Here is a 288,358-nt window from a genome sequence, read left to right as displayed (position 1 = left end):
TATACTAAATATTTAAAATTTTGAGACTATCCTCTCTAAGCACAGGCTGTAATAAAAGGTTACAGAGACTTCAATTTGTTTCTTCATTGTTGTCAATAACGTTATTAGCAGAAGTGGGCTGATTCTAATTTGCTCCTTTCCAAGAGGTTCCATTTCTGGTTTCTTCAGAAATAAAGACAAACTGTGACCTGCCAAAAGGCTCAACAAACCAGGAAGGCAGCAAGTTCAATTGCAAACCTGTACCAATTAATCTCAGTCAAATCAATGCTTCATTCTATTGATCTGGGTTTAAATGGTTGGAAATGGATAAAATTTTCTTACTCCCTCATCATTATCCAACAATTCAGGAGTGTGTATGTATGTGCATCAGGTCTGATAATGATTAAAGCTGGTTATTGAAATGACGAGGGCTCGATCTCATGTTCCTAGCAGTCAAACAGCTTTCTGGCATTTACCATTGAGCATCTCCTCGCAATAGCATCAATAAAGGGCTCTTGTGGCACAGTGGCAGTGTCCCTGCCCCTGGACCAAGAGGCCAGGGCCCAAGTCCCACCTGCTCCTGAAGTGCATAATAACATTTCTAATAGGTTGATTACAAAAGTATCAATCATACTACAGGGGTTTTGCTGTGTGTTCTAGGATTGGATCTCAAGTCCGTGTCTTTTTTTTCCCCTGCAAGAACTTCAGAAGACAATTTTGCACAGGAGGTTAGAGCATCTGTTTCCTTACAGATCTCGCTAACTTCTTATGCAACTGACATTTTTATTATTGTTTCATCGACATATAAAATTGTGATGTTAACCCCATTTCACAGCATGACTAACTTTTGATGAATATAAATCATTCAAGCCAAGGTTATTATGTTGGAAATCAGTATGGAATGGCCAAGACCTGATGTAAATACCTTGACAGTGGTAGGTGGGTGATAACTAACCTGCATAAAAGTTAAAGCTTCAGCTGACCTGGAGAAACAGTCAACCTTCGTAGTCACCTTTCTTTATATCAGGAATAAATTGATTCCATGTAACACTGCCCACACAGTAAACTTGTCATGCTTCAGACTCAAACAAGTTAGGTTCTGTTATCACAATATTTGAAGAATACAGCTGAAATCAGTTTCAAGTTTCTTCCAAGTATCTGTTGTCTGTAAGATATATACCCAGCTTGTTAGGATAATTGCTACTTACGATATAAATGTAATCAGTATGGGAGAATGAAGGATCAAACGAGCAATTTGGAAACATAGACTGGACCTTCAACCAAAACTAAAATGGCTAACAAAATGATTGGCTAAAGAACAAAATTACATCAAGTACCAAATGCTGGAGCTTATCTATAATGTAACACTCCTCAATTATGTTAGTCTTCTTTCCAAACAGTTCTCAAACAAATTCCCACAGAGTTCATGCACATCATACAGCTCATAACAACTACAGTATGCAGCAGCAAAATAGCGTAGCTAATTTGTTTTTTTTAAAATGGTTAGCCATCAAGTAGTTACGTTACTAAGGTCCTAACTATAGTCAAAGCACAAGGTCATGGATATAAGACTTCTCCCTGTCTAAATAACTGACAATAATCTTTTGACAAACTTGACGGTAATAAATGTCTTTAGGCATTTGACAGGAAATGAGAACACACTAAGCCAGAAATGTTTATCTTCATAGAAAGTGACTAAACGAGTAAAAGAATAGTCATTATGAAGAGATTTTTGATGATGGAGAAATGGATGGCAAAGCGATGTGCTGGTTGTAGATATGAAGATTGTAGACATCATATTGGGAAAAGTCAAGAAGAATTTGAAAATGGATGTCAGAATCTTAAAGTTAGGAAGGGAATGGGGAGCAAGTCAGAAAAGAAATCAATCAAAAGAACGGCATTAGATTTAGGCTAAATGTTGAGTGGAGGTTCAGAAATCTTCATGAATCTCTTAACTCACTATGATCTGGAACATTGCATAAATCGCTTGGTAACCAGGTTCTCACTGAAATATCAAATATTGTGCGAGTTTCATTATTAAGGGAGCTTCTTTGCAATAGAAGATTTGCATACATGCTTTACAAATTTGTGCTGCAAAGAAAAACTTACAGCATAACCTGTTTCTTCACGGCCAGTACAATGGATGACGAAGAGTGGGACCTTTGATTGTGATGACTGACTGAACAATTACATGATGACCACTTACATCAATTCAACACAAATAAAATAGCAGCAGAATTTTGCTTCAGTGCAGTTCTTCATGGGTTCAGGAAAAACATGCACCTCTCAGACTCCCCACACTCAGACTCCCCACAATAACAGCAGTAACATTCTGTAATTTTTTTTCAAAGGGCATCGAAATGCTGACAGAGCTAATTCCGTTCTGTCCAGTTCAGCACCAACCAATTTACCCTCGGTGCTTTTAAATCAACCGTTTCAAATGTGTCGTGGCACACCTCTGAATCAGGTGGTATTTGAACCCCATTCTTCTGTCCTAGAGGTAAGAACATGACTGCCATACAACAAGCTTTTTCTGGGCACTATTATCTGAACACAGGCATGCTGTTAACCTGCAGCTAATGAGTTAAGCTCAGCATTTTTATTTGCACATCAGTAATGTTAAAAATTACAACTCTGATTACTGGTAATCAAATATGTGCTTGACCAACTGTGATAGGATTAAAATATTGGTCCAATTCGCTGCATAAAGAGTAAAGCACCAACAAAGAATGGAGCTACTACTCATGAACCAATAAGTATCATGGACTTGACGCAATTGTTCGAACGAAACTGGCTTCAACCTATTCAATCAATTGTGTTACCATTAACGTGAAGACATCTCGAAGAGAAATGCTCAATAATTAATGAATTACCGATTTTGGTTGTGAATTCTGCAATTTAATTTGACACATCCTTCCATCATTGTTCGACTGATATTTCGAAGGATCTCATTCTATATATGTCTTATCACAAGCTTTCTTTCTGGCAAAACTTTACATTCTTTCCCTGTAATAAATAAAGTTGAATCTTAAGCAAGATAACATTATTTATTTGTTTAATCTGCATCGCTAATACAAACATCTTCTGGCTCGACAAGCAGCTAGGAGCGCTGTGAAAGACTTCAGCAGCTTAAGGAATAGTTTTGCCCATGGTGGTAACCTGGGGCCCCCAGTGTGGTCTGCCACTGGTGCTCCATCCAGCCTGCCAACAAGCTTCCAAACACAGGAAGTTGGTGCGAGAAGGGCTTCCAGTCAGAGACTATTGTGAGCCTATGAGGGGGAAATATAGGAGACAAGCAGCCACACACTGGAGGAACCGTGGGCTGTGCGAGTGAGCTGTTTCATGAAGTTTAAGGTCTGCACGAGATTGGCAATGTGAGGAGTCTTATGGATGGGCAAGACTGGAAGAGGAAGGGCACCTGCTGATCAGGGCAGCGCGGAAGATGAGGTTTTGAATTGCAGGGCAGGAGCTGAGGTACCCTCCTTCCCACCTGGGTGTGATGAAGAAGGCTATCTAGGTGGTGAACAGCCCAAGGCTAGGGGTCATGTCAGACTGAAAGTGACAGTAATGAGAGAGAATGAAAACACAAAGGGAGTGAATAAGTGTGAGCAAAGGAAGCAAGCAAGAGGGAAGAAATGAGAGTGTCAAGTGAGGGAGTGAGTGAGAAGTGTTGGAAGTGACGAACTGTACTTATAAGATGGGGAGTTGGCAAAGGACTATGCATATAGGCACTGCTCCCAATTATCTATCCACAAAGCATACTGGGAAAGGAAGAAAGCCCAGGCTGAATGACAACTTGCTTCGAACTCCCACCTGGTTTTGAATTTGGTTGAAGCCAGCTTGGAATGTGCATCAACAGTCAAGAACCATGGTCGGTGTTAGATAAACCTAAATCCTTAGCTCAACCTCTGTACCCCACCCCCATTCCCCAGAAATCAGCACTTGCGTCCTATTCTCTCTCTTTCTCACTGGCTCTGTTCAACTGAAAAGACAAAATCGGGTTTTAGGAGTTGGATCTGCTAATTTTGAATTCACTGCTCATTTAAATAACCAATTTATTGCTTTGGAATTGCTTTTAATTGAAATTCAAGTGCTGTGCAAACTTCATCTTTCTGAAATTTGTTCACCGGCCCAACAGGTGAGAAAAATGTTAGAATATGAAGCTCCCAAAGGAAAAGGATGGATAAAAACTGAAGAAAAAAACTGCAGATGCTGTAAATCAGAAACAAAAGCAGACACTGCTGGAACAGCTCAGCAGGTCTGGCAGCATCTGTGAAGAAAAATCAGAGTTAATGTTTTGTGTCCGGTGACACATCCTCAAAACTGATGGAAGCTAGGAAAATGCAAGAGATAGGGTGGAGGGAGGGGGTCAGGAGTAAACAATCAGTGGAAATAGAACCCAAAGATAGAGCAGGAGAGAGCGCGGGAGAGAGAGCACAATTGGTCAGACAAAGGAGTGGATAACAATCCTATGAGGGTGAACAGTTGTTAAAGGGGACTGTTAGTGACTAACAATAGGGGGTGTGTAATGGCAGGCTGTGTGATAACAAGGCCTGGATGAACACAGCAGGCTAAGCAGCGTCTTAGGAGCACAAAAGCTGATGTTTCGGGCCTAGCTCCTGAAGGGTCTAGGCCTGAAACGTCAGCTTTGTGCTTCTAAGATGCTGCTTGGCCCGCTGTGTTCATCCGGCTTCACACTTTGTTATCTCTAGCTTCTGTAGATTCTCTAGCATCTGTAGTTCCCACTATCTCTGTTAACAAGGCCTGGTGTGGGGGATAGGGGCTAGGACATGGGAGAGTTTAGGCCCTAAAATTACTGAACTCAATATCGAGTCCTGAGGGCTGCAGGGTCCTCAAACGGAAAATGAGAAGTTGTTCTTCCAGCTTGCATTGAGCTTCGCTGGAACATTGCAGCAAGCCTGAGACAGCGATGTTAAGTGGCCAACAGGGAGCTGTATTAACATGGCAGGCAGTGGGAAACTCAGGGTCTTTTTTGCAAACAGAATGTTGACGTTGTGCGAAGCAGTCACCAAGTCTCCAGTTCATTTCCCCAATGTAAAGGAGACCACACTGTGAGCAGCGCATGCAGTAGACTAGATTGTGTGAAGTGCAGGTAAAGTGCTGCTTTGCTTGGAAGATATGTTTGGGCCCTCGGATACTGGGGAGAGAGGAGGTAAATGGGCAGGTGTTACACCTTTGGTGGTTGCAGGGGAAGGTGCCGTGGGGCTGCATGGGTGTGTTGAGAGTGAAGTATGAGTTGACCAGGATGTCCCAGAGAGAACATCCCTGCAGAAGGGATGCAGGGGAGGGGAGGGAAATGTGTTTCTAGTGGTGGCATCTCACTGTAGGTGGCAGAAATGGGTGCCTGATGATCTTCCGAATGTGTGTGCTGGTGGAATGGTAGGTGAAGACAAGGGGAACCCAAATCGCTGTTGTGGGAAGGAAGAGAAGGGGTGAGGGCGGAAGTGCGGGAGATGGGTCGGACCCCATTGAGGACCCTGTCGACAATGGAGCTGGGGAATCCTCGGTTGAGGAAGGTGGACATTTCACAGGCTCCCTTGTCGAAGTTGGCCTCATAAGAGCATATGCGACGGAGACAGAGGAATTAGGAAAATGGAATGGAGTCTTTATAGGAAGCAGGGTGTGAGGATGTATAGCCCAGGTAGCTGTGGGAGTCAGTGGGTTTATAGTGGATATTGATGGCCAGTCTATCCCCAGAAATGGAAACCGATGTTGAAGAAGGGAAGGGAGGAGTCAAAGATAGTGCAGGTGAAAATGAGGGCAGGGTGGAAATTGGAAGCTAAATTGAATAACTTTACAATTCTGGATGAGAGATGGAAGCAGCAGTGATATTATCATTGATATGTCAAAGAAAAAAAGAGCTGTGTGTGGGGGCTGGAATGGGACTGGAACAAGGAATGTACCCCACAAAGAGATAGGCATAACTAGGGCCCATGCGGGTACCCATGGCAACCCTCTGAACTGAAGAAAATGAGAGGAGTTGCTGAGGATGAGAATGAGCTCGACCAAGCGGAGGAGGGTGGTGATGGGGGAGGACGGTTCAGGCCTTTGCTCCAGGAAGAAGCAGACAGCTCCGAGATCATCCTGGTGGCGGATGGATGTGGAAAAGGATTGCACGTCCATGGTAAAGTGGAGTTGGCTGGAGCCTGCAAACTGGAAATTCGGAAACTGGCATAAAGCCATTAATCTGGAATCACAGATGTGCATGGCCAGGGTCTGGAACATGGCAGAAAAGACCGTGTCAAGGTAGGAAAAAATGAGTTCTGTGGGGGAGGACCAGGCTGAAACAATGCGTCTTCAGGTGACATGAATACAGAATGGCTGGCAGAACAGACAGATGGAATTTAATGCGTTAAACGTGAGATAACGCACTGACTGGAAAATAAGTAATTGGGCTGTGGACAAAATGGAAGGCCAAGGGACGCAAATTGACTCTCACCTAGAGGCTCAAATACATAGATTCATAGAAATATCAGGTTTATCAAACTAAAGATTTGAAGGGAGAGTTCGATGGAACTATTTGGACAGGAGCAAAGAAAATTTAATTACTTTCATGAAATGATGATGTCTTTGAAAAAATATGGCTAGAAAGTCAGTGACAGGGTGGAAAAATTTATAACTGTCACAGTGAAGCAAAAGAAGTGTGAAAGAGGTCAGCAGTCTTAGCCACATGAAGCAGCACAGGCAGATCCCACTGCTCCTGGTTAAATGAGCAATTGAAGTATATGAAGATACAAGGCTATGGAAGTGCATGGTGCCAGCAATAAATCTGGAAACTCCGCAAGTACAGACAAGTTTCTCCCCCCAAGTCAAATTACTACTGGCCTTGATAAAAATAGAGTGCAAAGCATGTCTTCCCACTTCTTGACAAAACTTGTAATTGAAGACTCAAAACAAAAACACAACCCCCATGTTGTCCAACAAATGAAATTAAGGCTATACTGTAAGAATGGTGGAGTGGACCAATGATGGAGAAAGTGCAAGTTTAAGGTAGCAATAAAAGTGAGTCACTGTGTTCTAGACAGTGCTGAGTTTAGAAACATAGAAAACAGGAGCAGGAGTAGGCCATTCGGCCCGTCGAGCCTGCTCTGCCATTATGTTCCTGGCTGATCATCCAGCTCAGCACCCGGCTCCCACTTTCTCTCCATGCACTTTAACCCCAAGAACATTCAGTATTTTGGCTTCAAAATGCTTTCTGTGGCAGAGAATTTCATACACTTACCAGGTAGGAAGTGACAACACAGGGTGGTGACAGATTTGGAACTGATGCCCCCCAGTGCACATTAGACACCCCCTGAAGGATATACCCCCCTATCTTTCTGCTCTTTAATCAGTTAGGTTAAAAAGTCCTTCCAAATCTTGCATACTATCTGCACTAACTGTGCTAAGGTGCGGGTACAGTAATATTCAGCTCAATTGGCTTATTAATAAGATCAATTGTCTATGTGTTTTTTTAAATGCCATGGATTTGACATCCATCCATCTACCATTTTACAGGATTCAGAACTAGAGGATGGTGGGGCTAGCTACTCGTGCCATACTCTCTTTCCCCCGATCGCAGGCTAGAGTCCAATCTGGAGAGGGGACATAAACTCCAAACCATACATTTGTGAAAAATCAACCCTGATCCTCTTACATTGATTCAATGAAAACAAATACCTAGCAATGTAATTTCACATCTTGAAATAATTTAAATGAAGGAAGTGTGCATTAAACCAAAGTAATGCAATGGAAATGCTGTTAATAAAATATGAAATAATCATTATTAAGATGAACAGAGAAAGACACTGAAAACAACTAATGTCTGGAACTCAATATCACAAATGAGAGCTTAATTACATCACCAAAACTGATGGGTTTTTGATCATAATGTGTCCAGCTGTTTTTAAAAAAAGAATAAGCAAATTCTTTAATTCTCCACAGGTTTTGATTGGAACAGCGTTTTGGCTCACAATAAGCTTGGAGGCCAAACCTGAGAGACATGCTAGGGTATAAAATAACTGTTAAAATAAAACCATAAAACAAATAAATACCTTCAACCAGCAGTGGTGTTAAATGTACAGACAAATAAAATCACAAACAGAAAATTTAAACATATAGTCCAAAGATGAGTGGATTGAATTCATTAGTAATGCCCAAATTGTTCCCGATGATGTTAAAAAGAAAAAATACTTTCGTCCCCCCAATATCCAAAAACAATCCAACTCATCTCAGAACCTTCCCAAGGAAATGTCTAGCCACAAGTTAACCTCAAAGGGCTTTCTCCACATTCACCTCCTCTGGTCCAGCTCTGAAGTAAAACTCCTTTATTTAATTTTTTCATCATGGCAAGTATTTCCAACAACCCAATACTGAATTCCATGTTACTCATTTACTTCATTGGCTACAAAGCAGTTTGAGACATCTCTTCCTTTCTAAAACATAGGTCCTCATTTGTACTCACTGTATAAAAATCTGTAAGCATATGTAAGCAATAAGCCAAAGCTAACAGAGGGAAACCCTAAATTGACTTCAAGATACACAATAACCACTGGCTTATGTCAATGCGAGCTTGTAAAGTTTAATTCTGTTATTAGCCAGTTGTTAAAAGGCCTTAATTGATGTGCATTCACTACTCTAACTGGAAGTTATTTCAACACGTTCACTTTCATTCGTGGTTACAGCTTGTTTTTTCTTGAAGGGTTAATTTTACATTCATTTTCATATTTTTGCAGGCACAGATAACTTCAGTAATCTGATCACATCTATTTTGTTTCATCCAAGCACACAATCCCAAATAGGATAACCGCAATGTGTGGCAATTAACTGCCATGCTAATGATTTTATATCTTGGAAAATTTTGTTAGATTACCAGAACTTGCATAGGAAGGACTGTTTTGCGGGTTAACATACTAGAACAGGTTTGGACTTGCATCTGGCAAATAAAAATTATACCAAAAGATGTTCAATGTTTGAAAAATTTACCATTGATTGATTAAAAATCAGATAACAGGGCTGCTTCAGATTCAAATAAAAGTCAACTTTGGACAACATGATGCTAAAACATGATTTGCCAAATTTTAGACCAAAAAAATTCAAGAGTTTAAACTTCAACAAATAAGCTTTGCAAATTATGATGAAAACTGCAGATTTATTTTATCTGCAAAGTGCGCCAGAAGACTGAGCTTTGAACCCAAGCAGGTGATTTGAACAAATGGATTTATCAGCAACAGAGACAGTGGTCCTTGGAATTGCTATCCCAACAATTTCTGTAAATGACCAATAGCAAATAATGCCATAGTATCCAAGGGCTGGTCATCTGCCAACCTTGACCATGTCAACGAAAGATTACAACTAATGAAACCCTCAGGGAAACCAGCCTTTGGGCAGTAAAAGGTAACACACATTTTTAAAAGCAAAGTCAGAATCTTCAACGTTTTCTCAGGTAATTTACCTGAAACAACTGTTACTTTATTCAGTTTTATCAACAGAATGCATACAATGCAGCTTTAAGAAATTGCAATATCAAAGCAAAATCTTACCATTTTGTCCTCTGTCTTAACAAGCTGCATCAGCCCCCTTTTAAATGGTTAAATTAAGAATTCAAAATGGCTATACTGTAAACAAGTAGGTGGCAACCTCCATATGAAAGGTATTGCTCTCAAAGATTGAAAAGATATTTTAGAGCTAGCACTACTTAACAAAACTTTGACTTAAACGCATTTGAACACATTTGCAGAGAGACAGGAGGAAACGAGCAATATCATAGTTATAATAAAGATCAAAAATATATAAGAATGTCATGGTCTGCAATATTTACTCTATAATACATAACTGTGGTATTTATTTATGCACACCAATTCTGAAATTCAATCTCTTTTATCCCTACACCGCTATTTACTGTGTCTGAACAGATCTTGGTCAAATTCTTCCAATATCAATATGCCTTGCTCTCTCTGTGGCTTTGAATTTTGCAGCAGCATAACCTCTAGCTCATCCTAAGAAACGTGCTGTTATGTCGCTTGCTCCTGCCAGTCATGTGACCAGGTAACAAGTATCGGAGAAATAAAGTGATGTACAAAGAATGACTACAAACGGACAAGCTGATTGAAGGCAAACAGAACTTAATGTGCATAATTTTAATGATTCACAGTCAAAACGGTGCACATGGAAATGTGGCAGTAAAAAAAAAATTTCGAAGTGATTATTAAATGTTAACAATGTGTACTTAGTTCACCTGAGGTGCTTATCAACAAAATAAATTAAGTACCAGGACAGAATTCACGATTGTAATGTTTACTACTTGAACCAAGTTACTTTAATCCAGCCATTTGTATTTGAACATAACACGAACTTGATTGCTGCATTGATGATGTTAAGACCAACATAAAGGGAGGCAAGTAATGCCAGATGCAAAGATCCAAAAGGTTTATCTGAGATAAATTGGACGTTGCTTTTGACTTTCGTGTTTCTACTGTTGCCACTTCTGAAGGAAAGCAACATTCTGGTGCTCAGATTGGATTACACCATCATACATTTCTGTGCAATAGCTCATGTGATCAGCCAAGAGATTATTCGAGCTGTCAACACTGATATTACCTTACATGTCAGTATACTGAAAAACATTCAGATCTCACTTTCACTGCCTGACTGCTTCTCCCATTCAGTCTCTTTTTTGGTATATTGCAATAATTTATGTGAATGAAGTGTCCTGGCTAGCTCAGCTGTGTGTAAGCACAGTGTTGATGTTGGTAGGATCTTATGCTTCTCATCATTTGATGGACATGATGGTCCTCAAGTGTTAAGGATCATACTTTTCAAACAAACAGGCCTGAACAGGCTTCGCTTCTCTGTAGAATGTAGTGATGACACCCAGCCAGCTTCTTGAAAAATTATTGTTTATATTAAATTGGATTTGGATACTCTTCTTTTCAGTCTACTTTTAACAACATGTTACTGATTGAGTGAACCAGCTGACAACATATATTAATGGATGGGGTAGCACCATCACCTGGTTTTCGATGAGTTTGTGTTGCAGGTGAATAAGACACTGACAAGCAGATCTGTAAATTTCCACAGGGGTGTACTACAGTTCAGCTTTTTTTTTGTCGAAGTATCCATTAATTTGCAGAACCTAAACTTCAGTCAGGCAGATATTGATGTAAACAACCTTCTACAGAAGAGCGGTGATCAGAAGTAAGGTTGTGACATACATACCAGCAGAAAGAAACACAAAAAAATGTTATGGTCCAAACATTTGCAAACATATGTACAGGAATCTGTACAAAGTTTCAAAACAAACTCCCAATTTAAATTCTTTTGTTCTACAGTCAATCTAGAAATGCACAAATAATCATTAACTAGCACTTATAAATTCAGATCTGTGAAAGATAGTCTTAGACAGTCATACTGGTGATTCCCGTAAAACCAATGGTTCAGAGTTTACAATGAATACTCAAGTTCCTTTTTGGATTGCATACAAACTGAGTACCATAAATTCACCATGTGCACGTCCCCACTCTTAACAGGTGGAACTGAAAAGGCAGCTGACAAATCCTATATGCATAATTGAAGAAATGTCACATGTGTAAACTTCTCCTTCTGAGCACCCTACTAAAAACAAAAAACTCTTCTACCCGTAATACAAAATGGAAGAGGGACTAATTTGAGATCCTTTCCAGAGCTGACAAGGCTAACATCTTTTGTGTATGGATGCGAGTTTGCTCGCTGAGCTGGAAGGTTAGTTTTCAGACGTTTCGTCACCATTCTAGGTAACATCATCAGTGAGCCTCCGACGAAGCGCTGGTGTTATGTCCCGCTTTCTATTTATCTGGTTAGGTTTCCTTAGATAAATAGAAAGCGGGACATAACACCAGCGCTTCGTCGGAGGCTCACTGATGATGTTACCTAGAATGGTGACGAAACGTCTGAAAACTAACCTTCCAGCTCAGCGAGCAAACTCACATCCAGAACCTCAACCTGAGCTACAAATCTTCTCAAAACTCGCTATCTTTTGTGTATAGCATAAAATTAAATGCTTTGTTTTAGTTTTAATACATCTATCTCACCAGCTAGAAAATTAACCAGTGGATCATCTAATGACCACATCAGGATTTTTATCCCTTAATACCATAAAACAGCAGCACCAAGGTCATGCAACATTTAATAAAAACTCTGAAAAAATACAACTAACAGCTACCAAAAAGGTCTTTGATATCTAATTGGAATTATCCTCAACATTAAAACATCCTTGCCCGTTAGACCTTTTCGATCTTCGGCTTTCTTTCATCTAAATATTGAAATGAGTGAAGCCCGAACTTAAAATGTCAAAAACATTACAAATCATATAAACAAAAATCCGCGGTAATAAATCTTGTTCTTTAATATTGGGTTTCAATTTTAATGCCATCTTAGACACCTTGTGACCTGATAAGTTCCCAGCTGAATGCTGAACCACAAAAGGTTTTCTGCTTCCTATGTTTCAAATTAGCAAAGTAACTCATGATTAAGCAATACCGTCCCATAATAGCTTTCAGATTTTACCAGCTTTATGATTAGTCAACAATACTTGTAATAGTCATTGATTCTTGACATATTCTTAAAGGCTAGACAGTGAAAAAAGTTAAATCTATGGTTTCTCCCAAACCTGGGGAAGAGATGCAGTTGGGAATACTACCAAGTCTCCAAGTCTCCAAGGACCTTAACAGCAATAATAAATGAACGAAATGCTGCGCACTGCTGTACTAATCTAACTTTTCTAAATTTAACTGTGCTCGGAAGAAGCTGATGACAGTCTGAAAATGTGCAAGATTTTCAAACCCATGTTTCAGCAGTGTAGCAATAATAACTGCACAAAAGTTATGGCATATTAGCCTGAATACAAATCTTAAATATTGCAGAGGGTAATGAATAACTTGAAAAGGTCACAAATAACTTTTCAATAAATAAAGTCGATTAAAACACATACTGCAGTAACTCACCCAAAGCTCCTGCAACAGCACCTTCCAAACTCATGACTTCTAACATCTAGAAGGACAAGTGCAGCACATAAATGAGAAAATTACTACCTGCAAGTTTGCAGACTTGAAACTCTATGAATATTCCACCACTGTTGCTGGTCAATATCCTGGAACTTCTTAACAACAAGGGATGAATCTACATTTCACCCATCTCCACCAGGACAGTGCTGGTTCAAGAAGGCAGCTCACTACCACCTCTCAACTGTACGTAGAGATGGACAACAAATGCAGGCCTTACAAGCAATGCCCACGTCCCATGAATGGATAAGAAACAAAAATTAGGTTCCAGAAATCCATCTGGAAAATACTCTGTCTGTTGCAAAACATGCCAAGAGTTACTTATGCAGTAGATTATACACCAGGGTCAGTCGCCCACCCACTAAACATCCATGCCTTACTTAGAGGGGGTACACATTCAGAACCAGTAGTTCAGTTAGAAACAAGCAGAGTAAAGAACACATTCCTCAGCCCAAGCCAATTGTCAGGTCCAACATGCCAACAGTTTGTTTCCACAAATCAATTTGTATCACACAATACTGCTTATCACTTGACAACTAAATTTACAAGACTATTTTAAAACTCAAGAACAAGTTGTTTCGTTCCGCTTTGTTTTTCTCACAGTAAGTTGCTACATGAGCTAGAAGCCGCTGCAGTGAAGTAACATGAACAAACAGTGATGAATAACTGCAAAATTTTCAATTCCTTTACAACAGCAATCATTAAGAAATTGAATCTTTAGTTAATGGAATTGCTATAATAAGCTTTCATTTAAGCACAATTTAAAAGCTTATCTTCATCTTCTGAAATGCAATTGATTGGCTTTGGAGCCATGGAAGTGCAGATTTCAGGGGCGATCCACAAACTGAAACTGTCAATATTTGATCTATATGGCATAAAGACTATTTGCTTCAGCCATTTGTATCAGCAATAATGTGATGAACCCTAACCTGTTACTACAAGTCTCACTGCATTATTGAATCAAGGCAGCAGACAATGCTAAGTGTTTCCGTCTGGCTCAAGATGCTGCTGCAACTAAATTATTCAAGTAGAATTATACACATCTTCCATACAAATATAGTTTGATTCTTGAACACTGATCTTATCAGATTCACGTCAGTGAAAGGTGTGAAGGCAGTTCAAAGGGCTCCGTTGCATGTTTAATTAGCCTTTCCATGTTGGGTGCAGGCAACCCTTCATCAGAGATAATGGGAGCTGCAGATGCTGGAGAATCCAAAGATAATAAAGTGTGGAGCTGGATGAACACAGCAGGCCAAGCAGCATCTCAGGAGCACAAAAGCTGACATTTCGGGCCCAGACCCTTCATCCTCTCTGAAACGTCAGCTTTTGTGCTCCTGAGATGCTGCTTGGCCTGCTGTGTTCATCCAGCCTCACATTTTATTAACCCTTCATCAGTCTTACTTTCACATCCTTAGCTGTGATTGTTCTATTCTGTAAGTGACTCATTGATCAGTCATCCTCTTACTGTATGGAGCTCTGGCTCCTGCATTAGTGAATACTTGGCAATGTGTGAAACTCACCTTGGAAGTATCACTTGGTGCTTAGACTGATGATTTTGTTGGTTGCTAACCTTGCAAATGCAAAATCCTTCTTAAAATATCACAAGACCTGTAAATTAATTTGACAAGTAAGGAATAACATTGCTATTGATTCAATCCTACAAATAAAAGGCGTTTTATTTCCAGTTCTGTTGCTTGAAGAGAAAAATATCTGATATTCCAAAACACATGCTCAAACCCTGTTTGTGAGGCAGTTAGCATTCACCCTGACAAACATTTTCTGTTAGGAATTTAAGCAAAGTTCATTCAGCTTGTAGCCAATACAACAGTATGGTTCTATGTTGTACAGTAGCTCAGGGTATACAGAGCTGTGGTGGATCGTGCCCCCCTGTATGGCTCAGGTGTGGACTGTCTATAGAAGATACCTCAAGGTGCTGGAGCAGTACCACCAATGCTGCCTGGGCAAGATCCTGCAAATCTGCCAGGAAGACAGACTCACCAACACTAGCATCAGGGCACTGACCCTCCTTGATTGTGCCCAGCCCATTGTAGCCATCAAACACATGGCTGAATTGAAACTTCCCAAGCATGTGCTCTACCCTCAGCTTTGAGCAAGCCCCAGGTGAAGACGATATGCTTCAGAGATGCCCTCAAGGCCTCAATGTCAACGTGCAGCATTCCCACAGACACATGGGAACTGCTGTCCCAAGACCATCCAAAAGTGGAGTAGTAGTATCCAGGAAGAGGGTTGAGCACCTTGAGACTTGCCATCAGAGAACAAACAGAAAGCAGACAAAAACAGCGCAAGGAACGTGGTGCCACACCTACACTCTACCCACCACTTCCCATGACCACCTTTTTGTCCAAGTGTGGCAGAGCCTTTGGAAGCTGCATCTGTCTGTACAGCCACCTATGGACACACCCTGAGAGTGAAAGAGAGTTATCCTCGTCTGTGAGGGACCGTAGTGATAATGATGAGCTGTATACGATTTCACAGAAGGACAACAACGACTGCTCAGAAAAATACATTTGAATTAAACACAAAGTGAGAAGTATTCCAATCCTCTCAGGTTAGGTTCATGGGGAGGCTACTTGGTCGGCTAGTCAAGTACCACCAACACAAAGTGGTGATTCTTACTGCATTAGAAAAGCCATATCAATAGGAAGGATGGTTGTTGACTGTTGTCTGACTTAAAAATTGATCATTAACATATGAATAACTAACACAGGCTTCATTAATGATCTGTATGCTTTGATACCATCAGCAGATGTGTCACTTTTGACAGTGAAACTTCTTCATCAGCCTCCCAGCCCATAATGAGTAAGAAATAATTTTCAAATGAAACAAAATTACACCATCAGGAGATAATAGTTCTTTCATGGAAGCAAACTTTGCCAGGCATGGATTTCACCGCAGTAATTGAGAAAACGTGCCTGCCAAAATCTCTTTCCAAGAGTCCTAAATGTTGAACTTGAACACTTGTTTAGCCCTTCTCTCTAATTCCTCTCATAGCCAGATCATTAGAAAGACCTAGAATTGTGAGGGATTGTAAAACAGATAGACACTCAATGCATAAACCTGAAAAATAAATAAGTACTCTTTTGACGACAATGGATTACTCAGAATGCGAGAAATCATGATCTCATTGTTAGCAAGTGCCTAGAATCTACTCATACTTTCAAAGGTTTAAAAAACATTTTACACATTGGTGTCAGGAGGACGACGTTGTGGGATAAAACTGAAATGGTCTCAGCCCTTCTTCAGCCAGTATACAAAGGAAAGGTCCCAATGGTATCTTTCTGTGCGCTATTTGGAATATTTTGAATAACTTTTATGTCAACACTCACACTGTGCATCCACTTCAATATTCAGGCCTGTATGGGTTTTTACTGTCTGTGCTGGAGATCTTTTTTTCTCAGAACTGTTATTCTAAAGTAATTTGTAGAAATGCATGGTTAGTAGAAACTCAAGTTACTTACAACATGGTGCTCTTCATTTATACACCTCAGTATGCAAACTTTCCCCTATTGTTTGCTAATTCTTTCTCAGAGCTGTTGCATTTGAAGCTCCTTTTTCAGTAGAGACGTCAAAAGCAAAGGCTCACAATGAAATCCTTAAATGAAGTAAAGTTGGAAAGACTAACTGATGAATATAGCTTCCAACTCTTGTTAGCGCTGTGTATAAACTGATTTTTACCCCATGCAATGGCAAGACTATCATTTCTAAACATGGATCAAACCTTTATCCAAAGAATTTTAAAGACACAAATCAGCATTTCTTTCCTTCATGTTAATTTAGAAAAGCAAACCTGCATTTTCAAGTGTTATTTAAACATATGAAGAATCAAGGTAAACGTCAAATTCTTTGCTGACAAACAGAAGATATTATTTTCTGCAATCATTGTGCTAACTGTTTTATTTTACTTTAAATTAATAACATTAATTAACTTCTTTAATCAATACACCAAGTACTAATTATACCAGTATTTCTCATCTATTAAACAAACCAAACCCCATTTCACATCCAAAAGTAGGATCACGAAAAGGTCTAATTCCTAACTCTACATTTTTTATAATGGTTAGATATTTGATCTAAGTACAATTACTACTAATGTGCATTTAATAGAAAACAAAATGCATCCAAAGTACTAGTAAAATTGGCACCATTAAAAATGAATGACTATTTATATTTTAAAGATTAAGGCAATCCATCAATTAACTAGTTTCATTTGACATCGCCGCAACATTTAAAGTATGCTTTCCCAATTTTCTTTTTAAATGCTTTCAATATTAGACTGTGTCAAACATTAGCATCTTAGAGCTCCTAATTCAAATTTAGCATACAAAGCCAATCAATATCAAGATTATTTTTTATAGGATGGTAGTGGCATAAATGCATCGCAAAGCTAACAGCAGCCAGCAAATCATAATTTTACAGAAGCAGTAAAGATTGTGTGTGCACACGTGGGTGCATGGTGCATGTGGGTGCATGTACGATGTGTGTGCGCATGTGCAAAGTGTGTGTGTTTGGTTGTTTGCTTGTTTGATGGTTTTTGGGGATGGCAGCAGTAAATAGAAGTGATACCAACTGTGACAAAATCTCGTCATTCTGACAAAGACCGTCAGATGTGCAGTAAAGGCACCACCACCACAAAAGGAGGCTTATATTGGTGGATAATGTGGCAGTCTAGTGGGTTGCTTTGTCCTGGATAGTGATAAACTTGTGATATTGAATCTGCACCCATTGAGGCAAGAGTGGAGTATTCAAACACACTCATGGCGATGTTGAGACAGGGGTTAGATTTAGGGTTAAAGGTCAGCCGAACCTAACCCTAGTCACAGCAGGATTCCTAGCCTCTGATCTGCTCTTCTAGCCACCGCACTTATATGGCTAAGCCAGTCTGATTTCTGGTCAATGGTAAACTCAGGCTGTAGATAGTGGGGGATTCAGTGATGGCAATGCCATTGAGAGTCAAGGGTCATGGTTAGATTCCCTTGTTGGAGACAGCCATTACATAGCACTGCTGTGGGACAAATGTCGTTTGCCACTTGTCAAACCACACTTGGATATTGTCACTGCATTTAGACATGACAGCTTTAATATCTGAGGGGTTGTGAATGGGTGCTGATCAGTGTGCAGTTATCAGTGAACATCCTCATTCCTGATCTTATGAAGGAGGGAAAGACATTGCTGAAGCAGCTGCGGTTGGTTGGGTCTAAGAATTGATAAATTCCCGCAGCGATGTCCTGGAGCTCAGACAATTGACCTCCAAACGCCACAACCATCTTCTCTGAACTAGGTCTGACTCCCAAGGAGTGGTCCTGCTTTTACAACTCACAAATACCAAGTAATGATAACTTTGCAGCAAGAAACGGCCCCAGTCATCCTCTGCTTCAAAATTCAACTGCAGCACCATAGCCAAGTTGTCCATCATTTTGTTGATTGTTAAAAGTTCAACTGAACTAGTTCAACACTGTGCCTGCCAGGGAACTAAAGTAGCTATTGATTTGTCTACAATAAGTTGCTCACTTTCTGACCGCTTGGATAGCGTTCCACCATCCAGAAGGCACAGGACAGGAATATTTCACTCAACTAGATAGGTGAAGCCAATGCAACACTTGATCTCAACATCATGTCGTTCAAAGCTGTTCCCATAATTGGTACCCATCACTGAACCCAATATCTACTTCTGCACCACGACTGACCCTTGTACTGCATTGTGTCCTGTTTAAAACAATTCCACATTCGCAACTCAAGTTTATTTTGACAGTATTGCCCCCTTTCCTGTAGCCTCTGCTGCTAACGGACAACAAGAACAGTGTAATAGGAACACCAACATTTGGAAACTTCCATAGCATAAATGATCACTTTGGCTACTTGGTACAATTCTTTCATCACGTCCAAATCAAATTCATTCAAATTCATACCCTACACATGACCTATGCCATGAGAGAGCAGCATTGGACCAAAACTGCATCACTTCAAGAAGGCCAATCATGTGCTGAACAAATTAAAGATAGAAAATAATGCAACACAGTCAGCCTCGCCCACATGCTAACAACAAACAAATGTAAAATCAAAAAGACCCACTATTGGGTCATCCAAGAAATAGCATGGGAGTGGAAACCGGACACAAAAATGCAAAGGAAAATAGTCCTTCAGGTTATGTCTAAAAAAAGAAGAAACGCTACACAAATGTCACATTGTTCAGAGAAACGCACCATATTTCGCTATGAAAAATAACACAGACCAGGACTTCCAAAGCCTTATCCTGTATTCAAAACAATGCAACTCAATTGAATTTCTTGAAATAAGGAACTAAAGAGAGGACTTAGCATTGTTTTGAGAAATTTCATTTCCTCAGTCATTCCAATCTTCTATAGTCAGGATATTTTTTTCCCCTATTCAGCACTAAGTAGGCGCGCTGTTGCTGATGCCAGAAACAAATTTCCTAACAGCTGAAGAGATCAAAGTTATTTACATTTGTCACTTCAAGTCTCACCAGCAATAAAAATCAATACACGTAAAACAAACTGATTTAACACATTCAGTGTCAGAATTGCATAGCAACACAAAATGATTCTCGGCTCAAGTTAAAGTAAGAAACAAAAACTTATGCAGCATATTAAAACAGTACAACCTCACAATTAAATGTTTCTTTATCCAAATATTAGATGTGTATCCCTTAATATTCTTAAAACTCAGAACACACAAAGATGTTAAGCAACATGCAGAAGACCGGATGCGAGTATGTTTTGCAGTAATGTTGGTGGTGTGCTAAGGCTTTGTCACTGATAGAGAAGAGGCAGAGTCTTGGACTTCTGCAGCATTGAGGGAGAATTCTGTATTTGGCAGCACTGGGTGAGTTGTTTCAGGATGGAGCAACGTGATGCAGATGAGATTTTGTTGCATCGGGTCAGCAGTGGATAGCAAAAGGCTTTCATGCAGAGTGAGAAGGGTAGCCAAAGACAGCAGGAAACAGGGTGGGAAAGACACAGGGACGTGGAATGGAGATGCCACACAGCTTCGTTGGATCTGATGATGCAGTCACTCAAACAAGTTCTAGAAGGGAGTATTCTATTTTGGTGATTCTACAGGTGATCTCAGACCTCCATAGGTCATTCCACCGGGGCAGTCAAACAGGTCAAAAAAAAAATCGAGCCACTAATGCTTCCAATACACCAATGGCAAATGGAAGCAGCCGAAACAATTTCCAATCAGCTATGTTTGTTGCAAAGTCATGCCCCTCAAGTTCTAACTACTTATTTCTTTGCATCAAGGAGACATGTCTGCAATCTCTGGTGGATAGTAGCTAATTAAGGGCAAACTGGGTATTAATTGTAATTTAAAGAACACAAGAACTTTAATCTATTTCCCTTCAACAAGGCAAAATCCTGGAGATACCGAAGATCTGAAACTAACCCAGCAAATGTTGGGGAAATTCAGCGGGTCTGGCAGCATCCGTGGAGGGAAAAAGGACTCCACTTTTCTCTCTCCACAGATGGTGACAGAGCCAAATTCCTAGGGACCTCTGGCTTTAAGCATTTTGAAAGGAATAACTGCAGGTTTTTGAGATGAGTCAATGACGATGCTTCAGGTGCGAGAACATTTTGGCTGCCATGTGAAAAACGGCAAATCGGATTATAAACTTCCCAAACTGAACAGCACTGAAAACTATTTCAGAGATAGCAGGAACTGCAGATGGTGGAGATTCTGAGGAAACTAGGTCACAGCAGGCCAAGCAGCATCAGAGTGGCAGGAAGGCTGACGTTTCAAGCCTAAACCCTTCAGAAAAAGAAGAAGGGTCTCCGACCAAAACGTCAGCCTTCCTGCTCCTCTGATGTTGCTCGGCCTGCTGTGTTCATCCAGCTCTACACCTTATTATCTTAGCACTGAAAACTAGTTCCATCTATCAAGTATCTGAGAAGTCTCGACAACAAAAACAACAATTTTAGCTATCAATCAATCCTGAAAGCAAAGCATGAAGGCAAGTGCAGTGAAAAGGTAAGCTCAATCATGACTGAAATAGACAGGTGTCATGTCATAATTAGGACAGAAAAGGCGCGAGAAGAGAAAAAGAAATGTGTAGCTGGAGTTACTTACTTGACAGGAAGTGCAAGCATTAACAAAAATCTTAATATTAATCACAGGTGTAGCATTTACAAATCATTTTTACGATAGCAACGCAAAAGGCAAAACAGGAAAGTAATCCCATCTTTATAGTAGCACAAATATTAAAAGACTAACGTTAGATAGAAAAAGTGGAATACTTTTCCAGAAACAAAAAAAACTTTATTCTTTGTAATCTTAAACTGAATTTTATACAGTTTTCAAACTGGGATTTGAATTGGATTATTCATATTTATAAGCAAAAAAACTGGCTAATCTCAAACACTGTGATTATTCAACTATTTTTCATTGTATTGCATTACTGAAGAATATTTACAGAGCCTGTGATGGAAAACACTGACTTTTCCTGGAGAATGAGAGCGATCTTACAACAGTTTCCTTTGGCATGCGACTGCAAGTGAACGCAAGATTGTATGACATTGCATAGTTTCCTTCAATAATGTATACTTTTTCATCAAGATCTTAGCCACACGTAAATCTCTTATAACACATCAACAATGCTCACCCCCATCAACATCCCCGGCCCCACCTCCTTCCCACTCCAAACATTTCTGACTCTGGCCCATCACATCTCATTTTATTACATAGGAACAGCAGCAGGCCATTCAGCCCCTCAAGTTTGTTCTGCCATTCAATGAAATCATTGCTCTTCAATGGCCTAGCTCCATATACCTTCCTTTGGACAATACCCCTTAATACCCTTGCTTTACAGAGATTTAAAATGAACACTGATTCAGCATCCACTGCTGTTCTAGAAGAGAGTTCCAACTTCTACCACTGAATATCACAGAAACATAATGAAACATAATGAGAGCCTTTCCCAGGTCTGATCATGTAATGAACTTCATAATTCAAGTTCTTTATAGTAGCTCTTCCCCATCCCCAAAGTACTTTCCTGAAGCAAGAAGCTCCACCTGGTTAGATTACAAGTGACCCTACTTTCATTTCCAAAGTTCAGCATGCCACCTTCATGAAACTTTCACAAACAGAATGAGGGCTGTTCCCAACACAGGCTCAGAGGAAGTTGGCCCTTTGGTCCATTTGAGAAAAGGTGACCAAGAGGACAGAATCAGAAGAATCTTAAGTTCTCAGCATCGTACAGCTTGGGAATGCTTCAGACATAATGGAAGGACAACACAAAAATGAGAATTATTAGGCACTGGGAAACCAGGAGCAAATGCGAAAAAGACCAAAAGACACTTGATGCACCAGGATAAAAACAGAAGAGCATTGGAAAAGCTTTAATTTCATGACAATTTAGAAGCCATCCAGTAACACATTATTTCAATGTGGTGACAAAGGAACAGATGAGAGTTTCAAAAGCAGATGGGTTAGAGCAGGACTTGGTGCAGATGATCTTGCAGAGGTAGAAATAGGTGGTCTTTTTCTAGACAGGATGTCATGATTAATCTCAACCTGAGGTGAAATAAGTTCAAAAGGCTGCCAAAGTCTTCTTCACTATAATTGGTTACAAGATAGGGATGGAAATAGGTCAAGCATACAGAGCTTGTGGCAGCGGTGAAGATAACAATTTCAGACTTACAGTCTTTTACAATGGAGAAAATTGCAGCTCATCCAGATGCAGTCTGACTTAAGCTTCTGTATAGTTTCTCGGCATTTGACGAGAACTAATTTGGCAGTGTACCCCTGAAAGCTTTAACTTTTCTCACCCCTTACCCATCCCATCTCTCTCACCTCTCCCTAGAGGTGTTCTATCTCACGATTGAGTGCTCATAATTCTAACATCTACTTCCAATAACAAAGCAAGTCATAAACCCCTCTGTAAAATCCCAGCTGCCTCATCCCTCCCATCTTGGTGTCATGTACTAATTTAAATACCAGAATCTCTGCAATGCATCAAAGCCAACTTCTGCAGCATGTTAATGTGGATTTTGTTCGAGATTTGAAGACGGTTCAGTTGAATTGGGTATAAAATATCCCTTCAAATTGAAATCCTGAACAATAATTATTAAATAAAGCAAGCATTTTATAATAGTTTAAAAGTAATTTCATGTACTCAGCTACAACAATACACAAGATGGCATGCTGTACACCAAAATTAAACAACAGCTATTGCTTTCAGTTGTTATAGCTTTTCTCCTCACTCTTCCAGCGAGATGTTAAGTGACAGCATGCAAAATTGATTTTTTTTAAATTAAAGTCCTAACACTTACTCAATAAAAACAAAGTGCTAGAGAAACTCGGCAGATCTGGCAGTATCTACAGAACAAGAAACAACAGTGAATATTGATTTTGGTATGACTCTTCTTCAGAGTTTCACCCTTATTTCAGATTTCCAGCATCTGCACTATTTTGCACATACATACTCAATGTGGCTCAAGAGTTGAGATCAATGGAGTTTAATAATTCCCATGCATCCAATTTGATTTTTCAGCCCCCCCCAGCAGATAAGCGTATTTGGATGACCAACACCTTCAAATGAAACCAGTCTTCAGAGACCAGTTCATTATCCATACATGTTCCCTTCTTTCCACATGTCCTTAATTCTACAATCTCAGAAATGCTTATCCATGCCTTAGTCATTTCCAGGCTTAACTTCTCCAAGGGGTTTCTTGTTGATTTCTTGTTGATTTCTTGCAAGCTTTAATTTGTCCAAGGACATGCCATGTATTCCCTCTTCCTATTCTGGCAAATAAACATTAACCCCTTAATACCCAGAAGTACTTCAGCATTGAAGACTTGCCTCATTAAATGTGAAAGTATAAAAAGAGAGTTTATTGTAACTAGATGATCAAATGGGATTGTATGGTGTATATATCAGCTGCACAATATTATATTCCCTTTGGGGCAGTGAGGTGGATACGTTTAGAAGGCAGAATTTAAACACATGTCTTTGAGTTAAGGAAAACCTGCCTAACAACAGCCTTCAGATTGGTCTAAGTGCAGTTTATTAGAGACCTGTGAGGTCAAGCACTCAGGTAACTATCACTCTAATTTCTTGTTCACAGACCTCTGAGGTCCAATGTATGGTATCAACTCCCAAAATTCAAAGGCAATGCCCTGGCACACCAATCAGCTTGCATGGAAACTTGGAGTAAATATGCAAATTAGAGGGAACATTGCTCCCAGAGCCATTTCGATGTCTACAAACAAGGAACACCTTTCTTTCAACACTTTCTTCCCTCTTCTCAGAGTAAAATTGACAAAAATAGACTTAGTGAATAATCCTAATAGAGGAAGAGAGACAGGTTCATGCAATCTGACACTGAATTGAAGCTCAACCATTACTCTGCAGACATGATCATGTTATAATTACTTTAAAAAGAACTGTGAGAAATAGCTCTCCAGCATTGTTGTCTGTACTTTGATCACAGAACTTGCTTTGTCTATTTTATTCTATCCATAATATTTGCATTGTCATTTGTTTGTCTTTTGCGCGCTCATGTATGTGTGTGTGTGAGATACATGCGTATCTATTGTGAGTTTTAACGGCATATAGCTCAAGTCATATTGCAGTAACATGCTTACCCATTTTTTTCCCCAGTTGTTAAGGAATGAGTTTGTTTACATTAACTAAGTTATTTTCCTGTTAATGATGAAATCTGATATTAACTGTATTTGTTTTGAATAGGAGTCAGGCAATTTGATTATCTCAGTGTTTACTCGGGCAGTTACAAATTCATGGCGGCTTGTGGAATTGTGGTACTCATTTATCAGTGCGCTCTTCTCAAGCGAGTGAAAATACTTGTGTTGCCCCATCACTAAACCACAAGATTATTATTAGGATTGTAAGTGCCCATAACATTCATAGAAAGTACATTAGATTTAGCAGCAAGGGACTGTTTTCTCTGGTGTAAGCCAGTATCGCCTGGCAATGGTGCATCGCAGGGGCCTGTTAAAACGTTGTCTGGTCAAACAGAGGCACTGCATCACAGCCACAATTTTCCTGTCTAACTCCATTGCCATCAACACAAGACCCGAAAGCACGAAGGTGGTTTGAGTGATTCACATGGTTTTCATTTCATTTCATTTGTGCACATCACTTATTTGTTAAGACTAGCTTAGCATTTTTCTTTCACTCACTCGTGGAATGTGGGCATCACTGGCTGGCCAGCATTTATTGCCCATCTCCAGGTGCCCTTGAGCAGGTGGTGTTGAGCTGCCTTCTTGAACCGCTGCAGTCCATGTGCAGTTGGTGGACCCACAACGTCCTTGGAGTGAATTCCAGGATTTTAACCCAGCGACAGTGAAGGGATGGCAATATATTTCAGGATGGTGAGTGACTTGGAGGGGACCAAGCAGCCGGTGGTGTTGGCATAAAACCTTAGCTTTCTGCTCCTCGGATGCTGTCTGACCTGCTACAAAACTGTACAAAACGCTAGTGCGGCCTCATTTGGAATATTGAGTGCAGTTCTGGTCGCCCCATTATAGGAAGGATGTGGAAGCATTGGAGAAGGTGCAGAGGGGATTTACCAGGATGGTGCCTGGTCTGGAGTGCAGACCGTATGAAGAAAGGCTGAGGGACTTGGGTCTGTTCTCATTGGAGAGAAGGAGGCTAAGAGGGGATTTAATAGAGACATACAAGATGATCAGAGGATTAGATAGGGTGGACAGTGAGAGTCTTTTTCCGAGGATGATGACTTCAGCTTGTACAAGGGGGCATAGCTACAAATTGAGGGGTGATAGATTTAAGACAGATGTCAGTGGCAGGTTCTTTACTCAGAGTGGTAAGGGTGTGGAATGCCCTGCCTGCCAATGTAGTGAACTCAGCCACAAAAGGGGCATTTAAACAGCCCTTGGATAAGCATATGGAGAATGATTGGATAGGGTAGGGGGTGGGGCTTAGATTAGTTCACAGGTTGGTGTAACATGAAGGGCCGAAGGGCCTGTTCTGCGCTGTAGTGTTCTATGTTCTATGCTATGCTTTCCCAGCTCCACATTTATTGACACATTCGGATCATGCTGACACTGCCCTCCAGGCCTCATTTTCTTACCTTGACTGACTATCCCCATGACTCTCACTGTCTAACCTCAGTTCTGAACCCCCACAACATCAGAACTCACCCGCTGCCATCCCTCTTCCAGTCCTCAGCGCCCCTGACCTCACTTCATTGTGACCCTATCGTTAACTGACCCTTGCCAGTGCACACAATCTCTGTGCATGACACCATTCTCCTGTTTATCTCTCTTGTTGAACTTTGTAGCACAAGGACAACCACTGACGTCAGACATAATAGCACAAAGTCACACGACATCGGCACTCCACCTTTATATGAACACGGACCCATACGATTCCCGCATATCACTGACTTTATCTGAAAGGTAGGTCTTCGCAGGCAAAAGGTTTCAGATTCATGCGTATTTGTGCCACGAAAGCATAAACAAGTATGAACCTACCAGGGGCTAGGGTAATTTTTGAGACATAGAAAATCATGCTGCTGACATTATCGCTGCTTCTAAACTAACCATCAGGAACATAACATTTTGCATCCCACCTAATAAATTCACCTAGCCATACTTCCCATTCATCCAGCTCCAAGTTCTGCTCCTTGCTCCTTATCTCTCACTCTCTGTGCATCTTTGCTACATCTGCTTCCATTCTCCTTATGGGCATCTGCAGTCCCTCACTTCCCCAGATTGCAGTGCATCCTCACTTTAGCATCAAGTAACATTAATCCACTAATCATTGTCTGGTCAAACATAGAGTGATTGTACATCAAAACTTTCGAAAGATACGAGTCAATATGACATCAGGCTGAAACAAAATAAGTGTTTTCGCTCATGGGCAATTTTCCAGCCTAAAACAGACGTACCACTGAGTGAACGATTATTTCTCTGCTCTTTCTATTGAGCACTATTTTAGAAAGTTGAATTCTTCACACACTTGGGAGCATGCAAGGAATACATAGCGCTTTTTCAACAAAAATGACCCTCACAGAAAAACAAGAGAATCTCAAGTCACAGACATGAAACAGTTCCCATTGGAGGAAGTATTACACAGTATCACATCCTGAATGCGCTTTCTTACGAAAAAAAGTCCAGACTTCGTGACTGAGTGCAGGGGACTTTTCAGCAAGGTATGGCAAGCTTCCCTCTTGAAACTTGGGAAAAAAAGCACTGCTCTGACCAGCAGCATCACCTTTGTAGTAACATAAAGCATGAATATGATGTTACAACAATCTGTAAATCAGCTTTGCATATTCATCACAATTAATAACTAAGATTTTGCATCAACACTAGCACAATGGTGCTTACCAGTTACCTCAAAGTTATCTCCAAAGGTTTAGCTATTGCTATGATAAAGATTTTGCATTGGCTGGTGTTAAAACTCATTTGCTGCTTCTGAGTCTGATGCCAAGTCAAGAGGATCTCCAGACACAAATGGTGATACCAAGTAGGGCAAAGAACCAATCACACTGAAGTATTCTCACAGACCAAAACCAGGATGAAATAAAATGATAACAGACATACTAAAAGCTGAAATATCATTAGCCCAAGAAGAAAAACTATGGGATTAACAATGAATAAATTTGACACATCGCACAAGTAAAAGACTAAGTCTCCACAGGTATAAAAGTTGTTCAACAATAGTTATCAAGACGTACACCATTAAAATCTGAACTGCATCTCGTCAATGAGTTAACTCACCTTTGTCATATCACAGTTAAAGCCCCATAGTCAAAATACTCTCATCAGTTCATTGATTTCTAAAGGTGGTCATCTGCAGGAGCAAGTAATCAGTGATTTCTACACATAGTAAACAAAGTTTAAAAATCCTGAGGTCAGACATTGCTGAACTTTTCACACAATAAAGCAAGTGAATGCAAAATCTAAGTCTAAGTCTATGCTAGCGTATTTATTAAACTGCCTTAAAAATGTCACATGAACAACAACTAAGCAAAAAGCTTCGGGTGTTCAACGGGGATTGAGACAAATCAGTTGCAAAGATTGCAGGAATTAGTGATCATTAATAATGAATGCATCCTTGGGAAAATGGGGAGATATTCCTCAAGCTAGTTTTGACTTTCCATGAGGTCATAGCTGATCTGTGTCCTAAATTTCTAAAGCTTTGTCGAATATCCCTCGAAAATTAGTGGAAACCTAAATCAATCTCAGATTTAAAAAGTTAAAAGTTGAACTAGCTTTGACTGCTATTTTTGAAACAGTTCCAAACTTCTCACACAACTTTCACTTAGACATGCTTCTCAACTTTGTAGACTAATAATAAGGCCCCTTCGCAGTATTCCCTGGACCTGGAATCTCCAACTAGTGGAAACAGTTTATTATTAAAAGAAATAAATGCAGCTAACAATGTCTGTAGCATTTAATTAAACATGCCATTTTTGTTCATTCATGGGCATCACTGGCTAGACCAACATTTATCGCCCATCCCTCATTGCCCAGAGGACAGTCAAGAGTCAGTCACATTCCTGTGAGTCTGGAGTTACATGTAGGCCAGACCAGGTAAGGATGGCAGATCTCCTTCCCTAAAGGGCACTGGTGAACCAAATGGGTTTTTCCTGACAATTGGCAATAGCTTCATCATTATCATTAGACTCGTAATTCCAGATAATTACTGAATTCAAATTCCAACGTCTGCCATGGAGAGATTCAAACCTAGGTCCTCAGAACACCACCTAGGTCCCTGGATTAATAGTCTAGGGATTATACTACTAGGCCATTGCCTCTCTCTTCCATAATGTCCTATAATATTACTGATGCTCATACTAATGATGTATACATCATTTATAAATATCATAAAGGAAATGAGTACATTGCTATTTTTCAAAACAATTTTGGATATCGGAGAGAACCATACGGTAAATGCTGGTGCTCACAGATGAGTGCTTATCAAGTTCACATTATTGCCCTGTCCACTGTTTCAGCAGATATGTTAATCAGTAATCATTGTCAATAACAAATTCCAGCGCTGTATGGTTTATAAACAAGACGTCTTGTGCAACATCAGATTATATTTGCTTTAGAAAGTGGCATCCTTCCTACTATTCAATATTCAAAATTCAATGTCTTGTAAGGAAAAGATTGATGGCCTCAGTTATATGAGGTTTTAGTTCAGTCAGTCATGGAAATCTACAGCTCTGAAAATGATCCCTCAACCCATCATGTCTGTGCCAGTCAAAAATATCCACTTAACTATACTAATCCCGTCATCCAGGACTTAGCCCGTAGCCTTGTATGCCTTGGCATTGCAAATGCACATTTAAATACTTCAAAAATCGCCTTTCAGTCAGAGAGCGATGGGTCTGATCATGCTTCAGAAATTTGACTGTACAAGTCAACAACAGTACAGTGTGGAACAAGTTGGAGATGCTGACAACAGCTCGGTCATTAATAGATGGACATCGTATGCTGTGATCATGATATCATGCTGAGAGTAAACAGTGTAAAAGTGACATTTTGCCATTAACGAGATTTTTAAAATATGCAATTCAATGACTCAAAGTGCTGTCTCCAGTGAAAGCAACAAAGCCCAATGCATTAACCACAAAAAGGGTTTGGGAATTCTCCCTGTGTTCTGGCCAATATGTATCTCTCAAAACAACATCAGCAAGGAAGATGTAGTCATTTATCTCTTTGCAGTACTTGAGGCTGTGGAATATGTAAATTGGCTGCCACATTTCTCCACATCACATCATAACAGTGATAACATTAACAAAGCCTTAGCGGATATGGAATGGTACAGCAGCATTCTGAACTTGTGGAAGGTGTTAGGTACACGTCTGCAAACTTGTTCTCTTTAATCAACATACTAACAACCCACATGACAGAAAAGTAAACTCTGGCAGAATATAACAAAATCATAAAAGAATAATGAAATGTCTGGGAGCGTGTGCAGTCTGATCTCAACATCAGTTTGTGTTATTTTAGGTATCATCTGAATCCTTCAAATGCAGTTCAGCTTCACAGAGCTCATCATTTGTCATCAATTACAAAATATATACCACAACAGGTACAGTGGTTAATTATGGTATTAGTTTTCCAGTCAAACATCCCTTTGTTGTCATACAGCGGAAGAACAGCTGGAATCTCCACAAGACAATTATGTGCTGTGTTACATCAAACAAAATTCCTTCACATGGTAGGAAAAAAGCAATAAAGAAATAGTTGAAGGCTCTGTATTCCTGACGTGTTATACCACTAATTGGTTTATGAAACAAACCAGACTCTCAAACCTCAAAGTCAACGTGTCTTTAAAAGAAACAACTGTTTTATTGCATAGAGCTGCTTTGCAGAAACATTGTACTAAACAGTAAAGTTGGTGAGGATTATATCTTTTGGGGCTAGCATCTTCAGCTTGGGAATCACACTCCATCAGTCTACCGTGGCATATAGCATCCCTCCTAATTCAATTAAAAATTAGCAACTTGTCACAAAGTGGCAGCAAGGGGGAATTAATTTTTGCCCCTCGCTATTCCCCACCTTCCTTTGGCAGTTCCCTAACCTTCCACTCAGCGTCATACATTTTGGACTGTTGGCAATACAGTTTGAGGCAACACAACCACAAATCTCTGGATCTAAAACGAACATTTATTCGGTTGCTTAGGAAAATAATTATTTTTTCAAAAAATTTGGCCTTATTTGGGTCCTTTAGAAACTGATGTTCAGGCAGGAAGGCAATATAGTGTAGCCTTATAGTATGTGTATAACCTGACAGAAATGCAGAAGTCTACCTAAACACCTTCAATTCAAGTTCTGTTACTTCCCACATGTCCTCCATTGCACATCCTAGCTCAGGATGATTCTATAAACTATGAACATAAAAGTGATATTGAGGCATCTTTCCAAATCTTTTCAGCAGGTTTGAATATTTAAAAACTGACTTCCTCTCAAACATGAAAGAGAAAAGTAATTCTCTGAAAAGCCTAGACAATGACCACAGCCTTGCTATTAATAAAAGAAACAATGCTTGCAATATCATGGGGCAGAAAAAATTCTGCTTTAGAAGCAACAATTAGATATTTTCAAAAAGTGTGCTTCATGATAATGCAGTGACTTACTACTTTAAAGTTTAATTTTAATAGTCAAGAATTTGATGCATGAAGTTAATTCACATATACAACATTTATTTTGCTACTAAAATATGTTGCCAGTATTCTGTGGCCATAAAATCTTATACTAATAACAAATCGGCTGAATCTTCTGAACAGTGGAAATCAGTGCCGGATTGCACCTTTTTTTTTAAAAGTGACTTTGGAGCTCCACATTTCTGGCCGGAACTTCCAAATCCGAGCTCTTCAGAAATGTGGAATGTACCTACTTTCAAAAGCCTTCCCTGCAGTAGGAAGCCATGTCCCCTCATTACAGAACTTTCTTGTAAATCTTTATTCACTAACATACTGCAAGGCTACTGAGATGTCCCAAAGCTTTTCAGTGTTCCTGAACAAGTATGAGTCTGATAGCTGGGTAGGTTGGTGGCAAAGTGAGAAAAGGGCGAGTCAGGTCAGGGTGAGGTAGGAGGAGAAATGTCAGAAAGTGCAGACAATGTGTTAGGATGTTCAAGGGTCTCAATATGCATCCTTCAGAATATGACTGGACAATGATGATCGGAGACCCAAATACACGGGCCACCAGCAACAGTATAAATGAACCAGAGGCTCTTGTTTCATTTAATGGTACATTGCTCTTTACTTGTTTGAACTTTCAGTGACTTTTAAAATGTAATTTTCTATTTGCAGACTACAGGTTTGGGAGCTGCAGTTCTTTCCCCCTCACTTTCTCCGAAATCATGATGCCAAAATAAATACCCAGTTGAACCAGATTTTTAAAATGAGCAGTAAGTAAGTATACTTAAAAACATCCTTCACAACATTATGCCATTCTATAATCAAGAGATTCTAAATAGCAATGTTTTGTCCCACCTATTTTGCTTGAGGGCGTATTTGAAACTAGTAATTTCTATGCCCAGTATGGAGCTACTTGCAGAAAAGCTAACTCAGCATTGCAGCCATAATCCAACATCTCTGAACTGCGTTGCATTCCTGTACACCAAGGAGGTCAGCAAAGCACCAAAATCTGCATATTGCATCTATTCTGGGAGACTTCACAGTATTTGGGCTCTTCAACCCAAGACCTTAAATGGGACTGTCAAAAGACCAAGAAGCACGTCAGTGCAGTTAACAGTGGCTCCATGCACACCGAGCGTGCACGTGACAGAATTAAAGATGCGTTCATTATTGAGGAACAGAAAGAGAGGTGAAGGTGCTGAAGGCCCAAGTGCCAAAGCCAGAAATCAAAGTGAACCAACTAGTTTTGTATAAGCATGTAAGTACAAAAAAAAGCTATTTGAAAATAAAATTCCAATATCTGAACCACTGGTGGCCAACTGTAAAAATCTATACTCACAAAAGGGAAACAATAGTAATTTCAGTCTCAAAATTTGCCTAAATTGAGGAAACCAAATTACACTAAAGGCATCAGTATTATGCAACTACCAATTCAGCTAGAGGGCAGAGAGAGAAATGACAAGTTCCATGCTGCTTCTGGACCAAGCATTGTGGCCCTCCCAGAGACCCAGGTTTTGGGACCTGATGTACACACCTGCAGTGGACACTGGTCAGCTCTGCAACACTGCCATCTATAAGGAATAAGTCAGTCACATAAGAACAACAGCCATCGGATAGTGCACTACAGCAGGAGACTTTGAAAAATATCACCTCAATTTGCACGTCAAATTCTCTTCACAGCAAAATACCTTGATGTAATTATTGAAGCATCCCAGAGTCCACTCAAAGAATTACTCAACCCAAAACACTAATTTTTCTTCCTGGTAATATCTGCAAATTAGCAAGCAGGAAGAAGCCAACATGTAGCCAGTAGGAAGTATATTGGCATGATGAACTAAGTGCCTCAAAAGATGGTGCAGGAGATAAAGAGGACAAAGGGAGATAAAGTCAGAGTTGTACAGCACTGAAGCAGACCCTTCAGTCCAATTCGCCCATGCCGACCAGATATTCTAGATAAATCTAGACCCATTTGCCAGCATTTGATTCACATCCACCTAAATCTTACCTATTCGTCTACCCGTCTAAATGCCCTTTAAATGTTGTAATTTTAGCAGATTCGAACACTTGCTGTGGCAGCGCTTTCCATACGTGCACCACCCCCATTGCATGAAAAAGGTGCCCCTTGGATCCCTTTCAAATCTTTCCCCCTCACCTTAAACTTATTGCCCTCTAGTTTTTGACTTACCCACCCCAAGGATTAGACCTTATCTATTTACCCTATCCTTGCCCCTGATAATTTTATAAGTCTCCGTATGTGAAACTAAAGTTCTCATTGCATTCAATACAGTCTTTCTATTGCATGCCAGGTTAAAACTGGCTTGGACACAAAACCACAAGTTTGAATTAAAGGTCTCAGCAATAATCGTAACACACAATAGATAGGTGAATGAATTCTTGATTGGTTTAAATGTATAAATTATTTGCGTAGAGTGGCAGCTGCAAGAACTGAGAATTTTGAAGAAAATCAACTAAGGTGACTGTATTAGTAATAAAAAGGAAAATGTATAGAACTACATAAAACTAAACATGTGAGAGCGCTGCTTCCTGTCAAACATTCCCCGACTGCCCATACAAGCACACAAAGCACACACAGTCCAGCACAAACATACATTACATGATAGAGGGCTGCAAGATACCTTGGCTAACGTTTTCAAATGTTTTGTGCTTCTTACAATTTTCAACAATTAGAGATCTTTTTATCCAGTAGGCTATTTGTAACTTTTAAGTGTAAAGATGGCAGCACGGTGGCTCAGTGGTTAGCACTGCAGCCTCACAGCGCCAGGGACCCGGGTTCAATTCCAGCCTCGGGCGACTGTCTGTGTGGAGTTTGCACATTCTCCCTGTGTTTGCGTGGGTTTCCTCCGGGTGCTCCGGTTTCCTCCCACAGTCCAAAGATGTGCAGGTTAGGTGGATTGGCCATGCTAAATTGCCCATAGTGTTCGAGGGGTGTGTGGGTTATAGGGAGATGGGTCTGGGTGGGATTCTTCAAGGGGCGGTGTGGACTTGTTGGGCCGAAGGGCCTGTTTCCACACTGTAGGGAATCTAATCTAATCTAATCACACTGAATACTAGAACAAACTTTAACCAGCTCACTTCTTAATGAAAAGTTAACCCTTTGGTCCATTTCCAACAGTCCCGAAAATCCTAACCAAGTCACCACTTGCAAGGTTGTATTCCATGATTTATTAATAAATTGAGTTTCCTCTTCAGTGCTGTGCACACACTCTTGGAACATACCAGCAAAATGTCTAAGTGTTTTACTAATACATCTTAATTCATAGCAAAAGGGATGAAAAACCAATTTATAACACATTGTGTCAAAATGTGCTCACATTAAAAAAGGAACAGGAATGTTTCAAGGAAATACTTTTTGTGAAAAGTACAGCCCATGTTTAGAATTTTAAAGTTAAAAATGAAAAATGAAGTTAATTTCTCTTCTTGTTGCAACCTATTATTTCAGGCCTCCTTGCACATCAAGAAACATTATTGTGATCTAGATTAGAGCCACCTTGTCCAAAAGTATGGAAATTTATCCTCCAGGCTAGCACAAGTGTTGATCAAATGTCAACTACGGCAGAAAGGACAGTACCTGAAAGGATCCAGTCCTGCCAACACAAACATCAATGCTGTCCGAACAACTTCATGAAACAAGTACAGTTCCATAGCATACATTACAGCATTATTATTCCAGAGTTACACAACCAAACAGCCAAACAAATGAGTGTCATTGCACATGCTATAAGATTGAATCGGAAGGTTCATGCAATCACAGGAATGCTCCTCTCACTATCACGCCTCTGGCCTGGGCTTCTGGTGGGGGCTCTTGTTTGATTGAGGTGCAGGGCAAAGTTATTGCCAACCTCTGCTGGGCCAGCATGACATCCTGCCTGTGCTCCTGATCCTGTGAAAGACTCAATTCCCCAACTAGCACATAATACCAGAGAACATAGAAATACAGAACACAGGAACAGGTCAATCAGCCTGATCATGTTCCACTATTTACCATGATTGGTGTCTGATCATCCAGCTCAGTACCCTGTTCCCATTTTCTCCTCATACCCTTTGATGCCTTTAGCCCTAAGAACTACATCTGACTCCTTCCCGAAAACATTCAATGTTTTGGCCTCAACCACTTTCTTTGGCAGAGAATTCCACAGGCTCACCACTCTGCGCAAAGAAATTGCTCCTTGTCTCAGTCCTAAATAGCTTTACCTCATATCCTTATACTGTGAACCCTGGTTATGGACTCCCCGGTCATCAGGACCCTCCTTCCTGCATTTACCCTGGCTAGTCCTGTGAGAACTGGCTAAGTTTCTATGAGGATCCCGCTCATTTTTCTGAACTCCAGTGAATATAATCCCAACCAATCCAATCCATCTTCATACGTCAGTCTTGCCATCTCAGGAATCAGTCTGGTAAACCTCCTTTGTGCTGCCTCCTTTGCCAAAACATCTTTTCTCAGAAAAGGGAGCCAAAAGCGCACACCGTGCTCTAGGACCTTCCTGGAGATCCCTAGGAAGCCATTCAACTAGTGGCAGAGACACCCACTGCATCCATAAAATTTCCCCATTATGCAAAGTCATTATGGAACCCTCAATACAAGGTTTATGACACACGCGTGCTCACCATTCAGGTAATTTCTCCTTCTGAACCACCATCTGACTCTCTGCCTGCTTCAGCTCATCTGCTGTTAAAACCTTCGTCCATTTATTTTGACCTATAAACTTGACACCCTTAACGCAGTTCACTGGTCCACCACATTCTAAATCTGGAGTCACTTTTAAACTTTTGCTGCCCATGTTCTTACTCACACCCAGCCCGGTTCACCCTTCAAACACAATTGTTCACTTACATTGGTCAAGCAACAGACTAGATTTTCGGTTTTTTTGAAACTAAGTCCCTCCATGGGCTCAATCCTGGAAATTACTATAACCACCTCCAGCCCCACAACTCTCTGAAGAATTGAATCTTTTTTTATAAAAATCAATCCATATTGACAGGCATGACTTTCAGCTGAAGTTCTAAGTTCTGGAATTCCCTCCCTACACCTCTTCATTTTTGGATAAGATCTTTTGGAACAGCTGTCTCATTGACCAAGCTTGTCTTATGTGACTCAGGTATCACATTTCATTATGTAATGTCATAAATTCTCATTTAAAGTTGAGGCTGCATTCCTGAAAATCAAACGTCACATGAATCAACTAAGCAAATCATAGGCTCTAAAAGGTATTAATGTTAAAACCAGGGAAATTCTTTCAAACATTACTCACCTGGGGAAAAAAACCAATGCACAAGTTGCGTTGTTGAACTACAGCACTATATATTTTTACCTGAAATAATGCGCAAACTAAAATAAATCACTAAACATAAAAGGAATATAAAAAACACAATAAAACATTTGTACAGAAATACAATACGCTGCTATTGAGAAATATGACAAAAACCTAATACTAGCTGACACAAAAAAGGCACCAGAATATTGAAAATAGACAATTTGCACGATGGTTTCTATAGTGTTTCTAATGCTTGGGTTAGACCATATTGCTGAGCCAGTATGGACTTAAAAAGATGACTTTTGATCGTAAAACTGAGAATGTCACTGCAAAATCCGACCTAAACTTTAAATCTTTCTTCAACTGAAGTATTTTTAATTTTCCACTACTGGTACATTATTATTCTATTGTGTGAAAAGAGTCATAATCTTCCTTTACACAGAACATATTGCTACAGTCATCACCAGATCACCAAAGCATCCAAATGGCACATATTACAGGCATATATTTTTGTGCATCTTAATGCTTTATCACAAACAATACATTTATTATCCGCAATTGCCAAAATTTGAAGTGCAAATATCACTGACTAAAGTTTAAGGTTGAATCAATCCAATGGCAGAGCTTGAAATTCACACTAGACTCCAAAGTCAAGGTCAAAATTATTGCTTCTTTCAGAAGTTTCCAGACTAACTTTTAATTTCTGCCTTTCATTGATGCCCAAGTGTGCAATACTTGTAGACTGAAGATGCTGAAACCTTTTTTTATCTGATTTACACTTTCTTACATCTTCTGGAGGAAAGAGGTCTGTCATGTACTTCACTAGCTTCAGTGTGTGGGTCATTTTCCAATTGCCTTATAGGACAACTGAAATGGTTTTTAGTTTTATTGACATCTAAGCCCTGTCACTGACAGTAGTTAAATCAGTTGTGTTTTCCACACACAAATCTTCCATGATAGTAATTACAACAGCCATTGCATATTGCAGAGGGCTATGTATCACCCAGCTAAAACACTGAAGCCAGACGCCCAGAAGGGGACAGCAAGAATGAATCTACAGTTTGTAGAAACAGCCCTAAACATTCTTCCAGAAAAATACACTGAACGTTTCTAATATTTGCAAAGCAAAATACTTAGTGGACTGTGCAGAAATTGTAACACCAAAACCGTTACAAGAATTGGTGCAGTGCCCAATGCCCAGTATTGACATTTATCTGGTTTTATTTCAGATCAATTAAAATTCTTTTCCAATTTGAGTATCTGCAGGATGGTGTGTGTACTTCTGAATATACCACTGCCATGGTCTGAATGAATAATATCAGTTCCTCATGATAATGATGATCTGAGCTCTGCTGTCCATCAATGAACAAAATTTCACTTTTCATGGAAACACAAGATGTTAATAATGCTTCACATTTACATTTTGCACATTACCAATTGCTACAAATGTGACATCAGGATTTGACAAGTTGGGTTCCACATGGGTCTGTTTTCGGATCTAAATGCTCTTTTTTAAATTTACATCTCTGACTTAGTTGAAGGATGCTGAAGGAAGTAAGTTGAAGGAAAGATTGCTCAGTTTCTAAGAGAACACCAGTATGAGTTGGAAAAAAAGTGCTTTATAAGGAAGGCTCAGGAGGTTGAAAATATAACTATGTTGAATGAGTAGGCAATAAACAGGCAGGAGTATATGTGGTAAAATATGAAGTTGTGAAAATGTGAAGGCATGAAGCGTGGAAAACAGTGTACTACTTTAACAGAGAATTACTGGAGAATTGCAAGGTGCAGAAGGATCTAGGTGTTCTACTGCTCAAATCACAAAATGTTAGTGCACAGGTACAGCACATAACCAGCTAATGGAATGCTATCCTTATTACAAGAGGAATTGAATATAAAATTAAAGTATATTATGCTTCAGTTGAAAAGGACATTGCTGAGGCTACATCTCCAACTGCATTTGCAGTCTTGGTCTCTCGACTCAAGAATGGATATAAATGTATTAGAGGCAGTTCAGAGGTAATTTATTGGATTGATACTTGGAAAGAGTGAACTGTCTTATACACGTAGGTTGGGCGTGTTTCCACTGAAGTTTGAGAGAGAGAAGGGGTTACTTGATTGAAGTATATGTAAGATCCTGAACAGTCTTGACAAGTTGTAAATGGAGTGGATATTTCCTCTGTGGGTGAGTCCAAGAGAAGGGGGCACTGTTTGAAAATTAGGTATTCCCATTTTAAGACAGATGGAGAAAATATTTTTGAGGGTGAGAGAATTTGAAACTCACTGCCTTAAATAACAAAGGAGGCACGGTCATTTAATATTTTTAAAGGAGGAAGTAGATTGTTTCTTGTTAGGCTAGGGAATCAAAAGGTTATCAGGACTAGATCAAAATGTGAAATGAAATGTGTTATGATTTAGTGAATGGCAAAGTAGGCTCAACGGGCTAAATGGTATACTTCTATTCCATATGTTCATAAATCAGAGTTAATTATAAAAGGCAGGGCTGAAATTTTGGTCAGCGTAATAACACTAGTGCAGGTTTTAAAAAAATATATTGCTCCCCTTCAAAAATGCCCCCACCACTACTAGCTGCTCCATCCAACATAAAAGAGCTGCTCATTGTAAATTACTCACTTCCTTGGCCGTACCCTAGCACTGTTTGAATGGAAGCATCAATAGACTCTCCCTCTTTCTTTTACAATGGAGGCACTGATTTACAGCTCCTCTTCTTTGTAGTTTATTGCCTTGTTATCTGCTGTCACCTTTTCTCCAGTTTGCAATGAACTAGCAGACAAATCATTTTAATTTGCTGGCCAGAAATAAAGTTATGGAGCCAATATCTCTACAGACCCAGAACAACGATCCTGAAATCATCTTCCTTCCCAATTCAGCTCCATGCATTTCTCATATTCATTTCCTCTGAATCCCCCAATTTCTATTCTGTTTAACATCTTCCACATGCAGCACTGTCAAATTCTTCAGTGAAACTTAAATAGACAAAACTCATTTGGGTTCGCTTTATCTAAGATGTCTACTAATTTATTTTTAAGAAAACTAATACAAAAAGGTAGCTATTTGTAAGAGTAGACTATTTGGCCCTTGAAGCTTGCTCTGCTATTAAAAGTGATAGGGTCAAAATGTGGAGTTGTGACAAAAATCCTATCAATTCCCTTGCTCATATGGGCAACAATGACCAACAGAAGTGCCTTTTCTTCTGACATGATTAGCCTCCACGTCAAGCGGGCTCCCAGCTTATTACTGTATATTTGACCTTGATCTTTATGCTACCCTTTGGTGACAACTATAAGGACAAATACAAATGACTCTTGGTGAATGCAAATTAGCTACGTTTCTGACATTCTAACAACGAACACTCTTCAGACGTATTTAATTAAGAGTAAGGTGTTTGTGAAAGGTGCTCTACAAAAACTTGTGTACATTGTTAAATTCATGAGAGTTTTCTTTGGAGGTGAAGGCAAAAAGGAGTAAGCAAAGAGTTTCATACAAAATTGAGAACTGTGCCATATTCATAAAAACAAGCTATAACTGTGTTTGTTGGCAAACAAAACACAAGTGGTGCAAACTATGTCAAAACATGTTTGCCTGAACTGACTAATAGCACTGTTATTTGTTCTTTGAACTTCTTACACAAATACAGCATCAGTTTAACATGCAGAACGCAAACAAAAACAGTACAATTCACAAAAATGAATCCAGGTAAAGAATCTAACATTTCACACAAAACAAAAAGCATCATAAATCCTTACTAAATACATTCTTTGTTCAAATCTGACTGAGCAACCTCAAAGGCTTGCTCATACACTTGAACAAGTGTCCTCAACATGGATAATACTATAGAATGGTAGGTATCAGCACAATCAGGTCATTTGTATTGTATGAAATGGGATAATGGGGCAAAGAAATGCAGATTGCATAAGATTTATTATAATGGCTGCTTTCCAAACAATTAGTGAGTGCTTGGCAACAGCAAAGACAATAGGTTCCAGTAAAACATGTCAATAAATACATTTGGGAGTTTCCCTACTTGTAGTGATTACTGATTAGTTTCTCTCCTTCTGGCACGGACTAGTAGAGCTCACATTTCCATAAATGTCTGCAATCCTTTGCACCTCCAAAACCGATCTTTTCCTTCCATTTTCATGCACAGGTATCAAGTGTCTACTTGAAAAGGAAAGGCATCCAGATTGAGTTCAATCAGGTTTCCATCTGATGTACAAATCACAGTTCATCAACAGGAGCGGAATCCTTCATTTTATTCCCTTTCTTCAACCTTACCTACAGGGCAGTGGCCAACTGTAACATGCCGTCTTTGGCCTGCAATCAAGATTAGCCATATCAGAGGCAGCCAGGAATTGAATGGAAAATCATCTTGTTCTGGACATTTGAGAACAACACTGAATGATACTGAACGATTCAGTCAGAAAGTGGCAATACCAACACACCACTGGTACTATTTCTACATGATTTCTCAAACGAAATACCCCCTTTTGGTCAGGAGAAACTAGTACATCATTGTTAATCCCTACCCACTGTAAAATGACAAAAACCTCACAACAAAACTCAAGAATTATTAAAATTTGCCCTAGATGTCCCCTGCTAAAAAACAAAATGAAAGTCGAACAGAGATAATGGGAACTGCAGATGCTGGAGAATCCAAGATAATAAAATGTGAGGCTGGATGAACACAGCAGGCCAAGCAGCATCTCAGGAGCACAAAAGCTGACGTTTCGGGCCTAGACCCTTCATCAGAGAGGGGGATGGGGTGAAGGTTCTGGAATAAATAGGGAGAGAGGAGGAGGCGGACCGAAGACGGAGAGTAAAGAAGATAGGTGGAGAGGAGAGTATAGGTGGGGAGGTAGGGAGGGGATAGGTCAGTCCAGGGAAGACAGACAGGTCAAGGAGGTGGGATGAGGTTAGTAGGTAGATGGGGGTGCGGCTTGGAGTGGGAGGAAGGGATGAGTGAGAGGAAGAACAGGTTAGGGAGGCAGAGACAGGTTGGACTGGTTTTGGGATGCAGTGGGTGGAGGGGAAGAGCTGGGCTGGTTGTGTGGTGCAGTGGGGGGAGGGGATGAATTGGGCTGGTTTAGGGATGCGGTGGGGGAAGGGGAGATTTTGAAACTGGTGAAGTCCACATTGATACCATTAGGCTGCAGGGTTCCCAGGCGGAATATGAGTTGCTGTTCCTGCAACCTTCGGGTGGCATCATTGTGGCACTGCAGGAGGCCCATGATGGACATGTCATCTAAAGAATGGGAGGGGGAGTGGAAATGGTTTGCGACAGGGAGGTGCAGTTGTTTGTTGCAGACTGAGCGGAGGTGTTCTGCAAAGCGGTCCCCAAGCCTCCGCTTGGTTTCCCCAATGTAGAGGAAGCCACACCGGGTACAGTGGATGCAGTATACCACATTGGCAGATGTGCAGGTGAACCTCTGCTTAATGTGGAATGTCATCTTGGGGCCTGGGATAGGGGTGAGGGAGGTGGTGTGGGGGCAAGTGTAGCATTTCCTGCGGTTGCACGGGAAGGTGCCGGGTGTGGTGGGGTTGGAGGGCAGTGTGGAGCGAACAAGGGAGTCAAGGAGAGAGTGGTCTCTCCGGAAAGCAGACAGGGGTGGGGATGGAAAAATGTCTTGGGTGGTGGGGTCGGATTGTAGATGGCGGAAGTGTCGGAGGATGATGCGTTGTATCCGGAGGTTGGTGGGGTGGTGTGTGAGAACGAGGGGGATCCTCTTTTGGCGGTTGTGGCGGGGGCGGGGTGTGAGGGATGTGTTGCGGGAAATACGGGAGACGCGGTCAAGGGCGTTCTCGATCACTGTGGGGGGAAAGTTGCGGTCCTTGAAGAACTTGGACATCTGGGATGTGCGGGAGTGGAATGTCTTGTCGTGGGAGCAGATGCGGAGGAATTGGGAATAGGGGATGGAATTTTTGCAGGAGGGTGGGTGGGAGGAGGTGTATTCTAGGTAGCTGTGGGAGTCGGTGGGCTTGAAATGGACATCAGTTACAAGCTGGTTGTCTGAGATGGAGACTGAGAGATCCAGGAAGGTGAGGGATGTGCTGGAGATGGCCCAGGTGAACTGAAGGTTGGGGTGGAAGGTGTTGGTGAAGTGGATGAACTGTTCGAGCTCCTCTGGGGAGCAAGAGGCGGCGCCGATACAGTCATCAATGTACCGGAGGAAGAGGTGGGGTTTGGGGACTGTGTAGGTGCGGAAGAGGGACTGTTCCACGTAACCTACAAAGAGGCAGGCATAGCTGGGGCCCATGGCCACCCCCTTAGTCTGTAGGAAGTGGGATCATTAAAGACCTATACACTGGCAACACAACAGTGGTGGAAGGGAACGGTAACTTGACCACCCCAATAACCATAGAGAGGGGCGTGAAGCAGGGCGACCCACTCTCACCAATTCTATTTAACATTGCTCTGGATCCGTTGGTGTGCTCTCTGGAGAAGGCCAACTCAGGGGTGTCCATGCCCCTGGGCGGCAGAAGAGTCAACTGCTCGACCTTGGCCTTCGCGGATGACATAGCCCTTCTAAGTGACTCACACACTGGTATGGCTAGGAACCTGAAGCTGCTCCAGGCATACTGTGACCATACAGGCCTCAGTATTAACATAGCGAAAACGAAGGAATTCCACTTCACCTTTAAAAGGAAAACCTTCATGTACAACCATTTCGCAAACTGGAAGCTACGGGACGAATCCATAGCCTACATACCCCCAGGCGACACAGAGAAATACCTGGGTGCCCGCATCGGTCCATGGGCAGGTGAGGCAGAAGGGGAGTCCCCTTCCTACAGACTAAGGGGGTGGCCATGGGCACCCGCATGGTCCCCACCTATGCCTGCCTCTTTGTAGGTTACGTGGAACAGTCCCTCTTCTGCACCTACACAGGCCCCAAACCCCACCTCTTCCTCCGGTACATTGATGACTGTATCGGCGCCGCCTCTTGCTCCCCAGAGGAGCTCGAACAGTTCATCCACTTCACCAACACCTTCCACCCCAACCTTCAGTTCACCTGGGCCATCTCCAGCACATCCCTCACCTTCCTGGATCTCTCAGTCTCCATCTCAGACAACCAGCTTGTAACTGATGTCCGTTTCAAGCCCACCGACTCCCACAGCTACCTAGAATACACCTCCTCCCACCCACGCTCCTGAAAAAATTCCATCCCCTATTCCCAATTCCTCCGCATCTGCTCCCATGACAAGACATTCCACTCCCGCACATCCCAGATGTCCAAGTTCTTCAAGGACCGCAACTTTCCCCCCCACTGTGATCGAGAATGCCCTAGACCGCGTCTCCCATATTTCCCGCAACACATCCCTCACACCCCGCCCCCGCCACAACCGCCAAAAGAGGATCCCCCTCGTTCTCACACACCACCCCACCAACCTCCAGATATAACGCATCATCCTCCGACACTTCCGCCATCTACAATCCGACCCCACCACCCAAGACATTTTTCCATCCCAATCCCTGTCTGCTTTCCGGAGAGACCACTCTCTCCTTGACTCCCTTGTTCGCTCCACACTGCCCTCCAACCCCACCACTCCCGGCACCTTCCCCTGCAACCGCAGGAAATGCTACACTTGTCCCCACACCACCTCCCTCACCCCTATCCCAGGCCCCAAGATGACATTCCACATTAAGCAGAGGTTCACCTGCACATCTGCCAATGTGGTTTACTGCATCCACTGTACCCGGTGTGGCTTCCTCTACATTGGGGAAACCAAGCGGAGGCTTGGGGACCGCTTTGCAGAACACCTCCGCTCAGTCTGCAACAAACAACTGCACCTCCCTGTCGCAAACCATTTCCACTCCCCCTCCCATTCTTTAGATGACATGTCCATCATGGGCCTCCTGCAGTGCCACAATGATGCCACCCGAAGGTTGCAGGAACAGCAACTCATATTCCGCTTGGGAACCCTGCAGCCTAATGGTATCAATGTGGACTTCACCAGTTTCAAACTCCCCCCTTCCCCCACTGCATCCCTAAACCAGCCCAGTTCGTCCCCTCCCCCCACTGCACCACACAACCAGCCCAGCTCTTCCCCTCCACCCACTGCATCCCAAAACCAGTCCAGCCTGTCTCTGCCTCCCTAACCTGTTCTTCCTCTCACTCATCCCTTCCTCCCACTCCAAGCCGCACCCCCATCTACCTACTAACCTCATCCCACCTCCTTGACCTGTCTGTCTTCCCTGGACTGACCTATCCCCTCCCTACCTCCCCACCTATACTCTCTCCACCTATCTTCTTTACTCTCCATCTTCGGTCCGCCTCCCCGTCTCTCCCTATTTATTCCAGAACCCTCACCCCATCCCCCACTCTGATGAAGGGTCTAGGCCCGAAACGTCAGCTTTTGTGCTCCTGAGATGCTGCTTGGCCTGCTGTGTTCATCCAGCCTCACATTTTATTATCTTGAATGTCGAACACTCAGCATTTGTGATCTAATTTTATGAGCATGTCCAAAACCTTACAACCTTGGAGCAGGATATTGTTATCTATTTTTAATACATAAAAAGACTTGCATGTTCTATTATCTAGTTACTTTTCACATGGAAGGACAAACTTACTTTTTACCTAGAAAGGTTTGATGTCCTGAACTATTGAACAGTCTCTGATTCATGCTTTATCATTCAATTACCATATTTCATCTCTGCCTCGTGTTGTAACCATGAAACAGCAATAGCATTAAATCTGTGGCCAACGAACGTAACTTCATAAAGTATTTGTCTGGTTATCATTCAGCAAAATGATGTACGTGAAAACTGCAAACACAAAATCAATTACCAGTTGAGATATAAAATGAGCGAGATACAGGAGAACACATTCTAACACATCATCTGAAGAGAGCTATAAATCATTAGCTCTATGAAATCAATATTCAGTACAGTATCCATGATTAGAGTTACAACTGAAGATCAACCTCACTACCACCGGGGTTTCACAGATATTTTGTCAGTGCACCCACTGAAAGACTCTAAAAAAAATTGTGTTTCCACTGTTTTGTCCCCATTGAGAATCATGATGAGTTTACACATCCAAATAATCAATTACAAAGATGACATTCTCAGTCATTATGCTGTAAATGCAAGCAACCACACCATCAAATTATGTCTTTCACTAAGTTGTCATTGATATACGAGATGTTCTTTTTGGTAACTTTTGTATTTTGAGTCACATCTGTGCATCATTTCCTACCAAGGTAACAAACTCAGTAATTGTACAAATCAAGGTGAATCGTATACAGATGAAGGATTGAACACTCGCTCGAGCATATTTCAAATGACACTTAAATGACACAAGTTTGGGAGTAGAGTTCAAAGCTGTAATGTTTCTATGTTGAAAAATTGAAAACAGAGTAAAGACGGATTTGTTGTCTCCAATTGGGTGTCAGGAATTGTAACAAAGTTCTTTGTTCTCAGATCTCTATTTCTGAGATTCAACATTTGACAAAAGAATCAAGCTCCACTCGCAGCCTCCAAAAGCCCAATTAGGTCAACCTGTGCCTGACTGCAATTAGGCCATCAACATTTCCATTCGACAGTCAAAAACATAGGTGCTCATCCAGCAAGAAAAAGGTTGAAAATTAAATCAGTATCAACACCAGACAAGTCCAAAATTTGAAAACTACCTTCACAGCCGTGGCTTATTTTCCATTTACATTCCACCTGTTTTAATTCTCCCTTCACAAACTAATAAACATGGATATTAAGGAGGGAAAAGGAAAAAGATCAGGGGAAACAGCTCAATAGCACTAGTCTGGATCACAAAGTTGGCGAGTTGTTACATTTCAATTTCTTACAAATTCTTTTAGACCTTTGCTGTTAACACAAAGTAGTTTGCGTATCTTGGATGAAGGGTCTAGGCCTGAAACGTCAGCTTTTGTGCTCCTGAGATGCTGTTTGGCCTGCTGTGTTCATCCAGCCTCACATTTTGTTGTCTTAGTTTGCGTATCTCTCTGTTTTTCATTCGTTAGTTATAAATTTGTCCTTTCAATATCTTGCAGCATATTTTATTACCCCTTTAACAGGGGATTTACAGTGGAAGGGGAGTGGAAGCCAGATAGCTATTACTGGAGATTTTCTGGTACCTCCACACAGTGATTTTTGATGCTGTCTCTTTGCAGGCGAGATATTTTCTCTACTACATTGACCCTGCACAAGCTATGTCACCTGGTCAAGAGCCAAAGCACTGGTGTCCAGCAGTTTTCCACTAGCTCAGTGCCCATCTGCCAATATTGACAGTTGCAAGAGAAATACAATGTTGTATGCAACTCAAAGTGCTCCAACAAATGATTTTTAAAACCGCAGCCATCTCTTTGCACTGTCGCCTTGATTTAAAGCAACATCTTACTTTATCGTCCACAGTCAAAATATAAAAGGAAATAAAAAGTTGCAGATTTTACATGTTGCCATACTTAAAACTAAACACTTGGGTAGCTGATTTTGGTCATTTTACACTTTTAAAATTGATACAAAGAAATCTGATTTCACATTCCTACAACTTTACTCTTTCATCATTAGCTACGTGAAAGATTTATATCCCACGTTACTATTATTAATGTGTAATTCTTAAAAATTCAATGTAATCTGGGAGAGCAGTCAACTTGAGGAAGGGTATTCAGAAAATAAATTCAATTGTCAAGCTCCAAGCCTATTGAAACAAAATCCTGAAAGAGAAGAGTATTCAACCAGCTTCAGATACAAATAGACAAGCCATATTAGAAAAGCCCAGAGGATATCTGATGAACAAATTTTTTTTGATAGAAGTAGGTTGAAATGAAACCTGGAAAGAAGAAGATCCACGGGCATTTAAACTACGGATAAGTTGAAGATAGAAACACTAAAAACTGACTGATTCACAGTGAGCTGAAAAGAAAGAGAGGTCAGTTCAATATGAAGTGAAGCGTAATAGATTTGGAGCCCGTAAGCAAAGGATCGCCAAGAACAAACTGCTTGACCAAAGTTTGATCGTTGACGGTTCAAATAAAGGTCGAGGTCAGATGTCACTGATCCTTGCAGAAAATAAGTTATGCTAGTCCAATGGCATGACCACTTCCACAGCAATGAAGCTGTAATCATTATTACCACTGACTGATTTAAATAGAGACACTATACAATTGTTATCAACCAATCTGCACATTACAACAGGAATTTCCCAATGTTATATCTGTGGCAGACTTATAGGGAGTCTTGACTTAAAAGTTGAGGTGAGGTTCCTGAAAATTGCAACTTTAAGTGGAACAACTTTAAGTGGAACAACTTTAAGTGGAACATGGGTTCTCACAGCTATCAATGTTAAAACCAAATGTAGGTTGCTTCAGAAATTCTTTTGCCTAGAACAACTGAACAACATCCAAGCTGAAATACTGCACCATTTATGTGCAGCACTGTACGTGCCTAGCCGAAATAAATTGCAAATTAAATCATCATGATAAAATGAAAGCAACACAATGCGCACTAAATGTGAAATATTTTCATGTTACAAATCTACAGTACTTTTGACTGAGCAGGCTCCATCTAGTGGCAGATACTAGTAGTTACTGAAGTCCCATGACCTCTTGAACGGACTGAATTCTTGAATGGGAGCACAGGACTTCAGTGAGACTTCAGAATGGACTCCAGGAAGAGAGATAGCTATAACTGGCAATGTTTATGGACATCTCATCACTACTTCACTAAATAACATTAAGCAAGTCAATTTTAAGAGTGTCAAAAATTCAGTCACATTCAGCTAATAATTTTTCAACTAGAGGTGGCACAAAATGGTTGACCATGGGTTTTTACTTAGCATATCTCCTGTAATAGCTGCAAAGACTGGAATGTGGATTGTTGGGATACATAATAAGATTCCAAGGACGAATGATAAACATCATGAGATCATGGGAGGATCTAGCGGTTGTCCATGGTGGCGTCCATCATTGATCAGATGTTTACAAGACTGGGTGTATTGATTACGGGGATGGAACAACAACAATGTTGCATGTAATTACTGTAACACATGTATTTTACATATGCACATTATACCCTATGTATTCAGCTAGGGCAAGATCCAGCATTATTGAGCTCTCCTCCATTCTGAGCTATTATTAAGAGGGCAACTGGGCCCCATGTGAAAGCCAGATTTGGGCTGGTCTCTGGCCTCTGCCACATGCTTGATAAAGGAGGTCAGAATAATTGATTTATGCTACTGAAAACAGGACTCAAGATTCCTCCTTAACATCTCTCCCCAACAAATGTCAACAGAATACTTATCAGAATACCAAATGTTAGAAACAATCTTCCTAACTTTTTCAAACCTAATGCTTTCAACAATTATTGTCATATTAACAAATGAACCTGTTATGGGAATCTTAAAGTTTTTTATTGCCTGTGATTACTCACATAATCGTATTATCTCTCCGCTTATAGTTGGAGAAAAATAAACTCGTGTTAGAGATACAGTTTGGTATCATTTATTCTTTGATCATCAGTAAGAAACAAAACAGAATTTTAATCAAAAACAGTACTTTATTTATGCAATTGACAGAATACATCAGGCTGGTAGCTTTGGGGCACTGCTAAGATTTAAACACTATATCACACATTAAACTGTAGATGTTAAGACAAAATGTGATATTGTGATATCGCCCACTCAAGTTGCAGACAGCAAAGCATGGGAGTTTATATCATTTACCAAGATGTAGGCTCGACTATTTAGACATTTCACCATCTAGCTCATCATTCAACTACAACAAAATATATGATTCACTTTTTTAAAAAATTCACTCATAGGATGTGGGCATTGCTGCCTGGCTTTTGTTGCACTCAAGAAGTTGGTGGTGAGCTGCCTTCTTCAAATGCTGGAGCCCATTTGGTATGGATACTCCTAGAATCTGGTTAGGGATGGAATTCCAGGATTTTGACCTGGCGACAGTGAAGGAACAGCAATATATTTCCAAGTCAGGACGGTGAGTGGCTTGGAAGAGAACTTGCAGTTAAGTGCTGGTGTTCTCATGTATCTGCTGTCGCTGTCCTTGTCCATTGTGATATATCTGGTCATGGCTTAGAAAATAATGTGTAAGAGGACTTGTTGAATTTCTCCCATGCACCCTGCTGTTATTACATGTCAGTCGTGGAGCAAGTTTGTTGATGTGGTTTTATGCTGCTTTATTGTGGATGGAGTCAAGCTCCTCGAGTGTCCTTGAGTGTTGATGGAACTGCACCCATCCAGACAAGTGGGGAGTATTCATTACACTCCTGACTTGTGCCTGGAAGTTGATGCACAGGCTTTGGCGCAGTCACGAGGGGCGTCCAAAAACTATTACCTTTTTGGATCTGCTTTGTAAATTTAGCCCCTAGCTGCTCATATTCCCTCAGCACAACCTCCTTCCTCTTTCTACCTATGTATATTGTTGGTTACTACATGGACCACAACAATTGGATCTTCCCCTCCCACTCCAAATGAGATATCCCGAACCTGAGCACCAGGCAGACAACATAACCTTTGGGACTCTCAATCCTGGCCACAGAGAGCAGTGTCTGTTCCCCTGATTATATTATCCTTAACTCCAGTAACGTTTGCTTTTCTTCCCCCTCATTAACTGCTCCCTATACCCAGTTCAGTTTGCTCATCCACCCTACAGCCTCCACTCTCATCCACACAGGGGGCAAGACTCTCAAAAACCTGCTAGACAAGCTCAAGGGCTGAGGCTCCTTTAGCACAACCTCCTGGAACCTTCTAGCTGCCTTGCTGGTAGTCACATCCTCCTGTTCCTGACCACTGACTGCCTTCTGAAACATGTTCTGTCATGCAGCAAGTCTTACTTGCACATCACTTCTCTGTTCACTTCACTGGCGTCTTCACACTTCCATTTTTACATTTTCACCATGGTTTTTCTCCTCGTGGCGTTTTGCCATCTTGGCCAAGATCAAAACCCATCTTTCCACTCAAGTCTCCATTCCTCCCCTGTTCGTTTGTGCATTCTTCATTCCCATTGAAGATGCTGATATCAGATATCTGAGCAGTGCTCCAGGTTTCCACACTCTACCAACACAATTCGCTTCATCCTCCCTCTCTCTCATTAAGATCCTTCTTAAGACCAACTAATTTGACTAAGCTTCTGATCAGTCCTCTCCATATACTCCTGTCCGGTGTCTGTTTTCGAAGAATTCTGCCTGTATGAAAAGGCCTTAGCACATTTTCTGTCCTGAAGACAAAAAAATAAATACCATTATACCAGGACAATAAAATGTGAGGCTGGTTGAACACAGCAGGCCCAGCAGCATCTCAGGAGCACAAAAGCTGACATTTCAGGCCTAGACCGTTCATCAGAGAAAGGGTCTAGGCCCGAAACGTCAGCTTTTGTGCTCCTGAGATGCTGCTGGGCCTGCTGTGTTCATCCAGCCTCACATTTTATTGTCTTGGATTCTCCAGCATCTGCAGTTCCCATTACCACATCACAATACCATTATACCATTTGTTTTTACTGTCGGAAGTGGATTTTGAAATTTTAAAAATAAAAACAAAAGGGAAACGGGAGGTTGCAAGAATACACTCAGACTTCACAACTGCAATAAACTGAATACGCTATGCTCCTGGATGCCGGGCTAATTTATATCTCAATGACGACACTTCAAATAATGAGCAACTAGATATGTCCAACCACAATTATAATCAATTTCCAACAATATGGAGCATCTACTTGCCCCTACGTCTGTATGTCCTTGCTTACTACGATCTGCCTGTAGTGCTCACAAGCAGCTTTGCACTGTAATTAGGTACACGTGACTGCAATAAATCAAACCAAATCAAGTCAAATCCTGCTTTGTCAGAAACGCTGTTTTTATGAGGGCAGAATCAATCGGAAACCATACACTGTGGAAGCAGGCGAGTCGGGCCATCAAGTCAACACCAAACCTCCAACGAACATCCCATCCAGACGCACCCCCTACTCTATCAGTGTTCCCCACGGCTATCCACCAACACATCCCTGGACACCATGAGCAATAACATGGTCAATCCTACACATCTTTGCACTGTGGAAGGAAGCTGGAGCACCCAGAGGAAATCCAAGGAGATACAGGGAGGATGCGCAAACTCTATGCAGACTGTCGCCCGAGGGTGGAATCAAATCCAGTTCTCTGCAGGACAGCAGCGCTAACAACCAAGCCGCCTTACTGCCACTGCTGAGGTGGACACAAAGATAGTGCAAAGCTACTGGAAGAAATGCCAACATTCCACACTCAACCAAAACTTCAAAAATATGATAAAAACCAAAAGAACCGCAGATGCCATATATCAGGAACAAAAACAAAGTTGTTGGAATAGCTCAGCAGGTCTGGCATCATCTGTCAAGGAAAAAGAAACAGAATTAACTGTCTGAGGAAGGGTCACTGGACCCGAAACGTTAACTCTGTTTTTTCCTTCACAGTTGCTGCCAGACCTGCTGAGTTTTTCCAGCAACTTTGTTTTTGTTCCATCAAAAATATGAATGGGTTGTTCACCTCATTTGTTCTTTTGCTGCATCTTGCTGTGCACAAACTATCAAGTTTAACTACACAGCAAAAAGATGACTGCACTTTGAAAGTAACTAACTGAAGTGCTGTCATGAGCAAAGTATATGCTTAAGTCTCTCAAAAAAAAAACTCAAATTGGTAGAAACAACAATTGAAGGTCATTTTCAAAAGCACAGTTTTGCAAAATGATAGGCTAGCTGCATCAAAATTCAATTGTTTACCACATGTTAAATAAGCATTTGATACCAACTGTATTCAAGCTAGATGCCGGAACACAAGCTTAAAATTCCTGCATTACAATGGCCTTCTAAAACCGGCTAATGTCTGTCTCAGACTTTTGTAAGCAATTTTGTGTCTAATTTCCCACAGACACATCAGGAATCTGCTGTCAATAATTTTGCAGGACACATCACAAAACATACTTCAGCACTTTTTCGCGCAAAATTTGGACTTGCTCAAAAGCCAGGTTCAATAGAGCAAAAATCAGATCTATAGAATTGATAATGTATCAATCAGCAGAATTAAAAGCAACGCTGTGGTTTAAACAGGGGAGAAATAGTGTCAGGGACTAACTAAATATGGAAACAAAATTGTTTTTTTCTGTGAAATCCTTTCAGATATCACCTTAAATTCTCAAATCACCTAGAAAAATGCTTGGTATTACAAATAAAGTTATACATAGAAATGCATAGAAGTTGCAAAAAAGAAAGAAACCACTTGGCCCAGCCAGATAATGTTTGCAATTACCCTAACTGAAAGCAAAACGTTTACCTTGGATACTATAATGAACACGTGAAAAGGGGGAAAAAAACTTCTAAGGTCAATACAAAAAAAAACTTACATATACAGCCGAATTTCCGGGTTTTAACATTTAAAACTGCTTTCCTCTGCAGACCTATACATCTGCCTAAGCTTTCAGGTCCTGCCGCAGCCAGGAGACAACTACAATTCCCAGAAGCGTATCTGCCTACAATTCCCAGCATTCCACATTCTGAACAAATGCAAGCAAGACATAAATGCTACCAGCATCAATATTAAATGCAACCTGTGGAAAAACAGACAACTTTAGGAAAAGTTTGAACTCCTAGTTCCATGCTTTAACTTCTCACAATTCCCAGCAAGGGAATTATATTTGGTTAAATTAATCTACCCAAGTTCTGCATCTCTCAGTCTTTCTAAAAATGAAATAGATTTCTTACTGGCCAGCTCTACAAATACTCAGGTTCATATGAAATCAGGGGTTGGATTAAACTGCTTATAAAGTGGAGTTGATCCTTTACGAGCAGCAAATTGTAGTAACCAACTGGAAGCACTGTACATTTTTAGTCCAGTCAAGAGAAGCAAAAATACCTACTCTTCAAAATATTACGTGGAACAGTCCCTCTTTCGCACCTACACAGGCCCCAAACCCCACCTCTTCCTCCGGTACATTGATGACTGTATCAGCGCCGCCTCTTGCTCCCCAGAGGAGCTCGAATAGTTCATCCACTTCACCAACACCTTCCACCCCAACCTTCAGTTCACCTGGGCCATCTCCAGCACATTCCTCACCTTCCTGGATCTCTCAGTCTCCATCTCAGGCAACCAGCTTGTAACTGATGTCCATTTCAAGCCCACCGACTCCCACAGCTACCTAGAATACACCTCCTCCCTCCCACCCTCCTGCAAAAATCCCATCCCCTATTCCCAATTCCTCCGCCTCCGCCGCATCTGCTCCCACGATAAGACATTCCACTCCCGCACATCCCAGATGTCCAAGTTCTTCAAGGACCGCAACATTCCCCCCACAGTGATCGAGAACGCCCTAGACCGCGTCTCCCGTATTTCCCGCAACACATCCATCACACCCCGCCCCCGCCACAACTGCCCCAAGAGGATCCCCCTCGTTCTCACACACCACCCTACCAACCTCCGGATACAACGCATTATCCTCCAACACTTCCGCCATTTACAATCCGACCCCATCACCCAAGACATTTTTCCATCCCCTCCCCTGTCAGCTTTCCGGAGAGACCACTCTCTCCGTGACTCCCTTGTTCGCTCCACACTGCCCTCCAACCCCACCACACCCGGCACCTTCCCCTGCAACCGCAGGAAATGCTACACTTGTCCCCACACCTCCTCCCTCACCCCCATCCCAGGCCCCAAGATGACATTCCACATTAAGCAGAGGTTCACCTGCACATCTGCCAATGTGGTATACTGCATCCACTGTACCCAGTGCGGCTTCCTCTACATTGGGGAAACCAAGCGGAGGCTTGGGGACCGCTTTGCAGAACACCTCCGCTCAGTTCGCAACAAACAGCTGCACCTCCCAGTCGCAAACCATTTCCACTCCCCCTCCCATTCTTTAGATGACATGTCCATTATGGGCCTCCTGCAGTGCCACAATGATGCCACCCGAAGGTTGCAGGAACAGCAACTCATATTCCACCTGGGAACCCTGCAGCCATATGGTATCAATGTGGACTTCACCAGTTTCAAAATCTCCCCTTCCCCCACTGCATCCCTAAACCAGCCCAGTTCGTCCCCTCCCCCCACTGCACCACACAACCAGCCCAGCTCTTCCCCCCCACCCACTGCATCCCAAAACTAGTCCAACCTGTCCCTGCCTCCCCAACCGGTTCTTCCTCTCACCCATCCCTTCCTCCCACCCCAAGCCGCACCCCCAGCTACCTACTAACCTCATCCCACCTCCTTGACCTGTCCGTCTTCCCTGGACTGACCTATCCCCTCCCGACCTCCCCACCTACACTCTCTCCACCTATCTTCTTTACTCTCCATCTTCGGTCCGCCTCCCCCTCTCTCCCTATTTATTCCAGTTCCCTCTCCCCATCCCCCTCTCTGATGAAGGGTCTAGGCCCGAAACGTCAGCTTTTGTGCTCCTGAGATGCTGCTTGGCCTGCTGTGTTCATCCAGCCTCACATTTTATTATCTTGGAATTCTCCAGCATCTGCAGTTCCCATTATCTCTGCTCTTCAAAATATGTTCACATTCTGGAACTGCTTCAATAGTAACAACATAAGCTGCCAACAAAAGCTACAACCTCATGGTAACTTGGTTCACATCGGTGTGGTCAAATCGAGTACCAAAATGCAAGGAAATGTAGTAATCACAGTCATTAAATATCAATGTTAGCACAATGGGACAGTATCATAGATACCAACCCAAATGTTTTGGGAAAGATCTTGCAATTTCATGTAATAAAACAATTCATTTCAATTATTATACTACTGTGCATTATGTAGCAGCAGGTCCATGTTACATTAAAAAAATTATATTCTAACTTGCCATCAGCAAAAACTATAGTGATACATTGTTAATACAATAAAATATTCCCGGATATTTCATCACATAATATTCGCATCAAGGAAACATAAGTAATCATTTGAATTGTACAAATTCTCAAGCACAGATATTACTAGAGACAAAATATCAGCAATTTTTCAACCAAACTACAGTTGAACTTAACCAATTTACCCATCAACTACACTTTATAAGCTTGAAAAGGTGCATGCATATGCTTTAGCTGAAGAACAATAGGAAGCATTTTGCATGGCCCCGCCTTTAGAAAGGAGTACGCCATTGGATTTTCAGGTGACTGTGTCTTGGTTTGAAGATGCCACAAAGCCTAGGAGAATTGTAAACTGTGAGGAGGACAGCGTTGAATTTCACATGAGATTAACACATTAGTGGAGTGGATAGATGAGTCGCCGATGAAGTTCAATGTGAGTTGATGCACTCTGCTACAAAGAACATGGAGAGACAGTAGAAAATAAAAGCTACTGTTCTAAAAAGTACATGGCACTATTATCAAAAGTGTTGTTGTCTAAGTTGTTAAAAATGCAAAGATGTGCAGGGTAGGTGGATTAGCCATACTAAATTGCCCATATGGGATGTTTAGGTTCGGTGGGTTAGACATGGGAATGCAGAGGGAGGGGAATGGGTCTGCGTGGGATGCTCGTTGGTGGGGCGGGGCAGACTTGTGGGTCAAATACTTGTTGGGCCTGTTTCCATACTGTAGGGATTCTATGATTCCATGAAAAGTTGGCAGGACAGGTAGACATAACTGGTTATAAAGCAGACAGTAATCGAAGTTTCTTAAACACAGGCACAGAGAACAGGAGAAGGGAGATTATAATGAACTTCTATAAAAGACAGTTGTGTGTACAGTTCTGGGTGCCACACTATATGAAAAATGTGAATACATTGCAGAGATTGCAGAAGAGGCTTGGAAATACGGTTCTGGAGATGAGAAACTTCAATTATGAAAACCGATTGGAGAAGCTGGGACTGTCTTCTTTGAAAAGAAGAAGGTTAAAAGACGATTTGATAAAAGATTTTAAAATCGTAAGGGATATGAACAGAGTGAATAAGGAGAAACTGTTCCCTCTCCTAAACATATCAAGAACTAGACAGTACAGTTTTAAAATGTTTTGCAAAAGAAGCAAATGCAAGGTAAGAATGCCTTTTCCCCACACTGGAATGCACTGCCTGTAATGGGGTGCAGGCAAGTTCATTGCAATACAAGGCAGCATTTGGCTGGTCATTTAAATAGAATGAATGTGTAGGATCACGGAGAAAAGGCTGGACATTAGCACTAAGTTAAAATACTCATCGAGCCAGCATAAACAAGAAGATCTGAAAGACTTAACAATGCTGTGATTTTGTGATACAGATGTAAATACATTCGGTCATAGTATACCGCTGGAGTAATGAAAAAAAACACAAATCTTTCATCAGCCACAGGCAAGGGCAGACATGAAGCTAAAATTCAAAACCTACTGAACCAAAATGGCTTATCACTATCTACCTCACTACTGAAATACATTAAATAGCATGAAATCCCTGAATTGACAGACTAAATGAAACTTGCCATGAAAAATTATACTTTATCCACTAAGTGCCTTTTCAACACTGAGGTTTTCAATGCTCCTGATCAGCCTCTTCGGAATTGAAAATTAGTGAACGTTTGGAATCTCATTCCTTGAGGTATAATTACTAGAGGTATTAAACATGTTAAAAAATTCTTCATGTGTCTCTTTTGCTCTACTTTAACTATTTCTGCTCTTTATTGCACTGGACTTGATATGACATGAATTCACCAATTCCAAATTATACTTCATTTTCAGCTCTTTGTACAGACAATTTCACAGTGCTTTGAACAATTGAGTAAGGCAACTGTTCTTGCACTTACAGAAACTTACTGAGCAAATATTCATACCATCACACTCATTTCTTAATTTTAAAAAAGGAGCTAGTCATTTGGTGTGCAGAATGTAACTCTCCTGACAGTGTCAATGATATAAACAGTGTAGCAAAAAATTGAGAGTTAATAAATAAATGTCAAAAGGAAGAATTATGAATAGGGAATAAGGCAGAAATACAATTAGCAGAAGCACTAAAACCTCCATTTTCAAATAGCATTACTGACGTATAACATGGGATGGGGAAATGAGGGAGATACTCAGGAATTAAAAGTGATTGTAAAGTCACTGGAAATCTAACCTTTCCTTATCAAGCATAAGGAGAATGACAGCTTTGGGTTTTGGCTGGAACCAGCCCTTCATTAATTTCATCAGGGAGAAAGCTACAACTTATATCACCCTCAGGCCCATGGTTCAAATCGCAAAAGGGCCACGGTGACCTTACTTGAGCCTAGAATATATATTTAAAAGACACAGTCAGTTAAAAATTGTAGAATTGAGGGATCAATGCTGGGTTGGTGAGAAATCTGAAAAATGATTTTAATTGTTCACCACCCTTCAGGTTACCCTCAGAAAGCAGGATTAAAATTCAATGTAAATACTAACCTCAAAAACTAGCAAAAGCTGAGCAATAGCTTCAAAAAAAGCTAACAAGTCTTGAAAAAGAGGCCGAGAACACTGCCAACTTCAGTGCCACATGTTCATATGATAGCTTGGAATGCCTGAACTACAAAGCAGTCTAACGTTCAAGGGAATACCCAGCAGAAATGTGCAAGGAGTGTGAGTTTCATTTCCCCAGAGAGGCTACTGTAGATGAAAGTGCATACTCTTTTGCTTAACTGTTTATAGAACCACAACAACAGGATTCAACACCTCACTGGTCCCAAGTTAATGATAACACTGTTCCTTTTCCTCACTGTTCATTCACACTACTCAGTAGCAATTTTCACGCCTTCACCTCTGCTCAAACTTCTTGTTCTACCTGACTTCTGGGAGGAGTGGTGGCAAGCAGTGGCATTAGTCTCACAGATTTTGTTTTGTAATTAATTTTATAATATTACCTCTTAACAGTCCTCCCAATCATACCAAGACAAAGAGCAGATATTGTACTAAGGAAAGTAACAGGAGAATTTAAAACAATTCAACAGTAACATCAAGCTTCATGAACTACTAAACTCACAAAGCTACAAGACAGTCAACACTGTGGAGTTCAAAAGCTGGTTTCTTGGGGACAAACATATACATTTACAGAGAGCAATTCATGTGAGTATTCCAACCCACATCCACACTGTATCTGTTTTTCCATAACCTCCTGTTGCACAGAAACTTCAAAGAGGGCAATAATACAGTAGGAGATAACAAATGGATGAACACAGCAGGCAAGCAGCAACAGAAGAGCATGAAAGCTGATGCTTCGGGCCTCGACCCAATAATACAGTAGGATTCATTTGACTCTCTAATGCTGTGAGTAGGGACTGACCCCTACAGCAATCTGCTGCAGAAGTCCTTCAATCTCACATGGATTGGTTCACCGAGGAACAATGTCCAGATTCCCATCTGAGATGAAGGTAGATTTTTTTAAAAACTGCTTAGGTGACCAACCGGATCTCCAAGACACTTTCCAAAACAAAGCCCACATCGTAGCTCACTACTTCCAGGGGAAAAAAACAAGAAAGGATAAGGCTCCGGACTCGGTTGACAATTAACAGCTTTGAAATCTATTGGCACTTCAGCAAGTTCCAAAAACAAATTCATCAAATGGGGCTTCATTTAAATTATTAGGAATGACAGTTCTACTTAAGTGGAAATCCCTCAGCCAATGCTGGGGAGAAAGAATGGAAATTTGTGATGGTGAGGGAATTCACACAGTAGATTGTGTTTCAGTGAAGGGTAACTGTTTACTAATACATGAGATTTTAAATATGTCTTGCTGGCCTCATCATTGCTCATAAGACTGTCAAAATAGCTGTGTCAGAATTCATTAAGATCACTGCTTTTCCAAAAGCCAAGAGGTATCATGAGGAAATACATGAATGCATAATTAGAAATAGAAAATCTCCTGCTGGCAATAATACTCCCGAAAAAGATATTTGGTTGACTGTAGAAAATCACTGCAATTCTGTAACATTCTGGGAAAAGAATCTCTTTAGAATCAGATGTTTGCTTATATGCCTGACTTTTCAAGCTGCTCTTCAAAAAGGTGCACAGAAATTTAAGAATTCCCTGATAATTGGGTAGTTAATAATATTTGAGGTCCTAGAAGTCCATAATTTTGACTACCTGCAGTCCTTAGTTCCCTAATGTTTTTTTGAACAGTCCAATGAGAAAATACAGCCCATGCATAGTACAAGATGAAAGAATGAAAAAAAAATCCCATGGTTCATTCACCTCCCATTCCTCAGAGTGGCCCCATCCAGGAGGAGGATGAGAATAATGAGAGACCTGAACAAGGGACATAATTGAGAGACCAAGTATTAGGAGCCCATAACTGTTGCTGAATGGTGAAGGGGTAGGATGGCAGAACAGGAGGATTGCATGGCTGGAGCTCAAGACAAAAACCAAATCTGTAGCACAGTGTCGCCTCTGGATTCTGTTATTCAGGACAGACAGTCTTTCAACAGGGACAAAAGGATACGTAACTACTGTTTAAAAGGTGTGGAGCCTCCAAAAACCCCACTGCACACCCACATGTGCCAGAGGAAGTCAGTCACCTGCTTCAGCTCACTTAGAATCCTATACACAATGGCTGAAGCAGGTTGACTCTCCAGTTAATCCACTCAACACACTGGTGAGAAACCATAACACTCCACCTAGCATCTCTGGGTTGTAGCCATTCAGAGCTCTCTTGAGTCCTCTGAAGGCCAGTCTGCACAGATTAACATCAGTTTCCAGTCCCACTATGGCACATAAACCATTTCACTCAGGCTGTGATCCTGTGTAGGATCTTCGAGTGATGGGTCCTCCCAAAGCTTGACAACCAGTCCTTTGTACATTCTGTAAATGAAACAAATGTACATTGTTTTAGAACAAAAAAAAATGTGAAACGGCTACCTTTCTCACACAAAATTCTTTTACTTATGAGTCAACTTAACTTATTTGGTAACATGCTTCTGCATTAGGCCACACAAATTTGGATTCAACCCTGCTCCAGAAGTTGACAATAGAATCTAGGTCGACACTTCAAATCAGTGGTTGGAGGCCGCAAGCTTGTCAAATGGTACCCTTCTACGAATGAGATTATGCTCAAGGGGGCTTTCGGCAGAATAAAGTCTTGGAGGAGGCACTGCACCATTGCATACTGAAATTACAAGGAAGTTTTTCACAGAGTGTTCGCTAACCTTTCTACCGCAGAGAGGAGTGGACGCGTGGTCATTGATAATATTCAAGGCTGAGTTTGGCAAATATTTATTCTACATGAGAGTCAAAGCTAAAATGGGGCAGGCAAGAAGGTTGAGTTATCACCCCATAAATATTGAAACTTGTCACAGATAGGCCAACCAGCCTGTCAATTAGAGTATTTTTGTTTGGATTATATATTTATTATCATCTTTTGAAAACAATGTTTATACCTGGACGAGTGTACTATATGAAAGAAACAAAATCAGATATTGTTTGGAAGCACGAAACTAAAAACATAAGTTAGACGCTAGGCACCACAGTGGGATATTCAAAAGCTCTTTCAAGGAAAGTTTACATAATTTTTTGCCTGTGCTGTAACATATTGTACTATGTTGTAAATGCTTGGTAAACTTGACAAGGGTTTATTCAATGTGAAATTTGTGTTTGGATGCAAGCAAAGCACCGAAGAGCACCTGAGTGAGAATCAATCTTGTGGCAAGTAAATGCAGCTCGAATTCCTGAAACAAATGGATGACTTAGATATATTTGAATTTTAAACGAAGACCGTAATCAGATCAGCCATGACCTTATTGCATGGTGAAGCGAGCTTGAGGGCCCAAATAGTCTACTCCTATTTGCATTCTGTTGTTCTGATCCTTCCTTGCACACCTCTCTTTTTGCCGGTGGGTAAACAATGTCTTAGAATTTGCTGGGGGCTGCTTGTCATCACTGAGACTGCAGGGGGGTCATACTCACCATCCAACCAGTCAGGGTGCCTGTGAGATCACTGCCAGTCATACCACTGGACTGGAGTAATGGCTTACACAGCATAAATTTCTAATGCTTGGACTGTTCAACTTCTAGTCCTTTGTGTCAAAGTATTATCAACATCAACCTGGCCAAAGAAACACTGATGACACTATTAGAAGAACCGAAGACACATACACCAGACACCACCAACCTCATCAGCAAGGACAACATCATCAAGCTAGGGGACCTATGCCTTACCACCCACTTCACTTTCAATAACAAAACCTACAGACAAACCAACGGTACACCCACGGGATCTCCGATATCAGGGTTCTTAGCAGAGGCAGTCGTGCAGAGACTCGAACAAACAGCTCTGCCAATCATCCAACCCAAACTTTGGGTCCGCTATGTGGATGACACCTTTGTCATCACTAAACAAAACAAACTAGAGGAAACCTTCAAGACCATCAATAATACCCTTTACTGGCATAACATTCACAAAAGAGGAGGAAAACAACAACAAACTGCCATTCCTAGATGTCACAGGAGAGCGAACAGTCAATGGGGAACTTCAAACCAGCGTCTACAGGAAAACAACACATACGGACCAAATACTGAACTACAGGAGCAACCATCCCAACACCCACAAACGAAGCTGCATTAGAACATTATTCCAACAAGCCACCACACACTGTAGCACAAAGGAACTACGAAGAGCAGAAGAAAATCACCTACACAGCGTATTCAAAAAGAACGGGTACCCAATGAACACAGTCCGCCGATTTCTCAGCAACAAACCCAAACAAACAGACAAAACGTGCCCAGAAACCATAACCACTCTCCCCTACATCAAAGACATTTCCGAAATGACTGCCAGACTACTCGGACCTCTTGGCATCAGGGTAGCCCACAAACCCACCAACACACTAAAACAGCAGCTAATGAAGTTAAAAGACCCTATACAGACAACAAGCAAAACAAACGTCACCTACAAAATACCTTACAAGAACTGTGACAAACACTACATTGGACAAACAGGCAGAAAGCTAGTCACTAGGATACATGAACATCAACTAGCCACAAAACGACATGACCCAATATCACTAGTATCCCTATATACAGATGAGGAAGGACACCACTTTGATTGGGACAACACATCCGTCCTAGGACAAGCCAAACAGAGACACACACGAGAATTCCTAGAAGCATGGCATTCCAACCTGAACTCCAATCAACAAACACATTGATTTGGAGCCCATCTACCACCCTCTGAGAAAAAGAACAGGAAATGACATCACCAACACAGGAAATGACATCACCAACACAGGAAATGACATCACCAACCCAAGGAAGCCTAAACAGATAAATAGAAAGCAGGACATAACACCAGTGCTTCATCGGAGGCTCACAGAAGATGTTACCTAGAATGGTGACGAAACGTCTGAAAACTAACCTTCCAGCTCAGCGAGCAAACTCACATCCAGAACCTCAACCTGAGCTACAAATCTTCTCAAAACTCAAGTATTATCAAAGGCGGGGTTTTTTTTGTTGATTCTCCTGTGGCATGTGGGCATCACCAGATGGCCAGCATTTATAGCCCAACCCCACCTGCCCTTGAGATGGTGGCAACAAGCTGGCTTCTTGAACTATTGCAGGTGGACCCACTATACCATTAGAGAGGGAATTCCGGGAATTTGACCCAGCAACAGTCAAGGAATAGCAATGTAAGGAGGGCAATTGGTTTGGAAGAGAATATGCAGGTGATGGTGTTCAGATTAATATTTAAGTTTATTGGTATAGCAGCCAAGTACCACTGTCACTAGCTGAAAGAAAAATCAACTCAGAGGAGCGCCTAGAAAGACTGCTCACTGCCTCATTCATTGCCTGACTCTGAATGAAGGATCAGGCTGGATAGTGAGGGAAGTGGCAGAAACAACATGTACACAAAAGGAACGTTAGCAGTTCTAACTTCCTGTTCCAGTATGTTGACAGAAGATAACGTTTAAAGCCATGAGTAAAATGCAGGATTGATGACATTCAGTCTGCCAATAACCTAACAATTTATGGCTGCCCCACAGTTAGCCTTGTAAAAACAGGTGACCATCATCAATCTCCCCTAGAGTTTTAAGAAGTTTCTGCCTTTACATTGAAACAATGAAACTCACTGTAGAAAATAAGCGATAGAGCTTAATGCAAGGATCCCTTCAAGAACTGCATTTAACTTTCTGCAATATCACAGAAAAATTTTTAAACTGTTGTAATCTCACTCCTTTAGGGTCACATGGTTTTAAAAAAAAAGAACAATTGGTTTTCCTTTCGATCTTTTATTTCCCAGAAAGCACTCTTCAGATATCAAATGGTCAATCATTGCCTAGGTCGATGTACACTTCAACTAAGGAGGACAGGTTACTCGGTCCTTTGCAGTGTTTAGAATCCTCCTGCACACAAGCAACTCACCATTTTGCATTCCCTGTCACTAAAGTATTCACCTCGAAATCATACACAATGCCAGAGCTGATCAAGTTACATCAATAAAATGTGTGTTGTGTAGCGTCGCGTTCCAGTGGATCCCACACCCGACTCCATTTCATGCGGTGACATCCAGAGAGAGAGAGAGCGCGAACGGGTTTAGGACTATATGTCATTGTGTTAGTCCTGATCCTGGCTGTTCAATTGTACATTTCCACTGCATCAGTGACATTTGAATCTTGTTCAGTGCATCCATTAATGAAGGTAGTTGAGTGAGATTGTAGGATGAGAAAGGAAGATGGTAGAATTCAGTGTGGCATCAAGTCTTGAGCTCTTGTTGGTAGGTATTATCTTTAAACTGCAACAACTTCCTAAAAGTAACTCAGAGGATTAAGATCAAGTCCCCACTCTTACGCAGATTTTGCTCTCCTAGTCTTTTTCTGCAAACGCAAAAATTCCCAGGAGAGTGGTGCATAAGAAAATACGTCATGCAGTGAATGGAAGGTAAAGTAAAATGAAAATGGCTTTAGGGACGAGAGACATAGTGTAGAAGAGGGAGGGTGGTGTTGGTAATGGTGCAAAATGAGAATTCATGAGAGGCAAAATTTTTTATACCAAAAGTTGGAAGATTTTCAGTACACATTGATACTTAGACCCAGTGAGGTCAACATAAAACGGGCCTCACAGCAGGCACAATGCCAGCTGAAAGATGCCATTGGTCTTGACATTTTTGTTACCTCTTGCCATACTGATTTTAACTGCAAATGGAAGAACTAAAAATTTCTCCTCTGCCATATTAGGTCAAGTATGATCACAATCAGCCCATTCTTTAAGCTATGGCACCTGACTGCTTGCACTGTTACTTGGAGATGCAAATGAATGCTTTAGACAGAAGATTACCACAGGCTGTTCACAAATAGATAAAGTACAAACCAATCCTAAAAGAAGCTTTCTAATCTTGCATGAAATGCTTCAACATCATAGGAACACGTACCACTTCATGAATGTTAAGTTTCCATTTCACAGTCCAGTTATATTCATGTTAGAGTAAGAGTGCCAATTTTGTGTTAATTTATCACAAACTGTCAGGCAGTTTCAACTTTCAAGCTAGCAGTTGAGTCAAGGTTGTCCTAACTTAATTATTTATAAGGTTTGTGCTTAAACTAAGGTCAACGATATCTGAATTTCTTTTCAATTTACATGCAAAATACAGTACAATCATTATGCAGTGTCACTGTCTAACTTAAAAGATTGAGAAAACTCAAGTACAATTGACTCATAACCATTCTCTCACAATGTTGTTGTCTTCAAACTTTTTAACAGTCATTTGGAAACAACTTCAGGTCACAAAAGATGGTAAATAAATTTTCTGCAATGGCTCCCACTCAAAACATTGGACATTTCAATCCCAATTTTTTGGCACAGAGTCTTCAATTTTACACACCTTAAAGAGTAGCAGTTTTGAGGACTGCAGAGGTAGTGTCCCTCCTGTGGGGCTAATAGTGCTTTAGTTCAAGTCCCAACTGCTCCAGAGGTGTGTAGCATTATTTCTAATCAACCTGTCTGCAGACAAACAAAAAACAGAAATTGCTGGGAAAGCTCAGCAGGTCTGGCAGCATCTGTGGAGAGAAATCAGAGTTAATGTGAACATTAACTCTGATTTCGCTCCACAGATGCTGCCAGACCTGCTGAGCCTTCCCAGCAATTTGTTTTTGTTTCTGATTTACAGCAGCTGCGGTTCTTTCAGTTTTGGATAGAAATAAATATCTAGCAGTGTTTTGGAGGCTCTTGAGGCACAGTGAAACAGCATGCAGTGAAAGTGAATGATGCGATGAGACAATTGGGTTTTTTCGTTTTCTTAAAATACTTAAGCATCTGCCCATAGCCCAAATCCACATTTTCTAAGTGCACAGCTACTCACTTAGGCACTTCAAGCAAGCAGCCTCTTCACATCTTCCACTGGATAAATCATGCATGCTGCATAATACAAAGTGAAAAATGTTCAATTTCCCATAGGTGAAGTAGCTTCATTAATTTCTTCTAACTCTTCCTGAATTGTCTCATTTGCCTTTTTAAATACTTTTTTTTGGGTTCTGTTCCTTACTGGTTACAGTCAAATAATCTTAAATTTAATTATAGGCTGATCATTTCTCCATGAAATTTCAGTTTGTGCCATTAATGCCCCTGAAAGAGAGTCAAACCGCACATACTTTAGAAGCAAGGTGACAGATGTAACTGTTTCCCCCTTAATCGATAGGGTGTTCTTTTAAAGAAAAGTTTTTTTTGTCCCAGCTAATCTAGTAGGTGAAACACAGTGAGAGCGTATGCTTTCCCGACACACATCCTGGTACTAATTAAGGATTTGGCCATCTGTATTACTAGCCCAACTTTTAGAGCACAACATCAGTTTTCTGCACAGTCTTGGAAGCTCTAGAACAATGGGAATCATTGGCCTGGACTAGGGTCAAATTGCTTCTGAATCACAAACATTTTCTCTTTATGCAATTGGAAAGGAACATGTTGGTATCTCTCAGTATAGCAGTTCTTCAGGATCCTGAATCCTTGCAAACTAATATCTTTCTTGGTATCAGAAAGCTCTCTGGGCCACACCATGCAAAACTGCGCACATCAGGCCAGCATTCCTCTCAGCTCATGAACTTCTCAAGAATCTATGATGAGGCACGGCAGCCTTCCACTACTGTTGCTGCAATCTTTGTGACACCACCTTAAAGCACAGGAACGGTAAGACAGCAATCAGAACAGGCAAATAGTTTTCACAACAGAGTAGTCATTACCATTAGACATTTATACAAACTATTAGAACTACAGTTCAGTTGTAAATCTGTGCAGAGTGTATTCCTGTAGCAGCTTCTGAACCTGCATAGCAAATACCATCAATGGTAGACTTTAAGCAGATGCATTTTGGAGGCAAGACTAGGATAGCTACTGAATATGATTAAACATAGGGGTACAAAGGATTGTTCAGCTCAGGTATGCCTCAAAACATTGCTTCCAACAATACCAGCTGTTGGAATCCATCAATTTTCTCATCCTCTGCGACCCTTATCATTTAAGGTTTATGTGCTGTCCCTGATGCAGTATTAAAGTTATACAAGTAACATTCATGCCACACAAATTCCAGACAATGCCCATCCACAACCAGGAAGAATTTAACTATTCATCCACAACATATAACAGCATTATCATTACTGAATCCTCTAACAATAACAGAGGGGTTATCATTGACTAAAAACAGAACTAGATCAGCCTGACAAATAAAACATCTACAAGAGTAGGCCACTAATTCTATAGCAAATGCTTCACCTCCTGACATTTCCTTTCCACCATCTACAAGGCACAAGTCAGGAATGTAATGGAACACTCTCCACCTGTCTGATGAGTGCCATCCGCAAACTTTAACTTTCACTCCCTTCACTATCAGTTGTGTGTACCATCTCCAAGGAGCACTGCAGCAACTTGCTCAGCTTCCTGCAACAACACCTTCTGAATCCTCAACCTCCATCACTGGGAGAAGGACAGCGATACATAAGAGTCTCCTCCTGCAAATTCACTCGCAAGGCACTCACCATCCTGACCTGGGGCCATACTGTAGTTACTTGATAACCATAACGTGGACAGCAGTGGTTCGCAAGACTAGCTCACCGCCATAGTCAAGGGCAATTCAGGTCATGCAATAAATTTTGGCTTTTTCAGAAATGTTCACATCTCATGAATTTAAAAAAAACTTTCAAATCAGAAACTTTTCTGTAAGCTATTACAGGAAACCTGCACCAGCATGACTGTCTCTGGAGAACTCCAAAGTTCCATTCAATGACAGCTCTATCCAAGGCATCTACTTATTTACAACACAGTTCAGTTGCCAGGAATGGATTGCTCATGCGTACAGGACACGCTGCCCTGGTCACCAAAGCATTCTACTCTCACTCACTCTGTAGCATGACGGATTGGTACAATATACTCAGTGGAGAGATATAGGAAAAGCAGATACAGACCCATTACCATCAGTCATGGACTATGTTCAATGCAGAGGTTCATCAGTTTCTAGTTATGAAAGACACCATAAGCTAGTGTGGACAAATTATACTGAGGTGGAAGATCAGCCAAGATAGAGTTGAATGGCTGCAGCTGGTGTGAGGTGGTAGTCACGCTCCTGTTATCTACATTTCAACAGATCTGGGAAATTCTGTAATTCATAAAGGGTGGCAGAAACAAATTTCTTTACTTCCTGATGTACATTTAAAAAGGTAATGAACTTATTGTTATTGTGGACCCAGTATTGGCTAACACATTAATGGGCGCAGGAGCTGCAGGCTGACTGATGTTGCTGTTTAGTATGTAATAGCCTGGAAAGAACCCAAAGAATAGCAAAAGGGGTGCAGCAGGCACTGTTTTGTTAACTGTGGGAGTTGGTTGGAAAACAACAGCTCAGACAACTTCTTTAGAGAAGCACACCAGCCTTGTGCCCTGCTCCTCAGAATTGCAGGTAATTTGCTGTGGGTTTGTAAAGCCTTCCAAGAGGGCAAGCACACTGTCAACACATTGTTTCCACTTACACACCACACACCAGTGGTGTGTTTGCTCTTTCCACAGTTATCGCACCTCTTTCTAAAGAAAAAATTGCAAGACACAAATACATTTTCAGAAGCTCTTCAGGAATTCTTAATGTTCTATGCTTAAATGATGCAAACAGATCAAATGCACAATGAAATGCAAGAAAAATGTCTCCAAAATCTGGAATTTACTTGACAGTCACCAAGGATTCCTTTAAATCGTGCTGGAAAAGATAGTTCTCTTCTCCTCACCATGGGAACAACAATGAAAATACCAACTATAATTATCAAATTCTGTGCCCTTCAGAAAGTCTGAGTTTGGTTATTGTGAAAAATGACAATGACTCCTGTGGAAGAAGGGTAAATAAACTGTGGAACTCTGCTCCAGCATGAAAAATCTGTAAAGCAATCTATTCTTCAAATGACTGCATTCCCATTAGAAATATAACATGTTTGGACTGGACAGCATTTGAAAGGTTTCTGGTCAGCATTAGAATTCACTGCATATTTTCTTGCCCCAGACCACTGTAAAGTATTCTGTCATGTCACAACAGTATTGCCAAGCATGTAATACATTCAGCCACTGAACACCATGGTTTACCAGGATTCTAATTTCACAGCTCACAGATGAGTACTCCTCCCATACCATTTAGACCTACCTTACATACTGTCAGCATGGGAATTGTAATCTCATACATGCTATATCATGTCCAATGATGAAAACTGAGCCATTATCAAAGCCAATATGGAAATGCATTAGTTTGTGTGCCTGGATACCAAGTATCCCCCCAAAATAATAGTTTTAGAAATTAAGCCAGCGAGGAGATTTGCATTCATTATTTTAAATATCCACCGTTGTCTAACACAGTAAAATGCTGGCCAAGCAAATCTGAGGCTGATAATGAACAAGTGTAATTTTTGATGGATGGAGTAATTGAATTCTCGGGGTTCAAATCCATTCATCATAAAAAGGCAATATATCACGCGAACATTTTAAATTTTTACGTGGGAAGTGATAAAAATGAGTTTCAATGTGCTGTTCTACTAAACATCAGTCTCAAGCCGGTCAAACTAAAAACAAGAAACACAATTACTTATGTTATCACGATGTAAAGAACCTTTGGTATAAATGACATTAAAAAGGATCATGTAGTTATATATCTGTTACCTCCATGCACAACCTGGCACAAACAATTCCATTTCTATTAAATACAAGCTTTACATTAAATATTACATTTACAAAACCAGCTCAGTAGGGGCAGGGATGAAAATACGGTAGATAGGGACTTTTTAAACAGAATGTTATCCTGTCCTTTCACATTCGGTACTAATGTACCTCTTGTATGTTACTCAATTTAGTTTCAAATTTTCAACTTTTGCTTTATTTTTAAATGCAGTGATATTTTTAAAATCAACAAGGCACTTCAAAGCAAAAACTACTTGCACTCAGTCCAAGATTACAAGGTGTGGAGCTGGATGCACACAGCAGGCCAAGAAGCATCAGACGAGCAGGAAGGCTGACGTTTCAGGCCTAGACTTCAGAATTGTGTTCATCCAGCTCTACACCTTGTTATCTCAGATTCTCCAGCATCTGCAGTTCCTGCTTTCTCTGCACTAGTTCCAACACTGGATAAACTGATTTTGCTAGTCGGTTAAGCTGCAAGAGAGTCCAGAAGTCACAAAAACGAATATTTTTCACTTCTGGAAAATATACTCAATATTCTACAGCAGAAGTCCATCTGACATTACACAGAGACAAGAGAAAGATTGTAGCCATAAGGTTCTGTTATCTATGATAGTTAGAGACGGTTCACGCATGCATTTTGGAAATGCATAGAAATTAGGAATTGGAGCAAAATAAGTGTAAAACAGTGAATTACTAATTCTCAATGACCTATACAATATTTTCTTGAACAAAACATCTCAAATATGCCAATCATCCCAAAATATCCAAAAGATATCTTTCTACAGAGCTCAGTAATGTCGACAATATAACTGCTTCTTTCATCAAAATTTTCAAATCTGGCTGAATGATGTAAGTGAGTCATTAGCAAATCCCAGGCTCTTTTCCAGGTTTGCTCAATAAGCAGACAGGAGGCATCCATTGAAATTAGAGCAAAGAAACTCCTCTGTCAGCCCCAGCAGCCAGTGTCAGTGCCTACTTTCCACATGAATGAATTGTCCTAATTGAGTTTCCCCATCTTGTTCCCAAAAGCCTTCATCCACCCATCCATCCGAACTAATCCAGAAGATTCATAGTTCCTGCTAATAATGAATAGGGAGTTAATTTCAAAAGCTTAGAACTCGTTTGGTACAAAGAAGTTTCTATTGCCATCTGTTCTAAATCGCCTGGGTTAAGTCATATAACTGTGACGCTTCAGCAACTGGAGACAATCTGCTTCCATCTATTGTGTTATATCCACACAATAATTTTCAACATTATCATATCAAACCATAACCTATTTTGAAACAAATACACTCAATTAAATCTTTATTTGTATTTCCTCCTCTTTTTAAAAAAAAAGCACTCTGCATGTTGATACATTTTCAACAGTATGTGATGTAATGCTCTGCAATTGAGGTCTTCAGGTTTAATATTATGTCCTAATTTTTAAATTCCATACTTACGTGGAGAATACGCATCTAAACAAGCCCATAAAAATGCTGCTGCAATTTGACATTATTGCTCGTACTGAACAGAACATACATCAATGTTGCCAGCACAGATATCACTTCAGACCATTTCGGAAAACAAAAAAAATGACTCAGACCCCCACATTCTTACTACATCAGTAAAGCAATGTCCTACATTTTACGTTTCAAAGGTCAGACATGTGAGAGCACCTCTAAGTTATTAAAAGTAAAAAGCACATTTAAAGATACATGCATTTTAAAAAGTACAATGTGGATAAGAAAAGTCATAAAAAAACTTCAAAAAAGTTTAAATCATCCACCACCAGATTTTCAGTTCGAGGATAACATTATTAACCACCAGATCATCATTTCAACCTGCTGCAAGAAGCCTGTTCACGGCTGATTAAACAGCTTTTGCAGGGAGCACTGTGAGACCAGTCTTTGCTTATTTGATCTATTCAATTCAACTAAATGACACTGTCTCATCAAATCTGTATCAGGAAAACCAAACCTGAAAAACAATCACCAATAACGACAACTCCAAAACACATGTTATCCTAGATTTAATTATCAATTCTTACGTTAAAAAAAACTTATTTTATGTTGAGCAAATGACCTCCCCTTTAAACTATCCAACAAAAGGAAAAGACGTGCAATGAAACTGTCATCTACATGTGGCGCATTTAACTTTTTTAGGTTTGGAGAGCCTTACATGTACTGTAACCCTCTCATCCACTGGGCCACTCTTAACTCAAAACAATTAGTATCCAGGTGAAACTTGAGGAGGACCAATTTGAATGCAGTACATTGAATACAGTGACTTAAATAAAGTTTTGACTTCAGGAATAGTTAGATCTGCTTAACTTTCCTTATCCTCATTTTCCTCAAACCAGACTTGTTATAGCATTAATTAATCCACAGTGAACATTTGAGGATCGCCTCATTGGTTAGTACCAAGGAACACTAGATTAGAATACTGAAAAGAGTTTGGTACTGAAAAAATCTTTGCAAAATTAATGTGGAAAGCAAAATAATTGCGTACTGATCAATTTGAACATGAACAGTGCAGTGATAACTTTATTACACCTTCTGTTTATACATTTAATTTACAGCAGGGAATCACCAAGAGTGAAGTCAGAGATCTTGAGCCAAGGCTTTTGGAAAAAAGAAGCACTGAACATTTTTAATAATGAGCTTTGGAGCAGCCAACTGTAAGACTGGGACTTCATTAGAGACTGAGCTCACTCACGTGTTGAGATTTGTTCAGATTGAGCATGTATCACAGGGGGAGTCTGGATGCTTGACCTCTCACACAAGTACTATGCTTTTCACCTTTTTGTAGTAAGGAATAACACAGTATGCACATTAATTTGGCTATTTGATTAACTTTATTTTATGTATTTATATGGTGATCGTTTCAGAGGCCAGAACATCAGATAAAAATGTTCTCTCAGTCACCAATGAAATGAAAAGATAAGTTGATATTTTACATTCAGTACCTTCACAACTTCAGTCACATCTGGATTTATTTTTAAGTTCAAGTACCATTATACTGACCTTGCATTCCTCTCTCAACTGCCTGTCCCCCTCCATGGTCCATGCCACCAGTGGTGCTTTCAGGGAATTTACATTTCAGATTTTTACTTCAACCCTCACCTAGTTAGTCATTTCCTTTCAAAGAGTATAACTTCATTACTTACTCCATGTCAACTTACTGCTGTCTCACAACTGATGAAAGGGCATCATCATGGGCTAGCAACCTTCATTATAAAAATGTATTCAGGAATTTACAATAACAAGACTGAACACAACGAGAAGTAATGCTCTGTGGACTGGACGTGCACGCAGACAAAACGGCCTGGAATCTCCTGCAGTCGCATAACCTGAACGTTGGGGCTGATGGGGCAGATTATGTCACACTCAATGTGCCAATGTCATGACATGCCCAAATTTTTAAAAAATGGTCAAATGTAAGAATGGGTAAAAATCAACATAAAAAACCTCTGCCCAAAAGAAAACATCAATGCAGGCCATTTCAATTCAGCATAAAGAGTTCACTGCTCATGGTACTGCCCTTGAGTGGAACAAGCATGTGAAGACTGAATTATTGATTCATGCTGAAACCAGATGGTGAAGTAGGAAACAAGATGCCAATGTTTTACTTGATGCAAGATTTATTACAGACTGCAACATTAAAATTGTCTGCCTCCCTCCCCAACCAACCCATAGTTGTTCTCCATGACCCTTGTATGTCCGCTCTATACTTAATCAGTGTCATCCAGCTGTATATTTTTAATGTTAATAATACAATTAACATAATACACAAACAATATTTCAAAACAATTCAGAGAAAAAAGTATCCATATTCCATACACCACATCATAATAAAATGTGGCCTCTTCTAGAACATCAAATAACTTCTATGCAAGCATTTCCTTTGGCAAAACAATTGCACTACCGAAGATTTACAGCAACCCATTTGATCTTGGAACTTTCTGGTTTGCAGCATCCGTTTTACACTGGCAGGGTCAATCCTTAACCTCTTTGCAATCACTTTTTTTTCTGTCAAATATTCATTATCCCACAGGAAACAAATTTCTTTATAAGATTCAACGAGCAACGTATTCGCAGATTTCCCGTTGTGTGGAATTTGCTCCAAAATATTTTGCAACTAAAATTATCCTGTTGCTTTTACAAAAATTTGCATTTCCACAACCAAAATCCTTTTAAACCACTGTTTGTTATTAACCTTCCAAGATAAGGGACAACATTTTTCATTTTTACTCGCTGAGGATTTAATAAACCAGCTCCACCGAAGCGCTCAGCCCCATTCCAGAAGATTGTTATGAGTAACATCACTAAAGACAATACTAACTTCACATCCATCAGGGCCTGCAAGAGTGGAAATTTCAAAGTGTATTTCATCCCATTTAAATGTTTTATTTTCAGTTGGAGTATTTCATTCTAGGCTTAGCATCTCAACTTGTCTGACTGATAGCTCATTCAACCATTCTATCATGATTCTTAACTACCCAATTTCTTCTTTCAACATAACATCATCTTTATGATGTCCTAGCATGATTTATCCAGATACAAGTTACACTTCGAAAAGACTGTTGATTCAAGGTTACTCCAGATCTATTCTGTTTATTGCCTGCTCATCTTATCCAAAGGCTCCTGAGGTCTGACTTCCAATCCTAAATTCCTCTTCAATCCTACTTAAAACAAATTGTTCAAATTCCATAAGACATCCCAACAGACAAAACTGACATCCACTATAAAGATGGCTGAGAGTTTTGCTTTGTGGTACCAGTCAATCATTGCTGGACTTGCTTTTTTCAGTTGAGTCTGGCCTATTTTTGGCGAAACAGATAACTGATGCATGCCATCCCTTTGACACATTAACCCACAAACACATTTCTTTAAACAAAATCCAGACAAAGTTGTGCAAGTTAAACCTTTCGACATCTGGTTGAAAACAATGCCTCTTTCTGAGATTCTAATGCCAATTAAGGCCAGAAGATGCAAAAATTTTAACACAATCCATCAATTTCAATGTAAGCACTGAACAAGGAATTTCCAAACTAACTTCTGAAATCCTTTCTGTAATCTATTAAAGCCTACATTTTCCTCCATGGAATAACCATGTCTTTCAAAAACTGTCAGGCATTTAACACATATTCTATTTAATGAATACACCATATTTAATATGGCAAATAACTGCCAATCATTATTAATGGTGCATTCTCCATGGAAACACGGATACCAAATAGAGAACACTTGCCAACTTTTGTTTTTAACATGGAATGTGGTCATCACAGTTTAATGGGCATTTAATGCCCATTCTTTGTAGCCCTTCAAAGTGGTGAGCTGTCTTCTTCAAACACTGCAGTTCATCTGGGGTAGTTAGATCCACAATACTATTATCTATAACGTTTTCCCGTTGTGATAAACGGTCGTTGGCCTTAACCATTGCTCGCTCTTTACATTGACGCCTTATGATCTGCTGAGTGATTCTGACATTCTGTCTATACTTTCTGGTTTTGGCACCCAAATTGTTTTGTCTTTCAAATCATACATTCTCTCTTCTGTTAAAATTAAAGTTTCAAATCACTCAACCATTATTCATGCACATTAGGTGCAACACATTTAAGATTGTGCAAATTGAGGAAGCATTTCAATTTTTAATGTTACTTGCTCAAATGCATTCAACAAAAGAGGTACAGTGCAAGCCTTGTAGGGTATTTAAGAAGTCCCAATAACCTGTCGGAAAAATAACTATTTCCTGCTGTGCATTAAATTTCATGACTATAATCTAAAGAAAGCCCCTGAGCAAACACAATTATAGAAAATTTCATGTAAAGGCTCATATATAACAGCAATGTTTCATTCATCTTTCAATCCCTCTGCCAAGTCGTAAAGGACCAGGCAAATTTAGATTCATTGCACTTGCATCTGTAACTTGCACTTTAAGTTCCACAATATTTTTAGGTTGCCTATGTATTTTATTCCCACGTTCCCAATGTATTTCTGGGCACAGTTATACAGGAAATTCCATTCCAAAGCTTTTACTATATAATGGATACCAAATCACAACGCATTCGAGTGCAGACTGTTTGTCACAATGCAGTTATAATCAACAAACTGAGACAAGGAATAAATTAGGGAGCATATTCCAGCAGTGAATTTTACGTGAAGGATCATAATCTAAAAAAACACCTACCTCACTTAACTTATTAAACTTAAGGACACAAAGCCCATTGTGGCTCAGTTTTTCTCCCTAATATTGCTATGAAATTTCAAACTGTATTAAATAGCAATATTTTGCTTTATACCTTTGAGGCATAAAAAGGTAATATTTTGAAAAAAAATATTATTTTTGCTAAGATGTCCTGAGGGTCTACTCAGTGCCCCCTTACTCAGAAAGTCACATAGTAGTCTCACCTGAGTTTTTTTGTAAGGATCAAGACATAATGGGATGAAATTTACAATCCTTAGGTATGGTTTGGCAGGCTGCAGGGTATAAGGACACGAGGCCAATCCCTGTACCTACCAAACCACTGTTGCAGCCAGTTTACCATAAATGAGGAAGTAGTGACAGGATTGGTCACTCATGGGCCAATTCATGGCCAAGCACCTTCAGCATCCTCCTCTCCTCACTTGCTGAAATGTTATCCCTGACAATGGGAAGATAGCTCCAAGTATCCAGTCCCCCGATAGAATGTGGCAAGGTGGTGGCTGCCATCTTCATCAGTCTTCTGTGACAATATCACTTCCTCCAAACTATGTGGAACCCTCAAACTCAGCACTTGCTCTGTATTCCCCTGCCATGTTTGACACAACACGTTTCCCTACCTACCTCTCCAGCATGCATGTCTAGGTTCAGAACTGTAATGTATTTGACTTTTATTTTCCCTCTGAAATGATCTAACACATTCCAAACTTCTTTGCCAGGTCCTGTCAACTTGGCCCCAATGAGGCCCTGAACTTACCTTGAAGTCCAGCTTGATTGCAGCTTGGTTCTTTTGGGAACTTGCTGCAATCCCAACTATGGGCTCCAGGGGCGCTATCGCAACCAGGCAGCTGCCAGCCCTTTGATCAGCCAGCAGCTTTCAGACATGGGTCGTCCTTGCCAAGTGGGTACAAGTCTTCCCTCAAGCTAATTAACAATCTTTTGGACATCAAGGAATTAGGATTTGCAGGATAACTGGACTTAGAACCTGCCTTTACCATGTCAAACATTGTTGCTCAGCTCAGCATTGGATGGTGTATTCATTTAATTCAGATATCTTTTTTAAACCGTAAAGTAATATGCGAGCAGATTGTTAGATCATTTCAGAGGGAAAATAAAAGTCAAATACATTACAGTTCTGAACCTAGACATGCATGCTGGAGAGGTAGGTAGGGACACTAGAGAGAAGTTCATTAACAGGTCAGGTACCAATGTCAACAGCTTCATGGACACCTTTACTGATATTTCCCTTTTAATTAGCAAAGGTGTTATCAAAAAAACAGAATTCAAATTCCCAAGCCTCCACAATAGATTTGAACTCATCTCCAAATTGTTATTCCAGCCTTTAAATTACTAATTTAGCATCATAATGACTGCTTTATTGCATCCATCAGGCTCAACAAGTGAGTATGTTGAAGTCAGAGATCAATAGATTGTTAGATATTAAAAGATAAAGGGATATAGGATTGAGAGAAAAATGACGCCGAGGTAGAAGAACAGCTATCATTGAACTGAATGTCAGTTCTGGCTCAATCGGTTGAATGTCCTTCTCCTGCTCCAATTTCCTACACTCTTATTCCAGGGGCAGCATGGTGGCTCAGTGGTTAGCACTGCTGCCTCACAGCACAGGGGACCCTGGTTTGATTCCAGCCTCGGGCAACTGTCAGTGTGGAAGCTTGCACATTCTCCCTCTGTCTGCGTGGGTTTCCTCCAGGTGCTCCGGTTTCCTCCCACAGTCCAAAGATGTGCAGGTTAGATGGACTGGCCATGCTAAAGTGTCCGTAGCATTCAGGAATATGTAGGTTAAGTGGGTTACAGGGGGTTGGGTCTGGGTGGGAAGCTCCGAGGGTCAGTGTGAACTTGTTGGGCCGAATGGCATGCTTCCACACTGAAGGAATTCTATGAAGCATACCAAAATATCTTCTATCTTTATTTAGTCTTAAACAGTACAAAATATTGTTGTTCTTCATTTTCCCAAACCTTAAAGTGATTATGTGGGAACTAGGTAAATGGAAATTAATCGTCAAATTGTCTCAAACTTCAGTGTTTACAATCTGAGCAGATTAATCTGGTGCAGATTTTTAAGAAAAACATACAACATCATCTCCATTGTATTTGTAGAAAATTAAATATTTACGTTGAAATAAAACTGAACATTGTTACCGCAGTGTGCGATTGTGTTTAATTGGTTTCATACCGAAAATTTTAAAATCAGATTAGGTATACCTATCCTAAGGACAGATTTAGAACAAAATAAGGTTTTAAGCCTCCGACAACACATCTGCCACAGACACTGCAATATTTTGAGATAATACTTGTTCAGGTTGAAAGGAGGAGATTTCTATTAGGAATCCCCACCTTCTGCTGATCCAATTAAAACAGCAGGCTTGGTAAAGGCAAGAAATTTTATTCAGAAGGTTGGGGTAAATGTTGGTGCTCATCACGTTGATGGATGTCAGCAATGGAAGATTACATTTTTTTTCTGCTATCTGCATTGAGCACTCAGATGAAGCAATCTGACAAAAATCTTCCAAGCATTTTCCCAAAGTTCAAAGTAAAGCATTACCACTATTGCACCAATATGCTCACTGCCTCCCAACCCTATACTAGACAAGATGTTACTTCATATAAAACATTTATAACTGTCATAAACATCTACAGTTACAAAGATAAATTGGACAACAGATGCTAACAATTCAAACACAAATTTAAATCAGTTAGTATATAACCCTCACCCTAGCACCCATCAAAATTGTAGGTTAAAGTTTCTCTTTGAGCTGATAATTTCAGTGCAGTATTAAGGAAATGAGGTATTGACAGAAATGTTACGTCTTTGTTAAAAAGTCGAAGCCTGAAATATCAAAAAGCATTTTTTGCACAGCGAGGAGTCCTTCCATCGTCCTAGCCAGTATTCTTTCTTCAACCATGTGACCAGGACTGAAGAAATTAACCAATTATTGATATAATTTACTCTTCACAGGATTTCAGCAAACACCGCTGGCTAAAAAAACACTTCCAACACAAAACAATCATATGTTGTTTGTGAAACACTACATACTATAACTGGTTGCTATAAAAATGCAATTTCTCTCCGTGTATAGTAAAGTACGTTGTTACTATTTGTTACTTACTGGCTGGCAGTGATGCACATGTTTAGGAAGCTACTTTGTCAGATCAAAATTTACTTCAAATATTTTTTCCATTTGAATCATGTTAAATCATGATGATTTCACCACTTTCATTTATTGTGACTCCTCCATTGTTTTCTCTGCTTTCTATTTTGAATCACCTTCAATATCCATGACTCTTAACATTGATGCACTCTGAACAAAGTAACATTCGACTTGCAAAACTTCGAAATTGCTTCCAATCTTTTAAATGAAATTAAAATCCAAAAATTGACTCTTATTTCCCTTAACTGTTGGCATTCCTTTTGCTCAAGTGCCTCTAGAGTCAAGTGGATCTCCTACATCATCTTCACCACAAGCAATGCCTCCATAGCAGCTATAGTGTCTCAGATGCACACCAAATCGAACTCTGTCCAAGACTTGAATACTGTCCACATTTATAACACTTCTCTCGAAGCAATGGAATAAAAGCTAGTCATCCAAGAGGCAGACAGACTGAGTAACCTGCTTATTTATTAATTCTTCTATGTTTAGATGCCTGAAAACTTCCTTATTGTTCAAAGCAAGCTGGCAGGCTATCCTTCTATATTTCATGTTATCCAGAGTTAATATTGAATCGCTTCTCAATGCTGATGACTAGATGGTGCCGGTTTTAAAACTACAGCATCGTTCTGGTCCAGATGTTTGCTGTGAAATTCTTGAACATTTTTCAGCATATCATCAGGATGGTCCTGGACAAAGTTACTGACCCGGCACTACTTCTAGATAAATATTATCCTCCACATAATCACTGCAAGACAAACCATAATAATGCACATGATGATTTAACTTCCTGTCTAATTAATAGTCACTTAAAAGTTATAGATACCAACAATGTATTTGTACTTCAAACCTCCTTGTAAGCGTACGTATCCTATCCAGAATGATTAAGTCAGTCAATAATAGAATTCTTCTTTCCTTTCAGAAGCACTAAATATTGAAATATGTCAACCATTACATTTCAATGCGCGCACTGACAGTTTCTCCCCAGTTCCAGGAATACTACTTGGCTCACAACCATGTAAATTCATAAATAGACATCCGAAATCATAGGCCAGAAACAATATTTGTTTTTAGCACTGTTTTAAATACCATTAGTTTCTCCCAGCTGACAGAGGCTCAACAGCCATCCAGCAAAATGAATGTCAGTCAGCAGTAGCCAGGTGTGTGGGAAATGACCCTCATTGCCCTGGGATGATGCCTGTTATATGGCTTTGGTTCATCTGTAAACTACCAGCGTCCCAGACAATTGAGCTATTCCAGCTATTCCAAACATCCAGCAGCACTGTCGCTGAACCAACGCCATGTTATGCACATAAGAGGACTTTCTCTTGTAAAGAAAGGGATCTGTCCCGTTTGTCGTCTTTGAAAGGTCGTTTCTTGGTTTAAAAAGTCAATGAGTCATATAGTGTTGTTCCAACAAAACCCACAGATGTCCAGCAAGTTAAACTTGAGCTGCAGCACCCAGTTCCTGTTAATGTGGTTTCGTCGCCCTCTTGGTCAATCGAGAGCCATTCACCACATCAATAGGGAACGAGGCTGTTGGAGAACTGAGATTCCGAACAAACAGCGAGTACGGCTTTCCAATGGACCCACACAGGCGACAGGCAGCTCCGAATGACAAAGCTTCAACCTGGTTACAATGTGTCCCATCCCTCTCATTGTCCAACAGATGAAATACAAGCCACCGCCACCAGGAGGAATTCCCTCCCTGTGCTGCTGGCTTTGTCCTGTTCCCTCCCATCCCAAACACAAAGTCGCCTTTCAAGACCAAGATAGAAGCTCCGCTCTAAGCCCATTGCAATACCAGAAGTGAAGGTGAACACAAACCTCTGATCATTCATGTTATTCGTTTAAGAAAAAGAAATGTTTCATTTTCCAATTGTTTTGAGCGTGTAACCGCCAACCTCTATCCTCCTGGAGCTTGCATTTTTTACCATTATGTTCCGACTCCATATCCTGGTCCTAGTGTCCATCACCGCCCACCCCCAAGCTTACTATTTGAGATTCCTGCCCTCTGTTTAGCTTTCGCTGCTCTAATGTCACAGCTATGTACGGTCCAGGGACAACAAGCATCCGAACATGTTGGGGGGGTGGGCAGAACCTCATGGAACTCTGTAGTTTCGAAGTGATCAATATCGTGATGACATAAACTCAGAGCATAGATTCTCCAACTTTGTGTGTTTTGGCTGGTTTACATTTCGACACGTTAACGTTCCATCACCTTTGCACCTGTACCAACACTAACCCTGTAAACATGACCATCTCGGAGCTACACTCACGTCAAAAGTACAAAGCTGACTGGAGATTTCTTTCAGCAGGATTTCTTTCATTGGGGATATAAAGGTATTAACTGGCTTGCATATAGTCAATCGATAATAATTAAGCAATCGAACAAAGCAAGGCATTTCGCATTTTAAAAGCTGACAACGCTGTAGAGTGTTTCAAAACAGAATGAGCCTGGATATAAAATGAAAGGGTCACATCATCTCTCACAGTTCTGAAGTCTGGGTGAAGTGTTTGTATTCGTTCTGGTTACTAGCCCAACCTGTAATGAAATACACACTCTCGCACGGGTCTGAAGAAAACAGGCTGGGGATCTCGCTAACTCACCTCAGCAGGCTGGACAGTGGGATGGAGCTCGATCCACTTCCTAATAATCCTTTTTTGCCACTTAGCAATTTTTCCACCACCGCTACATTCCCAATGCGAGCTGCGTCCAGAAGTTCCTGCTCTTTCCCCATCATACAACAAGAAAGGAAGGTGGGAGGGGTGAGAGGATTAAATAGCACAAATTCCAGTCAGCAACGCGTGTTCAGCGGCGTCAAGAGCCGAGCATCATCTCCAGAGAGCGCCGTTCAATAAAATACATACAGGCTGCACTCCAAAGCGGGGAGGGGGGAGGGCAAGCCTGGCACACGGAGGGAAAGAGGGGACCCGGCACTGGTTGTGCGAGCCGGATCCTCCCGCTCTCCCCCTCTAGCTCCAGCACACACACACACGCACACACACACACACACACAGAAAGAGGGAGGATTGGGGGGGGGGGGGGCAACAGTGGGAGCCAAGACAGAGAGAGAGAGAGCAGTCCCGCCCCCTCCTCACACAGAGCCAGCCCCGCCGGCCTGTCAATCAGAACAGGGCGTGAACTGCGGTTTCCCCAACCCCGAGCCTCAGGCAGCACTGAGTGACAAGTGAGCAACGCCTGGGACCCTCTCATCACTCACCCTACTCCACCACCACCCCCCCCCCCCCCCGGCCGAGGCGAAGTTGTGTGGCTCTGTAGACTAATGATGTCGTGCAGGTAATGTGTAGTTGTGTTCTGTCTCACATTACCGTGGAATTGAACTACCAGCCGCGCTCTTTGAGTCAAAGATTTTCTACGAGCGATTTAAAAACCATTACACGGCAGAAGTTGGGTCAGTTGTTTTTTTTATTAAGGTGTGCTCTTTCAGTGAATCCCGTGAAGGGAGAAGGGCGGGACAGGCACAGTAACACATCCATCACTGAGCCACTTCCCTATGGGGTGTTCTGTGAGCCCAGCTTAATCGGGGCTCATTTTTATTTTCCATAAATGGCCAATCGTACACTACACTGTCCCTACACCATCTCCCGTGCTTCTACTTGTCCATTAGTTTGAAAAATGGAATCCACCTGATTCTTTGTCTGCACACAGTTTGATGGCTTCAACTTATTCTTTGCTCGTTGAAGCGAACACGGCATTTTATCACATTGTGTCTTTGCGACAAGGCGATATTTGTATAATTTATTGTAGGTGTTTTATTGCAATTTCTGGATGAGTCCTCTTATCGATATATTTCTGCCCATAGGGATTTTTTTGCTTTACAATCTGTTTCTGTTCTTGTCTTATATTTAGATTTCAACACAATTGAAAGCATTCACAAGTACTAACGTGTTAATGATTAATGTTTCTAAAGTTAACAACGTGTCTCTCTAATTGTCAACTTGGCTCCGTTGCGAAATCAGCTATATTTATTGATTGACATCTTCAAACCCAATCAATTCAGTTGAAGAGCAGCGCTCAATCTTCATGCAGCCAATCAAATCAGTGGATTACACCCTTTTTTTAAAGAGTGGACAGGCTGTGGCTCTGATTAAACGTTCCTGTTGTGTTATGCTTGCTCACATTCAGTGCCTGCGATAAGTATCGATTTCATCATGTTAAAAACAGAAAAATACTGTAAATGCGTCGCAGTCATAGCAGCATGTGAAAGGGAACCGTTCAGAATATTGCGATTTTTCATGTGGATCTCAATTATGGTTTGTTTCGGTAATGTCAGCTCACACCCGTACCTCAAAGCTACAGAGAATTCCTTTCACCAATACGCCCCTCCATCTGGAAAACTCTTCCTACCTGTCACTCGAGTAAAGAGCAAAGTTCTTCAGGGTGCTAGGAGCTAACAGAATGCTGGGGAAACTCGGCAGATCTGTATCCCTGACTCCAGCATCCGCAGTTCTTGCTACCTCTGAAGGAGAGATGGTATTTCAAGTCTGATGCTGAGTTTCTCCAGCAATGTGTGTTTGTCCCACCTGGTGCTGCCTTCCCACAGCGCAGAAGGGAGGCACAGACAAGGGGGCTCGATTTTTGTGTTGCAGTTGCAGAAAATACTGTCAAGTGTGTGTGGGAAAGCAGGCGTAAAAGTCGCTTCATTTTAAATTTACGTTACATGTAATGCTTTCAAGAGTGACTATAATGGGGTACATTGTACTGGAAAATGCAGCTAAGTATCTCAGGCCATTCTATTCTTGCTGAGAACTATGTTACCAAAATCCACTAGAAAAATATCAGTGCTTTTGGTGTGCCCATTTTATGCAGTAATTTCTAAGGTGGAGTGGATTATGCTCTACACTTTAATATTTGTCATCTAGAAAGGAGACAGTGAGAACAGTGGCTAATGCTGCAGGTTACATTAAATGTCCCATTTCAGACCAACCCTCAATACTTGAAAAGTCTTAAATGCAAAGCTATCAGCTTTGCTGATTTTAAAAGAACTTATTGCTAGATTTCTAGATATTTTTGATCAACCTGTTCAGTCATATTAGTGTATACCTCTGGAGCCGATGGGACTTGAACATAGGCCTTCTGGCTCAGAGATAGTGACACCACTGCTGTTCCATAAAGGGCTTATTGTAGATTTTATTTATTATTTTTGGTCAAACTGTTTGGACATGCTATGACACACCTCTGGGGCAAGGTGGGACTTGAACCCAAATCTTCTAGCTCAGAGGCAGAGACACTACCGCTGCACTACAAAAGCTGTCAGTTAGGTTTCTATACTTTTCTAATCAGCTTGTTTAGAATGTTATTACACACCTGCAAAGCAAGTGGGACTTGAACCTGGGTCTCTCAGCTCAGGGGTGGTGACACCACAGCTGTGGGGTAACAGTCCTACCCCACTAGATTTCTAAGTCTGAGATTGTAAGCAATTTCATCTGAGGCATACTTTAGCTCTTAACTGATCATAAAGGGTGCATCATCTCCCGATTCATTACTGAAATTGGAAGCTAATCACATGGAAAATTACAAGTCCGACCCCCTGCACTGATATGCCAAGCACTCGAGTGCTGCAGCGCTCCATCATCTCTGCGTGGGGCTTCAGATTTGTTTCAATACAGAGAAACAATGGTTTGACTGCAAAGTGAACTTTATAAACTCTTGAATAGTTCTGGATCAACATTAGTATATTGATTCCATTTAAGCAAACACAAACTTTTTGTTTCAGACAAATACTTTCATAATCAATGTTATTGAGATTTTCACTGTAACTGTGAGGAGTAATGGAAACAGTGACAACCTTGGCTTTGTGCCCTCCTTGATTGGAAGGGAGAACACAATGCCAGTCAAAGTAAATGGAATTATTTGTAATGGGTATGGCGTTTGATTAATGTCAGGAATAAAACCTGTGCATTTTACAACACAAGTGTTTGCAACCAGCTTCATGCATTGCCTAAACCTAAACAGTAACAATGAGCCATCTTACAGTTGTTTAAGCAGAAGTAGGCCATTCAGCCCGTTGAGTCTGCTCTGCTGTTCATTGAAATCATTTCTGATCTGATATGCCTCAACTCCACTTTCCTGCCTTATCTCTTGATTCCCTTACTGATTAAAAAATCTGTCTATCTCAGTCTTCAATATACATAACGACCCAGCCTCAACATCCCTCCTGTGGTAAAGAATTCCACAGATTTACACAAATCTTAAATATGCAACCCCTTCATCTGAAGTTCTGCCTTCTAATCCTAGATTCTCCCACAAGGGGAAACAGCCTTTCTTCATCTACCCTGTCACATCCTCTAAGAGCCTCGCATGTTTCAATAAGATCATCTCTGATTCTTCTTTATTCCGACAAGTATAGGTTCAATCTGCTCAACCGTTCTTCATAAAACAGTCTGTCCATACCTGGTATGATCTGGTGGATAAGCAGTGACAGTCCACATTCTGCAGCAGGATAACTTTTATATTACTGTGGTACATTTCATAACTGATTCAGAAAACATATTACATCATATTTATGGAAAGAAAATCACACAAAGGCTGTTAAATGAACAGCACTGCATTCATTCAATTCTGTTCACAAGTGTAGGAGGCTGAAGAAAGAAGTTTTGTAAAACTTAGTAAAATGTCAGAAGACCACCAGCTTCCATAATAGGTAGGTTTTATGTAATGAGATATGAATCTGAAAGGGAATAATGATTAAAAGAAGAGTACAATAATTGTAGAAAAGCACTTCTGCAGGAAACAGGGACGGTTAATCACAAAGAAATTTTGGAAATTGCAAACTTAATGGCATGATGCTATTGCAAGTCACCAGGGTCCTGTGGGCAGGAATACTGACAGTTACAAAGTCATTAATAGAGAAAACACATTAGTTTGTTGTGCAGTGTGTGAGACAGCACCATCTGCCAGCACTAACCTGTTCAAAGAAAAAAAATCAATTTCTTTTTGTTATTTCCTCATTTTTAAACCATTGAGAGAGTAGGTTCACCACCCACTTCCAACTTCCTGCCAAACCCACTATAGTGAGATGGAGGGGATCTGCCCATCATTTACCTTTCACTTCTCCTCTCTGTCACTCTGATGCTCTTCCCTTGGCACTAACTTGTGAAGGAACAGATACAATTTGATTTTTGATGAGACACTGGAAAACATGAGATCTCAGTGCCCCCGATGAAATGCTGAAACTGTTCTGGATTTTTATGATTAACTTCCTCGTTGCACAATGCATAAACCTTCTCTAATTATCAGCTAACCACCATGCTCTGGCCATTCTCAGTCATGAAAAGTTCACGTAATTGTTTATTTATAACTTATATCTAAGTTATCCTGATTAAATGTTTGTAAGAAGCACAAGTTGCAAATGACAGTTCCAGCAGTGATGAAGTGCTAAACTGAAGGTAAAAGCTTGATTTTAGTTAACTCACATTTTACGCAAGACTGGGAGTCATGTTTCTTCATGATCGTGAACAAGTGAATAAGCTTACATTCCCGATAGTGTTGCTGCTGTCTGAATGCAGAGGGTCATGTGGCAGCACTGCACATTGCTACTCTTCGTAATTTCCAGTCTTGCTTGGCTCCAGTTTATTTTAAATGGATAGGAATCACTGTTTTTTGTTTCTGAAAAGAGTGCTAATATTTTATGGGCCTGAACTCCATTAAACATATTTCAAGTTTTCACAGATTTATTGTGTTCTTCATAATAGTTGCATTCATAACATTATTTTGATTCATTTTTAACTACAAGTAGATGAAGCAGTTTGGGTTGCCTTATATGTTAAAGATAACATATAATTGCACATTGTTTTTGAATAAGAAAATAGACAAGGCTTTGATCAATACCAAAGATAGAAAAATTGAAACCGACTTTATTCATTGCTATAATTTAGTAATTAATCGTTGAATTTGGCACAGATTTTTGAAAAATTCAAAAATTAAACATGCTTTTAAGGTTAAACTAGTCATGGAACACAAGCCTATACAGTAGGGCAAACATGGCTTAATATCATCCCCTTTCATATGAGGAGGTTTTCGACATTTACAGAGAATTTCCTCATGATATAAATGGGTGGAATTGGAGAATCAAAGGCATGAACTATTTCTTTAATCTTGACTCTATCTGCTGGAGAATCAATGCACAGCACCACATTTCCCAGCTGAGAAAGGGATGAGTTTAACAGCGACAGTCAGATCTGATCAGTTCCATGCTGATTACTGCTCCATTGCAACCTGGAGCAGAAGCACCTGATAGTACCAGTGAGTTTTAAGAAAATACCACAATCAAATTGTTCAGAAGATATTAGCAAACTGGTTCAAACACCATAATTATTGCAATTACCTTGATCATGTTTCATTCTGGCAACTTATTTCTATGTATCTATTAACCTTTAGATAATAATACATACTATATTGTGAGAATGATCCCAACAATTTGGTAGAAAATGTTCTAGCCTCAACCAAGACTTGAGCTGTGAGCTACTGCATTTGGCATCAAGGCACGATTGGACTGAGTCTGACATTAAGGAGTCTCCGCAAAGATGAAGCGAGTGGGAATTGAGCAGAGACCGTTACTGGGTACGTCATGTTTAGAGATAGGAAACAGTTATGGTCAGTGGAGGCAAATATCTCACTTCCAGGACTTTGTTGCAGAAATCCTCAGGGTACTGACCTAGGCCCAAGCATCTTTAGTTTCTTTCCCACTGACTGTTGGTACAACATAAAATCTGCAGCGGGAATGTTCACTGATGACAGAGTTCAGTACTATTCATGTCATCTCAAATACGTAAGTAGTGCCTGATAGGATAAGGAAAATGCCTGGGCATCATTGATGTTCAGGTTGCTAAATGGCAGACTACATTTGTGCCATACATGTGCCAGGTGTGGTATTTTCCCAGGTGTACAATCCCAGTACATTGTGGTATTTGCCACCGTCACTGTAAGGTACTCTGGAAAGGAGGTTTGAGGTAGTCCACTGCTACCAGCCCTCCTTTATCTTTGCTTTATCATGTGATTAGTGGTAGAGCAGACATCACGATAGAAATAACAAAGTGTGGAGCTGGATGAACACAGCAGGCCAAGCAGCATCGTGGCAACACAAAAGCTGACGTTTTGGGCCTAGACCCTTCATCAGAAAAGGGGGAGGGGGAGAGGGTTCTGGAATAAATAGGGAGAGAGGGGGAGGCGGATCAAAGATGGAGAGAAGGAGGAGAATATGGAGGAGAAGGTAGGTGGAGAGGAGATGGACAAGTTAAAAAGGCGGGGAAGGAGCCAGTAAAGGTGAGTGTAGGACGGAGGGGATAGGTCAGTCCAGGGAGGACGGACAGGTCAAGGGGGAGGGATTAGGTTAGTAGGAAGGAAATGGGAGTGTGGCTTGAGGTGGGAGGAGGGGATAGGTGAGAGGAAGAACAGGTTAGGGGGGCGGGGATGAGCTGGGCTAGTTTTGGGATGCAGTTGGGGAGGGGAAGATTTTGAAGCTTGTGAAATCCATATTGATACCCTTGGCCTGCAGGGTTCCCAAGCGGAATATGAGTTGCTGTTCCTGCAACCTTCGGGTGGCATTGTTGTGGCACTGCAGGAGGCCTAGGATGGACATGTGGTCTAAGGAATGGGAGGGGGAGTTGAAATGTTCGCGACTGGGAGGTGCAGTTGTTTATTATCTGCAGGAGAGGCAGTGTTCTGAGATAACAAGAGTTATTTTTATTGGGATCTCAGGGAACAAGCGCAAATATATCTCCCTCTGAAAACTGGAGCAGAACTCTTTGTTTCCATGTACAGACTGGCTCTACCCATTTTTCTAATGTTACACACAATATAACATGAACATTAACCCCTTCAGTACCATTAACTTACATAACATCAGGCATTGACTATCTCCAACAAGAGACAATCTAAGCCTCTGTCCTTGACATTTAACAGCATTACAATTGTTGAATCACTCACTATCAGCATCATGGAAATTACCATTGACCAGAAGCCTAACTAAGTGGCCATATAAGTATTGCGGCGACAACAGGAGATCAGAGGCTGGGCATTCTGTAGTGAATGACTCATGTTTTGGCTCTCCAAAGCCTATCAAGCATTTGTGAGGCATAAGACAAGAGTGTGACTCACTCCACAACACTGACCCACATTTAGTTATTATATGAAAGCAGATATGAATTTAGCTATATCTTGATTTTATACAGCAGATGTGATAACTAAATTCAATTATATCTCGCATAACCTATGTAAGTGACAACAGATATTTGTGGCAAGTTGCCTTACCTCAAGTTGAAATCGGCCAGATATTCACATTTTCTGCATTTTATTATTTTTATACAATAATTAAGTTTATCAAAATAACATTTCAGCAGGGAAGTGTCATCTGCTGGGAATACATGTGATTTATTTAAATCGTCTGAAAATCCCTGATATTGGAATTTCTGGCAAACTCTACATTCTGGTAATGGGCGAGACTCCCAACCAGTTGGATTAATCTGGAAGACCAGTCTTTATAAAATCAACCATGAATGAAGCAAAATCTTTGACTTTCATGCACACCTTGATTTGCAAGATAAGCCTTGTATAAATGAGAATGTGCAAAATTAGAAAGCTACCAATAAACTCAATAGAATGGTCAAATTCCCTAGTGTATACATTGGATGATAGAATCTTTCAAAGAGAAGTAGCTGCCACAGATATCACAAGGTCCAAGAGAATACATACATGCTGTTCTTTATCACAATCTCTCATCGCACAGAAATAAATCTTAATCCTTGCAGATATCAACACTCAAAAGCTTCAGGAAGACAGAGAGAAGTGGAGGAAAGGGGAAAAAAAAGTAAATGGTCTGCCTGTTTTGGGACTGGTTAAATCAATGGATAGGTAAATGTGAAAAGAAATGTGTGTGTTGCTACTTAAACACCTGCAGATACAGCCCATGTGGAGCCAAACATTGCCATCAGAAATGCCCATATGCCGTGGTCTCATTGTTAATGAAGTGATGCATTCTTGTAGCCAACACTGTCAATACACTGAATTCTTCAGCAGGTGCACAGCTCGGGTGAACCATGACCACATTTGTCGCACTGAACTCCATCTGCAACTTTATATTACATCTTACTGGGGGAATGCTAACCTACTAATGTGCTTTTCACAGGAACAGTGACAATATGTTTAGAAAGCATTAAATCAGAACAGTAAAATAACATTCAACTTATATTTATATGTGAAAATATCCATTCTCTGAATAACTGCCTGTCAAATCTGCAGTTTCAGTAACTGGTAAAGTTCAATACATTTAATGGGCTAAAATTTTATATGAGCTGTTAGTAGTTGTAAAAACAGCTAGAAGATTCCCCACATCTGCTTGCTAAGATCTCTTCCTTGTTAAGCATGCATGTTTGTATGTATTGCTGAAGAAAAGAGATTTTGTTGAAGTTATTCATCTTGAACTCTTTAGGACAATTCAGAAAAATGCAAATTCAATGGGAAAATCAATCTTTAACCGTAACAGGGAAAAGTGCTGCTTGATTGGAAAGTGGACTCTGATTTATGGGAAGTTTGGGGGTGAGAATGCACATATTAATGTTGATAGTCAATTAACTGCCAGGCTTTGTTTAAATTTTAAGCCGGGAGTGTTGACTATGATTGCTCTGAGAAATGACCAAGAGAACGGCTGTCATCCATTTTGTTGAAGTGAAACAGGCACAGTGCATGCATATGTTCTTTCTGCCTGCAAAGACCATGAACCTATGTGCAACACATGTAGCTTCTAGTACACACAATGCACCACACTGAGTCCAACTGACAATCCTAAATTATTTGTCAGTGCAATTCTTCACAAAGTCAGGATTATCTAGCAAATGTTGTCCAATTGCAGAATCACATCTGATCTTCAACACTGTTGCAGGTTTTGCTAGTGTGGACTGGTTGGGTGTAGTCAGTACCGTGCTTGTTGTAAACAGCTGATGAGTTATTCTGTTTGATATGTTCCATCAATCCAGAGACATAACGTTCACACACCTGCCATCACTCTGGCACTGAACTTCCTTTACCACATTACTCGTTATTCATCTCACACTTATTGCAAAGTCTTTCAGTTACTGGAAGGGGCAACAGCATGCAGCAGCTGGTTGGAGTAGTGAAAATTGTTAGCTATTGTCCAGGTTTTGGTTTCTTCACCACAAAGATATATAGACAGACATTGTCTTTTCTGCAGTCAGGAGGCTACACCCTCTGCACCATAAACTCTCAAACTGTTCACTTGCCCAGGAGCTGAGCGGAGAGTTATCATCATGCTGATGACTTCTGGCATCAACAACTAATCCTGATTGCAGAAACCAATTAGCAACCTGTTGCTAGGCAAAGATTATTCTGAACACACAACCCTGGTGTGTCATATCATAGATATCACATGTCCCCCACTGTTTGACAAAGCAACAGTATAAACACAGCTCACAATGAGTTCCAATAACTTGTTCCTGAAAATACATCAAGTCCTTTCACAGTCCTTGTATGAAACAGCCCTGTTCCTATTTTGGTCCACAATCCAAAGTAAAGAATAATGTGGTGTTTCCACAGCAAACATTTTTCTGATCAGGATGGATTTGATGTGCCTTATTTCTGCATCATGTTTCTGTGATGGACAAATTCAGCCATTAAGGCCAATTTAATAGTGCATGGAATTCTAAGAATTCCAACATGTATAATGACCAGTAAAGATAACTGTGTGGGAGACAGAGAGAAATCTCACACTGGTTTCCCAATTCTGACATTGAGGGACAAAGCTCATTGCATTGTTTTACTTCAAAGGAGAATTTGATTGCAGGATAGAGTCCATTAAGACATATAAGGAAATTCTTACAGGCATCTCTGGATTCAAACATTGCAAACGTATCATCTACATCTTGGAAATCTGCAAGGGGAAGGAGGTGAGGTGTCATTCCATCACAGATATGTTTCTCTTGGAGTCCAACAAAGTTATTTGAGAGATCTGGTTCTAATGTGGATTAGATTGCCCAACACTTATTTGAGTACACAACAATTGTTACAACTGATTGCAGCTGTGCAAGTTGCAGAGTTCATAAGTTCAGTGAATACAGGGGGTCCCCAATTTACAAATGTCCAACGTGTGAGTGTTTATACATAAGAAAGTGATCTTGTAGAGGGATGTATTAATGCCAATTTTAGAGAATCAATGTATGAATGCTTCCTCATACTTACAAACGGCTATTTTATACTGTTATGCATTGTGTTCCAACTTGCACACAAACCAACTTGCGAATAGACTCGAATGAAACCCAGTCACAACTTGGAGACAGTCTTTGCTGATTCATGTAAAGGTGGTGGGCCTGGATAGCCAAGATCAAGTGCAATAGTACAAGTGTCTCTGGCTTTCCTGAGGTATATACTGGTGAATAGGCTAGCGATATCAAATGAGCAAGTAGACCTGCAGTGCTATCGAAATGCCCATCTAGTACAATCTTCACAAATCTGAAAGAATCTTCACTCATCCAAGTGGAAAAATAGTTGTAGCAATTCACTCAACCATTTGCTCAGGTCATGTTGTATAGAATCAGTCATGGATTACATAGGGATAAAAGGGACTTAACCTTGGTGTGGCTTAGGCAGCTCCTTCATACATAAACATGATGACCTGTCACGTTGAACCCTAGAATTTATAGCACCCCAAAACCCATCTCTCTCACACAGGTCCAGCAAATGCTTCTTCAGCTTGCCTTAAAGTACAACTGTCCAATCATGCTGACAACCAGTCCAATGGGTACAAATGTGGACCTGACATTGAGAATGGCCTGCAATTTGTTGATATTAACACACATGCTAAGTATGACTCGTTCAGTCCCTTTGTGGCGTTCGTTGATGTGTTTGTCCAGGTTGGCCTTGAGGCTGTGCAATGCTGCCAGACATTCACATTGCATGTGAAAATAGGACAAGTCATTTGGAATCTTTCAATATGTGCATTCTACATCACCTAGGCATGCTGTCAGGATTCATTGTCTTTGGTGGATATTGGTTTGTGTTGGGATAAATGGGAGTAGAGGATTTCAAACTCAAATATCTCCTCTACAGAGGAAGTCACATCAAAATTGGAACCATGCACAAGGAAAAATTCTTCACTTGCAGGAAATATGTGGGTAGAGAGATTTGCTGTATGTTTAGGGGCATAATTAATTGCATTGCCAAACCATTTTTGCTTAGGTGAGTTTAAAGTGCAGTCACCTATTGAACTGATACTGCAACATAATGTTCAACGTTTGAAATAATTCTATAGTTGGATCACGTTTACTGGATAATCCTGAGTATGTGAAGAATAACTGTGACTGCCAATTCAGGATTATCAGTTGGCTTTGTATTGTGGTGCTTCTAAATTCTTCAGAAGTTACATAAAGTGAATTAATGCACAGGGCTCTGTGCTTTACTGAAAGAGAGAACATGCACCTGTTTCAACTCAATAAAATAGATAACAGGCATTCTGTTGTTCATTTTTCAGAGCAATGTTCTGACCCATCAGAGTCAACCTACCTGGCAGTTAACTGTCAATCAGCACTATTAGATGCATTCTCCATGACGTATCCTCTACAAATCAGAGTCCATTTACTAACAAGTCAATGTTCTCCTTTCATGCAGTGTAACTGTTGGTTTTTCCCCTGAATTTGTATTCCTGTGAAATGCCCTAATGAGCACAAGATGAAAACTTTTGACAAAGAATGGCTTTTTTCAGCAAAACTCAAGTTCTGTACTACCAAGCAACTGTTTTAATAAAGGCAAAATACATCAAATGCTAGAAATATGAAACAAACACAGAGAATGCTGGAGAAACACAGCAGGTCTGGCAGCATCTGTGGAAAGACAAATAGAATCAACATTTTGATCCCAGTGTAACTCTCCTTCAGAATAGGACTATTTGATGTTCATGTGGATTGGTTCTTATTGCTGATTGTTCCAAGAATTGGTTATGTTGTTATCACTGATATTTGCTTGAAGTAGTTTCATGAAGAAACGCAATGGATGTGATATAAAGTCAGATTAGATGAGTAAATATTTTTTTTATTTCAGACTTTGGAAACATTGGCGGCATTGCGGAGTAACAGCCTGCCTGAGCATCAAAAGGATGAAACTGTAGTCTGTGTAATTCTGTGCAGCAATCCAGGGGTCTTGGCATATCTATGTTTTGCTGCTGTGTGAAGATTTCTACTTCAGTGCATCAATCATGACTGTATATCACAGCTATTATCTCCCCATAGCTGTGCCTTGATTGTCTTTAGCATATCACGCATATACATGGACTAGTGGAGAGTGAAAGTGTCATGGCTGCTCCCCAAAATGGACATGAACATGCAAAGGATAGGTAGAGGAGCAGTTAGTGTTGAGGAAGCAGGGAGGCTGAAGAAATATTTGGACAGTGGGCAAGCAAGTGGCAGATGGAATACAATGTGGCTAAGCGTGAGATTATGAACCTGGTTGGGAAGAAAAGTAATTTATTTTCGAAATGGGGAAAGGCTTCAGAAACCTGTAACACAGAGGAACTTGGAGATCAGAGATAACAAAGTGTAGAGCTGGATGAACACAGCAGGCCAGGCAGCATCAGAGGAGTAGGAAAGCAGACGTTTTGTATCTGGACCCTTCTTCAGAAACCTGGACCCTTCTTCATTTTCTGAGGAAGGGCCCAGACCTGAAACATCAGCTTTTCTGCTGCTCTGATGCTGCTTAGCCTGCTGTGTTCACCCAGCTCTACACCTTGTTATCTCAGATTCTCCAGCATCAGCAGTTCTTACGATCTCAGAACTTGGAGGTCCCGGTTCAGGATTCTCTTGAGGTTAACATGCAGGTTAAATTTGGCAGTTAGGAAGGCAAATGCAATGTTAGCATTCATTTCAAGAGGGCTAGAATACAAGAGCAGATTTGTACTGCCGAGGCTGCTAAATCTCTGGTCTGATTGCATGAGAAATATTGTGAGCAGTTTTGGGCCCCCTATCTAAGGAAAGATTCATTGGTGTTGGACGGGGTGCAGAGGATATTTACAAGAATGATCATGAAGATGAAGAACCTGTCATATGAGGAGTAGCTGAGGATCCTGGGTCTGTACTCAATGGAATTTAGAAGGCTCAGGGGGGTGGGGGGGATGTGGAATCTCATTGAAACTTACAAATACTGAGAGACCTGCATAGAGTAGACATGGAGAAGATGTTTCCAATAGTAGAAGAGATGAAGACCTGAGAGCACAGCTTCGAAGTGAAGGGACAACCCTTTAGCAGTGAGATAAGAAGAAATATTTTTCAGCCAGAGGGAGGTTTATCTGTGGGACTCACTGCTGCAGAAGGCTGTGAATGCCATGTCAGTGCATATATTTCAGACAGAGGTACTTGATTAGAATGGGGATCAAAGGTTTACAGAGAGTAGTTAGGGGAGTAGAGTTGAGAAACGGATTGGCCATAATCAAATGTGGATCAAACTCAATGGGCTCCTCCTAGATCTTATGGTCACAAGATAATTCTTCAGTCGGATATGTCCTGTATGGCCATGGATTTAAAAAAATAATAATGGGTGGTGAAGATGATGGGCAAGAAGATTTGCCTATGTCTAATTGCCTTTGAGGTGCTGGAAACTGACTCTTGAATTGACACAGTCCATCCTTTATAGACGCACCCACAATGCTATTAGAAATGGAGTATCAGGGTTCTAAATTAATCACAGTGACGGACTGTCACCATTCTGTGTATTTCATTAGTGTTTCCCACCCTCCCTCTCCTCTGACTAAAACAGAAAGGACTCTGTGAGGAGGAGAACTGGTAAGGTAAGGTTGTACAAGGGAGCAGCCATTTAAAGGGGGGGGGGTGCAAGTGTAAGAATGAAGTGCTGAGGGCTTTGTTTATGAGGTTTTGGCATTAGGACACTGAGCAGAGGTGCAGGTAAGGGTTCTTTAACTCTACTTTCTTTCTCTCTAGACTGAAGGCAGTAGGGATGGCACTTAGGGCAGTGGCATGCTCTTTTTGCAGGATGTGGGAGATCAGGGAGACTTCCAGTTTACCTGGTGGGTTACACCTGTAGGAAGTGCACCTGGCTGCCTCTCCTGACAGACCGCGTTAGGGAATTGGAGCTGGAGCCGGATGCGCTCAGGATCATCTGGGATGTAGGGAACGTCATTGAAAAGAGCTATAGTGATGTGGTCACTCCTAAGGTGCAGGCTGCATTTAGCTGGGTGACCACCAGAAGAGGGTTAAGGGGGGAAGGCAGATAGTGCAGGGCTATTCCTCTCAATAATGGGTATACTGTTTTGGATACTGGTGGGGCGGTGGGCATTGGCGGGTGACCTTTCAGGGGCTAGCAGCAGTAGTCAGGTCAGTGGCACTGTGACTGGCATTGAGGCTCAGAGGGAAGGGGTGCAGTCAGACCGAGCAATACTGATAGGAGACTCAATTGTGAGGGGGACAGACGACAGATTCTGTGGCCGCAGAAGAGACACCAGGATGGTACCAAGCTCAAGGATGTCTCTGAGCAGTTGCAGAACATGCTGAAGGGGGAGGGTGAACAGCCAGAGGCCGTTGTGCACATCGGTACAAATGACACAGGTAAAGGGATGGGGTCCTGCAAAATGAGTATCGGGTGTTAGGTAGGATGTTAAAAAGCAGGACCTCAGGGGTGGTGATCTCTGGATTACCCCTAGCGCCACGCACCTGTGAAGATAGAAATAGAAGGATAGGCCAGATGAACGTAAGCTGGAGGAGCTGGTGTAGGGGGCAGGGTTTTCATTCCTTGGACCATTGGGATCTCTCCTAGGGTAGAAGTGACCTGTACAAGAAGGACGGGTTGCACTCGAACTGGAAGGGGCCCAATGCCCCCACAGGGAGATTTGCTGATGTTACTTGGGAGTCAGGGGGTGGGACACTGAATAAGACAGGGGCCATCAAGAAGTTGGGAAAATTCATTAGCCATTGAGAACAAATTTACTATTCCGAATAGCCAGGGCACAGTAGAGAGAGGGAAAAGACTTTTGGTTGGAAGTGCATTTATTTCAACGTTCAAGGCTTGACTGGTAAGGCAGGTGAGCTCGGAGCATCCTGGGCACTGGGAAATTATAGAACAGAAATTGTAACAGAAACAGGACTGAGAGAAGGGCAGGACTGGCAGCTCAATGTTCGAAGACGCAGAAGCTATAGGCGTGACAGAAGTACAAGAAAGCGAGGAAAGGGAATTTCCCTTTTGATAAGGGAGGATGTAACATCAGTGCTTGGAGAGGATATTCTTAAGGCGTCATCAAATGAGGCAATATGGTTAGAATTTAGAAATAAGAATGGGATGGTCACTCTGTTGAGACTGTAATACAGAGCCCCAAATAGCCAGCAGGTACTAGAGGAGCAGATGTGTAGAGAGATTTCAGGTATGTGTAGGAATAGCAGAGGAGTATTGGTTGGAGATTTTAATTTCCCCTGCATTGACTGGGCCACCCAGAGTGTAAAAGGCCTGAATGGGGTGAATTTGTCAAATGTGCCCAACAAAGTTTCCTAAATCAATATGTAGAGGGCCCTACTTGTGAGAATGCAACACTGGACCTTGTCTTAGGAAGCAATGTCAGGCAAGTGACTGAAGTGTGAGTCAGAGAGCAGTTTGGGTCCATAACTCCCTTAGTTGTAGGACAAAGCCACAGATTAAGGTGCTAAATTGAAACAGGGCCAATTTTGGGACCATTAGGCAGGATCTAGCTGCAGTCGATTGGGTGAGTCTATTTGAAGGAAAAGGAATGACTGGCAAATGGGAAGCTTTTAAAAGTGTGATATCAAGGGTCAAGGGACAGTATATCCCAGTTAGCGTGAATGGAAAATAAGGCAGATTTAGGGATCCTGGCTGATGAGGGTCGTTGAGTCTCTATTCAGGAAAAAATAGGCAGCATATTTCAGGTTTAAGCTATTGGGCTCAAGTGAATCCTTAGCTGACTTTAAAATATGTTGAAGCATTCTTAGGAGGGAAATCAGAAGAGCAAAAAGAAGGTATGAGATGGATCTGGCAGATAAGGTTAAAGATAATCCCAAGTGATTCTATAGTTATATTAAGAGTAAAGGGTGGCTAGGGAGAGAATAGGCCCCCTTAAAGAACAGCATGGCAGTCTATGTGTGGACCGACAGGAGATGGGGGAGATTTTTAATGAATATGTTTCCCCCGTGTTTCCTGAGGAGAGAATCGTGGATGCTAAGTCTTAGACTGCATACTTATTACAAGAGAGGGAAGTTTGGCAGCTTAGATTGCATTAAGGTGGATAAATCCCCAGGGCCTGATCAAGTTCATCCTTGTGGGAGGCTAAGGAAAAAATTGCAGAGGCCCTTGCAGAGATTTTTGCTTCATCTTTAGCCACTGGTAAAGTTCTGGAAGACCGGAGGATGGCTAATGTTCCATTCATTAAGAAAGGTGGCAAAGTCAAGCCAGGGAACTACAAGCCAGTGTGCCTGACATTAGTGGTAGGAAGGTTATTGGAGAGGATATAGAGGGACAGGATCAACCAACATTTGGATAGTTAAGATCTGATTAGGGATAGCATCTCAAGTCATGTCTAACAAATCTGTTAAGAGTTTTTTGAAGAGGTAGCCAAGAGAATAGGGCAGTGGATGCTATCTATATGGATTCTAGTAAGGCCTTTGACAAGTCTCACATGATAGGCTAGTCATGAAGATTAGGTTGCAGGGGATCCAGGGAGAGCGAACTAATTGGATTCAAAAATGGATCAAATGGTAGGAAGCAGAGGGTGATGGTTGAAGGTTGTTTCTAGTACTGGAAGCCTGTAGCTCATGGTGTACCACGTGGGTTGGTGCTGGGAGCTTTGTTATTTGTTATTTACATAAATGATCTGGTTGTGATGTACAAGGCATGATTTGTAAGTTTGCAGATGATACAAAAGTAGAAGGTATTGTTGATAGTGAGGAAAGTTCGTTATAAATCACTGAGGGATCTTGATCAGATGGGGAAGTGGGCTGAGGATCGGCAAATGGAATTCAATACTGATAAGTGTGATGTGTTGCACTTTGGAAAGTCAAACCAAGGTGGGACTTATACAGAAAATGGTAAGGCCCTGAGGAATGTTGTAGAATAGAGAGTCCAAAGAGTACAAGTACATAGTTCATTAAAAGCAGTGTCACAGGTAGACAGAGTGGTGATGAAGGAATTTGGCATGTTGGCTTTCATTGGTCGAGGAATCGAGTATAAGAGTTGGGATGTGACGTTACAATTGTATAGGTTGTTGGTGAGGCCACTCTTGAAGTATTGTGTACAGTTTTGTTGACCTTGTTATAGGAAAGATATAGTTAAACTGGAAAATGTGCAAAGAATATTTACGAGGATGTTGCCAGGACTAGTAGGCCTGAGTTAGAGGGAGAGATTGGCCAGGATAGGACTTTATTCCTTGCAATGTAGGAAAATGAGATGTGACCTTATTGAGATATATAAAATCATGAGGGGCATAGATAGGACGAATGTATATAGTCTTTTTCCCCAGGGTTGGGAAATTGAAAACTAGAGGGCGTAGGTTTAAGATGAGAGGAGATAGATTTAAGAAGGACCTGTGGGGCAACTTCTTCACACAGAGAGTGATGCGTATATGGAAATGGGCTGCCAGAGAAAGTGGTTGAGGCAAGTACAATAACAACACTTAAAAAGTATTCAGATAGATACATGGATGGGAAGGGTTTAGAGGGATTTTGACCAAGTGCAGGCAATTGGAACTAGCTGAGTGGTATTATGGTCAACATGGGCCATTTAGGGCTGAAGTGCCTGTATCCATGCTGTATTACTTTGTGACTCTATGAGTAGGTTTGGTGAGTGATAATGTGTTAAGTTACAATATTTCTAAGCGTGTAGCTGGCATTAAACCATTTTCTTTGTGCAGTCAGAGACAAGTCAATGGTACCATAAGTGTTTGGGAATGGAGGAAGAGGACAGACCAGCAGTATTGATAGATGATTCTTCAATTAGAGAAATAAACAGACATGCATGCTGCAGAAATTGGGATTCCAGGATGGTATGTTGCATCTGGTGCCAGGATCAAGTCTATCACAGAATGGGTGCAGTATGTTTTTCTGGGAGAGTGAATGGCCAGAGATCATGGTCATATCTTACATGGAGAGGTGGTCCCGAAAGCAGATTTTAGGCAGTTAACATGGAGATTGAAAAGCAAGACCTCCAAAGCAGTGATCTCAGGATTACTTCTAATCCCATATCCTACGGAACATAGACGCAGGGGAATTCAATAATTGGATAGAGATGATAGGAACTGCAGATGCTGGAAAATCTGAGATGGCAAAGTGTAGAGCTGGATGAACACAGCCGGCCAAGCAGCATCAGAGGAGCAGGAAGGCTGACGTTTTGGGCCTAGACCCTTCTTCAGAAATGGGGGAGGGGAAGAGGATTCTGAAATAAATAGGGAGGGGGGGAGGCAGATAGAAGATGGATAGAGGAGAAAATAGGTGGAGACGATCTGTCCTTTTAGCAAAGACAAAGGAGAATCAATGGATGTGGCATATTTCGCTTTTTTAAAATCCCACGCAGATTAGCAAAAAAAAATTACAGTGTATGGGATCTGGGGGAATATACTAAAATGCGTTGAGAATTGGGTAATTGTTTATCTTGTGGTTTGATGCCACACTATGGGTTTGGGTTCTTTAGAGTAAGAACTGCCTTACACTTAAACTTAAAAGTGGTATTTACTGCAATATGTGATAATCACTGATATATCAGTCTCTGGCCTTATACTTGCATTAGATAAGGGATAATCTGCTTCTTCATGTGTTTATGTCCATGTGCTCTCTTCTAAGAGTGTTCTGACTCCATATACACACTACTATTTATGTTCAGTGATGTGTACCTCAGTAGCATCATTGCAGGATTGCTCTAGAATCCTGAAGCCCTTTACACAACACCCATCCCTGAGCTTTCATTCCTCATCATAAACATTGATTAAGTTTGTGTACATTATTAAATGAGTTACATAGTTTGCTCCTTTTTACAACATTTACTGTATTTTTCTTTCTTAACTCTTCTATCCTGTCCCCAAGACTGTGATATTGAACCAGATGAATAAGTCTATTGCTAGGTGTGGAAACACTTGAGATAAAGTTGGTGACCTTGCATTCCTCTGTGGCTCCCATTAGATCAGAGCTTCTTGCTGAGGGTTTGCTTTGTTGTGATGTGGGAGTTAGGGGGTTAGTATTTGATTGGGTGCAATAAACAACACCCGCTAGGGCAATGTCATGAGGCCTTGGTTTCAAACAAAGAAGAATTGGTAGGGAGATAGTAGGAACTGCCGATGCCAGAGAATCTGAGATAACACGGTGTGAAGCTGGATGAACACAGCAGGCCAAGCAGCATCAGAGAAGCAGGAAAGTTTGATATTTCGGGTCGCGACCCTTCTTCAGAAATTCTCAAGAATTGGTAGGGGACAGGCCTGACGCGAATGTGCTCCTCTCAATGTCTATAGCCATGTAGATTATATTCCTTTATTCCGAAAATAGTTACAATAATGCATGAACCGTAATTTTGATCATTAAACAAGAGTTCTCTGGTTAGACTAGAAAGTGGCTATCTTCATCCACAATATAACAGTTTAAGCTTGAATGAACCCACATATGCAATATAGTGAGCACAGCGTAGTGACAGCGGTTAACTCCTGCCACCACTGAGCGATCAGCACAATTTCCGAAAAGATGCCAAGTGAGAGCAATTAGATTTCAATCTTTCAGGGTAAAAGCGTGTGTTTGACCCCAAAGACATCAAATGAAACAGATAATGCTGATTGCCGATGACATTGAACCCCTCCAAACTTTGTGGCAACACTCAACTCCACAGAAATCCCTCAGACAACAATGCAGAAGGCATTTCAACCCTGGTAGAAGATGCACCAGAACAGAACCAAACCTTCTATTTCATGGGTTGCAACATGTGCCTCTGATTTCCAGTCAGAGTTGATGGAGAGAACCATTCAGACATTGAGGAGTGCAGCCAAAAAAATCTGTTGCATAAAAAGGAGAAACTTTAATCACTGCAGTAATTCAGGCAGAAACAGCAGTAATCTTAAAAAAAAATTGCAATTCCATTGGGCACATGGACACAGCAAGGTTGGCTTTGAAATGAAACTAAGAGGTGTCAAGTTAATAATTGATTCCGTACAGCGAACGTTGCCTGCAGTGTTCACGTCACACAGACATGGTCAGAAGTAAGGTAGGAGACTGACTGAGACTCATGAGTGTGCTCCTGTGAGTCTGTAGTGATGTAGATCATGTTCAAATAATCTGCAAATAATTCAGTACCCTTCATCCTATTCATTGAACAAGACTCTTCCAGTTAGTCTAGAAAGTTGGCCTTCCTCATTCATGCTTTGTTACTTTGGACCTGTGGTGCAAGAAAGACATAACATGTCTGTTGGTGCTCCTTGTATGAATCAAAATCATCTTCTGGAAAACAGGATTTGCAAGGTGTAGTCCTGAATTTCCAAGCTCACCCTACTTCTTACAAAGCCCCACAACATTGTCAGTGACTTAGAAAATTACCAATTATAAACCAGCATATGTCATTTAGATATGATTGAATGGCCCTTATATACAGAAGTAGGCAAATTCTAAGCTGCTGAATAACATTTTAAGATGATTCATTAGAGCTGCCTGTTATTTCCATAGAGATAGTAAGAACTGCCGATGCTTGAATCAGAGACGACACAATGTGGAGATGAAGGAACACAGCAGGCCAGGCAGCATCAGCGAAGCAGGAACGTTGACGTTTCGGGTCAGGACCCTTCTGCAGAAATGGGGGAGGGGGAAGGGACATCTGAAATAAATAGAGAGGAGGGGTAATTATTTCCATATGTGATTTTGGTGAAACAATTGCCAATTCCACCAACTCGCACTTCCAGGAGGGAGTGTACTTGCAGTTGCACACTCTGCAAATCTCCATCCATCGAGTTTAAATGGGCAGAGAAACATGGGCCGCACATTCGTTATGTATTCTTTGAGTTGCTAAAAGCAGCTAATTATAAGAACTTTCTTACAGGTTTACAACTAAGATGAGAAATTTTAAATAGTGGAGAAAATTGTCATAAATGTTGCAAAATAGTATTTATACTTGACGGACTCTTGGAGGAGGGTTAGTTAGTTTAATATTTGAAACGTAGCGCAAACTAAAATTTGAACACATGACAATTCACTTTTTATTTGCTCATATTAATTATTTGTAAAATGACTACCATCAATGCTACAGAGAACACAAAATTATCAATGTTTTGCTTTGCCATGGAATTAAGGCATTATAAACACTATATTTACCAAAATAAAATTGTAGATATCAGCTTCTATCTAATGCTGAAAGCACTGAGAACTAAAAAAAAGTACAACATTAACATAAAGTGATTAGTTCCCTATGGGAAATCTTTTTGGAATTGAACTTGTTTTTTATTTTGAGTTTATAGCTCCGTCTTCTCACTTGAAAATTATGTTGATGGTGACAAACACAAGGAGATATTTGGTAACACAGAACTTAAGCATTGCTGAAAAGATTTTTTCAAAGGTTCTCATCTTGCACTCATCAGGAAAATCACAAAATTACTAGCGTGAAGACAAAAACCACAATGCTTTCTGAGGAAACAGTGCTTAACCACTGCTAAATGAGCAATGATTAGAACAGGTTTTGCTGTTGAGAATGTACCAGTTGATGACTGACCGTTAGCCAACAAACTTTGTTTAAGTTTGAACCATGTAGTTTCAGTCTGCTTGTTCAAGGCCTTGCCCTAAGGAATCGACCGTAGAATGCCTTTTGTCACTTTTCTTTAGTTGAAACAGGTGCATTGTATATAAATGTTTTTTGTCTGCAAACAATAGGGCTCTGTATATTAATTAGATTACCTACAGTGTGGAAACAGGCCCTTTGGCCCAACAAGTCCACACCGCCCTTGAAACATCCCATCCAGACCCATCCCCCTATAACCCACACACCCCTGGACACTACAGGCAATTTAGCATGACCGATCCACCTAGCCTGCACATCTTTGGACTGTGGGAGGAACCCGGAGGAAATCCACGCAGACACGGGGAGAATGTGCAAACTCCACACACAGTTGCCCAAGGCTGGAATCGAACCCGGGTCCCTGGCACTGTGAGGCTGCTGTGCTAGCCCTTTTCAGTACACTCAAATGCATCACAAATGAGAGCCGAACTGACAAGCATAAATTGGTTGTCAGTATAATTATTAGCCCATTCAGGAATATTATGTTATTCAATCACAGAATAACAGACTGATTCTGAGGAAGCATCATCAAACCTGAAACGTTAACTCTTAATTTTCTCTTCATAGATGCTGCCAGAACTGCTTAGCTTTTCCAGCAACTTTTGTTTCTGTTCCTGATATATAGCATCCGCAGTTCTTTCAGGCTTTTATTCTAATGTTGCACAGTCTGTTTGGTTGTGGCCCATGTTTCCAAACTCAAATCAGCCCACACTTCCAAGATTCAAAACACTCTGTTTGAGACTAAATATAATTCTGTGGTTGGTCATAGTTTGCTATGTAATCCTGAGGGTGATAAGAATTAAAACTCGTCTGATTTTAAGATTTTCATTTGGGCTTGTAGTGTGGTGCACTTTCATGTAATGGAAGCTACATATATCAATGCACAAGCTCATGGAGCTTGGAGACAGAATGAACATGTACACACAATGCACTAGTTCCGACTTAACAAAATAGACTGCAGCCATTCTCTGTTTTTTTTTCTCCTTGACCAAAGTCAACCTGCCTGGTTTAAAATTAAACAAGTTTGGCTGTTAACTGTCCATCATCTTCCAAGTCATGGATTCTCCATGGCAATGCCAATTAAAATCCACTTGTCAACCAATCAGCACTCTTTTCTCATTCAGCCTTAAAATGTTGTTCACCTTTGCATTGGCGCTCATACAAATGTCCTAATTAGTTCAAAATGAAAATCTGCATAAAAATGTGTCCTTATTCAGTACTATAAACACAAATGTTGCAACTGTTGTCTTTTTGACTTTGCTTCTTTAATTCAAGACTTAAGTTACTATAAATTAGCATTCCTGGTATCAATCGAGCAAACCTTCAAGGAAGTCAGAGCCCTTCTCTGGGTCAAATATTATTCTTATAGTGAACAACAGAACAACAATGCACATGATTGTATATTATTCCTTCATGGGATGTGAACATTGCTACCTGGGCCAACATTAACTGTTCATAACCATTGCACAGACTGTATCCACTTATTCAATATATGATGTTTCTGATCCATTCGAGTGGTTTTCTTGGTTAGCTGCCTGATAACAATGGCTCTTCAGAAGATTATAAGATACCTCCTTCAACAGTTGCCATCCGTGTGCTGTGGGTACACCTACGGTGTTGTTGGGAAGGAAGTTTTATATTTTTAACGCGATAATAATGAAGAAATAGCAACATAATTCCAAGTCAGGATAGTGCTTAGCTTGGAGGAAAGATTGTAGGGTGTAGTGTTCCTATGTGACTGTTGTCCTTGTTCTTCTAAGTGGTATACATCATCGGCTTAGAAGTTGCTGCAGTGCATCTTGCAGATGGCACATGCCGCTGTCACTTGTGTAGGAGGTGGATGCTGAAGGTGATGAATGGGAAATTGATTAAGCAAACTACTTTTTTTTTTCCTGAATAGTGTTATGTTTTTGGAGTGTGTTGCAGCTGTATTCAACCAGGGCAGGCGGAGGTATTCTATCACACTCCTGACTTGACAGGGAGAAATGACACAGGCTTTGGTGAGTTAGTCAGAATTTGTGACTACTGAACTGCTCTGAGAACTGTAGTGTATGTTTTGTAGATAAGTAATGTTTGATGCCCTGTATTTTAAATAGGGTTCAATGTGGTCTAGTTTTGATTGTCTAGAGTTGGTAAGGGATTTTTTTTTTTCCAGAATTTTCCCATTAATAATTTTTTTAAAAATTGTTTATTTCTTCTTCCAGAGGATTAGACGGGGTGGGTATTCAGCAGCTGTCTCACATGAAGGGCATCATCAACATACTGGAAAAGTTGGTGGACCAGGAATCTTTTCATGTCTTCTGTTTTGTATGGTCCAACTGTCATAAGCATAAATTCCACATTGCTTTGTTGCCTTCTGAGTGCCTCCATAATGTAAAATCCAGATTCCAGTTTATTCTGTTAAATGTTTCTCCTTGTATTCCCGTTTTAATTATCTTGTATAGAGTAGATTTCCTGCCTTGATATTTGTGCAACAGAAAGGGAAGACTTGTGGATGGCACATAATAGGAAATTCAAATTTGCTTCCATTTCCTAGGATTGCCTCCATTACCGATTCAAGATAAACCTCCAGGGTGGGTCAAAGTGGACCCTGGAAGATCAGTGACACTGAGTAAAATCTGATGCAATTGATTTTTAAAATCTGTAAGTAGAAACAAAGGGGTGCATCTACTTCAAGGTTACACATCCACTCATTCCTGGGGTTTGAACTGTACATTGTGCCTTATCAAGTGGCACCCTCTAATCTTTTTGAAATTAGATGGGAAGTACTGAGTGCGAAGAGACCATGTACAAATTATTACACTGCTCCACCACTAGCTGCTGTGTCTTCAGTAACCTAAGCCCCAATTTTCATATTCCTTCCCTACAGATCTTGACCTTGCTTTCCTCTTTAAAACTTCCAAAAAATTATACCTTGCATCAAGCTTTTGATCATCTAACCAAAAGAATTTCTCTATGTGACTTAGTGTTATCCTTTATAATTCTCTTGAGGTCCCTCAGTTGATTCCAAAACATTAGATTATAAGAAATACATAGAAGATTGTTTGGCCCCTCGAGCCTGCTCCACCATTTAATAGGGTCAAGGCTCATCCAACACGTCCACTTATGTGTTTTCTCTGTAATCCATTACATTAAATGTGCTAATTAATTAGTTATTTTACAGATTACGTGAGTGCACATCTCAAACTTTCACAGAAATCTCCCAAATTATTGCAGTAACTCTCACAGAAAATCAACAGTAGCCTCGACAGGTGATTTATTTACGGTGTGCAAGTTAGCCCAGAAGTCTTTCCCATAGTGTTAGAATAATCTTATTCTTCCTCACTTTTTTGACAAAGTAACAAGGCCTCAACATCATTGTGTCTATCTGTTGCAGGACTGGTTATCAAAATTCCATGCCCTGGTTAGAAAACAGATTCAGCGACCTGTTAATACATTCATGCACAACTGATTAATATTGAGCTCAGATTTTCTCCAAGAAGCCTGGAAAGAGGCAGATGCATTAAAGCTCAGGTTGAAGATCAGTCTCTTGAACTGTGGTGGGAATTAAATGTAAATCGTGTCTCTCAGAATCCCGTCCAACAACTTACCCACTACAAATGTCAGACTCAATGGGTCTATAGTGCAGGGGCTTTCCTTGTAGCATTTCTTAAATAAATGCACCTGACCCATGGCTGTGGATGATACAGATATCTCTACTAGTGACCCTGCAACTTCTTCCTTAGCTTCCCACAATGTCCTTTAGACTTAACTACCTTTTATGTGTTTTACGACTTTCAGCACTTACTTTTCTGTAATGTGGACTGTTTTCAATAAATCACTATTTATTTCCCCAACTTCCATACTTTTCTCCACAGTAAATACCAATGTAAAATACTCATACAATATATCATTCATCCCCTGTGGTGCTACATGGAGGTAGCCTTGTTGATCTTTAAGGGGCCCTATTCTCTCTCTCTAGTTGCTCTTTTGCCCTTAATGTACTTGTAGAATCTTACTGGATTCTCCATAACCTTATCTGTCATAGCTATCTCATCCTTTTTTGGCCTGCTGGTTTTCCTCTTAAGTATGCCCTTACTCCCCCTATACTCAGGGGATTCATTTGATCCCAGGTGTTTATACCTGACATATGCCTCTTTGTTCCTGAGCACAGCCTCACTATCTCTAGTCATCCCATATTCCCTACTCCTACCAGCTTTGACTTTCACTCCAGCAGGAACATACTGCCTCCTAGACTCTCGCTATCTCATCTTTGAAAGCCTCCCACTTGCCAGATGTCCATTCACCTGCAAATAGCCTCCCCAATCAATTTTTGAAAGTTCTAATACCATCAAAACTGGCCGATTTCCAATTTAGAATTTTAACTTCTATACAAAACCAACCTTCTCCAAAACTATTTTAGAACTAATAGAATTTTGATCACTGGTTCCAAAGTGCACACCCACTAACACTCCAGTCACTTGCCTGCTTTATTTCCAAAGAGAAAGTTGAGTTTTGCTCCTTCTCTGGTAGGTACATTCAGATAGATTCCAGAGTTTGCAAACCAGCCATTTTGCCCAAAGAGGACACACCAGCCCTCTGACAACCATCTCAACCAGACTCATGACCCAAACCTGTTCTTGTAACCCTGCCGTTCCCTTTGCTAATGCACCTAACCTACACATCCCCTAAACACTATGGGCAATTAGCATGGCCTGTCCACCTAACTTGCACATCTTTGGACCTTGGGAGGAAACTTGGAGCACCCAGCAGAAATTCACACGGTCGCCAGACATTAGAATTAAACCCAGCTCACTGGCATTGAGAGGCTGAACAGCTAACTGCTGAGCCACTATGAACACACTTAAAATTTTCCCCTTCCAAGCCCTTAACACTTCGGCAGTCCCTGTCAATGTATGGAAATTTAAAATTCTCCTCCAATTACAAACCTTTTATTCTTACAGCTATCTGAGATCACCCCACATATTTGCACATCAGTTTCCCACCGACTATTGGGGAGGGGGGCTGCAGTACAATCCCTTCAAGGCGATCACCCCCCTGTTTGTCTTAGTTCTACCCACGTAGCCTTATTGGACAATTCCCCAGGAATACCCTCTCTAAGTACAACAGTGATGTTTTCCTCGCTTGCCTCCCTTTCTATGGCATTAATACCCTGGAGCATTGAGCTGTCACTCCTGTCCCTCCCTCAGTAAAATAGAACAAAATAACTGTGGACACTGGAAATCAGAAATAAAAACAGAAATTGCTGGAAAATCTCAACTGGAAAGCCAGTCCACGTAAATGTTTTTATGTAAATAGGATTAAACATTTAAGGGAGACTCTGGCAGTTTTGTCCTGAAAAAAGTGTCCAGTTGGTTGACTTGCTGGAGCTACACATACAGACAAATGGAGAATATTTCAGCACAGACTTGTCTTGTAGATGATGAACAGACTTTGGGGAATCAGAAGCTAAGTTACTTGCTACAGAATTCTCAGCCTCTAGCCATAGTACGAAATGGCCAGTCCAGTTAGAACCACATATTGATTTATTGCATTTCTGAAGTCAATACAGTAGACTAGTACACCAGTATGAATCAGTGCCTGAAGAACAGGAAAGGATATTAGAAAAAAGAATGAAAGCACAGACAGGTTTGATTCTAAGCTTAAAAAAAACAGAACACATGACTTGATTATGCTCATCTGTATTTCTTAATCGGGCAATATATTAAAAGTGAAAGAAAATGGCATATAGTATGGGTGAACTCACGGCAATAAGAGAAATATTAAATTAAAAAAGACACGATATCACCTTCACCTAAATGGCATGAGGTACCTGCCAGAACATTTCTGTGCTTTGATGTTTATTTCAATACAATCTTTAATACAATTATTCATGGAAGAATGTTGCAATGTTGTGCAAAGGTTGATTGCTTAAGATATGCATTGTATTATCTTCAGTCCATCCCTATTGATACTTAAATTTACAGATGAATCTTGCACTCAACCTGAAGTCAAGCAACAATGGTGTCTGCCATAATTAAACAAAGCACACGCATACTTAAAATGTTACACTGTACATATTCTATATCACAGATTTTACACAGAAAAACTGTTAGATACATGATCAAAGTTAATTACAGTGCAAATTCAGACTTCTTAAAAAAAAGACTTGCTCTGGAATAGATACTTTTTAAAAAATTCTTGATGGTATACCAAAACACAGCTCAAGTGTACGGAAGAAATTTCTTTCCCACAGTATTTTATTTCAACCATATTTCAAATCCCTTTTTGACAGAATTCATTCTGGATTCAAGTGAAAATCAGCACCATCAGTATCTGGAGCAAAATTTAACAAGCTCGATCATATTTTATATTTATTTACTGCTTGAAATGGATCAAACAGATTTGATGTTTATTTTTCACATTCAACAAAATATCTGTCTGCAACAGATAAAGCAATTTTCTTTACAGTTTGTTCAATGTTTAACATATTGTTATCAACATAATTAGCAATTTTGAAAACCAATAGCAGCTGGTGATACCCATTTTCCAAATTCACAGAACTCCTCCTGCTTCTAAGTATTTGGCTATGATTGGAGTTCAATGTTAACCCTCTTGATTTGATGTATCAATCTGTCTTTTTCCATCTGAGCCTCAGCAAGAGCCATCTTAGCTTTGGCCAACTCCTGTTTCAGACATTCATTTTCTTCCAAAAGTAACTACGAAGCAAAACAGAAAATTAATACATTGCTGCTGCACTTTTGGTAGGCCACTAAATACCCTCCTTTTATTAATTTTCTTTGCCATGTAAATACACTTCAGGCAGTTAAGCATGTGAAAGTTAGTGACACTTAATACCAAAGAAGCAGCTAAGATTGGAAATGACTCTGTAACACAGTAATCATCTTCATTCGTAGAAGTTCCAAATCAACCTGTTGGTCAGCAGTTTAAACAAACAGCTACATGTCAGGAACTACAGCATATGCTATCTAATAGCTGAAGGGTAACACTATCTACTATCCCTCTATGTAAAGATTTAAGATGCTTTCCCCACTGGATGAATTTCTCCCAGTTTTTTCTTTAAGTACAAGAATAATCCCCTTTAATTTTGTTTCCCTCCTGAGATACAAAATGTGGTCTGCCAAACATGTTAAGACAGTAAATTCTTTGATGAAATTATTAGTAAAAGTTTATATGCTGCTTCTGTTTGAGCTACTCCTGCCATGAGATCTGATGTCATGGTATGCTGTAGCTCCTCCACCTTGCACCATTCATGCACATCCACTGCAGCCCGTCTGCAACCACCCACATGCTTCATCCACGTACTCCTTGGTTAGCCTGTCTTTCTGCTGCCCTCAATTTTCCAAGGAAGAGCTCTCTACAGGTTTTCAGCTCTGATCAAATGACCAAAAGTCTGGCATTTTCCTTTCTGGATATTCCCTTTGAGAGTTGCTTTTGCTCTAACAATCCCAAATACCTCTTCATTTGTATTATGGAGTATGTACGGATTTTCTTTCTTATTTCAGTCACAGGATGTGGGTGTCTTTGGCTAGGCCAGCTTTTATTGCCTTTCTCTAATTGCACAAAGGGTAGTTAAGGGTCAACCACATTGCTGTGGGTCTGGAGTTACATGTACACTAGTCTAGGGAAGGATGACAGATTTCCTTCTGAAAAAGGACATCAGCAAACCAGATGTGTCTTTCCAACAATCACCAATGGTTTTGTGGTCATTAGACTCTCTATTCCCAACACTTTATTGAATTCAAATTCTAATCATTTGCCAAGGCAGGATTTGAACTCGGGTCCCCAGGACATGAGCTGCATAATTTTGGCATCCACATTTCACAAGTGTATAAATGACTGAGATTTTAAATAACTCAACAACAGATTATCCATGGATTTAAATACTTTTAGTACAAAATGTACAGGGCAGTTTGACATAGTATATTCTAATTATTTCCATACTAAAGTGATCATGATTCGGTGCGGTTTCTTAATTTATTTTAACGTTTGTTTATGACTTTGTCATGAATAATTACTTGTTTTGAACAATGATGATTTTTGAATGAACTGAATATCCACCTACTGACAGTCCAATTTTACAGTCTGCAGGTGATTCCCAAGCATCCGAGAATCCTACTCACCTCCTGAGACTCCCACCTTGGGACTTGATCCTTCCCCTCCCTCAAAAGTGAGCCAACATCCCCTAGCTGAGCCTAAACACTCCATCACTTCCTATGTACTGGCACCTTAACTACACACTTGCATTACATCACAAGAACTGTCAAAGTTGCTGTCTGTGATGCTGGACCACATGGCAAATGATTATGGCAACTGATGGCCGTGAAAGATAGGGGCATTATTTTCTCTCTCCTGACTGTTCTGTATTAATGGATCCGTCAGAACAGAAGTACAGGTCTGCATTTCTGAAGGAGGCCTGATTGGAGTCTCCTGTCAGAAGGGTGGAGCTTTTTTACTTGGTAACAAAGAGGAGCAAAGTGGCAATCTGCATGCAAACACTGCTCCTCAGAAAATCCAGTCCATTATTCTCAATAGTTCTTACCTGTTCCCGATCAGTTGAACATCCATCAGTTGACTTGACTCCATGATTTGACTGTCCAGATAAGTTTGTCTTCACTAGATCTGTTTGAGTGGATTGTGACACACATCTGATCTCCTTTGATTCATCACATTTTAAGCAGGATAACACTGTTTGTTTTGTATGTTTACTGTTTGCTGAGTTCTGACTAGATAGCTGGACACCTAGATGACAGAAGTACAAGTAAATAATATAATATCCAGATTTAATATAAATAGGAGCTAATAAGAATCAATTAGAAAGCAGGTCAGGCATTTAATCACTATGCCGAAAAGTCTTTTTTTTAATAATTCATAAATTAGACAGGATCAAAAATATAAAATATACACACAAATCATTAACCTTGAAACATATAAATTCTAACTTTTCAGTGACTAAAATTCAAGCTAAACACAACATTTTCAAAAAACACCAAAAGACAAAAGATTTCGATTAAACTGGATTTGAGATTAAATTCAAGTTTATTGTCACGCATACCTAGAATATAAATTAACACAATGTTCTGAATATAAATTAAAGACTCGATTACCACCACGACAGATTTAGAATTGATGGGTTCAACTCAAATAATATCACAACAAGATTTCAAAAGAAATGTTGTCAATAGAAATTTTCTGCAACAAGGAAATTATTTCTCAGTCACCGTAATATGCCAGATAGTCTCGCAATTTATGTAAAGCTGATTCATGTTTACTGGTTATCATGATAAAGTGAGAGGAGTTTGTCATGGCTTGGTTTGATGTCAAATTTATTTGCATTGCAGTGCCAATTTTTTTTTAGGAGATCTATTTGTTTAAAGTAAATAAGCTAAAAGCTGAGTTAATTAATCTTAGATCAGTAGTAAAACAAAATCAGTTACAACATGTTACGAACCTTGATAGCAGTGCAAGACAGAAATACAATAAATAAAAGTACTACAGAATGTTTAATTCTTGATCTAAAACTGAGACATTAATTCCTGAATATAAAAGAGGCACTGAGTTGACGAGCAATGCAAGAACTTCAGCAGGAGCAAGCCCAAACCAATAAAGTTGCCAAAATAATTCCATGCAATGAAAATTTCTTTCAATAATGATTCCAAGGTCGAATCAATTGTTTAAATTTATAATGGCCAACATTTCAACATGTCAGAAGTGACCATTTGAAGATAACTGGGAACATTCATGGTCAAAGTAGAATATTAGAAAAAGCATAGGACTAATCGTTTACAACAACAGTTGCGTTTAAAAGTGAATTGCCACAACTAGAACAATTTCAAGAAATTAAGATTATTGATCTGGACGAGGGTGACAGAGGTGGTCTTTTCCAAATCTGCAACAATATGGCCACTGTTAACTCTTCACAATATCTGAACTAAGACACCACAAGAAGGAATTTCATATTTTGTTATATGTGAAATAGCTGCAACACCAAGGCAAAGATTTACATTGTCTGTGATTTCCATACAACCTTAATAAGAACTTCCTTGCAAACACTAAGTCAAGAGTTATTTTTCATTCAAAGACACTAAGAAATGTTTTGAAAGCACAGAAAATATTCAACATGAGTCTCAAAAGCCCAGTTAAAGTAGTTGTTGTGGCTTCATGGCTACACGGCTATGGCCCCTTTATTTTGTCCCTTAACAAGAGTTGTGTGGTACTGTGGTTATGTACCTAGCTCTGAACTAAGATGTCCTGGTTCAATCTGCGACAGATCTCTGATCAGGTTGATTAGAAAGTATCTAGACAATGATTTGTGACATGGTGGTGGTGTCCATTCCTCTGGTCCAGGAGACCAAAGTTCAAAGTTCACCTGCTCCACAAGTGCGTGACCACATCTCTGAACAGGTTGATTAGAAAATGCTTAAATGCCTTAATGGCTAGCTTTGGTAGCACAGTGATAATGTGGTGACATCTCAGCCACTTTGTCCAGGTTGAAGTCCCACCTGCTCCAGAGATGTGTAATAACAAGCCTGAACAGACAGGTTAGAAAACATCTTAAGTGCCTTAAACCTTCATGTCAGAAGTGCACAATGACAACCACAATGAGTTATTTAATTTCCCACACCAATTTGATACAAATATTAAAACTTTCTGATTTATGAGCCATTTTGTATATGTTTCAACACAAGAAGAGCAATCCATACCAAAGCGGTCTCACTATCGCCAGATTTGTAACAATGAAGCTAAAAGATTTGATGACACTCAAAATTGCTCAATTGTTCCTTACAGGATTTTACAGAGAACAGAAAACCAAAGAACTGCTGATGCTGGAAGTCAGAAACAAAAACAGAAATTACTGGGAAAACTCAGCAAGTTTGGCGGCAGCATAACAACTGAAGAAGAGTCACTAACGCTGAAACTTTAACTCTGCTTTCTCTCCACTGAAGTTGCAAGGGTTGAGTTTTCCCAACAATTTCTGATTTTGTTCAGAAGTAACAGACTTTGGACACCAAATTTGTAACTTAATAAATTTTTAATTTTTGTTTAAAAATGTAACTTCAGCAAAACAGATAAACCATAAGGCAATTTCATCAGGATCTATTAATATTTATAATCCAAGCCAAACTGTCTTTGAATATAAAAGCCAAACAAACTGCAGATTTCTCTCCACAAAAGCTGTCTGACCTATTCAGATTTTTCAGCAATTACTGTTTGTGCTTTGTTGTGCAATTTGGTAGAGTATTTGTGGATTGGGAGGCAGGATGATATAATTTGATGTTGGTAAAATATTGGTGTTTGTAAAATGCTGGGGGGGAAGCATTACATGGTGCCTTTAGAAGATTGTGCTTTTTCTATGCTTGGAGATGTTGGTGAGCAGCTTGAAAGTTTGCAAGGACAAAGAACACCCATGTCCAAGCATTCATATTGAAAGGCCATACCGTAAGCAGGGAAAGCAGCATTTTTACCAACACAATAAGTTTTCAATTTAACCAGGCACTCAGACACCAAAAACCTATCAGTTTTGAATCTGACTGTTTTGACAACCTAGGAACCAATCAGACTGTAAGAAATTGATATGCCATCAGGGATATCAAAGAGGAAAGTTGAACAAAGACAGGAGAACTAACTGTCATCTGCCAGAGTTAACAGCTCTCATCTCTCAAGAGAGAATTGCTGGCTCTTTCATGCTCCTCAAAGTCTCAGAGAAAGCACCATCTAAATATCAAAGGTATCAATGGCACAACAAGTTAATATTCCTAAGAGAAGAATCAACAGAGGAGGAATTCCTGACAGAACATTCAATGGAAAAGGCACCGAGCATTCCAGAAGAAAAGTAATCTGGCTGTCAATTCGAGTGACTAAATGCTACTTTTTAAAAATGTTTTATACAAGTGAGAATGGTATTTATTAGAACAGCATACTATTAGAATTTTGTTTTATTCTGGAATAATTAGTAGTTAGAGGGGGTTTATTCGGATTGTCGATAGTTTAGTTAATTTGTTCACTGTTAGAGTTAGATAGATAAATTGTTACTTGTTTATTGTATATTGAGTGTCAGGGATTTATTCTATTTAACCACTAGAAGTTCCTGAAAGGCAGGTTACACCTCTTTTCACACTCCATTTACAGAAATAGGTCAAGGCACTCACTCCTCTTTGGGTGTTTCGGTTTTAGTTCACAGAGAGGGTGTCAACCCCCTTCACAACAATTTCACCTTCAAATATAAACCTCTACTCAGACAAAGGGATAAATTTTTAAAAAGTCGTAATTTTCCAATTCGATAGCTTCAACAGCAAATGCCAGGCCTTCATGAAACCCTTTGATAATGGGTTATATTACAAACATGTAGAGGTGTATATCATACTTGAATTTGAAATTCACTAGTCAATGTAATCAGCTTCTGCATACCTTTAGAGTCTTTTTACTGCTTCTTAGAGACAGAGGTTTTTATCTCAGAACTTTCAATAAGTCAGTAGTTGGAGAATAACTTGAGAGAGCAAAATGAAATAAAAACTTCTAAAACAACATTGTTTCCTCCCCAAAAACCTAGACTGAGCCAGCTCATCCTTTTTGCCCTCTTCTCTTTTTTAGCATTTGCTATGGTTGGCTGGTCAGCATCGTTACTCCTTAGTTGACTAATTTAATAGCCAACCAGCTGCCAATCCCTGAGCAAAACAACACCTTGGTACCAAGTTGTCTACAGTATTTTTAAAGCAGGAATTAACTGGCATTATGTTTCTATGCCAGCTCCCAGCAGCAAACATCAGTCTTTTGTTCGCTCTCTTTCTCAAAACAAACTGCTATTCAAAGTTCAAATTTAAAGTGCAACTCTCAGATTCAAACCAAATTAGAAAAAAGTACAAGTAAATAGTGATGGTCTCAACATAGCACATCTACCCTTATGAGAAACTGAATTGCAACTGAAGCTCAGTTCACAGTGGGGCCTGACAAAGAAATTCATCTCATCGCTCTGCTAAATTCGGCCAACAGTTCCAGCATGAAATAACAATACCTTTTGTTAACTCAGACCAGATGTTGGATGCTGCACTAGACCATTATGATCTGAATCATATATCACTCTTCCCTGTGCCCACAGAAAACATGGTGGAAAACACTCAAGGCAATAAATTTATTAGAATCTAGAGTAGGCTTGAAGTGCAATCAACCAGTGGTTGGACCATTACAAATATGGCCTGATTCTTGAAGTCACTCAGCATTAGTGGCCAGTGTGCCACAAAAGCCACTGAACTTGTTGGTTTCAAAACACTACAATGTCCTCACTCCAAACAATGTGAAATTAAAATTATTTTCAGATACTGGATATATTGGATGAGCTCAAAATCTGTAAGAAAAGGACTTCATACTCTAATTTAATTCACCTTTAAACAATGAAAAGAAGACTAAGCGTTTGGAACAACAATTTCAGAATGAAGGTTATAAAAAGATTATAGTTCAGAGGCCTGAGGGGGCCTCTGAAAACTTTCTTCATATGGCCTCAGGAAATGCCTCCCTTGTCAATGCCATACAACAGAAAATAAAAACAGGAGCCAAGTTTAAGCCTTTAAACACAAGATATTTCACTTGCTATAAGTAATAGAGAATAAAGTAATTTTTTCATAGAGACGCATGAAATTATGTACTTGCAATGGAGGCTTTACAAATGATCAAAACATGGATGTGTTGATTCCTTAGAAACTATGAGATGTTTTATTGTGCACCTGAACATACAGTTGTGTGTTTTCGGAAACAGATTTACCAAACTAATATAAATTGCCAGTTCTGAGGAAGGATCACTGGACCCGAAATGCTAACTGTTTTCTCCTCCACAGACGCTGCCAGACCCGCTGAGCTTTTCCAGCAACTTTGTTTTTGTTCCGAATATAAATTGCCATGTCAGCCTGACAATCCAACCACATACTGCAACTGTTCTAATTAGAGGCAGCAAATTATTTGAAAAGTTATCAAATACAATTAATCGTATAACACTCACTCAATTAAAAATTCATCACCTTAAAACACCGTTGCAGGGAGCTTATCCAAGCTGAAGATGCATCCTTCTTTAACAACAAGAACTAAAGCATATTTCCATGACCAAACACAAAGCTATCTTTCCAGTCATCCCTTTAATCTTCTATGCAGCATGAAACAAAGTAGTTCTCACCTCCAATGCAAAATGTTCCATCATCACTTCTGCGCACGATCAAGTTATCAATAAATACTTCAATAGGCAGTGGTTCATGGGCTGATGGGTCATGGCGTGGACTGTCATCCTTTGAATCGAATTACATGAAGTAATATTATATGCATTTACCATGAAAGTTGCAAATATTTAATGTAAAAATTACTTTGCACAAACATTTCAACAATTGATAGCCTTTGTAGTGATTATGTAAATGTTATGCAAGAGCTGCAAGCTGCAAGTCTATTGCGGATCATATTTTGCTAATCAAGAGAAAAGTTTAGGGCATACTGCCACAATGATGATTTACTATAGTTAGACTTATCAAGCCAAATTTTGTTCACCATCTGAAAGTATCATGCAAATTTAGCACTAAATAGAAAGTAATAATCCCTAAAACACCCTCCTACATAGCAAAGAAATCATGTACACAAAAAATTATGATATTCTTTAGATTATGTTAATAAGGATATTTACATACAAAACTGGATAGTCAAGACAAGAAAATACTATATATATATATTACTCTGCCGTAGTTTTTGGTCATGCGGCAATGTAGGGCAGGATTTTTTGGATGGTGGCATTTCCAGCCCCACCAACAGCCTCCGCAGTGATTTCACATTCGAAGTCCCAACAGGCTGGAAATGGGGCTTCCACGCCCCCCCCCTCAGGAGCATTGCCTTAAATACCTGATGGCTAGGATCAAACAATGGCCACTGCTGGGTCAACGAGGAATCTCTGAAGAATAGATGCTAATGAAGGTCAGATATCAGGTAAAGCCTAGATATTGAAATACCTTGGCTGGCAAGCTCTAGTAAAGGGGCAGTGTTTGAGCCCAGGGGTCCTCCAAAACAGGACGACACTCGCCTGACACTATTCAGTTTCTGTTTAGATAATGACATTATGTAGACCTCCCCAGATGTTGGTACAATAATGGTGGAGACAGGATGATTAATTAGCCACAGCTCTGAAATAGATCCAAGGGCAGGTAGCCCGCTTGGCATCTCCATGGCTCCTCACAAAAGAGGAGATAGATCAACACAAGCAGGATGTCAAAGTGCACAGCTAAACACATTTCCATTGCTGGTTGGAGGGCTTAAATTTGCTTTAGATTATGTTATTTGTTCGTAGCTCAGAAGCATGCATAGTATAATCAGATACATCCCCTATTTAAGAATAACAAGGTGTTGAGCTGGATGAACAAAGCAGGCCAAGCAGCATCAGAGGAGCAGGAAGGCTGACGTTTCGGGCCTAGACCCTTCTTCAGAAATGGGGGAGCGGAAAGGTGTTCTGAAATAAATAGGGAGAGGGGGAGGTGGATAGAAGATGGATAGAGGAGAAGATAGGTAGAGAGGAGACAGACAGGTCAGAGAGGTGGGGTTGGAGCCAGTAAAAGGTGTGTAGTTGGGGAGGCTGGGATGAGATAGGTCAGTCCAGGGAGGATGGACACGTCAAGGAGGCAGGATGAGGTTAGTGGGTAGGAGATGGGGGTGGGGCTTGGGGTGGGAGGAAGGACAGGTTAGGGAGGCAGGGACAAGCTGGGCTGATTTTGGGATACAGTGGGGTGAGGGGAGATTTTGAAGCTTGGGAAGTCCACATTGATACCATTGGGCTGTAGGGTTCCCAGGCGGAATATGAGTTGCTGTTCCTGCAACCTTGGGGTAGCATCGTTGTGGCACTGAAGGAGGCCCAGGATGGACATGTCGTCTGAGGAACAGGAGGGGGAGTTGAAATGGTTTGCGACTAGGAGGTGCAGTTGTTCATATAGTATCACTCTAGATTCAAGGTTGTGGGAAAAGGTAATTAGTATCAGTTATGGCATCAGAAATCTGTACTATATTTTGCATTATAGTCTCCCAAATATACCATTTATTATCAGTATTTCAACTGAACAGAAACTTGAATTGATCCCAAATTGTTTTCTTACTGTGGTAGAAAAAAGAGCACGAGGCTGAGTCCTCCAGACAGTTTAATGTTGTCACCAACTCTAAACTAAATAAACCAAGTATAGCTCAGCTTTAACCTTTGGTTTGTGCCTTACTCACTGATCTCAATCAGGGTCTTGTTCCTCATTTCTATTGTACAACTTCTGAAGGTGGGCATATATTGTATGAGTGACAGAGTGTAAGATTTGGCTTTGCAGTGATTTCTTGCAGAGTGAAACAGCCTGCCAATTTTCTAAACCCAGCAAATAAAAGCCATTGGGTTTGACACTAGAATGCAATTACCATATATTAAAATTAAAAAAGAAATACTGTAGGTGGTGTAATAAAGTCAGAAGATGCTGGAATACTGAGGATGTCAGTCAGTATCCACCACGATTTTCCTCCTATCCTACTACCTCGGTAGCATGGGATCAGTCTGTGCTAATCTTGCGAGGATCACCCCAGTATACTTCCCATTTTTCACAGATCTGTCAAAATACTGGACTGTAATCAACAGATTGCTGGCAAAGAAATGGAGTGGACTCTGAATCTTCCCCGGTAATAAAATATGTCCCTTAGTGACAATTAGATGTTCCACTATTTTGTGGGGAAAATTATTTTTCTGAAAATAAAATCCATCTTACCTTCAGATTAATCTGTGTATCAGTTATTTCAATCTTCATAGGGATTATGTCGGCAGGTGCTTCATCTTCTAGAAATGCCCCTAGATTTGTGAGGGAAGACATCAGGAATTCTGAACTGAAGTTCTTAATCAAGCATTCCAAGAAACCATTCTTGACTGCAAGTGATGAATGGACAGCGGCACTCGGCCCACTCTCTAGTCGTAGACTCACTTCAGGCAATTCTTTCCTGTGCTCCTGCGTCACAGAGGATTGGTGTCGATCTGACCACAAAAGAAAAATGGTTAATTAACATAAGTACATTTTACTGCCCAACAAAGCACTTCAACGGAAACAATTATCTCTTGAACTGTTCATTTTTTTTAATGTCAGGTTTAAGATCACGTATTTCTTAATGGAAATATTATTTGTGGGCTGAATTTTACAGTATAGTTACTTAATTTTTTGATTTACCCCCTCGCTTAACTGCAAAGCATGAATCAAATATAGTAGTGTGTTGATTGCCTGAAATTAAAATGACCTGAAAGAATTTAGTTTGAACAACTATGACCAGAAACAGCCAAACCTTTAGGAACTATTGAGCAACAACACCATAAAACAGTATTCCAGTACAGTTGCGAGTATCTAATTAAATCGGATTTCTCAGAAGTTGCACAACAGGGTAAAATGTATAAGTAATATTTTTGAACTTTAATAACAACATAGGGTAAAGAACTGAGTAACCATTTGAATATTAAATAATTAGTCGTTCCCTCCTGAAAAGTTCCACATCAACATAATTCATGAGTAACAAATCTTGTCATTTATAAAATCAGAGCACAACCCAAGCGTTTTGTATCTTTTTGCTAAAACATATTCCAGTTTTCACACTGCTATCAAAAAATATTGCTTTAAATATCTTTGCTTTGTACTTAAAAATGCCAAATGTTTGAAGCATATGCATGTTCCTTCACCAATAATCCAAAGTATTTCACATTATATGGAAAGTTAACTATATCATGTCATATATACTCAGAATTGAAATTTCAATGTGCAGTTAGTGCCCCCTGCTGCACGTATAAAGGAAATAAGTTTTTTAAAAAAACTGATCCCAATAAAGGTATTCTGATTGAGATGTAAGTCATTACTCCCCAGTTAACTAAATTTCTGGTCTCAGTTACCTACAATTGGGAGAAACAGGGAACATCAAAGGTTCTTTTCCATAAAGACAACACTCTGGTTACTGATAGCTGGCTCCTGACAGATAGCTTAAAAGTATGTCAACCTTTCTAAGCATAGATCAGCTTTCAAATCTTTTGGTCAAAGAAAGGAATTTGGTATATAATGAGAATGAATGTAACTAATAGTTAAAATAAAAAAAAAACAATTTTCTGAAAAAGTTAGATATCTGCAAATTTGAATAATCCTGTCCATGTACAGATTAGTCAAGTCATTCTCCAGATTCAAAGCTAGTCTTGGCCAGTCTAACTAGAATCGACAGTTGCCTTCCTCTGGTCTTCAATACAAAGTACTTATACACGTAGATTAAATAGTCCTGTCATTATAAGCTTGAAATTTCTACGTGCAAAAATACTAGATGCACTATTCCATACTTTTTTTATGGCATTATATTGGTAGAAAATTAAGCAAACATTGAGTGTTTTTTCAGTTTCCTATTAAAAGGTTTTGCATCAATATAATTTATCAATAACTGATCTCAGTACAGGGTACTACCTGATTTAGTCAACAATTATGAATCCTTTTTGAGCCTTATTGATTTTGCACACTTTTATCAGTTTTTGTTTGGAGCAGTGAATTGGGAGCTAAAGAGGACTTTTGGACTGTGGGTAACTGCTTGTGTTAAAAAGGAAAACAGACCAAACAAACTTGTTCTGGATGTGAGTTTGCTCGCTGAGCTGGAAGGTTAGTTTTCAGATGTTTCGTCACCATTCTAGGTAACATCATCAGTGAGCCTCCGACACATCATCAGTGAGCCTCCGACGAAGCTTCGTCGGAGGCTCACTGATGATGTTATGTAGAATGGTGACGAAACGTCTGAAAACTAACCTTCCAGCTCAGCGAGCAAACTCACATCCAGAACCTCAACCTGAGCTACAAATCTTCTCAAAACTCGCAAACAAACTTGTGTTTATTCGTGAGGAATGGCCTAGGAGCTAATTGAAGGTTGGTTCCTGATCAAATGGTTCTGCAGAAGCTTCATCACCAGGGATGGGAATTATGTTTAAACAGCAGAAGTTGACTATTAATGAAGTCAGTACCTGGGAAATTTTTCCAGCACATCCAAGACATCTAGCAGACTTTCTGCTCAAGCAGATGACAGATATTGAATGGTAACTGGGATCTCATGGAGGAGATGGTTAGTCTGTCAGGGTGTAGTAAAAGCTTGGATTGGGTTTTGGTTTGTGTTTTCTGTGAGAATGAATCTCATTGTTGCTGCTTTAGCATGAAGTTTTGAAAGTTCCCTGCCTAACCTCCCATTACCAATACTTGGAAGCTCAGAAAAGAAAGAACCAAATTTGAAATATTACTGTCCTTTATCTGAGTTAACTAATCAACATCCTCAGAAAATCCATCAAGAAACCAACATCCACCTGTGGAACAATGTATCATGAAAACCACTTAAAAAGAAAATAACAAAATTGGGCAAATTACTTATCTATCCCTTAACTGTGTTTGATTGCCTTTTGTGTGAAAGGAGTTGAAAACAAAGATTTTTGGTTGAAAGCATAGACCAATTAGATACTTTGTGTAATTTTGTTCAAATTATTGCACTATTAATAACTTGCTGAGCCTTTTATTTAAGCTACAAAGCATCTTCTGGAAATGATTATTCAGAAAGTCTGGGATTGGTTCTTAAAAAAATCCAATTAGGTATCATTGAGGTCAACTTTGAGGGTCTTTGAAGGTTTTAGATTGACTGTATTGTGAACACAGAGGTAGCGAGGCTGATTTGGTTCAGCTGTCTGTCTCCGTGTTGTAACAGAGCCTGTAAACTTGATCCACATTACAGGTTGTTGATATTAGCAATCCAAGATGGTAGTGGATCATATGGCGCATACACAATACATAAAACTTGAATAGGCAACACATTAAAATGTACCTTAGGTTGACTGATCTGTCATATTATTGACTTTTACTAATCAATTCACTATAAGAACACAAAAATGAGAATGGCAAAATCTAAAATTCATTTTCATTTATAGAATAGCTCATAATCAACGACACCAATTGTGTGCACAGTAACATTTTAAAATCAAAAGACAAGTAATAGAATGTAATACGTAATCTCAAATGGTGGTAATCATGGTAATTATCGTTAATTTGAAATAGTTTTTAAATGGCAGTTGATTTGTTCTTGACATTTGTTCCTTCTCTACAAGATTGGATAGCTGGTCCCGTAAACTCAAATGCTTGCCATTAATATTTGTTATTTGTTGAAAATAGCCATGTAAGTCTTACTTATCGAATGCTTCAACAATGATGGCATACAGACATTCTGCTTCTTTCTGCGCCTCATCTTCCTCAGCTGCCTCAATGACATCATTGTTCATCGCATGACACAAACTTCAATGTTAACATTCAGCAATGGTTGCAGTGGTCAAAAATGTTTTTCTTTTCTAATCCTAATAGTGGGAAGACTGTTGCATTGACATTGTCTTATGGGATATCACACAGTGACAATCCATTCACGGGATCATCATCAGTTTCAAGTAAATTGCACACATGAAGCAATTCTGAATTGTTTCCTGCTTTACCATCTCACAGGCTTCAGGATATTCATTTTTTGAAACAAGTCAACATGGAAGTTTTCACTGAATTTCAGACAAGCCATTTTCTTGCAGGCAATTATCTTGCAGTAGAAGTATTTTAAATCTGTAATTATACTTGGTCTGTTGACTCAGTAACTGAAGTTGATTTTGGTGAGAAAAACCAACTGTACAGCTTTCAGTTCTTAGACATTAGGACGGGTTGAGCACTTATCCACAAGAAATCAGATCTTGTGTTTCTGGAACTATCTGTAGTGAATAGCTGAACCAATAAATTAAAAGTCATTGATGTCATTCCAGACTTTTGGTTTGGTGGCTAACTGACAAATGGTTGAAGTGGTTTGGGCACCTTGATTTTTCTAACATGGTGAACAATAAACCATCCTTCTCGGACATGTGTGCAGCAACAAGGATTGACACCAACTGTTTGATCACTTAGCATCAAATTTAGCTTGGTTCTTGGCACAGAATGTTTTATCTGGTGCACATTTCTAGAAAGGGGAATTTGATTGCATGGTCAGTACTGCCATCTTGTTTAAATAAGAATCACAACAATAGCATGTCATGGTTTCCAAACTGACGTCTGCAGATTCAGCTTTCACTGTACTACTGACATTTGCACCTCCACAAGTCAATTCACTGGGTGTTATCTTCTGCAGTTTAGTACTCTATCATTAGAAAACGTACTGCTTGATGTTTGCCAATAACAGGAAGATAATTATATAGTGCCGCATTTTTTTCAAACGAGTGGAAGCACCATCAGGCTGATCGGATGGATGAAAAACAACAGAAGGGAAATTTGTTCAAATGCTGGTTCAAAGGACACTTTCAAACATATCTTACATTGGAAGGTTTCAATGTAAGAGAGGAATGGAGGTGGAAATCAAAAGAAGAATTCGACAATACAATTTTTTCATTGCCGACATCCAATTATTTCACGGAATTGTAGAATTTAGCTCAGGAAAAATCATGGGACAGATTTTGCTATCAATAACAAGCAAATAAAACACAACAATTTTATGCAATTCAATACATTCAAATAAAGGAGACAGTTGATGCGCTAGAAAGGTAACACAGATTTGTTGCATCCCACAAAGCAATTTGATATTACTGCACCAATTTGCACATTTCTCCTTGTCTAGAGCTGATGTCCCATCTGTGCAAAAAGAATGATTGTTTGTTCCTAGACTATGTGTTTAAGAATTACCACCACAATAAATGTAGAACTTATCTGGATTCCAGACAGTAGCTGCAGTGTATACTATCTACAAGATGCACTGCAGAAATTCACCAAAATCCTCAGACAGCACCTTTCAAACCCATGACCACTTCCGTCTAGAAGGACAAGGGCATCAGACATATGGGAACACCACCACCTCCAAGTCACTCACCATCCTGACTTGGAAATATATCTCCATTCCTTCACTGTCACTGGCTCAAAATCCTGGAATTCCCTCCCTAATAGCATTGTGGGTCAACCCACAGCACGACTGCAGTGGTTCAAGAAGACAGCTTACCACTACGTTCTCAAGGGCAACAAGGGATGAGCAAGAAATGCTGGCCAGCCAGCGATGCCAACATCCCACAAATGAAAAAGGGGGAAAAAAAAACAGTCCAATTCCTTCTGTCTTGGACTAGTTATACAAACAGGTTCTGAGATTCCAGAATCAAGTTCTGAAATCAAGCAAATCTATCTAATCACAACTGAAACAAAAAAAATGCAATTGTGTTATGATATATATTGAAAAAGACTTCTAAACATCACATGATACAAGTTAAATGGTACCAGAACTTCACGAAGGTCCATCATTGTGGATTAAACAAGGCCGCTATTGTTTGAAAGCAGAAAACATTCCATCTTTATCACCCAAATAGTTGCAGGGGATGTTTATTTTTGAAGGATTAAAGAAGGAAAGCTGAATACAGCAACAGTTAATCATTTGTAAGTAGACTTACACTGAGCACAAGTTGGTTTATTTTCCTGTTAAGAACTGCTGTGTAATCATGGTAACAAGCAACTTAATGATTTTCTAAGTTAACTCCATCCACAACAATGTTGCTTTTATTTGCCAATATATACAAACCAGAAAATGAAACACCTCTGAAAAATCAAAGCTTATCAGATAGAGCAGAATATTATTTCTGGATGAAAATGTGCATTATGTCCCTTGGGACTAGGGCCTTTCAGTAGAAAATTGAAATGTCATAATGTTTAACAATTTACCTTATTCCTTCCATCAGGCTGTTGCATTCATTTTGCTTTAACAGTAATGATCATGTTAGTTGCTTCTGTCTAAAAAAATTCAATGTTGTTTTCACTCCTTTCACCTTTCTTCTCAATTGCTTTGCATTTATACTTTAACTACTCCTTTTCCATTTCTTCATTCTTGATGATTCTTTTTTAGAAAACGTGTGGTTTTGTCCCCCTCCTTAACTTATGAATTTTCTTTTGCCATTTTCCCTAGGCTTATTTAGTCCTAAATTCTGTCTTAAGAGATTTCAATGCAATAAAAGGTTGAAGGAGAAGAGCACTGTTAAGATCAGTGGCAGCCTGGAAAATGTACAAAAGATAAAAAGCTACAGCTCTCAGGAAAGGTTATGAATCTAATAAGTCTTTAAAAGATATGAGAACTGAATAAAAGGGATCAGAGAACATTCAAACTCTAATTAGTTTCAGTTTATTTCTTAATGGTGCAGTGAAGGGCTAAAGTTATTATTTCAATAAGAGGCTTGGACACATTTCAGTACCACATGAATTAAATTCTAGAGTTTTTTCAAGCTGACAGAGGAGGACAGTAAATCAACATCAAGATCCTGTTGGAATATAAGGACGTGAAAGCTATTAAAGAAATCTAGAAGATAAATTATTCTTGATTATCTATGTCCACTTATTAATTATTTATCTGAGTAAGAGAGAATACACACTAACAGGTTGCTTATTCACCTTTATGACTTAGAAAATCGTTAATGACAGAGGCAAAACTGAGATACAGTTTGAAAACCGGGAACATCTAAAGAGGAGTGAAATGTACAAATGTAAATATTCAATGCATCAATGTACTTGAGAAAAAGACAACTGAAAATAAAAAATAAAAAATAAAAATGATTCCACTTTTGAGATTTTCATGTCCATTGAAAGAACTAAGACCACAATTACATCTTTATAACGTGATAGTGTTTTGTATTTGAGTAATCTGCTCAACAGACATTACCAAAACAACTATGTTGTTCTGTTCCTTTAATTTTATTGGTTTGTACTTTAAAAATAGCACCACATCTTTATTATTAGGTAACAAGGTGTAGAGCTGGATGAGCACAGCAAGCAGTGCAGCATCAGAGGAGCAGGAAAGCTGACGTTTCAGGTCTGGACACTTCTTCAGAAGTGGGTCAATTATTAGGTCACTTTATTAACCAATTAATTCAGACTTCAGCTGTCTCAAAATAGAAGATTAAGACCAACGGACAGTCCAGACCCAAGGAAATGCAGTCAACTTCTAACTGATCCCTGAAATGACAAAATAAACCACTCAATTCAAGGGCAACTAGAGTTAGGCAACAAATGCTGGCCTTGCCAACAACATTCTGATCCGATGGAAGAACTTTTTTTCCACATAACCATGGAAAACCCTCATGTGGCAAAGGTTAAATTATGAAAGCTACAGTCTAACATTTAGATTGAAAGTCTTCTTCACTGTGGTTCTTGCACTATTATCCAATTTTAACTTCAAACAGGCAAGACTAGTTACCTCAAAAACAAAGTCCTCCTATCAGGTGACAAGTAATGCTGGAGACTTATGACCACCTTGTAAATAGTTTATCCTGATTTTGGCTCTGTATGCCTCAGCGTGAGGTTGTATCTGACAAAGATTTGAGATTCAAGTCTTTGCCTATATTGCCCTCAGCTTTGCCAATGACTGATGTTAAAAGTCTCAATCTGTCTGCTTTGCCTACCCAAAAATTTAATTGTCAAAATGGAGATTGACAGGTTAATGTTATTATCATCAAACCCTTCACTTACTGGCACCTCTTCAGCTCATATATACAAGGGTACTGTAAAAGTAATGGGTAGAGGTGCCAGCAGTCAATTTTTGAAAACATTACAAAAGAAGAACAATTTTATTGTTTCATTCTTGAATTCTAACTTGAGCTCTAATAAATAGCTTTCAGTAGGTGAAATAAAACTCACAAAAGGAATTTAAATTCATAATTCTGAGTGGATGTGTGCTCTAACTCAAAGCCAGAAAGATTCAGGAATGCACTTCACTCCAATGTGGTTACAATAAGCAATTTACCACATTTGGGCAGTTAGTAAATACCATAAATTTAATCAGGGAATTGCCAGATGAGTACATGAGGTGGAAAAAGGAATTCAAGGATAGGTTGGTTTGTTGAGATGACCGGAACACGGATACTGGCACTGACCCTGTTGAGCTGAATAAATTTACAGTACCGATACGGGTCCAAGTAATTCTACGACACTTTACATTTCTGGGGAAAGTTGCCTTTATTTCCAGATAAAATACAGTACACAATAGATGAAGTTCCCCTTGCTATGCTGATATTCCTAACTCTCAATTGCAGTAAAGTACTTGGTATACCAACTATTGCTGTGGCTTCTCTAAGTGAAATTGTCAACTGGAGCCAAACTTTGTGCTGTGGATTCAGATCAACAAGGAATTGACGTTGAAAATCACAAACATGTTTAATGTTTTTCTACATTACACCAATGATTACACTTTAAAAGTACTACATTGACTGTAAAGCACTTCGATATGTTAGAGACATTAGTCATCCAGCGTAGAAAGAGGCCCTTTGGCTCACCGTATCTATGCTGATCAATAAACACCAATCTATCCATCTTAGGTATCAATGAAAAGCATGATATAAGACTTTATATTTCTTCCTGTAAGATCTTTGAGACTACCACGAATACTTTCATTTCTCTTGGTGAGTGCTATGTCCTAGAGGTCTAATTAGTACCTTACCCTATTTACAATGCCCTTGCAAATAATTTTTCAAATTACCTTAGTTAGAAAATCTGAAACAAAGACTGAAAGTGCCAGAAATGCTGAACATTTCTGGCAGCACCTGTGAGGAAAGAAATAGAGTCACGTTTCAAGCCAAATAGGACTCTTCTCCAGAACTGCCAAGTATTTCCACAACTTTCTATTTTTATTGAATAAGGGCTTAATTATACAGGAACAATCTAGTTTATCAATCTACTATGGGACACATTTAAGATAAATTATTATAGCATTCAAGATAATGAATATGAATATGCCAAATAAAAATAATCAAACTTCATCCAAATTCACTGACCCGTTGCACTTTTTCTGTAGATTATTATTTCAATACTTAGAAGCATTTTCAATTATTAGACGTTTAATTCAGTAACATTTCCTGGAACAGGAACACAAATTATGTTTAACATTTAAAATCGGAAAGAAAATTAGATACATACCCATGCTACGGTTGCTAAGGTACTGCCGAATATTAACATTTCCAAGCTGCTTTGGTACGACTTGGTTCATTTGGAGACACACTGCTGTATCCTCACCGTTTACATCAATTGCACAATTAATACCAAACAAATTGAAGATCATCACTGACACCTGTCAAAAAATGCGTCTGTTGTAAAGCTTAGGATAATCCACCAAACCTCTCACTTGCATTCAAAATACCAGTTAAATCTTCTGACCATTGCAGTGAGTGGATGTACAGCTGAATGTGTGTTAATAATGTAATTGCAGTTTTTGAAGTCTTACTGAAGCAAAGTGACACATGCTACGTATGAGAGCCCATTCTCCTAAGCTGTTTCTGTTTAAAAAGTGCATTTCTCAAATGGAATAAAATACTTCAATAATACCAAAGCAAAAACTATGGATGCTGGAGATCTGAAAGAAAAAGCAAAGTACTGGAGAAAATCTGCAGTTCTATTGGAGAAACAAAGTTAATGCTTCAAGTCCAATATGACACTCCTTTGGAACTGAATAGTGGCTGGAAAATGATGTTTTTAATGCTGTCAACAAAGGAGGAGAAGAGGCAGTGAAATAGACGATGTGGGCGAGACACAAAGCAAGGACTAAAGGCAAGTGCAATTATTTGAAAATAGATGGGCTTTGCTGAGAACAAGAGAGTGTGTGTGTGTATGTGTGTGTACATGCGCACACGCGCACACAGGTATATAACCCAAATGGGGAGTGTTCATGCTCAGAAGTTGTTGAACGCCTTGTTTTAATCTCTGCCATCATTCTAAGTATGTGATTTTACTTTTGTTTGTTTTATTGTGAAAAATAATGAAAAGCAATTCTCAAAAATCACCAGTTGGAAATTAAAATAAAGTCCAAATTACAAAGCCAAACAATTGAATATATTCAAATCAGTATTTGGAGCTTGTTAATGTTACATTGACAACATTTCTATTTGATACCTTCAAAATATTTTAATTAGTCTGGATGGTTTGACCTCCATATCTTGATAACTGAAAAGGACTGTTAATAATAAAAATAGAATCATCCAGTATATACTTATGAAGGCAGCTCTGGCCAGTTGAATTGCTGCAATGACTTTTAATAGGCCAGCTGCGCAAATTCTTGACAAAAGAATGTATGGAGAAGGAAAAATCAGACAAACTAGTTCAAGCAGTGTGAGATAACTACTAAAAGACCACATGCACAGAGATTTTATCAAGGGTTGTTCCAAATTTATTCACGTTTGCATATGTCTAAGAATAAATTTTGCATTGTTTTGGAACATTGAAACAAAAATCAAAGCAATGGTACTTTAAAATGGAAGAAGAGGGACAGTAGGTACCACAAGGAAGGTGAAAAATGTGGGGCAGTGAACCTGCACAGTTGACTGATCAGCCAGTGAACTTTCACAGCTGACTGCATGTTGTGTGTCTCTGGACAGTGGAATTCAGTCTAAGAAAAATGAATAAACAGTAAATTCACAGCTGACCTTGGAGAAACCTCAGGAGGTGCTTACAGCAGGGGAGGCCAAGTGTTTTCTTTTTTTAAGTATTGCTTTTTTTTGTATAAATCTACAATAGTGAGCAGGGTGCTTTACTTTTGTTTACATTTTTTAATCAAGATCTGTCTATAGATTAAACATTTTTTAAAATATAAAACATAGGTACTAAGTTATCCTAGGGCAATGGTTTTTAGAGCAATAAGACTGTTCTATTTTCTACAGTGACATGTTCTTCCTGTCAGATGTGGGAATTTAGGGAGGATTTCAATGTTACTGATGATTACATCTGTAGGAAGTGTGTTTGGTTGTGAATCCTTTCGGGTACATGGATAGGTTGGAGCCTCCTGGATGCCAGGGTCAAGCAGAGAGGGTGCAGAATATTCTCAAAGGGGAGAGTGACCAGCAGGAGGTTGGTGTACACATTGGAACCAATGACATAGGATGAGGAAAGGTTAAGGAAACAACATAGGAAATTAGGCAGGGAGTTAAAAAGTAGGGCCTGGAGGATAGTAATGGCTGCATTACTCCCAGTGCCACATACTAGTGAAAGTAGGAACAGGGGGACAGGGCAGATGAATGTGCAGCTGAGAAGCTGGCGCAGCAGAGAAGGTTATACATTTTTTGGATCATTGGAATCTCTTCTGGGATAGAAGTGACCCTGTATAAGGAGGATGGGTTGCACCTGATTTGGAAGGGGATTAATAAATTGGTGGGGACATTTGCCACAGCCACTCATGAAGTTTTAAAATGGGGGAAATGGCAGAGGCACCCAGAGTGACAGTGAGATAAGAGATCAGGCTGAGGCTGGTGCATTTGGGGAAAGGTGCAAGTCAGAGTCAAGGCAGGCAGGGGCAAAGCTGAGAATGACATAGGACTGATAAATTAGACTGCATTTGTTTCAATAGGCCTGACAAGTAAGGCAGATGAACTCTGGGCATGGTTGAGAACATGGGTCTGGGATACATATAGCTATCACAGGGACATGGCTCAGGGATAGACAAGACTGGTAGCTTAATCTTCCAGGTTAGAGATGCAATAGGAAGGAGAGTAAAGGTGGAGAAGGAAAGAAGGGAAGTAGCATTTTTGATTAGGGTTATCATAATGGCTGTACTTAGGGAAGATATTCTGGGCTGTACATCCAGTGAAGTTATTTAGGTGGAACTGAGAAATAAAGAAAGAGATGATCACCTTATTGGACGTACTATCAACACCCCCCCCCCCCAAATAGTCAGCAGGAAATTGAGAAGCAAATTCGTAAGGAGATTTCGGTAATCTGTAAGAATAATAGGGTGGTAACGATAGGGGATTTTAACTTTCCAAACATAGATTGGGACTGCCATAGTGTTAAGGGCTTAAATAGAGATGAATTTGTCAATGTTTACAAGAAAAGTTTCTTATTCAGTATGCAGATGTATCTACGAGAGAAGAAGCAAAACTTGATCTTCAACTGGGAAATAAAGCAGCGTAAGTGACTGAAGTGTCAGTGGGATAGCACTTTGGGGCCAGTGATCATAATTCTATTAGTTTTAAAATAGCAATGGAAATGGATTGACCTAATCGAAAAGTTAAGGTTTTAAATTAGAGAAAGACCAATTTTTACCATGTTGCGGAAGAGCTTTCAAAAGTTGATTGGGGGTGGATATTCACAGGTAAAGAGACAGCAAGAAAGTGGGAAGCCTTCAAAAATGAGGTAACGAGTGTCCAGAGATAGTATGGTTCCTGTTAAAGTGTAGGGCAAGGATAGTATGTGTCGGGAATGGTGGATGACTGGAGAAATTGAGGTTCTGGTCAAGAAAAAGGAGGAAGCATATGTCACGTATAGACAACAAGGGTGGAATGAATCCCTGGATTGTAAGGGCAGTAGGAGAATACTTAAGAGCGATATCAAGGGGACAGAAAGGGGACATGAGATAGCTTTGGCAAGTAGGATTAAAGCGAGTCCAAAGGAATTCTACAATTACTAAGGACAAAAGAGTAACTAGGGAGAAAATTGGGCCCCTTAAAGATCAGCAAGGCCACCTATGTATGGAACTGCAGCAGATAGCTGAGTATTTTGCATCAGTGTTTACTGTATAGAAGGAAATGGAATCTAGGGAACTTAGGGAAATAAATAATGATACCTTAAGTGTCCATATTAAGACGTCCAATTTGCTGGACATCTTAAAACACATGAAGGGGATAAATCCCCAGGGCCTAATCAGGCGTACCCAAGAACTCTGTGGGAGGCTATAGAAGTGATTGCTGGGCCTCTAGCTGAGATATTTGTTCTACCCATAGCTACAGGTGAGAAGACAGGAAGTTGGCTAACATGGTGCCATTATTTAAGAAAGGTGGGAAGGAAAAGCCAGGGAAGTATAGACAGGTGAGTCGGTGGTGGGCAAGTTGTTGGAGGGGGTTCTGACGGACAGGATTTACATGTATTTGGAAAGGCAGGGATTGATTAGGATAGTCAACATAGCTTTGTACATGAAAAATAGTGATTCACTAACTTGAGTAAATTTTTTGAAGAAGTGTCTAAGACGCTTGAAGAAAACAGAGCAGAAAATGTTGTCTATGTGGACTTCAGCAAGGTGTTCAACAAGATTCCCACATGGCACACTGTTTAACAAGGTTAAATCATATGGGATACAGGGAGAACTAGCCATTTGGATACAGAGATAATGGGAACTGCAGATGCTGGAGAATCCAAGATAATAAAATGTGAGGCTGGATGAACACAGCAGGCCAAGCAGCATCTCAGGAGCACAAAAGCTGACGCTTCGGGCCTAGACCCTTCATCAGAGAGGGGGATGCGGTGAGGGAACTGGAATAAATAGGGACAGAGGGGGAGGCGGACTGAAGATGGAGAGAAAAGAAGATAGGTGGAGAGAGTATAGGTGGGGAGGTAGAGAGGGGATAGGTCAGTCCAGGGAAGACGGACAGGTCAAGGAGGTGGGATGAGGTTAGTAGGTAGATGGGGATGCGGCTAGAGGTGGGAGGAAGGGATGGGTGAGAGGAAGAACAGGTTAGGGAGGCAGAGACAGGTTGGACTGGTTTTGGGATGCAGTGGGTGGAGGGGAAGAGCTGGGCTGGTTTAGGGATGCGATGGGGGAAGGGGAGATTTTGAAACTGGTGAAGTCCACATTGATACCATTAGGCTGCAGGGTTCCCAGGCGGAATATGAGTTGCTGTTCCTGCAACCTTCGGGTGGCATCATTGTGGCAGTGCAGGAGGCCCATGATGGACATGTCATCTAAAGAATGGGAGGGGGAGTGGAAATGGTTTGCAACTGGGAGGTGCAGTTGTTTGTTGCGAACTGAGCGGAGGTGTTCTGCAAAGCGGTCCCCAAGCCTCCGCTTGGTTTCCCCAATGTAGAGGAAGCCACACCGGGTACAGTGGATGCAGTGTACCACATGTGGTATACTGTACCCGGTGTGGCTTCCTCTACATTGGGGAAACCAAGCAGAGGCTTGTGGTACACTGAAAATGGTTCAGAAAAGATATACAAAGATGTCGCTAGGGTTGGAAGGTTTGCACAATTATTATGAGGCTGAATAGGCTGGGGCTACTTTCCTCAGAACGTCAAGAGGCTGAGGGGTGACCTTACGGAGGTTTATAAAAATCTTGAGGGGCATGGATAGGGTGAATAGGCAAGGTCTTTTCTCCAGGGTAGGGGAGTCCAAAACTAGACGGCAGAGCTTTAAGGTGACAGGGGACCTAAAGGGCAACATTTTCACTCAGATGGTGGTGTGTGAATGGAATGAAGGAGGTGGTGGAGGTTGGTACGGTTACAACATTTAAAAAGGCAACTAGATGGGTATATGAATAGGAAGAGTTCAAAATAGGCCAGATACTGGCAAATGGGACTAGATTAATTTAGAATCTGGTTAGCATGGATGAGTTGGATCGAAGGGTCTGTTTTCATGCTGTACAGCTCTAAATGGATAAATTGGGCAAGCAGAAAAAGACAAACTCTAGAAAGAAAAGTAAGAGGGGAGGTAAGTTACTGAATAGAAAGCCGCATTGAAAATAGTTCAGAAAGAAATGTAAGATAGCAAGAAAGTTAAGTTAATAATACTTCCAGGTGTATTCTCCATTAGGGGAAGATCTACTTGTATATCCATAAGTTAAAGAACATGACTTTCCTTCATCTTTTCTGCAAAATTATTTTGGCTTGCTCTTATTTATACCTGAATTCTCAACAATTAACTGTTAAATTAAAATTCTAAAAAATTCCACAAAATCATACAGCTGCTTATGTTTACCAAATCTCCAGGGGACTCTTCCACACTTTGAGATGCAGCGCTGCAGACATCTGGTGATATTCTCCCACAACCCTCAGTCCCAAATGCACCATTAGCACTTTCTGCTGGACTCTGATCAATGGAAGCTCCTTTAAGACTAACGACTGAGGCATCATCGATACAAGCAGCTGCAAAGGCAAGCACAGTTTTTGTTTCAATTGATCTAAATAAAATATCTCTAAGCAGATATAGACTGGTAAAGTTTTAAGAGACAAAAAGTTCTGATTGGAAAATTGATGCCAATTCTAGATATATCTAAACATTAATTCTCCACAAATGTTTCATATTACAAGAAAGGAAATTGACTCAAAAAATCATATTCATGACACTTGTTAGAATGCCTGCTATGCTTGTATTGCACAATTAAACAAATTGCACAAGTTAATTTACCTTCATTTTTTAAAACTGCTTGATTGTTAATGAAGGTAGCTAAAGAAACTATGATGATGCTTGGGAGTGTGAGCAGTAAATCAAACAATACAAAGGAATGCGAGAATAGAAGTTACTGTCATTTTTCAGACAAATCTGTGCCAGATCACCTACAGCATTGTGTATAGTGATTCTGAGGTTTTATAATGACAGGGTATTATCATGCATATCAGAAACTTTGACTTATTAGCAATGGGTGACCCAGGTATGCAAAGATTGTCTGAAGTCTGACAGTAGTGAAACAGGGTCTGGGTCAGGCAGGATTGAGAGAAATTGTGGTTGGAGTTCTAGCAACAAAAGTCCACAAATTTAATACTGAGATTCTGCAAGTAGTGATTAAAGTTGTCACAGGATCCAGACAGAATGACAACGGTTCTAGTACAGTGACCCCTGATAATACAGTCCAGGGACTTATTGCATTCTGGTGGGATTCAATTTCTTGGGATCTGGTTTTGCAGTATAACATGATGAGAAGTACAAGTGCTGAGACCATGCACTAAGGAGTTTCTGAGATGTGATATTAATGCAGAGAAATAAGATTTTGTTACCTTGTTGGGGAAAAAGGATGTAGAAGGCCAAAGAGAATGGGACCAAACTCAACTCTCCATCTCCAATCAGTGATTTTCCATCATCACTAGCCCATCTATGATCCTTCTGCCTGTTCAGTGACCCCCACCATGTTGTGAACCAAGTAACACCTACCTCTTTCTGAACTGTTCCTAACTAAATTTGTTTTGAAGCAGAAAAAAAAAGTTCTCTGTTCCTGAAAATCACTTGGAGGCAAAGTCAGATGTTGGATGCTTCCTAATATTCTCCCTGCCAGTGCAGAAACAGGAGAATTAAACAGTCTTCAACAAGCATAGACATCCATAAATAAGGATAACCACAAAGTAGGTTTAAGGCAGACAAAAACAAGGCAGAGGCGGAGTAGTTCAGATAGGAATCTCCTTAGTGCTGGATTGGATGTATTTGTGGCTGAAAGGCAGGATCATGCACTATAGACCAAAGTCAGAGGAACAGATGAGGTCAAAAGTTACTTGGACATGTTACTAAAAGGTTAAAAAAAGTGATGTAAACATTAGGGCGGAATTTTTCAATCTGAGATCATGATAAGTGGAGCCAACAGAAGTCTGCAAGCATAGGGTGATGGTGAAGGGGGACAAGACATAAGAAAAAGTAGCAAAATTCAGACTTTCAATTCAGCCACAGAACCAAACATCTCTCAGCAAAGTCAATAATTATATCCGGATAAAGGTAAAATATTCCTGCTCACAGCTTGGCTCATTTGCAGACTTGAACCTGTTCGACCACAATGTCATCATTCATCAGAATTGGCCTGCATGCCTCTATCTACCTTATCATAGTCAGAGAATAAGCTGCAACAGGTCGTCTTAAGCATCCAACTCATTTACTATACTGCCTGAAATAACTCCAGAGGCTGGTATCCTGTCACCAATTCACCTTTTATTTATGCATGGAGGGTCCTTGACACTGATCCAGCTCCCTCAGCCAACTCAGTGAACAGAACTTCTGACACTCTTGTTTAGATGGGTCAGCCAGGGTTCCCTGATTGGACCAGATTAACTCATATTCTACAAGATCCACCTGGCTGACTTCATTACAATCACTGCAGTGCCTTTAAGGAGTTTAGCCCCTTCCTATTTCTCATAGAGATGCTCCTCTTAGATGAATTAAACACTAGAAATACAAATCATTATCTTTGTTCTCCATTACAAATTCACCAGCCACCAAATCTACCCTTCTCCCTTGCAACTGTCTGGAGCTGAACCTGACTATTTGCAATCTTGGTTGGACGTTTCAATTGGAAAGAATTTCCAACCAAATATCCATTTCATTACTGACACCAATGTTTCATTGCCTTGCAACTGTCTGGAGCTGAACCTGACTGTTTGCAATCTTGGTTGGATGTTTCAATTGGAAAAGAATTTCCAACCAAACATCCGTTTCATTACTGACACCAATGTTTCATTGACTATTGATTTAAGGTCACAGGCCCTTTACTTGGTGCAGTAACTTCAAGAGGCTATCTTATGCTTGCTCCATGCGTTAAGTTCTAGCTTGTTGCACAGCCATGCAGTTTAGAAAAAACGTCAAGTGAAAGCATGATTCCCATCTCTGTATCATCAGCCCTGTCTCAGTTCAGTGAATCCATGCCTGCTCTATCTGTTAACTATTCCTATGCATTCCTGACTCACCTCCCACATACTACCTCCTGTGAACTGAAAATCATCCAAATCTCTGCTGCTTGTCTTTATTCACATCAAGTCCTGGTCACCTGCCATTCCTGTGTGCACTCGCCTAAACTGGCATCTGGTTAAACAATGCTTTAATTTTCAAGTTCTTATCCTTATATTCAACTTCCTCAATGGGCTCTGCCCTCTTCAAGTTATTCAGTGCACCTCGAATTCTGATCTACTGAGCATTATTGAGCTTAATTGCTCCACTAAAGGTGACTGAGCGAAGGTTCAAACCTCTGGAGTCCCTGCCCTGAAGTACTCTGCTTCTCTTTCTTTTTTCCTTGAAGGAAAACTACCATTTTACCGAACTTAACCTCATTTGCTCAAATATTTTCTTACACAGCTACACAGCGCATTTTGCTTTTTGTTCCTGAAAAGTACTTTAAAAATCTTATTTAAAGACACTGTACAAATATAACTGGCTGCTGTTGAATTGATATACATGGACCATATGGGACGTTGTTGAGGCGAACACTGTCAGTCAAGTCTATGTGATAATTCAAAGTCCTACAGCACAGTGGTAGTGTTCCCAACTTGGAGTCAGAAGGCCTGGGTTTAGCTTCACCACATTTACAAGTCTTATATCATGTCTGAATAGGTTGATTTAAAAAAATCTATGTTACAAAGGCATGGATGAGGGTTTCTCAGAAGATGGGCTGATAAAGGGTACAGGGAGTGATGTTCAAAGTTGGCAGTCTCTGCAATGAATGGGATATTGGGCTGGTGATTGACAATAAGGTCGAGTAAGATGAGGATTTGCAAGCAGACTGCAAAGGCTCTGTGTTCGCCAAGCTTGGTTACAAGGTTTTATCGCAAATCCAAGCCTGGATGTCAGACAAGCACTCTGAGAATTCAGATGCGGAGGGACTCAAAGAGGTGGGAAGAGAATTCTGAACTTGTACAATTGCAAAATGTACTTCATGATTTTGCTTGTGAATAGCTTGACTCTAATTTTAAGATTATAGACCCTTGTTTTCAATTATCCCACCAGAGAAATAGTTATTTTCTAACTATCCAATCAAAACCTTTAAACTGTTAGAGGGTTTTAATCAGACAATACACATTGATTTTATGTACTTGAGGAAATAAAAGGGAAAGGTCCTTAGGACTTAACCTTAGTCTTGTGGATATTCTGATAAAATTGTGTTGCATGCACATCAATATCAATACAGATCTTTCCTGATGGGAGCTCTCGTGGCACAGTGATGGTGTCCTTACCTCTGGGGCAGAAGGCCTGAGTTCAAGTCCCACCTGCTCGAGAGGTGTCATAACAATCTGAACATGTTGATTAAAAGTATACATCTTTTCTGAGGTGCAATGCCAAAAAACGAACACAGTACTTCAGAGAATAGAATGTGAGTGCATTCCAGCAAAAAAAAGACTGTAAAAACTTTTATAGGCACATAAAAAGGAAATCTTTGGATAAAATGAATGTAGGTCCATGAAAAGCAGAGTCAGGAAAATTTATAATGAGGAACAGGACAATGGCAGAAAAGCTAAATGATTACTGTGTGTCTGTTTCACTGACGACTATACTAGAAATCTCCCACAGTAGAGATCCAAGTCACGAGGGAGATTGAGGAGTTGAAGGAAATTAGCATTCACAGGAAGATTGCACCAGACATAATAAATTGGCTGATAAATCCCCAGAAGCTGATGGTGCTCATCCTAGATATTGAAGGAGGTGGTTATAGAGGTAGTCAATATAATAATGATCAGCTTCCAAAATTCTAGATTCTGGAACATTTCCTGAGGACTAAAAGGCAGAAAATGTACCCCGGTATTTAAGATGGGACCAGGAAATGAAACTACAGAACTGTCAACCTTAGATCAGTCACAAGAAAAATCGAGAATCTATTGCAAAGGATGGAACAATTGGGTACCCGATTGATTATAATCTGATTGGGCATTGTCAGCATAGATTTGTGAATGGGAAATTGTGTTTGATAAAATTGTTGAGTAATTCTTTTTTTAAGACATTACCAATAAATTTGGTAAAGGAGAGCCAATGGTGACACCAAGATCTTCAGAGGGATCTTGATGAAGTCAAAGAGGTTAAAAAGAGTAAAACATATGGAATAGGAGGTAATGTACTGGCACGGATTAATGGATGGCTAGCTGACAATAAACAGAGAATATGAATAAAGAGGTCATTCTTGTAATGGCAGGCTATGAAATTGGGTTCCTGCAAGGATCAGTACTTGGGCCCCTGTTGTTCACAAGTACAAAGATGAGGACCAAGTATAATATTTACATATTTGCAGATGATAAAAAGCTAAGTGGGAATATGTGTTCTGAGGATGATGTAGGACTACATCAGGAGAATTTGTCAGGCTTGATAAAGGGCTTACAGAATATAACAGAAAATTGCAGAGGGTGAGTATGGACTCGATGGGCTGAATTGCCTGCTTTCACACTGTATGGATTCTATAATTCTATGATAAATTGGTGGGACAAAGTTAAATTGGTCTTAATCCTTTTGATAAAACCTGTTTTTTAGTTCACATTAAGTACTATTCATGTTTTAGTCATGTTAGCTGACCAATATATTGACTCTCAGCCAAGCAATGCCTTGATTTCAAACTATACTTAGCAAATTGTCCATAATCTTGTGCCTCTCTATCACTATGTCTTGCTTGTGGAACAGAATCTAATATTTAAGCTTTCTCCATCTTTGGATTCTTGAGTGCTCCTGATTTTAATCATTTCACTATTGGTTGTTTAGCTCTAAAGACCTGGAATACCCTGAATATCTCATTTTACTCCTTTAAGACACTCTTCAAAACCTACCACTGACTCGACTTACAGTGTTCTGATCAATATATCATTTGGTTAGGTTTAATACTTTGTTTTACAATGTTCTCTTGAAGCACACTGGGAAATTTTGTTATTCAGAGGCACTATATAAGATGTGGTTGATCCCTTCTAACTTGCTGCTCCCACATTGCCTACTGCCCTTCCCAACTTAATGTCAATTGTAACGGTGGAGAGATGACGCACTATTCCTTCATCCAAGTCATTGGTACATTTAGTGCAAAGAGGAGGTCTCAGTACAGTTTATTAGTAAGTAATGACAGCTAAGTGGGCAAAATTTACCCAGTCTGCATAAAACAAGTACCAAGAGAAAATTAATAAGCTAAAAGCAAATAGGTCATCAAAGCCTAAATTAGCAACATGACCTGAAACAGTAGTGTTAAAGCCTCATTTTACATTTCGTAGTGACACGCAGATTACACAAGACAGCACTAAGTCATACAGCAGAACACCATTGCATGAATGATTCCCTTTTGTGTTTATAATACTACTAATCAATATTGTGGCAATTAAATGTTGATTCAATCACCTGGAAGATTCTGATCTAACTGTCCATCTTTGAACAAAGAGGTCATCAACCAGTTTAAGTAGGTTAGGATGTCTTCTATCTAAGCAGATGCCTCTTGCAATGCAATGGATACTGCCAATGCTTCTTACTAGAAGGTCGGAGAATCAGCAAGGGAGCAGTAAGGGAAGTGTAACATTTTCTTGATAAACTCATGCCTTGTCAACTATCTATAGGATCAAGTCAACTAGAGGAAATGCATGCAGGAAAAGACAACATCCAATAAACAGCCTCTGTCCTCAAGCAGAAACATGGAAGCTGATGGCTGTTCAGTTAAGGTAAGTAGGTCTACCTGCAGATGCCTTCAAGTCCAGAAAATCTGCTAATCTTCCATTTGAACTGTGAAATAATCTGCCCTTTGTGTACCATAGCTACATTTTTCATCGAAAATGTAATTTCCTGACCCATACACCAGTGTACTAGATAGGATGAATCCTGAAAAAGGGAGTGGGAACAAGTTACTTTTCCATAATTTTTTTTAAGTGTCAGACCACTGCAATGTTCTTAAAAAATATCATTTGCCACATACCAACACATGGTAATACATTAAGTAGCTTCACTACTCTTCATAACAAATTAATGTCATGCAGGGAAACAGCTCTGTCATTTATTTCTCCAGACCATTAATTCCCCACAATGGTGGCAAACCTCAGATATATGGCTCCAGTGAACTGGTAAATGAACTAATCTGTATAACAATATGGACGGAAGCACGCATGCTCAGATATTCTATCCAACAACAAATGGGAACTTCATGAAATTGCTGGACTTGGAGTACTTGCTGAAACGTTATTCATTCAACCCAAGAAACCTTTAATGGTATTCCAATCCTGCAACCTGGAAGGATGCATCTCTGAAAATAATACAACCAGTTGTAGTAAAATCAGCCTGAATAGTTCTGCTTTTGATTTCAGTTTACAATCAAGTATTACTGAATAAAATCCCTCTACCTTGAGTCTGGAAATACATAGAAATTAAAAAGATTATTCAGGATGAAGTCTATAATTCCCAACAATCAGGTTTCTCTCTTAGTTAAAAATAAATTTTCTGTGATACAAAGTTCAGATCATGAGGCCTTAAGCTATGATGGAAGGTGTGAGATTTTTAAAATATTTAAAAATAATATTTGTAGGAGTTTGGATTTCCAACCAACAGCATATTGGTAGCTACTTCTGTGAAGTTTTAAAAAAATAACTAGGTGAGTTAAGTCTTTCTGAAATGATGACCCAAATCAATATGCAGAGAGCAGGGAATGTGTGAAGTGTTATTTTGTGGTCTGTTTGTGATTGATTGTAAATTTTTCGAGGCCACGAGCTTGCTTTTGGTTTCAGGTAATCAAGAACTTATTTGGCTTAGGATACAAAAGAGAATGGAGATATGCTTATGTCTCAGTGAATGAGCATCACATTAAAATTGAGTCAAAAAAGCGTTCTTTCAAGCCAGGTTTCATTCCGGGATATGACTTCTCCAGTTGTAAAATCAGCAGGGATCATAAAATACTAATCTCAATTTTTGATAATTTCTTCTTCACTGAAGTAATTTGGAAATTGATTCTTTTCAATGTCTCTGAAGGAGTGATTTGGCATTGGCTTGATGTCTCAGACAACAAACACTCCTATTAAAAGATAAACAGGTCAATTTTGGAATGCTGCAGCTCAGGCCCGCTGCAAATGGAGACAAATCTCACGCAAACTCAACTGTCACGAAGGCAAAGAGACCCCGCTTACTTTAAGAGTTGTCAAGAGTTTCCAGAGACCTCCAACCCATGCAGCAAACAAAATGTAGGATAACCTACTGTTATATGCATATATACTTTGAATTTAATTTAATGGCATAAGAATAAAAAGTAAAACAAATATTGTAGTAACAGATTGGTTATAGATTTGTACAGTAACTAGAAATAGTGAAAGAATTAAAGCTGTTCGTTCCCAGGATAGTTTAGAGTTCCATAATAAAGTTTAATGTTTAGCCACAATTAAGCTAACTGCTGAGATTCTTTTGAAAAGCTGGGTGAAAATTGCAGGATGACATTTGTGTCCGTTAGCAATTTTCTGATATGGCATTGTGAAATGCAATAGCCAATACAGCCTTGAGATTAGGTGGTGAGACAGTGAATTCAGTATCACTAGTTACCTCTTGAATGATGAGCAGATTAGCGACCTTGATGTCTGCAGGCTCTCATATTCAGTAGTGTTTATCATAACACTTGTCATGATAGAATGAACCAACCAGGACAGTGTACATGACTAGAGGCACATAATGACCAAGCTATTATTTAATTCTATGTATATCTACTGCTTAGATGCACTGCATGTGTCAATGGCCGCAACGAAAGGAGTAAATTGCAAACCATGTTTGGTTGGCGTATTTGAGTTGAGTTACAAAAGTTTTATTGAGAAGTCACCTAGCAAATTTTTGAACAAAAGAAATTCAGAGAGATAGCCCAGCAGGTCTGGCAGCATCTGTAAAGGAAGAAAACGGTTAACATTTCAGGTTCGGTGACCTTTCCTCAGAACAGATTTTGAAGAACTGTCAGTGGACCCGAAATGTTAACTATTTTTTCCTTCACAGATGCTGCCAGACCAGCTGAGCTTTTCCAGCTACAGTGTTTTTATTCCTGATGTACAGCATCAGCAGTTCTTTCAGTTTTTACATCAGAGAGATAGTTCTTTGCCTTGTGACAACATAGGAAAAAGGTAACAAATTACATAGGTAATTGGTCTGTCACTGCAGTCAGAGCCAGTAAGACTTAAACAGCTAAGTTATGAAAGCTCATGAATAGGTACAGTATGGAATGTTGTATGATGTTTTATTTGTTCTTCAAGAGGATTCTGTAGTTCCTCAAATCAAGGTGACATTCACTTACATCTGTTACTTAGTACATTGTCTTGCTGTTGACAAAATTATGCAAATTAATGATTTATGTCTAGCATCATTTTATTGTGTGTTTGAGACCAACGTCTGAAGAAATGGAGGGTTACAATTCAAGGCAACTGCAAAAGATTCAACACTTAATTCAGAACCCATATTTTGCATTGCACTATTGCAGAATTAAATACTTGGCTATATCACAGCATTGCTATAGTGGTCCACCTTGGCAATGATTAAGATTATTTTACAGAATATTCAAGACAAATCTGAAAATTGTAACATTAACCTTCCAAGTATGCTCACTGAATGAAGGCGGTAACCTTCTCTGATGCCCAGAGAATTAGTACTCCCATAGAGTCATACAGCATGGACACAGTTGGACTTCAGTCCAACAAGTCCATGCCAACCATAATCCTGAACTAAACTAATTCCACTTGCCTGCACTTGGCCCATATCCCTGAAAACATTTCTCATTCATATACTTATCCAAATATCTTTTTAACGTTGCAACTGTACCACATCCACCACTACTTCTGGTTCATTTCACACATGAACCATTTGTAGAAAGTTGCTTCTCATGTCTTTTTTAATCTTTCTCCTCTCACCTTAAAAATATGCCCCTCGTCTTGAAATCCCCCTCACAAAACCATAAATTCCTACCAATACAGATAGAAGAAGAATGCATTGAAAGCCTGCAGCTTTCTGCAAAACCCAAGGTGTAGACTGCTCCATTTACAACATCGTGGTAAGCCTGTCAATCAATGATATCAAATGATTTAGACAAAATAACTCCAGGTCATTGCAGTCCTTTGATTGAAAAATCTTGCCTCATCTGCTTTGTGGAATTGCCATTTAAATTCATTACATCTTGCTAATATTATTGAGCATTCAATGCTTTTGGATGTTCAAATCTAGTGGTTTGGGGTCCATTTCTTGCTTTTCTTTTCATTTATATATTAACTTCCCTTTGCAGGAGAAATATTTTCTTGACCTCCATTGCCCAGTACAGACAATTTCTGAAGAAGCTTCAAATCAAACAGATTGTCAAGCTTAACTAATAATGTTCATCTAATACAGTGTACTCTTGGAGTGAAACTGGAAGTTTTTTCACAAAATTTCCATCAACCAGTATGGCCAGGAATCAACCCATGTGCAAGAGAGGAGAACATGCCCCCATCTACATCACCAGAACTGAGGTTGAGAAGGTGGAGAGCATCAAGTTCCCTGGAGTAACGATAACAGAGGCAATGGCCTGGTGGTATTATCACTGGACTGTTAATCCAGAGGCCAGAATAACATTCTGGGGACCTGGGTTCAAATCCAGCCATGACAGATGGTGGAATGTGAATTCAATAAAATATTTGGAATTAAGAATCTAATAGTTACCATGAATCCACTGTCGATTAGGAAAAACCCATCTGGTTCACTAATACCCTTTTGGAAAGGAAACTGCCATCCTTACCTGGTCTGGCCTACACATGACTCCAGACCCACAGCAATGTGGTTGACTCTGAACTGCCCCCTAAGCAATTAAGGATGGACAATAAATGCTGCCTATCCAGCGACATCCTCATCCTGTTAATGAACACAGAACTTGTCCTGGACTTTCCATGTAAATGCAACAGTTGATGAGGCACAACAATGCCTCTTCTTCCTCGGGTGGCTCAGGAAATTCAGCATGTCCAGAAGGTTTCTCATCAACTTCTACAGATGCACCATTGAAAGCATACTGGCTGGGTGCATAAGGGCCTGTTACGGCAACTGCCCTAGCCAGGACTGTAAGAAACTAAGAAGGTTGCGTGCACAACTCAGAACATCACAGAAGCCAACCTTCCCTCTATGGGCTTTTATTTACACAGCTCACTGCCATAGAAAGGCTGCCATCATCAAAGACCCATGGCACCCTGGTAAGGACCTCCTACAATCTCTTTAGTCAGGCAGAAGATGCAGAAGCCTGAACACACGCACAAGCAGGCTCAGAAAAAGCTTCTTTCTGGCTGTTATCAGACTGCTGAATGGACTCTAGCCTCAAATAATGTAGACTGCAATTTACCCTGTATGCCTCCAAGTCTTTTTGATCTGTATATCATTTGCTCGCTGTGATCGGTTTGTACCACTCGTAAAAAAGATTTTCACTGTATTTTGGTACCTGTGACAAAATTATCAATTAATCAATAAATATTCACAGGGTTTAAAAAATGCTGGAGTAAGAGATTACTTGTAACCACTTTAATGCAACATCAAAATAACTTTTTCATTTCCATGGCAGAAGTCCATAAGTTGGCCTATATGACTTTAGTACATGGAATAAAAATGAACTGCGAAAGGCCTTTAATTATCAACATGTTAATCTGTACTTTGTGTTAACAATGTGAGGAGGTCATATAAATATTTGAAAGTGCAAACTGCATGATAACTCATTATTGCAAATGAAATGTAGGTTGTATTTATGAAATTAACTGTGTATCACTTTAAAAGGTTATGTATAAACATTAATATTATAGTTGATTAGTTTCAATGGCACAACTATCAAACTGTTTCTCACAGCCTTCCATTCTGATGTTATCCTGAAATAAGGGAAACAGTTCATGTGATATGATGCAATGTAATGTAACAAAACAAATCGTGGGATTTGCAACAATTAAACAGTTATAGTTTCCTAATACTAAAACAACCAAACACTAAACTAATGTTTAGGCAAAAATATTAAACTTAGACACATCAGAATGAGTTTGAATCAGGATTATTCAAACACAATAAGGTTCAGTAGGGTCTAGATTAATTGATTGGATTACACTTGTACGATATGAAGCATCAAACCCTTACTTAGGAGTTATGGCTAAATTCATTCATTTTCATCAGCTGTTTATACCAGTATTAAAATATTCAGTTAAGTATTCCCACAGAAACTGGCAAAGTAAAATCTTTTATTTGTGGTTGATCAGAAACAGTTGATTAAGTTTGTGTACTATTAATAGAAGCTTCCTTGCATATCAGGATTACTTTATGAGAAATGGTATAAACTATGAATAAGCGCCTGTCAAATTAATCTATAAAGTCAAATCTGCAAGAGAAGTTGCTGAGGCAGCATACATATGAAAATATATTTAACTAATAAATCAACACTTAAATTTTCATAGTATGCATACAGTGTGCACCATTTCATGCATTACCATGCATTGCATTAATCTCAAGTTTTATGACAGTTAAGTAAGTTAAGAATATCAAGTTTGTGAAGCAGTTGCTGGTTCTATTTTAACATCTACCTTACAAAGCATTAGTCCACAATTACAAATTAAACATAGCAGAAAAGGTGTGAATAATGAAATATAACTTACCCCTTTCCAATAAAAGGAAGCTTTCATTTGCATCACTTTCTAAGAACTGTTCCTCCAGTAGACTGCTGTCAATTGATAAAGTGTCCAGCGAAATCTGAGATGGGCTTCTCCTCACATTTTTATGCACTACAGGGTAGTTAGTAAAAGAGGGCTGTGCACGATCCTTTAGTTTCCCACTAATTTGTGTGTAAAAATTCAAAGTAGATCATTTAGATGCTGGTTTACAAAGGTCACTGTTGTAAAAGTGTATTAACATAGCATTCTTTTCACAAGAAAACTTGCAACACAATTCATTAAAATAATTGCTGCAATAGAAATCAAAAAATTTAGAAATGTGTTTGTTATCTTGCCTCCTCCTGTTGAGGCTCCCATGCCAAATTCTGTTCCCCAAGTCAAAAGGCCAAGCAAGGAAACCCACGTGACAACTCTTGAACTGACAGCCAGTATTGAATTACTATGATTGAATTACTAAGACCTGTGCAAAAGCTGCTGGATTTGGACATGGGAAGTGTCTGATCTCCACTTTGCACCTCCCAGTCAGCAAGATTAAGTGTTGTCACACCAAAAGCAAAAGGTTCGTAAGGAGGATGGGGCACAGACTGCAGATTAATGTTCGTTTCCCTGCCTTGGTGAACGCCTTCCTCACCACGTGACATAAAATTCAATACCCGCCAGACTAAAACTATATGCACGTTAATCTGCTCAAACCAAAGATCCATGTGGAAATTTGTCTGGCATACCATACTGCAGCAAACAACTGTTACTATTTCTTGTCAAGTATTGCAGATAATTTCTAATTATGCTAGGCTAACAAATATATAATACAGCCTGTGCATCACAAACAATCAGCATGAGAAAATAATCATCTTCAGTCTTAAAAGGTGATGGCATGACAAGTGCAGAGGTGTTCCAAAAACGTCCCAACCTAATCTTTAGTGTTTTATTTAATCACAAACAAGTCTGTTTTGTTTCTGAGGATGCTATTCAGTCATTAACATGTTTCCACTTGAAGTATCTTCAGTAAAGGTGGTGCAACACCATGTAAAAGACTGACAAAATATTACTGCGGCAATAAAATATGACTACATAAATTACAATGTGCATGAGCTCATTGGCCAACATATTTAGAGTAGCCAAAGTTGATCCAGGCTACTCTTGTGATCTCCCAGTACCGAGTTGAAGGATTCAAGAGCATATTTTGGGAGCTAGTCCACTGGTCACACATTGCACCGTGAAACGGTACACATTGCTGCATAGAACAGAAAAATCAATAATTTTTAAAACAAGTATGAAGAAGGTGGGACTCAAGAAGCACATTAAACATTTGAATCAGCAAAGAAAATACCACTCATTGAAATCCAAAGTGACCAGTGTACAAATGTAAAAATGATTCACAACTAAATGACATGCTGATTCTATGGCTTTAACAATCATAACCTAATATTCACCTAAAATTAAAAAAGTGTGGAAACTTCTGGTCTCAGTGATATAAGATTACCATCTGCAAAGCATGTAAGCAAGAATTTGAGAAGTCATCTGTCAGAAATACTGAGAGATGTTCTCAAATACCAATTATATACCGAAGGAAATAACAAAGTGTGGGGCTGGGTGAACACAGCAGGCCAAGCACTATCTGAGGAGCACAAAAGCTGATGTTTTGGGCTGAGACCCTTCATCAGAAAAAGGGGGATGGGGAGAGGGTTCTGAAATAAATAGGGAGAGAGGGGGAGGCGGATCGAAGGTGGATAGAGGAAAAGATAGGTGGAGAGGAAACAGGCAAGTTAAAGGGGCGGGGATGGAGCCTGCAGACGTGAGTACAGGTGTGGAGGTAGGGTGGGGATAGGTCAGTCCAGGGAGGACAGACGGGTCAAGGGGGCGGAATGATGTTAGGAGGTAGGGAATAGGGGTGTGGCTTGAGGTGGGAGGAGGGGATAGTTGAGAGGAAGAACAGGTTGGGGAGTCAGGACGAGCTGGGCTGGTTTTGGGATGCAGTGGGTGGAGGGGAGATTTTGAAATCCACATTGATGCCATTGGGCTGCAGGGTTCCCAAGCGGAATATGAGTTGCTGTTCCTGCAACCTTTGGGTGGCATCGTTGTGGCACTGCAGGAGGTCCAGTATGGACATGTCGTCTAAGGAATGGGAGGGGGAGTTGAAATGGCTCCCGACTGGAGGTGCAGTTGTTTGTTGCGAACCGAGTGTAGGTGTTCCGTAAAGTGGTCCCCAAGCCTCTGCTTGGTTTCCCCAATGTAGAGGATGCCACAATGGGTACAGTGGATGCAGGATACCACATTGGCAGATGTGCAGGTGAACATCTGCTTGTTGTGGAAAGTCATCTTGGGGCCTGGGATGGAGGCGAGGGAGGTGGTGTGGGGACAAGTGTAGCACTTCCTTGGGTTGCAAGGGAAAGTGCCGGGTGTGGTGGGGTGGGATGGGAGTGTGGAGCGGACAAGGGAGTCCCGGAGAGAGTGGTCTCTCCGGAAGGCAGACAAGGGTGGGGGTGAGAAAATCTCTTCGGTGGCGGGGTCGGATTGTAGGTGGCAGAAGTGTCGGAGGATGATGCGTTGTATCCGGAGGCTGGGGGGGGTGGTACGTGAGGATGGGGGGATTCTCTTTTGGTAGTTATTGCTGGGATGGGGTGTGAGGGATGAGTTGTGGGAAATATGGGAGACACAGTTGAGGGCGTTTTCAACCACTGCGGGGGGGTGTTGCGGTCCTTGAAGAACAAGGACATCTGGGACGTATGGGAGTGGAATGCCTCATCCTGGGAACAGATGCAGCAGAGGTGAAGGAATTGGGAATAGGTGATGGAATTTTTGCAGGCAGGTGGGTGGGAGGTGGTGTATTCCAGGTAGCTGTGGGAGTCGATGGGCTTGAAGTGGATATCGGGCTTGGGGACCGCTTTGCAGAACACCTATGCTTGGTTCGCAACAAACAACTGCACCTCCCAGTCGTGAACCATTTCAACTCCCCCTCCCATTCCTGAGACGACATGTCTATCCTGGGCCTCCTGCAGTGCCACAACGATGCTACCCAAAGATTGCAGGAACAGCAACTCATATTCCGCTTGGGAACCCTGCAGCCCAATGGTATCAATGTAGATTTCACAAGTTTCAAAATCTCCCCCCCACCCACTGCATCCCAAAACCAGCCCAGCTTGTCCTGACTCCCCAACCTGTTCTTCCTCTCAACTATCCCCTCCTCCCACCTCAAGCTGCACCCCCATCTCCTACCTACTAACCTCATCCCGCTGCCTTGACCTGTCCGTCCTCCCTGGACTGACCTATCCCCTCCCTACCTCCCAATCTATACTCACCTCTACAGGCTCTATCCCCGCCCCTTTAACTTGCCTGTCTCCTCTCCACCTATCTTCTCCTCTATTAACCTTCGATCCACCTCCCGCTCTCTCCCTATTTATTTCAGAACCCTCTCTCCATCCCCCTTTTCTGATGAATCATCTAGGCCCGAAACATCAGCTTTTGGGATCCTAAGATGCTGCTTGGCCTGCTGTGTTCATCCAGCCCCACACTTTGTTATCTCGGATTCTCCAGCATCTGCAGTTCCCATTATCTATGACTGAAGGATTTGGGTCTGCTGTCCTTGTCAATGTTAAATACAAAGATTGGGGGCCCTAACTACTGCTCACATCTGGAAACGCTTGCGAAACCCACAGAACAAGATGCTACTCTGGAATTCTTCATCTACCGACTGAATCAAAATAACAAATGGCAAAGTTATCCGCCCTACTTCCAGCAATCTTGTTGTCCTCAGGATTTCGGTGGGACAGAACACAGAACTGGCAGGCGTGTGGAAGCGAAATCCTCCTACGCTTCTGGTGAGTTAGTCACAGACTTAAACCATCAGCTTATATATTAGTTTAAAAAACATTTCTCTCATTTTCAGCAACTACTGCTTCACCTTATTTTAGTAGCCTATATTCTCAATCTCATTACCATCGACTAAAAAATATACAATTTTCGTTTCATACAGAAGTCAATCTCCTATAAAGACATTGAGGGAATATCAAGATCAACAAAGAGGGGTAGGGCTTATACAATTAATGGTAGGGCCTTGCGTAGTATTGTAGAGCAGAGGGACCAAGGTTTTTTTTAAAATTATTCATTCACAGGATGAGGGCGTTGCTGGACAGACAACATTTATTGCCCATCCCTGATTGCCCAGAGGGCAGCTAATAGTCAACCACATTGTTGTGGGTCTGGAGTCACATGTAAGGATGGCAGTTTCCTTCCCTAAAGGATATGAGTGAACCAGATGGGTTTTTCCGACAATCGTTCAGGTACATAATTCATCACATATAGACAGGGTGGTTAAAAAGGCATTTAAGGCTTGCCTTCATTGCTCAGTCCTTTGAATAAAGGAGTTGGGAAGTCATGTTGAAATTGTACCGGACACTGGCGAGGCCTCTTCTGTAATACTGTGTCCAATTCTAGTCGACCAGTTACAGGAAGGATATTTTCAAACTGGAGAGGTTTCAGAGGCGATTTACCAGGATGTTGCTGGGTATAAAGATTTGAGTTATAAAGAAATGTTGGATAGGTTGGGACTTTTTTCACTGGACTACAGGAGGTTGACAGGTGACCTCATAGAAGTTTATAAAATCATGAGGGGTAGAGATAGGATTAATGCTAGTTGTCTTTTCCCTAGGATGGGGAATTTTAAGATCGGGGGCACATCTTTTAAGGTGAGAGGAGGGCTATTTAAAAAAGACATGAGGGGTATCTTTTAAAAAAAAAGAGGGGATTCACACGTGGAACGAACTTCCTGAGGAAGTGGTGGATGTGGGTACAATTACAAAATTTAAAAGATGTTTGGATAGGCACATGAATAGGAAAGGTTTGGAGGGATATGGGCCAAGAGCAGGCAGGGGGACTAACTTAATTTGGGATTATGTTCGGCATGGAACAGTTGGACCAAAGTGTCTATTACCATGTTGTACATGTCTACAACTCTATAACAGATGTACCCAGATATAGGAATAATAGATTATCAATATGTCTGCCATATACATCATCTGAATTTACTCCAACAGCTCCTGGGCAGTCTAAAATAATCCTTTGGAATTAATCTTCTACTTAAAAATGGTAGATTTTGTTTTAGTATTATCTTTCATCTTATCCATCAGCTTTGCCTCATCTTCCTTTTGAGGCATTTGATCACTTACTTTCCTTCTACTGCTTTTTATAATTCACTTAATTCACAATAATTTACTTGTTAAACTGCCAACCTTTTGCTTAGTGGGCATCTTAAGCAGGACAGATAGAGGAACCATAATGTATTTGAATTTCAAAAAGACATTCCTTAAAGTGCCATATAAAAGGTTATTGTACATGATAAAAGCTCATGTTGTTAAGTGTGACATATTAACATGGATAGAGAACAAGATGACAAAGAGGATCTGACAGTCAACTTGCCAAACTGTAATTAGTGGAGCCAAAAGGATCAGTGCTGGGGATTCAACTATTTATGACCTACATTAATGACTTGAAAGAAGGAATAGACTGTGTCGAAGGCACATTTGTCAAGGGAAGAAAATAAGTCCTGACCAATAAACAGAGTCTGTGCAGGGATTTAGTTGGGTTGAACAGGCAAAAAAATTGGCTGATGGAATACAATGTAGAAAAACATGAAACAGTCCACTCTGCCAGCAAGAGAAAAGCACAATATTATTTAAATGGAGAGACCCTGCAGAATACTATGGTTCAGAAGGACCTGGGTGCACTCGTACATGAATCACAAAAAGTTAGTTAAAAGGCAAAGGCAATCAGAACAATGGCCTTAATTGCAAGGAAGACGGAGTGCACAAGTAGACAATTTTGCAACCAGCTTTAGAAAGCATTGACGAAATTGCAGCAAATACTGTGTACAGTTTTGATCTTATTCAGATGGATAGACATCCATGGAAAATGTTCAGAGAACTTACACTGGGTTGATTCTGGGAATGAAGGCCTTGCATTCTGAGGAGAAGTTGAGACTATAATCATCGGAGTTTAGAAGAGTGAAGAGGTGGAACATGGAAGATACATATCTGGTGAAGGCTGTATCAGTTATTATACTTATGACCGAATTGGACATGGGTGCAGGAAATTGGATGGTAAGCTATAATCAGATCAGCATTTATTAAACGGTGGAGCAACCACTTGTCTTGCCACACTCTCATTTCTTACAATCTCATGCATTTCAACTTCTTGTGAATCTATTTATTCACAAGTCTAGTTTCTCAGTATCAGTTTCTTTGCTTATTCAATTGATTTGCCCTTATCCTTTAATACTTGAAAATTTCCTATTGTTGATCTATCATCTTTGCTAACTTTTTTGCAATATTTATCCTGCCTATTTCTGACACATTGTTACCAGGCATACTTCATGTGAAAATGCATCAATTATGTTGCATATGAGAGCAATCTGGAAAAGTTAAGTGTTCTGCACAAAGAGGCCACTAGGCCATGCTAATAAGATAACAAGGTGTGGAGTTGGATGAATACAGCAGGCAAGCAGCAGCATAGAAGCAGGAAAGCTGACGTTTCGGGCCTTGAACCTTCTTCAGAAACGGGCCATGCTAATTTATAACTTTTGAAACATGACTTTTACAACAAGCTGTATATAAGACAAACCGGTAATTGGCATAAAGATATTGGAAAATATCTATAGGCTACAACAGTGTTACTGATACTCATCAAAATGGAATGCATACCAAACATTAAAGAAGGTATGTTTTATGATTTAGCAATGTAGCTAGTTTATATTTTGTCAGCAATTAAACTTCAGATTTTAAAAATATTTTGTCGAGTGTATTTTGTTTTTATATAATGCACTTACGTCAATACAGAAGAAGAATCTGGCAGATTACTTGTTGACTCTCTGCTTTAAAGAAGTATTCCAATGTCTAACGCCATTAAACAATGTCTTACGACATGAATATAGCAACAGCACAAGTAAGTACTTAAGAAATAAAAATACCAACTACAGATTACGACAAAATGAAATTAATACTAACCCATAATAGAACTGCTGTATGGTCATGCATTATCCTAAATTGCCTTCAATTAATGATTAAATGGTGACTTCAAATAGCTGCATACCTTGATACCGACTGAGGTAACACCAGCTTTGCTGTAGGTGATATTTCTTTACTGTAATCAAAGTTTTGCATGGAGTTCTCTTGGTCACATTTTATCTCATTTAATGAATCTATGGCTCCATTTCTTTTGTTTTGCAAAATACTTGATACTTCCTCTTGACAATTTTCCTTACACAAAGGAAGAATACTGCATTCATCTTTATTTACTGTGTAAACACCAAGTGGCTCCATGCTTTGAGAGACATTGAGAGCTTCAACATTTGAAATCTTTGTGACTTCACTAAGCTTATTTTTGTCTTCTGGATGAGTTCCAGAGACATCTGACAATACTGGAAATTGATGACCAGTACGATCAAAAGAGGTCTGCAACGATGTGCCTTTGATCAAAGCCGAGTCACTGTATGACTTAGAAAGCAAAGAGTCCATAGGTCCAACAGCATTTTTATCTGTACTTTCAGTTTCAGTACTTTGTGATTCATTAAGTATTTTTTGGCTGAGATGGACGGTCCCCGAATCATCACTCAATACTTCATTCACTGCTGCCAGAGTTTCTTTGCTTTCAGACGGTGAAAGGTCAGATTCTGTCGGACTTCTGTTTTCCACTGGAGTCTTATTATGAGCCTCAGATTGAGGCAGTGGATGAAGCATTAAAGCTATTTCAGAACTTTTGATCAACAACCCAATACAAATTTTTGCTTGCTCCATCGGCTTTCCAGTCACCTCTTCAATGTTCTTCTGAAATTGTTCTTGAAGCCTTTTAATTGAATTTTGAAGGTGAAGCATGAAGCAATATTGATGATGATTAACCTGCATGCTCACATGCTTTTGAGTGTGTACAAGAATATGTATATCAGCATCTGAAGGCTGCAAGGATTTCAAGGATCCAGCAGCACCATCTAGAGAATTCGATCTTCCCAGTCCATTAGTAAATGGTTCAGATTCTGTACTATAGTAATCCCTCAAGAGCTTTTTGCGTTGTAAACGAATGCTCAAGTCACTGGATTCACTCTTGGGTATTTGAGAGGCACATTGTCTGGATGATAGGAAAGGTTCTTGAGATTTTGCAAATCTGTTGGGCTGACAAACCCAGACAGAAAGAGGGAAAGAATCCACAAACCCGACAGGTCTTCCTTTCCCACTCTGCATTCCTTCGTAATCGATCCAAAACTGAGAAAAGTGTATCGCCCACACATCTGTGGCAGCAAAAGTTTTCAATGCATTTGTATTCAGCTTCGGAATAGCTAAGCCCTTGTAAACATCATGCAACTTAGTATCCTGCTCATGGGCATGTCTTTGAAACACAGGATGTAATACATTGAAACTTTCTGCTGTTTTGGGAAAGGTTGTGAACGCTTTGCTAAAAAACTTATCATCTTTAAACTCCTGTATTATGGCTTCCAAGTCACTTCGTGTACAATTTGATGAGTGCCTTGTATTTGTAGCCAACACCTCTGCTGTCTGAATAGAAATGGATTGTGGACGGTCTTGATGGTCATCAGAGCTCTTATCAGTTGGAATAATAAACTGATATAAAACAAAGGTATTTTCAAAGTTTCAGTAACATAAAACAACTAAAATAACAATTATTTTTTCAATATGTTTCTTTCACAAAACACTACTTCTGAAACCATTTTATAAAGCAAAGCAGACATAAGTTTACACAGAGATAACTAACTAGAGATGCCAGAGATTGCAAGATAACAAGGTGTGGAGCTCGATGAACACAGCAGGCCAAGCAGCATCTGAGGAGCAGGAAAGCTGATGTTTTGTGCCTAGACCCTTCTTCAGAAAAGGGTCTAGGCCCGAAACGTCAGCTTCCCTGCTCCTAAGATGCTACTTGGCCTGCTGTTTCATCCAGCTCCACATCTTGTCATCCCATAAGTTACACAGCTAGTTTACAAGGCAAGTAAATGTGATTAGGATTATCCCGAATTGGGTAATAAATGCTGATACAGACCAGTTAGACTGAAAGGCTGTCCTGCAGGTTATAAGTTCCATAATGATATGGGAAGAAAGAAGGAACAGGGCACTGAGATGGATGATTAGCCATTATTATATTGAATGGCAGTACAGGCTCGAAGGGCTGAATGGCCCATTCCTGCTCCTTGTTTTTACATTGCTATGTTGACATTTTGCTTGCCTGGGTGCTGCAAAGAAATTGCTAGAATACCAAAAAACAGCAAACTCAATCTAGGAAATCGCTTATCCTCTTCAGTTTTCTATTTGCCACCACCCTAGCAGTAAAGTAGGCAACGAAAGAACCATAACAATCATCGTTAGAGAAGTCAAGGTCTTGTCATTACATGATCAGAGAGCTGTAACAGCCTGTATACAATGCCTTCTAAAATCCAGGCATCATAACAGTGTCAGTACATTTATAAGGTACTAACTTGATAATCTGGTTGCTGCCTTGATCACCAAGCTGTTAAGTTTGTTCACGGATGTTTCATCACCATACTAGGAAACATCATCAGTGTGCTTCTGGTGAAGCTTCATCAGCTAGGTGAGCAAGTCAACAACCACATCAACAACCCAACCCACAAATCCTCTCAAAAACCTTGATCTTGATTATCCTTCTATTAGAGGATATTGACCAGTGCAGGGATATTTGGGTCCACAGAACATGGTGGGCACTTGTTTGCCAGCCAACAATTTACAACAACTTGAGATTGACTGGGGGTTATCCTTTAGCTTTGGTTCATGCTAGACTCCATTTTTTAATGGGATCATATGGCTCTCCACTTTTTGCATTTTAAAAGTATGTTATATGTTGAAGCCAATAGATTTAAAATTAAGCCATGAGGTATTATTATTAATACATTTCTCACTGACAGAAAGGGATTTCAAACCCAAGGTAAATAATATTCCATGGATTAATTTTAAGGTTACTGGATCTCAGCTGCAGCATTATACTTCTACATACTTTGAGCATCAGTCCATCAATTCGTACATCGACATGTTCATCTTCTTTCGCAATATCAAGTTTATAGATGGCTGTAAACTGTTCCAGACTCTGCCGCAGATCCAGCATAAACTGATTCAACCACAACATGCTCCTTGCATCAAGAGTGAACTGTAGTGCATTCATCTGTACATAAAGGTTAGGGCAAGGAACTGCAGATAGGAACACATACATATGTCAGTAAAAAAAAACTGAAGAATCAAGGCAGTCTTATCAATATTCAAGGCAAAACCCATTGCATACAAGAATGGTGGGTGCTGACTTTCTCCCTAATTTTTTTGGTCTTATATGATCAAGCAAAAATGATAGTTACAAAATTGTGATGAGCTTTTTTCCTAATAATGTATGAAGACCATGGCCAGGCAGAGCATAGGAAACAAATCACATAAAATGGGTTTTGCCATTCCAAAATTAAGGCACAATATACGTACTGCATCTTCGTGCTAGATTTAAAAGTAATTTATCAAGATGTAATATTTAATATAAAACAGAGTTTTCACCAGACTGATTTACCATGCTGATCTAATAATGCGACCATATCTAATGTAAAGCTTTTCATATTTTTTAAACATCTTCCATTTCAATAGAACCAAAAAGGATAAAATTGTTACAGTAACTTCTGTTAATTAAAATTTGGGATTACTGCATTCATTCACGTGCTACTAAAGCTTGGAATTTACTACATGTTTTAATTATTTAGAAATAACAGCACAAGTAGAGCTAAAATGGTTATAATGTTGAAATGATGCAAGCATGATTTTTTAATTTAATAATTAAGGATTTATTATTTTCACTATCTGAAGAGTTTAAGTTAGTTTTTTTGAACCCACCCCATATCGCTATTTGCTTTAATTTAAAAAAAAGCCACATTTTATTCCAAGATAATAAAATGTGAGGCTGGATGAACACAGCAGGCCAAGCAGCATCTCAGGAGCACAAAAGCTGACGTTTCGGGCCTAGACCCTTCATCAGAGAGGGGGATGGGGAGAGGGAACTGGAATAAATAGGGAGAGAGGGGGAGACAGACCGAAGATGGAGAGTAAAGAAGATAGGTGGAGAGAGTATAGGTGGGGAGGTAGGGAGGGGATAGGTCAGTTTAGGGAAGACGGACAGGTCAAGGAGGTGGGATGAGGTTAGTAGGTAGATGGGGGTGCGGCTTGGGGTGGGAGGAAGGGATGGGAGAGAGGAAGAACCGGTTAGGGAGGCAGAGACAGGTTGGACTGGTTTTGGGATGCAGTGGGTGGGGGGGGAAGAGCTGGGCTGGTTGTGTGGTGCAGTGGGGGGAGGGGACGAACTGGGCTGGTTTAGGGATGCAGTGGGAGAAGGGGAGATTTTGAAACTGGTGAAGTCCACAATGATACCATTGGGCAGCAGGGTTCCCAAGCGGAATATGAGTTGCTGTTCCTGCAACCTTCGGGTGGCATCATTGTGGCACTGCAGGAGGCCCATGATGGACATGTCATCTAAAGAATGGGAGGGGGAGTGGAAATGGTTTGCGACTGGGAGGTGCAGTTGTTTGTTGCAAACTGAGCGGAGGTGTTCTGCAAAGCGGTCTCCAAGCCTCCGCTTGGTTTCCCCAATGTAGAGGAAGCCGCACCAGGTACAGTGGATGCAGTATACCACATTGGCAGATGTGCAGGTGAACCTCTGCTTAATGTGGAATGTCATCTTGGGGCCTGGGACAGGGGTGAGGGAGGAGGTGTGGGGGCAAGTGTAGCATGTCCTGCGGTTGCAGGGGAAGGTGCCGGGTGTGGTGGGGTTGGAGGGCAGTGTGGAGCGAACAAGGGAGTCACGGAGAGAGTGGTCTCTCCGGAAAGCAGACAGGGGTGGGGATGGAAAAATGTCTTGGGTGGTGGGGTCGGATTGTAAATGGCGGAAGTGTCGGAGGATGTTGCGTTGTATCCGGATGTTGGTAGGGTGGTTTGTGAGAACGAGGGGGATCCTCTTGGGGCGGTTGTGGCGGGGGCGGGGTGTGAGGGATGTGTTGCGGGAAATACGGGAGACGCGGTCAAGGCGTTCTCGATCACTGTGGGGGGGAAAGTTGCGGTCCTTGAAGAACTTGGACATCTGGGATGTGCGGGAGTGGAATGTTTTATCGTGGGAGCAGATGCGGCGGAGGCGGAGGAATTGAGAATAGGGAATGGAATTTTTGCAGGAGGGTGGGTGGGAGGAGGTGTATTCTAGGTAGCTGTGGGAGTCGGTGGGCTTGAAATGGACATCAGTTACAAGCTGGTTGCCTGAGATGGAGACTGAGAGGTCCAGGAAGGTGAGGGATGTGCTGGAGATGGCCCAGGTGAACTGAAGGTTGGGGTGGAAGGTGTTGGTCTAATGAGAGTGAAGCCTAATGAGAGTGAAGACAATTTGGAAAAAATGTTTTCTGTAGTTTATCTCAACTAATTTGATCAAAGTATTTTGCATTGAATGATTTAGTTGGCTCAGTAATGGCAGAGATTCATTTTTAAAATTTAAATCTTAAACATTCTTATTTCTGTCGCTTTCAGTGATCTTTCAAATGCAAAATGTAACATTAGTTTGTTCACTGCGATTTGGTCTTCAGTCAAGTATGTGATCTTGGTTTAATATCAAATTATTTAACACTTTAAAAACTTTCATAGATAAATCCAAATAAAGACAACATGCCAAATTACTTTGTAGGCTGTAATACATCAACTAAAATTAAAAAATTGTCTTACTTCTTCACAATCTGCATGAGTCAAGTCTGGCTGAGGCAAAGAAAACATTCATGTTGCCCATCATGATGAACTACAGTTTATGTCAGCAAATGGCCTTGGTGCAAAGCCCTTTTTATTACAAGAATGTGATATCATATTCTTAAATCTTTGTGGTTCACAAGAGTTCAGCACAAATGCAAACTGGTGAAAACCCAATTAAGAAGTTTTAATTAAAAACATTAATTCTCCCAGTCATGATTTAAGAAATATCATGCGAAATTAGTGAATGAGAGATTTTGGCATTCACCTCCACCAAAAAGAAAATCAATTTAGAGATAACTGTAATAGGACAACCTGTACAGGAAAGGAGATCTAGGACAGAACTGTGATTTTGGTTCTTGTCCAACCTGTCCAACACATTCCATATTGCTACAATGCAAGACCAGAAGAATGAACTTCAATAAAAGCAATATTTAAATCTCATATTAAATATTTAAGAATATTTTCTGAAGTTAATAAAGAGCTGTAATGACAGAATAACAATCATAGCCATTATGCAAGTCAGATTGCCAAATACTATTAAATGCTACGTTAATTTCCAAATTATAAACCACTTTCACATATGAACTTTTCTTAAATCCATATTATGAGATATCTAATAACATTATAATTTAGTTCTTTTCATTCATCTGTTCAAAAAGGTATCCTGATCATATTCATCATTGCACAGTAGTGAATACTCTCCAGCGTGTTTTGACACTCAATCCAATTTCAGAGATAAGAAAATCTACTATTCACCTTTTGAGTTTAAATAGTTTAGGTTTCTGCCCTGTCAATATTCTCACATTTCTTAATATTTAAAAGTTAAATGAATCATTCACATTTTGCAAGTATTGTTAGCATGCAAAATAATGCAAAACTATAAGCATGTAACTATTGACAATGGTTGACTGGGCCTCAACACTAATGAGGTTGTAGACTTTCTCTCCAAACCAGTGTGTTTGATTGCAGATGTTTCATTACCCTACTGGGTAACATCGTCAGTGTGCTTCTGGTGAAGCGTTGGTGTTCTGTCCTGCTTGCTGTTTATAAGTCTCAGCTTGCTGGGGTGGTTGGCATCACTTCCGGTTCCATTTTTCAGTAGCATGTACATCGGGTCCAGTTCAATGTGTTTGTTGATGGAGTCCACATTGGAATGCCAGGAATTCCCTGGTATGTTTCTGCTGGTCTTGTGCTATTATGGATGTAACAAACTGTGGGGCTGGAGGAACATAGCAGGCCAGGCAGCAGAGGAACAGAAAAGCTGACATTTCAGATCGGGATGCGTGACCTGCTGTGTTCCTCCAGCTCCACACTTTGTTACCTGACTCCAGCATCTGCAGTTTTTGCTATTTCTCTATTGTGGATGTCTTGTCCCAGTCAAATTAGTGTCCTTCTTTGTCTACGTGCCCTGAGACCAGAAAGAATTGGTCTTGTCTCTTGGTGGTTAGTTGGTGTTTCTGTATATTTGTCAGTTTTCTTCCAGTTTGGCCTATTTAATGTTTCTCCCAGTCAAGCACCTTGCGACAGCTACTGATGAACCTAAAGGATCCCATTGCCACAACCAATAAAACTATCTTAATATACAAAGTACCATGCAAGGACTGTGAAAAATATTAAGTAGGCCAAACTGGAAGAAAACTGACAATAAGGATACACAAACATCAACAAGCCACCAAGAGACACGACCAATTCTTACTGTGTGTCTCAATACACACAGACAAAAAAGGACACAAATTTGACTGGGACAACACATCCATAATAGCACGAGCCAAACAGAGACAATGCCAGGGAATTCCTGGAGACCTGGCATTCCAACCAGAACTCCATTAACAAACACACTGAACTGGAACTGAAATACAAACCACTCAAAAACAGAAACTGAAGTGATGCCAACCACCCCAGCAAAGTGAAGCATATAAATAACAAGCGGGACAGAACACCAATGTTTCAGAGGTACACTGACTATGTTACATAGCAAGGTGATGAAATGTCTGCAATCATCCACGCTGGCTTGGCAAGCAAGTCTACAACTTCATCCACAACCCGAGCTACAAATCTTCTCAAAAATAGTCCATACCAAAATCTATCCACACAGACTTTTGTAAGAACAAAAGGTGGAGCAGGTTTGAGGGACTGGTTTGCCTACTCCTACTCCTTGTTCTTATGTTCTGATATAGGCATAGATCACTGAAGATGCAGAAAAGGTGGAAACAGCAGTTAATAAAGCATACCATGTTCCCACTTTAATACAGGCATAGAGAATGAGAGCAGAGAGGTAATAATGAACTTGTACAAAACACTAATTAGACCTCAGCTGGAGTACTGCTAATAGTTGCAGGTACCACATAATAGGATGAATATGCATGCACTGCAGTGGGGGCAGAAGAAATTTACAAGAATAGTTCTAGGGATGAGAATCTTCCTGCCGTTCAACTCTATGCCTCGACTAATAAAGACAAGAAGCCATTATACGTTCTTCACTACCTTATCTACCTGTCCCGATACCTTAAGGGGCCAGTGTACATATACACCAAGGTCCATCTGATCATTGGTGCTTCCAAGGGTCCGACTGTTTGAAATATATTCCCTTGCCCGTTTGTCCTGCCCAAGGACATCACCTCACATTTAACTGGATTGAATTCCATTTCCATCTGTCAAGCCTGTCTATAATCTTCCTGTACTTGAAGGCTATCCTCCTTGCTATTTACCACTCCACTAATTTTCGTATAATCTGCAAACCTACTGATAACCCTTCTACATTCAAGTTCAAATCATTTATGTAAACTACAAACAGCAAGGGCTCTAACACTGATCACTGTGGGACCTCACTGGACAGAGACTTCCAATTGGAAAAACCCTCATACATCACCCTCTGCTTCTTGCCACTCAGCCAATTGCACATCCAATTTGCCAAATTTCCTTACGACCCATGGGCTCTTACCCTTGATAACGGTCTCCCATGTGGGCCTTATCAAAATCCCTGCTGAAGTCAAAATAGACTACACCAAATGCCCGCATCCATAGACCTTGTCACGTCATCAAAAAATTCAGATCAAGTTGGTCATTACAAGCACATTATAACCATTTCAACTTCAAAGAAGCCTCATTCACTTTCCCCACTCCATTCAAAAAACTACAGCACAATAGCATTAGCTTACAACTTATTTTCATCCAGCATATATGGTAGTGTTTACATAATACAATTTAGTTCAACACAAATTCTTACTAGGAAAATCTTTCCCATCTGGAAAATAATATTCAGTGAATTCAATATGAATAGCTGCCATCTCTGATGGAAGATATAAAGACTTCTTATTGCAGCAGATCATAGCTTTCGGGGAATCTCGACGTTGATCCGCTGTAGAAACCTGTAGGTGAATCAAGTTAAGAATTTTATGAAGTTACGTAAACAGTGATATCATGTGTATTACAAAACTTCAGGAGCACCAAAAAGAGAGTTCTAGTTCCATTACAGCAAGTTGTGAATTGAACAAAATAGAAGTAATCACTTGTGAGCTAGCACAATAAAAAATGGTCATGGAAGTTCCCCAATAGTCTTGAAAATCTCCAAGCCCAGATCCTGAATGTGATTCGGGTTAGGAAGCAAATGCTTTTACCCAGTCTGGCTTACGTGTGTTTCCAGTTCAGGCCAGGTGGTAAATTCTTAATACCCTTAGAGAAACCTAGTAATAGGCAATAAATACTACTTTGTTACTGTCAAACATTTGAAGGCAATAAAAACACATTTGTAAAAAGTTTAATAATTTAGGTCAATCAACCAACTCTGCCTGGAAACTTAGTTAACAGCATCTCAGATACAAAACATGCTGTAGTATGATTAAGTTTAATTTCTTTTTACAAGTTCTATACTTTAATGATGCTGCAAATCTGAACCAATAACAATGTTTTAGATAGATGGATAATTGAACACGCGAATGGTTTTCATTCCTGCTCACTAGGAGCAGATTATTTTTCATTTTGTTAAACTTACAATTTAGGCATAACTGTCATCTGAACTGATACTTTAAATGTGACACTCATGGTAAATCAGGTTTATAATATGCCTTTCTTTAAAAAGAGGTGTGTAAATATATCTAATCTATCATTTAATGTCTTGCTTCTTAAATGTAGCTGTGCCTTTTTAAAATCATGCTGCATGATTGTTAAGTAAACAGAGACTATTACTTGACCAGTGAATTCTGTAAGGAGTTCTGATAAAAGGCTATCAACTTTAAACATTAATTCTCTTACTCCCGCCCTAGATGCAGGCTGAACTGCTGAGTATTTTGTTGCTTTTATGTTCTTTTGCAGTATTTTGCTTTTGTCCAGTTATTCAATCTAAAAGCACCCTGGGAGAAGACAAAGCTCCTTCCCCTACCCACTATGACTGGTCTTACATTAAATCCTAATGTAGCACTATTGCGATTTTGTTGAAGAAACCAATCCCCAAACTTTGCCCTGGCCCGACTGAGCGCAGATAGGAGTTGCATGTGGGGACCCTGTGGAATCCATACCAAAGCACAATGTGAAGGAATTGTCTAAAAATCCAAGTAATGCTACTGTTTTGCTGTAACATTCAATTTCCCTACTGGGAAAAAAAAGACCACACTTCCACTTTTAAAAATTGTGTTGATTAACTAGAGTTCAATTTGTTTCTCTCAGAATTTGTTCCACATATCCATTAAACTGTGCTGGCAAATAGGTTTTCAACTCTATTCCCACTCAAGACATGATACTGATGTACACAATTCAAGCGAGGAATACAGGACAAGTGGGCGGCTGCCTCACAGTGCCAGGGACTCTGGTTCAATTCCACCTTCGGACGGCTGACTATGTGCAGTTTGCACACTCTCCCTGTGTCTGCATGGGTTTCCTCTGGGTGCTCCAGTTTCCTCCCATAGTCCAAAGATGTGCAGGTTAGGTGGGTTTGCCATGCTAAATTGCCCACAGTGTCCAGGAATGTTTAGGTTAGGTGGGTTAGACATGGGAAATGCAGGGATAGGGAGATGAGTCGGGGTGGGTGCTCTTCGGAAGGTTGGTGTGGACTTGTTGGGCTGAATAGCCTGTTTCCACACTCGGGATTCTATGAACTATGATCCCATCTTTGGTTGTCAAACTACTTGCCAAATTCTTTCAGTAACTGTAACCATTAAATAAGGTTCCTTTTGAGTGTCATAAAACCTTGTCAAATGCTTTTAAAAATCCAAATTAGCTATGTTCACTGAAATATTCTCATTCACCAGCTTAGTTACTATCTCAAATGATTCCAAGTAGCTTACAAAGGATGATCGAGGAAAATTCAAAACAACACTGACTGCTCGATACGTCTAAAACTACTCTCAACTGAAGTAACAGAACTACGAAAAAATGTTTAGCAGCTGCAGAAGATGAGCTTATACTATTTTGATTGACCACAATGCATAAAATCTGGATTTCTGTAAATTTTACTCAAGGAAAACCCAAGAAATTTACACCATATGTAAAATATTAAATATGGGGCCGTATTTTCTGGTAGGTGACAATCAATTATAGCCTTTCCTGCTTACGAAAGAGGGCTTTACATTTCTGACTGTCAAATTAGAAATAAGTAAGTTAAGTGTGATGTTAAATTTTAGGAGGATAGGGTGCATAGGGTGCCAGATAGGTAAGGTACTAACTGAGAAGGTTACCAGAGTGTAAGACTGCAAAACAAGTGATGCAGTATTTAGGCTAGATTAGAGCGAGTGGGAGAGCGTGTCAGGTTGGGTCTGGCTTTAAGGATGGAAAAGAGGATGTGGAGTGTGACTAAGTATGGGGACTGTTAAATAATTACTTAAGAGTTAGACTATGTATTTAAAGGTCTAACCTTTCCTGAGTAAACTCCTTTATTTCATTTCAATTCAATGGATTTAAATGGAAACTTTCAGAGGGTACCAGATTGCCCAGCAGAAAATTAAATTTTCCAGACAATTCCTTCACAGTGTGCTATGATAGGGATTCCACAGGGTCCCCGCATGCGACTCCTATCTATGCTGTCAGGCCAGTGCAAAGCTTGGGAAATGGTTTCTTCAGCAAAATCGCATTGTGCTACATTAGGATTTAATGTAACACCAGTCATGTATTACACAAATCCAACAAATTCCAGCTCCATGATAACAAAGTGTGGAGCTGGATGAACACAGCAGGCCAAGCAGCATCGTAGGAGCACAAAAGTTAAACATTTCAGGCCTAGACTCTTCATCAGAAAAGCTTTCCTGATGAAGGGTCTAGGCCCGAAACATCTGCTTTTGTGCTCCTAAGATGCTGCTTGGCCTGCTGTGTTCATCCAGCTCCACACTTTGTTATCTCGGATTCTCCAGCATCTGCAGTTCCCATTATCACCAGCTCCATGATAACTTGTTCTCACCTGATAAATATTTAAATCTTCCACTCTGAATACAAAACAACTGGACAATAATTTTGTCTTTGGCTGTTGATTAGCTGCAGGCGAAGTAGTAGTACTGGTTCCTTTTGACATTTGTTCTTTACCTGTGGTTACAGGTTTATGTCTGAGTGTGGTCTCTGCAATAAATTCAAAGCATGCATGTAAAGGAACGTGTCGACCAAAAGCTGAGAAGTGGCAGATGGAGTTTAATTTGGATAATTGTGAGGAATTGCATTTTGGTAAAACAAACAAGGGCAGGACTTATACAATTAATGGTAGGGCCCTGGGTAGTGTTGTAGAATAGAGTGACCTAGGGATTCAGGTACATAATTCTTTGAAACTTATCTCAGAGGTAGACAGGGTGGTTAAGAAGGCATTTAACCTGCTTGCTTTCATTGCTCAGACCTTTGAATAAAGGAGTTGGGACATCACGTTAAGGTTGTACAGGACAGTGGTGAGGCCTCTTCTTGTAATGTGGTCAGTTCTGGTTGCCATGTCAGAGGAAGGATATTACTAAATTGGAAAGGGTTCAGAAAAGATTTACCAGAATGTTGAAAGGAATGGAGGGTTTAAGTTATCAAAATAGGCTGGGGAGGCTGGACTTTTACCAGTGGAGCATAGGAGGTTGAGAGGTGATTTTATAGAGCTTCATAACATCATGAGGGGTATAGATAGGATTAATGGTAAGTGCCTTGTCCCTAGGATAGGGGATTTCAGAACAAGGGGACATATTTTTAAGGTGACGGGGAGAGATTTAAAAAGATCATGAGGAGCAGAGAGTGGTAATGTGTGGTGATGCAAGTACAGTGACAACTTTTAAAAGACATTTGGAAAAGTACATGAACAGGAAGGATTTAGAGGGATATGGGCTAAACACAGCTAGCTAAACTAGGACTAGTTTAGTTTAGTTTGGGAACATGGTCAGTGCAGATTAGTTTGATCGAAGGGTCTGTTCCCAAGTCGTACGACTCAGTGATTCTACAAAATTTCAATTTGATAAGCAACAACTGGTCTATGAAGTTACTTTTACTCCAAATGCTCTACCAATACGACAAGTATAGAGCATTCACAATTAAGATCTTTGGAAGCTCCTCTGCTAAGCAAAGGGCCTGCAAGTGGCAAAATGTTTGCATGGTCACAATTAGAAAGCATAGCTGGTAAAAATTTTCTTTTGATAACGTTTTCACTTCAGCGTGAAAGATCTTATAATTGCAAAAGTAGTTTTGATTCCAACTGTTCAGTCATTGGCTATTTTCTAGTGCTTTATTGTGCAAGGCAAATCAAAACAGGAGAGTTACTCAATATTTCTAGTTTAATAAACACAAATAGCTAAGTACTATAAAGTTTTTGGTTGGTTTTGCCAAGTCAAAGCTTGGACCTTGTGTTTGAAAGTTAGAAAAGTATTTAATGGTTCTATAGTTACACAAATACATTTGATAGGACATTTAAGACAATAGCTTTTGGTGCTGGGAACTTTGTCTTCAGCAAAACATGAGTTTGCATGCTTACTTTACACAGATAGACATATCCAAATCTTAAGTCTATTTTGTTCTTAATCTATCATGATCAGCACTGCGAGTTATAACTTAAGTTAACATTTGGCATAGATAACAAGAACTATCTACATTAACAGTCAGGGGGTTCAGACCACTTCCTCTCAATATCAGAAAAAATTGCCTCTTAAACAAGAAAAGATGCACCTACCTATTAATACCTGCGGTGGTGAAGGAGGTTTTGTTTTAGAGTAATCCTTCACCGCTTGTTTTAGCATTTCAACATTGGATTTGAAATCCTTCAGTAATTCCTTTGCCCACATTGATCTAGTTTTTGTTGATTCATTGTAGTACATCCAGTGCTGGCAGCTGTCTCCTACACATTATTTTACAAAACATGGTCAAATCAGGAATTTCACTTCTTGTTGATCACTATTGACATGTTAAAGGCTTCAAATTGAAATACTTGTTGAAAAATTAAACTGCAAAATAAATCATACTCCTTTTTGGGTGGTGGGGGGGGAAAGAGTTGAAATGGTTGTCAAGTGTCATCGCTCTAAGGTCCCCAGTGGTAGGCACTGTGAACTTTCCCTTCTTCAACCACTGTCCTCAACCATTTCAACCAATATTATCAATCACCTGGTCATTGATGTTTGCAACCTTCACATCCTACATGACATGAAGTTAATCCAATATGCTTTTCACCACAAAGGTTACCTATCTCCACCTCCATAACATTGCTGCTACCACATTATCTACTGCTAAAACACTTCTGGCAATACATACTCAACGACACAACTGCTCACCCCTACTCACTTGCCATCTTCAAACCCAGCCCATAAGCACTACTTGATGCTCCACTACCTAAATTCAAACCCATACCATGCTCTGTGCATTCATCACTTGAGTTAGCTGACCTACATTAGCTCTTTCTATTCCCAGTGCTTCAAGTTAAAAATTCTCATATTCATGTTCAAAATCAGTTAATGGCTTCCTTCGCCTCCCTGATTCCAATAACCTCTGCAGCTATGTGCCTTTCACTCCATCTGCTATTAGACAGTGTGCCTTTAACTATGCAGTTCCAAGCTCTAGAATTGTCTCCTGGGATCTCTGCAGCTCTCTTCTTACTTCCAACATTTTGTCCAAGCCTTTAGTCACATTGCCCAATGCCAGACTGTCAATTTAATTGAAACTTCAGTGTGTTTTTAAGAGTGTTTTTTTCTGGACTAAAAATGCAAAGTAAATGCAAGTGTTTTTTAATTGGAGTATCAGGTACAAGCAACATTAATGTAATTAATGATGAAGGAAAATGACAAAGTACAACTGAAAATATAGGCTTTCAGCTTTGAATGGGCTTTCAAAGGTGAAGGGACTACCACTCAAGGAGGAGCAGTGGGAGTATGTTTAAGAGACTGAGTAGATGCAGCTGAAGTGCTGCTAACAAGTGGGTGGATGTACACACTGAGGGAACAGATAATGAGAATTGAGGAGTAAACACTAAGATGTAGGAGGAGGTTGAAGAGAAACAGCATAATATCAGAGAGATTTGAAAAGGAGTACTTTAGAAGTTTCAAAGTATTTTAATATTATACCTGCTCTGTGATATGGATAGTAATCCACTGTAATCTGTGCAAAAGACAATTGCATGGCTCCACCTGTGATCTGTTTTGGAAATCCTGTCAATAAATGTTTGAAAATAAAAATTACTGCAACTGTACCAGAAAATGCAAAAGAACAATGTTAAAAATCATTTATTGTCTTTAAATGTGATCCTCTCCATCAGTTAATAAATAAGCAAACAACTCACCCACATGTAGGAAAGGGTGAGCTTTACCTGCAGAGTTAAATGTGTCCAACTATACCTCAGCAATTGGAAACAACTGATGTCCAGAAAGTCTTCGATAATATTCTGCCCAAGAAGCTATCAAACAAGCTTAAGGTAGTGAGAAGTTGGACTAAATCCTGGTTATAGATAAGGAATTTATTGGGCAAGATATTTTTGATTCAGTATTAGGAACAAAATGAATGGAATAGGCCGACAACGTTGTAATTTGGAAGAACAAGAGATGATAAAGCAAACAAAATTTTTGAAAGGCTTCAGAAATAGATGCTGAAAGTATATTTGTTTGGCTGGAGACTCAAGAGCTAAAAAAGGTAGTTTCAGGATAAACATGTCAGAAATTTAGATAGAACTATAGGAAGTAATACCTCTATGAATCCTTGGAGTTCTCTATCTTGGAAGGCTATGGGTACTTAGTCAAGGAGCATCATTCAGGCTGAGATGACTGACCAGTGGGCATTAAGGGAAACAAGAGATTATGGAGATCAATCAAGACTACGAGCTGGTGGTTCAACCATGATCTTACCGAGTTGGTGTGTTGATTGTTCTTGTTCAGACATTTTTAAATCAAACTGGTCACACTTTACAACACACCTCTGGAGCAGGTGGGGCTTCTGTTCAAGTCTTTGGGTGTAGAGGTAGGGACACTATATTTGTGGTTCAAGAGTTCCTTAAATTGAATTTAAATTTCACCATCAGGTATAGTGGGATTTGAACCCATATCCCCAGAGCTTTCAAGACTCTGCACTAACAGCCTCGTGACTATCAGTGGGCCAAGACCGCCCAAACAAGATGTTGTTTTAAATCAACTTGTTCAGATGTGTTTTGACACATCATGAAACAGGTTGGACTTCAAACCAGGCCTTCTGATTCAAACCAAAGCAAAGTGCTGGAGAAATTCAGCAGTTCTGACAGAATCTGAAGAGAGAAAACACAGTTAATGTTGCGACAGCAGTGACCAGTCACCAGAATTGAAAGTAGCTGAAAAATAGTGGTAATTATGTTGATGACAGGGTGTTGGAGAAAAGAGTGAGAAGAATACATGGAGACAGTGCTGAAAACGGGGAGAAAAGGCAAACAAAGGGATTACTCATGATAAGCCAGGACAGAGTTATATGCTGAATGTGAATAATGGAAAATGCTTTGGCTGTGCTGGGAGAAACCTATTCAGAACAAGACCTCTGGGTGAGGGGATGAGTAATGAACAAGAAGGAAGCAGTTACACTACGAAATTGTCAAACTCAAAGTTGAGTGCTGAGGGCTACATGAAAGGGGAGGTGTTGATCCTTCAGCCTGTGTTAAACTTCACTGGAGCACTGCAGCAGGACCAAGTCAGAAATATGGGCATGGGAATATGATGGTGTACTGCAGTAACAGGCAACTGGAAGCTCAGAGTCCTTTTAATGGACAAAGTGTAGGTGTTCTGGGAAATGTATGAAAGATCTTGAACATAACTATAAAATGTCATCTTCTGTTTGGGTTAATTGTAGATTTTATCCAGCTCATCATGTATAATGTCTGCTGTTTTAGTTTTAGTTTCATCTCTCCAGTGCAAAAGACTCCTACTGATTCAAAGGCAGGAACACTATCACTTCTGTACAACAGTCCTTCTACTCCTACTTATGCCATTACATTCTTAAATAAATTGAATTGCCTTGCAGTAAAGTTTGATGAGACAGCAGACATTATACATGATGAGCTGGATAAAATCTACAATTAACCCAAACAGAAGATGACATTTTATAGTTATGTTCAAGATCTTTCATACACAAGAAACAAAAAAAAGTGACAAATAAAACCCGTGAATTCAACTAGTTGAGTTTCAATGAATTTTGCGGCATTAACAGACTCAATTCAGTAAATCCAGTCATAATTCAAAGGAAACAAGGAAAACATTGAAAGACATTTCAAATTGCATGTCAGTTTCCATCAGAAACACTATCATGAGATTGACATCAGCTGTCAATTCTGAGTTATAATGTAAAATGAACAAACCTTTTGTTCTTGAAAGAAAGCAAACAAGGAAGAGGCTGCATTAAAATGTTTAATGGTATAGGCAAGACATATCCATCATACTGTTTTGATATGAACCTTAATAGTGAAACAAATGGGTACAAGCTTGTCAAAGATAAATTCATTATTGTTTTTGGAGGTAGGAGGTAGATTTTCAAATGATGCAAATCACTGGGTCCAAAAAAGCTTGCAATTACATTCTTGTAACTTCGAGTCATTTCAAGGCAGTTGATGCTTGGAGCAGTAAAGAGGGGAAATATCATCTTACCTGAACTACTGAGCTATGATAGCTGACATATAGCGTGTGCATATTAATTTACATAATTAACAAGATACCATCCACACTGCAGCATCCAAACTGTAAATATACACACAAGAGACTTCCAATTGGTTAACAAGATGATCCTGCAACAGTAACTCACCTACAAGCAGCTAGCAAATATGCATTAGGCAGCCTGACTGGACTGGCTATCAAATTCAGCATTGATGCTTCAGTTATTAAATGCCAAACTAAGTTTACATTAAATTTATTCTGACTTCCATTTATACTGAGAATGTACAATCTATTCAATGAGCCAAATGTTGTATGCATACAATTATCCTCATCTGTGTTTATCCTGCAATCTATTATTTGGAATAGATGCTCAGTTGTCTTTTAATAGCAAAATAAATTACGCAGTCTCCAAAAAGAAGAATTGAGTCCATCGCTTCATATAAAAATTTTCCATATGTACATTTAAAATACCTCAATAACCGATTCCATGCTTGAATTTCATAACACAAATTGAGTTCAACAAGGTCTGACATTGCAAAATGAAAGTTTTATGGAATTCACTATGAATCCATACAAAATTACATGCAAAAAATCTGAGAAATGCTCATAAACATGAAAAGAATTCCAGGTTTCCATCTAGTAATTTCAGCTTTTTATTTCATAAACGTAATACATGCAGTACCTCTCTCCTTCACATAAATGTCATCACAGATGTGCAGGTCCAAATGAGAAATTATTAAATGATGAGATGTTTCCTTGACATCAAAGGCATTGAAGAGTTTGGCAAGAGCATCATTCTGATCAGCTGCTGCTGTAGCCTGTGTCGTTCTGACTTGTTGGGAAACAGGAACTAGAGTTGCACTCTACAAGGGAAGATATACAATACAATTCAGCACAATAACAGGTCCTTTGGCCCACTGATTGCTAATCTTTATTTAAGCTCGCTACTCATTGCCCATGTATGGTTTCTGTCCCTTTGTTTGCCTCCCCTTCATGTGTTAATCAAGATACACTTTAAATATTGCTAACATGCCCGCTTCAACTACCACCATTGGCAGTACATACCAGTTCCCATCACTCTGTGTGAAAAAGTTTCCCCAAACTTCCCCTCTCACCTGTGCCCTCTTGTAATTGGCCTTTGCGCCCTTGGAAAAAATCTTGTAGGCCTGTAACCTGTATTTCCAGTTAAAACATTGAGTTTATTCAACCTCTCCTTATAACAATAACGATCCAGATGGGTCAACATCCTGGTAAACCTTCTCTCACCCTCTCCAAAATATCCACACCCTTCTGGTAGCGTGGCGTCCAGAACTGCATGTAATATTCTAAATGTGGCCTAACTAAAGTTTTGTACAGCTGTGACATAAGTTACCAACTTTTATATTCAATGCCCCAACCAATGAAGGCTGTATGCCTTCTTGACAACCTTATCCACCTGCATTGCCTGTTTGAGGAACTGTGGATGCATATGCCCAGATCCCACTGTATGTCAACGCTCTGGTGGGGTTTTGCCATTTGTTATATAATTCACACCTGAATTCGATTTTCCAAAATGCATCACCTCGCATTCGCCCAGATTAAACTCGATCTGCCATTTCTCTGCCAAAACCTGTAATCTATCTATATTCGGCTGTATCCTTTAACAATCCTCCTTATTATCTGCAATTCTGCCAATTTTGGTGTCATCTGCAAACTTACTAATCTGACCATCTACATTTTCCTCCAGATCATTTTTTTTATTCATTGACAGGATGAGTGCATCACTTGGTATGCAGCATTTATTGCCCATCCCTAATTGCCCAGTGGTCAGTTAAGAGTTAACTACATTGCTGAGAGTCTGGAGACACATGTAGGCCAAACCCAGGTAAGGATGGCAGTTTCCTTCCCTAAAAGATATTAATGAACCAGGTGGGTTTTTCCAACAATTGACAATGAATTCACAGTCATCATTAGATTCTGAATTCCAAATGCTTACTGAATTCAGTTCAATTGATGGTGAATTCAAATTCCACCATCTGTTGTCACCCTATTTGAACCTGCGCCTCCAGAACATTATCTGGGTCTCTGGATTGACAGACTGGTAATAACAACTCCTGGCCATTGTCTCCCCAATATATACTTTACAAACAACAAAGGTCCCAGCACTGGTCCTGTGGAATATCACTTGTTATTGATCTCCATTCCGAAAAGCACCCTTCCACCTCTACTTCAGTTTTGTACCCATCTAGTAAACTCACCCCAGATCCAAAGAGACTCTACCTTCTGTATTAGTCTGCCATGAGGTATCTTATCAAATGCCTTACCAAAGTTGGTCCATGTAGACAAGATCCATTGCCCTTTCTTTAAACATTCTGGCCACCTCCTCAAAAAAAAACTTAATCAAATTGGTGATCTTTCCGCGTACAAACCCAAACTATCACTAACAAATCTATTCACTTCCAAATGGGAATAAACCCTGCCTCTCAGTATCTTCTCAAACAACTTCTCCATGACTGACATCAGGCCTACTGGCCTGTAATTACCTGGATTATCACTGTTGCCCTTATTAAACAGAAGAACAACATAGGCCATCCTCCAGTCCTTTGGAACCCCACATGAGCCCAAAGAGGATATCTGTTAAGGTCCCAGGTATTTCCTCCCTTGCCTCCCACAGTATCCTGGGGGAGATCCTGTCTATCTACCATAATATATTTCAAGACACCCAACACTTTCTCGTTCATTATGCTGATCTGCCAGAGAGCATTCATACTCCTCCCCCAAATTCAACATCCCTCATGTCCCTCTCTTTGGTGAATACTGATGTACTCATTAAGGATCTCATCCATTTCCTCTGGTGCCACACATTCTCTCTATATATATAAATATATAAAATGCCTTGGGATTCTCCTGAGCTCTGCTGGCCAAGGATATTTCATAGCTCCTTTGAGCACTCCTAACTCCATGTTTGAGATCCTTCCCACTTTCTGTCTGTTCTTCAAGAACTTTGTCTGTTTTTAGTTGCCTAAACCCTAGGTACGCTTCCTTGTTTTTAAACTAAGCTGATAATTTCCCCTGTCATCCAAGGTTCCCATATCTTGTCATTTGTTCTTCATTTGCAGAGGAACACGCCTGACCTGCACTCTAAACAACTGGCCCTTAAAAGACTCCCACTTGTCAGATGTGGATTTACCCTCAAATAGCCACTCCCAATCCACATTCTCCAATTCTTGCCAAATTCAGTCATAGTTGGCATTTCCCCAACTTGATACCTCCATCCAAGGTCTACTCTCATCCTTATCCACAAGTATCCAAAAACTTATGGAATTATGGTCACTATTCTTAAAATGCTCACCCACTAAAACTCTGATCATCTGGCTGGGCTCATTTCCCAATATCAGGTCCAGTATGGCCCCCTCCCTCATTGGACACTCCACGTACTGTTTTCAAAAAGCCTGTTGGACCCACCTAACAAATTGTTCTCTATCCAAACCACCGGCACTATGGGATTTCCAGTCAATATGGGTGAAAAGCCAAAAGATCCACCACAACAAGCCTTTTATTTTCAAATTTTTCCAGAACCTGACTCCATATCCCCCCCTTTATCTCTCACTGGCAGCTGGGAGGTCGATAGTAAAAGCTCAGCATTGTGTTTGCACCCTTCTTCTCCCTAAGTTCTACCCATAATGCTTCACTGCAAGGTCACTCCAGGGTGTCTTCCCTCAACATAGCTTTGATATGCTCTCTAACCAATAATGTAGTTCCCCTACCTCTTTTTCTTTCTCCTTTGACTTGTCTAAAACATCAATATCCTGTAACGTTAAGCTGCCAATCCTGCGCCTTTTTCAACAACATCTCTGCGATAGCAACATCATAATTGCACGCATTCATCCAGGCTCTAATTTCATCCATTTTACCACTTACACTTATTGCACTGAAACAAATAAAGTTCAAGCCTCCAATTCCACTGAGCTCAATAACCTCTCCCTTACTGTCTTTCTCTTAGCTATATTTACCTTAGACTCAAGAACTTCCCCAGTTTCTATACTTTCCGAACAGCCTCTCCTGTTCCCATGCCCCCACCACACTTAACCCTCCCAACTGGCACTATTAAACCTCCTTGCCAAGATATTGGTGCACCTCCAGTTTAGATGCAACCAGTCCTTCTGTACAGGTGCTGTCTTCCCTGGATGGCATCCCAATGACCCACATATCTGAAGCCCTCACACCGACACCAGCTCTTTAGCCACGTCTTCAATTACACTGTCTCTGTTCCTAGCCTCAGTAGCACGTGGAGTGTGTGTGTGTGCATGTGCGCTCGTGTGCGCATGTGTGTGGTGGGGAGAAGAGATAATCCTGAAACTACTACCCGAGAGTTCCTGCTTTCTAATTTACTATGTAAAAATATATTATATTTTAAAAATTAATTTATGTACATAATTATGTCAATCCTGTCAATATAAATTTAGCTGAATAAGTTCTATTTACAATACCTTGCCAGACAATAACAAAATAAATCATACATGGCCTACATTAATTACATAAATTAGCATCACTCAATCATCTACTTCACCACCTGTTCTAATAATTTTCTTGTTTTAAAAGCATTGCTTTAAGAATAAAAACCACAGACTAGTGGGCAAAGAAGGAATACAAATAACTGAACAGAATTGAAGTAATTGCAAATGGCATGATGAGAAGAGGGCATTATTGTACAACTTTGTTCAACAGAAAGCATTTGAAATGTGCAAGTGAGAGAATTAAAATTACATCAATAAATTTCCTAACTATTCTATCCATGAAATTTGTTTTTATAGCAACTAGTGCGTTAAATTCTTTACAAGTTTTATACTATCAACATAAAAAAGACTCCGCACTGTAACTGTACTAAGTACCTCACCTCCATACCCCATTATTAATTATTAACTAATACTACTAAACATCATAGTCAAGCAATTTTCATTTTAGTTTTCTTCAAACAGTCAGCAGTTGCATTGTTCTGAGAAACAAACTGAACAAAAACACTAATTAATATATTATAATTTGGTTGGTAGCCTAATTCTAGGATTGAAGGAATGGCACATATTTTACCTTGGATAAAGGACAACTTACAAATCATTACAATGTTACTTTCAGCTTCGGGTGATTGGCAGATCTTAAAGCATTTAGTGCTTTGCATATACCCAGGACTGTACCAGTGCTATAAGTGATGCAGTTAGTTCACAGTATAGTTCAGCCATTAATATTTACAACACAAATGACATATTTTGAGCATTTGTCATTCTGCCATTGGTTCTCAATCTATGATATTAAAATTTAAACCTATAACATTTAAAAGAAAAAAATGCAAGTGACAAGCTCGAGGTCCCTAAAAGGCTTAAAGCCATTAAAAGTGCATGTACTTATGTTTTCACTACTACTTCTACTTACACACCAATGAAAAGCGTTGGCCAGCAACTTATGTATGCTTATTCCCAACTACATTTACTATTGACAAATAAAACTCAAAAATGAAAGAACTGTAGTTACAGACCTGGGTGGGTTCCGAAGCCATACTCTTCCTTTGCTGTGCAGACTTTTCTATGGCTTCACTCAAAGATTTAGAATACTGTGCCATTGCCTTCAACTGAGAATCAGTCAAAACCCACAATAAATCATCCAATATAAGCACTAGCTTTGATGCCACCACATTACAATCCTTTAGCTGTTCAAATAAGAAAACAACCATCGTAAGTCTTTATTTCTGGGACCTGATGCATCCAGTTGCACTAAACATACTCCATTGGAAATGTGTTCCAAGCATTGACAAAGTGGGAAAGTATTAGGGAAATAAACACAAGGGTAAATGTATGATTACGCATTGTCACAAAGTAGTTTTTAAAAAAAACTATTGATTTCCATATCTGATTGCAATGCCTGGGCTGAAATGGCTTCAAAATGGTAAAACATAAAAACACAGAAAATACGAGGACAGCACAAAGATGGAAGCTGAAGGCACTGGAAATTTTCATGACATTTCATCTAAAGTGCCACTGAACAGATAATCAGAATGTCTGGGGACAACAAAAATGTTGATTAACTGTAATGTCCTCTGGTTGCAGGTCCAAACTTCAGCATTATGTCAAGGCAAACAACCATTATCAAGTTTTTTTCACATTATGAACTTCTTAGAAACATATTTGCAAATATTTCTAAAATTCTTGCAAACATATCAAGAAAAATTTAGCTCATTTTACTAGAGGGCTTACTGTGCCTGATGGTTTTAAACAATAACTTTACACTTCAGTCACCTGAACACACTTCTTCGTTATGCTGTTTTGGAGTTTTATGTGCACAACACTGCATCATTATGACATTGCTTTCTTTCTATCCACTACAAAAAAATTACTCTTTCATACCCTTCGCTTTAAGCTGACTTTCATTCTAGATTGGTTTGTGATAAGCCTCACTGGCGCACTCAGGATTTCATGTTCATCACTCTGAATAGCATCTGCCTCTATTCGGATCATCTGCCAAGTTATCTCCTTAAATGTCAAAACCTAAGCATAGAAGAAACAAATAAGTTGCAAACTTAAAAAACAACATAACATTTGCTTCTGTAAGTAAATGAAGTCCCAGAACAGAACTGGCAATAGTTATGTAAAACAGAAATACCACAGGCATTTTAAAAATTGTAATACCACCGATCCCGTACTGACCCAAGGAACTCAAGTGGCATAGAGCTTAAGAGGCACTTTGTCAGAAGTGGCTTTCTGACAAGTCTTGAAGTACCACTGGGGGATAGGCAGCATACAAGAAGAAAATGCCTCAATGAGAAGTGGGTGATTTCAGGATGAAGTATGACTGTGGTGTCTAGTGATCAGGTTATCTGCAAGTAAACTGTGTGGATCCACACTAGAAGAGACATCGTCAGCTTCTAGGTAACATATTCTAGCAGAAGGCACAATACTTTTTCAGGGTTCAATGAGTGATTTCTTGAGCTACTTTTTATTTTCAAAGATTACTTATTTGTTCTCAGAGACTTCTTTCTCATTCTGATTTAGCCCTTTCTGAGATGATGTAATCACACAAAAACATTGCTTACTGCATTTGTCAATTTTGAGAGAAGGATTATTTCTTCAGGTAGATAAGGTATCACAAACAGTGAAGATAGCACACGTAAATATGTCATACCTTATTAATTCACCAAATTACACACAGTTACTGTATATCTTATGTAGAAATGATGCAACATTAATGTTGCTTTTTCAGGAACTATTTCTGCAATTAGGAAAAATGTAATTTATAAATAGCTTCCTGAAGACATTCATAAAAATTGAATGCAGGATGCTGGCTGTTATACAGGCAAACAATTGCACATTATCTACCTTCAAACATTCTACACCACCACATATAAAATATATTTAGGGAGTCAGTTACCCTATTTGCCTCCTCCAATATAGGAAGGTTAGTTTGTGTACCCTATTCTCACAGCACGTTGATCATGAGTGAATACAAACAGCAATAAACATGGTCAGTAACAGATAAAATTATGCAATGCATAAAATACTTACCCAATTATTAACAAATCAATTGATGGTTGGGCCTGGCGCTCTACTCCCCCTCACAAAGAGCTGGCACTCACCCACCCCCTCCCAGTTTGCACTCAGGCTCTCTCCACTCACGCTGCTGCTCCACAATCCTCAATCTCTGCTGCATGGTGGCTTCTAGACCAGCATAAGTAATTCATCCATCTCATCTGGTCACAGGCTAACATAATCTTGCACTTGCTGCTTCTCTAATTACAAATTGTCTCTTTGAAGAAACAGCAAGCGTGCAATTGAGGGAACTTGAGTTGTATTCCAACAGGAATCATGCAAAAATTAAGACATTTAAACAATGTTTTTCACTTAATGGATGAGTGTTTTAAATACATGGAAAATCACTACCCACTTCAAATTTGAGTTGAGTAGAGAGAGTTGATGACGTTCATGCTGTTGGTGTGGCATGTATGACTTCCAAATGGCGTTTGATAAGTTGTGGCACAAAAGACTTGGGAGCAAGTTAGAGCTCATGCATTAAAAAGGAACAGCAGCAGATGGAACACAAAATTGATTGAGTGACAGGCAATGTTCCCTGTAAGCTGCACAGCCACGTAGAGGTTTGCCAATTCATTGGCATATGGCTACTGAAGCTGTTACCACACACAGCTGCAGGGAAAATTACAGGGAATGTAGGTGGCACAGAAAATTGCACTGTACAGTTGTTTATCGGACTAGAAATGGCATAAAGTGGAGTTCTTCATGGGTTCACATGAGGACTCCTGCTCTTCCTGGTATATTACACAGGTCCATAGTACACAACTGCAAATCTGTGTGTGATATGAAATGTAAAAGTATTGTACACCATGATAAAGAGAATAGAGCTGTAAAGGGCAGAGACATAGAATGGTTGAATGGAAGACAAATGGTGGATGAAATTCACTGCAGAGGTGTGAAGCGATTCACCTTGGTATGAAGAAAGCAGACATATAATACGAAGGGTACAATTCTAAACAGGGTATGGAAGAGGAGGAATCTGGATATAAACGTGCATAAATCACTGTAGGTGGCAGAATAGTTTGGGAGCACATCCTGTGTAAACATGGGAATATAGCACAAAAGCAAGGTTACGTTGAAATTGTATAAAACAGCATTCAGCCTCCAACTGGAGTACTGAATACAGCTGTGGGTAACCCACTTTATCAGAAAGGGAAGGTATTAAGTGTGCGTGTAGCAAAGAAACCCAAGAACGGTTGCAGATGAGAAACTTCAGTTACATTAAGATGTAACTGAAAAATTGGTTCTGCTCTTCTTGGAGAAGTGAACGTGAGAGAATAATTGATAGAGGCATTCAAACTCATGAGGGTCTGGACACTGTAGATAGAGAGAAGTGGTTCCTGTTGGAGGAAGGATTCTAAGGCAGTTACAAAATGAGAAATAACATCCTGAGGAAAACTGCTTTGACACAGTGAGTAGTTAAGATCTGGAAGCATTCTATACAGAACGGTGGACTCAGGTTTAATTGAGGTATTCAAAAGGGAATTCAATAAACATCTGAAAAGGGAAATGTACATAATTGTGTGAAGAAACAGGGAGATTACACAAGGTGAACTGATCTTACTGAGGGCCAGCATGGACATGACCGGTCAAATGGCTTCTTACTGGGCTGTGATCATTCTTTGAGATGGTCATTTATCAAAGAGGAGGCGAAGTATCTCCACATCAGGTGTTTTTGATTTCCTATGTGGTAGTACAATCCAATACAGAGTCACAGGATCACTGGCAACGTATCTCTCTATTTTAACGTGTACATAGATAGCTGAGCGGCAGGCTACTTTTTGATTCTAGAACTCCGTCTGTCAGAAAGTTCATGACAGACATGCACCTCCAATTACACAAGTTTTCACTTCATTGCAGGGTTCTGGGCCATACATTTAAACATTCCCAGTATTTCTGCACGTAACAGATTTCAGATATGTATGATTAAAAATGAAACTTAAAGGTTTGATAACTACCCAAATAAATGCAAGCTTCAGGTATATTATGAATTAAAAAGAAGCAGTAAAGAAGAATAACGTAGAAAGTCAGTTCTACCTCCCCACGCTGAGGATCTTGTATTCGTGTAAAGCGCAGGTCACTTTGCTGCCAGCTTGTATTTACACTGTGTATTTGTAGCTGGGACAATTCAAACGATGCATTGAAAGCTTTTGCTTTGATTTTGATAACGATGGAATTCACAGAAAGAGAGATGCCTTCTACAACTTTTTCAGCAAAGCCATACTCACTAGGAAAGAATAAGATTATCAAGCAACTAACTGAAAAAATATACTTCAGATTTCTATTTTAAATAACCATTTCTTCACTTTTTCTAAGTATGAACACCAATCATCAATTAAATATAAATAAAATTATGAGCAGTGTTGTTTTGTAACAAATTTTAACTTGAAATCTAAACTTCAAATATAATGTGAAACAAAAAAAATCCTCAATTCAGAATAAATGGAAGTAAATATACTGTATCCGAGGTGCATCTGTAAATAATTTTCCTGAACAATTTAAGGCTTACCTTAAGGTAATGACTTACCTTTGACCTGAAGCTGTTGCTATTGGAGACGGTCCATTAGGAGGCCGAGGTTCCTCACAAGTTCTCATCTCCATTTCCACCTTATCCAAATACTAGGTGAATACAACAACACAAAACAAAGACATGATTAAAGTAATTGTCCTGATATCTCACATGATATCCAAGTTAATTCCTAAATGAATCAGCTTTGGAATTGTTGCTCCTCTCATACCTCTGCTTCTTAAAACAGTAATTCATGTTGGAATACAGTTCCACCATGAGCACAAGTGACTAGATTCTCACCCAACTGGCCATTCACCTTGGATAATTCTTGGCACAAGCACACCCTGCAATCAAACATCATTGTATTTCACCAGTATTTATGTACACATACCTTGAACAGTGATCAGTGAAGAACAACTACAAGCAGGAATTCATTATTTTTCTTTTCCCTTTCTCAAAATTCAGGGATACTGAGGCTGAATGAATTTCCCACCATAGTACCAAATGAGATTGGAAAATATAGCACTGTCCACGAAACAAACTTCCAGTCAACAGTGTTTAGTGTGCTCTTGGGCAACAGAAGTTACATTTTAACTGACCAATAATAGTGATGATGATACCGCAACATCTCAGATCAACTGTGGTACATGCATTCCCAAGTAGAAACAAATTTTAATTAATGAACCAAACAAAAAATGAATTAATTGAATTGACAGCAACGAAGAAAATTATCCAATCCATAACTTTGGAGTACATGTAACACAAGAAATTGAAAGGTTAAGAATCATAGAATCATATAGCACAGGCCATTGTGCCTGTGCAATATGAAAAACCTATTTCAATTCATCTCACTCCACCAGCACTTCTCCTATAACACTATAAATTTCACTTTTTCAACCATAAATCCAATCTCACAGATTATGGCTCACAGCTCACTTACCATACCCCACTGGTCTCCATCAATACTTAACGCTTATTCCAAGCCAATACAGATCAATGTTTCAGAGATAATAAGAACTGCAGCTGCTGGAGAATCTGACGTAACAAGGCGTCGAGCTGGATGAACACAGCAGGCCAAGGAGCATCAGAGGAGCGGGAAGGCTGACATTTTAGACCTAGACTCTTCTTCAGAAGGGTCTAGGACCGAAACGTCAGCCTTCCTGCTCCTCTGATGCTGCTTGGCCTGCTGCATTCATCCAGCTCTACACCTTGTTATCACAGATCAATGTTTATCCACTTCTGTTCTGTATTTTCAATTTCACTTCAAGTGACTGAATCTTACATTTTGTTGACTGTAAGAGGTTCTCTCTTATGGGAAGAGCATGGTCAAAGTCTCCTTGTAAAGTAAGCACAGCAATACCAATGCCATTCAAGGAAGCTTCACTGGTCACTTTAGAGAGCTGTCCTGAGTCAGCTCATGGGGGGGTTGAGTGACACATTGCCAAGGATAACCAAGAGCAGAATATTTCCTTCTCAATAACATTTGCTTTCCCTAAAAGCAAAATACTGCAGATGCTGAAAGCTGAAAAACAAACACAAAGCGCTGGAGAAACCCAGTAAATCTGGCATTTGAGGCAATACGAAATTAGTTAATACTTTGTATCTTGTATGACTCTTCTTCAGAGCCGAATTTTTTCTGTTCGAATAGGAGCCATATTGGACTTGAAATGTTAGCTCTGTTTCTCTCTCCATAGATATTGCCTGAATTGCAGAGTTTCTTCTAGAATTTTGTGTGTTTATAATGCCTATGAAATGATTGGGCTTTTATGACAAACTAACTACTTCAATGTCATTTCTTATGGAAACCAGGTTTTACTCTCAATGAAATCTAATTCCTAAGCCACCATGGCAAAATGTGAATTCATGCTTTCTCAACAACAACTCAATGGGAATCTCATAGGTACAAAAACCTTAAGCAGAAATAAAAGATAAATTTGAAACAATAGTTTGATGTGCCAGAAAAACATGTAAGAGATAGATAAGTTATCAGAAGTTTTCTTTATTGGAGATGGTGATCAATAGCAGCACTATATTACCAAAGAAGAGTCAGGGGGACTACAATACAACCCTTATTTAAAATTCAAGTCAAATGTGATGACTGGATCATGGAACAATGAATGGCAGACGGTGTTTAAATTTAGATAAGTACAAGATGTCGTATTTTGGTATGGCAAACCACAGCAGTTTACTGGTAGGGCTGTGGGGAGTGTTGCTGGACAAAATGATCGATAGTTACAGGTGCAGAGTTCCTCAAAAGTGGAGTCACAGGTAGGCAAGGTGGTGAAGGGGAAGTTTGGCATGCTTACTTCATTGGTCAAGAACACTGAGTATAGGAACTGTGATGTCATGTTGCAGCTGTACAGTACATTGGTGAGGCTACTTTTAGAATACTGCGTAGAATTCTGGCTTCCCTTCTAGAGGAAGGATGTTGTTAAATTTGAGGGGGTGCAGAAAAGATTCACAAAGATATTACCATGACTGGAGGGCTTGAGTTATAGGGAGAAGGTGAACAGGCTGGGACTTTTTCCCTTGGAGTGTCAGAGGCTGAGGGGCGACCTTATTAAGGTTGATAAAACATGAGGTGCATGGATCAGATAAATAGCTAAGGTCTTTTTCTTCATGTGAGAGAGTTCAAAACTAGAGGCATAGGTTTCAGGTGAGATAGGAAAGATTTAAAACGGACCGGAAACAACTTTTTCACACAGACGATGATGTGTGTACAGAAAAAGATGCCAGAGGAAGTGGTGTAGGTGGGTACAATTACAACATTTGAAAGGCATATAGCTGGGTATTTGAATTGGAAGGGGAGCGGGATATGGGTCAAATGCTACAAAATCGACTAGATCGGATTAGGATATCTGGTTGGCAAGGATGAGTTGGATCGAAGGGTCTGTTTCCATACTGTATAACGCTATTATTCTAGCTGTAAACCAGGAGGTGGAATGAAGAGAGGAACACGGTGAATTTACAATCACCGGGTCAGTGGTACTGAGCAAAATGATGGAGCAACAGTGCGAACAATCCCGTGTCCTGAGAACTTAATCCTAGGGTCTAAAAAGAGTTCACCAAAGGTGGACTATTGTGTTAGTGTTAAAATTTCAAAAACACACTAGATTATGGAAAAGTTATAACTAGAAAAAGCAAATATAACCCATTTACTGAGGGAGGAAGGAAGGCAGAGACCACAGAAGAAAGGCCAGTTAGCTTGACAATTGTCATGGGGAAGATGTTAGAGTCAGTCATTGAGATGGTGAGAAATGGGTAATTAGAAACATTCAACCTACTCAGGAAGGCTCTGTTGTTTGAAGAGAGATCATGTTTAACAAATTCACTGGACTTCTTTGAAAAAGAGGAACATTGTAATGTTGATTAGGGAAGCCTGGTGATGTACTGTACTTCGATTTTTTCAGAAGGCATTTGACAAGGTGCCACATAAAACATTATTGTGCAATGTAGAGTAGGAGGTAATATACTAGCATGGATTTAACATGGGCAGACTGACTGGCTGGCAGAATACAGAGAGAATGCATCGAAGAGTAATTTTCAGATTAGCGAATGTAACAAGTAGAGTCCTGCAGGGTTCCAAGTTAGCACCTTAGCTTTTTACAATTTATACGAATTACTTAGATGAGAGTAACTAAATTTACACATGATGCCAAGATAGGTAGGAAAGTGTATTGTGAAGAAGATATTATTAGGAAGTCGAAGATAGATATAAATATGCTGGGTGAACAATATCTGGCAGATGAAGCATAATGGGGTAAACTGTGAAATTTTTTGTTCTTTCTGTCAACGTGAACCAAGGAGACATCACCTAAGTAAAGAATACAGGTTGCAGTCCAAGGTGCAGAGGAATGTTGATGTGATCATGGAACGCCACAGAAAGTTGAGATCCGGTTACAGCAAGTAATTAAGGTAGCTAATGGAATGCTAATCTTCATAAAGACTGGAATTGAACATAAAAGAACGATATGCTTCAGGTATATAATATTATTGCTGAGACCGCATCTTGAATACTGTATATAGTTCTGATCTCCTTATTTGCACTGGCAGTGGTTCACAGGAGCTTTACTACACCAAGAACGAGTGCATTGTCTCTGAGGAAAGGTTGGACTGACTGGGCTTGTCTTCACTCAGGTTTAGAAGAGTGAGGAATGACTTTATTGATGTAAGATGCTGAATGGTCTTGGCAAGATGGATGTGATAAGAAGTGTTACAGCTGAGTCGACTAATCATGAATTGAAAGGCAGGAAGCTAGAATTTGTTTGTAAAAATATGAAAAGGGAGAAGAGCAAATGGTTCCTTTAAGTAGTAAAGAGCTTTTCTAAGCTTAAAGATTTAGACAGAATAAAAAAGAAGTGTCTGTATGTCGCTGAAGATGTACAGCCAGTTCTGAAATTGAAATACATAGCAATTGGCTGAGTGGTTGGAAACCTTAGGCTTGTATTGATGTTTCAGTAATGAGCTGGAAACAGCTAATTAATTTAAACCAAACACTAAGCAACTGGAAGCCAATTGAATTTAAATCTGATGGTTTTGACAACCATGGACCAATGCTACTGTAAGAAAATTGACATGACATCCAAGGTATATAAGGAGAGGGTTTTGAGAATCAGGGTGAGAGCGAACCACCATCTGAGAAATAAGCATCCCTCACAAGAAATCACTAATTTCTCGAAGAAAGCATCATCTATTCATAAAAGATACCACTGCACTTCTAACTAAGAGTCCTCACAGAAGACTTCACAGAGAAAACATCCCTGACAGCTGGATCAGCAGAAGAAAGGCATTTATGACTTGAGAACAGAACAGAGGCATGTGGACTTTGAGAGACTAAGTTTTAATTTATTTTCTTATTACTTAGGTTAATATAAGTGGGACTTGTGTCTACTGGAACAGCATACAAGCAGAATTTAGTTGAGTTAGGGAGTAGACAGTAGTTAAGAGGGAATTGTTCAGTCTGGTTATAATTCTGTTAATTCACTGTTCACTGTTGTTTGGGTTAAGTAAGTAAATTGTTACTTGTTACTTATAAAGTGTATACCAGGGATTTTCTTTCATTTAACCACTCTTCTTAAAGGTTATAAAAGGGAGGCGAGCTTCTCTGGGTGTTTTTGGTTTAATTATTAGAAGGGAACTTGTGTTTCAGTTTAACTATCAGAGGGGTTTGAACTCTTCTCCATAACAAAAGGATGTTTCCCCTTATGAATGATTGTAGAACTAAGGAACACAGTTTTACAATTGGCAATCACCATTTTAGAAGAGAGACAATTTTTTTTTTGAGTGGTGTATAACTTTGGAACTCACCGCCCCTGAATCAAGCGAAGGCAGAGTCCTCGAATATTTTTGATGTGGAGGAAGCTTGATTACTTTGCCCAACAAAAATCTGAGATTATCAACGATAGATTACAAGATGAAAATCGAAACTAAAACAAATCAGCCATGATCTTACGGAAGAGTGGTGCAGACTCAAGAGACTGAATAGCTTGCCTGCACTTCTAATCCACACGTTCAGATATTTAACCAGTACTGGTTAGTGGACAGTACTGGTAGAGTGTCCCATGTGTAATGCTCGAAGGGCTTCACAGACCACATCATCCATATGTCTCATTAGCTCTGGAAAGAAGTGCCTTATCGAGAGGGAGTGCAACAAAGTCTCAACAGACTCATCCCTGGGCTAACTGGATTGTATTTCAAGGAGATATTGAATTGAGTGAATCTAAAACTGTTGGGAGTTCAAAAGAATGAGCGGTGATCTCATTGAAATATGTAAAATTCAATACTGGTGTAATAAAAGTAGTTGCTAGAAGCATGATTTCCTTGGCTGGGAGAACTAGGATGAGAGTTTACGGTATCACCATACCGGACCAGTCAGAAATTGACAGATTTCTGAGTTATAGAGTCAAAGTTATAGAGTTATACAGCATGGAAACAGGCCCTTCAGCCCAAACTCATCCATGCTGACCTTGGTGCCCACTCTGCTGGTTCCAGTTGCCCACATTTGGTTCTTATCCCTCTAAACACTTCACATCCATGTATCTATCCAAATGCTTTTTAAATGTTGCCATTGTACCTGCCTCAACCACTTTCTCTGGCAGCCCATTTCACTTATACATTCTCTATGTGAAGAAGTTGTCCCTTGGTTCCTTCTTAAATCTATCCCCTCTCACCTTAAACCTGTGCCTTCTAGTTTTCAATTCCCAATCCCTGGGAAAGAGACTGTATGCATTCATCCTGTCTATGCCCCTCATGATCTTATACACCTTTAGAGGGTCACCCCTCATATGTTCCACCCTATGTTCCAAGGAATAAAGTGCTATCCTGACCAACCTCTCCCTATAACTCTGGACTCTGAATCTTTGCAACATCCTCATAAGTAGTCTTTGCACACTTTCCAGTTTAACTATGTCTTTTTATAAAAGGGTGACCAGTTCTAGAGAATCACAGGACTTAAGGTTACTACTGAGATAGAAGATTGGTGTCATGTTGGAGCAGGGTCAGAGGCCAAATTCTGAAACTGGTTTCAATGTCTCTATTTCTTCTGTTCTGCGAGAAAAAAGATCACAACTAGTTTTGTTCGTACTTAATGAAGAAAATTAAAAACTTACCAGGCAGATAGGGTGAGTCTTTAATTTAGTCCAGTGTATCTACAAGAAACATATAATCAGATAATTAGTAAAGCATTTCATTTCTGCAATTGGACAGTCCTTCCAAATCTCAAACACAACAATTCAGAAAAATTCTTTGGCAGGCATGCTCTCAAACCTTTTTACAAAATGCACACCCTTCAAATTTAGCCAATTTAAAAATGAACGAGTGCTACTATTTTGACTATGTCCAGGAAAATATCCAATACTGTTGCTCAGCAATTAGAAACAGAATATTAGGTGCAAGAAGGTTATTGAATTAAGAAAATCCAAGGAAACTTCTTGACACAGTCACAAACTTTGTTGTGACTTGGATTTGAATATAGACCATAGCAGCTTCAATGCAGAGCACTAAGTAGTACACAGCCATGATGGTAAGAACTTGTTATGGTTAGTTTAATTAACATGATCAGATATGTTCTGACACACCTCTGGGACAGGTGAGACTTGGCCCAGAGGCAGGGATATTATCGCTGCACCAAAAGACTCTTCAGGAATGATCCCAAGTAAGAATTTTACCACTGAACAACCAATTAAAACTTTATAGAGAACTACTGTTAATACAATGTAGGCTAGTTAAGGTATCTTATCAGCTGCCTCCTCTTGAAAAGAATAATATTGTCAATCACCATTGCACTAGCTTTAAGAAAGCAACCAGCTTTTTAAGCTTGATAAGCCAATAAAACCTTGTTTCTGTAACTTATCTCTTAGAAACTTTAGAAGTTGGGTTGTTAAGGATATGAAGTATTAAATTGTTAGAAAACTGAAGTAAAGAAAGATGAAAGACCGGGCCTAAAATGGAATGAGTACATATGGGGATTTTAGTTTGATATGTTACACTTGAGCAAACCTTGTCTTTGTATTAGCTTTGTTACTGTTTAGTTTAACAACGTATAATCTGGAATTCATAGGGAGGGATCTTATTACAATTATTTTGCAGTAAGTATATTCAGAACGAGGCTCTCATTGTTGTAAAAGAAAACAATGCAAAATTCTATTCATCACTGATTTTTTTTCCTTAAAGGTCAAATTTCTGGCTTGATGAAAATATACAAGTCTCTGCCATGCATCTCAACTCATGCTCAGTAGCGGCATTTTCATTAGAGTGTCAGAAAATGATTTACAGTTCTCCTTCAGGGATGAGCAGAATCTTGGGTGACACATCACTGCAAGAATGAAAAGGTGTTTCACGGTTGGAACATATTGTCTTTCAAACAGGATGTTGAACCAACTTCTAAAGTGAACATGAATATTTGGGGTCAGGGGAGCTCATGTGCGAGACAACATTTAGCATTAACAAGCAAAAAAAAAATTGAGATTACTCTTATTGCTGTTTGTGGCATCCAAGCAAATAATTTGAATTCTATGAGTCTTGTACCTATCACTTATAAAAAGTGCTCCCATGATTGAAAAACGCTGTGGGTCATGGAGCTCGTAAATGGAGATAAAAAGGAAATCCTAGCACTTCTTGAGGCACAGTGGCAATTTCTCTGACTCCAAGGCAGGGGGCCTGGGTTCAAAACCCACCTGCTCTAAAAAGGTATAGGATAACATAGCTGAATGTTGCTTAAAAATATCTTTAAAAGGAAATCCTCATATTTCTATAACACTTCAAATGCAAACAATATCTGCTCTAAAACAGACAGGATATTTGCAGATAGATTTCTCATTTCCTTTAATTTTTGGAATCTTAATTCTTGTCACAATAACCAACTTTCACACAGCACATTTGAGCATTAAATGCATCAATATAATAGAATTCTCCAAGAATGTTTTTTAACTTGATAATTTGATAATACGGTGAATATTATCTAATTACTTGTATAAGATATTTGGGAACACTTCTAGCAGCACTCATCTTTATAATGAAAACTCAAGATCAACACAAATATTACAAATGGTTAGGCAACCTATTAACTAAAAGGGCATAAAAGCGAGGACAAGAAAAAAGAACTAGTTTCACCAAATAACAGTGATTTGTTCCACGAACCACCTCGGGGCCTCTGACACTCAATAGGAAAACTAATGAATTTGTGGCAACTTTCACATCATAACGATTAATAACCTGAATGATGTTAAAAATCAAGCAAAGGTGATTCAATGACATTAGTTTCTGCTAACAATTTTTTAGGTTCTCAAAAGGAGATACTACTAAACCAGAATTACTTCTGGAAAAATACATCCTGTTCAACTTTTTTTCTCTTGCACTTATCAGAAGGAATTGCAAGATGTCAAGGTAAGGGAAAAATAATAAACTTATACTAGAATTTGACTGGTAAAGGTATTGGCATAGAAAACACAAAGGTGAACGATGATAGTCAAATAACTGCCCAGATTTTATAGAGTCAAAGTTATAGAGTTATACAGCATGGAAACAGGCCCTTCAGCCCAAACTCATCCATGCTGACCTTGGTGCCCACTCTGCTGGTTCCAGTTGCCCACATTTGGTTCTTATCCCTCTAAACACTTCACATCCATGTATCTATCCAAATGCTTTTTAAATGTTGCCATTGTACCTGCCTCAACCACTTTCTCTGGCAGCCCATTTCACTTATACATTCTCTATGTGAAGAAGTTGTCCCTTGGTTCCTTCTTAAATCTATCCCCTCTCACCTTAAACCTGTGCCTTCTAGTTTTCAATTCCCAATCCCTGGGAAAGAGACTGTATGCATTCATCCTGTCTATGCCCCTCATGATCTTATACACCTTTAGAGGGTTACCCCTCATATGTTCCACCCTATGTTCCAAGGAATAAAGTGCTATCCTGACCAACCTCTCCCTATAACTCTGGACTCTGAATCTTTGCAACATCCTCATAAGTAGTCTTTGCACACTTTCCAGTTTAACTATGTCTTTTTATAAAAGGGTGACCAAAAATTTCCACAATACTCCAAGTACGGCCTTACCAACAACTTATACAACTGTAACATAACATCCCAACTCCTATTATCAATGTCTCGACCCCTGAAGGCCAGCATTCAGCATCCTGTCAACCTGTAATGCCACTTTCAATGAACTACGTATTTGTACTCCTAAAAACAGCAGGTTGAATCACATTGGTCAAGATATTGCTCTCAGAAATGAACCACAGAATTGCTGTCGTCTATTTTGTTGCATTCAACCATGTTTGAGCACGTTTCTTCTGTATGCAGAGAAGCAGGGCCCAGTGTAATAATTCTAGCTTCCAGTACATGCAAGTGCACCACACTGTGGGCCTGACTGACAATCCCAAACTTGTTGTCAGCATAACTATTCACACACTCAAGATTATGTGGAAAATGCTGTCCAATTACAAAATCACAACTACTGTTGAACACTGCGTTGAGCATTTTACAAGCATGGGCTGGTTGAGTATGGTCAGTATCCTACTTGCTGCACACAACTGAAGTTATATGAGAGACCACTCTCTCCGTGACTCCCTTGTTCGTCGGAGAGACCACTCTCTCCGTGACTCCCTTGTTCGCTCCACACTGCCCTCCAGCCCCACCACACCCGGCACCTTCTCCTGCAACCGCAGGAAATGCTACACTTGCCCCCACACCTCCTCCCTCACCCCTATCCCAGGCACCAAGATGATTTTCCATATTAAGCAGAGGTTCACCTGCACATCTGCCAATGTGGTATACTGCATCCACTGTACGCGGTGTGGCTTCCTCTACATTGGGGAAACCAAGCGGAGGCTTGGGGACCACTTTGCAGAACACCTCCGCTCGGTTCGTTATAAACAACTGCACCTCCCAGTCGCAAACCATTTCAACTCCCCCTCCCATTCTTTAGATGACATGTCCATCATGGGCCTCCTGTAGTGCCACAATGATGCCACCCAAAGGTTGCAGGAACAGCAACTCATATTCCGCTTGGGAACCCTGCAGCCCAATGGTATCAATGTGGACTTCACCAGCTTCAAAATTTCCCCTTCCCCCACCGCATCCCAAAACCAGCCCAGTTCGTCCCCTCCCCCCCACTGCACCAAACAACCAGCCCAGCTCTTGCCCTCCACCCACTGATCCCTAAACCAGTCCAGCCTGTCTCTGCCTCCCTAACCTGTTCTTCCTCTCACCCATCCCTTCCTCCCACCCCAAGCCACACCTTCATCTCCTACCTACTAACCTCATCCCAACTCCTTGACCTGTCAGTCTTCCCTGGACTGACCTATCCCCTCCCTACCTCCCCACCTATACTCTCCTCTCCACCTTCGGTCTGTCTCCCCCTCTCTCCCTATTTATTCCAGAACCCTCACCCCATCCCCCTCTCTGATGAAGGGTCTAGGCCCGAAACATCAGCTTTTGTGCTCCTGAGATGCTGCTGGGTCTGCTGTATTCATCCAGCCTCACATTTTATTATCTTGAAGTTATATGTTGTTTTGATGTGATCTTCTAGCGTTCTGGTATGTATGGTCTATAAACTTAGCATCACACCAGCACTGCAATTCATATGCCACATGACTCACTTGTACGATGGGAACAACATTTTTTGGGTGGAGAGCACTGTCCTCTTAAGGTTGCACACCACTCATGTTGCTGCTGCAACATGAAAAAGCCAGCTTCATGTAACAAACATATCATCTATTAATTGAAAATACGCCATATGAAGACGGCTAGGAGTCATCCCACGGACATATTTCTCATGGAATCCACACAAAGGTGTAGCATGGATCCCATGGCAACAACTTGGGCATATGTGGTGCTGATAAAAGTGAACTCAATTTTCAGCGAATACTGATTCACACAATGGTGTTGGGTCTGGATGGCAGTGATATTGTGCTGCAGTGCAGATATTTCAAGTCCAATATGACTTTTCTTTGAAACAGAAGGTGGCTGGAAAAAGAAAGTTGCAATCCAAGCTGGAGGAATAGTACCTAATTTTGCACTTAGGTACTTTACAACCTTCAGAACTGAATAAATTCAACAACTTCAGAACTTGAACACTGTTCTCTCTTTTGATCTACTCCCCTAGTATCTTTTTTGCATAGGTTCACTCACAAAGAATATTTCAACATACACACTTGCATTCATACCTATTTGGTATCTATATCACACCTTGTGCTCTGGGCATCCTCACCATCTGTTCTATTTGCTCCTCCTTCCCTTTTCTCAGTGACATATAAACAATTTCCCAGATTTTTACCATTCTCAAGAGGAGACACTGGATCAAAACGTCAACTTGTTTTGTTTACCTCGAGTACGTCAAACCTGCTAGGTTTCTTCAACACTGCATTTATTACAGATCTCCAGCATCTGTACTAATTGACTACTGTCTTGAGGTAAAATGACAGGGCTTTGACATTGGGCTGGTGCAAAACATTGTGCTGCATACATCAACAATACACCGAAGAACACACAATGTTCATCCTATTTCTTACAGGAATGTGAGTGACCACATAGAATAAGGCTTTAACATTAAGTATTACTGCATTTAACTATTTTACTTTCACAATTGTTCAGTAAATATGTGAATGACTAGATCAAACAAACTGATCAAGTTCTGCGACCAACTCATGCAGTTACTTGAACTTTGTTGGGAAGCAACTACTTGACCTAATGGCTAATTTCAGTGAAGGACTGGATCTGAACTTGATCCTTATCCAGTAGCTCAAGTATATGTGAGCACATTGGTTTGAATGAGCTCTACTCTGACGCTTTCTCTCTCAACTGCACCACCTACCAACAATAACCTTCAAGGATTATCACAAACCTAATATATGTCAACTTATTGTGTGCCATGAAACTGCAGTTCACTTAATTAAAATAACCAGAAGTCAAATGCAAAACAGAACACAAAAAGAAATTTGCAGTTTAAGAGCTCATTGCCCTGAGCTGCTCGATGTCACTGCTCAAGCTATGACCTTTTTAGTTAAAATTGCTCAACTCATTAGATAGCATTAAACATCAACCTCAACAACTATATTTGATTTTGAATCCTTTTAAAATAATTAAACCACATCTTGCATGAAGAACAACTAAATTATCTGGTTTGTCCTGTAACATGTTACACTCGTTAAGAAATCTGTTGACATTTCATAAACAATGAAGACTGAAAGTTCTGATTTAACTCCATTGCAATCAATGTCAAAGTTCGGAAACGTCAATTCTTACTCAAACTGATATTATTTAGAAATTCAGAATAGAACATTCCACATACCAATCTTCAAACAAATCAACAGTTTTCTCCAAATCTCATCTATGTTGAATGCAAATTTATTTACCGATTTAAAAAAAGTTTAAATCAAGTTCAGGTGAACTGCAGTGAAGTGAGATTGCAGCAGGTAGCTCTTCTGTAAAGCCAACAATGACTGTCATGAAAGGATAAATTGCACAGGAAGTTATATCCTCACACAGTTATTAAAATCACCTTTCTACTCAATTTCTTTATAACTTTATAAAGGACATAACAATTGTTTAGATCAAAGCAATGATCAAACAAGGATAGGGCACCTGCATTTCATCCCTACTATCATGTAGTCTTCCAGTGTTGCATACAACAATTACGTTACATAGGCTTTTTAGTCAAAACAAAAAAAGTCCAGACTGGCATTTCAGGCTTCTGTTACCTTTCTTCATTGAAGTCTATTACTGCAGCCCTCTGTTCCCATCTCCCTCATATGATTTCCTGGCTTTCCTTTAACTCATTTCTCGATACCCTGTGACAGAGCTGAGTCTGAACACAGATTTATTTAAAAAGGTTACTAAAAGTGGAGCAAAATTAGTCACTGACATGCTGACGTTAACAGACTTGCTGGCGTATCAGAGAACGCCATTGAGTATTTCGATAGGAAGTACTGAGCACTGGATAGAGGAGGGCACAGGGAGCAATGCATCTGCCATTATTAACAGATATCCATGTCTTTCTCCCAGCATCATAAAGCTATCCTTAAATTTTTATGGAACATTCTCTCCCTCTCCCACATTCCACCACCCCTCTTCCCTCCCCCCAATATTCCACCACCCAAACTTCCCTTCCAATGGGATATAGTCCCAGGAGCACAAGCACCAGTACCAGCACCTCTCCAGGACAAGGTGCAAGTGGACATTTTCCTCCAGTAAATTTCTATACATTTGTTCAATACTGTTTTCTTCCATTAATGTTTGTTCCCATCACCTTAAGACAGGCTGCTAACTCCGCTCACTGTTACTTATCATGTGTTTCTTAAATTAATTTCTTTAACAGCCTTGTAGGATTTGTCTCTTCTTTCCCATAATCTGCTGCTTCTGAAAATTTTTTCTAAGCAATACAGAACTTCATTTCACCTTACAGTCTGCTATTAGCAGCATCTCTACTGTTACGGACCTTTCCTTTCTGAATGAAGATAAGATTCTTAATAAATTACAGAGGGGGAAGAGAAAGTTGGTGAGACTTCTGGACCCTCTCCCTGTGGGTTATAAAATTCAAGTCAGCAAATACCTTTGCATACATCACCCCAGATGGCACGCTAATCATTCAGCTAAAATCACAACTTACTAAACTCTGTTCTATAATGCATTCTGCATTTTTTTTAAAAAATGCAGTCTTTGGTTTTGGTTTATTTATTTCAGGAGTATCCTGTTACAAAACATAGTGCAAGTGTGTTATAGTGACGCCTGTCACCAGCGCCATCTTGAACCTTAGAAAAATAAACTAAAACATAGAATAGGAAGGCAGAAAAAAATGAAGAAATAAAGAAAGTGTCAAACTTCACAGTCCTTCTTGTTAGGTACTCCGTCATGGGCCCGCTGGCCAGGCACGAGTCCCCTCTGCTACACTGCATTTGCTGGAACAAAAGTCGCCACTATTCAGCGCCATCTTGCCTACACTGATGCCCTCACTGGACCTTGCCAATACCAACACCGCTGATAGCATCAAGTACTGTACCAGCCCAAACACAACTCTGCCGCTGCCATGAATCTGCTTTAGGCCTGCCTCGCTGACACATTTGCTATTGATGCCACCTGGTCTCATACTAAGCTCAAACTGGCCTATGCCACCAACTCCATGAATCTGCACTGGATGCAGACACTGCCAGTAACCCAAACCTGTCTCCACAGCAGCAGCCATGAGTCAGAGCTAGGACTGCCTCAATGATGCAGAAGCCACCAGGAACCCAAACTCACCTCTGACACTACTGCTGCAAGTCAGTACGGTGGGTCAGTGGTTAGCACTGCTGACTCTCAGTGCCAGGGACCCAGGTTCGATTCCACCCTCAGGCTACTGTCGGCGTGGAGTTTGCACATGCTCCCCAGGCCTGCATGGGTTTCCTTCGGGAGCTCCAGTTTCCTCCCACAGTCCGAAGATGTGCAGGCGAGGTGCATTGGCTATGCTAAATTGCCTGTAGTGTTCGAGGATGTCTCGATTAGTTGGGTTATGGGGTTGGGTCTGGGTAGGATGCTCTGAGGATTGCTTTGGACTTGTTGGGCCAAAGGGCCTGTTTCCACACTGTAGGGATTCTGTGAGATTCTATGAAAGCCATGCTGTTGCAGTCTTCATAGAAGTGAAAACAAAAATCGATTCGCTTCAACCTTAGAACCTAAGGTCCCAATTAATTGTACTAAATTATGAACTTTCATCATGGTGGGCAGTTATGGAGATGTTTCCACTTGCATCTAGTTCAACATTTACATATTAATCATGACAATCATGATGCTAACATTGAAACACTGAATTAAGGATTTTTTTTAAATTCAGGGCTTGCATCATTCTTCATTTTAGGAGATAAAATCAGATGGCACAAAATTCCATTTGCTTCAAAACTATTAACCATTTTTGCTGGCTGAATAGCAAGAACCATCAAATAATGCCAACGATTAGTCAAAATTCAACACTGATTCATCTAGTTGACTGGAAACAGTAGCAGAATTAATGCCAAAATCCTCTGTTAAAATGATGTTCACAGAACATAAAAAAGCCAGTGCCTTCCATCAGGCGTCCTGTGGCCATGATGACCAGAGAACTAAACACATTCAATTATGAAATAATGGACAAGGTACAATTTCACTTTGAGATTTCACTGTGAAGCAAAGTGCAAAGCATGAGAGAATAGCAAAACCTGTCAAAAACTCAAAAATGTCGCTGATTAAAGAGGTGACATTAATACAATAAATGGAAAACCAAGGCAATGAAGCAGAATGTAGGCATCAAAAGAGAGTGAGGGTAACCTGTCATCAAGTATGCCCAAGATTCTAAAAACAAAGAACAAAACTCTTGGAACAGTTCAATAAACAGGCATTCTCTCCATTACAATTCAGCGAGGACACGGTGGACTATGTAACAGACATCCGAAAACAAATTGCAAAACAAACAGACTTCTGGTTGAAGCCCAGCATTTTTCAAGACTAACACCTTCCTCTTCCTTTTTCCAAGACCAAATAATGACACTATCACAGTGCCAGAACTGCGCTGAGCTTATAAGCTACAATGCAGAACGGAATCTTAACAAAAGAAATCAAATATGACAAATGGTTACACTTTCACTTTTATTTTACTATTTTCAAATCAGAGTGGCATTTCATGCACTGCAGCAAGGGATCAGTTTGTAAACTTTCAAGTAGTGATTTCAAATAGTTTAAAGGTATACTGGGTTGTACAGATGTATTCAGATAGTTTGCAGGCCTCCCTGACTATAAAGAAGCACTGACTAATCGACATTTAAGGCAAAAGAAACAGAGTGCGATATATTTGCAACCTTTACTTGGTATATATGCCTACAGCACAGAATCATCCAAAAGCTTGATGATACTAGGCAACACAAACTGCCAAAAACACACTATAATTCACTGAACATATTTCATGTACTAAAGGCATTGCGTATTTCAATAAAAGAATTAATTAGGAGTAATCAGAATTTTAGCTTGAAATTCTTGTTGTGCATGTTCAGCAAGTTTTTTTCATCATTTAATATCATCTGGAATTACACTACTAAGCAGCACAAGACAGGGCTTCAAAACTCTGGAAACCTATACTGCCATTTGCAAATGAAAGTTGTATATCAAATTATTCCTCTAATTATAGTGATTTAAGCAAATAAAGATTATTGTATTCTTTCAAAAATATTATTTGTTATTGGCCAACCATTGCTTAGCCAAAGAGAAACAGAATGGAATTGAATACTTCCCTTCCGACCACAATCTACACCATTTTTTTTAAAAGAACAAAGTCCACTTTACATTTTAATTCACAAGAATCACACTGTTTGCAGCAGTTTAATTGTGAAAGCATTTCAGCTGTGATTTTGAACAGTTGAATTTGGATATTGTCAGGTTCTCAAGTGTTTTTCTTTTAAAAATACATTTTGTGCTGTAATTTTCCAATCCATTGGTGTTGGAGTTGGAGGTGGCAGAGAAAAAAAGGGCAGCCTCATTGGAATATCTCTGAGGCAAAGTCCCACCAGTAGAAATATTTCCCATGAAGGGGCAGGTAAGCAGATTAACTGTCCATGCTATGGAAGAAAGTAGCCAATTATGGACAAAACACGAGATTTTGCGGCCGTGCCAGCACTTATCCAGCGGCTGCTGCAACAAACTTAGAGGCTGTAAATCACAATGGCGCAGGGCATAACAGGAGTTGGAATCTGCAAACTCCAATGATAGGGGCACAGAGGAAAGGCTGGATTCATGGCAGAGAAAAATTACCTTTCCATCTCAAAAGAGCCTCTAACAGCTTCTGCCATAAAACCATGACATGTACAGCTGTGAGGGCACCATGCTGAGGAGCTCTTGCAGATTTCCAACCTTTCTCTGAAACATTCACTGGTCCCAACATCCCTGCTGAGGTAAGTATTGCAAACATTTTGCATTGCATTCAGTGCAAGTCAAATGGCTGTATTCTTTCATATCAGGTAAAAAAAAGTGAAAAAAGGTGGTCCCAGCCATTAAACTGACCACAATTCTGCTAGGATCAATTCTTCACTTTTGGGAGGTTTGACTAATTGCACTCATTTGCACATCTTCATGAACAGCTTACAACTTAAGCTCTTTTGGGCACAAGGATACAACATGTAAGTTTTAAAAATACTACGAATAGGTTTCTAATTTGATAAGGTATTAAATTTTTTTTAAAAAATAAGTAAATAGCACTGCACATTTTTAAACAGCTTTCAATCATTTAAAATTGTGTTACTTGTTGGTGGTTAATTGTAACTGTCACTAAAAATGATTTTCTGGTGATAAATGTGTTTTCATTTGTTTCAAACTGCTCCACATTTCTCAAACATTTGAAATAAATCTACTTAATCTTTCTATTTAAAATAAATCTTTTTTAAAAAAGCTCTCCTTAATGGTTCATGGCAACTCTGCATCATGATATACAAATGAGTTTCAGCAGAAACAAAATTAACATAGGGGCTACTCAAGCGAGATACATTAATGCATCGAAAGAAATGGGATTAGATCGGTTTAGGATATCTGGTCGGCCCGGACCAGTAAGAGTGAAGTGTCTGTTTCTATGCTGTATAACTCTACAAGTAACTTTGGGTATCTGTTACATCTCACCGAGCTTTTCACAAAACACCCCTACTTTTAAAAAAATTAAATCCAAAATAGGTAAGGCAATTATAGAAATTTTCTTTACCCCCTAGACTCGATATGCGAAATCCTAGAAATTCTCTCAGATTCTGGAAAATTAAAAGGGCAAATGACAATGTCTCTCAACATTTTATTTGCATGATGATCAAGTGGAAACAATCAGGTCAGCCATTGTCTTATCAAATAGTGGAGCAGGGTTAGCAGCCAAACAGCCTACTCTTGCTTCTAATTTTATGTTCAAATGCTGCAACATCCTTTAGATTTACTGGCACCATTGTTATGCAACAGAACCTACAGGGATATACTAAGTTTATCAGGCAAACCTATTTAGTCATGCTTTTAGATTGATAATGTTCTCACGTCATTTTCATCTCATGGCCACTACCGTCACCTTTCTGGTTTCCTTTCCAGTGTATGAGTGCCCAGAATAAGAATTCTGATTCTTACCCGAATTGCAGCCTTGTTGCAGAACACTCTGGTGATGGCCAACCAGGTGGGCAGGTCCAGCATATTTTGCAGTACTTCTTCATCGAGCTCCAAGTTGGTCAGCTGACCTTCACCTTTAAGAGTACTCAAATTAATTTTATCTGGTGACAAATTTTTGGTGAACCTAAAAAACAGAAAAGGCAAAAGTAATACTTTGGTTGTCCATCACACTGTGTTGACTCAATGTTACTACAGTTTTTCATTTATTCCTTGAGGCTTTTCCCTGCTGGGTTGATGCGCTGCAACTGCAGAGCTGGAAAAGAAATTCTTTCATTAACAGCTTCTATCTCTCTGATGGGGCTCCAGGCCAATGTTCTGAACATTGTATTCATTTTGACAGCTGTAGCAAATTTCACAGGAGCAATTAAGACAATCCACAATCCATTCTAAGTAGAACATCTCATAAGAGTCCAAAAATAAGCCAATTTGCCCTATATCCCAATCTTAACAGATCATAAAAAAAAAATTCCAGCATTCAGACATCCCCAAAATCTTCCTTGGGCCAGTTCCTATTTGTGCAACAAGTTTCATTGAAATCCAGGCATTAGTTTTTCAGATATATTGTTTATAGAAAAATAGACTAACAAACCAGGGTGCTGGAAGAGAGAATGCCAGATAAAAGAGATATAACTTATATCGTACTCATAATTGGAACAAGCAAAAAAGAGATAACAGGAAACTCAAAAAAAATTAGGTAAATTTCAGAATGAGACGTAAATAAATTTAGGAGAGGTGGGGGCATAGTGGTAATGTCACTGAAATAGTAATCCAGAAACCCAGGCTCATGTTTTGGGAACAACTGTTTGAATCCCACCGTGGCAGATGGTGAAATTTGAATTCAATACAATTTTGGTGTGTAAAGCTGATCTAATGGCAGCCATGTAATCACTTTCATAAAAATTCATCTGGTTCATGAACATCTTTCAGGGAAAAAATACTGCCATCTTTACCTCATCTAGTTGATATGAGACCTCAGATCCTCAGCAATGTGGTTGATTCTGATCTGCCCTTTAGGCAATTAGGAATGAGGGGAAAAAAATGTCAACCTAACCAATGATGGACCAAACTTTAACTGCTGCAATTTTGTTTTTAAATCAAAAAATTAAAATAATTAAGTTTGGAAGTTCGAGGAAAAAACAGCAACGCTGTAATTAATTTGATGTCTACGATGAGGATGTGAAGACCACAACACCTTATAAGGTTGTGTAAAAGTCACTAAGAAGGAAAGACAAAGAAAAGAGTGAATCTAACATTATTAGTAAAACAGAAGGAAGCCAGGAAGTTTACAACAGAGAAGAAACATGGTGGAAGGGAAGAACAAGTATCCATTTTAACAGGTTAACAGGTGCATGAAAAGAACCTCAAATTTGGCACAAAAGCTAATCTTGTATTTTAATTGGAGATTATGCAAACAAGTTAGTGTTTTACATAAAAGGAGGTTTTGAAAATAAGAGTGAGAACTTTAACACCCAAGAAAAAAGGCAAAAAGTTTCCTCTAGCTCAGACAAGCTACCAATTTGCTCAGACGCACTGTGACACATCAGCAGCACAGACCAAACACACAATGGAAGAGGCACTTCAGGACACCCTGGCACGTGAACCTATGTGGAAATTACCTGGAAAGTTCTAAATTTTCAGTGGACAATTTCCTCTCTGTGTCAAATAACCGAGACAGGGTTGTGGTTCAAGCTCCACAAATACTTCAGGACATAATCCAGGCTGCCATTAAAAGCTGATGTGAATGCTCCTGAGATGCTGCTTGGCCTGCTGTGTTCATCCAGCTTCACACTTTATTATCTGCCATTAAAAGCTTTTTTCCAGATGTGATGTAATGTCAGAAGAAGAGATGCTTGCTGATGATTGTGCAACGTTCAGAGCCAGCTGCAACTCTTCAAATATTGAATCAATCAAGACCAGCACTTAGCAAGGCCTGGGCTGCTAAATGGCAAGTAACATTCAAAACATCCACGCGTCAGTCAACAATCATCTCCAGCAACGTACAATCTCAACACCTCCCCTTGATGTTTAATAACACTACCAGAATTTCTACCAATATCCTGACCTCACTGTTGACTAGGAACTTAACTGGTCAATAAATGTCAAGATGATAGAATTCAAAAATCAATTACCCATATGTTCTATCATCTATTTTACTACCCGAGACTTGCAGAAATGGAAAAGCTTTTTAAAACTGCACCAAAACACTGGCTTAATACAACCACAGGGCTCATCTGACCAACAGAGGCCAGCCAAGTTTGGTAAAACTGACGTGGATTAGACCAAAGGCAGGCTGAGCTCTAGTAATTTTACCCCTAAGTGCAATTATGATGTCAGACTGCATGGGAATCATGGAAATGTCCTCATCTCTCATTTTCTTTGCATCATGAGGATCTTCACGTTAGAAATGAAACATCAACTGCCATTACCAAGAGAGTTGGAATTAAGAATGTAAAACTGAACAAAGGCTTAGGGAGGCACTCTCCCCCCTGCCCCCACTCCCAATAGATGGATACAGGTGACAGCATTAATTGGAAAGAAAGAGGACCTAGAAATTTACAAATAAGTGCAACATTTGCTACTGCTGACAGCAGCCAAGAACCAAACCTCAACCTCAGGTTATAACCTCACATCCGAAGGACACTTAAAAGCAGTTCAAACATTTTTTTTATCCTCCTTAGTGTTGATGTGTGCACATTTTGGATGGACAGGTGCGGGGGATGATTACAGGTGATGTTTGAGTCACAAATGCAGGCTGCATTTTTAAAAAATTTTTCTTTTCAGGCAGGCAACAAACTTGCGCTTTCTCAAGAAAAGATGAGCATGGACTCTTGATTGCTTACAGTAAAAAGTTAACTACGTTTTGTCTCAACAAAGTTCCTGCCTTGTGCCCACTGAGGATGCTGAAAAGAAGGTAACTTTTCATCCATCCTCATCTGGTTGTATGAATATGGATACAAAACAAGAAAGGATAGAGGTTGACATTGCAATTCGGTTCCTAGCTGTCCAAAGCCATGGACACATCACAAATCAGGATGGTAATGTTGTACTCTCCACTTGCCGAGATGTAACCACACAACACCACCCTGGACAAAGCATGATTGGTAGACATTCGCCATTTAAAAAATCCACTCCCTTCATCACCGGGATGCAGTGGCATCAAGTATGAACCACCGGTAAGATGCACAGCAGCAGCTGCCAAGTTTCTTTCCACAGCAGTTTCCAACTGACAATCTCTATCATGGAGAACAACAACAGTGGGTACTGATAAATACAGTCATCTACAACTTTCCCTACAAGCCACAAAGCATCCTGACTTGGAACCATAATCCTTTGCTGTCACTGGATCTGAAGTGTGGGACTTGGACAATACTGTGGATATTTCATCACGACGTGGACTATAGCAGTTCAAAGAACCAGCTTACCATCACCTTCTGATGGGAAATAAGGGTTCAAATGGTAACCTTTCCAGCAACACTCAAAACCCACTGATGATTACAGAACTAAAATCAGGACCTGTCTGGTTATTCTGAAGGTTCAGTTGAAGATTCACAATTCACTAATTGGAAGATGACAGCACTCTCCTTGTGTTCCAAACAACATAAACAAAACAGAGGTTGGCCACTGGTTTCACAGCCATTTTGTCAGGCCTTACAACACTTGCCTACATTTACAAATATCTTAGTATCCAGCACTAAGAAATATCCAACAGCAGTGCCATGCATCAAAATAAGTTTCAACCCAGAGAACAGATTTAAAGCTAACCACCGGAGAGAATGCACACTAAGACATTTCCTAGACTCCGAGTCACTTATAAGTGCAGCCTTCTTAATTATCATAAAAATTAGAGAACATAGCTTATTGAATACAAAGATGGGCAGTAATTTGCTTGCAGGTAATACCATAAGCATGCGCAATCCTATTTTTGGAGCTTCTGTGAATTTTCCATTGTTCATGGACAGCGCTATTACTAGCAAGTCTAAAATTCTATGCATGCCTTCAAAACACAGCAAAACCAACTTTAGAAATACGTGCACATATCCAAATATGGTTCTTTGGGCTCTTTCTCACATCCTTCAGACAACACTGAATTTAGTCTCAGTAGATGGTGAGACCTTGCTGTAGACCAGTTGGCTGCAATATCTATCTACAAAATAACGCTCATACAAGGCAGTGGAAAAGTATCTTAAGGTGTTTGTATTGAAAATTGTACATGGAATTTTCAAATTATCAAATGGGAATAATAGAATATAGAACATTACATCGCAGTACAGGCCCTTCAGCTCTCGATGTTGCACCGACCTATGAAACCAATCTGAAGCCCATCTAACCTACACTATTCCATTATCATCCATATGTTTATCCAATGACCATCTAAGTGCCCTTAAAGTTGGCCAGTCTACTACTATTGCAGTATTAATATTACTTCTTCTCTCTAACGAAAACAGCCTCAAGTCTCTTAGCCTTTCCTCAGAAGTCCTTCCCTCTACACCAGGCAACAACCTGGTAAATCTCCTCTGCACCCTTTCCAATGCTTCTACATCCTTCCTATAATGCGGTGACCAGACCTGTATGCAATATTCCAAGTGTGGCCGCACCAGAGTTTTGTACAGCTGCAACATGACCTCATGGCTCCAAAACTCGATCCCTCTACCAATAAAACCTAATACACCGTACGCCTTCTTAACACCCCTATCAACCCGAGTGGCAACTTTCTGGGATCGATGCACATGGACACCGAGATCTCTTTGTTCATCCACACTACCAAGAATCTTGTCATTAGCCCAGTACTCTGCATTCCTGTTACTCCTACCAAAGTGAATCACCTCACACTTTTCCACATTAAACTCCATTCGCCACCTCTCAGCCCAGCTCTGCAGCTAATCTACGTCCCTCTGTAACCTGCAACATCCTTCCGTACTATCCACAACCCCACAGACTTTAGTGTCATCCACAAATTTACTAACCCATCCTTCTATGCCCTCATCCAGGTCATTTATAAAAATGAAAGAGCAGTGGCCCCAAAACAGATCCTTGCAGTACACCATGAGTAACTGAACTCCAGGATGAACATTTCCCATGAACTACCACCCTCTGTCTTGTTACAGCTAGCCAATTTCTGATCCAAATCTAATCTGGCTTCCAAGATTAGAACAAAGCAGTACTTTCGGGGTGGTAGAAATAAAATGTATTGCAAGCAAAATTAATATTGAACTGAAGTCACTTTGCTTAAATTAGTGCAAGAACAATAGTATCTTGATTTGAAATCACAAACAACATTTTATTGCATTTATTTTCCAGTTTTATTCTGTACAGAAATAAAATTACCTTTTATATTTGGCATGCAAAGGTCATTTAACTGAAGAAAGTTAAATCAGTTTTTCAAAAAAATCATAAATATTAAGTTTGCATGCACAGTTTAACTGTGGACTCAAAATTAGCAGTGGATAAACCACATTCAGGTTTGTAGCTAGTACCTAGCCTAACGTCTGAGTCACATGAACCAATAAGAATCAATAGTATTTAAACAGTACTACTAAAATTTCAAGCTAACATAGAACATAGAACAGTACAGCACAGAACAGGCCCTTCAGCCCACAATGTTGTGCCGACCATTGATCCCCATGTATGCACCCTCAAATTTCTGTGACCATATGCATGTCCAGCAGTCTCTTAAATGTTTTTGTACGTACACACTGGAAGCCAAGTCTATATAAGTCTGTTGTTTACAATGTTGCTAACGATAAGATTGTACTACTTTCAAACAACTGGGAACAGAATAAAGATGTATTTCTAGTTTTTTTTCCTCTGACATGTAGCAATGTTTATGTTGTATACAACATTTCACACAATTTCAATCTTTGAAAATGGTTTGTAAATTCAAATTAGGTCAATGAAAATGAACATTTTACAATGTAACACTAGACAGTATTATTTTCAATTAAGACCTACCTTCACTACACAGCACGACTGTCCAATCTGATCAGCAACTAACAAGATATTAAACTGCTGCGACAAATCGTAAACAATAAAGAAAAGATTCCTGGTAGACAGTGAATATGGGAAAACTGTGAACCATGGTTCTGGCAAAACCCATATGGTGGGTACGTGAAAATTTGCTTTTAGTGCATATGCCTACCAGTACTTGTGATCATTAAAAAGTATCCCTGACCATTTGATTGAAAAGGAAAACAAACTTAATCAGCAGTTACTTCCTCCAAACATGCAACTAAAATTAAGAGCACTATGAAGTTTCATTATCTCCACTAATATTCTACTGTTTTAGTATGTAATTCAACATCCTGTTGACTTTTGGTTATTTATTAGTGTTTTTTTTTAAATCAGCTTCATCCTTAGATATTTCAACGCTGCTTATGAAATGTGCTGTCTATTTTCCTTGCTACATGAAGTATTTTGTCTGCATTAAATTTCACCTCTATATTTTGCCAACATGCATTTATTTTCCAACTGATCCTGTAATTTCTGATCTGTCTCATCCAAGTGCACAAACTCCACACCTGTAGTTCTTTCAGCAACTTGGATGCAAGCCATCTGATCCAGGCAACTTAATCTATTACGAGTAGAGCCAGCCTTCTTTCTTCTCCATTTTCACCCTCTGTTCTTCTACCTTTATTATCAGATTATTCTTCCTTAGTAAATACCTGTGCAAAAAGATCAGATTAACAATGCCTAGCCTTGTCCTGTATCTCTAAGCATTTATCACTTTTAATGCCCACTCCACCTGCTTACTATTTACGTGCCAGTCGAAGATTTTCCCTTCTAACTTGACTATCATTGTATTTTCATGCTCTTTCTTCGCTAGTCTTACTTTCCTCTTAACCGCCCTTCTTAATGCATTGTACTAACTTTAGTTCTAACTTACCTGATTCTTCTATCTTTCACCATTGTTGGAATGGACGTAGCTTGTACCTAAAGCATGACTTCCTTAAAGATCATCCATTGTTGCACTGTAGTGCTCCCTGTCAGTGTATGGCTCAGTTTTCCCCTGCCTAGATCTCTTTTTCTCAATGGAACACAACAAATCAATGTTTATCAAATTCCTTGTGTCCTTCTATTATTAATCTAAACCTCAAGATATGTTGTCCCCGGAGTCATTTGGCCCACTTGACTCACTTCATTACCAAGATCCTGATAGTATGGTCACACTTATGTTGCTTCTTAATTTTTCTAAATAAATTTTGTCCTTCTTCTCTCAAGGAAATGCCTTATTTCTAAGGTTTTCCCCAATCAGTACTGCCAACCCACCTCCATTTTTATCCTCTCCACCTTTTCCAACGCTTCTGATGTTCTTATATACTAAATGTCTATTTTTCACCATTCTGAACCACAATGTTACATGAACAACCAATGAATCTCAAGGAATAATTACATTTTTCTAGATTAAACCATAGTCTTTTGCTATTAGAAAGCTTATTTCAAATATATACTTTGTTCAAGCCTGTAATTCCCTTCACATTAGTTAAGTAACAAATTTCCTCCTCAGTAATCTAAGTCAAGATGATAAATGCAAGGAGCTAGCACCACATGATTAATCCACAATTCCAGTTTTCTCCCATCTTCTTTCCTTATTTGGATGAGTAACATTTGCTCCTGTTAACCAAGAGGATGCCAACTGTACGGAACCAGCATTCCAGAGATATAGGGTTTCAAATAGCAGAAAGAATAAAAACACAATAAAGAAGCAAAAATGTGTCAAACATAAGGTCACTTAAAACTTGGCTGCAACACAATTTTCTTCAAAGATAAATGTATATTGTGTCATGCAGATAAATATACTTTCAGTACATGAAATATATGTATAAAGTTTAAAAGTGATAGCCCAAAATAAATTAGTTCTATATCATCTGTAATTATAGAAATACACATAAAAACATTGAAAATAAATCAAAGACCAAAAGCCTTCATGTGCGTTACAGGGTGCAAGTGGCTTAAATGAAGGACTTCTTATTGCTTAAGTTACATGAGAGCTCGCACTACAATTAAGCTATGGAAATTCTTCGCTCGTTAATGTATTGTATGTGCAGTACAAATATCACGTTGGAAATGCACACCTCCAGACACTATCAGATATCTAGTTAGTTATTCAGACAATTGCTACTAGTACAACACCAGCATTGAGTGCAAAACCACCACAGCTGCTTTACTGGCTTGCAGAAGATCAAGATCATCAACAACCAACCTTCACTAGAATAAGATGATAAAATGTGAGGCTGGATGAACACAGCAGGCCCAGCAGCATCTCAGGAGCACAAAAGCTGACGTTTCGGGCCTGGACCCTTCATCAGAGAGGGGGATGGGGTGAGGGTTCTGGAATAAATAGGGAGAGAGAGGGGGAGGTGGACCGAAGATGGAGAGAAAAGAAGATAGGTGGAGAGGAGAGTATAGGTGGGGAGGTAGGGAGGGGATAGGTCCAGGGAAGATGGACAGGTCAAGGAGGTGGGATGAGGTTAGTAGGTAGGAGATGGAGGTGTGGCTTGGGGTGGGAGGAAGGGATGGGTGAGAGGAAGAACAGGTTAGGGAGGCAGAGACAGGCTGGACTGGTTTTGGGTTGCAGTGGGTGGAGGGGAAGAGCTGGGCTGGTTGTGTGGTGCAGTGGGGGGAGGGGACGAACTGGGCTGGTTTTGGGATGCGGTGGGGGAAGGGGAAATTTTGAAGCTGGTGAAGTCCACATTGATACCATTGGGCTGCAGGGTTCCCAAGCGGAATATGAGTTGCTGTTCCTGCAACCTTCGGGTGGCATCATTGTGGCACTGCAGGAGGCCCATGATGGACATGTCATCTAAAGAATGGGAGGGGGGAGTGGAAATTGTTCGCGACTGGGAGGTGCAGTTGTTTATTGCGAACCGAGCGGTCTCCACCTATCTTCTTTTCTCTCCATTATTGGTCCGCCTCCCCCTCTCTCCCTATTTATTCCAGAACCCTCACCCCATCCCCCTCTCTGATGAAGGGTCTAGGCCCAAAACGTCAGCTTTTGTGCTCCTGAGATGCTGCTGGGCCTGCTGTGTTCATCCAGCCTCACATTTTATCATCTTGGATTCTCCAGCATCTGCAGTTCCCATTATCACTTCACTAGAATAATTTAGTTCTACAACCGCTGCTAGAGTACAATGTAAATGGTGTGGCTTCTGAACTAACAGACCAAGAACACCCCAGCGCACGATATTTTAAATGAAGTTTTTTTTTCCTTTGAAGGTGATGCAAAAAGTTTCAATATATAGTTTCTTCCACACAAACACTAAACTGAATATAGAAGAACAAAGTTGAGAGGTTATATCTAATTGAGGTCACCATGCGTTAAGTGCTTTATTGTTCCATCATCTTATCCAGTACACAGTAAAAAGAAATAGTGTTTAATGCCAAAACAGAACAGCTCAAGCATAACGCAGCACAGAATAGAAGTAGGTTATCCATCTGGTCTGCTGCTTCATTTAATAAGATATTGCGAACCTTTACATCAACTATTTTCTACTCCCATCCCCATCGCCCTCCTTTCCAGAGATGGAAAAGTTATTTGACTTCAGCATTGAATGTACTCAATTACTGAACATTCTCACTGCTCTGAGCAGACAATTCCAAAGAGCTACAAACCTTTGAATGAAAAACGTTACCAATTCGAAATGAAGTGGTAAATTTTTTAGTTTAGATTATGATCCTGAATTCAATGACATTTTTATTTGCCGCATAAGTTCGGAAAATTTTCACTTTCCAGCCCTTCAAGAATTTTATATTTCTATGAAATAATCTTTCCTTCATCTATAAGAAAGAATTTTCACCCATTCTAGGTATTTTTGAATCACCCTGTTTAGACATGTTATTAGATATGTCTGGGGCAGGTGGGACTTGAACCTGGATCTCCTGATCCAGAGGCAGAGACTCTGCTATTGTATCGCCAGAGCCCCTTTTGGCCCATTCTATTCATTCTCTCCAGTGGTCTCATTCTGGGGAATCTGTCAATCTTGGGATCTTTATTTTAATTTCCTCTAGTACAGATATTTTCCTTCCTTGGGTAATGGAGTTTAACAATTGTATTCTTTACTCCTAGGCTTCAGTGAGCAGAAAAATAGTTCGTTAGCCACATTCTGATGGATTGAGAGCAAATGCTGGTGGGTAGCGTATAATAGCCTCAATAACAAATCAGCTAAGAATTCAGCTTTTTTGAAAAAGTACTTTTAAGAAAAAGCCAGCAATATACGAATTGTTTGGTTTTGTATAATTAGATAGCTAATACAGTCACATATGAAGGTAACCTTGGGAGGCATGGTGGCTCGGTAGTTAGCACTGTCGCCTCACAGCACCGGGGGCCCAAGTTCATTTGCACTCTCAGGTGACTGTCTGCATGGAGTTTGCACGTTCTCCCCATGTCTGTGGGCTTCCTCCCACAGTCCAAACATATACAGGTTAGGTGGGTTGGTCATGGGAAATGCAGGGTTGCAGGGATAGTGGGAGAAGAGGTGAATCAGATGGCTGATGTGGACTTAATGGGCCAAATGGCCTGCTTCCTTACTGGAGGGATTCTAGGTAAATTTCAAGTTTATTTGCAGATGCTCACAAATCCATTATCTGCAAGGAATTGCACTCTTCTATTGTTTTTTGATCCCGAACTTCCTCAGAACAGCTGCAAGTCGGAGTTGACAAACACACGGAGCTCTTGTTCTTCAGTTTTCAAAAAAAGTCAGAGCACTAGAACATACAAAAACTAACCTCTTTTTCCCAAAATGCTTTGACACTTTTTCATATCAATTCTTCTTTAGTTTATTGAAATTACCACCACCATAGATTCTGTCTTGTTAAACTTCTGTTCTGGGCAACTTCCGATATGCCTTTGAGCATGCCCCTTACCAGATGGAAACAGTTAGGTACTGTGGTCAGCACACATATGGTGGGCTATGGGGGGCTTGTTCCTGTGCTCTACAGTTCTACATTTTAGATCAATGCTGGGCAAATGGTGGAGGGAATCAATGTTTAAGGTGGACTGCAGAATGCTGATCAAATGGGTTCCTTTGTTCTTCATGATGGCAGCTTCTTGAATGTTGTTGGAGCTGTTCTAATTCAAGTAACTGAAGAATACAGCACCAGATTTTAAACAAAACAGGCATATTTCATCTTGGCAAAGCTTGTCCCTAAATCATTCAGCCAGCCAATTTTTACAAAGACTAGGGAGCTGGCCAAATCACACTCAATTAATCGATTAACATTTGTTAGATTAATTCTGGTAATGAGAAAACACATGCCACAACATTCAAAATATAGTGCTGATAAATTCAAGTGATACACAGCATTTTTGTTGTTGTAACAATTAAAACTATTTCACAACGCAGTTATAACAATATACTTTGTTTTGGATATTCAAGGACAGACTGAGTCGCTTTTGTCAGAATTGAAGACGGATGTGATGGTCTTGTGATATTATCGCTAGACTATTATTACAGAGACCTTGGTAATGCTCTGGAAACCTGGGTTTGAATCCCGTCATGGCAGGTGGTGGAATTTGAATTCAATAAACATCTGGAAATTAAGAGTCTAATGATAACAAATCTCCATTGACCATTGTTGATTGTCAGTAAAAATACATGTCCCCTTTAGGAAAGAAAACTGTCTTCCTCACCTGATGTGGCCTACATGTGACTCCAGATTCAAAGTAATGTAGTTGACTAGGGATGGGTAATAAATGCTGGCCTGGCCAGAAATGCCCACATCCCATGAATGAATAAAAAGATCAAAAGCAGCCTCCAGGTGAGGACTGAAGTAAGGAACAAAACAAAGTCATTCCACTCTGCAGATCACGACTGGTGGTCAGTTTAGTATTGGTTGAAGAGTTTTCCATCTAGCTGGTATTTAACACTCATTCGTTTCGTCTGTCCAAAAAGGCCAACTCCAAACTTTAAAACTGTGCCCTCTAGTTCTTAAACCTTTCACATGCCAGAAAGCATCTGATCTTTGAGTAGAATAAACACTCAGAATGCAAATTGCTCCCAGGCTATCACACAGCCTGTTTGACGACTGACATTTTGATAGTGCCGGTTTCAAATCTCCTACTAAAGATAGTTGCAGTAATCTCATCACTAAATTACAAGACAGTGATATCAGGTTCTTGGACATCAAAATCTCTGGAGAATAATCCACAATCATGGGATTGGCTTGATCAAATGCTTTGGACAGGTAGACAATGCAGTGAACAGCACCTGGTGGTGTTCTCTACATTTTTCTTGGATTTCCCTAGCAACAAAGACCATGCCAGAATTTCCTCTTGAAGGTTTAAAAGACACTGTGTCTCTTGTAGGATTTCCTCAGCCATAGGAAGTAGGTGGTTCAAATGAATGGGTGCTCAAACCTTCCAGGCTATGGACAACATGGAAAGACATCTTAATAGTTCCTGCAACTTGATTTAATTTCTTCTTGAAGGCTAATACATATGTCAACTCAGGCCTGATCAGTCAAATATTCCAACACGGATTTACGTTTTAAGTCGAAATTCTGGAATCCATTTAGCACTTAGTTAATGTACATACAAACATTGTAAAAACAGGTAATTTGATCCAACAATGCCTCTCTGCCATGCGATAAGATTATGGCTGGTTTGTTTGAATTTCAAATTCCATATTCCCACCTCAACCAGACATAACCTCAGATTCTTGGCATTTCAAATCCAGCGACCCTTCTTCACGACACTGAAGGGTAACTGAACTCAAAACTTTACAAAAAAACTTAGCTGTGCTTTCCCTCTACAAATGCTGCCAGACTGCGGAGGTTCTCCAGCAATTTGTGAACCATTTCAGATTTCCAGCCTCTGCAGTTCTTGGTTTAAAAAAGTATTTTATATTAGCCTCAGATTTTTATTTCGCAAAGCAATCAATCTGTCTTAGCATTCCAACTTTGAGGTAGAGAATTGCAAAGGTACACAAAGTCTCCTCCTCTCTGTTCTAAAAGGTAATCCTCAAATTTTAGAAATGTGGTCCCAGTTCCAGATTCATCCACAGGAGAAAACATCTTTTTACCACACATCTTGCTGAAACCAAGTTCACTTCAAGTCATCCTTCACTCCTTCAAATTGCAGTGGGAACAAGGCCAGTCCATCTAACCTTTCTTCAAAGTCCACCTGCTCATTTCAGGTGTCAATCGGGTAACCCTCCTCAGAACTACCTCAAACTTATTGGCATCCTTCCCAAAAAGAGGAAACAAAACCGCACACAGCATTTGAGATGTGGACTCACAAATGCCCTTCATAACTGAAGAATAACATTCCTGTCATGATGAAGTAATTCATTCCATTAACCTTCTTGATCAAATGCTCATGTGCACTAACGTTTTGCAAATCATACACAAGATGATGTAGATCTCTCTGTATCTCAGAATTCCAAAGGCCCTGCTTTTAAGTAATGTTCTGCCTTTTCATTCTCCTTGCCAAAGCAAATGTCACATTTTCTCACATTATACTTCAGTTGTTGTTTGACTTTTGTCCACTCTCTATGCCTCTGTTATAGCATACTTGACAGTCTGTCCTTCAGTTATCTGAGTATTCAGCTTTCCTGCCTTTGCTCCCAAAGTCATTGGCATAAGAAATTGAGGGACAGCACTGCAAGTTCGGAGCAAACTACACAAAGACACCTTCAGGCCCATTGCTTTTCAATTTAATCCATGGAGTTGGGGGTGGAGGAAGATGAGACACAGAAAGACAGACAGCATTCACTTTGGTAATTTTGTATGCCTACTTGTTTCAGAAAAGCCTCCGGTTACTACAAATTATTTTCCGCCTGTTGACAGAAGCTGACAATTTTGCAATCTGAAAACTGAAATGCTTGCCAAGGAACATAACCCAGAGAAATTTATAAAACCCTTTGAGTTTTATTTGCACAAGTTCAGGTTTATTCATTCCGAAGATATTGAGACTGCTGGCCAAATCCACTCAACTTGAAATGCAACTGACTGGGTTACTGTCTAGCTAAATGCAGTTTGTGGTTTGAACTTCTGCCAAGCCGGAACAGTGCCTTGATACAAGTGACAAGGCACCAAGAATGATTTCACCCTTACTTGGGCTAGATTTCATTCAGCTCCCAAAGGAAAAAATTCAGTATTTGAGTGATTAAATGCTTTTCATTTAGTATGTACCTATGATAATTCAGTCAGTTTGCAAAGTAATTCTTGACATGGCTGTACATCAAGTCATATTATATGACAGTGGAAACTTCATAATCAATGGTCTCACGCAGAAAAACAAAGCACCATTTATTTACTTGAGACACTGGAAAGATTGCGTCAAATCAGAATCGGTGAATTGTTCATAAATGCACACTATAGGAAATTGAGACTACAGACTAGCACAACACAGAACAACATAGTTTAAATTATTTTCCGCCTCCTCTCCCAACTTCACTCCTTCCTTTCTTGAGAGTTATGTCAGAGCAAATTTCCAAATGCAGCAGAGCTCTATAATTTATTTCACGCACAATCTTTGACAGCAATTACCAACTTAAATAGTAACAGACACTTGTACAGCCAGGACCTTATCAACCTGTCCTTCAATCTTCAAAGATTTGTGGATTTTCATTGTCTGGGTGTTCTGTTCTCACAACCCACCAACTCCCATCCGCATCTGCCAGCAGAATAATAGCCAACATCTGCCAGAAAAGTGATTATTGTCAGACTGCCACTCTGCTCAAACTTGTAGTAGCATTAAAAAAGACATGTTTATTGGAGGATCTTCTGACTGTAGCTTTAGCAGAAACGTGGTGCACAGAATCCACCAGGAAGGACATTCATTTCAGTGCTGTTGGATCAGGTAAAAAATAAGACACAGAGATCTCCTGAGATGCTGCTGGGCCTGTTGTGTTCATCCAGCCTCACATTTTATTGTCTTGGATTCTCCAGCATCTGCAGTTCCCATTATCACTCACTCAAAAATAAGACACACCCACTTTTTACAGCTCTGGCTAGCACAATGAGCTGAAAGGTCCAGTCTGAACGTACACTAATTGGCAAATAGATGAGTAGATGAATCAGTGAACAGGTCAGGAAGGATCTGGGGTTAGTGTTGCATCAGCAAGAGCGGATTTGGAGGTGGAAACAGATGGATTCAATTGTAAAGTTAACCAGGAGTTAGACTAGGTTTTCTCTTTCCAATATTTTCTGGGTAACTATCCAGGTAAGACCCTCAGAACTGTCCAAAACTTACCAGAAATTCCCATCGAATTCAGCAAATCAGGGCTTCTGCAGGATCCTGATACTTACCTTGGGTCATCTGTGACAATACGAACATCTCAAAGAACATCAGTTTACAAATATCCAAATTAAACTTTAATCTGCCATTTTCCTGTTTCATCAGTTTACTGATTTTCTTTCTCCTGGAGCCTGTTATGACCCTACCCATTATTTACAACATGCTTTTTGTATCACCCACAATTGCCCTTCTTACACTGAAGTACAGGTCACTTTATTTCGAACAAGACAGACTATGGTTTACATACTAACATAATCATAAAAGTTTATATGAATTAACAGCCTAAGAATCCAGATCTTGTTTTATTAAATGATTGCATGTGTCTTCTAAAGATTTAGAACCCTACTTCTCAGGCAGCCCAGGTTCATGTCCAACTTTCCAGTGGTGTATAAGAACATCTCGGAACAGTTTGACCAGAAAAATAGGTAAGATACCTAGCCAGCATCACCCATATGCCATGAACAAGAAAAAAAACTTAAAACAGCATTTTAATTCTTATCAACACTATTTATTCATGTTGTTTGGAAAGTTAAAGAAAATATCTTAACTAAACAACTTGGTATCAATCACTTCTTAATCGCTCAAAGTGCTGTGCAGAATTTATTTAATAACAAAAATCTTATAAAAAAATGTGTATAACTTTCAGCCAATGTACAACACATTGGAGAAAATTTTGCATATGTTACAACATTCAAAATGTTTCCCATTTCAAGTTCAAACAAAACAAATGAACACAAACTCCGATAAGCAAGAATACTGGAAGTACTAAGTAACTAAGAGTACTGAAATCTGAGAAGCTCACATTCTGCCTGCCCCACATCATTTTCTGCAAAACTATTTTTAGGCAGAAAACCATACGCACAAAGCAGAAATTTACTATTGAATATCACTACTCCAAATTACTCTCCATAGTTACAAAGCAACTTTTCCAAATTTACTATCTGTGCACTTTACACTTCTCATTACAGAAACATTGGAATTGTATGAATTTTCTACCCCATGTTGAAATTACACAAAAAAAATGTTTAATATTCATTCATATAGATCAGATTAGGCTAAGAATACCTAGTCAAAAACCTACAACTGAATCATGACATCCTTTGTTTGACTTAGAAAATGTGATTTCAAAAGCAAACAGATTTAATTGTCTTACAATTAAAAACATTCCTGTCTAAAAGCAGTACAAGTACATTTTAAAATTAAAGATAACTAGGTGTAGAGCTGGATGAACACAGCAGGCCGCGCAGCATCAGAGGAGCAGGAAGCCTGACGTTTTGGGCCAAGAAGTCCAAGCCCAAAACGTCAGCCTTCCTGCTTGGCCTGCTGTGTGCATCCAGCTCTATATCTTGTCATCTCAGATTCTCCAGCATCTGCAGTTCCCACTATCTCTGATACACTTTAAAACTGGCAGTTTTGAAAAAAAAATGAAGTTGGATTATATAACAGAAAACTGTGTGCTGGCATTGATTAAATTGTAACTATCGTCCTATATGTCGGGGAGTTAGAAATTTGAGATCACACCAAATAGTTTACTACTATCCAATCATTTAAAATTCTGTTAACTGCAGTTGCCAAAACTACATGAAAACATTATACTGAACAACATAGATTTGGGTAATTTTATACTGTTAATTAGAATATATTGTTTCAATCTAAGATTTTAAAAATGAGTGCATCAGAACAGAAAGCATTGTGTACAGTAAGAACATAATCTGGGTTATTGCATTAGATTAGATTAGATTAGATTCCCTACAGTGTGAAAACAGGCCCTTCGGCCCAACAAGTCCACACCGCCCCTCGAAGCATCCCATCCAGACCCATTCCCCGATAGCCCACACATCCCTGAACACTACCGGTAATTTAGCATGGCCGATCCACCTAGCCTGCACATCTTTGGACTGTGGGAGGAAACCAGAGCATCTGGAGGAAACCCACGCAGATATGGGGAGAACATGCAAACAGTCAGTCACCCAAGGCTGGAATCGGGTCCCTGGCTCTGTGAGGCTGCAGTGCTAACCACTGAGCCACGCTGCAGCATTCCTTTGTCAGAAGATCCCATCTTTTAAATTATATGTTAAAGAGAGGCTTGGCCTGGCTGGTCAGAGGGATGGAAACAATACCGTAGCACCAACTGAAAGGAAGCTTTCCTAGAGTCATTAGTGATTCCTCAAATAATGCAAGCAGATTCCTCATCATTCATATCATTGCCTTTTGGGGCCTTGTAGATGAACTGTCTGCATGTTGGCTTTAAAAACAATGATGACCTCAGTTCAAAAAGTTATTAATTGGCTGTGAAATTATTTAGATCATGCTGAGAATCTGAGGGTCTGAGTGCTATAGAACTGCAAATGTGCTTGAATGCATTCAAGAACACAATTTTTAGAGCCACTTAGATGCCCTCATTGAACAATGACAAATCTTCAAAATTATGAATCTTAGGTGCTATTCCCAGTCCTCAGCTGCGATTACACTTCTGCACACCTTACAACAAAAGTGATTAATGAGATCAAGAACAGAAATCCCAAGAAATTTTAATCAATAGTAGAGCATCATCTTCACCAAAATTAGTTAATTCAGCGCAATCAGGGCAATCCAATCTTTAAACAAATGAAAATTTTGAAACTTGCAACTAAAAATGAAAATGACCAACTGCCAGCTGAAAAGGGAATCACACAGAAGTGTATCATGCAATCCAAACATTGCTAATCGAAGTCCTGCTAAAATGTGTTACAACAAGGTCCAGAGCTGGATAAACACAGCAGGCCAAACAGCACTGACGCAGGAAAGCTGACTTTTCAGGTCTAGACGCATCTTCAGAAATGGGAGAGGGGAAGGGGATTCTGAAATAAACAGGGAGGGGGGGAGATGGGTAGAAGATGGATAAAGGAGAAGCTAGGTGGAGAGGAGAAAGACAGGTCAGAGGGGCGGGGCCCTACACCTCCCCCCTTCACCCCCATCCCAGGCCCAAAGAAGACCTTCCACAAACAGATGTTCACCTGCACATCTGTTCATGGGGTATACTGTATCTGCTATTCCCGACGTGGCCTCTTCTACATTGGGGAAACCACGTGGTGTCTTGGGGACCGCTTTACGGAACACCTACACTCGGCTCGCAACAAACATCTGCACCTCCCAATCACGAACTATTTCAACTCCCCCTCCCACTCCTTGGATGACATGGCCATCCTGGGCCTTCTGCAGTGCCACAACGATGCCACACGAAGGTAACAGGAACAGCAACTCATATTCTGCTTGGGAATCCTGCAGCCCAATGGTATCAATGTGGACTTCACAAGCTTCAAAATCTCGCCTCCCAAAATCAGCCCAGCTCATCCCCACCTCCCTAACCTGTCCTTCCTCCCACCTCAAGCCCCAACCCCATCTCCTACCGGCCAACCTCATCCCACCTCCTTGACCTGATCTATCCCTCCCTAACTCTCAACCTAAATTCACCTTTACTATCTCCAACTGCACCTCTTTGACCTGTCTGTCTCCTCTCCACCTATCTTCTCCTCTATCCACCTCCCCATCTCTCCCTATTTATTTCAGAATCCCCTTCCCCTCCCCCATTTCTGAAGAAGGGTCTAGGCCCAAAACGGCAGCCTTCCTGCTCCTCTGATGCTGCTTGGCCGGCTGTGTTCATCCAGCTCTACACTTTGACATCTCAGATTTTCCAGCATCAACAGCTCCTACTATCTCCTGCTAAAATGTCATGTCTTACCACTTTGAAATGAGCATTACAACAACAAATGTTGCAATAGCCCCAACTATTCAAATGGGCTTTTGCTTCAAAGTGCACTGCAGTTACAAACCAAGTATTCAAAAAAAAAAATTCACGTCAGAAGCTTGCTTAGCTTTGTTGGATACATGGCTGGTTTGCAATGCAGTCTGGTATATTATGATCAGCACAGTGAGTCAGTGGTTAGCACTGCTGTCTCTGCAGAGCCAGAAACCCAGGTTCATTTTTGCATTCATTCTTCCCATGTCTGCATGGGTTTCCTTCTTCAGTCCAAAGGCATGCAGATAAGATTCAGTGGCCACGCTATATTGCCCAGTTTCCAGGGATGTTCAGGTTAGATGGAAATTCATGGGAAATGCAAGACTACACAGATAGGTTAAAGGGGTGGATTTGGGTGGGATGTTGTTCAGAGGTTTGGTGTGAATTCGATGGGTTGAATGATCTTTTTACACACTGTAGGGATTCTATGGTGTTAATAGCATGTATTCAATTCCCACAGCAACTGAGTTTACCATGAACGATTAATCTTTTCAACCTCTCCCCTCACCTGAGGTGTGCTCACCCTCAGGTTAAACCACCACTTGTCATCTCTCTAATGATACAGCAGTCCCAGTAAGATTATAGGTGACTGTTATTAAAAAGCACATGTACTTGAAAGATGCAGTTATTTCTTTGTTTGTTCTGTTACATGGAATTTACAAAACACAAATCAGTTGTTCAGCCAAAGGAGTGCAAATCAGTCTTCACCTCCAGGTCAGCAATATTTATGATTACATGTGTTCAATTGGTGTCTATAATTCATTCTTCTTGCAAGCACCTAGCATATTGTCAATACTGTATTGCTGTGCCCTCCTTCAGTCATCAACTTAGGCAGCACATTCCATTGCGCTGTGTAAAAATGCTTCTTCTGCTTCCCGATTAGAAATCCCTTACATTTCAAATCCTATCTACATCCCTTCATTCAAGGCCTCTTAAATCAATATTTCCTTTCTTCATTTAAATATCTTATCAGATAATATCACGATCTCCACTATTCTAACAAGAATGAAGTAACAAATGGGTTTTGACATCAGATGAAGGATTAGGCCATGGTGAGCTTATATGAAGAAAGAGAACGCCCGCTTTGTAGAACCACAAAAGTTGTGTTGTCAAATCAGTCCCAGACGTTCCTAGCTCTTGAGCCGTTTTTCAGAAGGTCCTGGACCCAAACAAACGAGCCCTGTAGAAGTTGTCACTCCAAATTTCTGATGCAAAAATGAATACTCGATTGTCCAAACCAAACCCCTTCTTCACTATCACTGGGACTCCACTTCCAAGGAACTGTGAACCTGTACCCCAAGGTCTCTTGGTTCAGCAACACCCCAAGACTTTACCATTAAGTGTTCAAGTGCTGCCCTGATTTGTCTTTCCAAAACGTAGCACCTCACATTTACCTAAATTAAATTCCTTCTGCCACTCCTCATCCCATTGGCCCATCTGATCAAGATCCTTTTATACTGAGGTAACCTTCTTCACCGTCCACTACATCTCTAATTTTGGTGTCATCTGCAAACTTACTAACCAAACCTCCTATGTCCACATATGAATAACTTATCTAAATGATTAAAAGCAGTGGACCTCGCACCAATCGCTGTAGTACACCATAGTCCCAGGCCTCCAGTCGGAAAAGCAACCCTCTACCACCAACCTCGAGCCAGTTCTTTATCCAATAGCTAGTTCTCCTTCTAATCTGTACGATCTACTCTTGCTAACCAGTCTACCGTGAGGAACCTTGTTGAATACCTAACTAAAGAACACTGGTTTGGCCATGATTGGAATTCTGGTCTCCCTGCTATAGGAAAGTTGTTGTGAAACTTCAAAACGTTCAGAAAAGATTTACAAGAATGTTGCCGGGGTTGGAGGTATTGAGCTACAGGAAGAGGCTGTAAAGTCTGGGACTATTTTCCCTGGACCTTATGCATGTTTATAAAATCAGGAGGGATATCGAAAGGGAAAATAGACAAGGTCTTTTTACTAGGGTGGGGGGAGTCTAGTGCATGTATGAGCTGCCAGAGGAAGTGGTGGAGGCTGGTATAATTACAACATTTAAAAGGGATATTGATGTGTGTATGAATTCAAAGTGTTTAGAAGGATATGTGCCAAATGCTGGAAAATGGGACTTGATTAATTTAGGATATCTGGTCAGTACAGACGAGTTGGACTGAAGGGTCTGTTTCCATGCTGTATGACTCTATTAGCCCTCAACAGTTACAGCATGTGTAGTACCTATTAGCTTAAATGCCAGTGTGAATTAAAATTGAACGTTAGTTCATGGGTTCAGCCGTTCTTCACGGTTCTTCGCATGAACTTCATTTGGGAGATGAAAGAAATGAGAGGGAACGATGTTTTGTCACCAAACTGTATTTTGCACGGTGACTCTTCTGAAACAGAATAAAACTTACTTTGACTTATCTATTTGGAACCAAGACATTGCAGTGGCCTCCATCACCAATTCTTTGCCCCTTTTGTTCTGTTCCTCCTCATAAACTTGCTAATGTCCCCTGGTTCTGATGAAACATCACTGAGTTGAAATGGCAACTCTACCTGTCTCCGGAAATGCTAACTGATTTTCTATTTGCATTTCTATTCTGCATTTTCTGTTTTTATTTCATACATTGATTTATTTTTTGCGGTTCTCCCACATGGCTAAGTTAGTTCAAAGACAGATAAAAATAATTTGCTCCAGCTTTGTCAAAATGCAAAACTATAATTTACTGCTTCAACCAGCATTGTTAAGCACCTTCAAAGTTATTCAATTGTAGTTTGACTCAATTCTTCTGCCTTCTTTTCTATAGACTACGTTGCCCATGTGATTCCCCGCACTTGCTTTTCTCAGAAGCACATCCACAAAAATTTTCAACACCCCATTGTTTTTCCACAGGTCAAACGTTAAAAGAAAATCTCTTTCTTTACCCCACCAGTCCAAAATGACTGAACACCCTCAATACTGTTTAACAGTATGCCTGAAATCTGAATTACGAAAATGTGTCACCACCAGTAGATGGGGACGGTGATGGCCTAGTGCTATTATCACTAGACTATTAATCTAGACACCAGATAATGTTTTGCGAACCTGAGTTTGAATCCCACTGTGGCAAATGGTGAAATCTGAATTCAATAATAATACGGAATTAAGAGTCTAATGATGACCATGAAATCATTGCCAATTGTCAAGAAAAATGCCCTTTAGGGAAGGAAATCTGCCATCCTTATCTGGTCCGGCCTACATGTGACTTCAGACCCACAACAATATGGTTGACTCCTAACTGCCCTCTGGGCAATTCAGGATGGACAAGAAATGCTGGTCTGCACAGTGATGCCCACATCCCATGAATGAATTACAAAAAAAAATTGGAATGAAGATCTTGCAGTATATCATTCCACATTGTACGAGTTCACTATACCATCATGCTGCCTGACCTTGTATCTCTCAGCTAAATTATTGAAGTCCTTCCTCTGCTTCTTATTTTTTTTAAATCAGATGCAGTTAACATTCAATATAAACTCGAACACCAGTAATACAACACTGTTGAAACAAAGAAGCAGGTTCGTGTGACTTTTAGAACTGATGACACATACTTGACAAATGTATTGTTCAAAGAGCCAAGTGGATATCAGGTCACTTTAAGGACCAACTGAAATAAACCTCCTTGTTTATCTGGTGGCTCTTCATTGTATCACGTGGAGCAAATTAAATTTCAGTTTAAGGAATGCCAGTCCTTTAACCTGTCATACTTATCCAGACAAGCATGCTAGAGACTAACTTACAAACTTTCACCTGATCTTATATGCAAAAAGGCAGATTCATAGCGTTTACTTTTACTCAATGTTATAGCCTGGATTGCATAAGCTTGTCTTTATGTTAATTTAGGGTAAAATAAGAGCACAACTAAAAATATTCTGTTCTTCTTTAAATTCGGAAGATTTTGTTAATACATGAATAACTTAAATGTTAAAGTTCTCACACTGCTCAAGTATCCAACAAATTGATGATTTAATACCAACGTGAAGCATTTTAACGGTCTAAACTAAAGGACTGAAAACTACCCCCTTGGTAAGTAAAATAATCGTCTGGCCAGAGATATAACATTTATGAAATAAATTTCAGTTTCAACAACAGAAATCTGCATTGGACTGGCCAACCAAGAAAGGAACTGTTCCATGTATGTATGATAAGTAATCAAGGAAATTTACATGATAAAAATCAAAGTATACAGTATTCTTTCAGTCACCACCACACAAGAAGAAAACAAACTTCTATTTAGATAGGGCCTTATGTTCTCATGAAATCCCAAAGTTTTCCATATCCAAGGCAACTTTTGAAGTAATTCAACATTTTCAAGTCAACAAATGTAGCAGTTCAATTTATACACAGCAATGTCTACAATAGGAACCAATTCGATGGCCAGACAAACTGAGTCATGTGGCCCAAGAGGGCCAGGTCAAAAAGAGAATATTGCAGAACTTAAAGAATAAGCCCACTGGATCTTGTAGAGTTCTCACTTGAACAATAAACCACCGATCGCATCATAAGTATAGCATTCCAATAACACAGACGTGTCCAAGTATCACACTGAAACATTGGTTCAGTTGTGGTATTGATGTGATAATTGAAGAATCCACCATTTTTGTATAATTGGTCTAATCCAAATAGTCAAGACTGAACAGGCATTTCATGGGAAAAATTTAAATTCAGCAACTGGTGTGTCGGTATCAGCACATTACAACAAGCATGGCCACTTCCAGGCTATCAAAAAAGCCTTTATTTTTGGCCTCCAGATACAGAATAAATAAAATGTTACCATAGGCACAATATTCAAAATAGATGCAAATGGTGTAAAATGCTTCTTCAGCCTCACTGACTGCTTAATGACAACAGTCCTGGTAAAGTCATTAATGAGATGTTATAGATTTGAGCAATGGCTTTTCCAAGTGGGACACTAATGTTTTCAGCAATAAAAAGGTAAAGCACAAAATTATTCATTGCAGTGTTCAGAATGATCATGAAAGTTTGAAAACATACCCAATTCTCCTGAGAAAATTTAAGTGCAGGATAGCAACGCAATCCCATTGATTGAACAATTCAGTTTATTGGAACTGGACTTTCTTAGGGAAAAAAAATCACAACACTGTGGTGCGGATCATAAATTTTACAATCCATACGTCTGTACAGGTTCTCTTGTGGGAATTTTACCTTCACATATCATTATTCAGTCTCTCAACAAGGAAACCATGGAATGGCTAATTGATAGCCAAAGCAAGAATTGACATGATGTATGCAGACTTCTTAACTGGTTAGATTTAACCAATTAAATTTCATTCAGTTCAAAAAAATGTTAGAAGGCTCTTGTGGTGCAGTGATTACGTTGCCCAGATTCAAGTCCCACCCACTCCAGAGGTGTGTAGTAACATCACTGACCAGGTTGATAAGAAAATATCCAAACTGAAATACTGCAAATTTGAGGTTCTTTTCTGTTTTTGGCAAATAACCTGGAGTAATTACATCACAATCATGTTGCAGAAATTTACTTCTACATCACAATCATTATTGTGTGATCATCATATACCATGAACACAGAATGTTGCAAGCTAAGACCATGAGGCTTTGAAGTTCCAGGTTGTTGATGGAGCCTAAAATTTGCCTAGTATGACATTGGCATGCATCAAGGCAGGGGGGATAAATGAAGCCTAACTACTGGCATGCACAAATCTTATTACAATAATATAAAATTATGCAAATCAGACCTCCTTCAGATATCAACTCCACCCAAACATTCTGCTCACCTCTGTAAAACAGTGTGGTAACTAACATGTTGTGGCACACCACAAGAAGAGAAATCCATTTAAAGTGGTATCATTTTTCTTCCAGTTATTACGTTACACTTATTTATTTTTTTCAATGTATCTGCTGATGTACTTCAGTAATCTAGAATTACAGCATTTTTTCCCTCCGATTGTGTTATCCTTCATTATTACTAGCATTTGGATTACATCAAGCAAGATGGTGAGGGTGAATATCCTTTTGTGGGTTCCAATTATGGCTTAAATGACACAGAGGAGTTCAAGATGGGTCAACTAATGTAGTCAGTCATGTCTTCTGGTCATACATTGTACAATCAAATGGCTCATTTGCAGAAAGCCTATTTTGCATTTTTTTAAAATAACTTGACATTTATAGAGAATCCTTCTTCACCAACAGCCTGCGCCAAAATCATTCACAGTCAACAAAATATGTTAAGTGTATTGTTCTGTAGGCAAGCACACTAACCAGCTTGCTCACAACAAACACCCACAGCAACAAGGCAAATGATTAGCTAATCAAATTCACAATGTTAAACATTGACAAGACCCCAGGAGAACTTCCTTATGTTTCTTTTCCAAGGGATGTTTGAGGATCTCCCTTCTGCCATCCATCCCAAAATGTAGGCAAGGTCTCTATTTGTTTAAACTGAAAAACAGAAGTCTAATAGTACATTACTTCCTCTGTACTTTACCAGATTCAAATTAAACACTCAAGCCTTGAATAGGGTTTGAATGCACATCTTTCTGACGCTAAAGCAAGAACACCACCATCCCCTTGTGAAGCTATGGTGACAAAGTCATTTCCTTTGATATTTGCCCAGATATGGCAACCAAAACCAGTTTTATCCATAATATAGTATTTCACCAAATTGTAACACCTGCTGAAGGATAGACTATAGCAACAACTGGAACATGATCAGCTCATCCTGTGGAACTAAGAGATACAGAAAGTTTCCGTATTGTTGGACTGTAGCAAGCGAGCAAATCAGAAGAGATATCTGCCACATCATTCAGTTTTCAGTCCAGATATTAGGTATTATAAGCAGTTATTAATTAGACACGAAGGACAGTTATGATAGATGACAAAGCTATTTTGAGCTCAAGGTTTGGCATGTGGCATCTGTACAAGCAGAGTTCCTTGTTTCAATCTCAGCCTGAACAAAAAGGATTTGCACTAATGTTCAATGGGCAACTGATCATAGAAACATCCTTCTGTACACCGTCAAAGACGTAGTGTTAAAATGGTATAGCACACTATCTACAGTTTTGGACAAAGAGTACATTGTGTTGAAGAGAAAGGTGAAAATTAGGTAGGCTCTAATGAGACCTCCACGTTGATCAGAGTTGACCCCAGTAAGAAATTCCAGGAGAGACCGAGTCCCTCAAACTAGATAAGAAGGGAATGCGTACTGCATTCCCTGGAAACTACCTCTACCTATCTGGAAGCTGCACACTCAGTTCTGGCACCAAGAACAGGTGCGCAGAATGGTTAAGTGTAAAGCGATAAATTACATGTCCCAAAGGGCATGAAAGATCTCAATTTAAGTTCAAGTCATGCGTGGATGGGCCTACTATTTACTAAAATATGTAAACAACCATGGGAACACCTACCTACCTTCAATCTTCAACTGATAACAGCAAATTTCTTCCTCATTTATATCCAGCCACAAGGGACTGGTTGACGATATTGTTCAATCAGTGATCTCCCTTCAAGCAGCTTGCTGCAAAATTGTTTACAGTTCTGAACAGGACCATACTTCTCTGATGCAAGATGTGCACTGAAATCTCCAACTAAAGTGAGCAGTTTATCTATGTGGCTTTGTTATGCTCTCCCGACACATTCAATGGTAGATATCGTCCTGCCAAATGTTATGCTTACCAGACAAGCATATTACAATCCAAGTTATTTGGCCAGCAATTTCATATAGCAATAACCTATTCATATTAGAAGTTCAAGAGTTCAAATTAAATCCGCCTCCTGAGCTCCCAGGAAAGGCAGATTTTTATTGAGAACTAAATCCAAATCATTGAGGCCAAAAACAATCAGAGCAATACACATAATGAGTGACTTAAAAAGATGAAGACATTAATTAGATCTAACATGTTAGTAGTTTAAAGATAATCTTAAATATTTAATAATACTTTCCACTACAACATATTAAATGATGAACATTGCTGGTGATTGCTAATGGCCCACAAGAGGATGGTGGTGATGAGGTTCCTTCTCCAGCCACTGGATTGCGTGGCAAAGTGTTGTACCATCGGGAATTCCAACGCTCTGACTGAATATCAACGAATGAACAACAATATATTTCCAAGAAATAAGAAAGCATCCACATTGACAGATGCAAAACAGAGGTCAACTAAAAGCACAAGTCTTTTTTAAACTCATTAATTTGTTTGCAAGGTCAATATTAACTGCCTACTGCTGACTGCCATTGAGAAAGTGGTGTTAAACTCTCTTCTTGAGCCACTGCATCTATGTGGTGAGGGTACTTTCACGGCAATTATACATTGGTTGTGCTGTTTTGGTACAACTGAATTGTGTGCTGGGCCATTTCAGAGCACAGTCAAGAGTCAACTACATCAGTAATTTGTCACAAGTATGCCTGGTGAGGTAACAACTACAAGTTTTCTTCCCTCAACAACATTGCAATTACATATTCACCACACTGATACCTGATTGTTCTTCCAGATTTTTTCAAATCCACAGTTGGGACCCCAGGTGTTGCAGCCTACTGTCCCTAATGTTCAATTTAAACTCTACTCTTATATTCTAATTTTACTCAGAATAACTGTTTTTGGCTTTTAATGAAAATGATCAAAATGCTCTGTTCTGGACAAGGAGAAAGAAGCACTTGCAGTTTTGAACAAAGTGTTGACCAAGCCCCAATATTTATACTTCATTAATGAAAGGACGGCATATACCCTGAACTTGTGTCACCCTTATACTATATATAGCTTGACAAGGTGACATTAAATCCTAGATTTTTCGTTCACATTTCCTACTGGTATGTTAAAAAGCTTACATGACGTCAGAAGCCCTGACAGCAAATGAAAATATTTACAAATGATTCAGCAAGTTGTATTAAAGGAATAACTCCAACTGAATCTGTGACATCATCTAACCAGCCGACAGGTGTATCTGCAAAACATGGCAATCCAGTTTCAAGCCAGCACCACCTACAATGATGCGTGTCTCTGCACCAGTTGGGTGTTCAGTGCAAAATACCAGCCTTGCGTCGCTTCTGCCCCCACGCAATTCAACACAGAACTCAAGCAGTTATTTAATGTACGATCCCAAATCTCAGCTCTGGATTACTTATTTGTCTGTTTTCATTTAAATGGAAACCGTACGCAATGACAAAGCTCATTCTTTCCCTTCCACTCAGCCACACTGAATTCATCCTGAGCTGGAAAATCTGAAACAAGGGAACAGTCTCCACCCGTCTCGACGTGTCACGGACACTGTCTGGAACACTGGACTCCCATCTGTAAATTGGACCATGAACTTATCGATTCCGCCCGCAAGACTTAAATTACTAAAAACCCGCCAGTCTCTCTCACCAAATCCAATTTGGGAGGGAAAAGTTTTCTCTGCTGCCCTTGGCTCTCGGTTGTCATTTATTTCTTAAAAATAAAACACAGAAGAAAAAGCTTTCCCCTTCGCTCCAATGTAAATAATAAATATTTGACTGATCACCCTCTGTACTTCGCTCATTCTAAACTCGACTTTCCCCGTTTCTACCCACCCGACCACGCACGCAAATCCATTCTCTGGGAGGCTTTGTGAACAATCTGTGTAAACAACATAACGGACTAGTTTGTTCAATAATCCGGGAAACACCGCAGCCACCCGGGCCATGCCGGCCCGAGAATATCCTCCCAGTCGCTCGGAGCTGTCGGTACTTACCTGGACAAATGCTTCAGGATCTGCTTCTTGATGAGTCCCGCCATCGCTTATACCCTTTCTCCCAAGAAAGAATTAAAGAGCCTCTATCATGACAGATATTGCAGTGCAATGGTAACGAAGGCGGTCTCTCCCTCCGCCACCTTCACCGCCTCAATTGGAGCATCCATTACTGTTACCCGACAATGTGACCACCAGAACGAGGCTAGCGGGGCGGACAAAGACCAGAACGAGGCTGCTGGGGCAACCGGCAGCTCAGAGCGAGGTTTGCGGGGCGACCCTCAAGCACAATGCAAACTCAGCGTGGCAGAGTTCCCCACCCCCAGAACAGAACGAGGCTAGCGGGGCAGAGCGAAGCTAGCGAGGCGCGACATTGTTCGTTCGACATTGAGACGAGCCGGCAAAAGCGACGGTGCAGCCCAAGGCAAACTTCACAGGTTCTCAGCAAGTAGAATCAAATTGATCCCACTCTCTCGTCCTTCCCCCATAGCCCTGCAATGTTTTGTTATGTACTCCCATTATGAAAACCTCAATCGAATCTTCTTGCACCCCATTTTCATGGAGTGCATTCCGTTAGTCATCATAATGGTCTGCAAGTCAATTGCTCTTCTAGGCATTGATTAACTCTGTGAGTTAGTTTAACAGTAAAACATATTCCAAATAATGAAAAAAAATCACACTAATCCAGAGATAATGGGACCTGCAGATACTGGAGAATCCGAGATAACCAAGTGTGGAGCTGGATGAACACAGCAGGCCAAGCAGCATCTTAGGAGCTTTTGTACTCCTGAAATGCTGCTTGGCCAGCTGTGTTCATCCAGCTCCACACTTTGTTATCACAATAATCCAATTGATTTCTGAAGAAATTATGTTGGACATGAACAGTTAATTCGTTCTGCACAGATGTTGCTAGAACACCCGAGTTTCTGCAACACTTTTTATTTCAAATCTCCAATATCTGCACTCGATTCTTTATCTGAGTTCTTTGTGTAAGCAACTTGCAGACCCAAACAGATTAACGGTGAGGTAGAATCACGACATCGTATACACACCGCACATGGAGTCCTTAAAGCAAAGCTCTAGTAAAGTCAAAGTACACAAATAACATTCCCTTCCTTTTCAAAGTAAAGCTTAACTAGTCCAAAACCAAGTGAATCTCTATATGTATAGGTAATTTGCTAATAAGTCCAGATGTCATGATGTTTGCATCATCTGGAAGTGCCAGTGATTGCCACAGTTGTCAGTGATATTGCCTGTTATTCCGATTTGTTTGTGTTGTTATGGGTATATGTGTTGAGCAAATAGTGAACAGTGACCAGTTTTCCGAGGACACATAATTAAAATTTTCAAAAACACTTTGGGTGTTGTGGTGACGTGGGTGTTTTTTGTGAGATTGACAGTGTGAGATACATTTTTATGATTCTTTGTCTCATTGTGTCTATTGTCAGATTCTGGTTCGTTAATCACTTCATGTACATATCTCTGGCAGGATGGTCTTTAATATAGTTTGAAGGTACTCCTTATCCATGGTCTGTTTGGTTCAGTGCACAGCATATGCTCTAGAGTATTGCCTCTGCCAATGGCCCTTTCTGCTACATACCATGTAAAAATGACTGAAAACTGAGCATTTGCTTCGTGCACACAGATAGCCACACCTTCCACATGTATTGCTATGTTTGAATGTTCTGGTGATTATGTCAACTACCAGTTTGTATTGAGCACCTGTAAGCTTCATCGACTTACAAAGATCATCTTGTATTTACATTCACCCTGAATTAGCTCTCCGACCCTATAACTCTTTAGTTTCTCTAGCACGTCTTTCCTGAAAGCTTCACGGAGGTGGATGTCATCACCAGCTCAACATTTCTGTTTGCTAGATTAATCTAAATAAATCACATAATGAGCCTTTCTTTTGCATCTGCTCAAGAAATATTCTGTGTACTTCTGTCTGCATGACATGACTTCTAGATGAATACACATTTAGTCTGAATCAGAATTGTTCTCTCAATGTGGTCTGTATTTTTGGGGAACTTTCAGCTATGGCAATTAATGGATGTTGAACTCAATAAAAATTTGGAATTAAGAGTCTAAAGGTGACCATGGAATCATTGCTGATTGATGGGAAAACCCCATCTGCTTCACTGATGCCCTTTAGGGAACTGAAATCTGCTGTCTTAACCTGGTCCAGTCTACATGTGTGAATCCAGACCCACAACAATGTGACTGACTCTTAACTGCCCTCTCGGCAATTAGGAATAGGCAATAAATATTGGCCTAGCCAGAAACACCCATATCCTATGAATGAATAAAAAAAACTTGATGTCAAAAAATATTGTTCCTCATTTATCTTTCTTTCTTCCATTGATACTCCTTTTGGTCTTTTTTCATTTAATCACTCCCTGCCTTTCACCTTTGGCAGACATATCATTTTGCTCTTCATATCCTCCAAGTCAAAACATATGAAATAACCAACTTATCCCAAATCCAATGGAAGATCTCAGACCTGAAATATTAACTTTGCATCTCTCTTTACATTGAGGCCTGAGGGCCAAATTTGAGAGCTTTAAGGAACATTGCACTGCCAAATTCTGCTAACAAAGAAATTTTTGAAAAGCTGTAACGGTTGAAAATCTGAAAAAGGAATGGGTCACAGACCAAGGTAGTTTAAATAGAAGATAAACTTGTTACTTTTCAAATTGTAGAAAGTAAATAATCATTACCAATCGTGAAAATATTCACTTTTGTGTCCTATTCTAGTGTGGTTACTGAAAGGAAGCCACTTGTCAACCTTTAATGTTGCATTATTGATTTGCAAGTGTTTTGGGAATTTGAGTTCATGAACTATTCTGTGTAAATGTGAATTCCTCCTTATTTCTGTTATAATTCATGATACACAGCATAATTATATCAATGTTTATATCTTTATTGTTCATCTGCTTTCGAATATACTTACTAATATAGTTCCAATTTTTGTTACTAATATGTAGTGAAATATTATGTTGCCTGGATCCTATTTTTATTTCATCATTCCTTAATTGAATAACTTGGTTGGCATTTAGAGCCATTTAAGGGTCAACCACATTCGTGTTATAGTGTGATGGATAGGACATCTCAGGAAACATTTTTATTATTAAGAAAGTTTATACAAGGTCTTTTTGTGGAATACTGGATGTCACTTTAATCATTAAATATATTAACTCCTTCCTTGACTTACAGAGAGTACAAGTTATAGTTTAGCAAGGAAAAAGTAATTTCAAAGACACTGTGGCTAAGAAGCACTTCCTGAGACCTATCTGTTCAGGTATTGATCAATTTAGCCTGGTTTATTGTCACTTTGACTCCATTTTCGGTCAGCTAGAGACATCATGCAGGTTTGCAGAAATCTGAATTGAGAAAACATTGTGTTCACCATGTGAAGCACATTCATCAAAATTACAGAGAGAAAAGACACATTTTGGTTTAAGGTATGAGCCCTTTGTCAGAACAAAGCTGGTCATCATGTAATTTCTGGTGTGGTAAAGTATCCACACCTCAAGATTAGGGTTGTCTGTTCTGCTATTTTTGGTTGTATTTGAGAATGACATGGCCTGCTGTTTGATAACCTCCTCATTTCCCAGTGTTCGGTTTGTGTTTTAGGTTATTTGCCATTGGCCCTTGCCTCTGGCTGTTAAAAGTGAAATAAAACAAATAGAAAATTACTTAGAAGCACACACTGAGCTCTAAAATTTAGAATGGAGACATTTAGATAGAAGATGTTCAATTTATGTCAAGCAAAATGACATATTGCTCAATTTTGTATGATGCAAAAGTGGGTAGCTTGAAGTGTGGACTACATTGTCAGATGTTTACTGATAGAAGATCCCCATTACCAAGTATCAGAGCATACTTGCTCCACTCGCTATGCTCCGACACAGCCATTGCCAGGGCCAACTGACTGAGAACATGAGAGCATTGAATCAGATTTAAAGTCAGTAAGTTAAATGCTACAAATGAAAGGCTGTAAAGTGCCTAACAGAAAGATGAGGAGCTGTTCCTTGAACTTGAGTGAACATTGAGTCATTGAACATTCAAAGAATGTTAGAGGTGAAGAACATAGATATTTGAGGGTGATTACAATGGAAAATTGCAATTTTAAGTGTTAAGAATCTCACATGCTTGCAGTCTAAATTAAAGCGTTCAGCAAACCAATCACCCAGTCTGAATTTTATCTTCCCAATGTATGGGAGACAGCAATGAGAGCAGTAGACACTATTTACCAAATTGAAATACAAATAAATTATTGTTAAGCCATGAAGTAGTGTTTGGATCCTGGACTTTGAAATGAGTGGAGGTGAAAAGGCAAATTTTCATCACCTGCATTCAGATAGAAAGTGCCAGAGGTATGGAAGTAACTACAATGGGAGATGAACCAGGATGTTGAGGAGGGAATAATCGCTTCAGGGTGAACAGGGAAGGGAGAGGAAAACGTATTTGGAAGGTATGTTTGGAACAGATACAGCGGACAAACAGAAAATGAAAGTTATTACTAGATTGTTGGCATGGTCTGTAGTTGTTTAAAAGTAAACATTAAGCTTGATAATTATCCACTAAAAGGCATCTATTTAGAAAATTAATCCTGTTTTTTTTCTCCATAAATGCTGACTAAAGACAAACATTCAGGAGGAAATGGGGTAAAACAACCAGGACAGAAGTAACCGGAGAGCAGCAAGAGAGTTTGTCCTTGTGACCTCAGGCAAGTGTTCCACCTGTGGGAGCTGCTGAATGGGTTACTATTCAGCCCCTCTCAGCCAGAAGTGACCCACACCCAGGCCACAGTCCATCTCTCACACTGATGCCATCAGATTCTGTCACATCAGCAGAATGTTTTCCCAAATGTCTTGTTCTGATTTTATATTATTTCACTTTCTGCACTGTTTTCACATGGCAATTGCCCAGTGTTCTTCATAATTGCTTAATCTGATTTGCCTGTATTTCACTAAAATATTAATTCTGTGGATTATTTTGAATTAAATATTGTGGTGACTTAAACCTATTGCTGCTTACTACTGTGTGACAATGCTGCAGGGATATGGAAGAGACAATGATTGCATACCCATAAAGATTCCTTAGTAATCCCACTACTCAGAAGGTTTCTAAGTGGATCTGGACTCCATAGATGCAGGCAAGACTGGAAATTACACTTCACTTTTCGGTCCTTTATTTCTTGCTGCATTCAAGGTCTAAGGCATTGCTGGCTAGACAGCATTTATTGCGCATCTCTAATTGCCCAGAGAGCAGCTTAGAATCAACTACATTGCTGCAGGCCTGAAGTCATGTGTAGGCCAGACCAGGTAAGGATGGCAGTTTCTTCCTCTAAAAGCCATTAGTGAACCAGATGGGTTTTTCCTATAATCCACAATGGATTCACGGTCATCTTTTAATTCCAGATATTTATTCAATTCAAATTCCACCATCTGCCGTGGAGGGCCCCAGAACATTATCTGTGTCTCTGGATTAACAGTCCAGCGATAATACCACTAAGCCGCCGCCTCCCCTTATCGTTTGGGAGACCCTCAACTGAAAATAGAATCGAAAGGGAAGTTGGGTCATTTAGAAACCTGAAGGGAAGTGACGAGTTATCGCAAATAAATTCATGAAAGTCATCAGTGTCGCTCCAATCACTAATATCACAAATGTTCGGTTAAGACAGTATATCTCAAATCTGTGCCAAAACGAGTTAAAGCTTTTTTTTAATTAGTGAAGTTTGAATTAAGAATGACTGGTACCAACAGTACACGAGTCCTGAAAAGGATACCAAATATAAATATCCTCTCCCCTTCCCCCATTCTGGAATACTGCTCAGTGGAAAAAAGTTGAATAGAATACGGTTTAATTGTCGATAGCGGGGTTAGACCGTGAAGCAATGTCCTTCACTGACTGGCACTTCAAAGTGTTGACAGACTACTGCATCTCCCAGTTCGCCAGCTTCTCCGAGATGGTCCCACGGCGTGTCTGTTCTCCCAATGCCTGCGTGCCTTCTGGCTCAGCAGCCAGACTGCCACGTTGTGTGGGCAGGGCAATAGCAGCGAAAAAAAAGTGGTCGAAATATGAGCCCTGTATTAACAGGATCAGCTGCGTGGTCCCGAGAACCGCGAGGAAATTCCCTCCATTGTTTCTCATACTGAAGGATTATATGTCTGACTGTGTGTTTATGTTTAAGTGTGTGTATCTCTGCGTGTGTGTCTATGTGTGTGTTCATGAGTATGAGTGTGTGTGCGCAAGAGTGTGCATCTGTGTGTATGTGTGTGATCATGAGTGTGAGTGAGTTTGCGAGTGTGTTTTGTTCCTATCTCCCCGGACAGTGATTGTCACACGGTTCGTGAACATCAATAATGCCTCTCCCAGTGAAGGGGGAGGGGGAGGGTATATATTTGCATGAGCAGGGGTCCGTGTTTCAATGACCAAACCACATTGTGTCCAAACAATCGAGGCAAGCGTGGAGCTCCGAGTTAGAAAAATGAAATGGTGGGCAGGGAGAGAGACTGCAGCACAGGAGCTGCACGGAAGTTCTGGACTGGTTTCTGAGGCAGATGAGAGTGAAGTTGCGGGAAGATCGGAAAGTGATGTAACTGCACTGAGCTGCACATCCCAATGAGCGTGTTCCCCTCCCCGAGTACGTGGCAGTCGCGGTCCCAATCCTGAACAAATCACTGCAGCTCTCTGAGTATCACAGAACTGGAGAGAGAGAGAGAGAAATCAAACTCAAACAGCAATTTCGTGGAGCTGAAGAAAGCAGCAATTTGGCGAGAGGTGAACCTCTTGTTGAGTGCAGCCTGACAGCGAGTGCATTCCAGGGCAGCAGCGACTCTCAGACATTGAAAAAGCAGCTTATTCTCCTGGAAACCGGGCACTTTCTGCTTCATGACAGACATGACTTCTGTAAAGCAAAGGAATAAAAGCCACCCCGATCGGGGGTCTCACTCCAACCAGGACGACGTGGCGAAAAGAGGCTCGAAAGGAAGTAAAGGGGGGCCAGACTCCGGCTCGAACATCTGCAAGGTGCTCAGCGGCTTCTTCATGTTCGCTGTGGCTGCCGCCGCCGCCTCACTGAGCGCCTGGTACCTGCACAGCCTCTCCCAGCAGATCAGCCACCTTCACCGAAGGAGCGAAGAAACATCCCGAGAAAGTGGCGGCCTGGCGACCAAGTTGGAGACCGTTTTGCAACAGGTAAGAACTCTCACCCCCCCCCCCCCCCAGACACACACACACACACACACACACATACATTAATCAACAGCATTTCTTTTTGAAGCTGGAAACCTAAAACAAAACCAGAAATTGCCGGAGAAACTCAGCAGGTCTGGCAGCATTTGCTGAGAGAAAGCAGATTAATATTTAGGGTCCCGTGACCCTTCTTCAGTCCTGAACTTCTGCTGCAGTTGAATATTTCTGATGTGTGTTGATGTCCAGGTGAAGTCAGTTTCTCATTTGAACAATCATCTTCAGAATGATATTGCCAATTTTCACACGTGGCCATTTACATCCTTTACATTCCAGGATGCTATTCGTTTTGCGAATCCCACCTTATCTTTTGTGCTTTTACCTTTACATCCGTAGGAGCAGGAATAGGCCATTCAGCCCATCAAACTTACTTCATCACTCTAGAATCCCTACAATGCTGAAAGAGGCCCATCAAGACCACACCAACCCTCCGAACAGAATCCCACCCAGACCCAGTTCCCTACCCTATCCCTGCAACCTCATATTTACCGTAGCTAGACCACCTAGCCTGCACATCCTTGAACACTAGATCATAGCCCATCCACCTAACCCGCACATAATTGGACTGTGCGAAGAGACCACCACACCTGGAGGAAACCCACACAGTCACCCAAGGCTGGAATTAAACTTAGGTCTCTGGCGCTGTGAGGCGGCAGTGCTAAACACTGAGCCACCATGCCAACCTCTAGGTTATGACAAATCATTTTCCTCAATGCCATGTACACAAAGTAGCTCCCAGCCCTTGATGGCATTAATAAGTAGAAATCTATTGACACAAAAAGACAAAGTGCTGGTGAAACTTGCAACATCTGTAGAGTGAGAAATAGGGTTAACTTTTGAGCCCAGTCACCCTCAGTCAGAACTTCTGAGTTTCTCCTGCACTTTCTATTTTCCTGTCTGATTCCAGCATCCACAGTTCTTTTTTTCATTATAGCAATCTATCGAACCCCGCATTGAACATGCTCATTGATGGAGTTTCAACAGTCCTCTGGGGTGGAGAATTCTATATTCTTCTGAATGAAAAAGCTTCTCCTCATATCAGTCCTAAATGGCTTGCCTTTTATTTTGAGACTGTTTCCCCTGGTTTAAGACCCCAGAGCCAGGTGAAACATCAAAAGAAATTGCTTTGAAAACTCAGCAGGTCTGACAGCATCTGTGGAGAGAAAGCAGAGTTAACATTTCGGATCCAGTGACCCTTCAGTGGCACATCATGGAGATACATGCTATTCTGGGTGGAATCCACATGGTATGAGTCTGAGCCAGTCACTGAGGAATGTAATGTGGCTGTGGAAGTGTGTTTGGCAGATACCTTGTCAAACACCAGGAACGACAACAAAAGTAATGTAAACGAAAAAGAGAAGAGATTAGAATGGAAATCCTGTCAGAGAGAGGAACAAAACTTCTTCAAGATGGGCACACCTGGGAGAGATGAGAAAGTGAGTTAAACACTGAAAGAAAACTCAAAGAACTGTGGATGCTAGAAATCAGAAACAAAAACAGAAATTTCTGGGAGAACACAGCAGGTCTGGTAGCATCTGTGGAGAGAAAGCAGATTTAACATTGCAGGTCCAATGACCATTCTACACAACAGGCAGGTGAAACATCCTTTCTGCACCTGCATTGACAACCCCTTTAAAATATTATGAGACTCCTCAATCTCTCTCATAGGACAGTGCCACCAATGTAGGAATCCAACTGGTGAACATCCACTGCATTCTTTCTATGGCAACTATATCCTTCCTTAGACAAGGGGACTAGATCTGCATGAAAACTCACATATGCGCATTGCAACTGAAGAGAGATTTCTTTGCTCCTGTATTCAAATCCTCCTTCAATAAAGACTAACGTACCATTTGTCTTCTGAACTGCCTGGTCCATGAGACATCTCATGTCCTTCAGTCTATCATCGTCATCTACATCTTCAGTCTATCATTTTTCAAAATGTCTACATTCGCTGTTATCTCCCTAAGATGTATTATTACACATTGTCCCACATAAAACTGCTCATCTGTACCTTATTGAACATACCTATGCCTCCAGTAATTTCTGCATTCTCTGTTTGCTGTGTTCTTAGTCAGGAATCAGCAGCAAACTTCAGTATCATTCACTCCTCCCAGTCCATAAAAAAAAACAAAATAATGACTTCAAACAAAAACAAGCATCTATTGACCCTTTCTGATACATGGTGACATAGAACAGTACAGCACTGGAACAGGCCCTTTAGTCCACCATGTCTGTGCCAACCATGATGCCATTCTAAACTTATTCTAAACTGATCGGCATGGACGAATTGGACCCAAGGATTTGTTTCCATGCTTACAACTCTATGACTCAATGACTCTATTATCCGGATTAAAATTCAACTGTCATTTCTCCACCAACTCTCCAACTGATCAATATCCAGCTGTATCCTTTGACAACTTTCTTCATAATTTACAATTTGACCAATTTTCGTGTCATCTGCAAACTTACTAATCAGACCACTTACATTTTCATCCAAATAGAAGTGTTTATATGTTTAATTGATTGCATTTATATTACCGTCTAAAGCCATATACTTGCAATTTTTTAGAACTCTCTAACATGGTAAATATTCCAATGCTGACTTAACTTTGATTTTGCCCTCACCAACCTGCCACTCCATCGGTGACAATATTCGTAAGACTGATCACTGTATAGTTCTTGTTGAGACAAAATCTCATATTCACAGTGAGGACATTCCCCCATCATGTTGTGTAGCAGTGTGGTAAAAGGAATAGATCAGATCTCTCAGCTTGAAATTGGCCATCCATGAGGGCATCAGCAGCAGTGGAATTGCAGTCAACCACAATCTATGATGTCATGGCCCAGTATGTGCCCCACCTCAGCATGCCCATTAAGCCAAGCACCACCTGATTTAGTGAGCAATGTATAAGCAAATGCATGCCAAGAATGGCCTAAAATAAGCTAACAATTGGATGCCAACCTGAAAAATCTACAATATAGGGCTACATCCATGCTAAACAATAAAAGTTGTATTTTATACACAGACCTAAACAATCCTACAACTGATGCAGTCCTGATGCTATGAGCTCTGATAAAATCTGGTTGCACTGTTGAAGACTCGAACATCAGAACTAACTATGTCCTCCATCCACAAGCTATTACAGAACATCAACAAAACTGTCATCTACTCAACAAAGTGGGATTATTGTCCAAGTATTTGCTTTTCACCATAGACAGAATAAATTAAATCCACCCAGCTACCACCCCATTTGAACTACCACAAAAGTGATGAAGGTGTTGTCACTGAGACTACTTCAGCAATCTTCCAAACGCACCACTTCTAGCACATAGAATATAGGCATCAGGCATATGGGAACAACACTGCCCCTACAAATAGCCCTCATGTCACACACCATCCTGACTTGTAAAAGTATTGTCCTCATTTGATTGTCATTGGGTGAAAATCCTAGATATCTCTTCAGACCAACTATGTGAATGAACCTACAGCTACATGGATTTCAACAGTTTAAGGCAATGTCTCATTGCTCCACATTTTTCATTCATTCTAGGTATGTGGGCAACACTGGCTGGGCCAGCATGTATTGCCCATCCCTAGGTGCCCTTGAGAAGGTGGTGGCAAGATGAGTTCTTGAACCATACTATTCTGTTCGGCGCAGGTACACCTACAATGCTGTTCGAGACAGAGTTTCAAAATTTTGTCTCCCCAGTGACAATGAACAAAAGATGATATACTTCCAAGTCAGGATGGTGAGTGGCTTGGAGGAGGGCTTTCAGGTGGCAGTGTTTTCATCTATCTGCTACCTTTGTCTTCTAGATGATAGTGTTCATGGACTTAAAAGATGCTGTCTGCTTTATCTCAAGAATTTTGATGAATTCCAGCAGTGCATTTGGTAGCAGGTACACAGTGCAGCTCCACCATTACGCATTGGTCATGAAGGGAGAGGATATTTGAGAATGTGGTTCAAATTAAGCAGGCTGCTTTGTCCTAAATGGTGTCAAGCTTCTTGAGTATTGTTGGAGCTGCAATCATCTTGCCAAGTGGGGCGTATTCCATCACACTCCTGATTTGGGCCTTGCAGATGGTGGACAGGTTTTGGGGACTCAGGAGGCAAGCTGCTTGCTGTAGGATTCCTAGTCTCTGACTTGCTTTTGTAGCCACTATGTTTATATGGCTAATCCAGCTTAGCTTCTGGTCAATGGTAAACCCCAGAATGTTGATAGTGGGAACATTCAGTGGTGATAATGCTGTTGGATAGATTCTCTCTTGTTGGAAATGGTCATTTTCTGATGCTTATGCAGCATGAATCACCACATGTCAATCCAAACCTGGTTACTGTTCAGGTTGTGCCACATTTGGACATGGGTTTCTGAAGCAGCTGAAGGTGGTTGGGCCTGGGACACCACCTACTGCCTATAATTTTGCTCGGATTCCTTGATGCTATGCTACGTCAAATGCAGCCTTGATTTCAAAGGCAGTAATTCAAACTTCATATTTTGAATTCGCCCATTTTGTTCATGTTTCAACCAAGATGATAATGAAGTCAGGAGCTGAATGGTCCTGATGGAACCCAATGTGAGAACAGGTTATATTTAAGCAAGTATTGCTTGATAGCACTGTAGATGATGCTGGTCCTGCCATTGATATTTACAGCACTTAAAATCTAAAGAAATTGAGCAGTTATTTTACAAGATTCCTTTGCACATGCTGTGATTCCTTGAAAAATTCAATTAAATTGGTCAGGCATGTGTTTTTGAATATACCTGATTAATCCGTAACACTCCACGTTTTCATCAATGTCATGCTACATTAGGGACTCATTAGATTAAATTTGTAAAGCTGCAAACTTGATTCAAATGCTTTACTCGATAGTAATGTAAATTTGAGAATTGGACATGGAGATCAATGCTTCCAATTCAGTGTTTCAGTTTAATCACCAGAAAATCACTGATGCTTTGAATCAACTGCATTGTGCCTCACGCCTAGTTCACAATATGCTATGTTAATGGAAACTTGGTATTGAGGCAAATTCTCAAAATAAGAGAAGGGTATTTGATAGGCATTTTATAGTGCAGTGTAGTGCCCCTGCCTCTGAGTTAGAAGACCTACATTCACGTCGCATCTTCTCCAAAAGTGTGTCTGAACAGATTAATTCAAATATCCATTAAAAAGGGCATTTAGCTGGAACAGGATGAGCAATCTTTAACAATTAGGTTCTTCAAAAAAAAGGTGATTTTTTTTCAAGATTTAACCTATAAATTTTTGAACATTCCTTTCTTTAGAATATTACTGTTAACTATGTAGTGATAGCAGCACAGCCCTTTAACTGTAAGGACGATATTGTTTTAAATAAGTTTGATCCCTGACAGGCTTAACAATGAATTCATGTCCATAGAAGACTTTTGAGTGAAATATTTCCATGATAGGAGAACTCATTTACATTTTTGACAAGGAAAGCACAATATCATCACACAGCTCTGAAATAGCTAACACTGTCAAATTATGGAAAAGAGAAGACATGATCAAAGCGATGTATATCAATGCCACCATCCAAATGCTGCTTCAGGCAAAACATTAATGTAATCAATAGTAGTGTTGGATAATTGAGGGGGCTTATGACACAGTCCCTGCCTCGGAACCAGGAAGGCCTTGGTTTAAGTCTCACCTGCTCCAGAGGAGTGTAACAGCATCAAAAACAGAACAAAAACAGATGGGCACTGAACACTTCTTGAATGATAGTAAAATAAAGTTACCTGATTTTAGCAAAGTAGCTCGAAACTAGGCCTTGCAGTCTTGCACAATGCTGCTACTACTACTTGCAGAATGAAAAGTGTGCAAGATCTTCTCCATGAGATTCTAAACACCTGCAGTTGTTTTTTTTTACATGAAGGGCAACTAAATAAATCTTAGCATTGTTGTCTTACTTCCTGTTATACCTGCAATACTTTGCAACACGAGAATAGATATTTTGTGCCAACACACCAATGGCATGATATGGCACAAACTCTAAAGTGGAGCTCAGCACTGAGTAATTGTTAATTTATAACAATAAAGATTGTGATCCTTTCATTATTTGCATGTGGCTATATCTGTTTCTGTTATCCAAAGAACACAATTAAATATTGTTACCAGCAGAGATGTTCAAATTGTTTACTTGGCATGATGTTTGCCAGGAATCACTTGAAACATGTTAGTTTTACTCAGTTTGAGAGATTTGGCCAATAAGGCAGCAAAGTAAAAAAAAACAAAAACTGTTACAGTTTTAACACAAGTTCAACTTCCTCCCCTCTTGGCATGATTTTAATACAGGTACATACTATCAATTGTTAATAGTTCAAAGATTTGGGTTACAAAATGCTTGGCAAGGTCTTGTAGCTGGTACAATAGATTTGAAGGCAGAAATTCAACACCTTGGAGGCAACTTTCAACTTCTCTGTTGTTTGGCAAACTGAATTACCTCTGAATGAGGGAGCAGCTTAGAGGATGGTCCTGCTTAGTGATAAAAGAACCACCTATTGGAACAGCTTCACAACAGATTTACAAAGAGGCAGAGACAGAGAACTTGAGTGGCGCTGTTGAAAACGGCCTCTGGCTGTGCTAGCTTAATCATGCATGTTAGTACTGCTCCATTTGTCAATTTGTTTACCTTGGGCTTGTGGTGCCAAATAGACTTTGCTAGGTAAGTATGTCAGTGCCTGCACTGAGGGGTCTGGGCTACTGCCAGGTAGGAATAAATTCCTGCTGAACTTTAACCTGCTAGGTTGCCTTAACATTGTCCCATTTCTTCCTTCTCTGAAAGGCTACAATATGTGACAAATATCCTGCCCATGAATTCTTTGCCTCCCCCAGCCCATGTTTGTCCAATACATATGTTTGAATTTGAGATGATCCTTAAAGATGCCTAATTTGATAAACATATAAGGGATAGAGAGTAGCGCATTCAACCCATTGAGAACATTCCTCCAAAATCATGCCTGATTGGTTGTGGTCTCAATTCCAGTTTCCTGTCTGATGTCATTAACCCGAAATCCCTTGTCAATCACAAACTTCTCTAACTCAGTCTTTGTAAAAAAAAAATTGTAAAGAACTACAGCATTACCTTGGAGGCGACAAGTTACAGACGACAACTAATACCATGGAAATTAAGCCAGATCTATTTTGTTAATTATTGTAATGTTAATTTGGAAAACTAAGTGGCATGAAGGGTCTAGGCCCGAAACGTCAGCTTTTGTGGGATGAAGGGTCTAGGCCCGAAACGTCAGCTTTTGTGCTCCTGAGATGCTGCTGGGCCTGCTGTGTTCATCCAGCCTCACATTTTATTATCTTGGATTCTCCAGCATCTGCAGTTCCCATTATCACTGGCTAATATTTCACTTCTGTCTCTTTGTGGGTTAGGTCTGCATTGAGATTCATCGCGGTGAGAGTTAAACCATTCAGAATGCACTGAATGGTTACATGAATTAGTATTTGATATTCAAGAGCATAGTTCATAATTGCAACGTGTGTCAATTACACAAGAAGTTAAGCATTCAGATGTAATTACAGCATAGAATGACATAAGTAATTATGCTCCACCTACTTCATGCAATTTTTTGCAGTCACACATTGACATTACTGTTTTGCAGGTGGAATCTACAAAAATCTTGATGAACAGACTGGACTCAGTTGTGCGCCATACCCAACAGGAGTTGCAAGAAACTAACAAAGCAGTCAACAAGGGTGAAAGCAAGACAAATCAGATTACTGAAACTCTGCAAAAGCTGCAGAATGAAATCCTTCGAGACCTTTCTGATGGGATCCAAGATGTAAAAGATGCAAGAGAGAGAGATGTTACATCTCTTGAAAAAACTGTAGAGGAAAAATTAACAGAATTAACAAAATCAATCCACGATAACATTGTTGCTTTTACAGAAGTACAGGAGAAGAACCAGAATGACATTGATGAAATGAAGTCAAAGATCGGTTTATTGGAAACAACAGTTGAGACAAAAGGTCAAGAAATTATGGTGTTAGTTGATAAACATGATCAGTTGAAAAGTGCCTTACATTCACAGCTTACAGCACAGGAAGCATTAAAGCAATCAGTCTCTAATGCTGAAATATCCCTTAATGCTGTGTCTGAAGATGTTAACAATTGTCGTCAAGATTTACAGGAAACTAAGAACAGCTTAAATGACCAAGAAAAGGTATTGCTGTCAAAAGCAATTGATGCTTCAGCACGTGTTGAAAAACAAAATGGGATATTTGAATCCCGATTATCCATGGCAGAAGAAAACATTATTGCTTTGAATACAGCTGCAACACACTTATCTGAAAAGTTAGAATTCTACAATCTAGATTCTGTGCTGGATACAATGAGAGGTGTGTCTGAGTCTCAGGCATCACTGAGCAATGACATTCAAACATTAAAAGCAAACCTGAAAGACCTGCAAAACCCAGCCACAGAGGAAGTACTCAATACTGTACAGAATGAAATGCAAGCTCTAGAAGCACGGCAGAAGGAACACATTATGGAAGTACAATCAGACAACAAAGAGAACCTCAAACATTTGGCAGAGAGTGTCACTGAAATAGGTGAAAAAAGTCAACATATTGCAGCTGCATTAAAATCCATGGAAGAGACTATAAGGTCTGAGATTGATGAAAAATTGTCAACGATGGAAAACTCTATGGATGAACTGAAGTCTTCAATCAGTGAGGCTAAAACTGATCTGGAAGTATTAGGGTCAACTGTGGACAGCCTACTCTCCAAATCTGAGGACACTGAGACAGCAGAGGATGAACTGGCATCCCTAAAGCTGTCACTAAATGAGTTGCAATCTGATGTTGATAAATTATCAGTGTCTTTAAATAGAATGCAATAAGGTATTAAGTACACGTAATTGGGTGAATTTTCAAAACAATTTACATATTCTTTTGAATCACTTGGAAATATAGAGCATAATTGAGATTGTTTTAATGAGTTTTTATAACAGAATACGACATTGTAATGTATGGTCGAACTTTGCAGTTAAAGAAATAAAAGTTCTAAAAATAACTATTTTTGTTCTACATAAGCTCAGTTCTATGAAAATAATGTGTAACATCAACCTTTTGAAATGAGATAGAAATGCTTCCAAGTAAAAGCCAACAAATTGCTTTTCATTCCCTTTTCAATGCAACGTCAATGTCTACAGATAGAGAACTCATGCATTTATTATGAGAATGGGCCAATGGCCACCATCACTGTCAAAATGGCATTCAGTGAAAATTGAACTCATGGCCCCCCCATTTTGCCAGCATGAAATCAGAGTTAGCCAATTGAATGTTCCATCATGAACTGCAATGCCTAAATTAATCCAAATGGTATCACAGAATAGAACACAACGTTGGCTGGCAGTGAAGGAATGTTGCACAGTTACCAATGCTGTTTTTCAGACGGGCTGTTCAACCAACGCACTCACTTTTAATAAAAACCGAAAGAAGTGCAGATGCGGTAAATCCGGAACAAAAGCAGAAGTTGCTGGAAAAGCTCGGCAGGTCTGGCAGCATCTGTGAAGGAATAAAATAGTTAATGTTTTGGGTCCAGTGACCCTACCACAGAACCATTGAGTTATTTTCGCTGTCTGCCTTCTTGGATGTAAAATATTTACTGTCAGAAGACTTCAGAAGAACACAGGAGAGCTCTAGCCAGTTTGCTGGCCATTGTCTGTCAACCAAAAAAACTAAAAAGCAACTAGATGGTCAGGATCACCTTGCTGCTTTGGGGACTCTGCAGTGCAAAAATTGTTTGATAGCTTCCTGCATTATAAAGATGATGTTGTTACAACTGCAACAGGATGACACTATGGAAGACGTTATTATAAGCCCACATTCTTTTTTAATCAGAAAGGGAAATTACCTGAAATTAGTCTAAGTTCGTTAAATAAATACGTTTGGGTCTTAGGTTGATTGTAAGTCATTGAATATGAAAGTTTTGCCGAAATAGACATATGCTAAGCACGTTGTCATCTATTGGATCAGGTGTTGGACAAACTGAATAGCAATTGATCGAACAACCATTGGAGATTACAAAAGAAATAGATTTTAAGCTTTTGTTTTCATCAGTTCAGGAAAATAAGCTCACCTGTTTAAAGTCTTCACTGGGATTGCCAGGCCACCAGCCTCTCCCCATGCCCTTAACTCTACCCCAAGACTTCAGCATTTGGCCAACTTGAGACCAAATGAAATTTGGTGTAGCCTGGCCCAGAATTTCACTGACCTTGTGTCCCTTTGAAATGCAAGTTAAATTTTTCCACATTGTGTTAATAACAAGGGAACAGAATGTATTCAATTGAATTTAGTTTATCTGCTATTTAAACCAAGCTATAGTTCTCATCAAATGATAATCTAATCTACCACTGGAAAAGATAGCAACATTCTCTGTTGGATATTATTGATGAAGTGTAAGATGTTTAACCAAAATCATAAAGGGAAGGACTGTTACTGTGGAAGATACATTGAAGGTACAATAGGTATACTGATAGTTTAATCTCCAATTCATCAACCAGCTGTCATAAGCAAGCAGACTGTGTACGGCACAAAACTCAGACCACGGTTTTCATGTGTAGCTTCCTTCCAATCATTCTTTCAGGATAGTCCCTACATAATCCTGCCACCTTATGGGGGCATTTACCTTCAGCCATCTTATAGATGTCCTGCCCAACACAATTTGAAACTTCACACAGGTATCTCCTCTGTAGTTTAATTCTAACCAGTTTCTTATTACAGCTGGGACAAAAATATCTAACTATTAGGTAATTGGTTTATGAGTTATTTAATGTTGAGCAAGTTGATATGGTAGTGTGCACTGTCTGAAGGCAGATCATTGGCTTCATCCTGAGCTGTTTTCTTGATGGCTCCTTTATCAGTGGTTATGTATCCTTGCCTCCCACAGTCAAGTGAGGATGGAGATTACAAGTATACCTCATCTGAATGGGGAATCAAAACTATACTATTGTTATTAGTCGAAAAAACCAGTTCACCATCTTCCCAATTGAGCCAAAAGTGGCACCCTAGAAATACAAGTTTTGTTGTTTAAGTGGATAGATAAGAAGGAAGTTATGCAGGTTGTTAAACTCAAAATGTTTATTTATGATTACTTTATTATCAGATGAAGATCCTGAATTCAATCAGAGAGTTAAACAGGAAATAAAGTTTGAGTCTGCTACAATGTCCCACTGGCAAATAATGTAATCACATTCTCTGGGGTGAATGAGAACATTCAAAATTGTCAAATATTTTCATTTAAATATTTTGGAAAAGAAGAAGAATATTCCGCTCAGCAGTAATTGATGGATTTTGACAAATGCGATGCTGGAAAAACACAAGAGGTAACGACTGGAATGAAGGTCAGTAAGAAAATCAAGTCGGCCTGTCAATAACTACAGCAATGATTTATACTAAATATGGAATGCATTGCCAATCAAGACATCAAGAAAGTGCTGGAATATTATCTGAAAAGAAAGAACATGCAGGGATAAGGCAGTGAAGTGGCACAAGCTGAATTACTCCTTTGGAGAGGCAGCACAGACGTAACTAGCCAAATGAACTCCTTCTGTGTCACAACCATTCTAAGGTCCCATATTTTATTTGGTTTCTTCACTCTTGTATAGTAGTTTTCTTATATATAAAAAAGGGTGCTTCCATCTAATGGTCATGAGGATCAGATGTTTTTGAGATTGTGGTAGCAAAAGAAGTCTGATATTTTTTCTTCGTCTTTATCTGGGTTTCATTTTCTTTGGCTATTGCTCTTTCCATTGATGACACAATACACCAATTCCCTAAAATAATACTGCTGGAACAGCTTCTATTCTTTCCAGCAGGAAGCACCGTCCTCAGCACAACTATTCCAAATACCTTCTTATTATCTGTTTACAGGTGTGGAGATGAACAGTAGTACGATTATAGGGAGGAAGATGGGTTCAGTCAAAGGAAAGAATTTCTGTACTTCTCGAGTTTTCCTTGAACTAAGAACTACAGATACACTGACTGCACTTTCCTCGACATGTTTGAAAAAAATTTGTGAAAGATTTTCTCTTTGTCCCTGGTGACAATTTACAATTTAAAGTTTAAGGAACACTTTGAATGTAGAACATATTTCTTTATATTGTTGTTTTGTAGCAGACTCCTTTTCAGTAAAATCTTTCAAAGAGGGGTCACTTCACACTGTTCAGCAGAATTAAAGTGAATTCCAACAAGTTAATCTTTCTAGAATAGGCATTACTATAGCCAAGTCTTGAGAGATGAATAAATTCTTCTTGTTATTCCTGAGGTTAGTAATTCAGAGTTTTGAATGTCTAAAGAGTTTTTTTTTCCCCATAATTCAAAATGCCACTTGAACATATATTAAAGCTACAATGAACAAGCTAGACTAATCTCTTCGAGTTAATCAAGGTCAAGGAATTAGTTTATTGCATACTCACTTGAGTAAAGAAAAAAGCTTGTTAAAAAGGAAAAAACGCATCCCAAACTCAATGATATGCACACAAGAAAAAAAAATCATTCTTTAGCAAAGGAGTTAAATTTTCAAATATTAATCTTGAAATTCTGAAAGTGGTAGGTGACATAATGTGTATGGTTTAAATGCAGTAATATTATTATTTTAGAGTTTGGATTCTAAATGAGTGTTATATAGGTATCAGACTTTGACAATTTGAAAGTTGTGCTGATTACCACACTATTTTAGAAATGCTAAACTATGAGAAGCCATTCATGTTGGTGGCATAGCAATTTACTTCAAGATGATTACAGAAGAATCAAATGCCCAATTGTTATTTTTTTGAAAAACTGATCACATAGCAACAGAAATATTCAAGAGAGGAGGAGAAATTGTGATATTGTGCTTGGTCTACATCATCTAGAAATGTGCATTATCAATAATGTGTAAGGAACTTATTTATACAGACTACAATTTTTTTGGTTATTTTTGGAGAAATTTCATGACACAAACTTACAGTTGTTTCAGTGGAGCCTACTCCTCTTCCTGTATAAGCTAAAAGTCAATCATGTGCCTGGAAAAAATATGCTACAACAGATGATTTATTGAAAGCATGCGTGATGGAAACAGAGTACTATGATGCTAATGGACTTGTGTAAAATATGATTGTTATGAAATTCATTGATGTAAATATATTGCAATTGTTAATGTGATAAAGAAATGTGTTAATAAAAAATTTTTGATGGATAATAAAAATAACTCATTTTCATTCTTCTTTGGAGAGATGTGATGCAAAATATGAGATTTACATATATTAATCTTTGTAGAGTTTGGATTTCAAACTTGTGGGACATAGATAGAGGTTCAGTTTTTTTGGTGGGAAGGACTTTAATAATTAATGACATCAACATTTTCAGAATCATCGTTTTAAACTGTTATGTGTCAAAGGTCTCCTAGATGATTGATGGAAGTTTGTTTGTATTGTAAGGTTTCTGGACAAGAGGAAAGAGAAAAAATAAGCAATCGACTTTGCAGAAGATAGAATGAACAAGCTGTTTTGAAACATATTTTAGTTAAAAGCTTCTGAATTCAGTTTGAAGGGGGTCTGACTGAAGGCAGATGGAAGAATAGTTTTTAGAAAAATAAGTTTGTTCAGAGCAGTTAAAGGAACAAGTCATCTCAGTGTAAGGGTTTGAGTTTGTGAACTAAAGCAGAAGTTGCTGGAAAAGCTCAGCAGGTCTGGCAGCATCTGTGAAGAAAAAATCAGAGTTAACATTTTGTCAACTTGCTTAGAGTTTGTGAAAACTGCCAGACCAGGGGTAGTTGCTTAAAATTGTAAATACCATATCTTTTTTACTTTTCTGTATTTTTGATTGTGGAGTGAAACGGTTGTTTTAAAACAAGGAATTATGAAAGGAATTGCTGTAGTTTTAAAAAGCTGAAAATCATTGTAAGCCATGTTCACATTGTTGCTATGTTTAATCAGGTTGCATGGACGAGCACCAGGGATGTATATAAAGTGAAATTCATCCAGCAACTAGTTGCTGATTGGTTGTGGAGTTGTTACCTGTTGTAGATGCCAAAGGCCTGACAACAACCATTTGATTGACTCCTGGAGAAGGTAACAGCTTGTGAGCGTGAACAATCCTAATAGGAGCCTTTGGACTGCTAAAAGGGCAGATGGTCTGTGAGTATGTGTTTCACTCTGCAGTAAAATACATAATGCCTGAAAGAAAGTCAGTTTAATTTCTCCCACCAGTTTTTGCAAGCTTTTGCTTTTAACAGCTAAGCCAAAGACTATGTAATTTGTGATACAGTTGCTTTGCACCCACTGTGTAGGAGTGAAAGAATCTGAAGGAAAAGATCAGCGAACATGACATGAGAAATCAATGAACACTCCACTGAATCCTGAACATTGGTGCTGTTTCGCTGTTTTAAACAGTACTTTTCTCCCCTCTACCCACAATATCATTTTTGTTGGTTTGGGTATGTTAAGGGTTTTTAACAGTTAGAGTTTTAACTCATAGAGTTATGTGGCACCAGTTCATTGTTGTTTACCTGTGGTTACAATCTATTTATTTGTAATGAATACTAGTTCTTCTTAACTATAGAAATCTGGCTAATATTTTCTGTTAATTGGGTCCACACAACAAGTAAATAAAGGACTTTCTGTACCTTAATAAAATTTTTAACTTCAGTGATGTATCCGGGAATCGTTGGGCTTGAATTCCAGCACACTTCTCCAGCGAGGCATGACGAGATCTGCACTGGTTATTCAAAGCAGGAAACGTCTGAAGACTTCAGTTGTGCACATCAAAGGAAAAAGCTTTGCAGCTGACAGGACTAAAACAGTAAAGAAGCTGTTCGATTAACCTACAGATTTGATAGGGAAGGGAGATTTCTTTAGAATTTTGATTAATTGTAAAGTAAGTTATAAGGAAAGGCCAGATAGGCTGGGAGTTGTTCCCCTAGAATGTCGGAGGCTGTGGGATGACCCTTTGACTTCTATAAAATCATGAGGGGCATAGATAAGGTGTATAGACAAGGTATTCTTCCAAAGGTAGGGGAGTCCAAAACTAAAGGGCACAGGTTAAGGTGAGAGGAGAAAGATTTAAAAAGGATCTGAGAGGGATCTTTTCACGTAGAGGTTGGAGCGTGTATGAAGTGACCTGCCAGAGGTGGGGGAGGCCAGTACAATTACAACATTTAAAACACGTTTGGACAGGTCATGAAAAGGAAAGGTTTTGGGGATGTGGGTGGCATGGTGGCACAGTGGTTGGCACTGCTGCCTCACTGCACCAGGGACCTGGGTTCAATTCCAGCCTCGGGCGACTGTTTGCACGTTCTCCCCCTGTCTGTGTGGGTTTCCTCCGGGTGCTCCGGTTTCCTCCCACAGTCCAAAGATGTGGATTGGCCACGCTAAATTGCCTGTAGTGTTCAGAGAGATGTAGATTAGGTGGGTTATAGGGGGATGGGTCTAGGTGGGATGCTCCAAGGTTTGGTGTGGAGTTGTTGGGCTGAATGTAGGGATTCTATTCAGGCAAATGGGACCAGTTAAGTTTGGGAAACCTGGTTGGCATGGACGAGTTGGATTAAAGGGTCTATTTCTGTGTCATATGACTCTACATGATGCTGGGGTGTAGGGGAGATTTTGTTTCACCCAACATTTGAAATCTTTTAAAAAATTCTATGCAGAAAGCATGGTTTCTTTTATTTTATTTATTTTGTATATTAAACTTGTTTTATGTTTAAAACAAAATATGTAGCCTTGTATCTTTATGGTTCAATGAAAGACCCCAAATTGAATTTTTTAAAAATATGAAGTCTCAACAAGATTTCATTTTCAGGATGTGACTTGTCAAGTTGTAATATCATGCAGGATCCTAACAGATGGCAGATGCTTGTTCTTCAGGTAGCTTTTTAAAATCTGCAACCAGTCCTTTTCCCTGAGTGTCACAGCACATGAAGTTACTTTTAATTTAAATTCTCTGTCTCTGTGATGTATTCCAGCTTGTGAATTGCAGGGTTAGATTCTATAAGGATTCTGTACCAAAACTACAGGTTACGATAATGGCTTCTCGCAAGAGTCGGGTATATTGATGTTTGAATACTGGCCGCTGGCCAACAATGGGAAGAGTACAATTTCAATGATCTGTTGTCAGACTTCAGCAGGTATCCTTTGATCTAGATAGTGAGATTTCAATCCTTCTCTTTGCATAACAAGTTTCAGCGGATGGTCTTTAGTTCTGGCAACAGTAAATTATCTCACTTCCAGGGACATTTGCGTGGCTGACAGCTATACATGCCAGATGAATAATGCATTGGTCATTATTTTGTGTAGCATTTTCCAGGATGGTGGACAGTTTCATTCACTTTACTTAGATACTTCCTTGTAAATTCCTGTTGAGCTTGGCTACTTAGAGATCAAGTGGCTTTGTGGCCATTTTAACTGGTTCGTCCAAAACTCAAGTAAAAATCTTCTAAGTTAATGAGGTTTAAAGATTAATAGCCCCTATTACAGATGATTATGCCTTGTACCAAGCAACGTTGTTTGTGAAACAGAAATTGCTGGAGAAACTTAGCAAGTGGCAACATCTGTGGAGAGAAAGCAGAGTTAATGTTTCAGGTCCAGTGAACGTGAGCTGTTTTACTGTCAAGTGTGTATGAAGGAGAGCTGAATTATATTGTGAAAGACTTTTTTAAAATTTCCAGGATTTTGACTCAGCAATAGTGAAGGAATTGTAATATATTTCCAAGTCCAAAAGAAATAGGAACAGGACTAGGCTGTTCGGCTCCTCGAGCCTGGTCCACCATTCAATAGGGTCATGGCTGATCCTACATTCCTCATATGCCTTTTCCTGAACTTTCCCTTTAACCCCTGATTCCCCTCCTGTTCAAGTGTCTATCTTAGCCTTAAATATACACAAGGATTCTGCCCCACATATCTCTGTGGCAAGGAGTTCCAAAGACTCTGAAGCCTCTGAGAGAAAACAAAATCCTCATCTGTCTTAAACTGGCACCCCTCTATTGTGAGAATGTACCCTCTAGACTCTCATGAAGAGAAACATCCTGTCAGCATTTACCCTGTCAATACCCTTAAAAATCCTGTATGTTGCAATAAAATCACCTCTCATTCTTCTAAGCTCCAGTGAGTAGAGTCCCAAACTGTTTAACCTTTGCTCACAAGATAATTCCTCCATTTCAGGGATCATCCCAGTGAACCTTCTTTGAACTGTCACCATTAAAATATGTCTTTCATTAATTAAAGGGACCAAAACTGCTCACAGTACTCCAGATTTGGTCTCACCAGCACCTTTAGTTGCGGTAAGACCTTTTTACTCTTACACTCCGAACTTCTTGAAATAAGTGTCCAACTTCCATTACTCTTCCTGATTACCTGCTGTACCTGTGTGGTAACTTTGTGTGTTTTGTGCACAAGTACCCAAATCCCATTATGTTGCAGACTTCTACATTTTTCCTTTTGAATAATAACCTTTTTTTGTTCTCTATTTTAAAGTGAATAACATCACATTTTCTGACATTATACCCCATTTGCCAAACTTTTGCCCACTTGCTTAACCTGTCAATAACTCTCTGTGTCCCTCTCATAAAATTCCTTTTCCCCTATTCAGAACACTGGGTGGCTTGGACGGGAAATCGCAGGTGGCAGTGTTCCTTGTATCTGCTGCCCTTGACGTTCTAGATGACTGTGACCATGGATTTGGAAAATGTTGCCTAAGGAGAATTGGTGAATTTCTGCAGCGCACCTCATAGATGCTACTGAGCACTAATATTAGAGGGAGTGAAACAAGCAGGTTGCTTTGTCCTGGATGGCATCAAACTTCTTGAGTTTTGTTACAGCTGCAGTCATCCAGGCTAGTGGGGAGTATGTATGCCTTGTAGATGGTGGATAGGCAAGTCACTCACTGCAAGATTGTAGTCACTGCATTCATATGGGTAAGTCCGGTTGGGTTTTTGGTCAATGGTAACCCCAGCATGTTGACAGTGGGAGATTTAGTGATTGTAATGTTATTAAATGTTAAAGGGGATATGGTTAGACTCTCTCTTCTTGGTGATAGTTATTGCTTGGCCCAAATCTAGATATTCTCCAGGTCTTGTCTATATTTAGGAACTGTTTCAGTATCTGAGTTGCAAATGATCCTGAAAGTTGTACATCATCTGCAAACACCCCCAATTCTGACCTTATGATGAACAGCACTGATGTTGCACCACAAGATTGTTGGCCCAGAAGGACTAAGAGTCTTGTGGTGCAGTGCAGACCGTACCCCTGAGGAAGAAGACCCAAGTTCAAGTTCCACCTGCTTCAGACTTGTGTCATAACATGTCTGAATAGTTGATTAAAAGTATCTGTCCTCAGGCACTCCTGCAGAGCTGTGATATCCTGGAGCTGAGATAACTGACCTCCAAAAACTACAAACTACCTCCCTTTTGCCAGTTATGGCTCCAAACAGCGTTAGTGTTTTACTAAGAGATCAGATAATTCAGGAAATTTTCCAACTTAAACCATCTCCCACAGGAGCCAAAGTCCAGCCTGTGGTCTTTACTGTTTAAATTTGAAATTCCTATTCATGTTCTTCCACTCTCAATTTGTCAGAAATTCCTGGTAGATATCACAGCAGCTTGAACACCCTGAAGAAATGACACTGGGTTTACACACTTGCCAGACACCTCACTGAAGAATTTTCCATTGGTCTTGAAACCCACATACAGTATGGCTACTAGCATCTCTATTTTGGCTTTTCACAAACATCTAGCCCTCAAAAGTTAGGGCAGAGTCAAATATAACCAAAAAGCCCAGAAAAACTGGAGACGCGGAAATCCTGTTTAATTTCATGGTCACCTGCTTTGTTTTCAACAGCAGTAGATTGGCAGCGCCCTGATGTGCGACTCCTTCCATGATTGAGTGGACTCAGCCACCATGTTTCCAGTTGTGATGGACTGCATTAACTCCCATCCGTAGTGTCATGAAAAAGGGTTAGCCATTTAGGATTGAAATGATGAGAAACGTTTTCACTCAACCAGTAAATGGTCACTCTTTAGAATATGCCACATCAGAGGGCTGAGAATGTACAAATATACTCAAAGATTAGGGTGCTAGATCTTGGACACTTAGTGAGTTACTGGATCTCAGAATACGGTGGGAAAGTAGCTGATGTAGAATATCAGCAATAGTCTTACGAATGGGGCAGGAAGCTTGAACACAATCCATCCCTTTTCCCTATTTTTCATGTACTTTGTCGCATGCCAATGCTATCTGAAAGAATTTCACGTACAATGAATTGTATTACTGTTCAGTGACTGGATAATTATAGGTAATTTTAATAATATGAGTCAATTTGAGGTGATTTAAAATGTAATACTTTAATAAATATAATGTTTAGGTGCTAAAGATAGCAAGTTAATACACTACGCGTACCTAATGAATGACAACTGTTCATACATATCAAGTGTGTCATTTGTACAAATCATTTCCCTGCCACCATTTGCAAAGACGAAAAATTTGATACTATAGGACAATACATTCCAGAGGGAGAAACAGATAATCATGTTCATCAACAGACCGTCACATGAGTTTCCAAGTTCAATCATATTATTTTGAGAGATATTCAATTATATCAGGCACTCCACCTCAAAAGTAAGCTGAAGACAATCTTGATCATGCTTCAGGACTGCTAGTTCCACTGGCCACCCAACTTGAATGATGAATGAGACTAAACATTCCCAGTAAGACTGAAAAAATACCCCAAAAAGATCACACTTCACTATCAGCAAAAACATCAGCAAATAAATTATATTATACAGTAGAAGTATAACCTGAGCATGTCTGAAATTTCTCTCAGCAGTTTTTGTGGAGATGTGAGCACATTTTTATTTGAAAACAGGAAGAGGAATTTCAGATGAATATGTTTAATATTGTGCTAGGATCTAATAATTCAGCTTCAGGATTAGGACTTACCCTGATGTTATAATTCAGAAATACTTTTAAAACTAACTTCTCATTGTATCTGTTGAAATTCTATAAGCCAGTCTTACTGACTCAACGATACTGCAATGTAAAGAATAGAATATATATATGTAAAACATTTTAAAAAGCATAACTTATTCTGAAAATATATAGCATTCTAAGCCTCTGCTGCAGTCTGAGGAAATGTCACTTGTTTGTCTTTCCCGTTCCTGAAAATTTTTCATAAAATGAGAAGGCAAATAAATATTGTAACATCATGCCTTCTGTAATACCACACAACCCAATATCCTCAAAATATAAAAACAAAGAATTCTGGCAAGAATGCAAATAAGATTGACAACTTCAGATTACACTTAACATCTCCAATTTCTTATCTTGCTGCATGAAAAATCTACGATCATTGATCCACTGTAGTGATCTGACTCAGACGATTGTTTGCATTCTGACTGTCATTTACAATTGCAGTACAATTAGCTAGTTCTTTCCTTAAATTGGCAATATCCTCATTTCTTTTCAGTAGATCAGAAGAAATTTGTCCAATCCTTTCAATTAGATCATTTACTTGTGGCTCCAAGAGAGAGAAACTCTTTTTAACATTGTAAACTTTAGGTTTAAGATCATTGGCAAACATAACTGCTTTAATAAGTTTAGCTCGACTGTTTTCCAAACTCAAAAGTCTGTCTGAAAGTTTATTATCTTCAGCCTTCAATTCAGTCAATTTCTTCTGTAGTAATCCAATTTTGTCTGTATTTCCAGATACCAAATTCTTAATTTGGGTGACTCTTTCAACACTGGTTGCAATTAAGTTCCCGATGTTGTGAACAGCAGTTTTCTCCACATTATTCACCTTGTTTTCCAGTTCACGCAAAGAATCTTTCAGCAAACTAATATCTGAATCCAGACCAGATATTCGCCGAATGTCAGTTCTGACACCAGAAAGTTTTGTGGTGACATCGCTAGATATTTGAACTGTATTCTTGTCTATCCTGTCAATGGTATCAGAAAGAGAAACTAATTTTTCATCCAACTTATTTCTTTTTTCAGTGATGGTGGATGACCATAACTTCATTTTCATGATTTCTGTTTGCAGGTATTCTACTTGTTTCAGCAGAGAATGATCTTTAAGTTTGCTCATAATTTCATGTGCACTTTCACACTGCATAAACAGAGAAAGGAACTGTTTCAGTGATGATAGCATAAAAATAATATCGCAAATTTATTTGCACGTTTGTTCTTTAACTTTAACTGTTCTTTAATCTTTTCATCTTTCTCAATAACATGTCAAAACGTGTTCATAAGCCAATTGATTAACCTGAAATATACTAACTTCAGCAAGTACAGCATCAGTTTTGTATCCAGGTTCCCATTAACAATAATGAAATAAATGACCATTAATCTGTTCTTGTTCTGTATTGGTTGCTAGAAAAGTATTGGTGGAGAGAACGTATTACTCTTCTTCAAATGCTGCTTTGAAATGTTTGAGAAACATCTTAATCAAAAGTACATTGGATACACACATGTTATCTCATCTGAAGCACAATGCGGCACCTTTACTGTACTGCAGTCTTCATTATGTCTTCAGTTAATGCAATTCCTATGTTTAAAGAGAGGTGCAGAACTTATTGTTATCATCTAGTCAGGTCAGGCAGAGAAGCCCGAAACCAGTTCAAACTAAGGGAAAGATGATAGTTATACGTTAATTGAGGGCTTACTGAATGACCACTTGACTGGGTGTAAACATAGGAGAAATAAGTAATCAACATTGTTGTAGCTTGTGATGAGAGTGGGAATAAAACACGGATGCGAAAAGTATATGCATCTAAATTGTCTGACAAGTATTCAATTAAGTTTTCAGAGGTGGTAAGGGAGGAGACAATGGTAGTGCAGTGGATGCAAATTATCTAGATTTTCAAAACACTTTTGGTGCGGTGTTTCAGAATATATTAATGATTAAGATCAGAAAACGTAGAGTCAAGAGACAAATAATGAAATGGATTGCGAGTTCCTCTCAGGTTAGAAAGCAGAAGGTTAGAGTAAAAGGCAATTATTCAGACCACCTTAAGTTGAAAATAGTGTTCCAAAAGGGAGAATGATGGGAGCACTGTTTTTCATAATTTATGTCAATAGTGTAGACTTAGGAATCAAAAGTATCATTACTGAATTTGTGGATAACATCAAATTAGGGGGGAGTGTCAATAATGATGAAGACTGTAATAAATTACACGAATGTATTAATGAGCTTGCAGAATGGACAGATAATTGGCAAATGAAGCTCAACACAGATAGGTGAGAGATAATACATTTTGGTAGAAAGAATCAGGTAGTTACTTCACACTTGGGCGATGCAATTCTCGGTGGAATACAGAAAGAAAAAGGATCTCTGAGTACAAATACACTAATAAAGGCATGAAAAAAATCTGAACCAAACACACAACTAGTTCTCAAGGTATAGAATTGAAAAGCAGAGAAGTTATGCAAAATCTGTATCGAGGCTTGGTTAGATCACTCTTGAAGTTCTTGGCGCCATGCTACAAAAAGTACTTTGAAGGATTGGAGACGGTTCGGAGAAAATTTACAATGATGATGCCAGAAATACATACATATACATGATAGGAAAGTACTGACTATTTTTTCTCTTGTAAAAAAAGTGGCTAAATGATTATCTAACAATTATTTTAAATTATGAAAGGTGTTTATAGGATGGATAAAGAGAATGCTTCATCTCATAGGTGAAAGCATATCTGGAGGCTATCAAAATAATACAAATAGTTGCTGAGAAATCAAAAGCAATTCAGAATAAACTTATTTACTTAAAACAATGCTAAGAATGTGGAAATCGCTAATACAGTGAGTGGTTAAAATAAGTAGTAATGAAACATTTAAGGTAAATTCAGACAAGCTTATGAGGGATGTGATTATAAGGATGGATTTAGATGAGGAAAAATAGGAGGAGTCTTGTGCGTATCATAAATGGGAATGTAGCAAGGTCATATTGAGTGACCTGTATCTGCCATCCTTATCTGGTCTTGCTGGCATGTGATTCCAGACTCAAAGCAGAATGGTTGTTTCTTAACTGCCCTCTAGGCAATTTGGGGTGATGAATAAATGCTGGCCCAGTATGGAGAATTCTTTTAAAAAATCCTACATAATCCTCTGAAAACTCTAAATTCTGATTCTTCAAGATGAGAATGCTAAGTGAACCAAGTTAATGCACATATAAATTACAATTTACTGCTGCCAAATAATTAGTTATCAAAATGTTTTACTCTACAGCTGCCTTTGTGAGTTCTACTTACATGATGTGCCATAATTCATCACTGAATTACCAAATCAAATAATTTCTGTCTGTTATTTAACTTCTCAGTACAAAGTTATACAATCCTGTTCATGAGATCAAGTGTGTCTAAAATTCTAAACAATCCAGTGTTATCCTCAACTATAGGTTAGATAAATTTATGTCACAATGGAGTTTGTTTTGGATCACAATGTCCTTAGGTTACAGGATGTCAATAAACCCCACATTAACAAATAATTTTGGTCAGTCAAAACATGTGCAAATTCTTGGCTTGTTAATGAAGGTATTGATCCATACTGTAATATACATGTAAAACTATTTTTGTCAACATGAAAACAAAGTGCTGGAGAATCTCAACGGTCTCTGACAGCATCTGTGGAGAGAAAAATTACAGTTAATGTTTTGAGTCCACCACAATTCTTCTTTGGAAATAAACACAGACCACTTCCCATGGACCCTCTTACTATTTTGAATTTTGTTATACTTCTGTTGTGTTTGCATCAGACAACAGTTGGAAATTGTGCTGAAGGGCTAAGCCAAAAACGAAAAGTGGCGTAAGAACAGGCATAGGCATTCAGACTCTCAAGCCGATATTGGCATTGACTGGCAGATTCATAGCTGATCTGTGACTTTGGTCCACATACCCACTTCTGCCCCATATCCCTACTTCTGCCCCAAATCCCCTTCTTTGTTAGATTTTTGGCGTACAATCTCAAATTTAAAGTTAATAATTGATCTGCCATCGATTGCCTGTTGTCTAAGAGTTCTAAATGCCTACCTTCCATGTGTAGCAATATTTTAAAATTTCACTTCTGAAAGGACTGAAACGTTTGGCTGATGTCGCTTATCCTCAAATACATAACCAACTGAATAAGGGTACTAACTGCTGCACATAATACCTTAAAGATGTTGATCAGATCACCCCTTAATCTTCAAACTTCCAGGAAATACAACCCTAGTTTACATGAACCTGCCTCAAAACTTCACCCTTAGATTCCAGATATCATTTTCATAGATCTACATCGCAATTCTGTCACCCAACACATAGTACCCCAAGTATGGTTCACCCATGGCTTTGGACAGCAACAGTATAACTTTGACTCCATCATATTCATAACCTTTAGCTATAAAGGCCAACATGCTACGTGCTTTATCGATTATTTTTCATTCATATTCACAATATTTTAATTATCTCTATTGTTACGAAGTTAGGTAGAGTAGTCATGAACTGGAAGGGAGGAAGTTAGAACTTGTAGGTAAAAATGATCATGAGGTAAAGAGTGCTGTGGTCCTTTTAAGAGCTTGTGCTTTGAACGTGCTTGGTAGTTTCTAAACATAGGTGCACAGAGTGTGCCCGACTGGAAATATTTTACACAGAACAGCCAAGCAGCATTTTTTTCCAAGACACTAAGTTTGAATTTGGCCAATTAATTTACACCAAGCAGCTAGATACAGAAAGCCAACTAAATTTAAATCTGATGATGTTGACAACCTGAGACCAATGATATTATAAGAATTTGATTATGTCATTACAGGTATATAAAGTGAAAGCATGTGGAAAACCAAGGAGAGTCATCCACCACCTGTCAGAGTGAGCACTATTCAGGTCTCCGAGAAAACCCAAAGCTTTTAGGTCAAAGTCCTCATTGAAGAAATTATAGAGATAAAATGTCCCTCACACCACAATTAGTGAATGGTGTTTATGAAGAGAATGGAGCCGACAGAATATTCCAGAAGATACTCTGTGCGAACTTGGAAAGATTAAGTTATAATTCATTGTTCTCTTATTAATTGGGTTTATTAAGGGGGACTTGTGTTTGTGTGAACAGTATTCCTGGAGAATTTAGACCAGTTAGGAAGTAGTTAGTTGTATAAGGGAAAATTGATAGTTTGTTAGTAATTCTGTTAATTTGTTCATTGTTGGGTTAAATAAATAGTTTCTTCTTATTTGTAAAGTGGAGAAGAGGGATTTTTTTCTTTTAACCATTTTTTAAATAGGTTACGAGGGGAAGCACGAGCTTCTCTGAGTGTTCCAGAGGTAATTATTAGAGGGGAACCCTTACCCCAGTCATAACAGACTGGGGCTTGTGTTTTAGTTTAATTATCAGAAGGGTTCAGCTATTCCCCCTCCGCATATGTATACGGGTCACGAGTCTACTAGCACTTCCAGCTTTACACTTGTAGAGTACTTCAATGTATTCTTTTTAGGTCCAATGTCACATGATATCACAATTGCCTACATTGAAATCCATTTGTCCCTGTTTTCAACATTTGATTAATTATGAATAACGCTTGGTAATTTAGGATACCATCAACATTATTCACATTGCTAGCTATCTTCAAGCCAATGGTAAAGCTGACAATGTGGCTTTCTATCCCATCAAGGCTATTAATAAATACTGTCAATAGCTGAAGCTCCAACATAGATCTTCTGACAGGACAGCAGTTGTCACATCCTACCATGTATAGTAACTATACCTTGTACTAACTATCTCCTGCGCTCCATCCATCTCCTAACTAGCTTGATAACTTTCCCTGAATTCTATATTCAGTCACCCTTCCCAAATTATAATCCGTAGCAATTTCCTGTAAACATGATTAGGCCAATGTGTGTGTGTGTGTGTGTGTGTGTGTGTGTGTGTGTGTGTGAGTGAGTGAGAGAGAGAGAGTGCGTGTGAGGGAGGGAGGGAGAGAGAGAGGATGCGTGTGAGGGAGGGAGGCAGAGAGAGAGAGAGAGAGAGTGCTTGTGAGGGACGGAGGGAGAAAGAGAGTGTGTGTGAGAGAGGGAGAGACTGAAAGAGTGTGTTTGTATATGAAACGGGGAGAGATTTTGTGTATGAGACAGAGAGAGTGAGAAAGAGTGTGTGTATATGAGACAGAGAGAGTGCATGTGTATGAGATGGAGAGAGAGTGTGTGTGTGGATAAGATGTGGAGAGAGTGTGTGTGTAAGTATGTGATGGAAAGAGTCACAGAGAGAGAGACAGAGAGTAAGTGAGTATGTGTGTGTATGACATGGGGAGTGAAGAATGTGTGTTCGATGGGGAGAGAGAGAGGCAGAGAGAGGCAGAGAGAGAGAGAGAGAGAGAGAAAGTGAGAGGGTTTGTTTATGAGACGGAAAGAGTGAGAGAGGGCGAGACAGAGTGTGAGTATGAGAGGGAGAGAGAGGGGGGCTGTGTGTATGAGAGGGGGAGAGGGAGAGAGTCAGTTATAGAGAGAGAGAGAGAGAGTCTGTGTGTGTATGCAACTGAACTCTTGAGAGTGTGTATGAGATGGAGAGACAGAGAATGTGTGAATGAGATAGGGAGAGAGAGAGAGAGAGGGAGTGTGTGTGCCTGAGAAGGAGTGAGAAAGAGAGAGAGAGAGTATGTGTGTATGAGACGGGGAGAGACAGAGTGTGTGAATGTGAGGGAGGGAGAGAGACGGAGTGTGTGCATGTGAGGGAGGGAGAGAGTGCGTGCATGTAAGGGAGAGAGAGTGCATGGATGATAGGGTAGGAGAGAGAGAGACAGTGCGTGAGTGTGAGGCAGCAAGAGTGAAAGAGTGTATGAGTGAGGGAAGGAGAGAGAGAATGTGTGTGTGCGGGAGGGAGAGAGAGAGTGCACGCGTGTGAAGGAGGGAGAGAGAGAGTGCATGCATGTGGGGGAGGGAGAGAGAGGGAATGCGTGCATGTGAGCGAGCGAGAGAGTGTGCATGCCTGTGAAGGAGGGAGGCAGAGAGAGAGAGCACGTGTGTGAGGACGCGAGATACAGAGTGGATGCATGTGAGAGAGAGAGAGAGACAGTTTTGTATGTGAGGAGCGAGAGAGAGAGGGCATGTGTGAGGGAACGTGAGAGAGAGAGCATGTGTTTGATGGAGATAGAAAGAAAGTGTGTGTGTGTGAGAGACAGAGAGAGAGTCAGTGTGTGTCTGAGACGGAAAGAGTGAGAGAGAGAGAGTGTGTGTGTATGACACAGGGAAAGAGAGAGAGATAGAAAGAGAGAGAGTGTGTGCGTATATGAGACGGACAGAGAGAGAGAGTGTTTATGACACAGGGAGAGAGAGAGAGAGAGAGAGAGAGAGAGGGTGTATGAGATAGGGAGAGAAAGAGAGACTGTGTATGAGATAGGGAGAGAGAGAGGGAGAGTGTGTGCCTGAGAAGGAGGGAGAGAGAGAGAGACTGTGTGTATGTGTGTACGAGACGGGGAGAGACAGAGTGCATGCATGTGGGGGAGGGAGACAGAGGGAGTGCGTGCATGTGAGCGAGTGAGAGAGTGTGCATGCCTGTGAGGGATGGAAGGAGGGAGGGAGGGAGAGAGAGAGAGAGAGAGCATGTGGGTGTGAGGAAGTGAAAGAGAGAGTGCGTGCATGTGAGAAAGTGATAGCATTGTATGTGAGGAGCGAGAGAGTGCACGAGTGAGGGAGCATGACAGAGAGAGAGCATGTGTTTGAGGGAGAGAGAAAGAATGTGTGTGTGTATGAGACGGAGAGAGGGATAGTGTGTGTATGAGATGGAAAGAGTGAGAGAGAGATAGTGTGTGTGTATGACACAGGGAGAGAGAGAGATAGAAAGAGAGAGAGAGTGTGTATGAGACAGAGAGAGAGTGTGTATGAGAGGGAGAGAGAGTGTGTATGAGAGGGATGACGGAGAGTGTATGAGAGGGAGAGACAGAGGGAGAGAGTGTGTGTGTGTGACACAGAAAGAGTATGAGAGTATAAGACGGGGAAAGAGAGGGAGAGTGTGTATGAGATGGAGAGAGACAGTGTGTGTGTTTGAGACGGAGAGAGAGAGTGTGTGTGTATGATTCGGGGAGGGGGAGAGAGACAGAGAGTGTGTATGAGGGAGAGAGTGTGTGTATGAGATGGGGAGAGAGGGGGAGTGTGTGTGTCTAAGCAAGAGAGAGAGAGAGTGTGTGTGTATATGAGACGGGGAGAGAGAGTGTGTAGGAGACAGAAAGGGAGAGACAGAGAAAGAGAGAGTGTGTGTGTAAGAGATGGGGAGAGAGTGTATGAGACGGAGAGAGAGAAAGAGAGATAGTGCGCGTATGACATAGAGAGAGACAGTGAGTGAGTGAGTGTGTGTGTGAAGGAGAGAGAGCATGTGTGTGTGAGAGGGAGAGAGAGAGTGTGTGTGTATGAGACGGCGAGAAAGAGAGTGTGTGAATGATGGTGAGAGTAAGTGTGTGTATGAGACGGAGAGAGAGAGAGAGCGTGCGTATGACACAGAGAGAGAGTGAGTGAATGAGTGAGTGTGTGTATGAGAAGGAGAGAGAGCATGTGTGTGTATGAGAGGGAGAGAGACAGTGTATGTATGATAGGATCTTTGTGAGAGTGTGTGTGTGCATACATATCTGTTTGTGTGTGACAGAGTGTATAGTGTGATGGGATCACTTGTAGTGCAACTTGAAGTCAAGATCCCGGTTGAGACCATCTTCATGGGTATCAGCCTCAGCTCGGTGACTCTGCAGTGTGTACTCCGAAATCTGCCTTGGAGGACGTTTACTCGAAGATCCAAGGCTAAATGTCCTTGACTGCTGAAGTGTTGCCCCAGTGGAAGGGAACATTCCTGTCTGGTGATTGTTGTGTGATGTCCATTCATCCATTGTTGTAGCGTCTGCATGGTTTTGCCAATGTATTATGCCTTGGGGCATCCTTGCCTGCAGTGTAGGAGATAGACAACATTGGCCGAGTCGCATGAGTATCTGCTGTGTATGTGGTGGGTGATGTTCCCACGTGTGATGGTGGTTTCCATGTCGAAGATTTGACAAGTCTTGCAGAGGTTGTCATGACAGTGTTGTGGTCAATGTTGTCCTGAAGGCTGGGTAGTTTGCTGCGATCAATGCTCTGGTTAAGGTTTGGGGGTTGTTCAAAGGTGAGAAGTAGAGGCATGGGGAAGACTTGGCAAGGCGCTCATCGTCATCAACAATGTGTTGAAGGCTGCGAAGAATATGGTGTTGTTTCTCTGCTCCCAGGATGTACTGGACGACAAAAGGTACCATATTGGGCGCATCCCATGTCTGTCTTCTGAGGAGGCTCATTACAGTATTTCGCTGTGGCACACTGGAACTGGCGATCGATGAATTGGACATTGTATCCTGTTCCTATGAGGACATCCTTCAACACCTTCAGATGTCCATCTCGTTCTTCCTTATCCAAACAGATCCTGTGTATGCGTAGGACTTGTCCGTAGGGGATGGCTGTTTTAACATGTTTTGGGTAGAAGCTAGAGAAGTGCAGCATCGTAAGGTTATCTGTAGACTGATACTACCTCTCTCACTAACACCGAAGCAGGATTGAGGCTTCGAAAGCTTGCGCTTTCAAATGAACCTGCTGGACTATAATCCAGTGTCATGTGATTTGTGAGCGAGTCCACCCCAGTCTAAAACCAGCACCTTCACATCATAAGAATCAGGTCAAGAGCTCCTGTCCTGAGAAATTTGTTTTAGAGATTGGGTGCAAATACGTTCAAGCAAAAAGTAAAACTGAACTGGACTTAAAACAGGAATAGAACAAAGGGAAAGAGCAAGAAAACACAAAATGAGAATACAGTGGGATTGGAGATACAGGAAGCACAATCTGTATGCTTTATTTAGTATCCAGATTTTATAAGTTTGTCAGGTACATTCCCGAGTTTACTGCCACTATGTTCAACTTTTCTGTCCCAATGTCAGAATGTGGATATTAGCTCAGAACTGAGGGGTAGGGGAGCCTGCAGGGAGATGGAATTGTTTTAGGTTGAATTGAATGGCAGTGCTTGATTACCATTCTTTGGGCGATTGAGATGTTGGCTGGATGACAGGCATATAAGCCTCTGACAACTGTCTACAATCTGGGTGTGAACAGTGTGGAGGAATAGGTAATCAGGAGGATGGAGCCCAGGTAATTGGATGAATGAACAAACGAGTGATCAGGTTAATGGAATATGGGTGATTGGGTGAATGGAGTCTAGGTGAATAGTGGGAGGAAGTCCGGAGTCCAGAACCAGATTAGAAGGCTAGACGTAAGGCAGGGTCCAGGGAAATCATCAGCTGCACAGAACATGGGAAGCCAGAATAGAGGTGACTCATCCTCTAATCAGGTAATTGAGGTTTGATTGGTCCTTAAATGACCCTTCTGTAGCCTATGTACATTTTAACAATAACCTTTATTTACTGATTCAACACACAGAGTTGTGGATTTACACAATCTCCTCCAAAAGTGTGCTTGTAGTCATGTGATCTTACATCATCATCATATTACAATCTCTTAGGTTAAGAGCAGGAGCCTATTCACATATCCCACCCTATCTGCCCCATGGCTGTTTCTATTATTAATATATCTCCACCCCCTTCATAAAATCTCAACCATCACAAGGCCAGCCTCTGAGGCGGACTAACAACTGCCACTTAATATCATTCGGATTTGTTTCTAAGATCACTAGTATCATACACGCTCCCTTCTCTCACCTGGATTGTGCATTCCTTCTAATAGGTCAACTGCCATCATCACGATCAGAACAGTATGTCTATCTGTATGTTTGATTTACAATGTTACAAAAGCTGTTTGAATTTTCCATACATGTTGTGATGCTGAATGCAAGATGGCAGCTTTGTAATTACATTAATGTGAAGAACTACAGGCTTATAATTTGTATCAATCTTGAATTTTAGCTGTATGACACAAAGAGAACTTCTCATACATGCATTTCTGCCAAGGCTTCATTTTCAATTGTGATGCACACTTTCCTGGCTTCCATTACAACCTTGAAGCATAATACACTGATTTACATTTTGCATCTTCCTGAACTTGTTGCAAGCACTGGATTGAAACTGTGGATGATGCACCTGCAGCTGCAAATGTTCGTAACAGTGGATCATAATGTCATAAGAGTTGTACAACATGGAAAGATACTTCAGTCCAATACATCCATGCTGACCAGATATTCTAAATTAATCTAGTCCCATTTGCCAGTATTTGGTCCATATCCTTCTAAACCCTTCCTATTCTTGTACCCATCCAGTTGTCTTTTAAAATGTTGTAATTATACCGGCCTCTGACAGCTCAGCCCATATGCGCACCACTCTGTGTGAAAAAGTTTCCCCTTGGGTCCCTTTTATATTTTTTCCCCTCTACCTTAAACTTTTTTCCTCTAGTTTTGAACTCTTTCCCCCCACCCTGCCCCCAAGAGAAAAGGCCTTGTCTATTTATCCTATCCATGCCCCTTGTGATTTTCTAATTCCCTATCAATGTCACCACTCAGCCTCCGACATGCCAGGGAAAATAGCCCCAGCCTATTCAACTTCTCTCTGTAACTTAAGTCCTCCAACATTGGCAACATCCTGGTAAATCTTTTCCACACCCTTGCAAGTTTAACAACATCTTTCCTATAGCAAGGAGACCAGAACTGAATGCAGTATTCCAATAGTGGCCGAATCAATGTCTTGTCCAGCCATATGCCCCACACTCAATGCATTGACCAATAAAGACAACCATACCAAAGACATTTTTCATTACCCTGTGTACCTGTGACTCCATCTTCAAGGCACTATGAACCTGCACCCCTAGGTCTTTTTGTTCAGCAACACTCAAGAACCCTAACATTAAAGTTCAGGCCTCCCTGTCCTACCAAAATAGAATATCTCATATTCATTTCAATTAAACTCTATCTGCCACTCCGCGGCCCATGGGATAAGGTCTCATTGTGCTCTGAAATAACCCCCACGATTGTTCACTACACCACCAATTTTTGTACTGTCTGCAAACTTACTACCCATTCCTCCTAAACTCACATCTAAATCATTTATAAAAATGATAAAACGCTGTGGACCCAGTGGTCACATGCCTCCAGCTTGAAAAACAACTCTTCACCATCACCCACAGCATAGTGGCCCAGTGGCTAGCACTGCAGCCTCACAACACCAGGGACCCGGGTTTGATTCCAGCCTCGGGTAACTGTCTGTGCGGAGTTTGCACCTTCGCCCCGTGTCTGCGTGGGATTCCTCCGGGTACTCTGGTTTCCTCCCACAGTCCAAAGATGTGCAGGCTAGGTGGATTGGCCATGCTAAATTGCCCACAGTGTTCAGGGGTGTGTGGGTTATAGGCAGATGGGTTTGGGTGGGATGCTTCAAGGGGCGGTGTGGACTTGCTGGGCCGAAGGGCCTGTTTCCACAATGTAGGGAATCTAATCTAATACGTCAAGCCAATTTTGTATCCAAATGGCTAGATCTCCCTGAATTACATGTGATCTAACATTGCTAATCAGTCTACCATATGGAACCTCGTCAAACATATTGCTGAAGTCCATATGGACAACCTCCACTACTTTGCCCTCATCAAATTTCATCACATCTTGAAAAAACTTAATCAAGTTGATGTGACATGATTTCCCCACACACAAAGCCATGCTGACTGTCCATAATTAGTCCTTGCCTTTCCAAATACATGTAAATCCTGCCCCTCAGAATCCGCTCCAACAACTTACCCTGACTGATGTCAGGTTCACCAGTTTATAGTTCCCTGGCTTTTCCTTATCACGTTTCTTAAATAATGGCACATTAGCCAAACTCCAGTCTTCCAGCATCTCAACCATGGTTATTGGTGATACAAATATCTCAGCAAGGTGCCCAGCAATTAATTCCCTAACTTCCTAAAACGTTTTGGGATACATCTGATGAAGTCCCAGGGATTTATCCCCTTTATACATTTTAAGACATACAACACCAACTCCTCTGTGATATGGACACTTTTCAAGATTTATAGTCATAGAGCAAGGGAACAAACCCTTCGGTCCAACTTATCCATGCCAACCAGATATCCTAAACAAATGTAATTCCATTTGCCACCATATGCCCCAGGTCCCTTGATCCTTCCTATTCAGGTCACACATCTACCTGACTGTATCTTCAGTTTATCACCCTCCCTGCAACTGTCATCCATCATACCACTAGCTTCTGTAACTTTCTCATTGCCTCTAACTGCCAGTCCAACTGATCCTTGTGATCCGATAGGATCTGCAACCAATCACTGGTGACGTGGAATCCCTAATCTCCCGCATCCAACAAGAAGAGCACATCACTCCACGAAAGACCAAGTTTGCAGCTTAATCTGCAGACCCAGAAAATAGCCCATTCTTACTGCTCAAAAAGAAACTGCTCCAGGCTTGCTTAGTGCCAATGTTTTTATATTTCTAAAGTTTAGTCAAGAAAGAGATCTCAATAAATACGCATGATCAAAAAAAAAAACTTTTCCCATTATTGTAGGTTTATGAAAAAAGGTTACACTTTAAAACTAGCCACTTCACTGCTCCCCTCTGTGAGCTCCCCAACACAGGTTTCTCCAAGGTCAGCTGTGAATTTCACTGTTCGTTTATTTTTCTTAAAACCGACTCATGTCCAGAGATACTTGAAACTAAACAGCAAAGTCAGCAGATGTGTAGGTTACTGCTGGGTCAGACAGTCCTGTAAGTTTCTTTCTCAGTTTAAATCACCTCCAATCTGGTCACTGCCTTTGTCTCCTTTCCTCCTTTTTAAAGTGCTATTGTTTACAGCTTTTTATTTCTTTGATTAACATTCTAGCACCACTGTTGGTTTGGGCTCAACAGCTCTTTCAATGGTTCACTGATTGCTAATAGATGGGATATAAATTTATCTTCCTGATTAACCATTCCTAGAAATTTTTGTAGCTCTATCACGTTCTTGGGTTGTGGAAATTCTTTGACCAGCTCCATTATTCTTGTAGCTTGCACCAAGTCTTAAGAACTTGATATTAGGCTTTGCAAATTCAGTTAGTGTTAGGCTTCCTCATCTTTTTTGAGCTATCCAAACTATGATCATGTTCTTCTTTTGTTGAATCACATATTAGAATATCACCTGCTAAGTTCCAAGGAGGACCAGGAAGCCAAAGTATTAACAGCGAGGTTAAACTATGCTGTTTCCTGCCCCAAATGGCCAATGTCATCTGAGTGGACTTTCTAAGTGATAGTCTAACGTACTTGACACAAATGCACATCATCCATATGGTACATTATTGCATCATGTCCTTGAAGTATCTGGGGTAGTTGATGGAATTTTTCATACAATATCATTTCTTTAAAGATATAAACTGTCCTGATTTGTAACTGAATTGCCATTCCTTCACTGTCACTGGAAAAAAAGTCTTGGCGCTCCCTGTTTAACAGCCCTATGGATGTACTTGCACATCATGGCCCCTGGCTGTTCAAGATGGTTTGCCACCACCTTGCCAAGGGCAGCTAATTGTGGCCTTGCCAGCAATACTCACATTGCATGAAAGAAAGGAAAAAAAAAAGTCACTGGAATGCCAGCATTTAATGTTTATCACTAATTAACCTTGAGAGTGGTGATGAGCGAGCCTCATGAACTTCAGTGCCTTGTGGTCAAGGCACTCCCAAAACGCTGTTACATAGAGGTACCAGATTTCAACCAGCAGGAATGAAGAAATGCAAGTCAGCTTAGAGAAGAACCTGCAGTTTATGTTCCCATGCGCTGATTTCCATTGTTTTTTGATATGGTCAAAATCAAAGCCTTTTTTTGTTCAGATTCTGCCAAAAAGCCTTGGAATGTTTCTTCAAGGAATCTTGTAAAAACTTGTAGTGGTGAAGGGAGTGTTTAAACAAGGTGTATATCAAGCAGACTGCTTTTCATGTCTGCATTGAGTTTCTTGAGTGTTGTTGGGACTTTACCACCCAGGCAGGTGGCAAGCTTTCCATCCCATTCTGACTTGTACATAGTGAGCAGATTTTCAGGAGTTAGGAGGTGAATCAGGCTCTATAGAATCAAGCACTCCAGCCTCAGATTCTTCCAGCCACAGTAATTATGTTACTGATCCAGTTCTGATAAATGTGAAGCAGAGATTGATGGCGGGAAGACTGGCAGTAGCAGTGTCAATGAACATCAAGGAAAGCGCACCAAGCTTTCGAATAGAAATGGTTATTATCTGATATTTGTATGGTATGAATGGTGCTTGCTATTTGTCCAGATTTTGCTGCACTGTCTGCTGCACAGACTACTTAAGTATATGAGGAAAAGCACGGTACTCAGAATCTAACTAAAAAGTTAGGTTGTTATTCAACTGGTCTGTGGGACAGTTCTCTCAGTTTTGGCACAAACAAACAAAGAAAACTACAGCACAGGAACAGGCCCTTTGGCCCTCCAAGCCTGTGCCGATCAAGATCCTCTGTCTAACCTGTCATCTATTTTCTAACGGTCTGTGTCCATTTGCTCCCTGCCCATCCATGTACCTGTCCAAATATATCTTAAAAGACGTTAACGTGTCTGCATCTACCACCTCAGCTGGCAATGCGTTCCAGGCACCCACCACCCTCTGTGTAAAGAACCTTCCATGCATATCTCCTTTAAACTTTCCTCCTCTCACTTTGAACTCATGACCCCTAGTAATTGAGTCACCCACTCTGGGGGAAAAAGCTTTTTGCTATCCACCCTGTCTATACCCCTCATGATTTTGTAGACCTCAATCAGGTCCCCCCTCAATCTCTGTCTTTCTAATGAAAATAATCCTAATCTATTCAACCTCTCTTCATAGCCAGCACCCTCCATACCAGGCAACATCCTGGTGAACCTCCTCTGCACCCTCTCCAAAGCATCCTTTTGGTAATGTCGCGACCAGAATTGTACACAGTACTACAAATGTGGCCGAACCAAAGTCCTATACAACTGCAACATGACCTGCCAACTCTTGTACTCAATACCCCGCCCAATGAAGGAAAGCATGCCATATGCCTTCTTGACCACCCTATTGACCTGCGTTGTCACCTTCAGGGAACAATGGACCTGAACACCCAGATCTCTCTGTTCATCAACTGTCCCTAGGACTTTTCCATCTACTGTATAGATGGCCCTTGAATTTGATCTTCCAAAATGCATCACCTCGCATTTGCCCAGATTGAACGCCATCTGTCATTTATCTGCCCAACTCTCCAGTCTATCTATATTCTGTTGTAATTTCTGACAGACCCCTTCACTATCTGCTACTCCACCAATCTTAGTGTCATCAGCAAACTTGCTGAACAGACCACCTACACCTTCCTCCAAATCATTTACATATATCACAAACAACAGTGGTCCCAGCACAGATCCCTGTGGAACACCACTGGCTACATGTCTCCAATTTGAGAAACTCCCTTCTATTACTACTGTCTGTCTCCTGTTGCGTAGCCAGTTTTTTTATCCATCTAGCTAGCACATCCTGGACCCCATGTGACTTCACTTTCTCCATCAGCCTGCTATGGGGAACCTTTTCAAACGCCTTACTGAAGTCCACGTATATGACATCTACAGCCTTTCCCTCATCAATCAACTTTGTCACGTCCTCAAAGAATTCTATTAAGTTGGTAAGACATGACCTTCCCTGTACAAAACCATGTTGCCTATCACTGGTAAGCCCATTTTCTTCCAAATGGGAATAGATCCTATCCCTCAGTATCTTCTCCAGTAGCTTCTCTACCACTGATGTCAGGCTCACCGGTCGATAATTACCTGGATTATCCTTGCTGCCCTTTTTAAACAAGGGGACAACATGAGCAAATCTCCAGTCCTCTGGGGCCTCACCCATGTCTAAGGACACTGCAAAGATATCTGTTAGGGCCCCAGCTATTTCCTCTCTCGCTTCCCTCAGTAACCTGGGATAGATCCCATCCGGACGTGGGGACTTGTCCGCCTTAATCTCTTTTAGGACACCTAACACTTCCTCCTTCCTTATGTCAACTTGACCTAGAGTAAGCAAACATCTATCCCTAACCTCAACATCCGTCATGTCCCTCTCCTTGGTGAATACCGATGCAAAGTACTCGTTAAGAATGTCACCCATTTTCTCTGACTCAGCGCATAACTTTCCTTCTTTGTCCTTAAGTGGGCCAATCCTTTCTCTAGTTACCCTCTTGCTCTTTATATATGAATAAAAGGCTTTGGGATTTTCCTTAACCATGTTTGCCAGCAATATCTCATGTCCTCTCTTAGCCCTCTTAATCCCTTTTTTCAGATTCGCTCTGCATTCCAGATATTCTTGCAAAGCTTCGTCTGTCTTCAGTCGCCTAGACCTCATGTATGCTTCCTTTTTTCTCTTGGCTAGTCTCACAATTTCACCTATCATCCATGGCTCCCTAATCTTGCCTTTTCTATTCCTCATTTTCACAGGAACATGTGTCTCCTGCACGCTAATCAACCTCTCTTTAAAAGCCTCCCACATATCAAATGTGGATTTACCTTCAGTTTCTCCCAATCTACATTCCTCAGATCCTGCCGAATCTTGGTAGAGTCTGCCTTCCCTCAGTTTAGTACTCTTCCTTTAGGACCACTCCTATCCTTGTTCATGAGTATTTTAAAACTTACAGAATTGTGGTCGCTATTTCCAAAGTAGTCCCCTACTGCAATATCAACCACCTAGCCGGGTTCATTCTCCAGCACCAGGTCCAGTATGGCCCTTTCCCTGAGTTGGACTACATACATACTGCTCTAAAAAAACACTCTGGACACACCTTACAAATTCTGCTCTGTCTTGCCCCTAACACTGAGTGAATCCCAGTCAATGTTGGGAAAATTAAAATCTCCCATCACCACCACCCTGTTTCTCCTACACCTTTCCATTATCTGTTTACATATTTGTACCTCTATCTCACGCTCGCTGTTGGGAGGCCTGTAGTACAGCATTGTTACTGCATCCTTCCTATTTCTGAGTTCTACCCATATTGCCTCACTGCTTGAGTCCTCCATGGGGCCCTCCTTCAGTGCGGCTGTGATATCGTCTTTGACCATTACTGCAACTCCTCCACCCCTTTTACCTCCCTCTCTATCCCGCCTGAAGCATCGATATCCTGGGACTAGTTGCCAGTCAATGCCCTTCCCCCAACCCAGTCTCGGTAATAGCACATTTCCTAAATTCTAACAAGAAGTCTGTTGAGGTGGCCGGGTGGATGTGGTTTTGACACATCCGTTGGGTAACTCATTTATCGTATGAGGGAAATGAGTTGGGAACAAATAACAAAATTCATTTTAAAAATAGCTTGCATATTGAGGATAAATCAGCACCTGATTCCATTCCAGCATGTGTGACACCTAAAGTTATTGAAGATATTTTGTACTGAATCAGACATTTGATTTAAAGTAGAATGGAAAACTGATAACCATTTTTGATTCAAAAGTGAGCAAAGCAGAAAATAAAACCTTATTTAATTACTATTAACAAATCTGAAAAGCAAACAGATTTAAATGTCACATTTCGGCACAATGTAAATTACAATCATCCCCAAGAATCAAATTCTTCAAATTAAAACAACAATTGCTGGAAAGACTGACCATTTTAGGCTGCATCTAGGGAGAGAAAGCCTTAACATTTCAGTTTGATTATTCTGAATGCAGAATTTTTTATTTTCAGTTCATATTTATAGGTTTTTTTTCAGTTTATACTTTTCTTCTTATTCAATGTAGCATATTAATGATAAACCCATTTAACATTTGCTTTATTATTGTCACATGTACCTAGATACAGTGAAAAGATGTGGTTTGCACACAATATAGGCAGATCATACAAAGTGTATAGAGTAATAGAACAAAGCAAAGAATACAATGTTACAGCTGCAGAGAGAGCATAGAGATCAACACTAAATTTAAAACTTGAGCCATTCGTTCAGAAGTCTAAAAACAGCAGGAAGAATCTGTTCTTGAATCTATTCGTAAGTGTGCACAAGCTTTTATATCTTCTGCCCCAACAGAAGAGGATGGAAGAGTGTATAAGCAGGGTGAGAGGGGTCCTTGATTATGTTAGTTGCTTTCCTAAGGCATAAGTATATAAGGACTACAGTGGGGAGCTGAGTATACAGCCTTGTGGGGCATCTGTGTTGAGGATTCTGGTAGATGAGGTATTATCACAATCTTCCTGACTGTGATCTATGGGTCAGAAAGTTGAGGATCCAGTTATAGAGGGGGACCAAGGCCTAGGTCTCATGGTTTAGAGATGTTTGTTTGGAAATATAGTGTTGAAGGCAGAACTGTAGTCAATAAATAAGAGCTTGGCATAGGTATCCTTGCTATCTAGATCTTCCAGGGATGAGTATGGGGCCAGGGAGATGGTGTCTGTTGTGGACTTATTGCGCTGGTAGGAGAATTGCAAAGGATCAAGGCAATCGGATAGTCTGAAGTTGAGGCGAGCCATGGCTAACCTCTCAAAGCACTCGATAATGACAGAGATCAGAGCCACCCGGCTGCAGTCATTGAGGCAGGTTGCAGGATTTTTCTCTGGCAATAGGATTATGGTGGTCTTCTTGAAGTGGGTGGGGATTTCAGACTGTGTAGTAAGGAGAAGTTAAAGATGTCTGTGAATACTCATGCCAGCATGTACCACCCTTAGCAGATTCAGGACAGTATTTTCCCACGTCATGGATGCAAAATTCGTGACAGGGCATGGAGTGGGGCAAACAAGGAAGAGACCTGGAACTTTACAATAGCCACCAGTTTTCACATAATCCTTGCACTTTTCTCTCTGATATAGGAGCACATTGGTGGCAGAGGTACTTAGTTCAATTAGCTGGAATTTCATGTGCAGATTGTAAAAGGAGATGGAGACTGTACTGTGCAAGTGAAATTTAATTAATATTGGCAGAAAATGGCAAGCATGTCATATCCTCATCTTTCAGCCCTGTTTTTCAGCATGGAATTTGAGAAGATAGATGTCTCTAATGCTATGTGCTACACGTTCATATCTGCTTCCTTAATGTTAGTGGCAGCTACAGTGAGTGCTTCCTTCAGAGGCTCAGCAACACTTTCACTGTTTGCACACTGGGATCTGCTGCTCTTCCTCAACACAAGCATCACGGGTCTGATCTCCCATCTCCGAACCCACAGATCTTCTTAAAGTGGACAAAGATAACATGGCAGTCTATCCAAAATGATGCCTTGGGTATATGGATACAAACAGGTTTGACGCGGAAATGGTAGTGTCATCTTAGAATTTTGAAAGTCTGGAATTCCAACTTCAATCCCTGAACAGTTAAGTTTACTTTGTGGGCTGTCTGCCTTTTTATTGAACTTTTGAAATTATGTTTAATAGCTTCTTGTCTAATCTGAAGCTACCACTCGCTGTACAGTAGTTCAATTTCCCAAAAACACATGGTCGCGGATTGCATAACACAACTTGCTAGTCACAACAAACATGTTTTGTTCAAATTGCTGTTTCACTCATTAAATGTTAATTTTATGTCAGTGATAATATCTAATGTATGAACAATGGCTAAAAATAAACATGATGATTTATTTTTAAAGTTACAAATTGTACTCTTCCCGTAGCTCTTACTCTAATTTTGAACATCTAGAATGTCTTCCAATGAATTTCAGCATTATGTCCAAGGCAATCTTTTGGGCTGTATCATTACCAATAGACATGTCTGGTAATTTCTTTCATCAGCAGTTGAAGTCCAACAGCCGGCACTCGATGCCGTTAAATTCGCACCAATGGAAATTTCCTGTCCCCAAAAGCAAAGCTCGAAGTCAGCAAAACAGTGCCTCATGTATATCACTGTTCAATTGCATCTGTGTGCAGAGTTTACTGGAGCAGTGACTTAAATTGCAGAAAGCTTCTCCTGGACTCTTCCTTCTTCTTGTTCTATGACACGCCATAGCAGTAACTTTCATGGCATCCAGAAAGTCTACTGAGTTTTACTTTGCACCATCAGACAATAACATTTCCAGCTCTTTTTTTATGTCCAATATCTCAGTTACTACTTTCAGCATATTGTCCTCCAAATTAAATATCTGGACTGTCATGTCTTCTATTTTCTTTTCAGTGCTTAGGAGTTCACTGGATATCTTAAGAACAGAGTGGACACCATTATCAATTATGGGAAGTTGTTTTTGACATTCGTTAAGCTTAGGTTCGTAATCAGAGAGTTTTTCTACTAACTCTTTATTCTTTGAAATCAAATTGATCTGTTGTTCAACTAATTGCTCAATGGTTTTCGTATTCCAGTTTGCTTGCTTCTCGAGGCCACCCAAGTCTTCCTCCTCTTGCCGCTCAATTGCCTTAGTATTTCTCATTGTGCTCCCTTCTAAATCTTCCATCTTTTTTGAGAGATCCTTCACACCTTGTTCAACTATATTAATTTCCGATGAAATTTTGTTATGCATGCTCTTTGACTCTGACTTCAAGTTGGCAATCTCGCCATTTATTTCATTTAAACTTTGTTTCCAGGTGTCTGAAATATTTTGAAAGTTTTTATTGACAAGCTGCATTTTTCTCGCTATCATCTGTTCTTTATTCTGTAGGCTAATCATACTGTTACGGAGCTCTGACATCTCCTGTTCGAAGAGGGTCATGTCTGAGCTGGATGACAGTGCTTTCTGCAGGACTTCTTCTGATGATTCCAGCTGTATCCACAATACAAAACAGGGCATATCTACTTAATCAGCAATAAAAAGTGACTAAATTCATTCTGACATAAATAGTAAATGTACTTATTACTAATCAGCATCTTCTCCTTTCCAAGAATTTGACTTCAAAATATCATCCTAGAAATTTGTTTAAGCTCACTTTGAGGTGCAGAATGGACAGTACATTCAAGCACATCCACTTAATGTTGAGGATGTCAGATACCAGGCTTCACTAAGATTTTCACTAAATTGTGGGCACCTGTTATTACTGCACAGACAGTTCACAAGACTCTGGAACTGCAGTTTGGATCAGTTTTCAGAATAGAAAATGCTGTTGGAAAACAGGAGGAAGCAGATGCAGGCCAGCAGCAACAGCCCACAGCTGTGTAAGAGTACACAAAGAGCCACAGTGCTTATGTTTTTGGTGTCAGCCTCCAACTATGCATTTAAAGACCATTCATTACACCACAGAAGAAACCAATGAGATTTTACACATCAGTGACTAAATCTTCTAGAGTCTCAGACATAAAAGAAAATAATGTCAGCTGCTAGTCCTCTAGAACTGTTTTTCAAAGAATTCACTTTATTGAAAATAATTCAAGAATTGTTTCAGACATGTACTAAAGTGTGCAATTAACGTGCACAACAAATGCAGCACAATACTGAAATAACAGGGCAAACAAGATTTTATGAGTCTGAGTTTAAATTATATAAAGAGATCAATTCTCAAAATCCATGTTCAGTTAATGCAGTAATGTTCAAGATGTTCAAAAAAGTAATCCAATCTGATGGCAGGAAAAACAACATGTAACAATGTCTGGAGGAAAGTTTCAGATTCTCTATCATTTTTGAAGGTATTAATCAATACAATTGGGCATAGACTACCATTAATGTTACAGTAATATAAAAGCTATTTTGATAGCATTTTTGAAAAAAGTCAAAATGATCTTTTTCACTATCATATTAGCCCTATGCTACGAAATAAACAGAGGTATTAAGGTGGCGCAGTGTTCTAGAAAACACCCTTTCAACTATGGTATCTCAGATTGAGTTCAGTCAGACCACAGAATGAAAGCCTCCTCTGTTTGATGGTTCCAATCTACTTCTTAGTAGGCAGTGGCAATAGGCACAGAAGAAACGTGTACTCATGCAAACATTTATTGGCACTAAAATGGTAAACTCACTTAAGACAGCTTATATGGTAACAGATGCTGGAAAGGGATAAACGAGCGCTCTCAGTTTGTATCACAATTTTGAGCGGCAGAGTAGAGATAACTCTCGTTAAAGTATAACTAGTTTGCATCTCTATCTGAGTGAACAATCCTTGATGTATAAATGTCTCATGTTTCTTGATATGTGAAACGGCTATATTTGTAAATTAAAGCAAATTATGTTTTATATGCATGTATGTCATGAATGAAGCCTACTAAACCATTTGTACTTTATTATTTACTTTGTGAAAAATAAACTGAAGGATGTTTTTAATGTTTTTTTCCTCTTTCCTTCAAAACCACTCATTAAAAGGTTTGCCTTTGGTTGAAAACTAGCTTCAAAAATCAGATTTCCTGGTAATTGAATACCAGTACTGTCACAATTAACATTATCTCACTTACATAACGAGAACATGCCAATCAAAGACAAACGGAGATAGACTTCTGCAGGATGGCTTGCACAGAGATTAGAAACTTGCCTGTATGTTGGCAGATGATGTAGTACAAGAAACGTAAACTGATAAAAAGGTTAAATCGCCATAGGTCTACAAAGCCATTGGCTGCTCTCCCATTAGAGGGATAACTAGTGGTGAGTTTAACCTGAGGGTCACCATGCCTCAGGTGAGGGGAGAGGTTCAGAAGAAGTGTTTCATGTTAACCTCAATCAGTGTGGGAATTGACTTCACACTGTTGGTGTCCCACTGCACTGCAAACCAGCTGCCCTGCTGACTAAGCTAACTGACCCCCAAAAAACTGCTATAAACACTGTTTAATATAACGTGACTGGTAATGAATATGAATCTTTTGGTCAAAGGGCATGTTTCTGCATAGTGTCCCAGAATAAGATTCAGAAACATTACCATTAACAGGCAGGTATAATCAAATGTTATGGCTGTTATAGTGCTGGCAATTCAATTCTGAAGTCCAACTTTTTGAAATAAGTTGGCCCATCAATACTGGTCAAAAAAATCGCAATACGTTTCCCAGTTAAGTGTGATACAAGAATCAAAAAGATTTCTCAATCAACTGTTTTAAAGTATGGTCAGTACATCCTCAAATTCTTCAAAGTATCAAAAATATTTCAACATGATGTCCTGTACAGACACTTTTCCTTCAGTATTAGAACTATCTTGCAGCATATGCTGTAAAATAGCTATGCGAATAACAGTGCTTTCATTTTATTTCTTATGACTGAAAATATTTTAGATTCTGGGCTTACAAAAGATTAGCATCCTACACAGGATCCCCCAACATCAAAAACCATAATTTGAAAATCAACATCTAGGCAAATCCATTAGAAGGACTCAATTTGAACACAAAATCTGCCTTCATGGATCCAAAGCTAAGTATAACTCTTCAAATATTCATAACTGCAAATCTCCTAGTGGATTCTGCCGATTGCTTACCATAACTTCAGCAGAAGCCACTTTACCTACCGCAACTACCTAGAGTTTCTACCTATCTTCGAAAGTTGTAGCAGATCGGAGAATCAAAGAAGTTCTTGCCAAAGTCTTTATCTACAATAAAGCACAGACTAGTTTAACGATGTGTGGACTGCACAAAATAGCTTTCATCACAAGGTGTTAATGCTAATTATCTAAGAGTAATCCAGGGAGAAATTATTGAAGAGTACAATATCACAATAGTACCGGAGATATTTCATCCAACTAGTGGCTCAACTAAAAGAAGGCAGTTCACTCCCACTGATACATTAAGAGGAATATTTTCACTGATTGGTATTTGTAGCACAACTGCTAACATGCTCTTCACTTTTGTGTTTACAGTTTTGCTCCAAAGGAAGATTGGAGAAAATCTTCCGTGTATGTTTACATAAGAGACAACGTTGTTTCCTTTACCCATTATTTTCAGAACATTTTTCAAAACATAAAATATAAAATTAATCACAGTGAAGCTATAAAGGAGATTAGATAGATCTTCTACAATTCCACACTATCACTAAACAGCCTTATCTTTTATCAATCTACACTGGCAGTTCTGAGGAAGGGTCACCGGACCTGAAATATTAACTCTGCTTTCTCCTTCGTAGATGCTGGCAGACCTGCTGAGCTTTTCCAGTAACTTTATTTTTGTTCCTGATTTTTTCTTTTGGTTTTTATACTGTAAGTTTTATTGTTGACCCAGATTTGCAATGTGCATTACAAAAGGCAAAGAATATCTACTAGCAAAATGAAGTGATAAAATGATCCAACAGAATTCTGCTTGTCCACTATAGGCAAACAGCTGTGTGTAAGAGACCCATGCCAAAGTGATTATGTTACTTTGATTATCTCCTTTGCAAAATAAACTGGAGCAAAATCTAAGTATGCAATTTCTACAGATTTCCCCTAAACCCATCCTATGCGCATTTCAAAAGCACTGCAGAAACACCCTAGTTGGATGTTTACATTTCTTCTTCAGAGTTTCCACCAAAATTGTGGTTGAACATCAGTTGGACCGCTGAAGTTCTACTTACTGCTTCCAGACATGAAATGATTCCTAGAATATGAACATAAACAGTAGGTGTGCAATTCTGTTGGAAAAATGGTAATGTCAGCGAGGCAGGGCTGAACAATATCAACTTTAATATTTGTGTATTTAAGTAATTATTTTGAGATCAAGAGGAAACCTTATGGTGTTTGAGGGGTATTTGTTCTCTTGCTGCTCACCTCTGTCAGCAAGTTAATTTAGCTTGCAATAACCTCAGGCGGCATCAAGAGTAACAATCCATTTGCAAAATAAAGGCTTGATTTAAAGGACTTTTCTTTTGTCCAATGTTTTCTCATACACTTAAGCAGTCGTGATTTCATCTTTTATAATCATACAAACAACTCTGCAAAACTACAGCTATGCTGTACGCTTTGAACTGCATCCAACCATACAGTATTTTTTCCTTACATTTGATAGTTTGTAAATGTGTGGCAAAAATATAAATTAATTACCATTAAAACAGAATACTGTACTGCCATAGTTGTAAGGCATTTTACTCATTTGAATATCAAAGAAATTGTGTTTTTGAATGCCTGGTAATCAATCTGGCAGAATATTGCTCAATTGTAACAATTGCTAATTGTAACAAACAACTTCAAAGCAATATATTATACCTAGAATGGATTGAGATGTTTCTAGTAAGCAGAAAAAGCTATGATAAAAATCTCAGGTCTGTTCTTCCTAGAATATTCAAATACTCCAGTAACTACACACTGAAAACATGTATTAGTTATTAAGATGTAAAACCACTTGTCTTTATAATCCCCTATGTACAGAACCTAATTAATGATATCCTTAAGAATTACAAAGCAAACGGATCACATTCCTTGGAAAAATTACAATACTAGCAAGACCAAACTTGAACGGAAACAATTATATTCATACTTTGCAGGAAGTGGAATAAAGTCCTAATCTGCAGGTTTCACTCTGGGCTTAACTAATTGCCTTCACTTGTTTAGTGACACCACATGCAAGGCCATATCCAATTTTCAAACTTAGATGCCTCAAGTACAGAAGTTCTTCAACACAGAATGGACTACCTCAGACAGTACAGTGTTAGTTACAGACATTGTAGCTGAATGGAAATTTCCACCCTTAAAGGCAACCAAAATAATCCAAAAACATTTGGAGAATCTTGTGATTCTAGCCCACTAATTAGGTGAATTCAATTTCACAATTTTTCTTGAAATTTAGGTGGATTGCCTATGCTAAATTGCTCAGTGTCCAAGGATGTGCAGGTTAGAAGGATTAGCCATGGAAAACGTAGTGTCACAGGGATAGAGTAGGTGGGTTCAGGTTGGATGCTGTTCAAAGGGTCAGTGTGGACTTGATAGACCAAACAGCCCGATTCCATGATTTTTGTCTGGAATGCTACATTATCGATGCTGGACCAGATCAACTATGCTTACAGTGAATATTATGGATGCCCATCTCTTCTCCAAGTTTAGTTGCCAACGGTTGGATGATGGACTTCTCACAGGGGAAGTATTGCAGTGGTCTGCCATTGTCTTCTGCAAGACAGTGCAACAGGAAACTCTTGTGCTATTGCCATCTGCCATACTCGAAGGATTTACAGGCTGATAATCAGTCTGTTAGGCCATCTTAGGATCACAGATCACAAAGTCCACACTGACCCTCCATACAGCATCCAATCCAGGCCCAGGCCCTCTGCTATCCCTGTAATCCCTCATTTCCCTTGGCTAATCTACCTGGACAAAATGGGCAATTTACCGTGGCCAATCCACCTCACCAGCAAATCTTTGGACTTTGAAAGGAAAATGGAGCACCTGGAGCAAATCCACGCAGACACAAGGCGAACGGGTAAACCCGACAAACAGTTTCCCAAGTGTGAATGAAACCCAGATTCTTGGTGCTGGGAGGCAGCAGTACTAACCACTGGCCATCAAGTTCTCATGTGGGACCCAGACCAGATTTGAGAGGAATCCTATCACTGCACCACAACTCCTCCTTCTGAATACTGAGTAATGATTCTTACCTGAACTGGATAAAACTTCTCTTTTAAATTCAAATTTAATCCACCATGTACCTTTTTTTACTTAATTTTTTTGCAACAGCTGTTTTATCACATTTACCTTTTTTGAAACTTTGTTAATTTCATCTTCCAAGGCCTGGGCAGCTACAGATTTCATGTACAGCTGCTGATATTTTTGTTCCACATCAGCGAACTTAGCTGACTGCTGGAACATGAGCCTACAAAAATAAAAGACAAATTTTACAATAATGAACTTATTAACAATTTGGTAGCTGAATCTTCAAAGCAAAATCAGCTGAAGGCCAACAGTTAAAGTCATCATGGTGATTATAGCTTAATCTTTGCCCATTTTAACGATATCAGTTTCACACATGTGGAGTTAAGGGATAAACAAACAGGTAGCAAAAAGTTACACCATCAATTCTGCATCTCTTCAAGTCTTCCCTGTTCAGTACAAAAATATAAACAAAAATCAACTGCCATGAACCTTGGAATTATTATTGATGACCTAACAGTGCATCATATTTTGGCCGGTGATCCACATCTCATCAAGGAAGCAGTCAGTCAATGCTTTGACTTTCAGGTAAAAACAAAATGCCAGAGAAGTTCAACAGGTCTGGCAGCATCTGTGGAAAGAGAAACAGCTAATGATTCATGTTCATTCCGACTTCTTAAGAATGGAGCAGAGTCACATTGATTCAAAGTTAACTCTTGCTCTCTCCACAGACGCTGCCAGATGTGAACTTTTCCAACATTTTATGTTTTCATTTCAGATTTCCAGCAGTCCTTTGTTTTTACTTTGGTTTTCAATACTGCAGTTGTAACTTGAGCAAGAACAAATTAGTATAGAATTACAACACTCTTCATTGTCACATGCACTCGTACAGTGAAAAGTTTGTAATGTCACCTCTTGGCACATCTTAGGCACAGGCTATGTTCAGACAGATTAAGTGTGGTTACAGAGTTAAACAAAAGGTTAGCATAGAAACAGTTTAAAAAGTCCAGACTGATAATAGAAAGTGACCATAAGTACTTAAGGCTCCATCCCTCGTCAACATGAGTCCATGCTGCCTCCTCATGCCAGCCTCCATTCAGAACTGGCTGGGCTGCCCCTCGGGCTCTAATCCTCACCCATTCCACCGCCATTTGGGTACTGGCCTGCTCACTCCACCACCACAGGTCTCATTCTGCAAACTGCCCCGTGCTTACCCTGCTGCCGCTGCTAAACTCAGCTCCCACCCTGGCTCCAGCTGCAACTGGCTCCCACAACTCCATTCTTCAGTTAGGACAGGCAGTCAAAGGTCAAGGGTGGGGGAGAAGAAAAGCTACGAAGAAGACAAAAAACAAAAAAGGAAAAGGAGCATGCAAGTAAAGAAACTCCAATTGGAGCATCCTACTCTGCCACTGTCTTGAGCTTTTCAGGATTTTTTAAAAAACGTGGTGTTTTTAATGGTTTCTCTAGCCACTCTCTTCGTGATTGCTTTGACGAAAGAACATAGATTAGCGTCAGAGTTGTACAGCACAGAAACAGACCCTTAGGTCCAACTCATCCACGTCAACCAGATAGCCCAAATTAATCCATGTGGCTGCATTTTTACCCATATCTCTTTAAACCTTTCCTATTCATGTGGACATCCAACTGCCTTTTAAATGTTGTAATCTTGAATAAAACCAGAAAATGTTATATTTTCAATTAATCTAACAGAAACTGGGGAGAGAGAAACAAAGGTACCCTTGTTATGGTTCTGGAAATGAGTCGCCAATCTAAAAAGTCAACTACGATTTTCTCTCCACCTATGCTACCTCTTTCCAGCATGTTCTGCTTTTACTTCGTTCCAGCGTCCAGTACAGTATCCTTGTAGCGGTGGCCTCTGGACACCACAGTAGGATGGAGTGTCACCTTCCCTGATCAGACAGTGATGGATGAACTATGATGAAGGGTCTAGGCCCGAAACGTCAGCTTTTGTGCTCCTGAGATGCTGCTTGGCCTGCTGTGTTCATCCAGCTCCACACCTTGTTATCATGAATTCTCCAGCATCTGCAGTTCCCATTATCTCTGATGGAAGAACTACTTGTTGGCAACTCTCACAATCCACTGAAGCACGTACTGGTTTCAGATCGCGACGTGCAGCAGATCTACACAAACCGGCTGTGGGAAAAAGTATGAAACTTTTCGAGCGGATTGTCCAAAATTAAAGCGACGTGTCTTCGGAATCGACCCAACCGAAGGATTCTTCGTCGCTTCAACTCGGGCAGAAGCAAAAGTTTTAGGGAGCCCGGGGTTCACATTCTGTTCGGTGCAAGGCGTCAAACCTGCATTTTTTAAAAAAACGGTCAAAACGACCACGTCCACACATCTGCTTCGCGGTCTTTACAGGGGAGAAGAATGTAATAACCACCTCCAGACATCGCCTCCCACTGGATTCAACCAAATCTCATCATCACATTTTTGCAGCAGGAATACGAACAAAAATCTCCCATTTTTTTTGCGTGGGCCCTCACAATCAGCAAACGCGGTACGAAGCCAGTTTGTGGAGCCCAATTCCACTCAATTTGACAGAGGGCGGGAAAAAAAACCCACAGCCGGTTTCTTGAACGTTTAGTTTGACAGGAAAGATGTTAAAAATCCTTTCAGCTCATTGGAAACCGTCCGTCCGGTTTTGTGTACATCCTGACTCATCGAATGTAAAAAGGTAGACAAAGAGTAACTTAAAACAAAAAAAATCTCTCTCCCAGTTCCTTCAGCACTCGAAACAATTCCCCCCTCCCTCAAAAGCTTTTTAAATGAAGCGGAACATTACCCTACCCGTCCCCCCATGGTTTTAAATGAAGAAGGAACGGGGATCCACAAGTTGTCGAGAGACAACAGGGGAGAAGAGGGCGGGCTCCCGCCGTTTCCTTACCCCGCCATGGCCGCACTGGCGAGTAGCGACAGCAAACACAGCACATTCCTCACAGGGCCCTCTGACACCTTCCCTCTCGCAGCCTGCTCCCTCACTCCGTCGCTCTGCTTGCAGCCGGCCACGTTCTTCTTCCTCTGCTTCACTTCACTGGACATCTTGCAACTATAATCCCCGCCCCACGTTCAACACTTTCTCACCAAATTCCGGCGGCCAAGAGGCACTCCCCACCCCCGACCCAAACGCGCACCCGGCGAACATAAACCAGTCACTTTTGGCCTTTTTCTTTTGTCTCTCCAAGAGTTTCCTTTGACCCAATGAGATCTAAGATCTTGCGAGTTGACATGCTAGAGAACGGGAGAACTGTCAGTCTGTAGCAGACACGGGGTAATTGGACTGTAAATGGACTTTAATCCGCAGGAAATTTTCTGGGTAGCTGGTTTGACTCTCACCATGATTCAGTCATAGATCGGAATAAATGAGGACCGTGCACAATCTGCGTGAAAACCCATCTAGTTCACTCATGTGCAGTCTGATTCTTAGCTGCCCACTTGAAAAAATTGACCTCCCCCACCCCCTCCTATAAAGAATAATGGAAACCTAACACAAAACAAAGAACTGGGTATGCTGGACATCTGAAACACAAACAAAAATTACTGGAGAAACTCAGCAGGTCTGAAGCATTGGTGGGAAGTAAGCAGCTTTAAATTTGGAGTTCAATAACTCTTCGCTCTGCTGAAACCTGTTGATCCAGCAACAGCCCTCAACTATTATTGCAGCACTATGTCTCAAACTAGTCAAGCAATAGTCTGACAGTTATACCCAGGAAACCATACCTGCAACACTGGCCCTCACATTGTCTCAGAGGTGATGGCACAGTTATGCACAATCAGGAAGGAGTTTCCCTGGAAGTCCTCAACATTGAAGTATTGTGGCATTTTGTCAAATAAGTGCAAAGAAAACTCCTGCTGAATACCTTATACCATCCTTCCTCAACAGATAAATCAATGCTCCTTCATGCTGAACACTACATGGATGAAGCACAGAAGTAGCATGACAGCAGAATGGACTCTAGTTGGGAGACTTCAATGTTGACCAAAAAAAGTGGCTTAGCAG

General features: G+C 40.0%; 4 protein-coding genes across 18 annotated transcripts in view; 1 reads left to right on the top strand and 3 right to left on the bottom strand.

The window, feature by feature from the left end:
- anks1b (ankyrin repeat and sterile alpha motif domain containing 1B) overlaps window positions 1–81,763 on the bottom strand; it is a 766,097-nt gene extending 684,334 nt beyond the window's left edge. For 3 of the 10 annotated variants that reach the window (XM_048554435.2, XM_048554443.2, XM_048554437.2), the window contains exon 1: window positions 81,399–81,760. In XM_048554435.2, coding sequence (XP_048410392.2) covers window positions 81,399–81,532 — 134 coding nt within the window. In that variant the 5' untranslated portion in view covers window positions 81,533–81,760. Of the gene's footprint in view, window positions 1–79,877; window positions 80,004–81,398 lie in introns of those variants that run through there. The other 7 variants (XM_048554439.2, XM_048554442.2, XM_048554457.2 and 4 more) reach the window with 5 other exon arrangements.
- A 27,614-nt stretch (window positions 81,764–109,377) lies between these two features.
- bltp3b (bridge-like lipid transfer protein family member 3B) lies at window positions 109,378–229,991 on the bottom strand. Of its 3 annotated transcripts, XM_059654636.1 has the most exons (22): window positions 229,805–229,991; window positions 201,041–201,203; window positions 189,063–189,101; window positions 182,473–182,564; window positions 181,983–182,172; window positions 178,767–178,907; window positions 177,902–178,072; window positions 173,075–173,255; window positions 169,858–169,941; window positions 168,477–168,641; window positions 166,755–166,909; window positions 163,596–163,737; window positions 160,682–160,756; window positions 157,617–157,807; window positions 154,695–156,217; window positions 147,597–147,772; window positions 135,283–135,449; window positions 129,528–129,678; window positions 120,303–120,562; window positions 117,716–117,824; window positions 112,097–112,296; window positions 109,378–110,252 (listed from the first exon to the last, which is right to left on the bottom strand). In XM_059654636.1, the coding sequence occupies exons 1-22, from the start codon at window positions 229,846–229,848 to the stop codon at window positions 110,121–110,123; spliced, it is 4,551 nt and encodes a 1,516-aa protein (XP_059510619.1). In that variant the 5' UTR covers window positions 229,849–229,991; the 3' UTR covers window positions 109,378–110,120. The 3 variants fall into 3 exon arrangements, with proteins under 3 accessions (XP_059510619.1, XP_059510620.1, XP_059510621.1); XM_059654637.1 differs by lacking the exon at window positions 160,682–160,756; XM_059654638.1 differs by lacking the exons at window positions 109,378–110,252; window positions 112,097–112,296; window positions 117,716–117,824; ... (1 more) ...; window positions 129,528–129,678; window positions 135,283–135,449 and adding an exon at window positions 141,609–141,822.
- Window positions 229,992–235,915: 5,924 nt separating this feature from the next.
- On the top strand, window positions 235,916–246,102 carry LOC125463047 (cytoskeleton-associated protein 4-like). Its single transcript, XM_048553690.2, has 2 exons — window positions 235,916–237,007; window positions 244,691–246,102. The coding sequence occupies exons 1-2, from the start codon at window positions 236,702–236,704 to the stop codon at window positions 245,927–245,929; spliced, it is 1,545 nt and encodes a 514-aa protein (XP_048409647.2). The 5' UTR covers window positions 235,916–236,701; the 3' UTR covers window positions 245,930–246,102.
- A 10,291-nt stretch (window positions 246,103–256,393) lies between these two features.
- On the bottom strand, window positions 256,394–287,722 carry LOC125463323 (inhibitor of nuclear factor kappa-B kinase-interacting protein-like). Of its 4 annotated transcripts, none has more exons than XM_048554501.1 (3): window positions 287,246–287,722; window positions 284,443–284,560; window positions 256,394–258,164 (listed from the first exon to the last, which is right to left on the bottom strand). In XM_048554501.1, the coding sequence occupies exons 1-3, from the start codon at window positions 287,398–287,400 to the stop codon at window positions 257,406–257,408; spliced, it is 1,032 nt and encodes a 343-aa protein (XP_048410458.1). In that variant the 5' UTR covers window positions 287,401–287,722; the 3' UTR covers window positions 256,394–257,405. The 4 variants fall into 4 exon arrangements, with proteins under 4 accessions (XP_048410458.1, XP_048410461.1, XP_048410460.1 ...); XM_048554504.1 differs by lacking the exon at window positions 287,246–287,722 and adding an exon at window positions 286,075–287,235; XM_048554503.1 differs by lacking the exon at window positions 287,246–287,722 and adding an exon at window positions 286,146–287,235.
- Window positions 287,723–288,358: the final 636 nt, after the last annotated feature.

This window comes from Stegostoma tigrinum, chromosome 25 (genome assembly GCF_030684315.1).
Source record: "Stegostoma tigrinum isolate sSteTig4 chromosome 25, sSteTig4.hap1, whole genome shotgun sequence".
In the NCBI taxonomy this organism is placed as follows: domain Eukaryota; kingdom Metazoa; phylum Chordata; class Chondrichthyes; order Orectolobiformes; family Stegostomatidae; genus Stegostoma; species Stegostoma tigrinum.
Note: the sequence above shows the minus strand (reverse complement) of the source record. Positions and strands in the feature narration are given on the sequence as shown.

Coding starts and splice junctions, on each gene's coding strand:
- LOC125463323 (XM_048554501.1), bottom strand. CDS start 287,400: ATGTCCAGTGAAGTGAAGCAGAGGAAGAAGAACGTGGCCGGCTGCAAG. Junction 284,561..287,245: donor GCCAGTGCGGCCATGGCGGG/GTAAGGAAACGG, acceptor TTATTTTTGTAG/GCTCATGTTCCAGCAGTCAG. Junction 258,165..284,442: donor TTAACAAAGTTTCAAAAAAG/GTAAATGTGATA, acceptor CTGTTTATGCAG/TGTGAAAGTGCACATGAAAT.
- LOC125463047 (XM_048553690.2), top strand. CDS start 236,702: ATGACAGACATGACTTCTGTAAAGCAAAGGAATAAAAGCCACCCCGAT. Junction 237,008..244,690: donor TGGAGACCGTTTTGCAACAG/GTAAGAACTCTC, acceptor ACTGTTTTGCAG/GTGGAATCTACAAAAATCTT.
- bltp3b (XM_059654636.1), bottom strand. CDS start 229,848: ATGGCGGGACTCATCAAGAAGCAGATCCTGAAGCATTTGTCCAG. Junction 201,204..229,804: donor ATCCTGAAGCATTTGTCCAG/GTAAGTACCGAC, acceptor TCTGTTTTTTAG/GTTCACCAAAAATTTGTCAC. Junction 169,942..173,074: donor CATTTATGTGAAGGAGAGAG/GTACTGCATGTA, acceptor ATTTATTGACAG/GATTTCCAAAACAGATCACA.